Source organism: Mytilus galloprovincialis, chromosome 6 (genome assembly GCF_965363235.1).
Source record: "Mytilus galloprovincialis chromosome 6, xbMytGall1.hap1.1, whole genome shotgun sequence".
In the NCBI taxonomy this organism is placed as follows: Eukaryota; Metazoa; Mollusca; class Bivalvia; order Mytilida; family Mytilidae; genus Mytilus; species Mytilus galloprovincialis.
Genome location: NC_134843.1, coordinates 96,791,823 through 97,065,242, shown reverse-complemented (window position 1 = coordinate 97,065,242; position 273,420 = coordinate 96,791,823). Strand labels below are relative to the sequence as shown.

Here is a 273,420-nt window from a genome sequence, read left to right as displayed (position 1 = left end):
TTTTTATCGAACCTGCGAGCCGGCGTCCACAAATATTCACTCTGACTCTGCCAGAGTTATAGATGTTGAAATTCTAATTAACTGGAGTTCAACCAAACTTGGACAGAACCTTGTTTATGACCAAAAGCTAGTATCTAGATGAAAATGTTATACAAAAAAAATATTTTCTGTTTTTTTTTTTTTCGCCGTATTTATTTTATAAATTGACTAATTTTTTTCTGCCTGTTAACATTAAATTCACTCTGTGCTTAAAGTTTTCAAAAACTCCAATAACTTTCTTAAGCCATCCTGGATTTGTACCAAACTTTGAACCTAATTGTTTATGATCAAAAGCTAGTATCTTGAAGGAAATTATTAGAAAAAATATTTTCTGTTTTTTTTTTTTCGTATATTACTTATAAATGGACTTAATTTCTCTTCCAGTTAACATAACATATATATACAATCTGCAGTTAAAGTTTTGTTTTTATCAGATTCATAAAGTAGGCGAGACACTGGTTTCCGCGGAATCATTATTTTGTTTATACTCTCTAGTCTGTATGCTTCATTACCACATTGCTTTCAGTATCAAACATACAATTTCCTATTAAGGAGATATAGATAATTTTCGATCTTTTCTAAAAAAAAATTATGAGTTGGTGCAACTCACATTTTAGTAATAAACAATAATAAAAGAGAAGCTACAAGTATTGTGCTTGTCATTGTACGTTCGTTTTACAAATAAATTATTCTGATAAGTTATTGTTATTTCGTTTGAGACTGACTGTGCCCCTGTATCTCGAGATTATTAATTTTGTTGTTCCTTTTTTTTTCACGGCTAACAATCCAGCTTTTCTAAATATAAATATGACACATGAAATATGCAATTCAATTCGCCTATCTTATCAGTGGTGGAATTTCAGGGGTGAGGCGCTGATGGCCACTTAGGGACGACATCAAAAGATCAATGTAAGATAAAAAACTTAATTCAAATAGTTTGGGGGTGGGGGTGGTGATGGTGGTGAGAGGGGGTTGAACTGCAGCAAGATTTGGTTATCCTACATTGATTTTTACATATATCCATATGGGTCAATCAATTTTTCCCAAATTAAGTTAAGAGGGGGTGGGGGTCAGTGAAAAAACTATTATGAATTTTTTATCCTTCATTGAACTTTTGATGTCGTCCCTTAGATTGGAAAACATATTTTCTTTAGCATTAAATTGTTACAATAAAATCACAACGCTACGTTCAGAATTTTTGTTTTTTTACTACTTACTTGCTTTTATCATATGCGTATTGTTACATTGAAATAAAGAAAGATAATTTTTAAATATCTTTTCAATGAAGCCTCTGTATAGGCAAGTAAGAAACAAACTGGTCAGCGTGTAATTATCAGGGATGGTGCATGGATACGCACCACGCCAATGATGCTTTTTCATTTGTACCAGCTAACAAAGCAGTCGACACTATTTTTACTTTATTTGACCATACTATATTGAGATTATGAATATATGAAATTAAATTTTCAAGTTGCAAAACAAACGAATGTAAACAGAAATAATAAGTGAGTCATTTAAAGATGCATCAATAGTTACTCGGTCAATTACATGACATACCACACCAAGATCATAGTACGACATAAGTTACAATAGAGCATAACTTTTATTACAATTGCATGGGTCTGATCTCAGGTGAGGAGGTGGTACAGAAAAGTAATTTATTACTTATAAAAGCACAAGAATTGCACATGTATCAAATCGGAATTATACAATAATTCGAAGTTATATCATTTTTATAAAGCGGGAACAATTTCACTAAGTTCATAAAATAATTACTCTCTCAGTCTAATTGTATTTTGGCAGAGATATACATATATACACATGTGTATGTATGTCTGTAATTTAGGTTTGTCAATTTTATAATGAAATGAAATTTGTTATCTTCTTCAGAAAGACCCAAGGACTATGATTCTCTCTTTTGCAGGATTTTTTGTATGACGACCTTGTTCAATTTAAAAAACACTTACTTATGCTTTTAAAAGCAACATTTGATATTTCTTCTCTGTCAATTCATAACATTAAAAAGGTTTCCAATTTGTAACTTTCTTTTGGCTGGCTTATTATCGTTCAAGGATTTATCATCACAAAGAATTATAATACCTTACCAAACAATATTCGAGAGGAATTATCATCACAAAGAATTATAATACCTTACCAAACAATATTCGAGAGGAAGAACAAGACAATTATAACAGAGGTTGTAGCTTATTAGTTGGCACTTTAAGTTGTACCATCATTCATCATGATACTGACAAAATACTGTAATGCAAGAATTGATGTCGTGTATTACCTTTATACTGTTGGTTTATCTTCTTTTATTCTCTTCTCTTTCTGACTTGAAAAAAAAGAGAAAATAAAACACGAGTTGTCTCACTTACACCACTGTGGCTATTTAAAAATGTGTTCTGTTTTTTTGTTGCCTATTTAGAATATGTTAAAAAATCAAAAACAAAAAAAAAAGACAGAAATTTACATTTACATTATGATATCTGATTTTTTATGACACCCCAACAAGGGACCATGAACCGAATCTTCACACTCTAGTATAGTCAATTATTATTTTCAGAATAAGAATTGAAAGATTGAAAGATTTGGAGAGTTTTTGTGTAAGATCATTCATTATAACTGAATCTACAGTATGTGGAAAAAGGTCTCCTGTATATTTTATCTAAATCAAACAATTTTCGAAAATGATTGTAACTCATTTTTAAGTTCTCCGATAAACCAATAATCTCAGAATATACATAATAAGAGTTATGTTCGTAAAATTGTAATGTATACCTACAAAACTGTGTGTTTCAATGTATGATATTTACAAAATTTGACAATTTTATACAAATAAAGCTTGAAGAAAAAAGGCCCTTGACTTACGCGGCTTTTTATTATATTTTTGAGAAAAGCATGATCAAAACTACATTTTTCGGCAAAGGAGTAGGTCTGGTAAGGACCGGTTTTGGCCTCAAATTTCAGGTTCATCTGATGAAAGATTTTGGACACTTTTTAAACACTTAAGTGTCTACTTAAGTCGATTTAATAAGTTTATGTGAAATATTTGAACTGAGTTTATCATTAAAGACGCTAAAATTCTGGCTTAAATATGAAAAATGTATCAAATAAGCCATATGTCACTTTTAGGTGTTTTTTGGCAAAAATGAAAGTGGCCGCATCAGTGTTCCCTCTCAACCTTTATATATGTTGTATGTTATAATACAATACAACTTACATTTAAATATTAAGAATGAACACAAATGCGGCCACTTCCATCCAAGACGGAAACCGTCTAAAACTTAACTCAAATGCTAAAATTGTGAAGATTTTAGTGATTTAGCATGACTTAACGATGATAGTACCCGATAAATGTGTATTGTATTGTCAAAAGAAGCCCATATTTATGTAGCAGAGATATTCTACTTACCAATAAATAGCTAAAAGTTTACATTTTAAAAATTTGTAAAACTGCTATATTTTGGAGCCAAAAGGGGTCTTACTGGACCTACTCCTTTAAAAATAAATTTAAACAGTAATAATGAAATAAACAAGAAAGAACAAAAAGAAAGATAGAGAAAAATGTCCAGTCCATTTTTTCACAATTTTACTACAATCAGACCATTTGATGATTTATTGGTTTTCAAATAAGGGTGTGTTCCACATAGTCCACACATGTATATGAACTGATAGAAATAATCTGACCAACACTGTATCTTAAATAAACTCTGCTACATAGTAGATAAACAATTGGTTCCATCTTATATATATATCCGTCTATTGAAATATGTCTGGAATAATTCAACGACACAGCACACACACTGTCACAGTGTAGATACTATTCTGTACGCTATCCGGAAGTCGCGATTTTCGAAGCGATGACTACCAACTGGCTAACAGGACGGTTTTGCCTACGGTGACTTTTCTCACCATTTGTTTACACCTATACTTATAAAGTGCTTTGAACATCTTCAAGGTATGTAAAGCATCATAAATATGTGTAACTTTAACAAAAACATGCATTAGAATATAAAATATACGTGTGCATCATACCAACTTGATAGAAAAAAGTGAAATCGATGGACAATTTTGCTCTCGTAGTACAAAACAAATAACCTTTTATTGCAAATATTTGCATCAGTTTAAAGTTCAATATATACTGTTTCAATATTCGTTTCGTATTTAAGTAGAACATTCGTATTTCCCATAAAAAATATGTTTTCCTTGAGGATCCCAAAATAAATTACTGTACGATCAGTCCATAACTGACTGTATTCTAGTAGCGATTTCAAATTTTTTTACTGTATGACCAGTCGTGATTTTGAAGAAAAAAACAAAGGCAATTTGAAGGTATCTACGTATTTATATGATATTATGAACTGTCAAGGGAACTTTACAGTGTAATATCGTTCATCAGACAATATAAATATAGATATGATGATTTTTGTAGACTGCAAAATAATTGTATTTTTGTTCCGTCAGTCTTGTTTAAAATCAAACGCCTAAAAAGCAATACTTGATTTGATTGTGGACTTTGTAATAGTGTATAGTTGCAATTATCTATTTAACTATAACATTTTAAAAAACTATTTACATCGTCCGCCGAAACATTCAGATTAAAAGTTGATATTAGTCGACCCTGAGAATAACTTTGGGATGGGGTGAAAAGGAGGCACATTATAAATATCTACTGACTTTGTTATTTGAAAATTGTTAATGAAATGAACATGTTAAATTCAAATCAATATAGAATCATATTCAAAACAGTGTGGTCCTGGCCATTGATTGACGACCTAAAGTATCCCATTGACTGGGACAGATTAAGTGAACGTTTGTCGGTAACGACCATTGCTCACTTCTTACTTATTATAGAATTTAAACTGTGGGGTCACCATAGGTTCTTAACGCCTTTAATAATAAAATAATTCGAAAAATTATTCAGGAATAACCTTTATGTTTTGATTTATGTTATTGATATAAATCAACACATCGTATTATTCCGGATTAGTTTTTCGAATTACTTTATTTAGGTGTTGAGAACCTTATGTGACCCCACAGATTCAGTGTCTTTAACAAGTACATAGTGAGCAGTGATTGATACCGACAAACGTTCACCTAATCTGTCCCAGTCAATGGGATAATTTAGGTCGTCAATCAATGGCCAGGACCACACTGTTTTGAATATGATTCTAAATGCTGTAATGCATTCAAGTATACGAAAGATATATTTCTTTTTCATGATAATCCAACGACAGAGTTTCAATGACAGAGTTTCGCTGTTTTTATTCATCTTTTTACGGTCAAGAGATTTTGCAGAACTGGTAGATCATTGCATAATTCGTCATGATTCAGAAGAATTAAAGTTGAAAGTGGCAATGCATAGTCCGTATCTTATACAAAGAACCCCCATAAAAGATGTTTACTTAAATTCGAAATAGACGGTGCACAATACAGTCATTATAATTTATGATAAGGAATCCGGAGAGATTAATTAAGTCATATAAGTGACGGATAAAAAAAGGAGATCCGGCGGATTGAAACCCTTTTTAACTATCAATGCATTTGTATGGGAACATATATTTGGAATCCCCTTTTTTCCTGGATTGGACCCTCTCTCCATTTAAAAATGGCTGGAAACCCCATTGTATATTAAGTGGTAAATGAGGAGATGCACTTACAAAACCGGCCAAACATAGTATAACTGTCCAACGAACGAACGGAAAGACGGCCTTCATTATCATTATAAACCCCCGCAAAGTGTTGTACAATTGGGTGTCACAGAAATAGCTCTACTCCCAAAACAAAGTGAAGTAACTGTGATCAATTATAGGCTACAGTGCGGCCTCGAATGTGTGTAAATACATGCATTTTTGTATTACAATTAAATCTGTGCGTTTGTACAATTTAAGTATAACGGAGGACAATTCTGAAACTTATACATACAACAAACCTTCCTCTTGTTTTAACAACATTTTAATTTTTAAACATCCTTATACTGAATGTAGTAAGTCGAGTACACCCTATTAAGCTAAACATGTTTCATATAAGTTTTCAGGATGTGAATTTATTGAAATATATTTGTGTTATTTAGAAAAATGACACCTTCTAAATGTATCGTAAATAACTTTGAAATCACTACTAGAATACAGTGAAATAACGACTGATCATACAGTTTCAAAATATACAAGCGAGACTGATCGTACAGTGAGAAATTCAAACAAGTGTTATTTTCTTATTTCTGGCTTCAAAGATCTGGTTGAAACTTTTACCACCACTTGAAATATATTTCATTTAGTTAATTAAGTCTGGTATTTACGTTAATTTGTACACTAAGAGGGTAAAAAGATTGTTTTTAGGTTCACAGACTGATTGTCCTTAGTGATGCACTTGAAAATCTATTGATTAAGACAGAGATACGAATAATGAATGTGCTAAATTTAATTCTAAACCATTTGAGAATATCGATGTCAGCTGAATTAATCATTCAGCAATGTACAGATGATCCACTTTCCGTTTTATTCAGTATATCCATCAAATTTCACATGCTATCCAAAAAGTTCTCGCTTCGAAAATCGCGACTTCCGGATAGCGTACAGAATAGTATCTACACTGTGACTGTATGTTTACTTTGCTTGCATTGTTTTTTTATTCTCCTCGACTACCTCAAAAGAACACGTATGACTGTTCAATATCCATTAGAGCATGACCTAACCATAACAATTTTAACACGAATAACAAAATTACTTGTTGCCAGGAATACATTTAAGTTGTTTATAGTTATTTTCCTTTTATGTAAATGATGTTGTATTTTCACATTATCCATAGTGATATAAAAAGAATTATATTGATAATTACTCATTATTATGTGTTTGTTCTTAGGTGCCTAGATTTTATAGCGATAGTAAATCATTGTTAATGGATTGTACTGTTGTGTACCTTGGTGTATAAAATCAGACTGGTGTGAAAGAACTGTACCTTTTATAGTAATTCAGAAGAGAAAACAACATATGAAGGCAATAGATAAAATCTAATGGAGGTGTTATTTATGATTTATAGATTATAACAAAAATGTTTTATATTTTTTTTTACATTTTATGAAAACAAGAATATTGGTCAGGTTACAGCCATAAAGCGTTTGTCAAATTTGAAACTCCTTAAAATTTCATATCCAGTAAATGACGATTATTTGATTCAATACCCTTCCAATTATCAAGATAAAATTCTCTGATTTATTTTTTTTCAAATGGTATATTTTCTAAATCGTTTAGAACGGCACGTAACTGGTAAACTCTACACATATAAATTAGAAATGATAAACTATCTGATGAACTTAGATTAAATGTATAGAATGCCCGTACATTTGTTATACTTTTTTTTAATCATCTGTATTTAGATTTAGTTCCACTTGCTCTAGGCACATGTTAGATTTCAGCAGCATTGGCGGGGAGATATATTAATGTACATTTTACAGCAAATCACGGTGACAATGCGAATGGCAGGGGTACTTCCTTTTTCACGTTTTGTGACAATTTTAACAAAAATCACAAGATATATATAAAGTGATCATATGATTGATTATCTTTGTGTCATCTTCATAATGTCCTCGAATTTGAACAACAGGCGGAGAGGTATAGGACAGATATCAATTAGATATCAAATTTAACAGTGATTTCATATATATATATATATATATATATATATATATATATATATATATATATATATATATATATATATATATATAGTTATATTTTTACAACCAACAAGTTTTTTGTATGTTTTCTATGTTGCAACGTTACATATCTATTTCAGGTTTGGGTGAAGGTTGGCGCCTGTTAAAACCCGCCGCATTTGTTTGCACATGTCCTAAGTCTGGAACCTGTTGTACGGTGGTTGTCGTTTATTGATGTGGTTCATAACTGTTTTTCGTTTTTATATAGTCTATTAGATTTCTATAGACCGTTGGTTTTCCTATTCGAATTGTTTTACACTATTACTTTTTCTTGGCTTTACTGGATACCTGATGTATTTTAAGGGTTATTGTAAAGAAAGAAAGGCCATTAACATGCTTTCAGATCAGGACGAAGAGCATATTATTCCTCTACAAAAATTTTAAAGGGTGTTTATTGGTTTTTAATCTACGATTTCTACTACCAGATAATGTCATACATGTATCATGGAAAACATTTTTTTTCTTCAGTCTTTTAATAAAACAGAAAGAGACAAATAGTCAGGAATCTGATGTTTAGTAGTTGACGTTTGTTGATGTGGTTTATAAGTGTTTCTCGTTTCTCGTTTTTGTTTTTGTTTAGATAAGACTGTTTTTTTACCTATGAAAGTTAGTATTATATTCTATAAACTGTTTGCTTTATATGCATGTCCATTATATTATACTATTATTGTAACTTTATATTGTATTATGGAGAAGACTTCATAAGTATGATTTACGTGTGTCTGATCCATTTTGCTTTAATTCAGCAAATAAAATATGTTTAAACTAAAAACTGTTGGTTTTCCCGTTTAAATGTAATTTTTGGGCCCTTTATTGCTTGCTGTTCGGTGTGAGCCAAGGTTCCGTTTTGAAGGCCATACTTTGACCTATAATGGTTTACTGTTTACACATTGTGACTTGGATGGAGAGTTGTCTTATTGGCACTCATACCACATCTTCTTATTTTTAAGTAATAGAGTTTCCATGGATTTTCAATGAACATGATAACATCATGGAATGAAGAGTTATACGTATTATACATGCATGTATTGCAAAATCATCGGGTCTTGTATTTATAATATCCTTTATTATTTCACTGAGAGAAACGGTAAGAAGGGGTGGTTTATGTACTGTCCTATCTGTGATGATGGGGACATTAAGATGAACAAACTTACTTTATACAAAGCAGTGGCGGATCCAGGGGGGGGGGGGGGGTTCCGGGGGTGCGCACCCCCCTTTATTTTTGCCGATCAATGCATTTGTATCGGGACATATGTTTTGCACCCCCCCTTTGCCCTGAGTGCCCTGGGTTAGCACCCCCCCTTTCGAAAATTCCTGCATCCGCCCCTGCAAAGCTACATATATGTCTAATGTTCAAAGATTTAAACTACAGCCTAACAGTAGAACACTGTTGAAAAATATCTCTATCTAAAAAAACAATTGACCATCATTATTATTCAAAATGGCGTTCGCTTTTGGTGTTTAAAATAATGAATATAGTTTAATACAATCTAATATGATATAATTGGTATGTAACTTTTCACTCTATCATGTCTGTTTACACTAATTAATATGATATAATTGGTATGTAACTTTTCCCTCTATCATGTCTGTTTACACTAATTGGTATGTAACTTTTCACTCTATCATGTCTGTTTACACTAATTAATATGATATAATTGGTATGTAACTTTTCCCTCTATCATGTCTGTTTACACTAATTGGTATGTAACTTTTCACTCTATCATGTCTGTTTACACTAATTTTTTTTATGAAATAGGTCTTTTAAAAACAGTTAACTTATATAGCAAGATGTAATATGTGTTTCCTTTCCTGTTGTTCGGTTGCTGTCTCGTTATGTGTTATTGTTCGGTTGCTGTCTTGTTATGTGTTGTCATACACCTACTTCAATTTACTTTATAATTAAAGTGTAAAAACAGCAACAGAACCCCGGCCGAGACCCCGGCCAATGATTTGTTGTTGTTCGTACTCATGCATGGTTTGTCATTCTACTGACGGAATGTTAATGAACACGATATTATTTGACATGTTTAACCTTCAAAAGACTAAGAGAATTTGCTGCTGATGGAAGATATCTTCTACTTATATTACCATTTTACCTAGACACGTGGAGAATTAGATCTTTGCACATTGTGTATTGCTTATACTAAAGACTTTCTGTGTCTTTTTTTATGCTAGGTTACTGTTTCATTGACTTATACCAGCTTCCTTCATTCGTACACTGAGTTCTGCATTTTATATGATTTTTAGTTAAACACTTCTAGCATCAATAAGTAATATAAATCTATGGAAAGCCGTCCTCGTCATAGTTTTGGTGATAATGGCTTGCCATATAAATCTATATATAGTAGTTTTGAAAACATAAGCCTGTTAGATACCAGTGTTTATAAATGTGAATTTGTCTTATATATTTGTGATTAATAAGCTCTATTAAAAAAAGGTTAGGGAACAGATAATGTCTTTTACAATGCATCCCCTTTCAAGATGCCTATCGAATGTATTACATAATTTGGAGTCTTTTCTAATATTGAAAGCATTAAATCAGTTGTCCATTTGTGAGGTAATTTGCCTTTAATTGCCATGTCTTTCGTACATTAAGTAGATAATTATATATCGAACCTTTACAAACGTTTTGTTTCGTAGCAATGAAGTGCACCGAAATAAATTTTAGATTCTTTGTCCTACCATAAAACTGCAAATGAACATTAAATCTTCTGACTTTATATTTAGTTTATACAAATATTATACCACCCCAACACAAAACGATAGCGTATAATTTGGACAATTTGCAAATAATTATAATGACAAGTCTATTATAGCAATTGTTTGGTATTTCTGTTGACAAGAATGGCGTTCGGATATGGAGTGTTATTGACGTTACCAATCTTTTGTCACAGAGTGCGTCTCATAATAACCTCGTTTCTATTAAGAATGGTTTATAGGAATCAATTTAACATTTATATTAAATCTTGATAACATTTCATAGCCATAACAATCAATCGTTTTATCATAGGGAAAAATGAATTGACGATCTTATTCAATGTATGCAATCGATTATCAATTTAAGTTGCTTTGTGTCTATTTATCTCAAAGAGCGATAGTTATACCATTGTAGAGAGCTTCAATAGACATGTAGTCCCTCTGAGTACTGAGTTACAAATGTTGCAGATTGGACACGCCCTATAAATGATATACTCAAGTATTTTAGTTTTCATTCAGGTATTGACAGTTTTAAATTTTATATTGTATGAATGTATTTTACATAATACATAAAAAGAATCGAAAAAAAAAAAAAAAATACAACACAGTACAACAGACAACTGCATCCACCAACTCCTGATTCAACAAAAATCACTAAAACTACAGCACAGTACAACAGACCACATCAACTACTAAAACCTGACTTCTCCGAAAGCAACTCAAGACACACTCAGACAAGCAACTATGCAGGAACGACATTTTGTCCAGATAGCAAAATCTTACGGTTGATGATTGAATTCAAAATCTATACCCATCTTTCCTAGCCAAGGGTTACGACCCAATCCCCTCCTCGGATCGAAACCCTTGGCTAGCGAAATTGAAATCAAAAGTCTGATATACCTTTTTTATTATATGAAATTAATCAGGAAAATTGAGTATCACTTAATAGAGGTAGTAAATCAACATCCAATATCAGATTCTAAAGTGAAATCGCCGTTTGATCACATAAATTTAAACTGGCATATTCTTGTTAAAGGAATAACTTAGTTCCTATAAGTGATATTAACTTAGAATTTATAACACGATCAAGTTCATTTAATGTGATAAAATAATCCATAGTGAAGTTAGGCTGGTCAAGCATTGGCTTCACAAAGGATTTTTAATTAAACCCTTGATTGCCTCTTAATTAAATGGACACTTATCACTATAAAGAAAATGGGAACTTGAGGGTTGATTTTTCATGGTCATTTTAAACGGCGCTGTTTAATAGTTGGTCAAATAAAGGATCAAAGACATGTACATTTTTGTAGGTTTTCAATTGACATTTTAAATATTTTAAATTTCAAATTTTACAATAGGAAACCTTTGTACTTAGTTTTGGGAAATTTCTGATAAATCAAATTTTACTACGCGTCCTCAGCGCATATCAAAGTTAACCCCAAAAAGATTGATTCTTACAAGGAATTGTATATTTAAATATACAATTCCGTGAATCTTCAAATATTAAGAATAGAACAGATTTGGGGAACAAGTCAAAGAAACAAGTAATATACTACCTTCAAGATAATATCATAAAAAATACATACTCTTATGCACTGACAATGTTTTTTGAATTAATAATATAACAATTGTAGCCTTGGTATGAGGCCGATATAAGATATATTGACAGATGCAAGTTAATGAAATAGGTCTTTACTGCTTTGTGTTTGTCTCCCTTTTTTTAAAAGCTGGAGCATCGTTAGCATGCTTCCAGTCTATTGGAGTTCAGTGGCGGATCCAGGGGGGGGGGGGGGTGTGGAGGTTCCGGGGGTGCGCACCCCCCTTTATTTTTGCCGATCAATGCATTTGTATCGGGACATATGTTTTGCACCCCCCCCCCCCCTTTGCCCTGGGTTAGCCCTGGGTTAGCACCCCCCCCCCCTTTCGAAAATTCCTGCATCCGCCCCTGGAGTTTGCCCAGTGTCAAATGACTTTTTGACTACAAGCTGCAGTATTGGTGCTATGTTCATATGAGTGTAGTTCTTTAGTTACTCAGACCATAAAATGATGTTGTCTAGACCGGTGGCTTTGTGATGGTTTATGTTCTTTACAAGTTTTGTAATGCTAGGTGTAGATGTGGAATATTTGGATGTTCGCTAGGTCCTTTATCTCAGGGTATGCTGTCGTTTGGTTCTGATGTGAAAGCCGACTGAAATCGATCGTTCAAGATGTTGGCTTTTTCAGTAGTGTCATTGAGTTATGAAGTGACCATCTTTTTTGAGAGCTGAGATACATGATTTGTCTGTTCTTATGATTCTCTTATGGATTTTATAAACTGAAAGAGTTTTTTGCCTTGCAGATTGTTTGAAGGTTGGTCAATTTGGTTCATTTATGTAGGTAGGTCTCAAATTATTGTTCCTACCGTACATTCTACATATCTAGGGATATACATGTACATAATTTCATGCTTACATCCAGATACATATAATACAATTATATTATATGTCTCTGTTACATCACAGCTGAAGATTGACCACTCAGATAATTACAGTCGGAAACCCGGTTGAAATAGAACAAAAGAATCGAAGCTCTTTGTTAGAGAAGGCGATAAATGCTTACTGTAATGTTTACTATAGTGACAAAAAAGTTAATAGAAACAAACAAAATTACAATTTTCTTCTCAATAACGAAGTGTTTTACATCAAAAACACCATTTGCATAAGTTTTCTATTTATCTAGTACATTGTTAAGAAAAACAATTAGATATCAAGTCAATGACATGGGTATCTTTCAAGTTGGATGTAGAAAATGCATAATCTCCGATTCTTTTTTAAAAAAATACCACGGACGGAAACATATCAGTCTATTAGTTCAGTAATTTTCGTGCCTGCCCTTCCATTATGTGACTCAAGAAAAAATTCCAAAAAATGGGTAACAATTGTATCGAAAAGAGAGAATCGAGTGCACCTTTTTATGTTAGGGCGTGTTTGAGTTAAATATTTTGTCTTGATATCGTACAAAGCAAGAATATTTCATAAATCGTTTTGCTTCAGATTCTATCATTTTTATATATCAAAGCTACAGGTTGACTTTATAACACAAAAAAATCACAATACTAAAAGAAGAAATATATGGGTCAAGTGAAATACCTATCCAATGAATCACAAAAACAGAGTAGGTGTGTTCGAATAGCTATTTTTTTACTCAAAGTACTTGACGACAGTCTTTCAATATGGATGATGAAAATGCATATCTTCGAAAAATTGTATTTTTTTGTGTGTGATAACCAGGGCTCATAGTCTTCAACCACTAAAAAAATCTAGTCTGCCCTTCCACGAAATATTTAATTAGAATTTTTATAAATGTTTTAGAATTTTCGAAAATTCCACCTGACAACCGATCAGACAATAGTTTTAAGTTAAATCAATGCAGACAAGATCATTAACTGATGCTCATTAGCTAGGTGATACATTTGTATTTTAAAATACAACTGACACATAAGGATCGTAATGGTGCAATGTGGATAAATTTATCGGTTTCCGAGAGCAAAATTTGCAGCGCGTCATCCCTACAATGGCTTCCATTTCTACGATTGTGAAAATGAACTGGCGTAATGGGGAGATAATTTTGACTAAGTAGAATCCTGACTGATTAGTGCTTATCTTTCTGAATATTGGAGTTGAAGCGAAGCGGTTGCAAATCCTAGGTTTTTTTTTTCATAATCAGTGGTACACAAACTTTAAAACCACTTTAAAGTTTAAAGTAAAACTCAATTTATTTTTGTTGAACTTTTCTTTTTGTGAAAGCCTTTTACAGAGGCTGAGCTATTTTCAAATTTGATTTTAAATTGTTAGTACCAGCAGAGAATCAGATATTTTCAATTCTGTTCCTTGTGACGTCGAGTAGTTTTGTAGATCAAATAAGGTATCGTGGTATTTTCAGTGTGTGTTAAAATGTTTCTTTCCCCTACCACGACGTTCCCATTCCACACCAGCAGCAAAGTGCCTTGTACACGATTACCATCGAGTGTTGGTAGGACAAACATACGTTTTTGATACTTACTAAACAACTTTGAAGTTGCCACAATTCATTTATTAATTCTGCAAAGTCAACTTTTACTCGAATATGCGAATATTTGCCAGTGATGCAGCTTCATGCCATGCGGCATGCGGTAAAAACTTTTTTGTCGATATAATGCAGGTAGTAATGTCTGGATATGGTTTGCAGAATAGAGAATAGTTGACAGAATTATTAGAGATTAAAATTCCATAAAAAAATTGGACAGAAAAAAATGTTTAAATAAAAAAAAATAAAAAAATAGGAAGATGTATTAAGGGAGGGGTCCTGATCCCGAAATCCCGGGTTTAAAAACACGAAATCACGAAATCCCGGGCTTAAAAATACAAAATCCTGAGGTCCCGAAATTCGAAAAAAAGAATTCCCGGATCCCGAAAGGATCAATCCCGAAATCCCGAGCTTAAAAACACTCGATCCCGGAGTCCCGATAAAGGTCCTATCCCCCCTCATTAAGGACATTTTTAAAATCAAGACCCTAGCCTGAGTAAAATAAATTTGCTTGCTAAACACCAAATTGGACAGAAAAAAATGTTTAAATAAAAAAAAAATAGGAAGATTTTAAAATCAAGACCCTAGCCTGAGTAAAATAAATTTGCTTGCTGAACACCTGTTCATAACATCAAAATAACTTTTAAAAGAATACTCAAATGAATCAAATAAATCTACTAATGCATATTTCTAGGGAAGTTAAAAAAAAACTTTGTGTTTTTCAAAGCCAAACTGAAAGGGAGATAATTCTTTGAATAAGATTTTTTTTTTACCATGAAGCAGCAATAGTAGGTGATATGTTTACACCTTATGTAACAAGTTTTAATTATTCACTGGAGTGTTTTTTTATTATTTTTTTTGTATATTTCTAGCTTGATAAATAGGAAACAACAAACTGATAGATACTAACAACTGGTGAACTACTTGACAATGATTTTTTCTGCACTGTTTGCCTCCTTTGGTGAAAGCACTTGTCAAGGAAGCACAACTTATTCCTTAGATATAACAGATGTCTTGTGTATGTCTCCATCTTACTGAACGTTCTGATAGTTTGTTGTATACTTATAATCTGATAATGGTTTACTTTTTACAGTGTGACTTGGATGGAGAGTTGTTGTATTGATACTTATACCACATCTTCTTACTGATATATTCTACAGATACTGAGATAGTGGTACTGTTTATCAAATCTGTTGACATTTCCATTTTTAGGCAAGTTTAAAATAAAATCAGCTGACCTGTCTCATTCTTCATCATTTGATATGACAATTGTTATCCATTATAGTGTTTGTCTTTCTCCAAAACAACTTGTCACAGATCTTGTTTTATTTTCTTATCATTCCTTATGTGTTGATTGTTATATACAAGGCTATACTGTGTTTTGAAATCCATTCCTTCAGAATCTATTTTACTGATCTACTCTATTATCAGTTTTGTGCTTGTTTAAATGTAGATAAGGATTGTCTGATAGCTGGTTTATTCTAGTGAGCAGGGTATAAAGAATATCTTTTAGTAAGACACCAAGTTTGCAGTAGTACTCTGAAATAGACCATGCAAAGTGCAACAACATGTATTTAGGTGACCATTACCATTTTGTCACCTGGTGCATCATTAAGATTTATTATACAGGCTATTACAGCTTATTCCTTCTTACCACTAGTTTGTAAACTTTAAGATCTGTCTTCTTTGTTTGAATCTCGAACATTGAACACTTGATCCTTGTCAGGTAACAAGTTACCAAAAAAAAAAAAGTAAAAAGAGTTGAAAAATGTAAAATAAATAACATTAAGCATGAGGTTTGTCTTTCAGCCAAGATATTTATACCACCATAGATAAGATGTAAAAGATTCTTTGTCTTGTAGGAGTAACGTATCAAGTACACCCAGATAATCAATTTAGAAAAAATTACATTTGATAAAATAAGATTTTTTTTGATAAGTTGAAAGTAGATGATTGTTGATAATAAAATTTTGATACCTCTTGTCAGATGCCATGACTAATACTGATATACTGTATTATTGCCTAGTGCAGGAAGTTTAGAGAAAACTTATAATTTATTACAGTTCGTGCTGAAAACACGTACCCACCACAGCTGTATAAGTTTCAAAGCTGTATTTTATGTTCTGAAATCTATAGTTAATCTTTGATAACAAGGATTAATGAATTAGCATGTACTTTGCCCTTATCCAAATTTTAGGAATATTTTACAAACAGCAGGTTGAATCCATCATTTTACTAAATGGACAGATTTAAGATAAAATGTACCTGTATGTCATCAAACAGAACTAAAGTTAGTATAGTGAATTGCAAAGTAATATTCTTGGTTTATTTAGGTTTTTGGGAAGTATGGAACTTGAGGAAACATTAGTTATGTTGGTTCATTTACAGGTCCATATATGATTTTAGACTCCCTGAGGTCATTTTTTAAATGTGGAAGATAACAAACAGGCAAACCAAGGAGGTTATATCTAATATAACCTCCTTGGACAAACTAAATTATCCAAATTTAGCTATTATCAGCCCTTAATTTTTCATCAGTTTCTCTTTGCCAAATCTTGAGAAGCACTATCATAAAAATCTAGATAGAAAATATTTTAGATAAAGATATATAACTATTTAAAATATTGATAGAACAAAATCAGATTTTGTTGTAACCTGATAGAAATCAAATTTCATTGTTACAATTGGAAACTTGAGTTTATGATTTATAACATATAATCAAATGGAGACATATTTACAATGAATTCTTAAAGAGGCTTGACATTAGATCTCAGTTAAATGATACCAATATTATTAAATGTGATACAGTTATTTTATAAATGACCATGATAAATTACGACTGGGGAATTCCATAACAGGTGATGCATTTGTAAAGGTCTGCAGTCTTTTGCTTTAATGTAGTATTTTTATGAAAACAAAAGACCTGGTCAGTTGATAAATGATACATTTAAAGTGAAAAATTGATCCCAGTGTGCAACTGTAGAACTGCATCATGTCACAATGATCCCTGGCTGTTGTTTCGTCAGGTATTCAAAAGCAGACGAAATATAAACAGCTGCCCCATAGCATATTTTTCTAGACTAAGTATGATGAAATTCAAAATTATGTCAATGATTAAGTGTATCAATAAAAGATGATGTGGGGTATACATCAATGAGACATCTCTTTCCTGAAGTAGAATTGAAGGGTTTTCTCACAGCATAGCAGGGTTGTTTAGAATGATATCACAAAGTTTTGGTTGTAAATTTTAAATTCAGATCTCAAATCTTGAGTTATTATTTTAAGATTTGTATAAAAAGCTTTCATTTCCTCTCCCTGCGTTGAGTATATACCTTATTAATCACGTTTTATAGCGTATCTTGATCATTATATTACATTTATTGTAAAACAAATACTTGTTTCTAGACAACTATCATTATTATTGCACCCTAAACTTTAATAATTCACAATTTATTACAGTGTCATGAAAAGTTACAACACATTTATATCTAACAATATTTACATAATGTAGCAAGATGAAAAGATTCGGCTATATTTACGAAATTAAGGGCCGTTATCAGTATAATATCATACATTAATAAAAAGCATCCATCTGATTTATACAAATTCAATACCAGACTTCTACTTTCCTTATCACTAGATTTAATCTTAATTTGAATTTAAAAAGAGATGAAAGTTTTCAGATATTGTTTAATTATGTTTTATCACATTTATTTTAGAATGAAACACTATTTTGAGTACTATAAATTCAGAATTTATTATGTGTATGTATTTCTGTGATTTTTGAATAAACTGAGGCAAATGAAGTTTAATTATTGCGATTTCAGGATCTTATACAAATAATGCTATCAAAATTCAAAATGCAAGTTCTTATTTTGGGTCACTTATTCAGTCATATTTTTTCACAATAATAAAAACATCTAAAACATTTCTGAATTTATTATTTTTATTAAGCCCTGAGTAGAAATTATTATAAGAATAAGAATAAGAATAAGAATATTTTATTATTCCAATCAAGGGCCCTTGATGGGCAGCATAACATGTACACATAGAACAATACATCATGATTTGTAACAGAAAAACATTTTCATATAATAAAAGGAAACATTAAAAAAGTTCAGATAGGTGTTATTATCTTCATTCTATAAAAATCAAATACATTTAGTTCCAGGCAGGATGAGAACCATAAAATCATTACAATTATCATTGTTATTACATACATTAATTAACATTTCGTCTAACTTCTAGACATGTAATAATATAGCTCCCTAAATATTTAAGTATAGACAAATTTTCATTAGTAAATAACCAAACAAATTTTGCCTCATTTGAAAGATGTATAAAATTAGGACAAATACAGTTTATCTCCTCGAAAAATATCTCCCTATCATTTTTGTATGCTGGACAACTAGTTATAAAATGTTGTTCATCTTCAACCAGATTTAGAGTACATTTCTTACAAAGCCTTTGATTTCTTTCTATATATAATGTTTTATACCTGTCTCTTTCTATTTTGAGATCATGTGCACTGATTCTAATTTTACATATGGCACTTCTCAATTGAAAATTGTTTAAAGATAGATACATTTCTTTCGAAAAACAAGTTTTAAGTTTGAAATAAGTATCTAATTTACTACTCTGTGTATCTGTTCTTTTTGTGTTCCAAAATTTTATAAAACTATTACAAAGTTTTTGCTTAACTGACTTGATAAAAAAGTTGAGCTTCACTTCCAAATTATGAATATTCATCTTTTTAAAAATGAAATGTATGGATGAATACCAGCATTCAATATTATTATTATGTTTTTGTTACACATATAGGTATCATACAGTAAACCATCTTTCATATTCTTTATTCTAAACCAATATTTTAGCATTGATAATACAATTGAAAAATATAAAGGGAATCTACCAAGCTCTCCTAGCACAGCTAGGTTAGAAGACTTTTTGTTTACACCTAATATATACTTCATATATCTTAGATTGGATTTATCTAAAAAATCATTCATATAAATGTGCTGTAATAAATATTCACTTTCTTTCTGGCATGCTGCAGAGCTAGTTTTAAACATACCTGTAATTTCACTGCCATACATTAAAATGGGTTTTATTGTATGGTCATATACATGTAATAGAGTAGAAATACTTGGATTGGAAGATGATAAAGATCTTTGCAATTTGAATACAGCTTTTAGTGATTTTTTGTATAATTCTTCCTTTCCCTGCTTAAAAAGTCCACTAGATATAAATTTTAAACCTAAATACTTATAATTGTTAACACATTCTATTGTATCTTTTTCGAAATAAAAATATTCTTTTAAAAGTTTACCAGGTTTGTTAAATATAATAACTTTGGTTTTAGATAGATTGACCTCTAAACACCATTTATTACAAAATTTTGATAAATCATCAAGTCGTTTTTGAAGACCTGCCTTGGAACTAGAAAAAATAACAATATCATCTGCATACATGAGGCAGTCAATTCGGCGACCGTTAATATCAACAGCATCTGGGCTTTCTTTAAATACATCCGGTAAATCATTTATAAAAATCTTGAAAAGGTTTGGACTTAAAACGTCCCCTTGCTTTACTCCAATTTGAGAATAAAAATTAGGAGTAAGCACATCACCTATTTTAACACATAATTCACTTTTATTGTACATGTCTCTCAGGATTGCATAAAAGTTACCACCTATATTATATTTTAATAGCTTATATTTTAAACCAGAATGTAAGACTTTGTCAAACGCTTTTTTGAAATCAACAAAGCAAGCATAAAGTTTCCCACCTTTCATACTGGTGTACTTGTCCATTATAGTTTTTAATACAAACATGTGATTCGATGTCCTACTTGTACTTGAAAAACCAATCTGATCACACATATTCGGATCTCACAACTTTTTGTATATGAAATGGTAATTCATCTTACACTGGACAGTTTGTAGGCACTGACCTCACAGGCTTGCTACTTGGGGTATTTATAAAATTTTAAATCAAAAGTTTTTACAGTTTATATCAGCTAAGAAGTTGGAAAATCAGTGATCATGATCAACTATTTAAGTGTTTTGTCACTTGCAAATAAGTATTTTGTTTTAAATAACATTATAAGCACCCTGAAATCTTAAATTCTTGTAGGATTTTAATAAAATTTGTAACAAGGTTTATGTCAGTAATGTCAAACAAGTCAAGAAACCACCACTTCTCAACTATTCATTCAGGAGTTATGTCCCCTTGAAATGAAATTCTATTAAAATAGCATTGTAAGGACTCAAAAATTAACATTTCTTAAAAGATTTATATGAAATTTATATAAAAGGTTTAATAGATCAATACTGTCTTAGATGAGTTTGAAAATTAATGCTGGTTAACCATTTTGATAGGAATTGCGCCCCTTTGTAATAAAAAACATGGAAAATTGCATTGTTAGTGATCTCATACAGTAACACATTTTTGTTACAGGATATTTATGAAAAGTTAAAAGAATCCCAAAAATATGTTGGATGTATTACTATGGGAGATTAGAATTGATACTGTTCTTTCATTATACTAGAACTAAGCAGTGTTGTAAATTCTATTTTAAAATAGGAACTTTTTAAATAGAAAGAACATGTAAAATAAAATCTCATTTGTTTAAAGTACACAGTTCATGCTGCAGATTGTCTGCCAATTTTTTTTTTTTAATTGCCAAAAAATATATCTTCAATTTCTCTTATGTTTCAATTCATGAAATGTTTTTGAAATGTCTTTATGAATCATTGCACTTGTAGGTTAAAAGTTTTTGACATGATACAGTTTATTTTAGTCGTAGGTTCAACATGTAAAATTAAGAACACAAGCTAGGGTACAACTCTTTGATGATTTGTGCAAATGACTATTTTTTGACAAATTTCAGAAATTTTGAATCATTACCTATCTAAAAAGATAGATTTTGTTTGTTTTAGTCAATGATCTGTAAATGATGAAATATACATACAGTTGTAGATCATCAATCATAGAAATCAAAGCAGGTGAGTTATTCAAGTTGTTTTTTATATTGATGGATAATGATCTGTCTGCTTGTCCTTTTACAGTACATATATAAAATAATGTAATATTGAAACTATTTTTCTATATGTTTATGTGGATTTTAGGTGGCTGCCACTAATGATATTTTTTATTTTAATTATGACATATATAAAAAAAAAAAAAAAAAAAAAACTTTTCCATTCTCATCTTCCAAAATAATTTTTCAAAAACATTCAAAAGTTTTGGCAGATTTTTTAGTTGTTTGTCAAAAGTAATTACAAATAAAAAAAATTGCTTTGAGAATACAGTAAGTATTGGCATCTGGAAAACATTTACATTTTTGTTTTTCGTTAAATTTTTGTACATAAATTAGGCCATTCGTTTTCTCGGTGGAGTGTTTTACATTTGTAATTTTTGGGCCTTTTATTATGGACTATGTGGTATGGGGTTTGCTCTTTGTAAAAGACCGTACAGTAACATATAGTTGTTAATGTCTGTGCCATTTGGAAAAGTTGTCTCATTTCAGTTAATATTTTAACAAAAACTCCAAATAATCAGCTGTTTCTGTTGTCAATCAGAGAGATCTTTAAAGGTCTTAGGGATGGAAACTCTAGTTGCACTATATTTGGAATATAAAAAACTTTCTTAAATTTCTACAGTAATTTTATGTTCCCCAGAGATACACAAAATATTTTTATTGGAGTAGAAAAATAAAGATTATTCATTACTAAAATTTGCATGTTAGAAATCATAAAAGTTGGCTGTCTTTGCAATTTTACTTTCGTTTTTATGATCAACTGGATAGAAAGTTACAGTGTAACATATTGCTTATTGGATATTTTCTACACTTTATGAGAAATTATGAAGGTGAAGCCTGGGAATAGAATTCCTAATGATATTGTAATATTGTTGACAAATAAACCATGAATAGGAGGGATTATATATAATGCATGTCATGGAATAATTAGCTCTCTGACTTCATTAGCCAACTGTCATCAGGATCAGTCGGACATCACAGGTCATCAAAGGTCGTGCATGTAAAATCAACATGTAATGCCATATGTGGTGTCAAAATTTACACTTCAATTTTGTCATTTCATAGCTTCTCATAATATTAATTCTCTTTGAACTTTGGTAGTTACTGTAAAAGGTGACGGAAACCCTAGCGTGCAGAGCTGACGGATTCGTCCAGGTGAAAAAGTAAATTAGTAGGTAGCCTATCTCGCCTGTTATTTACCTGTGACCATATTTGGTGTCAAAGGGTGGCCTACTGATGACTTACGTGAAGAATTTAGAATTATAGAAATTATCGAGTAATTTGCTGTAATTTGACAATTATTCTCTAGGTTTCTCCCACTGTTGTCAATAAAGATTGTAATTTTGATTTTTTTGATGATCTGTAATTTTAAAGTAACATTTTGACAGTGGTGTTTATTCAGATTGAGTTGAGTTTAATCTGCATTTATCATCTTTAATTTAGAATAGACAAATCTGTTTTTAATCTTAGTAAAATTATTACAATTTAACATAAGTAGACACACATATTTTATTACTAGTTAAGTGCCCTTCTGATGTGTGTGATCAGAAAACAAGCCATTTGTAAGACAGAGATATTTTTTTTTTAGTTTCTGCTCTAAAATTGAACCATCAGTAACCAGTCAGAATTTATATTAGAGGCATACCTCTCTACATAATAAGCTCTCTTTTTCTGATTTCTAACTCTACCTTTTTTATTCACACCTCTTTGCTAGTCAATGTGTTGTTGCTAGACATATTTTTTCTATATCTAGTTTTATTCCTATTTAGATTTGATGAATAAGATTTTGTACTGAGAGTGCAAGTAAACAGAAAAAGAGTTAAATCATTGTACAGTACCACACACAGCCTACAATGACTAGTTAAGATCATTGTTATCATAATCTAATATTTGAATTAATCTATATCAAATTGACTATAATTATCCAGGATAAGTCACCTAGGTTTATAGTTACACAATAGATATAACTCATATCTTCCTATGCCTCTGGTAATAATTTGATCCTATTGAGAACAAGAAATTTTTCTAATTTTGTGAAATGTTTTGAAATTTGAGAAATAAATAATAATTTCTCATAATTAATGATTTATGGATGCATTATTTCTTAAAACATAATTCCTTTTATTGTATCATTGGTCAAAGCTGATGGTATCAGGTTCCTGACAATTCTAACTTTATTTTGGGTCATTAGTTTTATCAGTATATGATGTTCCTGGTGAAAGTTTTAATCCAGAAGAGTTCATTGAACACAACAAATATGTTTGACTTTAATTTACTGAGAGTGACTGTTCTAAACAAGGAACATTAGATCACTTTGTTTAAGACCCATTATATAGTTATCTTTAGGGATGCATACAAAGCTACAAGATTCATTCACGCATATTTTTTTTATGAAACGTAACTCTGTCTGTTATTTTTTGCTTTATCTTTCTGCTTAATTAGTTACATTCAATTATACCAATATTCATTTTTCAGCATCCAGAAATATAATTTCAAAATACAAAATGCAAGAGTTCACAGAATTAGCAAGGAAAAAATTACAATTATAGCTACAGAATACAGTACACCTAGATATGGATGTGAAAAGAACTAATTCAAGACAACACAGAAAAGATATGTTAAGGTAGGATTTTATGGTAAAGCATGACGAAAGATACAAAATGAAAATAAGTGTCTAGTTATCAACTGTATAAGAATGATTCATGTTAAAGAAATACGCTAAACCTCATACTAGACTTTCTTTGCAATAACAGAACATGCTTAGCACATGCCCAATCCATTTCCAACTGAGGTTACAGCAAAGATTGCATGCAAACAGGTTCAAATCAGACATAATTAATGTCTCGCAAGACAATAATGCAAGCACTTTAAAGTATAGACTTAGAAGTTAAATGTATGAGTATACTCCCAAAAGTTTTACATTACTTAAAAGTATAGAGACAATATTCATATGGTAGACAGTAGTCTCAAAAAGTATATGGTAAATTTGTCTCATAAGTTGTTTGTTAAGAATATAGTCTTCAAAGGTATACATTATAGAGTATAGTATGATCTGAAGGGAGCTTCATCAACATGATCATTGTCTTACCAACTTCTCTGAAGATGAATAGTATATGAGCTCAATATCTTATGACAGCCATACTACATGAATTCATTCTGATTTGCAGGATACTACGTTCTTGGATTTGTTTGGTAGGGGGAAAAAGAGATACTCTATGAAATACAAATGTTTTGTTGCTTTGATAAGAACAAATGATGCTGGAAAATAAGATATCCTCTTAAGACGAGAAAATTAATAAATTTACAACATTTAACTCTAAAAGGAGTGACCATATGTTAATATGGTAATTAAAAGTGCATGGGCTTCATCTCAATGTCCAAATGAAATTTACTAATAGTAACATTACTATTTATAGACTATGGCTTATATATTGGCTGAGAATTTTTTTTCTGTGTGGGTCTGATCAGTTTCAAGTGATGTTTTAACTTTGACTGGTTAAACCAGTGCTTATATGAATGAAACTAAAATCCATTCATCTAAGCCTTGCTTTATTGTTCACAAATTGATTTTTTGAAAAATATGATACTGTTTTTGCTCAAAGTTGAAACTTTATAAAATAGAAATTGATCTTTTCACATAAATAATGATTTGTATAGTAAGGCGTCATTGAAATAGATTAAAGGAAGATAAAGATCTATATTCTCTGTGTTTTGTTTATGATAATGTAATTAATACATCATATTCAGAAATAGTAAACATATCCTTCATTTAAAATGATGACAAATTATGGATTGAATTTCAATTTTGAAAATTGTCCTTGTGGGTAGAAAGTACTTTAATGTTTCAAGTACTAAGTTGGCCGGCTGGAAGAAAAACAGTTTAAAAAAAATAAATTTCATTTCGTTGGATTCAATGATACATGCTTGTTACATATTCAAAATCATAGGCGGATCCAGGGGGTGGGGGCCTTGGTGGCCTGGGCCCCCCCTTTTGTGGGAAAAATTTGGTTGATTATATAGGGAATCACTGATGCATGACTGGAGTGGGCCCCCCCCCTTAGGTCAGTCAGCCCCCCCCCTTAGGAAAAGTTCTGGATCCGCCACTGAAAATCTATGTACACTTCATAATCAAATTAAACTATATATGTTATGGTGGCTAACAAGATAGTACCCAAACCATGTCTGTGACTGTAAAAATGATCTCACAAAATCACTCATGGTACCAAAATCCAGTCTTACAAGTAGTGGTGATCTATACATAATAATTAATGAAGCGTTAAAAAGTCGGTAAAACATGTAGGAATAAGAAAGGGAATACAGAAAATTTAAGTTGAAAGGTCTGTTTGAATAGTTAGTATTGTGTTTAACCTTATACATAAATATGCTCTGGTCAGCATTTTGAGTTTTACAGGGTCTGTTTGAATATTCTGTGTTGTGTGAAACCTTATTTCTTGATATGTCGCAGGTAAGAATCCAGAGTGTTACAGGGTTTGTTTGATTAGTCAAGTAAAATGTGAAACTTAATTCCTATTTATGTCACTGGACAGCAAGGTTCAGCATCTAAAGAGTTGCTGAATCTGTTTGAGAAATCAGTATGATGTTCAACCTTATTTCTAAATAGTAATGTTATATGAGAAATGCTGAAAAGGAATAGACTTTTATCGACCATCTTGTTGGTGAAGGTCTTCCAGTACCATAGTTGTACATAACCTTCTAACATTTATGCTCCCTACTAGAGCAGATAAATTCCTTAATCTGATTAAATTAGATAATAGTATCTGTTGATCTTTCTGTGATAGTTTGTGTCTTGTTTGATTTCCTGTAATTTTGTGTTATGACATTATAACAGCCTTATTAATGTCTCTGATGATTTAAAACTTCTTTTAACTGACATATTATTTAAGAGCTGTTACAATTATGATCAAAGTAAATAGTGTGAATTCACTGTATCAAGAAATATAATTGTGGAAACTTTATTGCTGCTCCGTTAGTCTGGAACTGGTGACATATCATTTTGGATAGTTAATACTGATTATTCAACCAAATTTATTTAAATATATATATTGGTAAATATGATATGCTGGTAGCTGTTCAACCCTCATTTAAAAAAGTCTTTACAAATTTCATAAAATATTTACTTGTTTTTTATGTATTTGGAATATTATGTATAAATAGTAAATAGTGCATGAACTTTCTTGTGTCCTATTGTTATTATGAAACAGGTAGAATTTTAAATGGGGTATCCAAACTGAAAAAGAATCCACCATTACTGTATTAGTGTAGTGTAAGTTGTTTACAAATTTAATGCTTGTAATGCTTTAGCTTACGCTTTGTTGAATTGGGAATCCAACTGAACATTTGTATTAACTGCCAGCTTTGATAGTTAACTTGTTTTCTTGATTGGCTTAATAATATGTTATTCAAAGTTTAAACATTTTACAACAAAACTGAGAAGTTGGTATTTTTATGGAAAAAAGCTTGTATCTTTTACTCAAATACACATCTTAAAAATACAACAGAAATACAATCTATTCATTAATCTAATGATTGATTGACTGATGGGTGTTAAACACCACATCATCTGCTATTTTAAGGTTTATGACCCCTTCTGTAGCCACATCATCTGCTATTTTAAGGTTTATGACCCCTTCTGTAGCCACATCATCTGCTATTTTAAGGTTTATGACCCCTTCTGTAGCCACATCATCGGCTATTTTAAGGTTTATGACCCCTTCTGTAGCCACATCATCGGCTATTTTAAGGTTTATGACCCCTTCTGTAGCCACATCATCGGCTATTTTAAGGTTTATGACCCCTTCTGTAGCCACATCATCAGCTATTTTAAGGTTTATGACCCCTTCTGTAGCCACATCATCAGCTATTTTAAGGTTTATGACCCCTTCTGTAGCCACATCATCGGCTATTTTAAGGTTTATGACCCCTTCTGTAGCCACATCATCAGCTATTTTAAGGTTTATGACCCCTTCTGTAGCCACATCATCAGCTATTTTAAGGTTTATGACCCCTTCTGTAGCCACATCATCGGCTATTTTAAGGTTTATGACCCCTTCTGTAGCCACATCATCTGCTATTTTAAGGTTTATGACCCCTTCTGTAGCCACATCATCGGCTATTTTAAGGTTTATGACCCCTTCTGTAGCCACATCATCGGCTATTTTAAGGTTTATGACCCCTTCTGTAGCCACATCATCGGCTATTTTAAGGTTTATGACCCCTTCTGTAGCCACATCATCTGCTATTTTAAGGTTTATGACCCCTTCTGTAGCCACATCATCGGCTATTTTAAGGTTTATGACCCCTTCTGTAGCCACATCATCGGCTATTTTAAGGTTTATGACCCCTTCTGTAGCCACATCATCGTCTATTTTAAGGTTTATGACCCCTTCTGTAGCCACATCATCGGCTATTTTAAGGTTTATGACCCCTTCTGTAGCCACATCATCGGCTATTTTAAGGTTTATGACCCCTTCTGTAGCCACATCATCGGCTATTTTAAGGTTTATGACCCCTTCTGTAGCCACATCATCGGCTATTTTAAGGTTTATGACCCCTTCTGTAGCCACATCATTGGCTATTTTAAGGTTTATGACCCCTTCTGTAGCCACATCATCGGCTATTTTAAGGTTTATGACCCCTTCTGTAGCCACATCATCGGCTATTTTAAGGTTTATGACCCCTTCTGTAGCCACATCATCTGCTATTTTAAGGTTTATGACCCCTTCTGTAGCCACATCATCGGCTATTTTAAGGTTTATGACCCCTTCTGTAGCCACATCATCGGCTATTTTAAGGTTTATGACCCCTTCTGTAGCCACATCATCGGCTATTTTAAGGTTTATGACCCCTTCTGTAGCCACATCATCAGCTATTTTAAGGTTTATGACCCCTTCTGTAGCCACATCATCGGCTATTTTAAGGTTTATGACCCCTTCTGTAGCCACATCATCGGCTATTTTAAGGTTTATGACCCCTTCTGTAGCCACATCATCGGCTATTTTAAGGTTTATGACCCCTTCTGTAGCCACATCATCTGCTATTTTAAGGTTTATGACCCCTTCTGTAGCCACATCATCGGCTATTTTAAGGTTTATGACCCCTTCTGTAGCCACATCATCGGCTATTTTAAGGTTTATGACCCCTTCTGTAGCCACATCATCGGCTATTTTAAAGCAAATATCCAAATTGAGTAGAAAAAATATACAAGATTTAATCTGACAAGGTCTTTTATAGTCTGGGCTAGAATAATTATTTTCCTAAAATGGTATCAGTCCTAACAAATAATATGATACACAGAAACATTGTCAAAAATAAAATATAATGATATTGCACACCTTATTTTAATGGTTAATACCAATCTCTCTTAAAAAGCTGAAAAAAACTATGCTTCAGGACTGAAAAAAGAAGACTGGTTAACATTATTATCATATTTTTTTTCTTGCATTGGCAGCTGGCTGGGTTAATAATGTTAGTATTGTATAATTACTGTCTCTACACCACGTTGATAGCGTTTTTGAATACACCCCTTAGCATTTGACAGCATTTTTGAAAAAAAGCTTAAACAAATGGGAGGGTCTGTAGAAACAGTAATTATACACTACTACTGTGCTTACTTCAGAGATGCTGGTAAATACTCTAGCTATAGCTTGAAATCAGCACTAGTTTGTGAAACTCAAAGAAACAAGAAATAAGGAGATGTAGTATGATTGCCAATGAGACATCTATACACTGAGTCTGCATGACGTGCATGTAAGCAATATAAAAACTGCCGAGTCCTTGATTGGTAATTACTGTAAACACATATGCATACCTCTATTTAGATTTAGAACCTTTAATGCATCCCTGATGTATTTTAATGGTTATTGTAAAGAAAGAAAAGACATTATAACATGCTTTTATATCAGGATGAAGGGCATATTATTCCTGTATAAATATTAGAGCTTGTTTATAGGATTCTTAATCTATAATTCCTTTAACCAGATAAATTTATATCATGAAAAACATTTTGGTTTTATAGTCTTTAAAACAAATAGACTTGGTATTGGAGATTTATATCATATGTTTCCAAATTATTCTGGTTATCAAATTTAAAAATGACACAATAATGTTAAGCAATGTTATGTGACACAACACTACACTGTGAAGGAGAGCTGTGGTGTAGTGGTTAGCTTATCGAACACTTATATTAATCCCTTTCCACTTTGCTGGTGTGAGTGCTGTCTTGTAGCCACACTTTTTCTAAATCTACAAGGGTATCTACAACATTTTGAAATTCTAATTGTTTTCTCTCAAGAAAACATTCAAATCATCACAACAAATAGTTTCTCATTATTTTAGCAAATAGATATCCTAGATATTATTAGTCTTTCAAGGTGGAGTGAATCAGTAAGGCTTGTTTTCTGGGCTGAATAACTTAAAACCTCCATTTTGTGACACAAATGTTAGTTGATGTTGGTCAATTTTATAGTTATACTCAGACAAACAGTAAATATTCTGCATTTATATGGTGGTCAATTAAACTGAAATAGCTTGAATTCAAACCAAAAAACATTTCTTGAATCAGAATCATATCTTAAGATTATTATTATTTCCCCATTCTCACTTACAGCCAAGGCCAAAAAATATGAATACCGAAGGAAATTCATGGTTCATGTGCTCCTTGAACAAAGAACTGTTATGGAGATTCACTTGTTTAAAGGTTCAGTGGTATCTATTCAGATAGTTAGAGGTTATTTAAATGTCTTATATGGAAATATGATATGTTTTAGTGATCTCTATACAGAATCATATTTCTTTACAGTATGGAAGACTACACCTTGGGACACAGAAGTAGACATTTATGTCAACAATTTTCTTTCATTAAGACTGAGATGAGAGTTTGAAGGAAGATGAATTATGATATAAATTTTGGTAATATGTCAGATTTTTATAATCCATTGTGATCTGTCTGATATAACCTGTCATAATTTGTTGTTTTTTCACGGATTATGAGTTTTGTTGAATAGAGAGTTTTTAATATCTTATTACTTATTTGTCTATCACTCAAGTATAAAATGATGCAGCAAAAATTATATTTAATAAGATACCATAAAGTATAAAATGATGCAGCAAAAATGATATTAAATATTGCTTAAATACTAAGTACAATAATTTGAGATATTTTTATTGTATAGAGAAACTCAAAACTTAAAAATTTGGTCTGTAAAATTCAAAGATAAAAATGTTTCTATTGTAAATGATTGAATTGGGGGCAAAGTGATAACAACTAATTATGTCCCCTTATTGCAAAAAATAATAATGCATTACAATAGTGCTTTAGAAAATGTTTATAAGATGGGTACACAGTGTTTCTAGTTACACTGTAGAAAAAGTTTCCTTGTTTGTGTATGTTCTGAGTACTAAGCATTCTGTTGCAGTCTTAATTAAGTACCGTATGTCACATTGTAATGCATTTTTGTACAAGTTGGTCAATGAAAAATTAAAGATTAACTTTAAGACAAAACAATACTTACTCTGAGCTGACCTGACTATGTTCTTCCTCTATAGTGCTGTTTGATAAGCAGACACGCAGGTAATACCAGTTTCAATGTCATTGATTGGTTTGACCTTGTAGGGAGTCTTCCCAAGTACCTCCATAGGTTCAATATTTAGACTTTTATTTGTGAGCCTATAAAATGATTCACAGGGGCAGATGTAGAATTTTTAAAAGGGGATAAAAATGATTGATATACCGCTGAGCAGAGCAAGTGAAAAAAAATGGATGATTTCATGCCATAAAATGATATGAAAATGCTATCAAAAAGAGGTATTCACACTCTTTGACCCCCTGAATCTGCCACTTCTTCATGTAAAATTTCCATAGGGCTTCTAATTAATGCATTGCTTATGCTAACAATAGACTTTGAAATTAACTTTAAAGAAACATTTGTCTTATATTTTAAATGTGAGAATTTCTTGTGTGTTTTTACTAGTGTATTTGTATATGTTTGTTTAAAATGTGTGTTTTACTTCAGTGTTTTTATTTCTTATATGTGGTACTTGCCCATTACAAAAGGTTTTACAAGGTTATGTTTGTATGTTAAAATATGTATTGACTCTAAAAGCTATTGTTTTGTTTTAACAAGGACTCTCATGGTAGCGTTATGGGTAAAGAGTACTTCTTAAAAACAATAATGAAAATGTATTTCTTAAAATGTTGAACATTTAGGTCAGATTTTGAAGGAAATTTATAATTTTACTCATGGAAGCTCGTTTTCCTTGATAGGTAAGCTCCAATATGATCAGTTTACTTTGTTCTAGGTGTTTTATTTAACTTTACTTGTTTCTATAATTTCTCATATGTAGACTTGTGTAAATACTCTTCTATCAGAACCATATTGAATCACTTTGTAAGTTATACAGTTACTTCATTACTACCCCCCACCCACATCCCTCTCCCCATGTTATGTTTGGTTATACTTCATTACTAACCCCCACCCACATCCCTCTCCCCATGTTATGTTTGGTTATACTTCATTACTAACCCCCACCCACATCCCTCTCCCCATGTTATGTTTGGTTATACTTCATTACTAACCCCCACCCACATCCCTCTCCCCATGTTATGTTTGGTTATACTTCATTATTAACCCCCACCCACATCCCTCTCCCCATGTTATGTTTGGTTATACTTCATTACTAACCCCCACCCACATCCCTCTCCCCCTGTTATGTTTGGTTATACTTCATTATTAACCCCCACCCACATCCCTCTCCCCATGTTATGTTTGGTTATACTTCATTTCTAACCCCGACCCACATCCCTCTCCCCATGTTATGTTTGGTTATACTTCATTACTAACCCCCACCCACATCCCTCTCCCCCTGTTATGTTTGGTTATACTTCATTACTAACCCCCACCCACATCCCTCTCCCCATGTTATGTTTAGTTATTAGCAGAGAAGGTTTTAAACATAGCCATCCCATACGGTTATCCACCCCTCCTTCCTTGAGGATTCAAGCCCTCTAACTAATGTTCCTCTTTTACCTGCTAATCATAAGAACAGAGGCGGATCCAGCCATTTTCAGAAGGGTAAGTTCCCAACCCAGAATAAAGGGGGGGTTCCAACCATATGTCCCAATTCAAATGCATTGATCGTCCACAAAAAAGGGGTGTTAAACCCCCTAACACCTCCCCCTTCCTCAGGATCCACCACTTAGAATAATATACTTGCACAGAGCCATCACATATCGTTCTCCACGACTTTTTTCTTTGAGACCCCCTTAGTGTAAGTCATAATCCACTTATAAGTTTGTACCTGCCAATTAGTGTTAATATATTGATTCACCTTGTCAGAGGTTGTTTGTTTAGATCCTCAAGTAGCTTGACCTTATCCCATTGTCCAGATTGAATTACTATCAGAAATATTGGTGAATACCATCAGGTTATTTATGTGCCAATGTTCTATATTTGTATATTTTTCCTGATTGATGTTTTAATTTTTTAAACTATATTTGAAAACTAATGATTCAAACAGTCTCATAATTTCCTTAGCTTTGTGGAACAGCATATTAATGAACGAAAATGCTTCATAATTTGTTTATATTAGTAAACAATAATCTTCTTTAGAAGAACTTAGTAAACTAAAGCCAACTATAGTCTTCTAGTCTCTTGACTCTAGAGTACACTACTGATCAGTTGACATCAGGAAAAGTTCAGATACAATATTTTTATTCTGAATGACTTTTGTAGCAAGATTCTTATATTGAAATATGATTTGAACTGTAAAATAAATTTATAAATATATTACAATGCATATTGATCTGTATTATGTGTAATTGCATTTTTTTTCCTTTAGATATGACCAGGGAAAGCTTATTGATCAGCGAAAGAATATTTTCAGTAAATTTGGTAATTTTTGTTTCTTTATAGCAACAGTTGCCTCTCATTGTACTTACTAGTAACAATCAGTTCACATAGCTTTTTTTGAAGTTTTGGAACACTCAGACGCCCGATAACAAATCTTAGACTTTAGAAACTATAAATTGAGCTAGCAGCATTAGAATATAAGTTGATTTCTAAAATGATTAATGTTTTATGGTTATACATTGTCATTTCAACTAGTCAGGAAATGTTGCTAATTTTACATTTTGGTCAGTTTTCAAATCAGCAATTTTCATATTTTCATCATTGAAACTGATTAGGAGTCAATTATAATGATAGGTGATTGTGATGGTAGTCACTAGAGTCTGGTCTGTATATAACATCTGCTATAAATCTGCTTAGCATGGCATAGAACATATCAGCCATGATAGTGCTAATATGATGAATTCTTTTAATTGTCTTGTGAACACTTTCTCTTTTGAGGACAAGGAAACCAATAATTTTTGCCCCCAAAAATTAGCAAATTAATCTGTGTCTACCTCAAGGTCACACACAAAAGCTTCTTCTCTGCCTACCTGCCAACACTTAATGTTTGACTGTTTGGGGCCAAAACAATACTTCAACTTTGAATACACCAGCAAGATACAGCAGCCAAGTAGAAGATGAAACAATGAAGAACAACTGAAATCTGTTGCTATTAAACATTTGTAGAGCACTACTTCCTCTCTTCCTCTTTGCCACAGCTTACAGGGTTTGCAAAAAACATAATACACCAAGTGGGGAAAAGTATAAGTCCTTGTCCAAACCCCTAACCTCATTGGGGAATAAGCACCTATTTGTTGATTTATTGTTATTTTTTTCATCCACTCTGTATATCAGCTTTGCTTTGATGGTTGTTTCTCAGCTGTAGGCTATTCTAAACTCACATATACCCGGTAACCTATAAGCACACTCTTCTAATGTCATTTCTCTCTGCTTTGCTTCTGCTTTATAACCTGTAAGTCCACTTATTTGAATATATTTTCTCTCTGTTATTCATTTTGTATTTTACATACTTAATATTCACTCTTGCTCTTTGATACTAACTTTTGTGAATTTTATGGGAGAAGGTATCAGATATTAGTTTTAAACAGATAATAAATTTTTAAAATTTTAAAAATCAATGGTAATATGACTTTTTTTATCCATGCAAATTGGAACCCAGGAAAATACATGCATGTACAGAAGAAGGAAGAATTATCCAAATATGATAACTACTTGAGATTTGTTTATATAAATTTTCTTGGTTCAGAAAAAATCTACCAGTGTTCCTTATTCAGCTAGTTGTTAAAAATAAAAATAAATTTCGTCTATAAAATTTTCAGCTTATTTTGGCTTTATAATTTACAGTACTTTTATTATATGACTAAAGACTGTTTCTGTTCACAGTGTTGACACAAGGAATTTGTACAAAGGATTATGGGAAGACGAAAAAAATGTTATTATCTAGCAGTGATATCTGTATTGTTTGTTTTCACAATGTGTACACTGCATAACCAGCTACAACTATACAAGAACTCTGTAGAAATCCAAAATGAGGCTGGTTACTTTGAAGACAAACTTAATGTTCAAACAGATTCTAGACATTTGCAGATAAATTCAGTTTTGGATAAAGATAACATTTTTAACTATAAAGGGAATGGTTCTCCTTGCTTTCTAAGTCCAGAAACTAAGGAGCTTAAGTTTCAAACAGTAGCAAAAAATATATTTTATGTTTATTCAGCCTACTTGGATAGAAGAGTAGCTGACCATTACATAAGGATTATGTCATTATTAAATAAAGACTTTAACAAAAGTTTAGATATTGTCTGCTATTTAAGGGGAGATAATAATGAATATTATCTGGTTTCTGCCACTAAATATGTATTAGCTGAAAATCATAATAAACAATATGGCGGATGGGTGATGTCCTGCCCTATACCCGACGATTTCAATCCGTGTCAGGTGACTGTTAGTGCAAAGGTCAAAGCAGAAAACTATACTGAATCATTTCAGATAAATAACATAACAATGACTTTAATTGATATAAATCCTGCTAATGCTAGATTTGACTATACTGTATGCGTTCCTCCTTTATACGGAGATTTCCTTCCTCATAAGCTGATAGAATTCATGGAATTTACTAAATATTTTGGTGCCGAAAAGTTTATAATTTACCATCATGATATTCAAAACAAAAAAAGTAGAAAAGTTTTTGAATATTATTCAAACCAAATAACTGCTATTCAATGGAAATTACCTAGAGAAATAGATCTACAATTGATAAAGAATCATGGTCAGCCTCTAGCTCACATGGATTGTCTCTATCGTGCCATGAGTATAACTGATAAGTTAGTAATCCAAGATATCGATGAATTAATCGTTCCCCATGACAAGAACTTATTTTGGAAAGATTCACTTTCACCTTTATTTAACAAAACTGTGATAGGAATCGGAATACGGAGTGCATTTTTCTACAATTGCACGTCAAAAGGTGATGTTGTTGCACTGGGTTGCACAACTAGATCCCAAATGTACAGCCGTTCACGAACAAAAGTGATAGTCAAGCCATCTGCTGTGTTTGAAGTTGGAATTCATCATGTGAGCAAGCCTTTAGTGGAAGAATACAGAGTTATTTTTCCTGATCCATGGATAGTTTTACTTCATCACTATAGAAGATGTTTAAAAACTTTTGGAATGAATTGTGATAATTGGGTAAAGGATGAAACCATGATACGAAAATATAGTGCTGTGAAAAATAGAATATTACAAGTTAAACACAAAATTTAATTAAATGTTTCAATCCTATAGTTTTATTCAGAAAATATATCATATGTTTTTTACTTTATATTCTCTAAGTAGATTTGTCTTCAAATGGTCAAATAGCCTTTGACAAGAAAGAGGATATATTTGATAAGAACATGTTCTTTTATTTCATTTAGAATAAATTATAGAGATAACATCTACATATAAGTCAGCATGACTCAAATTGTCATTGAACTCCTTGTAGGAGTTATTGCCCTTGAGTTACAAATTTTAACAAGTTTTGTGTGTTTTTGATTATTTACTTGGACACAGTAATAGAGAGAAACTGGTAGAAGCAAAAATTATCAGCAAGATAAAATTTACAAACAAATCAGCATAGCTTAAATTGTCAGTTGACCTCCTTATATGAGTTATTGCCCTTTGATGATGATTTTTACCCCTATTTTGCCCTTTTGCCTAATATTTTGTACAAAATTATTAGAGATGAAAATAGTGGACAACAAACATTAATGTTAGCAAAATAAGATATACAAATAATTAAAGCAGTATTTGGCTTTAAAGTGATGATTTTTTATTTGCCTTTTTAGCTCACCTGGCCTAAAAGGCCATGTGAGCTTTTCTTATCACTTGGCGTCCGTCGTCGTCGACGTCGTCGTCGTCGTCGTCGTCGTCGTCGTCTGTCGTCGTTAACAATTTTTCAAACATCTTCTCCTCTGAAACTACTGAATGGATTTGAATGAAACTTAGCATGATTGTTCCTTAGAGTATCCTGCACAAAGTGTGCGCTTCGATTTTTGATCCGTCAAAAAACATGGCCGCCGTTACCTAAAATAGAACATAGGGGTCAAATGCAGTTTTTGGCTTATATCTCGAAAACGAAAGCATTTAGAGCAAATCTGACATGGGGTATAAATGTTCATTAGGTCAAGATCTATCAGCCCTGAAATTTTCAGATGAATCAAACAAACCATTGTTGGGTTGCTGCCACTTAATTGGTAATTTTAAGGAAATTTTGCAGTTTTTGGTCATTATCTTGAATATTATTATAGATAAAGATAAACTGTAAACAGCAAAAATGATCACCAAAGTAAGATCTACAAATAAGTTAATATGACCAAAATTGTCAATTGACCCCTTAAGGGGTTATTGTCCTTTAATGGCAATTTTTCACAATTTGTTCATCATATTTGCTAACTTTAAAAAATCTTCTCCTCTGAAACTACTGAATGGATTTGAATGAAACTTAGCATGATTGTTCCTTAGAGTATCCTGCACAAAGTGTGCGCTTCGATTTTTGATCCGTCAAAAAACATGGCCGCCGTTACCTAAAATAGAACATAGGGGTCAAATGCAGTTTTTGGCTTATATCTCGAAAACGAAAGCATTTAGAGCAAATCTGACAGGGGTAAAAATGTTCATTAGGTCAAGATCTATCAGCCCTGAAATTTTCAGATGAATCAAACAAACCATTGTTGGGTTGCTGCCACTTAATTGGTAATTTTAAGGAAATTTTGCAGTTTTTGGTCATTATCTTGAATATTATTATAGATAAAGATAAACTGTAAACAGCAAAAATGATCAGCAAAGTAAGATCTACAAATAAGTTAATATGATCAAAATTGTCAATTGACCCCTTAAGGGGTTATTGTCCTTTAATGGCAATTTTTCACAATTTGTTTATCATATTTGCTAACTTTAAAAAATCTTCTCCTCTGAAACTACTTAATTGATTTGAATGAAACTTAGCATGATTGTTCTTTAGATTATCCTGCACAAAGTGTGTGCTTAGATTTTTGATCCGTCAAAAAACATGGCCACCGTTACTTAAAATAGAACATAGGGGTCAAATGCAGTTTTTGGCTTGTATCTCAAAAACGAAAGCATTTAGAGCAAATCTGACATGGGGTAAAAATGTTCATTAGGTCAAGATCTATCAGCCCTGAAATTTTCAGATGAATCAAACAAACCATTGTTGGGTTGCTGCCACTTAATTGGTAATTTTAAGGAAATTTTGCAGTTTTTGGTCATTATCTTGAATATTATTATAGATAAAGATAAACTGTAAACAGCAAAAATGATCACCAAAGTAAGATCTACAAATAAGTCAATTTGACCAAAATTGTCAATTGACCTCTTAAGGGGTTATTGCCCTTTAAAAACTTTTTTCACAATTTGTTCATCATGTTGACTTACTTTAAAAAATCTTCTCCTTTGAAACTGCTGTATCAATTTCAGCCAAACTTAGGCTAAATGAGTTTCAGAGTTTCAGAGTATCTAGTATAAATTTTATATTTCATTTCCTTGTATGTCAAGAAACATAGCTCCTATGGCTAAAATAGAACATAGGAGAAATTGATTTTTTTTTTGGCTTTTGAAGAGAATAGGACGATTTCAAGAACATTTAAATAAATTGAAAAGCCAAAATAATCATTGATGAGAGATTAAACCAAAAAAATTCAGGTGAGCGATTCAGGCTCTTGAGAGCCTCTTGTTTGAAATACATGTACTATTGTGTATGGGAGATAGAAACTGTAGGCATTAAAACTGATCATTTAGATACAATCTACAAATCTCTCAATATTTAAGAAATCTTCAATTGACTCCTTGTAGGAGTTATTGCCCTTAACTGACAGTAAAAATGATCATCTAGATAAGAAAATAAAACGTGAAAATGATATAATTTACTAGATGAGTAATTCAGACTTGTAGGACGCTCTAGCTTAATGGTGTATTTACCTTTATCATATATTTTTAACACCAATTATCAGTAGGACTTTTTCCTCATTGTGTCTACATTTATATTCTTTGGTTTCAGTCAGAATTAGGATATGATACAGTTATGTGAATGAAAGGAGATGTGGGTCGTATCATAATTAAGAGATTAACAACCCAACAACACAAATATATAAGACACAAAAACAACAACATATGGTTTTGAACTTTAGACTGGTGTCTGACATAAAGTGTCAAGCTGTAAACTGTCCCAATTCTGTGAAAATGATTCAGTTTTTTTCAAATTTTATTTTTACAGGTATTGATTTTTGTGATCTTTTGTATCAAATGAAATGTTTCTAAATAGCCTAAATCAGAAATAACATCAATGTGTAAGAAGTTGTAGTAGTTCATTGAAGTTTAAAAGATTTTATGTTCAGTGCCACAGTTTCTTTAAGAACATGAAGCACCATCAAATTTAAAAGATTAAATGATCAATGTCACACAGACTCTTGATAAATACCCTCGACAATCCTAGACCTCAGTTTAGACCTGTAGTCTTTTTATATCTTTAAAATATTCAAGTGATTTTGAAGTGTTTTTCTTAAATCCTTTGATTGATTTTAAATTTAAAACACAAGTTTGTACAACAAATGACACTGTTAGTACACCCGGGTACTTCAGCTCTATATAGTTTATAATTGACATAACAGTATTGAACTATACTTTTATGACGGTTCTTAAAGTTTGTTTGTAAAACAGTTGTTTGAATTGAGAGGCAAACATTGATATCAAAACCTTCTGTCAAATATATATTTTTTCCGTTGGTGGTTGGTTTCGTGTCCTGTTTAAAGCCTTTTGTATTGTGAATCATGTCCATCAGAAGTAATTTAATGTCAGTTAAAATTATTTTATAAAGGAAGTTCCTTATGATGATAAGACTTGCAGATTTTATTTTTTAGTTGTATATGTTTGGTGAAATTCCAAGTTCAGGAATCTCAAAAGTGGTTATAAATATTTCTTAATTGTGTCACATGATTTAAATTGTTAGATGTGAATTTAGATGTGGTATGATTGTCAATAAAACAACTCTTCGAAGAAATTAACGACTATAGGTCAATGTACAGCCTTCAACAATGATCAAAGCCCATGCCCCTTAGACTGGCCATTAATCAATTACTAGATGTCTTTGATAATGAAAAAAATTGTTACTTTTATAGCACCTTGGCATATTGTCCTATTAAACTCCACATCTATTTTCACTAGTCTAATAGTAATATGGAACCTAAACATTGATTTTTGTCACTGTACAAAATGTTCAGTGTTTTTTTGCCCCATTGATGGGCATTATATTTTCTGGTCTTTGCGTCCGTTTGCTTGTCCGTTTGTTTGTCCGTCTGTCCCGCTTCAGGTTAAAGTTTTTGGTTAAGGTAGTTTTTGATGAAGTCAAGTTGATTGAAACTTAGTACACATGGTCCCTATGCCAGGATCTTTCTAATTTCAATGCCAAATAAGAGTTGTTACTCCATTTTCACAGTCCACTGAACATAGAAAATGATAATGCGGATGGGGGCATCCATGTACTGGTGACACATTCTCTCTTTTTTTTTTAAATTAGTTCTTATGATATAGACCTTTGAGGCATCCTCACCCACATAAAAATCTCAACACCAAGGCAAAAAGGCCAGTTGAATTGAGACCACCAAGACAAGTGAGCAAGTTAAATTGAGACCACCAAGACAAGTGAGAAAGTTAAATTGAGACCACCAAAGCAAGTGAGCAAGTTAAACTGAGACAACCAAGGCAAGTGAGAATGTTACATTGACAATGAGACTATAATCGAGGCTAGTGAGCAAGTTAAATTGAGACCACCAAGGCAAGTGAGCAAGTTCCGTTGACAATGAGATTATAATCAAGGCAAGTGAGCAAGTTAAATTTAGACCACCAAGGTAAGTGAGCAAGTTAAATTGAGACCACCAAGACAAGTGAGCAAGTTAAATTGAGACCACCAAGGCAAGTGAGCAAGCTAAATTGACAATGAGACTATAAGGCCAACTAAAATTAATTAGTAGATTTTCATCCAAATTTTTGAAAAAAATGGTGCAGTTGGGAGGATTTAATTTTTTAAATTTTATTTCATATGAAACCCTCGTCACGAGTTCTTCATACCGCGGGGTATATGCTAGTGGAAAACAAGCTTGTATAATGTATATACATGCCGTTAAAGGAATCCTACACTATTTTTTAAACTCTTTAATAAAAATCCCTGATTGGCAACCACTGTTATACATGTAATTGCCGCTTTAGAAACCTATTTATAGTATACATCAAAAAGAAGAAAAATGCCCCCTTCAGTTGGACTATACCTACACCAAATTTATTTTGCTTTCTAAGCAATGGTTTTTAGTCCCCATAAAATCAATAAAATTTATTGGTACAATTGTATGCAACACAAGTATTATGAGTACAGAATAAAATGTAAACTCAGTATTGAAAGTAATTATGATGTAAAACATGAACTTAACCGAAAAGTAGTTTAATGACTAAATTGAGGGTATTTACAAAGGGTGTTTGCTGTTTGTCAACAAAAACAACAGCCATGGGTAAATATAAGGGCTTGTTATAATTAAAAATGCGTGTTTGTCGACTTTTTTTTTTCTCAATATACGGTCATAAATCAAACAAGTTCGTGCTTGTGCCAATTCCTTTAATCCAGTCATGTTTTTTGTACCAATTTGTTCTACGATTCTTGCGCTTTGGATATCATTCACAGTCCAAATTTCCTGACACAAAGTCGTTGTATAAATAAAGAAAAAACACGGTTTTCGATTCACTTGTGACTACTGCAATTTGCGTTCAAGGACAATGCGTTTTACTCGTAACTCGAATATTTCACGCCCTTCTCGTTACCAATCTCTATTCTCGGTAGATGATGTTGTTATTATAGAGCAGCAGAATATGTCGACTTAATCATTTTCGTTAGATTACTCGAAGAAATACAAAAACGAAATTTGAAACAGGAAGTTTTGAATGAAACAAAATTATCGATGGTTCCCGGTGACGGACATGAACAAAATCTGGAAATCGTATTTTTGTTAAATAAAAAAAATTGGGGCGGGACGATTTCAGAGGGGCGGGCGGGGATGAAAATCTAGCAATTAATTTTAATTGGCCTAATCAAGGCAAGAATAAGAATAAGAATAAGAATTTTAATAGTATAAAATCCAAAATAGGATTGTTACTAAAATACAAAACAAAAACAAAAACAAACAGACAGACAGGCATATTAATTACAAAACGATAGACATTAAAGACTACAAACATGTAAGCAAGTGAGCAAGTTGAATTGAGACCACCAAGGCAAGTGAGCAAGTTAAATTGAGACCACCAAAGCAAGTGAGCAAGTTGAATTGAGACCACCAAGACAAATGAGCAAGTTAAATTGAGACCACCAAGACAAGTGAGCAAGTTGAATTTAGACCACCAAGACAAGTGAGCAAGTTAAATTGAGACCACCAAGACAAGTGAGCAAGTTAAATTGAGACCACCCAAGACAAGTGAGCAAGTTAAATTGAGACCACCCAAGACAAGTGAGCAAGTTAAATTGAGACCAACAATGCAAGTGAGCAAGTAAAATTGAGACCACCAAGGCAAATGAGCAAGTTAAACTTCAGACCACCAAGGCCAGCGAGCAAGTGACCACCAAGTCTTCACAATTATCTTTTGCAGCTACATGTTCAACACTTATCAGTTAGAAAAGGAGTAGGTTCACTAATTTTGGAAATCAGCCTCATATTTTCATAAAAAATAAACAGCCTTTAAAAACAAAAACTGAGTGGTATTTTATTAGGACCCATCCCACCCTTTCGTCAAATGGTAGTCTTGAATAACTGTCTTGCGTGTGTTTTGTATAGATTTCAGCGGCCTATAGCAGAAATTCTTAACTGCCCAAAAGAATTTGTTTGAAGCCTGGGCCTTAGGGTCTGTTGCAGGGTGTGAAGACTGTGAACATGCTTCAACGAGACCATCAATACATAGTACCTAATACTCTGATTTAAGATGCCTATCATTTCATGTTGAGTGGGCAACTTTCTGTTTCCTTTGTGTAAATATAAGTGAAAGTCTTTGGTCTGGAAATTCTCATTTTGTTATCTTTGTATCAAGACAGACATGTGACAGATAAAAACATCATTGGTTATGCAAACAGGATATATAAGACTTTAAAAACTGTTGAAATGAATTTAATTCCTTTATTTTGATGCATAGAATGGGTGAATCTAACAGCCTTTTAATGCACTTTTCAATTATTTTTAAAATTAGCATATGCACACCATTTAACTTAAATTATAAGAATTGAATGATGTCTGAGGTACTTAGATATGTAGATGGGTTAAGCACTGCCGGTCACATAAAACTTCAGGTAACTCCCGAATCAGCCATGAACCAGCCACGATTTCTTTGATGTGTCAGTAATTCACACCTCAATTTTCACTGTAATCACCTGATACTTATCATTAAAACATAAAGTGCATCATATTTTATTACAATAACACATAAATATGGACAGAAATTGCAGCTTTGTTAACAGTTTTCGTGATGTTACTAGATAGAGATTGTAAGGATGAGAGAGTTTATATTTTTTGGAGAGTTATATTTGGAAGAAAGTTGTTCGTGTGGATCACTTCATGATTAAATTTATAAAAAAATATGATTTTATTTGTTTTTGAAGGCTGAATTTGATACATGTACTCGGTTATGGTTTGTTAATTATAATAAATGTCAATGCCAGTTTTAATACACAAAAAAATAGAAGAGAAAGTAGAAACCATCACTGGCTTCAGTCAAAGGAGATCCCACACCATAGGCAAAACAAAAAAGAATTATGACATAAGTTAGAAATCATAGGTTTATAAGACTATAGAAAAACACCATAGGCAAAACAAAAAAGACTAAAAACAAACAAAATTCAGCACTGAAAAATAGATTATGCAACATGATTCCCCCAAAAAGGGGTGGCGAGGGGGTAACTCTGGTGCTCAGGAAGGGTTCAGCATAGTAAGCATTGTTCATGATAAATTAATAATGTCCATTCTTCAATTAAAAGCATGCAATTAGTTTCTGAATTTACAGTAACCAAAGATATGCAGATATCATCATGCATGCACTTAATCCTTTGTGACAAAGATATTCAATACAACTAGAGAATAATGTCGGTCACTGTATCTGTCTTAAAGGAATATGTCTGTCCTTTAAAAATGAGGTCAATATACGCTTCTTTGACCTATATTCAGCTCAGTTCACAAATGCTTTTAATTACGTTTTTCAAATTTTAAACTTGTCATGAGGAAGCATCTAAAGAACATCTCTATCCTGAATAAAAGCAGGTCACTGTGACCTTGAAATATACAATTGAAAAAAGATAGTTTTAAAGTGTCAATCTAACAATACTTAGAATTGAATCCTGGATTTATTGGTAAACAGACAATATATATGTTTTAATCATTATTAAAGTTATTTAAAAGTTTTCACACTGAGTACCTATGCAACAGTCACATTTGTTATCAGTGATATATAAACACCAGACATTCTGTCAGTTCCAGGTTTGATAACTTTATTTTTTGCTTTGATAATTTCCTCTTCAAATTTTGGCTACTGATAATATTTTTTGGAATTATCCATCAATTTGATTGCAATTCCAGAAGTAGAAGATAAGAATTTTGAAGTCTATGATGAGTCTATTAAAAGTTGATGTTTTCTTAGCACCTGTGTCTGTTTAGGATGTGAGAAATCTCTGTAATTGTGGGAAATTCGAAATTTCAAGCAAGTAATTAATTGTTTTTATTGTTAATTAGGTATTTACACGAGTATTATTACATTTGTAATATTTGAAGCAGATGAATTTAATTTATTTCTTTATTTCTTTACTATTTAATTTATTGTTTCTGTTATTATATTGTTGGCATTTGTTTAAGAAAAATGGTTTATTTTTTTATTGTAATGAAACTCTTAAAATTGTATAACAGTAAAATATGTTTATATGTATAATACATGTGAAAAATGACAACTTTTACAGAAATTAATGTAGTGACTCATGAATGAATTTATTGTCACTCAATAAGATTCATTTTCTCAAATGATAAATAAATACTCCATTGATATAAAACTATTGTCAATATTATAAATAGGTGTAATCTACATCATGTAGATATTTATTATTTACCAGATTCATTAACAGGTATTTATACCTGCTCTTTATGTAATTAACATCTATTGAGGTAATAGATCAAAGGGAATCTGGACAATGGTCACTATTACAACCACAATGGTCAATATTACTACTACAATTCTTGTCTTTTACTGAAATTGATTGGATTTTTTCTTCTATTGTTATAAGATCAATTCAGATATTGATATTAGAGAAATTAGCATTTAAACTGACCATATAGAAGGTGAAATGTGAAAAAAGTATTACATCAATTTCTATAGTGTTATATAGATGTATTAGTTTCATACCTAAAATTTTATAAATTTCTCATGCTATTTCAATAAGACGGAATAATGTGAAAAAAATCTGATCTCAGCATGGTTCCATACTTTTGTTATTACTAACACCTTTAATTACTATAGTAGTTTAATACTGATAACTCACATTTTATATCTAGTAAGGTCTCATAGGCCAACAGGAGGCACTTAATTATCTAAGGACGTATAGCAGTGCATTATTCTTATATTTGAGAAACACTATTAACCACTTAAATATTAATATAAATAGATTTGGGATGTAAGTCAATAAGACAGCAACCTAACAACATAACTAATCCACCAATAACATCTGTAGACTAAGGTCTGGTCTAAAAGTTAACAACGGATACATGTAAACATCTAGGTGGTTTGTAAGGTTAGCTTATTAAAAAATAAAGTTATGTCCAGAGCAGAGGTTTTACAGTGAAACACATGACTTCCATGGAGCAATTGGTTCAAAACCTAAAGCAGCAAAAAGGATCAGCATGACAAAATTTATTCACCCTGAAAATCAAAGAAAAATCTTACAACTTATGTCAGAGTTATTGCCCATGAAATATTATTTTTTTACCAATATTTAGCAGTTGTTGGTTGTTATAGTAAAACTTATAGGAGCTAGGTCTTAAGTGTAAATTGTAAAAATGATGGACAACACAAAGACTTACTAGAATGTATAGTATGTGCATAGTTAAGTCCTAGAATATACATACTGATAATTTTGTCAACAGGTAAGAGATACAGGCACAGATATATGTCTTGTTTGTATGCTGTATATTTTTTTATAGCTATTTTCATTTGATATCACAGAACTTCAGATTAGTTCCTTGTGTATCTATTTTTATCAGAGTAGGCAATCCTAAATGCTTCAGTTATATTAATTTACTATCAAGTAGATAATATTAAAACAGAATTACATTTTGATGATATGAAAACTATTTGTAGATTTTAAAAAGGGATGTTTTCCGTGATTTCTGATTTAAACTCAAATTACTCAAGTATGTTATTAAATAAACATCATTTGCTATCATCTTAGATATTTTATAGACACAGAAACCTGAAGTAGGTACTGTAAATATAAAAATTATTGCATGCATTTATTTATTGCAATTTATGAAGAATGGGTAAAATTCTAACTTAATTAAGTCGATTTCAAGAAATCTGCATACATATATATGTCTCAGTTATCAGAATACGAGATCTTATTTTTGCGAAACTCAGCCAGTCACATTATTTGTGTCAATATAACCTTGCAATAATTTCTGAATTTACAGTAAATGTTTTTATTAGCACACCATTAGGCGTTTGACCAATACAATAGACCATGGAAGTACTATATTTCATTTTACTTCCATGAACAGACCAATATGAAATTGTAGAAGTTCTATATAGCCATGGTTCTTTGTCTGCAGTTATTTGATGCAATAGCATTTGTCTGGGCTTTTTGAGGTACGTCATATTAGACGTTTTGTTCTAGCATAGATGTAATATTACATAGATCTATGGTTCTAGTTACTACTCATTTGAAGGATTGGTCATTTCTATTTATGTTTTATTTGTTTGTAAACTTTTAAAATTGATTGTTTCAACCATGAGTCAATACTTATATAGGAAAAGCTGTTACAGTTTAAACGGCTTCTCTTTTATCCTTTTAAGTTTATACTTTACATTAGAAACTTTATTATTGACTTGGACAAACAAAATCAAACATATAACAGACCAAGAATAAACATTATTTTATAGCTTCCTGTCAATTTCAGAATCATATAAATGTATGGAACGCCATCACTGCCTTATAAGAAGAAACTACTATGACATGATGCAAATGTTGCTTACATGATGTGAATTCTCCTTTATGTGACGTGAATTCTTCTTTACATGATGTGAATTCTTCTTTACATGATGTGAATTCTACTTTACATGCCGTGAATTCTTCATTACATGACGTGAATTCTTCTTTACATGATGTGAAAACTTCATTACATGATGTCGTTTCATCTTTACATGATGTGAACTCTTCATTACATGATGTGAAAACTTCATTACATGATGTGGTTTCCTCTTTACATGATGTGGTTTCCTGTTTACATGATGTGAAAACTTCATTACGTGATGTGGTTGTTTCATTACCTAATCTGAAAGTTTTATTACATGTCAGATGCGAAAATTTCTTAACGTTATGTTAAAAAATCTTTATGTCGTATTTCTATTACATTATGCCAAAATATATACATCGTAATGTCAAATGGGTATTACGAGGTCAGAAACACATATGACGTTATGTGAACACTTCATTATGTCAAAACATCTTTATAAGAACACGGGACCTCTCGGACGTTATTACGCATGGCGTTTATAACTTAAATTCCTTTAAAAGGGTATACGATAAATGGGATGAGCTAAAAATATAGGTAATAATTTTGCTAGATTTTATATAGAAATCAAATGACCCTCCTTTTTTTTTAATGAAATTCTATATTAAAATTCATTGTAGCTTGATAACTGAATATTGATTTAGGGTAATGGTATGTTCTACATATTTTATTAAATATGCTATTGGAAATCATATTATATTAACATGATTAATGGCTTACTGTGGTATTTAAAGAAGTACTTAAGTGAGGTTTTGGAAATATGTGTCAGATTTTGAGACTCCTTGGATTTTTTCCAAAGCTATAGGGTAAAATATTTTGCCCCATAACACCGATTTTCATTTTCATAAAAATCTTCAATAGCTAATTTTGAGATCCAATTAATACCAATGCAAACATAAGGTAAAAGTTCAAGTCAGCCTTTTCCCGCCATTTTTTAAAACTGAAATATCTCAAAAAGGAGCTCCATGACCTATCAATATTTTTTTAGCTTATTTTATTCCTTAGATGATGCTCTTTCGACTAATAGTATCAATTTTAATTTCTGGATTTTTTAAAATTTCAACTAAGTTCATCATTAAATGCATTTAAAGAGAGCTGTATATAAAATTTCTGTAAATAATGAGTGATGCTATACATTTAGAGCTTATATAAGCAAGGCAGTGTCATATTTAAAATTTTCTTTTTAAGTATAAGTCATTTTTTTTTATATATATTTATATAAGTTTAGGAACCTAATTCAAATGAATTTTATATGAAAATAGTACTTTTTAGAGGCAATGTTGGCAAACCCCTTTCAAAAAAAAATTCGAAAATAATTCTCCTATATCATGTATATCCAGAAGTACGGTACATGTACAATTGCTTTATTACATATCTCACTTTCAAATTAATTAATCTATTAATTTATCTAAACTTAAAAAAATAAATCCATAAAAAATGACTAAGAAGTGATACACAAACATAAAAAATGTGGACAAACTCACTTCCCCGACAAAGACCAGCATGGGTAGTATTGCATGGCAATACATAGTCCCCTGTCAGTTAAAATTCATTATTCTCAAACAGAAACTTTGAAATTGATGTGTAATTTGTAATGTTAAAAGTAGATACCAAATATCAAATCAATATAACGGTAGTTAGACATGCATGACTAAAACATGTGCAGAACATTGATTAATTGCGTGATTTTTCTAGGTCTAAGGATCATATTAATTTGCAAAATATCATCAAATCAAAACTAGATTTAAACTTGATCTGTAACTTGTAATGGTAAAACTATAAACCAAATTTCAAATCTAAATCTAAAAGTTAATGACAAAAAAATAGTGGAAAATTTATTTCTTGTATGATTTTTTTAAGTTCGAGGACCATAACTTTGCAAACAAATCATCAGACCGGAACACAATTCGCACTTGATAAGTAACTTGTCATGGTTTTACTAATAATTTTTATGCCAAATTTTAAGTCAATATCTTTAAAAAACAAAATGTGGAAACCAATTATCTGAGTGAATTTTCTATGTCCAAGGGCCATAAAAAATCCTCAACCGGAACAAAATAAGAACTTGATCTGTAACTTGTCATGGTTATATTATATACTGAACGACTTTAGAAACGCAACACTCATTTTGTTGATTTTTTTTACCAAATCTTTTTTGATTCTCTTACAACTACTTTTCATGCTTATCATGCTTCTTTCTCCTTACAAAAAATCAAAATCAGACTTACCTGTGGTTATTGAACATACCGGTTTTTTTTTAAGTCGCACGAATTTCTTAAAGCGAAATTTTGGTCCCATGAAAGATTGTTTGAGTTTTTTTGCTTTGTGAAACATTTCTTTCAATCCTTTGCCTTACTTACTTTTTTTTAAATGTTGCATCTCCATTTTGCCAAGTCTGAGAAATAAAAAAAAACAAAGAACTGAATTAACCCTTAAGAATACTGCAAACATGAAAACATAAATGTGCTGCAACCATACCGTATGACTTCAGAAACTCGTTCTACTGTCCTTCCGACAACGATACAAGTAGACAAGATTTGTTGCTGGCCATCAATGAACAGATCAACGTGTAGTGACAATGAAACATCAACAGAATTTGATTATGCAACGTCATTTGCCAATCATGTTTACGGCCGCAACGTCAACTGCTAACCAAATTGCTAAGTGCCATTGAGTACAGATGCATGCCATAAATGTTTCCCATGAACTGCATTGCCAATGAATTGACTGAAGGAAAACCTGTAAAGCCCTCAAGTTCCAACCGCATAATTGCCAAAACCAATTAATGGGTTGGACAAATGCAAAATCAGAAGGTGTAAAACAGAACCCAAAAAATGTCAGACAGAATTTGTTGACCTTTCTGACAATCATTTTGGCGTTAGTAACAGGCAGTCATCGCTTTTGACGTTGACACATTCATTCAAATATAACACAAAAATAATCTAGTGTTGCGTTTCTAAAGTCGTTCAGTATATACTAAATATCAAATCAATATCTTCAAGCATGGCCAACAACAGTGCCGTATCTCTTGCACGTAAAAGACATCCATGTAGATTTTGAAAACGAGTAGGCTAATGCCGCTACAAGGCAGCACTCGCATTCACAAAGTGGAAAGGGATTTATACATGTTGCAAAATGTGTTTTCCAATCCACTATAAATAAATATTTTTAAAACTAAAAAATACGGAAAGCTAATTTTCCGGAAGGACATTCTGACAGACGGACAAAGTGCAAACCTAAAGTCCCCTTCAACTTCGTTGGTAAGGGACTCATAACAGTTTAGTATATACTACTGAGGTTTCCTAAAATATAAACCTTATAATAGTACAATAACTAGGCCCTAGTTAATTCCCCTTACTTTTGGATAGATTAATTATTTGTTGATTAAATGTTTATTTTAAGTTTAATTTGATTTAAACTCCAAAGTGAGATAAAAGTAAGGATTGTTAATTTAGCTGTTATAGTATTTAACTTTTGATGTTTCTGTAATGTTTTATGAATATTAATTTATTCAATTTGTCTTCAGTACCTTTTCTGTTCAAGTTATCCGGTTTAATGACAATATAAGTATTTTAATTGTTTTTTCAGTCGGAGTCGGCCTTTTACAGGCCTCCAAATACTCGCCGGACTGTCCACTTGAGTTTAGAGTTATTCACCACTTCGGTAGAGCTAGTCACCTCTTCTTGGTGCAAGTTTACTACTTGAAACACAACGTGAAGCCAATTTACTTTACTAAAGACTAAGGCAGCAACCATTTGATTTTCTGGGGGGGGGGGGCTATGGTTTTTTTTGGAAAAAAAAGTTTGTTTCCAGGTTTTGGTGAAAAAAATAATTTGTTTTGGACCCTGAGTAAAAAAAATTGTTTGTTTCACCCTCAGCTGCCACTATATGTAATGCTAAAATTAAAAGAAAAAAATTGTCTTCTGTTTGACGCTAAAAAAATAGATTGTTCTTCGCCGAAGGCGAAAAAAAAAGTTTGCACAGAAAAAAAAACCAATACTGAATAGCCCCCCCCAGAAAATCAAATGGTTGCTGCCTAACTCTTGGAACACTTTATTTTTCATTTTACATTTGAAATTACTCTATTTTTGAACTTCATTTAAGAAAGTTTTTTGACTCTCGTTTGTCCGCAATTATTGTACATTTGTTAATAAACATAGTTTCATTTGATTAATTGTCTGTTGTTCAGCCATAATCTGATATCAGGTGTCCCGATGGTCGAATAGGGACACAATACTGGCAACTACACTTCACTAGAGGTGTCGTCACCGACCCCCTCCGTTACAATAGCACTACCATATAAAAAATACACCACCAAGAACGATTCTATAAAGTTTTGAACCCTTGCATGGCCTAATTACAATTAAATCCTATATATCCTGAACAAGCCTATGGATTGTCCAACAACACGTTTATAGTGAATATAGAGTCACAGATTTGGGTTAAGGAGTTATGGAGCACCAGAATACCGAAAACGGCCAAACCTAATAATAAAAAAAAAACACAAAGCACGCTTCTATCAAGTTTTGAACCCTTAAATGGTCTCATTAAACATTTTACATGACGTATACTTATAAGGTGACGTTCACATCAGGTAATGCAGTTCTAGCATCACGTACTGCAATATTCACATCATACACTAAAGTATTCGCATCATTTACAAGGGTTTTTATTTTAACAGCACATAAGGAAAGTTTCGCATCATGTAATGAAACAACCACATCACGTAAAGACGTTTTCACATCATGTAATAAATCTGTTACATAATGTAAAAAGTTTTCACATCATACATGTAATGTAATGAAGTTTTCACATCATGTAATGAAGAGTTCACATCATGTAATGAAGAATTCACATCATGTAATGAAGAGTTCACATCATGTAAAGAAGAATTCACATCATGTAATGAAGAAGTCACATCATGTAATGAAGAAGTCACATCATGTAATGAAGAAGTCACATCATGTAAAGTAGAAGTCACATCATGTAAAGAAGAGTTCACATCATGTAAAGAAGAATTCACATCATGTAATGAATAATTCACATCATATAAAGAAGAATTCACATCATGTAAGCCACATTTGCATCATGTCATAGTAGTTTCTTCTTAAAAGGCAGTGATGGCGTTCCATATAAATGCTTAAGATATGTGTCATATTTGGTTATGTCCAGTGTGATTTTGTTCAACTGATTTTTCTTTGCATTTTGCAGACTTGCTCAATAATTTTGTTCATTAAAATCCTTTTTTTGACCATTTGGAAAGTAAAGTTTATTCAATTATTTTACCCTATGTTATCAATTCACCTATCATTGGGCACGTTTAAATTTGACCAAAAGGTCAGATTTAGAAAGGTTGGTAAATAAAATTGGCGCAGATTTGTCTTGAATTGAAATTTGAATGAATGTCTGTACGAAAAATTGGAAATGTAAATGGATGAGGTTTTTTCTTTTGAATCAGATCTTGGCATGATACATTCATGGTTTGATTAATTCAATGAAAAGTTCATATGCCAGTTAATATAACAGAATCTTTTATACTGATGTCTCAAGAAAAAATATATTGAGTGTACAAATAACTAGTTGTTTTAGGCTTAAATTATTAAGATGATTATTATAATGTAATATATATCTTTATTTCCTCCAATTCTAAACTAATTCAATTTTATTAATTGGGGGGGGGGGGGGGGATTCAAAGGACTGAACAGTTTTATTGCTGTTCTTCATACAATTTCTGAAGTTTTCATGTATTATGAGGGCTTGATGTGTTCTTAAATAAAACTTTCATAATGCCAGAATATTTTTTAAGTGCAACTCAGATTTTATGTTTGTATTCAAGAAGAAATATTTTATTTGCCCAGAATGGTATAACATCTCATATTTCTTTAGGTTTTTTCAGGTTGCAATTATCACATTTTTACCTGGTAACCATGGAAACATATTTGTATGTTTTTATCAAGTATATATAGAGCTTAATGATAGCCTAAAAGAGACAATATATAACTGCCAATCCATGGCAATGATTCAGATCTTATCAAATACAAAATGTTCTATTCTTCAGGTATTTATCAGCGCTTGTTAATTTTGCCATATTTTAATACCACACATTTGAACTTTACATTTATTTGAATTAAAGTATTTTCGCAGAATATGTGACTCAGAATGCAGTAAAAATCAAATGATCTCTTATTGCTTTATAATCAATGGGAGTTAAACTGTAATATCACGCATAATTCACGTAAAATTTTAAACAGACAAACATTTTCCCAACCCAATTTATTTATTAAAGATTAGAATAGATATAAACCAACATTAGGTGACTATGTGTTACATAATAATACAAGATGTGCAACTCCCAAGAGCATTATCCATAATCATTGAGGTGATCTAACATCCTATATTGATTGCTTGCTCAGTATATAAATGTTCCTGCCCATTGGTACTAATGTCATCAATTTCCTGGCTGATGGCTGATGACAAGTGGCATGCATTGTGGACCTTTGGATTATTATTACCCTTTTAAAGTATTTAATGGACAACATTGATATTTTAAGATGATTTACTCTACTTTCTGTTGAATTTAGACCTTTGGTCTGATTTTAAATTTAAAAAACAAATTTCTTGCAGAATATTTGTATAGGACTCTTGTCATGAGATATAGCTGATTTGCACTGATATGACATGCAATACTTAAGGGGGGGGGGGGGGGTGTCAAGGCAGAACAATTTTCTTCATTTTGAGAGCAGATTGTAAGAGCATGGTGAAAGAAGGATTGAATCTTCTGACATTATTGCGCAGTCTTCATGCTTACCCATAGGCCCAACCCACAGGCAAAAGTTTGTATAATAACTTTCCATCCAATAAAATTTTCTGCTACAGGTCAAATAGAATCTTCACAATTTAAAAAGAAAAATTAGCATCAGGTCACATATATATAGCTTCCAAATTCCAAATGTCCAGATATTACTTATTGTAAGAAATCTTTCTTCAAGGAGGAGACCTTTTAGAATCTGCACTTTACCTCTGTATATTGAAGCAGGTGATGAAGCATGGTGGTAATGGGTGATGCTTACCAGTTGAGGCATAAAAATCAATTTGATTTTAAAGTACTCTGCAAGAAAGAATTTCCCTTCAACACTGTGGCAATTAGGGATTATAAGAGTATTAAATTTCTGCATTTATTCTGCAAAGATCATTATCAATTTTGATTAAGTCAATTTATGAAGAAGCCAAAATATTTATTTGTTTAGTTTCCTACTGTTCAGATAACCAGATGGAAGGGATATATAACTTCATCATTTGGCTCATTAGAAAAGATGATCGGTTGTGAAAATAAAACAATTTCCTGATATTTCAATCACATCTCTTCAAAAGAAAATTATATCCATGTGAATTATTAATTATCAAAATTATCTTTGTGAACTTTGTAACTGTATCTGCTATAAATTCTATATTAAAAGACAATTCATTGTAATGTTGACCTGATTTTATGTTATTTTCATGTGCCATTAATGGCTTAAACATAAATATATTTTGTCCTTGTTAATGATTTGTGTATCCAATATATTCACTCAATAATCAGAACAGATATATGTATTCCTTATGATTTCTTAATTACGAATAAAATTGAGAATGGAAATGGGGAATGTGTCAAAGAGACAACAACCCAACCATAAGAATGAACATGCAAAACAGAATTGTGAAATTTTAGAAGTCAAAATTGATATGAGTAATTTGAATGCTTTATTTTTAATATTAAAGGTCTGCAGGTTCTGACAGTTCTTCTGTTTCATCCTGAATATGTATGAAATATTTGCCACTGGACATAAAAGCAAGTAGAAACCTGTAAAACCTAGTCAGTTTAGTTCTAAAAGAAAAGTATTATACCTCCTTTAAGTTTTATCCATGTTTAGAGATAAACAGCTAACATTAGGTTTGTGCTTAGAATAGTAGGGTACAAGTCTAGTAGTAATTCTATATTTTTCATTAAAAAGGTAATAATAATCCTATTTCCTTAAAGTCTATCCTTATGGGATCTATAAATGGAATTTGATGACATTTTGGATTGAAAGAGTATTTGTTATGTACACATCTTTCCAAGGTTGTAGCTTGTAAGCATTTACCTAGTAAATATTATCAATAGATAGAAACAAAGATGGACCACACCTCCATAATCCCCAGTGTAATGATATGATGGTTATCAGTCTTAATAAACTTTAGGATACTTAGAACAGTCTATGGTATGATAGAGATATTATGTTATATATTAGACCATGTTTGTTTTGGGTAAATCTTAAGGAATATTGTTGTAAAGATAACAGGCTCCACAAAAATGTCAAGAGATCATAAATGTACATGAATAATCACTTGTACTAAGATCACCTTATGATTTACCATCAATTTTCTTATTTTAATAATTTATCAGTGAAGTATTACATATTGTTCCATATTTTGTATTGTTTTAGGTGCCTATCGTTACTTTTAGAACTTTACGGAATTTAAGAAAACCTAGTTACTCCATAATGTCAACTACATCCACCATACAAGGGAGATATTGACTTTTATCACCATGAAATTATTACATTAGATTTACAATGACACATGACGGATTAACCTTCTTTATCCAGACTAGATCAAAGTGATTCTGTTTATGTTTTAAAGGATTACACCTTATTATATTCATGTTGATTCATAATCCCCCGCTGACACTCACAGTGGCGATTCCAATTTTTAATCGATCCGTTGATTTCAATTTAATTTCCGTTGACTTCATTCCAATGTGAAGAATCATTTTCCGATGTCTTTTTCACACTCATTGAAGAATCATAATACTTCAAGTTTTAAGGTTTAGTATTAGCATTTCTGAAATCAATGCTCCTTTTATATAGAGAGAGAATGCTTTTTGAAACCGTTGACAGAAAAGAGGATTTGTACAGATTAAAGACTTTGTATGATGTGCATACATTGACTAAGATTTTAAACTCTAATAATAAAATCTTGCATGATAGACGTAAGATTGTACCATTGCCTAACATTTCATGACTCCTTTTGCCTTTTATTCCAGCTTCAATGACTATTCTTGGCTTTAATGTCAGCATACATTGTCTACTGTTGCCTATTCCTTGTCTACATCTGCTTTTGCAGTTTGTTGATTTGGTATTAATGGTCAGGCCATAAAAAAAAATAGGTTTGTTTGCCCAAATGCTACCTACCCAGAAAAAAGCTGCCTACTCAAATTCTTTTATTGTCCTGATTTGAAGAAGTTTTTTTTTAATCAGATAGGCATGAAGACTAATAAACATCTGATACTTCAATTTCTCTTTTTGAAAAAAAAAAAGAAAATGCCTACCTACCTACCCACTGTCTCAACCTTTGGGTAGGGTTTGAGCAAACCAAAATATTTTTAATTGTGGCCTCACTTAAAACCTTTGTATATGTTTCTTGATCAGATCTTCGTTGACTTGTGCCTACCATATACTGACCTAGATGTTTTATGTTTATTTGTGCCTTTTGGTTGCTTCCTTGATGACATGTACCTACAAGTCTTCATTTGTTCACATCTTCTTATATCTAATTAATTGTCTTTTAATGGTTTGAAGCATTTTTTAAGTTTCTCTCTTATTTATTCCTTCATTGATTTTCTTTCCTATTGTGTCTGCACGCTCTGTATATAACATGCATGTCTTTGATTTATTATGTATGTTGGTTCAAAAGCTCATTCTAGGCTTTTGTTGTATTGTTCTTTAACTTGCAATTGTTTACTTCAATTAAAACTTAATTGATTTGATTTGATAGGCGTCTCATTTCATTTTGAGTAATACTTTTATGTAAAAAGCAGTCTTAAAAATGGTGTTAATTGAAGAGGGAGCTATCTTTGATGACACAAATTCAGAATTATGTTTAGATGTGTCATATAAGTTCCCTTATTTGAATAATATGATATGGATATGATATAAATCTGTACCATATCAAAGAAGATATCGAAAAAGTATGATTGCCACTGAGACAACTATCCATCTAAGACGAAAAGACATCCATGTCAGCAGCTATAGGCAACTTAACAGGCTTCAATAATGAGCAATATCCAATCCAGTGGGTCAACAAGCCTACCAAGCATTGGTCAAATAATTTTGCTAACTTTAAAGTCTTGTTTTAATGATATCTATACTATTAAACGAGAAGACCTCACTTTGTGTGTCGCTTCTCTTCCTTCCACAATAAATCAATCATCATGCCTCTGTGTCCTATAGGTAACATGCATAGTGGCATTTGTCATCCATTCTTATGATTATTCAGATTGAGTTATTTTGGTAGAAAAACAACAAAAAAGGAGTCCAGATATGATTCCGTCATCGGACTGACTTTTAGTCATAGATAAGACTTCCGGTTTGAAACTTGCACAAATACAATCAATTGTATGATAGATAACAAAAATGAAAAATAAATAAGCCAATCAGAGCATTCTCCATATCATGGTGTTTAGATCACAAGAACCACAACTATTATACCCTCTTAGAGTGGACAGTTATTTTTCGCGTTTCATATCATGGTGTTTAGATCGCAAGAACCACAACTATTAAACCTCCTTTGAGAGGACAATTATTTTTCGCGTTTATCAACATGTAAACTACGATTATACTACTTTAATATATAGAGACTCTCTATATTCTGTCAGGGACTTTCTATGTTAGTATAGAAAGTCCCTGATTCTGTCTACTGTTTTCTTTGAAATGTTTATTATTTAAGGGGTCATACCACTTGCATATATATTAAAATAAGTAAAACATGCTCAACTTCATCTAAAACTACCTCGACCAAAAACTTTAACCTTCTGCGGGACAGACGGACGAATGGACGAAAGGACGACCGAACGAACGAACGCACGGATGCACAGACTAGAAAACATAATGCCCATAAATGGGGCATAAAAAGTTATTGTTGAAAGGGAAAATAGTGATTTGGCAAAAATGAAATTAAAGTAGAGATTAGGGGAGGCTGGACCTTTTTCGGGGCGTCGGGATCGGGTGTTTTTAAGCTCGGGATTTGGGGATTGGTCCTTACAGGATCCGGGAATATATTTTTCAATTTCGGGATATGAATTTCTTTAAATTCTGCACCTTGGGATTTCATGGTTTTAAGCCTTGGAATTCAGGATCAGGACCTCCGACCACCCCTCAAATAAGCCTTAGTCGGTCTTAGTCATTTATACATTATTCATATCCTACTATTGGCATGTTGATAAGGCTGTCAAAAGAAAAAAAAGTACTGATGGATTGTCCTAGAAGCATTTTTTATTAGACTAATAATGGTCTATATATAAGCAGTTACATTTATTTCATGTTTAAAACGGTGCAAATTTTCAATTTGATTTGACTTTTACCAAAAGAAGCATTGTAGCAAAGGAGAATAATAATTGTGGTCTGAGGCCTGAGACACACGAACATAATTGAATTTAACAGAAAGGAAACAAATATCGGACTTTGGGAAAAGGGAGAGGGCTTTTGATATCTTTTATGAAATTCTCCATACATAATATCTTTTACAAAAATACAGCCTACAACAGTTCACAAGATGATATGCCCGCGATTTCGCGGGTGTGTTCTAGTATATATATATATGAAAGAAGTTGTGGTATGATTGCCAATGAGACAGCTATGTGCATTTATTTTTACTATAATCCTCTTTATTACCTTAAATAAGTGGAGGTCTAAATAAAAAGAGTCTTTATTTAGTATTTAGACCTAAAGTCTATGTGCCTCTTCCCAGTGACCTCTTGTCTCCTCTTTAAATTACCTGTATTGAGTGGGGGTCTACCAGTATATACAAAGATAGATATAAGAAGATGTGGTATGAGTGCCAATGTCACAAAGTGTAAAAGTAAACCATTACCATTATAGGTCAAAGTACAGTCTTCAACACGAAGTCTGTCTCACACTGAACAGCAAGCTAGAAAGGGCCCCAAAAATAATAAGTGTAAAACCATTGGTCTTATACATATAGAAAACACTTATGAACCACAACAAACAACAACCATTGAACATCAGGTTCACATAAATTCCCTTATTTAAAATAGACCATGAGTCTATGTCCCTCTTCCCAGTGATCACCTGTCTCCACTTTATTACCTGTTATGCAGTAAAGATAGAATGGAGGAGTCTTTGTTTGTTATATAGACAAGATAAGTATGTCTCAGACTTCCCTGTTACAATACTACCTATTTAATCAGAAAATAACATGTACCAACAATTATCATTGAGAGTGGTCCTTACTTAAAGTATAAAGTAGAGATTATTGTCGATAGCTAAACTGTTACCAAGATATTTCATATTTACTGAACATCTTCATTTAAGATAATTTCACCTCCTGTTGTTCATAGGAAGCTTTTTTTCCTCCTCAAAAACATTATAGGTAAAAACACCATCATGACTCGGTTAAAAGTACAGGTAAATATATGTTTGTTAGCTTTGACACCTCTGCGTATTTGTATAATGGCTCATCTCCGGGTATTTGTAAGCATTATAAACAGCGGGAACATCGTCACATGTTCTGGGACATCAAAAATATGTAGTTAATAATGAGATGATAACACTAAATGGTGGATCAAAGTATTTATTGAAAGACGTAAACTCTTGTCAAGGCGGCAAATATTGTTTCCTTACAATTTGATTGTGTGCTCGCATAGACTTTAAATTAAGGCTTTGTTTTTAAACCCTAAAAGCTGATAATTTTTTTTTATCTAAAAACTCTTTCTCAGGCTATTTTTAGGTGCTTAGCTTTTTTGAATTTTGTTAAAAGAAAAATATTTTTCAAAATTTAATGAATGGTTACTGGTCATATGGGACTTCATTTTACTTTCTTTATTTTTTTGCTTGTTTTATTTTCCAGAGGCTAACACAAAAAATTTCCTCATTTCATCCATTGAAAATCATTATTTTTTTGAAGATTTTTACCCTTTTTAAAGTATTTGTGTAACCACAAATACTAAGCACTTGTAAGAACTATGAAGTATTACATAAGGTACAAAAGCATAACATCTGTCTCTGAAATCTTTGTAGTTCATGAAGGTGATTTGAAAGGTATATAATTTTAAAATGCATTTTTTGAAGCTAGATAAGCCTGTAAAACATGCTGAATGAAACAAAAGGTAGTATTCAGGTTCATGGAAATAGAAATATAACTTTGAACTCTTATTAAGGAAGGCTATGATTTAAGATAGAAAAACCTCCAAACCTTTAATTTTTCTATGAAATGAACCTGAATCAATATAATTAAGAATTCAGTTGTATTGTTACAGTTCTGTATTTAAATTTTTAAAACTGCAACTCTCTTTCAGATTTATTTCATGTTCCTGTGTTTGATTTACTTTTGTCTGCTCTAAGGATTGCCGCCTTCAAGTTAAAGTCTGCACACAAATGGTAATATATTATTTGAATACGCCCACTTCTGAACAAATCCACAACTGTCTGAATCTAATCTAGCGGAATCTAAGTGCATTTTATATCCATAATTACACCAGGCACAAGCCATCTGTCTTTAACATGATATCGTACTGCCCTCTGGTCATTCAAAAAGTGACCCGTCATGTACTTAATGAGCTCCCGACCAGGTCATGGGCTGGACGGTGTTAAGGCAATCATACTAACACTGCTGTAGCGTATCCTTTAATCAGGGATTAGGAACAATGGGACCTACAATTGTAATTGTCCGACGGAAGTTTTATTGGTTTTTAAAGACGGCCAGTTTTCTTATGATATTATATCCATATCTTATTGACATTGAGATGGGTATCGTGTCACCACTTCACGTTTAATTTGTCTAATTAACTGATCCTATTAGAGATGGTTCTACCTGAATTAATACCTTTGATTTAATATTTTCTCCGTTTGAAGTGTTGAAGAAAGTGAGAAATTACTTTTTGATGATAACAAATGAGATGAGTTTTATTTGATTTTGACCTCAGCAAGCTATTTTAAGACAATTTATTGGCTGTAGGGATGCATAAGACAAAAAAATAGATAACTGGAATTGCTTAATGCTCAAATGCCAAACTCATACATGTCTCTCTGTCTTATTTTCCTCTGTATTTAGAAATTGCAATGGTAAATTTATATTACAGTATTCTATTTAAGTTTAAGACCTTCCAAAAAAGGAAAGTCTTACGAAAAAATTTCCTTTAAAAGAAATTATCTGTAGTCAAAGATAGATAGGTAAAATAATAGAAATGCAATTTTAATGTGATATATAGACACCCGCCATAAAACAAAGTTACATTCTATCATCAAATCGATTATTCGTCCTTGTTGTTCAGAATTCAAAAGATGAATGCTCATTGAGACAACATTAATTGCATATTTTAAGTTTTTTCGGTGCCAAATTTTATAAAAGAAATATTATTAAATTTTGCTTTGTCAAATTTATCAAAAAAATTAATTATCTTTCTAATTTAAAAAAGCAGCTTTTAGAAACTTAGGTAGAATATCTCCAGTCATCATGTTTTCTGTGAGCTTAGAAACGTAGATAGAATATCCAATCATCATGTTTCTGTGAGCAAGTCTATATTTACTGTTAAAAAATAACAAGTCTTTGAAAAGAACTTTATTTTTAGTGACATATTTTTTAGATTTATCATTTCCCTGTCATTTGAGGACAATTGATGTTCTATTTAAAGTCAGTAGGAGGAAAGGATAATACTGTTTTTTTAAAAGATGAAACTTTAGACTTGATATTTTTTGACAATTTGAACAGTTTATATATAATTGTATACTTAACCTTTCTTTGATGAGAAAGCTATCTATGGTATCAGTATCATATGATGAATGGGAACACCCTGTGGCATTCTGGGTAAATTATTTGTCTAAAAAATATAATGGCCTTCCTTTCTTTTTGTAAGCCCTGCTGGAAGGCTTTGAAACAATTTCTTTTATAGTCATTGAGGACCTTCTCCTGATTAATTTATCAAGGAGGTTTTCATCTTTGCACTAAATAGAATTTTGGTAGTGATTTAAATAAATTTTAAATTGTAAGTAGCTGGATGCGTTACAAACCCTCAAGGAAATACGGTCACTTTACTCTGTTATTATGGGTATTGACAATTATTTAATCCATTCTTCCATGATAAGGTTTCATCCCCTTAATGATAGCTAAAGATATCTGGGATTATATCAGATAGGTAATTAGATGTGTTGACGATTATTACAGAATAAATTACATTTATTTTAATGCCTTCGGTGTGAAATTTAGACGTTGGAACTTGACTTAAGTGTGAAAGTCTCATATTTTCCCTTCTGGCATTAAAGACCCTGAATTAAATCTTAACTAAACAGCGTCAGATTAAAAGACATTATCAAATAAAGTCATGTCACCTTTTGAATTTTTCTACAAATTAATTTAAATGATTGAAATATTTAGCCATCAGGTTATCTATTAGGTGTTCAATCACCTTAAACTCACTGTTTTAAAAACAAAGGATGCCATGAAATATAGCCTTTTAGGTTCCTTCGTAATATAATTCCAAACAGAAGAATTATTAGATTCTGTTGAAGAGATCAATTTGGAGATGTCATGTTTAAGACAATTTAAGAATAAAGAGATTTTAGTTATAAATTAAATGTAGAAAAGCATAAGTTAGTTAGTAGTTTTCTCATTTGAATTGTTTTACATTTGTGATTTTGGGGCCTTTTAGAGCTGACTTTGTGGTATGGGCTATGCTTATTGTTGAAGGCCATACCGTGACCTATAGTTGTAAATTTCTGTGTCATGTGGTGTCTGGTGAAGTCTTATTGGCAATCATACCACATCTAATTATCTTTATAGTAATAGTAACAGCACAAAAAAAGACAATAGAGGAGTCAATTGTTATGAATGATGTCTTCTTCCAATTAACAAGAATCTGTAAGATAATAATCTTCCTGGAAATTGTTACATAGAAACTGACAATAGGTTTGAGAAATGGCTTAAAACTCAAAAGCAGCATAAACCAAATCATTTATCCAGTAAACCAATTCTGTGTTTCTAAAAACAAGCTTTCAGTCAAACAAAAACAGGTGGATAAAGTTGAGATTAAATCCATCTTTTAAAATAAATTGACCTCCGTCCCAAACAAAGACATTCTTCTTGCCTTTGGCTAAGTCCATAATCCTCATAAAATAAATATAGCATTAACTGAAGTCAATAAAAACAAATCCATTGTTTTAATAACAAGCTGTCCATTACTTTAAGACCATTATCCCACTATATTCAGATTGGTTAGTTTTATGGTCAGCTGTTCCATATATCTGAAAAGGGAAAAAACTATATTAGCTAAGACATCTAAATTCAATTATCTAACTAACAAGGTTAAAGATTCCAGTCTATTGGTCAAGGAAAAAATAGAAATCAATTTAATTTGAAGATATGTGATAAATTCTTGTGATGTGGTGTGGTCATTGTTAAGATTAAATGTTTAGAACATAGGTGAGAAATTGTTTAAGAAATTGGCTAAATTGTCCAAAATTAGCACTCTGGACACCTGTTGTGATACCGTCTTGTGTCAAGTACCAACATGATTCATTGAAAGTTTTACATAGTAGTTTCTCCAAATTAACTGTTATATTAAGCACAGGATAAACCATTGTGTTTGGGGATAATGTTTCGGTTTGTGAAAACTCCTTTTTTTCCAACAACATGTTTGAAAAGGAATCAATTGTTCCTTCAGGAAACTCAAGCACCAAAAAGCATATAAATGTAATGGTTATCAAATTAACTATCCTGCACTTTTGGGGAACTGATTAATGCATCTTCATATGAATTTGATTAAAATAGCATACAGCTAGCTACAAGTTATTCCATTAATTCATGTTATGAGCAAAAAATATTACCCATTTATCATTGGAAAACAATACAAATCTCTATTTCAGATTTTCAAGTATGATGCATGGCAGTTCAAAACATCCATTAAAGCCTCATCATGAACCCAAAGAAATATTTAAATTGGTCAGAATAAAATATGAGGTCATAATGGTCACTTCACTGGTCGTCTTGGTCCAAGATTTTTCATTTTGTTCAGTGAAATTATAGACATAAAAATGGTGGTATATACAATTAGTTCAAGCAGACGACAGTTGTAATATTTTCAATGGTTGACATTGTTGACCTGGTACTTTACCATCAGCAAGAATTCAGTGATTAATTCTGGACACCAGTTTCTGTCCACGTTGAAAACGTTAGGTCCTTTGTTCGATAATAAATTTCTTTGTTTACTCGACGGCTGCTGCAGTGCGTTTGGCTTCAGATAAATGCTTGTAATCTCTCTGTTTTCTGTAAAGGATATAATTATTTTATATTTACAAGACGGCTTCCTTTTATTGAAATATGACGTGTAAATGATATCCATCTTTGAAAGACATCTTTACCTAAAATATTTCATTTCTCCAATAAAAAGTGAAACCTGACACTAACCTTTCAGAATCTGATATCCCTATTTAAAAGTTATCAAATCTAGAATTGCAATCAAAGTGGACTAATTATGGATTTTCAAGTCATAAAAATGAAGATTCCTACAGCTTAAAGATTTCAAAGTATAAATTAAGATGGTAATGTTGATAAAATTATAAACACCAAAGTACTTTTTATTTAAGGACATACAGGAAAAACAGCTGACAAATATGAGAATTGGTAGTTACTGAATCAGTTTATGGAATATTAATCATTTGAATTAGCATTCTTCTTTTTCAGTGCAAATCTTTGAAATTCACAAAAGGAGAAGAAATAAAAAGAAAACATTAAAGAATGTGGTGAAATAGAAATTTGATGGAAATTTAAGAAAAAGGGAATATATTTGCTGGTTTGCATCAAATTAAGTTCTCTCCATATAGCTGCATTTTCTATAGTCACACCTAGAAGGTGGTTTAGGTGTAGGAACCCTTATTTTCCAGATTTTTTTTTAATCAACTAAAAATTACAAAAATCAGGCTCCCACTACCCATTAGAAAAGTTTAAGACTCATGTCTGTGCTCAATGTCTTCTTTGATTGATTGATTGTTGGTTGCTTTACGCTTTATGTCTTCTTTGAAGTAAAAGATAGATTTATTTAGTAAAAGATAGATTTATTTAGTAAAAGATAGATTTATTTAGTAAAAGATAGATTTATTTAGTAAAAGATAGATTTATTTAATCCCAGTAATCTTGTGTATACATAATAAAGACTTCCACCATTGGAAGCAAGTTGCAAATAATCTATTTTTTGTATTACTTATATATTATGGCTAATAAATACAAAAGATATCTTCTCTTACTTAAATATTTTCCTTACACTTTGATGACAAGTGCTTTTGTATTTGAAAATTGAATTTCCAGCTGACTGCAAGTAGTTTAATTAAGCCTTTTCTGCCGTGTACAGAAATTTACATATTAATACTAAATTTTAATAGCAATATTTCCTTTTATTCATACAAAGTACTCACATTTGTAACTTTTTAACTAACTTTGCCATTTTTGACTGTTAGCATGAATAGATACAAGCATTTGAAGGTTATTTGCTTTTTATTTTTGTCAATATTTTTTCCGGCTCATAAAAGGATTCGTAATTTAAAATGAAGACATACATTTGAATGGTGTCATCAAAAATTTATCTTTATACTTTTTAAAACTCACTTTAAAAGACAGATAATTGCTTAAAAGTAGTCTTGTCTGTTTATATGAAAGAGAAAAAAAAGTTGATTTAAATGAACAATCAGTGATTTATAGTCCCAGTTAGATTTAAAATGATATCATTTACCAAATCACTGATACAAGGACACCCGTTTTAGATTTTGATTATTTGGGGAGATATTAAAACGAAATGATCAAATAATTGCATAATGGATTTAATTGTGCAGTCAAATTTTGTGGAGGCTTATATTCTGTAAAATATTGAAAATAAATTGCATTTGGGAATATCTCCATTTATATATTGAATAGGACTATTTGACAGTCAGGCCTTGGACTACAGAGTAATAGTCGTGAGTGTTTACTTTGTAATATGAGAAAAAAAATACTTTTGTGAATGTTTTATTGAAAATTTATTTTATAGTTTTCATTTTTGGGTATCTATCAAATTTATGAAATAAGAAAATATGTAAATATATGCAGAAGAAATTATTTAAATTTTGATTTGTAGCACTGAGTGTCATAACGGCAGTCATCTCCCAAACAATCAATTGACCAAACTGAATGCCATTTGATTCAAAGCCACATGAATGATTTGTTTCATGGATACAGAAATTTATAAAAGGGGGGATTTTATTCATAAATATGTAATTTATTCTTTCAATCTTTATTTATAAATGACACTAATATATGTACAGTAAGAAACTACATGTAAATTCTATTGCTTTAATCTAGAATACTCGAAAAGCAAAAAAATATGGTTATATCTCAAAAATAGATTTTAGTTAGGTTAGTGCACAACCTTACAATACCTATAACATAAATCTGGTCTACAGCCATTTATGGACAGACTGAGAAGCAGTATCTATTGTATTAGATTGAATTACTATACTGGTGGTATGGTTAAATGTGTGTATTGTTATGTGTTTACTTTTCTACATTGGTTAGAGGTATAGGGGGAGGGTTGAGATCTCATAAACATGTTTAACCCCGCCGCATTTTGCGCCTGTCCCAAGTCAGGAGCCTCTGGGCTTTGTTAATCTTGTATTATTTTAATTTTAGTTTCTTGTGTACAATTTGGAAATTAGTATGGCGTTCATTATCACTGAACTAGTATATATTTGTTTAGGGGCCAGCTGAAGGACACCTCCGGATGTGAGAATTTCTTGCTACATTAAAGACGTGTTGGTGACCTTCTGCTGTTATTTTTTCTATGGTCGGGTTGTTGTCTCTTTGACACATTCCCCATTTCCATTCTCAATTTTATTCTTCTGTGTTATGGTCAGTGTCAGTACTAATTATAGTATATATAGGACCAGATCAGGAAAGGTGTGCAAAGAATATTAATTAGTTGTTAATTGAAAGTAATTATAGTCTCGGTATGAATATGATTTAATGGTGAGATCTGCAGGGTATTGTTGACCACATTAATTAGGATAACACACTGATTTCAAGATATTATTTCTATCCATGATTTACCATACAATGATTAGAGAGCCACTAAGATGACAACCAAAGGTTTTCTAATATGGAGGGACATTGTATTCTAAAAAAACTATGATAGGTCTTCACACCTTCATTATTTCTTGTGCTTTATGGATGTATGTATCAAATGCTGTCACACTATTTGGATGTCTTTGCACCCTCATAAGTATCGGGACCTATTCAGGACCATGATGAAATTCATTCTTAAAAAAGACAGTAGGTATTGATTTTTTAATACCCTTCAGTTAGCATACTTTCCCTCTTTTTTTCCTTAAATATTCATGTAAATTCTAACAAAATTGTCCAAGGGAAAGAAAAAAAAGAAAAGTTTAATGCCATTGAATTAAATGTTTGGGCTAGAAACTAGGGATTAAAATTTAGACCTATTATCCTTCAAATGAGGAAACTGATCTGAGCCCATGTTTGTTTACTATTGAGTTATCTAAATTTGAAACCCATTGAAGTGCACTATAACCTAACAAAATATTTGTTTATTGATAGAAAACCAATTATCTATTACCTGTCAAAGTATGTAAACAAAAGATAAAATCTAGTGACCAAAGTTTAAAACTGTAATCAGGTAAAGGGTGATAAGATAGGGAGGGACCCTTCAATCAACCCTGTTTACTTTTCTCCCCTATAAAGAGGTACCCGAGGATAACGTGTCCTTTAGAAGTGTGATTTTCACATCTATTGACTAATCCTGTTAATGTGTTAAGATTGGACAATCTTATAATTGTAATTGAAAAATAAACATAAGAAATTCTTTGTAATTGATATGTTTCTGTAATTTAATTGTACGGGTAATATTAACGTAGTATGTTTGATGAAGTTTTCATTCTGGGTCTGTTTTGTCTTGTTCAAGCTTGGAACATGTTTTTAAGGTATGTCCTGTGTCTGCTTCAATACTTGTGAGGAGTAAATTGACAAAAATTGTGAAGTCAGGTAACAACTTAGAAAAAAAAAAAATATTAGAAAAATACATACAAATTTGTTTCCTATATTATCCCATATGACATTGTACGCAACTATTAAAAAAGTTTTTATTATCTAATTCTTCCTAAGCATATTATTGGTCTCTTGGAATTGAGCCTAAGACATTCTGATTTCAACAGCTAATTGTTTTTTTTGGTAAAGTTATTGTAAGATTCTTACAAGAAATTAGAACATTATCAAGAATATTGGTGATCACATGCATGGTTTATGCTATAATTGACTTAGAATGTGACAAATACTTTATAAATAGAATAAAGGTAGAGGAACATAAAATTGGTAATTTTCAAATAAAGTTCTGTTACTTTGAGGAGTTTTTCCAGCTATAATGAGACACTAATAAAAGCATTTCATCATCATTATCATCTATAAAGTATTGTTCATTTTCTGCTGCAAACAAGACTTGCAGCTATAAAACAAAGAAGGATCTAAGTGTGTCTTGTCAACTTAATAATCGCCCAATTACCCTAGCTAGAGGGTATCTCATATACTGCCATCTAGAAAATCCAATTTTCTCCTTCTTAATCTTACAATAACACATAAATGAGAAAAGTTTATGAAACTATTTTATGCCTCATTTCCCCTCAGTGAGGCATGCAAGGGAAGTTTGTGTTAGCCTTTGTCAGTCACTCTTACTGTGGAAATGCTTCAAATTAGTGAAAGTCAATTTGATTTATTTTGGCATGAGTTAATTGCATGCGAAATTTATGTTTAAGTTATGGTTTGACTAGATTTGAATTTCATAAGGCAGGTGGCAGATTTCTTTCATTCTAAAATCAATTTATCATGTAAATTGCTTTGTTTTCTTCTTGTTCATTTCACAACCTGAATTAATTTTGGATGTTTCTTTATATTATATTGACTTATGAAAACTAAAATAGGTAAAGAACATGATATCATAAGTTGGTATATACTTATTAGATATAGTTGTGGTTTTATGACAACTTTCAGTATTTGAATGTATGTAAAAGATTCTGTGATGCATTGTACATTACTCTTTATAAACTCCACCTACTTGACCCCACATGTCCACATCTACTTTATTTTTTCCATCAAGGCAGGAGTTATACTAAAATTTAATCATGTCTATTCTGTTGAGAAAAAATAGTTAAGATAGAGGGGGGGGGGGGGGGAATACAAAAATGAAACATAAAAATTAAAGATTAAACTGGGTATGATTTTAGCACTGATTAGTTTGTTTTTGTAGTTTATGATGTTTGCGAGGTTTTTTCTTGAGGGGAAAAAAATGTTCCAATTCAAAACCTAAGTCTGATTTAAGAGAGAGGGGGGATAGGGAGGACAATTGTAATCAGAATTCTCCTTATCAGTTCTTTAATCTCCAAAAAATATAACATAATTTTACTAAAACAAACATTGCACTGGTGTCATACAAGAAGAAGTTTATACACTTTATCAGATTAAAAAGATATTTAGTGCTTTTTAACATAGTAGTGAAAAGTTATGTCGGGTGATAAATTAATGAGATAAAATTTGATAAGACGTAGATAAGCTTCTGTAACATTCCCTGACAGATAAAAACTATCAGAAATCTTTGCTTTTTCAATCATATTTCACTTGAGAGATTTACTGCATGGAGAAGTCTTGTAGTAAGATGTACTGATAAGTCTAGGAAGATAAAAGGCTCACCTGCTATGAAAGTGATGCAATAAAGATGGAGAAAAAATGAACTTATCTCAAAATATTTACAGATTAAATCACTGTTGATTTGGTAGCTTCTGATAGCTTCAACAGCTGATCAGAAGTGATGGATTCCTGAGGGCATTCTGTAACTTGTGGTGTACTGAGACAGTGGAAATCTATGGTCCATAAAATGACAAATTGAGAATTTATTCTGAGTGGAGTCCAATATTTAACTGATTAAAAAACAGTGGCCCTTGATAGGAAGTCACTGAATTGACCCTCTGCAAACCAATTAGACTTTTAAGCTAAGCACACAATAGTAATACATGTGTAGCAAAGGCTTGTTCTCTGGGCATCAGAATACTAGTTGTGTCCAGCTTAATTGGAATTGTAGCACAAGAAATCCTGCTAATCGTGTCATTATTGCCGATTAAAAGCAGTATTCACATTCATACACATTAACATGTTTACTTCCTAGATATGGTTGAAATATTAGCCACTGGACATTTGGCACATTTTTTCGTTTGTCAAATCATTTTTATAAGAGTTTAATCCATATCAATACCACATAATCGCCTGGGAACTTAATGATTGCATTATAATTATTGATGTCTGATAAATAAATCAAAATTAATGTATGCTAATTGGTATGTTATTAAGTATTTCAAATCATTACGTGCTGCTAACAATGCATGTTTGTACCGATACATTAAAATATCTAGACAACTAACAACTAAAATTATTTATTAAACATATTTGACATTATATGTAAGTGAAGTATTGACAACAAAATAGTTTTAGATGCACAGACAAGAAACCTGCATTATAACATGTTCAATACATGTCGTTGTACCTTCTTGTACGTTTTACATTACCTAATGTTAAATTGTTAAATCATTTTTATTTTTATTTGTTTTAACTTTGTCTTAAATGTTTGTCTGGAAAATTTTATTGATTTGATGAAATTAGGGTTGAAAATGGTGATTACAAGATATTATTTCTATTTTAATCTATGTTTTGTATGGATAGTATGCTACATAATCAGAATAAAACTTCTCAGTGCCATTTGGCTAAAGTTCACATCCTGAAGAATTGAGACATGACAAGACAATATAAATTGATGGACAGTACATTTTTTGAAAAAAGTACAAACTATTGTGAATAATTTGGCAAGGAATATATAACCATGGGCGATAGTTGTCTCAGAGGCAATCGTACCACATCTCCTTATTTTTATACAAAAACTTAATTGAAGCACTAGAAAAGAAGGCATCAGCAATATTTGAATGTCCACATTTTACAGAATACCTACACCCACCGAGCAATGATGATATTGTCAAGTACCAAATTAAATACATTAATGAAACATTAAAATAATTTGTACCCATCATTGGCTATTATTGAACTTAAAAAAGTTTATGTTTTTGTGATCTATTTTTACTTGCTTTATAAAATAGAAAAATGATTCAAAGTTATTTTGCAGTTTTCTTAAGCACCAATTGTTTCGTCATATATAAGGGCTTCCCGTTATCTCCTTAATGGCCCCAGATTTTATCATCCGATCTTAGATGTAACAGGTTCAAGATTAAATTTTGATATTATTTTTTACAGTTGCCAGAGATTTTGTCTCAGTTTCATCAGATGAATTGAAGAGAGAAGAGGTATATTTTGCTGTGAGTATTTTATATTTTAAAATTTTTAACAAAGGATACAAGTATGATTTGACTTTCACTTTTATACAACCTTGACCTTTGGCCTCAAGGTCAAATGATTTAATTTTTTTTACATTTTTTTTTAGCACTTGTATACTTTTTTTTTAGTCATTTGACATAGGCATTTGATATCAAGATCATGTGTAGGCATTTTAAGACAATGGGTCACACACTATTCTATTGTAGATTATCTCTAAACTTGAATTTTGACCACAAGGTAAAAAAAAAGGTAGATTTTTGTATTTTTTACTCTTGTTTTTGATAATTTCCATCTTTGTCCATTTGAATATAAGAACATGTGGTATGATTGCCAAAGAGACAACTATCCATCCGAAACCAAATGACTTGGATGTTAGCAACTCATTCACAGTTAGGCCTTTAACAATGAGCAAAACTAACACTGCGTTTATATAATGTGTCACATGTCACATATCATTAAAGTTGATCTTGACCTTTGATCTTAAAGTGAAATAATTCTTTCTTCTGACTATTTCCATGCCACTGACCATAGATGTATTTATTTATTGATATAGGCATTTGTAATTGGAATATGAGTATATCATGTCAATCCCTGGGTTACTTTTAAAGATCCCATTTTCCTTTTCCTTTTATAATTTTCAAGATTTTAGATATGCTTTTCCTCCTGTCTTTTCTGTTGGTAAATCCACCAAGATAATTTTTTAAACAAAAAAAATAGTTTTGTTACTCAGAGTACATAACACTTAATATTTTAAAAGAATTGTACAACTTAAAAAATGTTGAATTATTTATAATCAAACAATAGCAGTTATAAAAATGTATATAAAGAAAATATTCATTATGTTTACCACAAATAGGGGTTACATTTGATAATATGCCATAAATTCTGCTAATGGGTAATATACTCTGCTTCGCTGTTCATCCAGCTGTGTCCCTATACCAAATTTCATTAAAATCCATCATGAATTATGATTTATGTTTAATATATGAAGATGACCAGTGTATTGAATCCCATTTTACAATGATATATACCCTCCTAACGTGTGACATTAATTGGCTATCTCAACGGAAATCAAATTTTAAACCAGATAGGAAGTTTATAGGTGAGAAGCTTTTGATTGGAATTGATCATACATAGTTCATCATTTATGTATAAATGCGTTATGGCTGCGTACTTAAATTTGCATAACAAACTTTGAAACACATATGTGTGAAAAAAATAGCCCATTTTTTTCTTTCCAATTTCCCTTCATTCTTCATCATGATTCATCTTCACCATCTTACCGTAAGAGATAAATATATGAATACTCCGATCGGTTAAGCAATTTGTATTGACACCCCATGTTTGACAAAGATACGACGGGAATCTTATTAACTTCAAAGTTGGACCTGATTAATATGCTAATCCCTATTTACAGTAGCGCAACATTTTATTTTCATTTTATGTATATTTTCGTGCACAGTTGGATGACCATGAAGTGAAAATAGCGGTGTAACATTTGATTTTTTCCGTGTTTTGAATTCTCTTTGTTGCGATTGGCTTGACATCCTTGGAAATTATCTCGGAAAATAATGTTCTGATAAGTTTCCCTTTTACGGCAATTTTATGAGCATTTTTTATTATTCATTTTTAGAATCTTTACAAAACTGAGGCAGATTGAATCTATTATCCTCCTGTATGACTGTTTAAGAATAGCTGCACGACTTTATTCTTAACAGGTTTTCATATAAATCATAAAAACTTCATCTCATTGTAGAAAATAAAAGCAATATTTAATACTAACTTTTAATCTTTGAGTTTTAGTATAACAATAAATTTACTAGTGAAATAAAAATTGTCTCTTTTGAATATGTAGTTAAAAAATGAGTTAGTATCGTTAATTATTAAACATCAGCAGGAAATAAGAATATTTTCATGGGTTATTTCACCAATGTCACATTAAAGTGTGCATTACCATGCTTGAGATTTGTGGATATAATTAGATTTCTCAAATATTTGTCATCATCTGTTTGCTTGAGACCTAAATAGGAATAAATGAAGAAGGCTACTTAGGTCAATGAAATACCATACCAGTGAGGGTAAAAATAGAAGCCATCTTGAGTTCATGTCCAGTCTACTTGTTGGAGAACTAAAATGGGAATAAATGGGAAAGGGTACAAGGCAATAAAATAGTATCCCTGTTACACTAAAAATCAAAGCCATCTACAGTTCACATCCACTGAAAAAATATATAAATGTCTACTGAATATGAACTCTCAATTGCAGGGACTACAAAAGTATATAAAGTCTACTATTCAATTAAAGAGTTAAAACTAATGTTTTTTTTCTATCAGTTTTAGTTTAAACATATTTGTTTTATAGTGGATTGAGAAACAAGTTATTGCAACTTTACCGTGCAACTTATATTAATCTCTTTCCACTTTGCTGGTGCGAGTACTGCCTTGTAACGGTAATAGCCTGCTCTTTTTAGCCAACAGTTGTGTAACTCTAAAACAAAAATGTATCCCTATTATTGGTATTTCTTATAAACTTTTCCGAAGTTAAATAGTTTAACCCTGTATTGATGACAAACAGATATTGATAAAGTTTGGTCTCTTGTATTTACAACACTCAACATCAGAATTGTTAGGGTAGTCATTGTCCACATAGAGGGTTATTGATGGTATTATAAAGTATCTCCTGCCGATTTTGAGACACACTCCTTACTCCATTACTCAACGTTTACAACTTGGACAACTCTAACCAATAGAAATCTGAATTTAGACGGAAGATGGATTAGTTTAATAAATTATCTCGCCAATTATAACAATGACTACAATGATGTTTCATTATCTTGAAAAATTTTCTTCAATGAAAAGCACTTGTTTTTGATGTTTAAAGAAATGTTTATTTATTGTGGTAAGCCTTGTTAGGACTGTGAAAAGTGGGATTTTAATAGATGCATGCTAAGTCCGAAATTAGAATAAGATGGAAAGAATTTTCTCTTTAGGTTATGTTGCCTCAGATCCTTTAGGGTTTGATGACAAAAAGTACTTTACAATCAATGCTTGATGTAAAAATTAAAAAAAATATATTTAGATGTTTGAGCGCCTGCATTATGTTATGTTTACATGTATTTAGAATTTATAACAAAAGTACATGTAGGGTATATGCCTATGAGACGCAACACATCAACATAAAAGAAATTTAAAGATATCCCTCTTTGAAACAAATGGTGTATATATTTTATCCAGATATAGATACAGCTTTGATCTATTTTTGATATTATTTTAAATGAAAATTACTGAACTAAGATGTAAAATTTCATGGGTAGATAAGATACAACAAAGATACTATATCGGTTAAAAGTAAACGTTGGTTCAGTGAGCAACATGATTTAACAATGATTTGGATGAAGACATAATATTAAAAGGCATCATTTTATTGCTGTTTAATAAACATGAAAAAATAAAACCAGGAGTTTGATCATCCAAAAAACTCATAAATAACTTTGATTAAAGTTATATTACATCGTGAAGAGTCATTTAATTAACATTTTATACTTTTTTATTCTTCCAGAAATCAGAGAACTTGAAGAAACAAGATAGCTGCATTACTTAGCGCCATAAGTGTACAATATAAGGTGATCAGCATGAACTAATAAGGTGGTTTATAAGTGGACGTTTTTATTACACAAGTTTTGACACTTTATTCTGGTATCTTAGATGTGCATATAAAACGTTAAAATGTCCTGGTAATTTATAGTCGTTTTGTGATCTGGGCCGTGTCTTTTCTAGGGTAAATCACAAGTACTTATTGATTGATCGTAAAGTCTATCATTATTGTATGACAATCTAATCATTTCCTTAACCTCCTAATTTCCATAATTCTTTGTTTTGATGCCAAATATTACTTTTATTTCTCTCTTTATTCTATTTGATATCCTCTCTTGATCATCTTCAATCAAATTAAAAAAGATCATACTGGTACTTATTTCTTTTTGAAGGGCATGAGCTTTGGGGAAAATTTTCTATGTGAAGGGCATGAGCTTTGGGGAAAATTTTCTATGTGAAGGGCATGAGCTTGGGGAAAACTTTCTATGTGAAGGGCATGAGCTTGGGGAAAACTTTCTATGTGAAGGGCATGAGCTTTGGAGAAAACTTTCTCAGTATGCATTTGGCATCATATATTAATGAGAACAGAGGTGGGGTTAATCCAACAACACAAAAATTTAAATTAAGAGGTAAAATAACAATGATAAAATCTCAAGGTCATAGTAATGCCATAGTCTGTATCAATGTCTAAATCCAAGCAGTACCTATCACAACAGCTTTGCAGACATCAAAAAAGTTAACTCTGAAAAGATTAAGTCCCTTGTTTGCTTCTTGTCTGTGAAATGTTACTAGACATATTAGAAGCCAGATCAATACCTTTTTTAATTACTATTATATCGCCAATAGAATAAGATGGCATTTAAGATAAAAGTTACTGTTAAATAACATGTGATATAAATGATTTCTATCAATTCTTGTTAGAGTTGATTAGAATAATAGACATTTTACCTTTCTACCATGTGATTCTATGATAATATGGCTGAAAATTTAGATAGATTCTAGTACATTGTATTGACTTATAAGGGAACCCATGCATCATGTGATGGAAGTAATTCAGTATTGACTTATTAGGGAACTCATGTTTTATGTAATGGAATGAATCCCTCCTCGTCTATTCCCCCTTATTGTTGAAATAATAAGCAATCATATTGAACTAAAAAAAAGAATTCAGCCTTGAATCGCAAAAACATCAAGTTCAAATAGAAAATAAACGGTCAGCCACAAATTTCATTTAGTACATTTGATTGAAAAGTTATGAATTTAAGTGAAATCATGTAACGTTTTTGGATAATTTACATTTTAAAAAAAAATGCATTTCCACTTTTTATATCTTAGATATTTTTACGGTCGTAAACAGAATTTTTTAAATTTAGATTGAGATTTAAGTGTTCTATTTTCATTTGAAAATGTATTGATATCGAAGCAATTACCATTTTACATGCATTTTAGTCTTGATAATGAATATTTTATATTAACTGATGTAATTACTTCTTATATGCATTATGCTATGCTATACAAAGTACTTGAAATTTAATGGAAAAAAGGATATGATCTCAATTCATGACACAAAATCACATTATAAAACAACAGCAAAGATACAGTCTGTTGATTGCTGTTCTTCCTCCAAAAGTCAGCACAGCAATGTCTTCATCATGGAGCCAAAACTCTCACCTAATAAGTTCATGACAGCCCCTAGCAGCTGTTGTAACAGAATTAAACAAACATGTTCTTTGACAAACAAATTTCATTGTTTTCAGCTAATTTTATTGAAATATTAATCACATGTAAATAATTGATGAAGAAATGATATAATTAATTGTGTCAAATATATTTTATGTATGCTTTATATCATTTGATATTCACATAAATAAAATGGGTAGGTACATCACTGACGGTACATGTGTAAATAGTTCGTTGATCAGCTGACAGACTTAACACCTGAGATTACAGGTAATTATGTTGAATTTCATGCTGATTTCCTACACTAATGAGTTTAGACATCTCTAGTCATTTAAAACTAGGTAGATTTAAATCCTGTCTACCCTTTGTAGTGTTTGGTTTAGTCCAATCAATCAGATTTCACCAGGTAGTCTCAGGTAATACCAATCACAGTAGTTAATATATTTCTATGTACATCTGTTGACAATTGGCGGGGATCTTCTACTTATATTGTTAAATCCGTGAAATTCATGTAAACCAAAGAATATCTTGGGATTTATCAATATTCTTTAATAAAGAAAAAAGAAATAAACAGGATTAACAATATTTCTGGTGCAGAAAAAAAATTATTTATGTGAAGTTAAAACTGAAAAGTGATTTTATTTCAGAAATTTTTGGTGGATTTAAAGGTTTCAGAGACTTCAAAAATTAGAAAAAAAGATTATTCAGAGAAGATTTTGGAATATAAGAAGGAAAAGTTATCAAAGGTGTGTATATATATATATATGATGGATTTGATTACCTAATTTCCTGCCGATTGGTGACAAGTTTTTATACATCTACAAGGTTTGTCTGTGAAATAGATATGAAATTGTTGGTAAACTTCTTTTTATAATGATGTATATCATATTAAATAGATCCGTCAGAGTGGCTACCAATTGAGCATGCTTTATTTAAGATGTAGTGAAACTAATATTTCTTAAATACAGGTGAATTTGAATATTAATGTCCTCTCACGAATAGTTCTTACAAATATTTGTTGTTTTGGGAAAAAATAAAAATATTTACTTTTGTAAGAAATACCTTTTATAAACTTTTTGCTCTTGAAGAAATTTAAAACAAATTCAAACAATAGGATTGTTTTTGTCTCTTGCATCAATTATATCAAATGAATGAAATGATATGTCCTACTGCTGTTGCCAAACTTTAAATCTTCGTGACGAGGATATCGTATCAAACCTTATAGTTTTACCTTAAAAAAGTACATTTGGTCCTTAATTCAGGCCATATTTTCAAAATTGAAGTTTGACTTAAAGCATAAACTGGAATATTTTTTCAGCTTTTAAAGGAAAGTAATTATTACTATGAAAAGTATAAATTGTTCCCTATCCATTCTTCATAGTTAAGGCAATAACTATGTTTGAACTATAATCACCAAAATATCACCATTTTAGACGATTTTGTCTTGCTAGAAGAAACTTTTTCTTATATGATGGAACTACTGATATTATCCCATGTTAAGCATACTATTTTTATCTCTCTAAACTAAGTCTACATGATTTTAATCTTTATTATATATACCAAAATAAGAATAATTTACATTTGATTAAAATATAAGAGTACTTTGCAATTAAAGAAAAAGTCCATTGTGGTCTTCCTTTATTTATAAGCATCAGTTGGTTTTGACATAATTTTTGTTGTTGGTCTGTCATAATGGTGACATTTATTACACTAAAGTAATAAGTGATACAGATTTTATTACCACACATTATCATAATTTTAAGTTTGTCATATTTACTGTCATCTACCGAAAAAGCTTTTTTTTTCTTTTTTATTTTAATGGCTATTTTTTTACTAGGCATAATTTTGTTTTGTAATCCAAATGAATTTAAAACTTTGGTCTTGAATTCAGTATTTATTAAAAGTTGAGTTTTAATTTAAATTACATGTTTAACTAAAATGAAATAGAACTCCCATTTTATACTCAAAATAAACTTAGTAATTTCTTATGACATCTTTAAACTTGAAAGATAAAATATAATTTCAAGATAAAACCGAATATTCAAAACATAAATATTTTAAAAAGGAAATTTTATTTTTATTTTTAAAATTTTTTTTTTTTTTTTTTTTACAAAAAGAGGGAATTTATAGAGGAATTATGTTAAAACAATTTTCATGTATATATATTAACAGTAAAAAAAACTAGATTTAAAAGTATTTATTATAAAAAGCAAGAAGTTGATATTGTAAATGTATATGTAAACGTAAAGATGAAAAGAAAATTCCCACATTACCCTTATATAGTCTAAAGAATTGTCTATTGTTTACCATACACATAAGGGTGTTAGTCTGAGGTGAGATATGTCAGACCTTAATGATGATCCATTTGTCTACAGTGGGTAGATCAATGTGACCTAACATCCTCATCTATCAAACTTAGTCTGAACTACATAAACCTCGACACAGACCCACAGACAATTTTATAGAGTTCTTTAATGAGTGGTGTTATGAAAAAAACAAGCTAATTTAACTGCCTCAGTTTTTTAGTAGGAGACAGTATTTTTGATAGACACTAAATTTGCTTTTCTAGTTTTGGAGAGAAAAAAAAGAAAAAATAGGAAAATTTTTATTATTTATTCATTTTTTTAAGAGAAAAAATATAGTCATTGTACAATTTGAATCATAATGAATTATTCTTGATGAATTTTGAATGAATTAATTCATATTTGTTTCAATATTTTTTTTTACTTGTTTTCATTTGACCCAGTTTTAAGACTTTTATTATAATGAAATGGATGTAATTTTTGTGGCTAGACATATCAAATAAATTTAAATACCTGGACATCAGTGGTCATTTTCAGTATAAAAAACAAATAAAACAGAATTAAAGTACAAAAAGTATAACATTTATACAATTTTAACAAATAAGAGAGCCAATTTTCTACAATAAAAATCAATTTATTTGCTTATAAAATAAATTTTGAATAGCTTTTAGAGGTAAAGATCAAGAATTAAATTACAGGTGTAAATTTCAGTTGTTTTGTTTACTTTTCTTTATAAATTGGCCGATAGGTCACCACTATCCTTTTAAAAATACAAAACACCTCACAGTAATTTTCTATGGGTTTCAAATGGTGTGATTAAACGAATAAGTGAACCATCATTATCATTTTATTTTTCGATTAAAAAATAATATCCGAAAAAGATGACCGATTACTTTCAACGGTTTGTTTAGAGTTTAAAGATTGAATTTAAGAAAATATTATTTTATTTTTCTTTCAAGGATAAAAGTAGAATTATATTTAAAGGGGCACAATGAATTTCCATGTTTAATGATAGAGTCTTATTTTTTTTAAAGTAAAATTAAAGAACAGTGATTTTGTTCAATGCTTGAACGATAAATATTTGACGATATTTCTATAAATGCATGTTGCTTATCTTTTATTATTAAATTCATCTTTTAATAGTGCCTTTTAAAACTTTACATATTATTTTAATGATTGAATAATGTGAAAAATATACACGGTTGATATAACAATAAACTACATAAAGTATAGTCACAGCTTGAAAATCTTCTTCAAAAGCTATTTTGCAAGGTGAACAGTTTCCATGGAAATATAAACCAATGATTCGATACTGAATTATGACTAATTATTTGGTTTGAAGTGGGTGATATTGATCTATTTATGACATAAGTTTTATATGTCATCTTTTTACCGATTACAAGGTTTGTTAGTCCTTACATGTCTTGTCACATCATATAAGTTTGTCACTTGTACGTGTTGGTTTCTGGTTACTAACGAACACTTGTTGTTTTCTATTAAGTTTCTGTTCTGTTCTCTGCTGTTGACTGCCAATTATGGTTAAATTCTTCAGAGAAATGAATAACTCGTGACATAAATGTATTTCTTAACACTCTAAATGGAAGTTAAATTTAAAAGATTTTTGAATGCTGCCAATGTTTGTTTGTATGTTCTTTTGGTTAGTCCTATAAGACGAGAGATTGTGAGACTATCATGAAATCAGCTGTTGTTTTATATTGTTTGTGTTGTTTTATCAGTCTGAGGATGATACATGTTAGTGGTCAGTATGTTAGTATGTCACCAGCCTATACAAGATGTTAGTTTGTGTGTCTCTGATGTTTTATATTGTTTGTGTTGTTTTATCAGTGTGAGGATGATACATGTTAGTGGTCAGTATGTTAGAATGTCATCAGCCTTATACAAGATGTTAGTTTGTGTGTCTATGTGGTTTTGTCTGATATGAGTTGATGGTTGATGTGTTTGTGTGTTGTCATTCTGGTATAAGTTGGTGGGTTGGTTTGTCTTTTATACGGTAACAGTGAAAATGTGTTTTGGGTTTTCATTATATTGCTGTGTTGCTGACTCATTGTGCTCTATCTCAAATTTCCTGTTAATCCTACCTAACTGTTGAACAACCTGCCAACTTCCAACATTGTTTCAAAACAAATGATAAGGTTCTATTTATTGATATAAAGAAGATACTTGTCCTTCATCTGTGGATTTTTTACATGAAATTTACACCTTTTTCTTCAATACTAGATGTTTGTTTCAATCAAGACTGAAGTTTTATCAGCTGATGAATAAAGACAGGTGAAATGTATTTTGAATTCCAGCCGAGAATTGACTTCAGTTTTAAATTCAATAACTGTTAACTTCACAGGATGGTTAAAAATACATAAATATTTTCATGTTTTCTATAAACATTAAAAAAAAAAGTATGCAAATATAATTTTGAATTTGAAAGAAGATGACACATTTTGATACAAGTTAATTTAACCAAAATAGAATCAAACTTTATATTCATAATTCAGTTTTTGAAGCTTTGCATGTTCTTTTGGATTATCATATTTATTTTTTAAGTGGTCTACGTAGGAAAAGGTACAAATTGAAAAAAGCTGTAAAGTTGAAGATTGTAAGTTGAACTGTATGTCTTTTTTGTGCTGGTAGATTGCTGGTACATTGACATTTATTTATATTTAAATTGTTTGAACATGCATGAGAGTTTTATCTGTGGTTAAACCTTGAAAAAGAAAACCTTTTTCTTTTATTTTGTGATTAAGGAAATGAAATATCCTTCACGTAATTTGATCTTTAAGGAAGATACAAGACAAGGGCAAGATCACAGAGAAATTAAAAACTCTAAAACAGGTTGGATTCTTGAAATCATGAAATTTAATAAACCATTTTATAGAACATCCTTAGCATCTTGTGTGTTTTCAAACTTTTAGGCCAATATATATGTAAAGAATTGTTCTGAACTTTGAAAGTTTTGCTGAAATTGAATTTTAAATTTTTCTTAAAAAATATAACGTCACATTATATAACATGTGAAGAAGTGTTGTGACAAAGCTTACTTATATAAGGAGTACAATCATAACCTTTAGAAACAATTATCCTACATAAACTGCATGTTTACAATGATTAAGAATGCAATCTATCTAAATAATATTACCGAGTGTTCAGTCATGTTGTAGCCTGTGTGGACCTTTCTCTCTTTTAAACAATAAAAGTGTGATGGATCTTGTTGGAGCAATCCTGTGTCAATGTTCAAATACATCAGTCCATGAAAAATAACATTTGTAATGTCAGGTACTTTTCTTCTTACACATATCAGGGAAGTTGTACACCAGTTTTATAGTACAAGGCTGTTTTAATGTTTAAGTTGTAACAATTCTCCTACAGTACTAAACTGGTAAGGTTTAAGAAGTTTAAAGGTTAAGGTGAAAGAGAATGATTTATTTATCAAGATACACACAAACCAATTTGATTTCTTTAATTTTAATTGATTTTTAAGACACCAGTAATTTACCATTTCATTAACAATTGATTTGTTCTCTGTGTTATATATTGAGTTAATTTTGGATGTGCTATTGGTGTTGGATAATGTATTATACTGGACAGACAGTAAAATAATTGTTTCTCTTTCTGTGTTATTCCTCAGTGAAAAGTTTTGACAAATAGAATAAAAGGCGATATCATTGGACAGTCGTCAGAGTTTAAAGTTCATCTTATTATGGTATATTTTATTTTATCAGTAGACCTCTCCATGAAATCAAGCCTTGTCCCAAGTTGTTGGTTGAAAACCAGACCAAGTTTGTGTCTCATGTTTGTGTAAAGGCTATCTTAGGCTGACTAACATTGAGATAATATAAATGGTACAAAGTCATACTTATACTTAGTACTATAGGAGGGATTTCCATTTTGTCATAGATAAAAAGGTCCATGTTTCAGAACTCTATATTTATATGTAGTGCTTTATCATTTTGGTAGTACTTCAGACATTTTGGAAAAGTTGTACAGATAGAACAAGGTTGATATCTTTTCTCATAGCTAGTAAGATTAATTTCATATTTTCTTTCGGATTAGTTTATACAAGTTCTGTAGCTGTCTGTTTTGGTACTAATACTTCCATATAATTGTCATATCACGTATTACCGTATAGATTTGGAGATAAAATAAAGCAGGTTTTTGTAATATAAACATTTGTGACATCCTGCGTTATTACTGGTAATGGTACAAATGTAATATAATCCATCTGCAGACACAATACCAAATTAATAAGTCGATATTTTAATCATGGTTTGTCAAAAAAACACGGAATTGTTTTCCGATGGATAAGGTTGCATAGGAGAAGATATGCGGAGTTTGTTATTCAATATTAGATGTTTGTTGCATGAAATAGTCCAAGGTAATCAACGTGTTAGTATTCAGGTGCGTCATTCAAAACAATCATTTTATATCATATTACCAAGAAAAGCAAAGGTTGTTACCTACAAATCAATAATTGATACAGAAATTTCATAATTAATAATCATGATTTGTGTGTCTCTTTGTTGTGAAATTTTATCCATTATATAGAACAATATCCTGTGACAAAGAGGAACCAACAAGAACAAAAGGATTACAAGATAACTGTTATCTAGTATAAATCAATATGATCTGTAATGGAGGGATTACTTACAGAGAAATAGGGGTTCCAACCTTAATTTTACAAGCAAAAGGTTCAGGTACTGAGACATCTCTATATAGACTTCTTCTATGAAAGTATAAAAGTTTTACGAATGCCAATGTTTATGGTTTTGTTTGGAACATATTGGTGTGTAGATTAAATGGCATTTTGCAAAGTTCATTGGGAAATCTTTGGTTTATCATATACTCTTGAATAGCAATGGTCATGGCTTGTTGGGAACCCTATTGTTTATAAGTTGAATGCCAATGTTCATGGTTTATTATGGTTATCTTGGTTCATACCTTTCATGCCAATGTTCATGGTTTGATAGGAACCCTTGGTTCATACCTTTCATGCCAATGTTTATGGTTTATTATGATTTTCCTGGTTCATACCATTTGTGCCAATGTTCATGGTTTCTTACGGTTTCCTTGGTTCATAGGTTTCATGCAAATGTTCATGGCGTATTAGGGTTTCCTTGGTTTATACCAGATTTCATGCAAATGTTCATGGTTAAAGTTAAATGCTAATGTTCATTACTTTTTGGGAAATCCTTGGATTGTTATATATACTTGTAAAATAGAGATGACTCAATCATGGATTTCTTTCTTGTTTATCCTCTTCATAAATATTATATGGTTCAGATTTACTGGTACATGTGTACATGTAGTTATTTTGTATGTGTAATTTATGATTTATTACATATTTTTTTGATTGATGGAAATATATATTTTTTTTGCAAATGAATAGTCTGTTTCCTGAAGGCTTTCAATTACTATAGAAATCTGTACTCTATAACCTTTAGGTCTTTGACAGTTCAAGTTTGAAATCTGTTAAATCTTGACGTGTTGGCATGCAGTATCTTTTCAAGCTGCATCCTGAGATGGTATGTCCTGGTGAGAGATATGTGCATGTAATATTTCACAGTTGACATCACTCTTTAGAATGTGTTTGACCCTGCATGTCCATAGTGTATCAGTCACAGAATCAGGCCCCATACTTGCTAGTGAAATATGGCTTCTGACTGACCTAATCCTACTTGACATGCCCTAACTGTATCTAAGACTGGTTTCTAATTTAGTATCAGGCCTCCAACTTAGTGATAAATGTTCAGAAACAGATAGCTCATATCAGAACAGTAGGCAGTGTATTGATAAATCATCACAGAAGTTTTTATCCATAAAATTCATAGCATTAAGTTTTCAAGGGCGATCAGATTGCATCAAATGTGGGTGTACAAGTTATTCTTTCTTTATGAAATTAGATGTTTTAATCTTGCATTAAAATGCGGCTAAATATTTTATTGGCATTAGTAAGTTAAGGCTTATCAATCTATAAAGTGATGAAAGTAGAAATTTCTCCTATTTTCATCTCTTAAATCTCACTTAAATCAACAGCAGCAATTGTTGTGGCTAAAAAGTTTTTTTTTTACATTTTTCTAAGGCTGTTTATTAAATGTCTTATAATTACATTACATGTATGCTTCCACTCTTCAATGTTCATACAAAATGTACTTCTGTCAATGCTTTTACACCAATAATTGAATATAAATTTACAAAAAGGAGCTTTCAATTCTAATTAACTATCCTGCATTATCAGATCCTGAGAAGAACGTAAAACTATATGAAATTTAAAAAATATTGTTGGTGCCACATCATTGTCCATTTGTTTTTTGTTTTCTTTTTCATATTAAGTTTTCTGCTGGTGATTTTGTTTCTAGGAATTGAATTGGATTTTTTCTTTGAATTGGATTCTTCTGTTCTCCTTTCCAGCTAACAAGGACTATGATTGCTGTTTAAATAGTTTTGTTTCCTCAGTGGTTAACAATCTCTTTTGAAATTTGATTATTTTACAATTCCAGTAAAGCACACAGATTCCATTTCACACTCGACTATTTTTTCATGATTACAATTTTCTAACTAATTGACGTTGACTCATTTTCTAGTTTTAGAAAGATATGAGTGTCCTCAAGCCTGTATTAGGGAATAATTCTGTGATAAAATGCTTAATTGCTAATTTTGTAACAAATCAACCATAAATGGTGGCCCTCTTCACATGTTGTGATTGGTTCTTAGGACATATTGTATCCCTAGAATAGAAGAATTTGGTATGATTTTTCAGCTTGAGTTTGATATTATTTGTACTTTAATTGATGTATCTTGATATGAGTTATTGCCTGTAAACCCTTAAACTTCAATGTTTATTATGTTGTAAAATTCATTCAAAGGAAAATGGTTGAGATTCATCAAATATTTCCAATGAGTTCTTTTGTGCTTGGAAACTACTTCAAGTGAACAAAAAATATTTAAAATTTTTTTTGATGGTGTGGATCAACTTATAAATAATGTTGTTTTTATGAGGTAAGTTGATGATAGCTTGATGTTTGTGAGTGTATTGTGTATTAAGAATAAGCTCTCAAGATGATAACTTGGTGTTGTCCTATCGTATTTTAAGGAAAAGACCTCCAAGAATATGTTTGAATAAGTTAATGCAATCAAAAGAAGTTTCTTTAAGATGGAGATTTGAAAAGATGAAAATGGTAATTTTATTCTCAGATTCTTTAAATTCTTTTTGGTTGCTAATGTGATCTTTGCTTACTTAAAATAAGTGAACTTCCGATGATGGATTTTCTCGGTTTCACTTTTCATCATTTTACCTTTTGTGGCTGTGGTTTAACCCCGAGGATTAAGAAAACATACAACCAATAGTTCACTCCATCTTAATTTGATGATTAAAATTTTTGTGGTTTGTAAAACTAGCCTTAATGAAGTCATCCTACCCTAGGTTTGGAACTTCCGTTGGTGGCTTCTACCTTCTTCACTTTCTCCGGTCCTGTGGTAATGGATTATCCCCCCTTTCATTTGTCAGTCAGGAAGTTCAGACTATTGTATTTGTTCATACAAGTTATAATTTGCAGCATATTTAATTGAAATTTTATTTGAATAAGCCCGTCTAATATTAACTTAAAACGTTGTATGTTGCACGCCTAATTTATTTATTATTCAATCATGGGAGGGTTTAACTACAGGTGACAATATATCAACACCTGACATGGCGAACATAAAGTCTTCGGATTTTACACATCCTGAATAGGGAGACTTTAGTTCGTACTTCATTTTTTTTACCCCTGATTTGAAAGCGATGTGAATTTCATTTCAGGCTGCTTCTTGTCATGCATGAACGACTATTCAACGTTACTCAATGATAAGCAGGTTTTGGAAAATATATATTTGCAAGTCAAATAAGTTAAGCTTGATGGAAAGTAGTATGTAATTTAGGTATGAAACAGAGAATATGATACACTCCCCAGTACTGACATTGTGGTTTGATGATTTTAACGACATTGGGATTATAGTTTTTGATTGTATACTTTATAGAATGCACCCTATATAATCACATTGAATAATCCTTGATGTGTATTATTAGTAGATCTGTGAGAATATAGCTGACTTCATCTGGTTTGATGAAACACCCACCCTTAATAGATTATAGACTCTAAGGATAACTTGACTTGTTGAGTCAGCTATTGGTTTGTTTCTTTGTACAGCTTTGTAGATTAACTTTATATTGCATAGGAAGTAGAATCACTAACATGACTTGCAATTATAGAAATACAGATGATGGAGGTAGTTGAAATAAGATTTTTTTTTACAACCTCCAGCCTTAAAGGAAGCCATGGCTCTTGGAATTTCTATAGTCCATAGATAACTGCAAAAAGGGGGGTAACAGTGTACAGTTACTGCAGTATTCTGTCTTGCATATCTACCTTAAGCATCTTGGAAACTCTTCTAAGTATTCTTGTCCTTATAAGAACAATTTTGTTGGAAAGTATCAATATTATAAATTTTCAGATAACTAGCAAAACTTTCAAATAGCATCAGAAAAAGTGTTACCAGATTTCCAAAACTGTTGTTCAGTAGAATATTAGAGGAATGTGAATTTGATGTAATTTAAGTATAATTTTGATTAATGCAAAATGCAGTGGGGTGTTTGGTCATACCAAAAATATCCAAGTTGGTTTAATAGGTGCATGTTTGTAAACTACATAGTTAATTTGTAATTTTATATGGAAGTAAACCTATACACCACGGTATTAAAATCTCCTCAATCAAGGCTGTATGGGAGACAGACATAGATTCAATACGAAAACCATTGCATGATCTAAGCCGTTTATTATTATGTCAAAAACGTCAACTGTAACATTTTATGAAAATGACACTTTTGTCAATGAAAACCACATTTAATTTGCCTTGAAAAATAATTAGTTTTCTATAAAACGATTGACAATTAATAATTAGACAGTTTTTGAAATATGTTACGGGGTCATTTAATTCCGTGAACAACATTTATAACTATTCCGTGTTTATGATACCTGTATCTTATTTTTGATTTTCTTGACCTTCCGAATTTGTCATTTTCCGTTGTGCAGTGGGCGGTGATTATTTGACATGTAATGCACATCTAAAGATATAACATCCTGTGTGGTTACATTGGACATGAGTTTCACGCCAATTGCCTTGTTGCTTAAAATAGGATTAAATGGTCATTTGGTTCAAAATGCATGTAGAATTATATTACAGACATTGATACAGATAATTTATTTATTTCACTGATTTTATCAAGCTTGAAATGATCGAACAACCTATAATTGAAAATTAATGCTGCTATATTTCCAAAAAAATTTAATAATTGTCTGACAAGACATATTTTTTGCACCTCACAGTGAAAATAATGTCTTCCTGCATTTGTTCATTTCATGATAAATCTTTACAGGTATATAAAACATTGATGTATCGAAAATAAGGTATTTCTTATAAACACAATAAGATGGATAACTTTTATCCTTATTTAATACTTCAAAGTAACTTGCATGTGCATTTGAATTATTAGATAAAAAATATTAACAATAATTTGTCAAAATTTAATTTTAACATGACTCAAAGCTGTTCAATTTGTTTGTTTAAACGTTGTCTTTTAAATACAGGTGAAGCCTTGCCAATTTTAATTTAAATAATTTATCAAATCGTTTGCATGTATTTTAGTAATAACCAAAATGGCATCATGTAATTTATGAGTTCTGATCGGTACAAATTACTCAATTTAAAAGTAGGTTTTAGTAGGAAAAAAAGTTTGTTCTACAGACACATCTCATTGTATGAATTAATATTAATTATATTTATTCAGCCAAAACATTATGTTATAAAAATTTTCCTTTCCACATAACACATGCTATAGAATCATTTAAAATTTGAACAGTAAAACCATTGAATCTATTAAAATCAACATGTTTAAACCTTTTTAACCAGACATTGTTATTGGATTGTTATAAATTATGAATTAATTGTTTATAATTTTGATTAAAGCTGAAATTGACACAAGTTTTTCTCATGAATATTCATTAATTACCTGTCATTTTATAGATACAGCCGTTTTTTACCATTTTCTAATTTAAACTTTTTTTTGGCATAAATAATTAAACGAATTTTTGAATTTATCACTTGATTTTTGTCTAATACTGGTTTACTGGGTCAGTTTATTAAAATGTTTGTCTGTAAGGTGTTAGGTGTAGAAAACAAAATAAGATAAATTTTAGATGTAGAATGTTTTTAATTTGACCAGATGCAGATAAAGGGGAGATTGTGGGTCAATTTTGTCCCTTGTGGGGCACCTTATTTGGAAAGTGCATAGACTTTTTCAGGTCTAACTCCTAAATTTTTGCTTAACACATCCCCCCTTTTTATAAAATCATGAATCTGCAACTGCTATGACATTTTTTAAACAACAGTGAATTACATATGGGAATTCAAAATGACTTAATATTTAAAGTTAATAATGAGTGTTTTTTGTCGTTGAAAGGTTAACTCCTTCATTGCATTAACCTAGTATACAAAATGCACAGTCAATGAGCTTTTATATAAACGATTTCTTACTTTGTAAATATCTTTATAACAGAAATATCACCCTTAAAGTTTTCAAGTGTATTCAAACAACTTGGTCCAAAGTATTTTGTATAAGCTGTACAAGGCTGCACTATATTGTTGGCTAGCTCACGCAGAGTGTTCCTTCAGATAGGAAGCACAAATAACTAAAGTGATAAATATATGAAAATTACATAAAGGAACCTGTCCTGTCGTATGACAGAAGATCCCCTATTTAATGTTTTATGTAAATACTATTAAAGCAATGACTGGCAATAACACCTGTAGGTTATATAATTGAGAGAGGACACGTTTTAAAATTCTTTATCTTCAAAGCATTGATGGCCTTTTAAATGCAATTGAAAAAGCATAATTAGTTGCAACTATCGCTCATATTTGCTTTCGTTCTATTCAATTTAGGTAATTTTATCTTAGACAAACCTTGCACCTATTTTATAAGTAGGCTTTTAGTCGCTTTTGTCAACTAATTAGTGTTTGGTAATGTACATTTCGTTTTTCGTTTACAAACTAATTATATTTTGTCATTCCATTTTTAGCATCTTAGGTGTTCCTTTTCTTTCAAATAATTAGATGGAAGTCAGTTCCCGTTGATCAATAGTTATTTTTTCGGATGATTTGAATTTAAGCGATAGGATCTTTATGTTTCTCGCTAAGGTTAGTACTAAGTGGACTTGTATTCTTGTTAACTTTAAAATATTGATTGCTATAAAGCGTTTTTTTCATCGTTTGATTATCTGATATTAATGTTCGGACATCGACCATAAATTTTAATTTCTTTGTGAAGTATTTGACCCAGACCTTAGATCTTGTAAATGATTTTTATGTGTTCCTGATAATTTGATGTTTTATAGATATTACTAACAACTATGCCCAGTGGCCATTATATTGCTATATAGTGAATTGAGTATATAAAAGAATCAGTATATACATGTACTGTAAAATCTATGTCTAGATTCTAATAGCTATGATTCTATTGTTTGGACTTTGACTTTTTATAATAAAATGAAAAGATATTTTTTTCATCATGAGATATTTTTTTCATCATGAGATATTTTTAGTTTCTTTCATAGTAAAGGCTGTAACATACATTAGAATAAAAATTTCTTTTAGAATAATTTTCTCACCCTTGCAAAAATGCAATAAAAATTTTAAAAACAATTCATTGAATGACATATTGTAAAATGAAATAAATATTTGAATAGATAATAATCTTCTGTGTGTATAAGAGCCTGTATATTCAGGAATTTTTGTGATGCTTTTATTATTGTGAAAAAAAACAACAGGATAGGTTTTCCAAAAATAAAAGCTTGCATTTAATTTTTTTCATAGCATAAAGGAAGCATTAAATGCAGCATCTTCTTGAATAAAGGAATAAGTAAGCTTGCATTTTTGTTCATTTAAAAAAAAAATCACAACAACAAATGCACACACAAATTTCTGAATTTACAGTAATTAAAAATCAAAATCTTCCTATTTTAAAATTATGGTGTTCCTTTTTTCTGAAGTTGCCTCATGCTGCTTTTGATAAGATAGAATAAAACATAGAAAACGAAAAAGAATATATGTAATTTCTGACATACTTTTTTGTTGACAAATTTTTCCTGTTTTGACCGATCATAAGAAAGATGGTAATAGCCTGAGGCCAAACAGATTTAATGCATGATGTGTCTATCATTGATCCCTATTGATAGATCATGTTAGTGTAGACAGAAATTAAAAATACATATCTGATCTATCAAAAAAAGGGGGGCATGTCAGTTATTGTTGTTGTAGAAAGGAGTTGGAAGTATATATCTTATCTATCAAAAAGGGGGCATGACAGACTTACCAAGGAGTATGTTGTTGTTGAAGAAAGATCCAAACATATAGTTCCTATCAAAAAAGGAAGGGGGGTCAGTTATCTAGAACTATATTCCCGCTAAAAAAAGGGGGGGGGGCTTGTCAAACTTGTAATGTTGATAGGAATTTGAAATATATGTCTGATCTATCCAAAAGGGGATGTCAGAATCTGTATTTTAAGAGTGAAAGGAGTAGGGGCTTTAATGGCCTAAAATGGCCCCAGATTTACAAGATTATAAAAATTCTAACAGAGCAGATTTTTCTCCATAAATTATTAGAATATGAGTAAATGATTTAAAAAAAATGTTTTTATTTAACTAAAAAAGGTTCAATGATGTCACAATGGTAGGTGCAAATGACGTCATAATTGGGAAAATAAGCAAAAATACCGAAAATTTGATGGTTTTTCTAAATTTTGACCACCGCACCATGCTTGCACCAATTAGAAATTTTAACATTTTGACAAGTTCATACATATCAAACTTCGGATAAAAAATCTTTTTGGTGCAAGGTTGGTGCGATAGTTTATTTTATATTTTTCATAGCCAAGCGGAGCAATAAAAAGCTGAAATTTGCCGTCCAACTTGGACCTTTTCATCTGACAAAGTTTAGTTTATGCATTCTTATACCTATATTTGTTTATGAATGTAAAGTGTATTCCTAATTATCTTTCCGTTAGTTTATCTAGTTAGATTTCTTTAAAAAATCTGACAGCTATAAACTTCATGTGCAAGGGAGTCAATACCAACTTTGAGGACAATTTTTTTAATTATGAAATTTTAGATAGACCTTCAATATAACAAAATCTGTACATTTCTGATGTTTTTGCTAATTATAAATTCAAAATTTGTTGTTTGAATGGGGAAATCTTCTCTCTCTGGTATTAGGGTCAGATCCATGATTTATGTAACGAAAAGTGGGGGGGGGGGGGGGGGGGGGGGTATTTTACTTAAGTTTCCATAATTGGCGAGAAACACAAGATTTATTTCGAAAATGAAACTACCTACATTGGATGTGTCTTTGTGGGTAATGTGCATAGAAGAGAACAAGTTCTATAAAATTTGAAACGGCATAAGGTAGACTTTCCATATATCTGTATAAACATGTATATATTATTATATAAGTATGCCTGAGCCTGTGACAACTCTACAACAGATTTATTCATTGGATCACCAGCAGTGATGCTGATACATGGCTATGTACATTATGTATATACAACTCGTCTAAACATCAACCCAACAATGTAAGATCTGTAAATTTGCAAATGTATATATATAGACTGACCGACTTTAGAAACGCAACACTAAATTATTTTTGTGTTATTTTTGAATGAATGTGTCACGGTCAAAAGCAATGACTGCATGTTGCAAACGCCAAAATAATTGTTAGAAAGGTCAACAAATTCTGTCCGACATGTTTTGGGTTCTGTTTTACACCTTCTGGTTTTGCATTTGTTCAACCCATTAATTGGTTTTGGCAATTATGCGGTTGGAACTTGAGGGCATTTAAGGTTTTCCTTCAGTTGATTCTTTGGCAATTCAGTTGATGGGAAACATTTATGGCATGAATCTGTACTCAATGGCACTCGGTAATTTGATTAGCAGTTGACGTTGCGGCCGTTAACATGTTTGGCAAATGACGTTGCGTAATCAAATTCTGTTGACGTTTCATTGTCTCTAAACGTTTATCTGTTCATTGATGGCCAGCAACAAATCTTGTCTACTTGTATCGTTGTCGGAAGGACAGTAAGACAAGTTTCTGTAGCCATTCAGTGTGGTTGCAGCACGTTTATGTTTTAATGTTTGCAGTATTCTTAAGGGGCTATTCAGTTTTTTGTTTCTCAGTCTTGGCAAAATAGAGATGCAACATTTTTAAACTGGTTTAAGTGAGGCAAAGGATTGAAAGAACTGTTTCACAAAGCAAAACAACTGAAACAATCTTTCATGGGTCCAAAATTTCGCTTTAAGAAATTCGTGCGACTTCAAAAACTCGGTATGCTCAATAACCACAGGTAAGTTAGATTTTGATTTTTAACACGGAGAAAGAAGTATGATAAGCATGCAAAGTAGTTGTAAGAAAATCAAACAAGATTTGGTAAGAAAAATTAACAAAATGAGTGTTGCGTTTCTAATGCCGTTCAGTATATATGGATAATTGACCTTTCCATGCATAGAAACAAGAGCCTAAAGTCTGTAAGCATACCACATGTCTGTTACCTTTTTAAAGGTTATGTTTTGAATAGTTTTATAATCATGCGTAAAAATGCAGTGTAAATTTTAAAATGTGACCCGGCTTTGTTGTTAAGCCCCATTTGTGGGCATTATGTTTTCTGGTGTATGCGTCTGTTCGTATGTGCGTATTTCAGTCTGTTCATCCGATTGTCCCTGTGTCTCGCTTCAGGTTTAAGTGTTTGGTCAAGGTAGTTGAATCTGACATCAGACTCAGACTTTTTTTGAAGTAAATTTTACTGTGTGTATTGTGTGTTTGATTTTTTTTCTACTTTGCCTAGAGGTAAAAGGGGAGGGGGTTTGAGATCGCAAAAATAACATGCTTAAATCTGCTGATTTTTTGGGCCTGTCCTAACCTAGGATTTCCTGGCCATTGTTAGGCTTGCGATTTAGGCATCCATGTACTAAAGACACATTCTTGTTTTCAATAATTTTGACGAATATATAATGAATATTGTCATGATGATCAAAGACCAAGTCATACGACGCTAAGATTAGTGAAGGCGAAACTGAGTAAACTAGTCACATTGACAAAAACTACAATAAAACAAATAATATATTTATATATATATATATAATGAATATAGAAAAAATCTAAGAATACAGATTTATTTGATATATGTTCCAGTTTTGTAATTCTATAGAATGATACGGTTATAAGTCTTGACGACTGAAATAGATAATAAAAATAAGATAAATTTGGAAAAGTCAACCTTAACGATCCTTTACATAAGTCTAAAGGGGGTGGGGTTTGGAGGGGTGCACTTCAATACTTAATTGATAGGGGGTGCCGTTGTTTTGTCACCTTACCCAGTTTTACATTTTAAAAATATATACCTTTTCATAAATTGCGTAGGAAAAAAGTTATATCATATATATCTGATAGTTTTCTCAACTTTTCACTTATTCAAGCTTAAAAAGGTGTAAATAGAAGTGCCCCCCTTCAACCCCAACCCCTTCCGGAAACATAACTACTGTCATGGAAATACACTGACTTTTGAAAACACCCTTTAATGCATGTGTCTGTATCTATTTATTTAAGATAATCAATATTAAGATTTCTAAGCGCTAAATGTGTCGTGTCTTTATATTATTCTTCTTGTCGCTGATAAGTGAGACCCCACCCAGCATCAGATGCACAATCTGTATATATCAGCAATACCCGGTGTTTTGTTTTGTTGGTGTTTCAATATTGCTTTCCCCCGTAATATTTACCTTGGAGTGTTCTTCTTAAAATTTACATTTTAAATTGCCTTTCTGTTTCAATATATTTAAAATTAAATCTTGTAAATAGAAAAAAAATTGCGGTTGCCATGGGCACAGCTATGTTGCTAGGGAGAAACAACAGTGAATTGGCAAAAATGTGCAATTAATTATGTAATATTTAAATAGTGTACAAGTGTAAAGTTCACTACATGCTAAACAGGTTCAATTTCAAATATAGATATATTTAAGCTGTATAATAATCATATTTGATGAGTTTAACTCCGCCATTTTAGTGGTTGCTAGGCAACAGAATAAACGAGCTAGACCCAAAATTCGATTATTTTCAGAAGGTCTATGGTATAGACTTACAACATGACAAATTAAATGGAATTTGGGGGTGGGGCCAAAAATGGCCCTTATAGCCCCTAGTCCTTTCAGTTTATAAGTATACATGTAAACTTACATGGATAGATGCTTTTTTTTCTTTTTAGTTGTATTATCTGGAAGATTTTCAGTCGAGGTCTGTTAATATATTGTAACATATTTTATTGCGTCTCATTTGAATTGATTATAACATAAGTTGATAAAAAAAATAGTACATAAACTATCACCAAATGGTGTTCATTATCATTTAATTAGCCATGAAACCAGGTGTTTTCCTTTGTTTCATATCATAACTGATAATGTTTATATCGTCAGGTTCTATTGATACATATTATTTTCACAGTTTGGATAGATATGGTTGTTGGGTTGTAGACAGTCAGACTTCTGCTGTAGCCTGCTCATTCTCATCTTCCGAAGCCAGAGAAACAGAGGTTAATGGTTTATTTTGCTGCTGCACGCTATAAGACATCACATCTTATCTAAATAAAATATCCTATTTTAGAAATACATCCATAGAAAAGATGCATGTCTTAACGAAAGTCTTAAAAAAATATATATTTTGTGCAGTAAAATTAAAGGACTATTTTTGTACAGCACTGATGTGTTAGATGTTCATTACAGTTTATCATAAATTTACATAATTCATTTGAAATTTTCCATATTAGCAAATGAAATCTTATTGTTCATTGATTTCCAATTTGAAGCTTTTTCCATATATATAGACAACCATTAAAGGAAATGTTTTGTTATATTTTGAAAATGATGTAGTTTAAACTTAAAAAATATAACTGAAAATGAGCTAAAATATAAAAGAAATAAAAGCCAAGCTTAAATTCTTTCTTATTATAAATTTAAATGCTTTCATCTTTTATGACCACTTTATAGATTTAAATAGAAGTATTTTTACTATCGTAGGATTGTAGTCGTTCCTAACTGAAGAGATGACCTTTAAATCTTTTAAAAACATGTATGTTTAACTTCTTTGTTTCTGGGTCAAAATATTGAAATTGATCTATTATAGATATCAATATTTTGAAAAATAATATTTATTTAGTTTATCATAGTAATAATTCACTTGACTTGGATTTTACAGCCTCTAGCCATAAAAATGACATGGATCTGGAGATTTCTATAGTCCATAGGTAACTGCAGGGGGTAGGGGTACCAGTTAACTGTATACAGTATGTTGCACACCTGTCTTGCAGGTAGGAATCACTTTCATGTTTACCTGAGGCAGGTCAATATTTTTGATTGACATTCATGTAAAGACAAATTAGGGAGATTAGCAAGTTATTGTAGAAGAAGTGATAATTTGACTAAAAATGAGAAATAATTTTGTATTATTATATAACGATTGTCATTGTTGTGTGGCATTGATTTATTAACTGACCAGTGGTCAAGTTGTGGAATTTTTTAGGTTTAAATGTACACTTTGGATTTTCAATGGAATTAAAAAGTAAGTTTATTTTATATCTGTGTATTTGATTTGTGTCTTGTTTTCCTAGAAATAATTTGACTCTAATACTTCATACAATAAATGTTTTTTTGTGAAATACTCTGGAATATAAAAAAACATGCCATTGTAGAGACATTGAAATATCTTTCATAAGAACAGGAAACAAAATCCTTACACCAAGTTGAAAAATCCTAACGAAAAGGAATGTTATGTTTATTGTTGTTCCTCATATCAAAGTTATCAACACAGAGCCTGCACATCACTGCAAGTTCAATATCCACACAGAGCCTGCACCTTGGTGCAAGTTCAATACATTGACTGTTGACCAGGTCTTTGACTATTTAAGGAGTTTGTGCGACATTTTTACATCCCTACGTAACCATCACGATGAGTCCATCAGACATTTTTACATCCCTACCATCACGCTACATGTAATTACCCACTAGATCATTAGATGTCAATATCACATCGATTACCATGTCAATTTTATCATACCTGACCAATGATTAACATTATGTGTATTTAACACCTTATTATACACTGGACATACTTTATCTCCGATCTGTAAAAATACTGAGGTTTGTCAGATTTTTTTTTCTTTTTATTTAACTTCTTTTCTATTTATTTACAATGTATTCCATTTAGTCTATAAATGATGCTTTCTGCTAATTCTGTAATTAAGTAAATGTGTAATTAAAATTTTAAACAAAGTTATGGACATTTTCTATGTTTTATTCCACTCATTTATTTATGTTCTCTGGGAAACCAAGGATTTGTATAGTAGAAATCCTTTGGCCAAAGTTACAAAATTTAACAATATACATGTTTATATTTCATTTTTTGATATTTGATATTTTTTGGAAGGAAATTTCTTTGATTGATGTACATTTGTAGTTGAAAATATGCATTGAACAATTTAACCTGAGTGTGAACCCTAAGACTAACACCTCTACAAATTAGATTTGGCAGTTATAATGAACTTTACATTGCCAAACAGGTCTGATTCAGTGTTCAGAAACAAGATAAAACATTTCATTGAACCTTTATCTGTCTGTATATCATTGATAACTTTTATTAAGGTTCCTTACTGTGTAGCACAGAACAAAATATTAGTAAGCATATCAAGTCACAGTACACTGTACAGCTTCCCGAAATATTATTATTAATATAGTGCACAGCTATCTGTACACTAAGCCTAGTATCAAGTGATGGGACATTGTACAGTAAGCTTTAGTATCAAGTCACAGTACACTGTACAGATTCCCAAATCATCATTATTTGTACACTACAATTTGTTGTACAGTAAGCCTTAGTATTGAGTCACGGTACACTGTACAGCTTCCCAAATCATTGTTATTTGTACACTGTACAATTTGTTGTACAGTAAGCCTTAGTATTGAGTCACGGTACACTGTACAGCTTCCCAAATCATTGTTATTTGTACACTGTACAATTTGTTGTACAGTAAGCTTTAGTATTGAGTCATGGTACACTGTACAGCTTCCCAAATCATTGTTATTTATGGAGTGTACAGTACGTTGAACAATATGTCCCCACGATTTTGTCCAGGTAGATTTTAGATAAGGGTGATAAACTTTTATCAATTATTGGCCAATTATCTAGTTGTAAACTTGTAAACTGTAAACTGTATTTATTGCCTTAACTCTAGTTTATGATTTCTCATTTCAGATAAATATATACTCCAGGAGAATTAACAAAGAAATATTGTCTTGTGAAGAATTGTGGAGTATATTTAAATCGGATGTGACTTCTTAAGGAATAGCAAGTGATTCAAATTTCATTTTAAAAATGAGGATTTAAATAAGATTAGAGGATTTATATGTGGATATAATATATGAAGTGAAAGTTTTATAATGTAAGGATGTTCTAGATATTTTTTGTTGGAGATATATATTATTTGTTAGAATTCTACTTCTGAGATTTATAAAGCTAGGAAGCTTTCGCGTCCAATGAATCTTACTTAGCCGGGAACCGACGGCAATGTCATGTGGATTAGCATCTTACGATTGTTGCTTCTACTTCTGCACATTTTGGAAGGTGAGAATTATTTGTCATTGTTTGTAGTAGGAAAAATCAACACTTTGATTATTTTCAAGCAATAAATTGGTTCAGAAGTTAGCCAATGAGGGATGAATAGTTACCAAAAGAGTATAAAAATTACTGATTATTCAGTATTCATAGGAAGTTTATGCTCTAGTTTCCTGCTAAATATGAGATCTCCCATATAAAAACCTATTTAATACTTGAGAGAAAGAAAAAAATAGTGAGCACAAAAATGATAAAATTTTGAAAAGTGAAGTATTAGAAATGAGCATTCAGATATATTGAAACATATATCATTTGCATTTTCATTTTCAATATTTAACCTAAAGCATTTTCATTTTTAATAATTAACCTCTTGGAAAATGGTTAAATTTTCTGATGTTATTAGTACTGTCCTTCAGATGGAGAAAAATTATTAAGAAAACATCTGGGAATGCTTCCTGAATCTATTTTATATAATTGGAATCGGAAACTTTATAATTAATTTCTCTATTTTAATGTAAAAGCCCTTCTAACTTATAATAGTTTTACCACTGGTAGTTGTGAATATTGCATTAATCTGTCAGGTCTGACAACTATAATTATATCAAATGTTGTCTTTCCTTCCACTTTTGTTTTTTCCCTAAATGAAGGTATACTTCAATAAGACAGAAACTCAGCTACAAAATTAACCAAAAGACATTTAGTGGGCAACATATAGTTTTCAGCAATATACTTTTGGGTTGTTTCTTGAGCACAAAGTATTTTCCAGTATTATTTCATGTGATGGTCCATATTTCTAAATATTTGCATCTGGTCTTCATATTCCTAAAACAGAGATGGACTTGCTGCTTATTTCTGGCTATTTCAAAATGTATTGGGTCTAGACAGATACCATACATCTTAAATAAAAGCAAGATTTCCTATTCCAGAATTTTTTTTACCTAACTTTAAGTATCGGAAACTGTCCTACTTCGTCTTAATTGTGTAACATAAAAATAAATATTGAATTAAATTGGGTTTCAAGAAACGTAACAAATTTATCATAAAATTAATTACAGATTTCACCAACAATTACAATATCAATTTGCTGTTAAAAAACAATTAGGACATATTTCTGTTTTATGTTATGAAAATGAAAAGAAGGAATGTTAATTCATTTAAACTGATTCATAATTTTTTTATCCCTGTAAATTATACTCTAATTTGACTATGTTTCTTGAGTTTCACTATTCTTTTCACTCTATGAAGTGTAAAATTGTGGGGTAGAATCAAGATTTTATCATAGCCTTGTCAGATGTTTCTGACATGGGACTTTTTCAAGGTGAGTGGATAGGTCATGAGTAAGATTTAAAAAAATACAAACAAGCAATTCAACTTGATTAAATGAATTAAACTTTATTTATAAACAATCCACAAAAAACTGTGATTTTTATCTAAACTTGGACCAGAAATTGATTAGATAATTATTTACTGTCCTTTCATTCCATTTCACAATTACACCAGAAATAATCTTCCAGCTATACATGATAATTTCATCAAATTCAACACGTTTCTGTGAAAATTCCATGAAAATTGAAGAATTCAGAAATTTCAAGTACTAAAACTGAAATTCTTGACTGCAGTCCAGAGTTCAACTTCCTGGAAAGAGAGAGTGACTTTTGTTAATAAAGTGCCATTATCCAAATTCTGTCCATTTTTGTCCGTTTTTAGCTCACCTGGCCCGAAGGGCCAAGTGAGCTTTTCTCATCACTTGGCGTCCGTCGTCCGTCGTCGTCCGTCGTCGTCCGTCGTCGTTAACTTTTACAAAAATCTTCTCCTCTGAAACTACTGGGCCAAATCAAACCAAACTTGGCCACAATCATCATTGGGGTATCTAGTTTAAAAAATGTGTGGCGTGACCCGGTCAACCAACCAAGATGGCCGCCACGGCTAAAAATAGAACATAGGGGTAAAATGCAGTTTTTGGCTTATAACTCAAAAACCAAAGCATTTAGAGCAAATCTGACAGGAGTAAAAATGTTTATCAGGTCAAGATCTATCTGCCCTGAAATTTTCAGATGAATCGGTCAATCGGTTGTTGGGTTGCTGCCCCTGAATTGGTAATTTTGAAGAAATTTTGCTGTTTTTGGTTATTATCTTGAATATTATTATAGTTAGAGATAAACTGTAAACAGCAATAATGTTCAGCAAAGTAAGATCTACAAATAAGTCAACATGACCAAAATGGTCAGTTGACCCGTTTAGGAGTTATTGCCCTTTATAGTCAATTTTTAACCATTTTTCGTTAATTAAAGTAATCTTTTACAAAAATCTTCTCCTCTGAAACTACTTGGCCAAATTAATCCAAACTTGGCCACAATCATCTTTGGGGTATCTAGTTTAAAAAATGTGTGGCGTGACCTGGTCAACCAACCAAGATGGCCGCCACGGCTAAAAATAGAACAAAGGGGTAAAATGCAGTTTTTGGCTTATAACTCAAAAACCAAAGCATTTTGAGGAAATTTGACATGGGATAAAAATGTTTATCAGGTCAAGATCTATCTGCCCTAAAATTTTCAGATGAATCGGTCAATCGGTTGTTGGGTTGCTGCCCCTGAATTGGTAATTTTGAGGAAATTTTGCTGTTTTTGGTTATTATCTTGAATATTATTATAGATAGAGATAAACTGTAAACAGCAATAATGTTCAGCAAAGTAAGATCTACAAATAAGTCAACATGACCAAAATGGTCAGTTGACCCGTTTAGGAGTTATTGCCCTTTATAGTCAATTTTTAACCATTTTTCGTAAATTAAAGTAATCTTTTACAAAAATCTTCTCCTCTGAAACTACTTGGCCAAATTAATCCAAACTTGGCCACAATCATCTTTGGGGTATCTAGTTTAAAAAATGTGTGGCGTGACCTGGTCAACCAACCAAGATGGCCGCCACCGCTAAAAATAGAACATAGGGGTAAAATGCAGTTTTTGGCTTATAACTCAAAAACCAAAGCATTTTGAGGAAATCTGACAGGGGATAAAAATGTTTATCAGGTCAAGAACTATCTGCCCTGAAATTTTCAGATGAATCGGTCAATCGGTTGTTGGGTTGCTGCCCCTGAATTGGTAATTTTGAAGAAATTTTGCTGTTTTTGGTTATTATCTTGAATATTATTATAGTTAGAGATAAACTGTAAACAGCAATAATGTTCAGCAAAGTAAGATCTACAAATAAGTCAACATGACCTAAATGGTCAATTGACCCCTTAAGGAGTTATTGCCCTTTATAGTCAATTTTTAACAATTTTCATTAATTTGGTAAATTTATGTAAATTTTTACCAAATATAGTTCTCTGTTACTAATGGGCAAAGTTCATGATAGATATAATTGTAAGAAGCAAAATCGTTCAGTAAAGTAAGAACTTCAAACACATCACCATCACCAAAATACAATTTTGTCATGAATCCATTTGTGTCCTTTGTTTAATATGCACATAGACCAAGGTGAGCGACACAGGCTCTTTAGAGCCTCTAGTTATATTTAAAATCTACTATTTTCGTTTTAATTCAAATCCTTGTCTTTGGAATTTGCTTATTATGATTAAGCTAAAAATTCAGATAATTCAAAATATTTTGACCGAACAATTCCTACAAACTTATTGATGTTTGCAGGAATTAAATATATCGAGTGAATTACTCTGTATGATTCAGATTTCTGACAGTAATGAAATCGTGATAAGACCATACAGTACGTGTATTACAAATGACCGAGTGGTTTATAATAGTAGCCTCTATTGTAGCGGTCAGAGTAAGGGTCAGTGTCAAGCCTGTTAGTGGACACATCAGACGACAATGATGTATGTTTTGTAGACATGTGTTTTTTAGCTTATGTTCAGGTGTCAAGGAAGAAAGTTTAATTGAAATATTCCCATTAAACTGGTTCACTCAAATTAATTACATTCTTTATGTAGATTTTCTGAAAGAAGCTGAAATAGATTGGAACAATGATTTTTAATAGATATTCAATTGAATTAAATAAGTTAATTAATGGCAATAGCTTATAAAAGTACTTGTAGTACAAAATGTATTGTTTTCGTTTATAATTTTGAAGAGAACCTAGCATGTAATGTTGCTTTTCTTATTTCTTCAATGTAAAATGAGGAGAATCACAGTTTTATAGGAATTTCCCTTAAAAATAGAATCGTATATTTGACACATATAATCCATTTCTGTTTTCTTAATGAAAGTTTCTCCTATTTCAGTTGTTATTGTCATTAAGCTCTTTTCTTAATCATGTTAATGAAGGTGTGTCTTTTTATGAACATGATGTTTTGCAAGGATTTTTATTGAACTCATAATATTTCTGATCAATTTTGTTTTCACTAGTATAAGTAATAACCTTGTGAAAATTTCAAAGTTATTGGTCATCTGGTCTTTGATCAGTTTTAATGATTTCCTTTCAAAGTTTTACTCTTGAAAAGTAAATAAACAACAAAAGACTGTAGAAAATCAGTAACGTCACGATATATAAGGGTGGGGCTAACTGTGAAAAAACTAGTGGTGATTATGGCAAACTACCCTGTTAAAAAAAGCCATAAAGAGGAGCCTTTAATGAGTCATCTAGGTAATCCCCTGCTGTTATTTTTAACGATATTTCCTCTGGACAGCTCTCTACAAAAGGAAGTTTCTGAGAGTATTGTCGCCCTCTACATGATAATACAATCAATATAGTGTGTTGACAATGGCCTTATAAAGAGATAAAAGTTAGCATTAGATAAGATACTGAACACCAGGTGGGGTTATGCAAGTTTAAAGTGTCATAATTCAGAGTGATTTGGACCTTAAAAAGTGTTGTATTTGATTAACTTAAATCTACATGTATATAAATTATTAAAAATTCGAAAAGTTTATATTTTGGTACACGTTGTTGGTATTCAATAACATGAATCTGTACTGATATGATTTTATTCAATTGTTCGAATGATCTGCTTTTAGATTTGGGGACAGTTACTGGTCATTTATTGAGACTATAAATACACACAATACAAGACCTATCATACAACTTAAGATTTGACTTTTATTTCTCCTGTTAAAACATTGTATTTACCTTGTACACTGCAAAGCATTAGCAACAAAATGTTCTAAAGCCTAGCATACACTAAAATCTACGAAAACTGCATGATGAAAGCTCATTAAAGCATAAAACTAATTTGAAAAATGCATGTGTCACCTAATGGAACAATTAATAACTTACTATTAATAAGGTAAATACAAAGTTTTTCAACCAAGAAAATATTATATAAGCCTTGGCCTTCGGCCTCTGTGAATATAATATTCTTGGGATAATAAATCCCAAATTTCATTTACATAGACAATATTCATACATTATAGGAACATATTAAATATATAGTAGCTTTAGAAAGAATTGTTACCAACAAAAAGCAAAGTCTGTAGCAAAATATCATATAAAAATGCATAATAATATCAATAATATGTACTACATATATTAGGGTACATGTTAATTGTAGGTTTACATAAAACATGAGTTCTATAGTATGATATACCTACTATCTGTTTCAGTCATGATATTTATATAAAATGTGAGTACAAAATGTATTGTATGATATAATAAACTTTCTGTCTGTTTCAGTCGTGATAGGAGCATCATGGGAACAGAGACCAACCGATGTCTCGGCACCGGTCGGTAGTACAGTCACATTAACATGTAAAGTTACGGGTGATCCTGGTTTTGTTACATGGAATAAAAATGGTAACACACTTGCAGTGGGAACCAGTGTAGTATCAAGTGATACCCGTATTACTGTACCAGTAGCTTCTAAATTTAACCTGCAGATAACTAATCTGCAAAAAAGTGACGATGATGATTATACCTGTAACATTCAAAATATACAGCCAGACTCGCAGAAAGCTGTGACTGTTCATCTCACTGTTTTAGGTTAGTATCTGTCTTGTAGTGTAACATACAAAATATTACTTTGTATTATCCCTTAAAAGATTTACTGTGCTGTATTGAAACAATGACTGATCTATAATAATATAGGAAGATGGAATATAATTGACCATGAGAAAACGCCCCATCAGATACTAAATGACTTAGTAGTTAAGTACCATATATCACTGTTACAGCCTTCAACAGTGAGCAATACCAATATCGCATATTAACCTATAAAAGGACTGAAATGGTGAATGTCAAACAATAATATCAGAATACTAACAGCCGGATTTATGTACTAAACAACAAACAAAAAACAAATATTTTAGCAACATACACCAACCACTAAATAACATGATCCTGAATAGGAACAGGCATAAACAACACATATGACTGTTTTTGTTATGTATTGATGAAAAAGAGTTTACAATGACTAATTATTTTATTGGGAGAGTTTCTTAATTTACAGAGAAACCATTAACAGTGAATATTTTATTGATGAAAAACAAAATTGTGTTGTAAGGGAGACAACTCAAGATTTTAATATGAAAAGGTACTAAAAAATATATTCTCTAATTCTGATATGTTTATTTTCTTTTTCAGTGGCTCCTGGCCAGCCAAGTATTTCAATCAATGACACTCGACCACAAAAAGTGGAAAATGATGTTGTGTCATTAACTTGTTCGTCTTCGGGAGGCAATCCACCTCCTGAGTTTACGTGGACCAAAAATGGATTAGTGCTCAATTCAAACATTATAGTAACAAAAGTCCCAAACGGATTATCGTCTAGTCAATTAACTGTTCATTTGGATTATAGTGATCATTTAGCACCTTATTCATGTAGTGTCAGAAACTCTGTTAATCAGAATAATCCGTTTTCCACATCAACACAAATATCGGTGCTTTGTAAGTATTTAGAAATGAATTATATTTCTATAAGCAACAGTCCACAGATTATATTATAAATGGGGACATTTCAAGTATTTTGAACTTTTTTTACTCTATCTATATTTTTAAATGACAACATTACTGCTAAAATGTCATGCTGTCAAAAAAGAATCATCAAAAGCATTGAAAAGTTTTATAAACTGTTGGTCATTTTTATTTGTGTGTTTTTTTCATTGATTTTGTGGGTAAATGTTAACCATGAATTTAAATGTTCAATTAAAACCAGGAAATCAAATATCCAGGAAAGTACCAATTTCCCTCAATATACAAAAATTGATACTCATGAAAATCAACAAGAAGTGGGTTTTTTTGGGAGTAAAAAAAGTATGTGCTTACACAAAAAACATTTGATATTAGCTATGACGAAGATTCTCATAATAATAATGTTGTTTCTTGGCTCACACAAACTTTTCACAAAAGGAAACAGGAGGAAAAAGTTCAAGTTCAATAATTTTCTTCAATTTCTTATTATATGAATTTAAAAGAGATCATAAGAGCAGTTTTTTTAAGGAACAAAATTGGGTGTTTTAAAAGCCTTTATTCCTTTAAATAGAAAAATAAAAAAAAGCTTAATTTTTAAATCTGCAAGCATGGCACTTGTTCCAAGAATAATCTTCAGCAAGTACAAATGAGTTCAAATAGCAATAAATATCAAATGTTTGAGGGCACAAAAACATTATTTTCCTAACAATGTTTTTGTGCTCAACATGAATAGTCCAACATTGGAATGAACAAAGAAAGATAACTCTGTTTTTTTTTGTAGATCATCCGAGAATAACATTTAAACCATATAAAGATTTATCATTAGAGTTAGGAAGTGCAGGATCACTGACATGTAATGTTAGTGCAAACCCACCAGTCAATTCTATTTCATGGACCAAAGATGGACAACCTCTTCAAAGTAAGAAAACAGAACACAAATTATTCAATCCCCCCCTTGGTGTAATGCTTATACATTTGTTACCATTTCTGATTTCCGATTAAAAATATAAGTGTAAAGGAGCACACAAAGTTGTTGTATACAGGTTAAAGTTGTAAAAAATTGAACTTTTTGGACACAGATTTGAGAAATTATCAGACTAACTGAGCTCCTCTGCTGTTTCATAACAAATACAATCAAGTTTTATATTTTCAACAATGTATATTATCCTAAACCTTCATTTTAACATTGGATGCATTAAAAATCTATAAAAATTTGTTCGATTAAAAGAACACCAGAATGGAATATTTGCATTTGTGTAGTAAAATGGTCTTTTGTAGGATAACTGACAGAACCCAACAATAAACAATCTGAACAATGCTCAAAACCATGTTTCCTATAACATGAAATGAAAGAAGATCTTACTTGAGTGTAGGTCAGTGACAAAGCAACCCAACAACACTAAAAACAAAAGAGAGATTTTACCATTGAAACTAAATGTAAAAAATCTGAATGGATGTTACTTTTGTTCTTAAATCATTTGAAGTTTGAATTACATTGTCATGATAAAAAAAAAGCATTAGATCAGCTAGATTTAAGAATAAGGTGTGAAGTTTTTTTTTGCTTTGAACTTGCCTTTTTACATAATGATTAATCTTCTGTCATTTTTTTTAGCCACAAATTCCCGCATAGATTTTTCACCGGCCAGTAAAACTGACAGTGGATCATACTCATGTTCATCTTCAAATTCAATAAATGGCGTCACTAAACCAGCTACAGACACAGCAACAGTCAATGTTTTATGTAAGTACTATATTTAAAGAGAGAAGAGAATTGACATGGCTGACTCTGATATGGGATCTGGGAAGGATATTGTTTATTAATTTAGAATATAACAGCAAACACGAAAAAAGAAAGAAAGGAACAACATTTAGAAGAAAAAATACTTTTCAAACCAGGAAAAAATTTATTAAGCTGTGTTGGAATTAAGCAGAAAAGTTTTTAAAAAAAGCATTGGGATTATGATCAAAGGGAGACAACTCTATAATACCATGATAAACTTATGATTTAGCTAGGCCTAAGGGGATCAATAGTTTTTTTTTGTTTTGAAAAATTGTTCTTTTCTTTATTTGATTTGATTTTCTCTTATTTTAATATTTTTCTAAAGAGAATTTAATTTTTTTTTTAAAAGACACTGATTGAACAGGTTGAGTAGTTCACCTCAATAAGGGACAAAAATCCCAACTGACTGTTAGATATGCCAGAAATAAATATAGATTATTTTTTTTCAGATCCTCCAGTCATTACAATACCAGAAGTTTACGAAGTAAATGAATCAGCGACATTAGATATCACATGTAACGTGGATGCTTATCCCGCCCCCTTTTATACAAGATGGCAGAAGACCGACAACAGTATCCAATCAAACAACAACCGATTAACTATTGACAATATCAAACGTTCACACAAGGGCAACTACTCATGTATCTCCAAGAATGCTATGCGACCTTCAGGAGATTCTGAACGTATTGAAGAAAGAATTAAATATACATATCTCTATGTTAGATGTAAGTTATCAAAATAATCAGGAAAGAGAAGAGTCTTGAATTCTATCATCTTTTTAGAATGTAAAACTATAGTTTAGAAATACTGATAATTTGTTGAAAGCAACTTTAGTTTCAATTGTGCAGGTGTTGTTTATTTTTCACCTATTTTTTCCACTTATCACTGGCTTGGGACAGACCCCTTGATCTTTACATGCATGCAATATTTGCCACAGGACTTAATGAACATTTCATTTTTATCATCTGTCAGTTATGAGCATATTATAGACATGTTTTGTGTTATTGAGTTAGAGACAGTTTTTCATACAGAAATAAATACATGATATATTATTTTTTTTCAGATTCCCCTGGCAGTTCTAACATTGCCCCAGTTTCACCTGTTTTTGTAGGAAATTCTCTGACTCTTACCTGCTCTGTTAGTGATCCAGGTAATTATAATATGTAATTAGATACACTGTTAGTGATCCAGGTAATTATAATATGTAATTAGAAACAGAATGATGCATCAATGTAACATTGATATTCAAGGATAATCAACTGCTCATTAAAATTATTCATCAAATCATAGTCAGCACACAAGCAGGTTCTTGATGGCCAATTTGGGCACCACTAAAGACTATGTTGTACAAAGTTTATTAACAGATACCAAAAAGTTCAGGAATCATTGATTGAAATGCACTTTTGAAACTATCAATGCATATTAACATTAACCAAAAATAAACATTTAGCATTATTTGTATTAGTTGATCCAGATCCTTGGCTATTTCAGATGATTACGTTTTCTACATTTCTCTGAATATTTCATGTATGCTTAATTCTTTTGAAATTTTTTTCAAGTGTCAGGCTATAATGAAATTTGGCAATTTTAATTTTAAGGCTATCCAGCACCAACATATGAATGGAGAAAAGTCGAAACCAACCAGTTATTGGCAACAGAAACCTCACGACTGATAATTAATGGAGTTACGTTACAAGATAATGGCAACTATTCCTGTACACCTAAAAACATGATGGGGAGGGGAGGTTCAAGTACAGTCCCTGTGGTTGTCAATGGTGAGTATTTGTAATATAATCATAGTAATTCTAATTCACAGTATTTTATTCATTCCTTATAATTCTAGAAATAAAGTTTGAACACTTTGTTTTGGTAAATGTAATTTATTAAGTATTTTAATCTCTCCTGTCTCCACATATATGTATTCATTGTTTTAATGAATATATAAACTAAAAAAAAACATGTTAATTTGCAATGTTTGATGTTTGTTTTAAAATCTTGAATCTTTTTCTTTTCTGAAATAAAATGGAGTTATCTCCCATTGATTAGCTATAACATTGAATTTAAACAATTTTTCAAGGATTAATAATTTTAATATTTAATGTATTTTTCTTTCAGAAAAACCAACATATGTAGGTGTTCATAAAGATAAAGATACAATATACAACAACAGAACAGGTTATTGGTTACAGTGTAAAGTAAGAGGACGTCCAGAACCATTGATTCAGTGGTATAAAAACGGCAAACCTTTGGATACGTCGGGGAAATTATATAGATTAACTACCACTGTTCTACCTGTCGACACGTTCAGTTTCCTTGTCACTAGTCAAGTTTATTTACAAGGTAATATTCATATAGTTTATAATGAGGTAATATTCTTATAATTTATAATTGGGGAATTTAAGTTGCAGAAAGTTCATGGATTACTTCCCTTTACAATAGATTTAAGGAAAATATTTATGCATGTGTAAAATGAGCTTTGTTGTTCTTTTCCTGCTCAAGACATGATAAGGAACCTTTGTAGGAAGTTTTAAATTTTCTTTCTCATTTGATTACCAATAATTGCATATCATTGTATTACAAGGATATGATATTATCTTTCAATATTTTTGAAATAAAGGTTTCCTTTTCAATGTTGATTTTATTTTTCTATTAAATTAGGTCATAGTACAATGTTTCCTTCCAGCAGGGGAAGGCAAAAGTTCAAAAGTTTATTCTCAGATTCTAGTTTACCTACTCTTGTATTGTATATAAAAGCCATGCATTTGAATGTTTGCAGTTTAAATGATAAGAAATCTTTACTTTTCATCAAAAATAATTTCCTGGTAATATAAATTAACAAGATTTGGTATACTTGCCAATGAGACAACTACCCAACAATGAGATAAACATATGATTCTGCCATTGTTAGTTTGGGAATATAACTTGATTATCTATATTGTTGTTATTTGTAGGAAGTGATCGTGTTGGCACAACAACTCCACAGATCTCTGATGTAGCTAGTTATACTTGTAAAGAAACCACATCTAACATTAATCATACCACACAACTATTTATATACTGTAAGTATAACACTTCAATGGTGGATTCAGGGTTGTTGTTACATGGAAACACATATCCATGGGACACATGTTAACTTAACATTAATTCTATGAATCTGCTCTAAAGTATCAAGCATACCTGACATTCAATATATCTTTTTCCTTTCAAGTAAAATGAATGAACTGTTGTGAGGATGCTCACATACCCCACGCCCCCACATTGTTATTTAAGCATACCAAGTACTTTTTTTTCATTTGAATATTTTAAATAATATGGAGGTATGAACTTCCCCCTTAAATCCTTAACTTCACAATTGGTACATTTACATATATATAGTGGTATACATTCCCAAGACCAGCTTTACAAAGAGGATAAGCTATCTCATTTCATGGTACATTTCCCCATCTTCTTGTTTCGATGGGAAACTTTGTATTACATACCCTTAATTTACATATATTTACTCTATCACCCTGCCTTAATTTTAACAGATATGGTTCTAAGCAAAACTCTTCTTTAAAGTGTAAATAAAATCCCCCCCTTGATGAGTTGTTTATATCAGAGAACCACTTTTGAATTAACTGGTCCTGGAGAAGCTGCCTTACATTAATTTTAATATAATTAAAATCAACTTGCTTCGGAATATTATATAGTTTACAAAAGCCACAGTCATTAAACACAGATTTTACATAGTTAAACCTCTTGAAATTATAACCTTCATGCTCATGCATGTACCAAAGTAACTCATACAGTTTACCCCATAGTTTTTTTATCATTTGTTGCTAGCTTGTGCCAAAAACATACCATTAACTTGATCTGCAGATCACGTGGTATTCTTCAAAGTTCCCCATACACCATAAAATTTGGCGTAGATGATTGCACTCCCAAACTGCGCTTACAAAACTGTAGATGTAATTTTTCAGTATTATTTTTATTTTCAAACCCCCATATTTCCGAGGAATAGGTCAAAATAGGAACCACCAATGCATCAAATAATTTTAACTGTAAATCAATCGGAAGTGAGATATTTTGTATCTTCTTTACACCCCCCTCCTCCCCCAACCATAACTTGACAAAGTCCTTGAATATTGTATGTTACCGCCAACCATAACTTCACAAATTTTTTGTTATTTTATAGTTCCACCAACCATAACTCCAGATGAGAAGGAAGCATCCATTGCTGGGGGTACAGCTCAGTTAAAATGTTTTGGAGAGGGATATCCTGTACCAAACTTTGTCTGGAAGAGAAACAATGCTGTGATTAGCTCTGGAGGGAGACTTACAATTCACCAAACCAAAGTTATAAGTGTAACGAGATCTGAAAGCATTCTACAGATAGATAGAATCGTTGGTCAAGATTTCGGACCTTATACTTGTGAGATGTCCAATCAGTTTGGGAAAACAACTAAAACCATCACTTTAACAGTCAAAAGTAAGTTGGTCATTTCAATTTAAATGTTTCTGTTTTCAGCTGCTATTCTAGATATTAGACATCGAAGCTTCTCTTTATTGTAATTACTAGAATAGATTTTTTGAAAAATCAGGAGGGACATAGTCTGTCGATTTTGCCATAAGAAAACGAGAGTGTGCTTTTTCTCTTTTTTTGTTTTTGTTATTGAGAACTGTTTACTGTAACATAACTGTGATATAAAAATTAATATTTTGAACAAACATTGTTCATATGGTTCCTTTTGTTTTCATTGTTGGTCCTGTTGATACACAATGGATTGTTTTGGAATAGCTTTTGAATTCACAACAATAAATTATTCTGGCAAGTTTTGATAGGAATAACATAAGATGTTATCCATCAATGAATAAAGGTTTTTATTTTGTTGACAGAACAGACTTTTTTTGTAGATGAGAAAAGCTAAGCATGAACACTTTTAATACTATCTTCTGTTTTGAAATCTTTTATTTTATTCAGTATTTTTCCAACTTTTGCATTTTTTCCCTTTTTCTCAGCATGCTTAAATTTCCATTGTCTTATATCCACATCTTTACAGCATTCCTGCTAAATTTATTCAAGAATTCTTAGAGCTTTTATTCCTTTGCTTGAAGCTGAGATCAGCAGTGAGAAAGATAACAATGTATACAGATAACATTTAATTTACCCTCATGTGCATGGGTTTAGTGCATCTTGTAAAAAATTTACCTTTCTTTGGTTCGCTGTCGTAACTTGTCAGTCATGTAAACAGAGGATTTCGGCAATTTTACATCAATTTATATATAATTGGTGAGTATTATTTTGATCATTTGATTACATGTAAAACTCCTTAACCTGGTCAAGTTTAAAGTGGTGATGGAAATTTACATCTGATTAAATGAGAAAAAAAAAGCAGGATGTAATGTAATTCAACAAAAATAGTTATATAATAAAGAAAAAAGATAAATTTATAAAAAGCCTAAATAAATATATAATCATCCTAAGAAAACATATTTGTAATGTAGAAAAATAAATAAAAGCTTGAACAACTATTTTAACTGTGTCTAAATGCATATCAGTTAAAACAATTTTTTTTTAATATTCTTTATATCAAAAACATTCTTAATTTATTGATATTGATAAATCATACTTAAAGAAAGTAATTTTATTGTTTTCAGGTAAACCAGAAGCACCTACAAGCTTGTCAAGTCCAAAAAGGTCATGGGACAAAGTAACATTACGATGGACTCCTGGTTTTAATGGAGGGTCATACCAAGCATTTGTTGTGAAGTACAAAAGTAACCCTCCCAATGCAGGGGACCAATCAATTAGAGTTATGCCTGATAATGCTACAGAATTTACTGTTTCCAGTGAGTAAAAGTTGACTGTATTGGTTACAGCATAGATTGCAAACGAGTTATCTCCCCTTTAGTGTAAAATATTTAAATTTAATTCATGAATTTATTTGATTATGAAAACTATATTTGATACAAAAGAGTGAAGACAAACATATTGTTCATTATGCCAAACAGTACCATCTGATTTTATTTATTAGTTTTGCAAGTATCTGTTTGAATTGTTGTTCCCCAAAGCCCCTCACAATTGGAAACATAGAATGTTGAAACTGAATTTAAAATTAAATTGTTATTCATTCAGAAAATATATTGTTAATGAATGAAGCATATTATAGAATTGATTTCTACTTTTCAGATCTGTTACCCAGTACAGCCTATGTTTTCCAAGTTTGTGGATATAACGAGCTAGGAGAAGGAGACTTGTCAGATTCTATCACAATTACAACTAATGGTGAGTAATCTCCCCTTTTGAATATTTTAGAAAGTGTTAACAATTAGATATCTTCTTTATTATCTATCATTATTTTCTGTATCCATTGTCATGCTTCATGTGAAATAATTAAATAAACTGCTGCAATTCCTGGTGTTGCCAAATTTCGATTATTAAGTTATAAGCTTTGCTTGAAAAAATAAACATTTACATACATTTTCAATATGAATAAACAAAGAAGGGAGTGAAAAATACCTGCAAATCTTGAATAAGATAGAATTAATAAAGTTGACACTTTGGATATTTTTTTCATAATAAAGATGAACACAAAAAATATAAATTTAGCTTTATACACAAATGTATAATAATATTTTGTACTATGGATAAACAGAAAGGTTGCCATGTAAATAGATATGCTCAGTATAGCCTATATTTTATTTTTTATTTCAGGTTATACATTCCCATTTATTAAGGAAACACCAGAGTTTTCTGGTGACAACAAAGAATTAGTCTTAAATCTGGATGTGAACAGTACCTTCTGTGTAAAGGTCAAGGTCAGCACCAATGGTGGACAGTCATGGCAGACCTTTACCAATAATGACCTTGAATGTTTTGATGCCAATGTTGCTAAGATGATCGTGACAACCAATGGAGTAGACAGAATGAATGTTTCCCTCTGTCTTGTAGAGCGTATGGATGTCTGTGGCCAGCCTGTTTCTGTTCGAATTAGTAAGTCTCCAAGCACCTAGATCATGTCGGATTTGTTTATCTAGAAATAAAGCACCTGGGTCATGTGACAAAAGTTTTTATTAAAAAAAAAGACATTTTATACAGATATTTGCATTGATTTTTGGATAGATACATGTATTCAAAAAAAAACATTGCACTTTATTTTATAATTATGAATACAAAGAAAGAGGTTTGATAAGAGCCATTATTCAAATTGCAGAAATCAACAAAAAAATAATGTCTTTTAAAATGATGTGAATTATTGATACTGATAATAATGCATACCATATTTTTGTGTGCTTTTGTAATCTTAGTTTCATTCTAATCAAATAGTTTGTCACATTGCCCAATAGAAATTTTACTTTTAATTGTTATATTTTTTATATTTGTCAATTTTTGGTGTATCAAACAATTTGTTGGTTTTTAAGTGTTGATCATATTCAATGGTTTTCATTGGATCAAAGGAAATAGAGGACATTTATGTTCAAATCAACTTCATGAATTTTAGGTGAATGGAATATCTCTGGTGAGAATGAAGATATTTTTTATCCAAGACAGAAAGACACATGTTATTATTCAAGAGAATATATTTGTGACTTAATATTGCTGTATAAAATTCAAAGGAAAATAACTCTGTTTTGCCTAATGTTTATGTCAGGGGAAATAACTCTGTTTTGCCTAATGTTTATGTCAGGGGAAATAACTCTGTAGTGTTGTGTCATGATACCTTCATTATTATTGCAAGTCTTGAAAATCAATTAAGTTTTTGGCATTTTTATACTCCCAGGAAGTTTTCTATAAATGTGTCAATTTTGAAATGAATTGAGTCATAAAGTTTTTAAGATAAGAGTGAAGACTCTTAATGACCAATATGTGTTTGATCTTTTTGCTGGAATATATCCAGAGCAGACTTCATCACTGTAAATCAAAGAGATGTTATTATTAAGCATGAAAAAAATTCTATGATTCTCCATTTACAATGCAATGTATGGTGTGCATGTGCATTCACAATCTATATGCATTAACATAATATGATTTCAATAGAAAGATCAAACTAACTCTTTATTTCAACATACTAACCAAAATTATACATTTTAGTTGCTTTTTCTCTCTGCATTGATTTCTGAACTTACTAACAGGATGATAAAGGGTATGCTAAGTTGAGGAGAAGGAGAACTTGCTATTGAAAGAATATATTTTTTAACTTGCTCTTTTATTTGGAGTAAATTGAGTTTAAGAAATGAGTACAAGGTACTATAAAATGGTTCAGTAGTGTGACAGGGGGATAAGGGTACGAAAATTCAAAAATTTGTAAACAAGTTAAAATTTTATGAATAAATTATACCTACCTGACATATGTCCGTTAGGATTTCTTTCTCTCGTTGGTATTTAACTCGCTCCCCACCGGAAGTTAAAAACTAGTACTCAGGTGTACTGTTGTGACTTCCGGTCCAGGTAAACGAGATCAGTTTTCACTCGGCGCTTGAAAGACACCTCGTATCAAACTTCTCATTTACGGGGAGGTAGGGTGGTCTGACATATGTCAGGTAGGTATAATTTATTCATAAAATTTTAACTTGTTTACAAATTTTTGAATTTTAATTTCATAAATTAAAGACCTACCTGACATATGTCCGTTAGGATTATCTCTGATTCCAAAGCAATCCCTTTCTGGATGTGGATAAATAGAAGTTTGCCTCTATAGATCTTCAGGAATAATTTTCCTCTTCTTCACATCAGTTCATTTTATATATATGTACAAACATCTTTTTGTAGTTTTTAAAGTTTTATGATTTTTTTAAATATTTTTCTGCATTTTTTATAAAAATGTTTCCCACAACTTCATGTTGTAATTATTTTCTATATACAGTTAAAATATACCACTGTTAATATTTACACACAAAACTAAAACATTCTCTCCACCAAACTCGTCAGGAAAGTATTCAAATGTTTAAAAAATCCACCTGTACATCTTTTAAGTAAAAATTCACAAAAGTGTTGGCTTGACTCCAATCTGCACAATCTAAAATGTCTTTCATTTTTGCTCCTTTGAAAAGAGCCCAGGAAGGTCCAATTGACCTAGTAGAATGTCCTTTCACTGAAGGAATATCTTTCTTCTGTTTCTTATATGCATGCTTAATCACCTTAACTAACCAACTTGAAATAGTTTGTGAAGACACTGGTCTATGTGGTTTATTTACAGTTAAAAACAATTTCAGTTCATCTTTGCCATTCTTGTCTCTTAAATCCTCTGTATTCCTCAAATAATGTGTCAAAGCCCTCTTAGGATCTAACAATCTGTTGTTTTCAAAAGCTGGAACAAAAATAGTTGGACTTTGATGAGAAATTCTATCTTGTTTTGACAAACCATGACGTAAAAAAGTTACCCCTTTTTTCTGAACATTAACTGAACCTTCACCAATTCTCAAAGATTGCAAATCCCCACATCTTCTAAAAGTAGTAATTGCAATAAGAAAAATTGTTTTCCAAGTTATATATTTCAAACTAGCTTTTTTCATTGGTTCATAAGGTTCTTTCTTTAGTAAGTCTAAGACTAAAGGTAAATCCCACTCGGGTACAAGTTTTCGTTTAGGCGGTCTCGTATTAAAAACCCCTTTCAGTAATCTTATAATGTAAGGATGTTGACCAACAGGGATTTTTTCAATAGGAGATAATACTGAAGACAGCATAGACCTGTAACCTGCAATTGTCCTATACTGTAAACCTTTGTCAAATAAATGTGTTAAAAAATTTGCACAATTTTCTAAAGAAGCTGTATAGGGATCGATATCCCGTTCAGAACACCAGCTATTGTATTTTCTAAATTTAGCTTTGTAATCCTTTTGAGTACCTGCCCGCCAAGATGCTGACAAGAGTTTCCTAGCGTTTTCAGAAAAACCTTTTGTTTTGAGCTGCTGCTCGATAGTAGCCATGCAGTTAACTGAAACACTTCTGGGTTCGGATGTGCCACTTTTCTCTTGCCCTGAACCAGTAGATTTTCTACTAGTGGAAGTTTTAGAGGACAAGCTACTAGTAGTTGTAACAACTGGGGATACCAATGTTGTCTTGGCCAATGTGGAGCTATCAGTATTATCTCGCACTGAAATTTTTGCATGTGCTGTAAAATTTTTGGAATTAGTGCAAGGGGGGGGAAATGCATAGGCAAACATGTTGTTCCAATCTATGGATAGAGCATCCACTGCTAATGCTTGTGGGTGATTCATCCATGAGCAAAACACAACTGCTTTTTTGTTTTCGTTCGTCGCAAAAAGATCGATTGTTGGATGCCCCCAATTTTGAAAAATTTGATGCACAACTGAATTGTCTAATTCCCACTCTGTTGCCTGAATTTTTATCCGACTCAATTGATCTGCTAACACATTGTTTACTCCCGCAATGTGTGCTGCTTTCAGATAAATTTTGTTTTCTAGGGCAAACATCCATAAATCCCAAGTCCTTTGACATAGCTGAAGTGACCGAGTCCCTCCTTGCTTGTTTATGTATTGGACTACCGTAACATTGTCTGACCGAATCAAAACTAGTTTGTTTTTCAAAAATTTCTGAAATTTCTTCACAGTCAGAAAAACTGCTTCCAATTCTAGATTGTTTATATGTAACAGTTTTTGCTCCTCTGTCCAAAGACCCTGAGCTGTTAGATTGTTCATGTGACCCCCCCAACCCGACTTGGAGGCATCCGTCGTGATTGTAACTGAGGTCTGATTTTGTTTTAAAGATCTTCCCTGCATAATGTTTGCTAAAGACAACCACCATTTCAAATGAACTTTTAGGTTTGGAGTACATTGAATTTGAAAATCTAAACTCATTTTTGATGGGGTCCAATTTCGAAGTAAATGTAATTGGACAGGCCTCATAAATAACCTGGCATTCGGAATCAACTCTAGACAAGATGCCATTTTCCCCAATACTTCCATGTAATGTCTGGCTGTTACCATGCCATTCATTACTTTTTGTACTGATAAAAATAGACTCTGTATCCTGTCCTGAGTTGGTAATACCAAACCTTGATCGAACTTGAACACCGCTCCCAAATACGTGATTGTTTGATTTGGTATTAAACTGGACTTTTCGTGATTGATTAAAAAGCCTAGTCGAACAAGGAGATTCAACATTATTTCTCGATCTATTACAAGTTTTTGTTGAAACTGATTGACACACATCCAATCGTCTAGATATACTGCTAGACGTATGTTTTGTTTTCTTAAATGGGCCGCAACTACTGACACCACCTTCGTAAAAACTCGAGGTGATCATGTTGGGCCAAAACAAAGGGCTTTGAACTGGTAAACTTGACCTTGAACAGAAAATCTGAGGTATTTCCTGTGATTTTTGAATACTTTTATATGAAAATAAGCGTCTTTTAAGTCCAGACTTATTGCCCAATCTCCTTGTTTTACTAAGTTTAACACCTTTGAAATTGTGTCCATTTTGAAGTGTTGCTTCCGAAGATACTGATTTAGTGGTTTCAAATTTATAACCGGTCTCATTTGTCCATTCTTTTTTGGAACTAGGAATAATGTACTGTAAAAACCTGTCATTCGTTCTTTGACTGGTACTTTTTCTATAGCCCCTTTTTCCAAAAGAGAATTTATTTCTAAATTTAAAATATCCCAATTTTTTGTACTGACTACTGTCTTTTTTATTCCCTGAAAAGGAGGCTTTTGCAGAAACTCCAGTTTGTAACCGTCTTTGATTATTGACAGAACCCACTGATCCTGAGTTATCTGCTCCCATTCTTGTAAAAAATGTGTTAACCGCCCCCCGACCGGTATGTGTATCTTCGGAAACTTCACTTTTCTCACCTTGTCATCTAGAGTATCCTGAGGTTTTTCCTCCTCTACTGTTACTAGCCCCTCTTTTAAACTTAGGGATCCGAAAATGTGGAACTTCATTTTTAGTCTCACTATGCCCAACTTTTTTCTCAAACTGTCTACTATTAAAATTTGGCTTATTTGAATAACCAGAACGATCTGATGACTCTGTTTTGTCCTTTACCACATAAGGTTTCTTAGAACCAGAGGCTTCTGAAGAAGACACAGTCTTTCTCTTACCCAAATAGGATTTTTTAACACTAATGTCTGGTAGTAAGTCGTCCAGAGCTTTATTTTTCTCTTTACGAGTCTTGAGAAATTTTTCAAAGTCAGATCCAAACACACCATCTGCTGATAATGGTAAATCAGACAAGTCTCTAGCCTCATCAATTTCATATAAACCTGTATCAGTCATAGCTACTTGCCTTCTTACAATGTGATGAAAAGTACCTGTACGCCCCACTTGATCTAAGCTTTTAGTGGACATGGCAAATACATCTCTAACCTGTTGTATTGCTTTATCAGAATCTACATTGTCTGACTGTAAAGTTTGCATTAGCGCACCCAAACCTTGTTGCATGTACATATGCATAACAATACCCATGTAGGCAGCTTGTTGACCTCTGTAAGCTATTTTTTCAATCATTTTACTAGGTTGACTAAATAAACATTTACCACCTTTTGTAACTGAAGCTTTCTTGCCATGTTTTTTAATCAAACATCTACTTATCAAATCATCAATAGTAGGAACCAGTAAAAATTTTTCAGTATCTTCATGTACTGGAAAAGCATCTTTGCTTTCTTCAGCAAAAGCAGATACTAAATTAGGATGTTCAGCTCTCCAACTATTTAACAAAACCTGCTTTTGTGTCTCGTCAATTTCAATGCCAATTTTCTTTTCAGACTTTTTTGTCAAGGCATCATCCCCAAAGAGATCAAACAAACACTTTTTTGTCTCTACGGACAAGTGTTCTTCATCAGAGGACTTTGTGTCCCACTCATTGTCACTTTCACCTAATATTTCATCATCCCTTGGTCTGATTGAAACATTGTCATCAGAATTTTCATTTTCTGACAATTCCCGGCGCAAACTTTGTGTTTGCTCACGCTCACGACCTTCAGGTTGTCTTTGTGACAAACCTTTTGCCTCAGAATTTTTGTCGCCATTTTCGGCACAATTCTTGGCTTGAAACAATGTTATCAACGTATCAAATTTATCATTAACATTGTCCAACTTACTGTTCATTTTCTCTTCAAGAATGTCATATCTGCTTCTCCGCTTTTTCTTCGTCTTTGAACTTGAAGAACTGGTTTTTCTAATGCCAATGGCGGTTCCCGCGCCATCAACACTGCTCTCATCTCGTGGTTACTCCACGTGCTCACTAGTACTGTCGCTATTCATTATAACTACAGTTTACAAACGTTTTTATACCACGCTGAAAAACACGACCGTCTTTCAAGCGCCGAGAAAGAAAACTGATCTCGTTTACCTGGACCGGAAGTCACAACAGTACACCTGAGTACTAGTTTTTAACTTCCGGTGGGGAGCGAGTTAAATACCAACGAGAGAAAGAAATCCTAACGGACATATGTCAGGTAGGTCTTTAATTTATGAAATTAAAATTACCCTTATATAAAAATAATTTGACAGTAATGTACTTGCTCATTTAAAGACCATTGCATTGGCATAATCATTCTTAAAGTGCTTAGTAAGCTAAATATTACCTGAACAAGATTTGTAGAAAAAGTAAATTGTGTATATCGGAAATCAATAGATAATGTTAATTGTCATTATGATATAAACATCTTCAAGGGAAAACATAAGCATATCTTATATAAAAAAAGGAGATGTTGTTCTCAACTTTTACTTCATTTTTTCGATACATATTCAGCCAAGTAAGAAATGAGAAAAGCATGCTTAAACATAAAGACTAGGGAAAAATGGCCCAAAAAATATAAATCTAGAGCTAATCCTTTCCTATGCAGACCATCTTTCTGAGCCAAGCCCCTTTTCTTAACAAAATTTTTAAGCATGGTCATCTCAAGTTTTAACTAATAATGATAAATTTTCCCAATCTTAACATGGTCAAACTTAATTTACACATGTTCAATGGGTCAGTTTCAAAGTAGTATTTTCTCATGCAGGTGATCATTTTACTACCTGACCATAAATTGTTTATTTTCTGAAAGGAAATAAGATTATAGAGCAGATAACACACAATAATGGCTCCAGTGTTAAAGTGGAGCGAGAGGCTATTTCTAAATATTTGCCAAAACCAATTTTATTTTCTTTCAATCAATAGTTCATTGAATTTGTCCGTTGAAATGAAATCCTTCACCTGTGTATTACACACCTTCATTGTACCCATCAAATTTTAATCTGATCAAGCGAAGGCTTTTGGACTCAGTGGTAACATCCGTGAATTAAAATGTTGTCCATTGTCCGATCCGAACGATTTTTAAAGGATTTGGTGAGATCATGGGGTGAAGTTGACAATTTGTTTCGGTATCAATACCTGATTATTTATAAAATCAAAGTGGATTAGGTAAAAGTCAGTTTTGTTATGTCAACATTCACAGCTAAAAAAGGGACAGCATTTATTGTTATTGATAAATAAAAATTTTGGTGAAAGATTTTTCTTCAATATATAAAAAAAAAATCCCTTATTTGGTGATATTTTTTTTTTTTTTTAAAGATGTTCATTTCATTACAAAATTTAAATTTAAACCTGGTTAGACAATTATATAACTAATGGATTAACATTTGCACCACAAATTTGTGTAAAAAATCGCCAAAAAGTAATACACCTTTACTGGAACTTTAAAAAATAAATGAAAAAATTCTAAAGACTAGAATTTAACATATACTGTGAGTAGAGTAAAGTTCAAAGAGGGAAACCAATATAAATTGATTTTCCCTTTGAAGGCCCCTTAATAGTTAACATTACATGTAACAGACATATGGCCTATAGCATTTGATTATTTCATCCCAGGATTATATCAATATTTATTTTAGACTTGTGTTTACATCTTGTCAAGTTATATAGTAAAGATACCCATCTTTTGATTACATAAAGAAATCTAAATTACCTGGGAGGGAAAGTTTTAAAATAGGGGGAAGTCAAGCAAAAACATTTACTGTACAAGGGGACATCCCAGTTCTATTCTGAGTGGTATATTTGATACATTTTGGAAACAAACGAAGCTTGAAAATTTTGATGTTTCATAATTCAAAGATTTGTATAGTGATAAAAAAATTCTCCCTAATTGAATTTTAATAAACTTTAAAGCCAATTAATATCAAACCATATAGTTTCCCCAGATCAGTTATATCAAAATAAAAATAAAAAATCTCTGTTTCATGTTTCTATAATTCAATTTTTAGGAGATAATCTTTCATTCAATGCAATTTAGAATTTTAATTCTATACCCTTATGGGCCTTTGAAATATACAATATTTTTATACATGTGGCATGAAATGTCAATTGCCTGTGGAAATTTAAAAGTCAATAAATAATTCATTTATGTAAAATGTGAGGAATATGAAACATTTCACATTTTTGCTCAACTATCAAATTTTTAATACCTACATCATAAACAATGTCTGACAGATTTGCTACCTGTCTAAATTTCATTAGATAATCACCCTCCAAAACAAAATAAACTCAGCTCAAAATGTTTAATTCAATTAACTTCAGAAGAGTCTATTGTCCTGAATAGGGTTGAAAGGTTACACCTGGGAATCTTTCACTGTTGATTGGGTAGATTTCACTCAACCTTGAAGAGAATTCAGGTCATCTGAATGTAGTGGAATGGAGTAAATAATTTGTTGAGATTTTGTTTATTAATTAATTTCTGTGGTGTGTTATTTCCCCCTTTTGTGTATTGGATTTTACTTTAATTAGTGTGGAAGTGTTATCCCACCTTGACTAGAATCTGTTACCAACTGGAGAAAGGAATACACCATGTTGATTTCATTGCTGAAATAGACAACCATGGTGAAATAGAAGTATTTATTCATATTTTCACTGGGAAAATCCTTTCAGTTTTATTAAATTTGTACCTTTGGGATTTAAATGAAAAAGTAATTAAGAATATTAATTTTTGGAGAAGTGACATTTGAATGGATATGAAGATTTTTGTAACATTGTGTGAAATATTATTGGATACAACAATCAGATGAAGTTTTAATTATTGGATATTTAGCTGAAGATAATATCTACAAAACTATTGAATTATTCATCAACACAGAACAAAATGTCAGGTGAGAGAAAATTTCTATCTTTCAAATCAATAAGAAACTTATCATTTTCATGATGTGGCATAAAAATATAGGTAAATTACTTATGATATCTAACCTTGTAGATGTTTTTATGAGTCATAAGAGTTCCTTTTGAAAAATAAGCAGTTTAAAATTGTGAAAAATAAACTATTCAGCAGGAAACGTGATATGAAAATTCATAACTTCCCCTATTTGTTTTTTGGCTGTAACAGAGACAGTCTCTGGCTGTAATAACTAATACAGGAGTTATTCAAATTGTTCCTCATGTTTAATGAAATGGACTAGCTGGCGAGTCTCTATACATGCATGCTATTTGTGGCCAGAATTGAGAGAGACAGGCAATTTTAAGATGCTCGAACCCATTTTTTTTTCTTGTTTCAATACAGGGAATGAATCTGTGTGTTTGTCCATTGCATAAGGGAGGAGAGCAAAGACTCAATAAAGATACCTAATATATGATTTTGTAAGCTAGACATCCATTTAGTCCTATAGTATTAGACGCTGCAGGTTCATAACATTTACATTCAACGTTTTTTATTGGATATTTTTTTTTTACTATCAATGTTGAACCAGTTATATTATAGGACTAGAATCCATTCTTTTATATAACACTTATCAGTTGTTTTCAAATCAAAACAGTTGGAGAAGACTTAAAATCTTTAGCGAAAAAAAAAGATAGCTAAAAAATTTAAAAGGGAAATGTTGAAGATGCTACTTTGAATTATAATTTTTTCACTCTAGATGTGAAAAGTACATTGCTCTAAGAAATTTGACATAAGTGTTAATTAGATGAGTCTATATAAAACTGTTACAAAATTAAGAATCAGTCTTGCATTAAGAAGAACATTATATTGAAGATATTTCTGTGTCTTAGTTTTCCTGTGGTCTGATGTTCATTCATGTATTAAGGAAATTAGAATTGTTTTTGTATTTTACATTTAAATTACATCATTGCCTTTTCCTGATCCTCATTTAATTGACACAACTTTGAGATTAAGGATAAGTGTGAACACAATCTATAAGGATAATCTGGATCGGAATGTTAAAAAGGGGGGATAATTCCTAAGATAATCCTGAATTGTGATAGACATTATGTCATTCTATTGTACATGTTTAACATCCAAACAATAGACTTATAAGGATAAGCTAGATATAGATTAATCTGGTCAAAAATGAAAATTGGAAACTTTAACACTTTTTTGTAGAAAAAAATAAAGGTAGCTTTGAAATTATGTGACTGTCAAAATAGCCCTAAGTGTAAATATCATGCTTTTAAATTGAATTATGCTTTTTTTTTTGGATGGGGGAGTTCAGTCACAGGTATTTGAATGCTTTGTCAATAAGGAACCTGTGTTAATAACATGGTTAATCTCAGTCCTTTCCTTGTTTGTGACTAGCATCTATATCTGCTTTTGGATATCTTGTCCAGTATCTAAAAGGTTGTATCAACACCCAAGAGTTATTTACTTTGAGTTCTTTTCTTTTTTCTTATCACAATTCTAATTGTCTGTACAGTAAAGAATGGACTTGATGAATCTTATGATAAAAAAGAAATCAGTTTATCTAGACCATTTTTGCTGGAGGATATTTTTTGTACCATAATGGGATAATCCCATTTTCTCTGTCTGACTCATGAGTAATTAATGAAAGCTTAATCATATTGTGTCATCATAACACATGTTCCAATAATATCTAATGCAGTCATTTTTTGAAAATTTAATTGATATCATTGATTTAAAATCATTACTAAGTACTATTACCTTGAATATGAATAATAAGTGGAATTAGGCATTATAGTTTTCTGGATTTTCCAAACGTTTGGATCAAGGATACCAAAGTTATAAGTGTTTATTGAAAGAAGATAAAATATAGTATTGACCACTGTTTTTATATGTACTATAGCTCCAATAAAATAGCACATTAAATCAGTTGGTGTTGGCTACTTGACTCGGGAGAGGAATAGTGTGAGAAAGTAGAAAACATCCTGGATTATGAATGATTGTGTGTTGGTTGTTTAACGTCCTTTGGCAAATATTTCATGCATATTCAGGACGGTAACATTTTTGATTAAGAATCAACCTTGAATACTATTGTAACGTCTGACCCACTATTTTTCTCGGACCTCATCAGACACGAGTTATTGGCATAAAATTGAATTGTTTTCAAGAATGAAATATTTGCAAGAAATTTGAACAGTTCAGATTCACAGGCTTTTGTCTCAGAAAAACAATCCTATATACCTTAATAAACATGTTATATAGATTTTTTTTTCTGAGACAACTGCCTGTGTTCAGATCATAGAAAACTGCACAATACAATTAAATCAAGTAAATTATTTGGAAACATTGATAGAGTAGATGTTCCCTCAACCTCTAAAGATGAAAAGTAAATTTTAAATTAACAGTCAGATTATCTTGATTGGTTAAACTCCAAAGAAAACAACAAGTGTCTTATCCTGAATATCAGTGAAGACCATGATAAATATCACTTCATAAATAGTGGGGGGTTTACCAGTGGCAGAACAAGGGAATGTCAATATTGACCCTTTACACAAATACCTTCAGTACTAACCAAAAACTCTCACTTTTAATTAAGAGTTGATAACGGTCAGTGTCTTTAGTTTGTGAAATATTTACATTGGGGTGGAATTGTAATGAGAAATGAAGAGATTGAAACAAACTTGTGATAATGAAGGGTGAAAGTTTTAATTGGTTTTACCTCTCCAGGTCCATTTATGTTCTGGGTCAGAGTAAACTTGACTCATTACAAGCTTTAGATGTAATGGTATACCAGTTAAGGATCAGAGAGGGATAGTGAAGTATTCTGATAAAATATATCCAGATACTTAGTTCTTTCAAGTGGTTTTCTAGATAACTTCTAGCATGTCTAGAAATCTTATCTTTTAAGCAGTTGTCAAGTTTCTGCTTCTATTTGGTTAAATTGGTTCTCCAGACTTTACTAATTGGCACATTTCACTTATTCAAATCATTCATTAGCACTCTACTTTCTCAATTGGCTATCAGTTACTTTGTTTTAATGATTTTCTTGTTTAGTTACTGAGTTTGGATTGTAATCCCAATGGCAATATTTGTTCATTTATTCCCAATTTCTCACATTTCTGGGTTATATACACTGCATGAGTATTCAGCATTATGTCCAATGGCCTATAAAGTCCTGTCAAGGACTTGTATAGTGAGCAAGGATTTGTATAGTCTCACTATACAAATCCTTGGTCCTGTCCAGTTGGATTTGTTTCAGAAACTCTTTTATTTATTGCATTGCTGCATAATTGCTTGAGTATAAGCATCAATAGACAAGTCTTGAACATAGAAAAGACTTTTAGTAGACATTAATAGTTAGCCAGCTTACAATATGTGAACAAATTGACCAATATGTTTAGACGATTTTAAGCCACTGTCAGCATACAGTAATGTAGGGGTTTAATTTTCAAACCAATGACCTGGAATAGGTTGACTCAACCCCATGATAAATTGTCCTTTATACCAAGTTATGATATGCATATATATGTATTACAACATACTGAAGGCAGTTGCTTATTCAGCATATTTCAGTCCCCTTTCTTTTACAGTTTTATCCCCTAGCCTCAGTTTCAATATGTTCCGTCAGGTTGTGTGAAAGTTATAACATTGACAATAGGAATACAATGATCTATATGAATAATGTTGATGGTCTGCCAAACTTTCACTTATAAAAAATCTTGTATATTTTGAACCTTTATGAATATGAAAATTTAAGATAAATTGAAATTAAACTAGGACTAGATTTTCCCTATTGACAGACAAGTTTACTAATATTACCAGATAATAGTAAAGTTGTATTTGTTAGATTTGTTTCTTTGTTGGAATAACTAGACTCTGGTTCTTACATTCATTGATATTATACAGAACAATGGCTTATGAATGGCATTGTACAATGTATTAATTTCAGCTTATCAAATTCCTTTTTGATTTAAATTTTAAAGATTTTCTAGCTTGTAAATACGTGCATGTTAAAGCAAAGCATACAGTTCATGTAACATACATAGCTTTGATTTAAAAGTATAATGCTGTATGTAATGTTAAATGCAAAAATAATCTGAAACCATACATAGTGTTAGTACATGTCTTGCCTACCAATTCCTTCAAGCTAATATCTACATATATGTATACCGGTATGTATATCTAAGGAAAGTTTTTTCTTTAAGATTTGAAAATATTGTTACATTATTATATCTAAGGTAAATGGTAGGTAAAATCTGAACATTTAATTTGTGTAACCTAGATTTATTTGTTCCGTTTGAAGTCGTGTGTTATTTTGTACCAGATAAAATCTGAAATCAGGTAAAATGTTAGTCATTACCGATCGGTCGAACTGTTTGAACATGACTATATAATTATATACAAATCTATAATACTTTGTTCGTAAGGTCGAGGTTTAATAAAATCCCCCTTTGTCGATTTAAAAACCACTTTGCTGTAAAGAAAAAACATCAACAAACAGGCTTTAACAATAGGTATTCCTCAATAAACATTCTTATAGCGTTCCTTAAAATAGAATGTGTGGTATTATACAGAGATGTATGCCACCTAGTGAAGCAGAAAGTATTGTACTTATTGTACGTAAAGGGATTAGGTTTCTTTAACATGTCCGATATTCAGTATCCCGTCAACAAGACTAAATGACTTGATCGATATCCTTTATAAGATTTGTATTCTGATGTCTTCACATTTAAAAATCAGAAATGCATTAGAATTTGAATTTCCCATTTTCAAATCTTGATTTGGTTGTATTTAAGTTGAAACTTAATAAACCATGCTTTGTTATGTGTTATGCCTACAATGCTATGATAAACCAAGGGATATTTTACATTAAGTGAAAAAAGGTGGTAGAAATCATAGGATAGGGAGGCTATCACGGGGGAGTATTATAAAACTTTTCTGTAAAAAAAACTGTTAAATATAATTACAGAAGAGACAAAATGTGGTTAATAAATTCATGCTATGAAAGCTACCGGTAGTCTAAAGCAGAAGAAAAATGATTTTTTACTGTTCTTGATCAACACTGAGGCCTTCAACACAGAATAAGCTAACATCTAATAGAAACTTCACGATGGCAACCAGCAATGATTTAGTGAATTTCTTTATACTACATCTACCCGTTGGTTAATTTCAACATATTATAGACTATAATGGTCAAATAATCAAACGAAAAACATCATATAGTATTAATATGGTATGGATTGCGTGGTTGATTTCAGAGAACAGTCTGTCATTAATTGCCTCAGTACATATACCTTTAGTGTGACAAGCAACAATATAATCCTAGTATCATGCAACACTTTTTAAAAAATCAATTTGTTCATTTGTAGATAATGCTATCACATTTTCCAATCATCTTGACTGAAATTAGATATTCATTTTGTTTTTTACTGAAATCAATTGATTTTTGGGTGTGAACAAAAGTGAAAAGGTATAGCGTGATTACTCCTTCAAATATATATCTGTTTCTAATCTTTAACAAATAAGGAAGCTTTGTTTTATCAGTCTCAACAAATGTACTCTCTATTTGTTTGGTTTTAAATACAAATATGGATAGACAAATTTTTATATAAAGTACAAAACTCTGATTTCTATATTTATACTGTGTCAGTTGCTTTTAACAAAATGGAGGGAGTAGGGCTTTGCCTCCGTAGATGAAAGTTAAACCAATTGCAAGTTAACATAATGTTTGTCTTAATTTCAAACGTGCATCTTTTACAAGAGAATTCATCTTCACAGTGGCCCTGAAACCTCTCCCATTTATTTAGAAGTATTCCAGTATATTTTGTTCCTTGGCATTGATAAATTGTTAAGCAGACCAATTTAAAGACTGTATCATTATAAAGGCTGTGCTTTACACAAAACTTTGTTGAATAAGGTTTTAAAAACATGTATCAGCTTCTACATTTATTGGAAATGTTTTCAGTTGTGAGAAAGGATTAGAGAGTTATAAAATTGTAAGACATGAGTCTGATGCCCACTTTGTTTTAGATTTGTGATCAACTTACATGAGTTTTATACTCAGTTTTCTATAGATAATAAATCCAGGGGCTTGTCACATGAGGATTTTACAGCCATCTTACTACACTGTAAACATAAACAGAAGGTGTTAAGTGAATTATTACGACTTTGTAATGAAAAGGTCTGACGTTTTATTACCCTTTGTATGGAATAGGTATCTTACATTGGGAAAACTTACTGTATGAATTAAAGGTTCAAATAAGGTCCATCTAAGGTTTATATTTTACTAAAAAAAGATAACAAAATTAATACAACAAGGACAAATGCAGAGCTCAAATGTAAAAGTGTGAAAATTATAAACAGATAAGGTTACATTTCATTCATCTTTGGAATAAGGGCATTTATTTAATTTTTGATGGAATAAAACTGTATTTTTGTCACTTCTCTCCTGGAACAAAATTATGTTTCAGTGTGTTTATCTTCCAATTTTTATAGAAACTTTAGTTATGACAATGTATGGCCATGTGTGGGGAAAAGGTTAATGTTCTTCATTGTTCAGACACTTACATGTATATGCCATATTAGAATGTCTCTTATTAATTAGCTTTTCCTGTAAATGAGATTTATAAAAAGGCTTGTTTTTCTGTATGTATGTATGTAATATTATAAATTAAAAGTTCTTTTTGCCTTGTATTGAATGTAAATGTTAATTGAAAGTGACTTGAGAAAGGAGCTGTGTATTGAGGAAGCTATAATGACCTACAAGAATTTGCCTGCTGTGTTTATAATTACTGAACACATGTTTGACATGAAAGCTGAATTCACTTTCTCAAGGGGTCCTGTAAAGGAAAAACAATTTGTCAGAGAAGGTTAGACGTGAATCTATTAATTATTGATGAAGAACGAATAAGATGTAGGTGGAACCCAAACAAACAAAGCATTTGATGCCTATTATATGTATACTGTTTACATGTCTCAACATCGTATATCATCTAATGTATTATAAGTAATGACCTCTTTGATATAGTGCCAGCTCATATAATCATGTAGAGATGACTAAAACTTATCTAGATATCTTATGAAGTAACAGTATATATATATATATATATAAAAGAGTTAGTTTACTTTAAATTAGACTATCAGGTAATATAATTGAAATCTGTGGCATTTTACAAGGATATACAAAGTATAAGTTTCACACACTTTTTCCATCAAAATTCAAAATGAAGCACGAGTTGACAGTTTCTTATTAAAAACTAGAGAAGGTGATAATAGATTCTATTGAACTTTTTTGTTGACATTGTGTTTTCATTATGGACTGCTAATGAAGTTAACATTCAGACAAATATTGACCTATAGATTTATCCATTTGGTTTGACATGGGGGATCCATAAATAACCATACTTTTAAATTATTTGCCCTGGGTCATACTTTAGACATGTGTACCTTGTACTTTAAATTGATTTATTGAATGATATTAAGTCCCTGTGTAGAGCCCCAGTAAAAATAACACATCATGCATGAACCATTTCATGGGAACAACATATTTTTGTGTAAAATGGAAGTAACCTTAGCATCTAATATTGAGAAAAGGATGTGACTTATTTGATAGAAATGGCCTACAACACTAAACATGCTGTCACTGATTTAGGTAAGCATCCAACATTGTGTTTTTTATGTCCTTTGTTTGAAAGCATGTGACAAAGGATGTGATTCATTCAACAGTTTGTGGTTTTGTTTCCATTCTGAAAAACCCAGATTAAATTGATTACCATTTGATTTTTAACAAAGTAGCAGTTTATGGCAATACCTTAATATAACATGTATTTTATTGTCTTTTTGCTGTTTGTGTCTGCATCATCATGTCAATCAGACAAAGATTATCTCTCTGTCTACATACAATATTCATTCCTCAGGTTGACTCATTAACAATTTACTGAATGACCAGAAGGTCTGACCATTGATATAATGGCTTATTATATCTTTGGTCTGACTGTTCATATTATACATTACTTTAAATAGATGCACTAATGTATTTTGATTGTTGTAATGGTCACTGCTCTTTCAATAAGGTATATTGCACACTGAGATTGCACATCTTTTATTATTTTTGACAAGGGCCCGCCGCTCAGGGTTTGAATCTGCAGATGACTAACAATCAAGGCATAATATTGCAAGGAGAATGCTTATTTGATTTAACCAATAATAAGTAAAGAATTGACTTTTTATTTTGGACAGGGGGAGAGGTGATATATATTGTCCTGGCATTTTATTTTTGTTTACTTTGTTTTGGTTAAGCCTTGGTTGGCTGGTCTTCTTGTATTCTTAGTTATACTCATGATACTTGGAGAGTCTGCCAGTGACATATCTTGACTGTCAACTGTCAGTAAATTGTATCATCTAGGTAACCCCCTTTTTCCCTGTTTCCTATTAAATTTCACATTCACTGTAGAAGTTAGTGCACTCAATGCATATTTAAAGTTCAAAAGAAAGAATGTTCCCACAATCACCAACATAATGGCAGTATGATTGTCACCATTTAATGACTGCCAATTTGATTTTCCAATTTATGTTGACTTGGGCTTAATTATATCAGCTGTGTTTCTCTTTTGTGAAAATCTAATTGAAAAAAAAATAGAAATGATTTCAAGTTAGGAAAAGATTAATGTTCGTATGACTAATCAACTAGAAATGTATACCAAGTTCAAAATTAGTGATAATTTACCTGTCATAAAATTCATTATAAAATATATCAGGTACATCAAACCAAAAAAAATGTTATTTAAAAAATGTATATGTTTTGTGGTTGACTATATGATCCCTTTATGTATATGTAAAAATTAAATGAAAATTATCAAATACATGGGAATGTCAAAAAGGACACAATATTTTCCTTTGAAATTCAACATTAAAACACAATAATGTGTTTCAAATGATCCCAGTTTTCATTTGAACAACCTTCAGGTTAGGAACAATGAAATTTGATATTGATTTTCCATAAATTACCATACAACAATAGTATCTGGTCTATACCCTATTGTCTGGAGACCCAGTGACCCTAGGGTGTTTTGAAGACCATCAATAAAGCATTTGGTGTCGATTTATTGGACGACAATTGATTTTTATCCACCATTTTATGATAGATCTCTAAGCTGAAGCTTTTTGCCTTCAATCAAATAGTCATTGAGAGTCCACTTTAGTTTCCCTTTGTTCTACTGACTGTATTGCTGGTTTTTGTATTTTTCTAAACAAATTATGATAAAGACATTAAGAGAAATGGATGGTTGTATTTTTAAAAGAATTCTTTGAATGTAGTAAAAGCTAACAATCTGACTAAAAGCCAGCTGCCACTATCTTGTACTACAAATGCAAGTAAATAGTGTGGGACTAGCATTAGTCTAAAAACAAATGGCCAAACATCATAAATATGACGTTGGATAATTCTGTATATAAAAAAAAACAGTAATAAGTTTGATACATAACATTTGCTAATGCTTTTACACCAAGTGATGCCAATTTTGTAAGCGTTTGTAAGTCTCATATACTACTGGTTTTTATGTGGGATTAAGTTAAACCAGTCAGTTAAACAAGAATATTATAAATATTCTGATGAAGAATTTGTAAAGTAACATTTGTTTACCTAACTGGTATCATGTTGATAACTCATCTCATTTCATTTTGAGTTGTTTATAATTTTGTTTCATGGTAAATACATTTTTGATAGTGATTAATGATAAAGCTAACTTTTTTTGACATTCAGGGTAAATTGTAATTGCATTTTATCCCATTGCTTAAGTAAAAAGAAAAGAAAACCTTAAACTTCAAAAAACATAGAACCATTCAATATAATTGTAGATATTTATGTAATTATATATAGCCTTTTACCTACCATTTAACTTTGATGTATATGATAACATAAGAAAACATTTAATATGACATACATTTGTGTAGCTGACAGTTTACATTGTTTGTCTTGTCTTTTGGGTATAATAATGGCCTCCAGAAATATCTGGTTAATATCACAATATACAGGGGATGGGAATGGGTTATACTCTTTCAATGTGTTTGGAAGATTTAATTTCAGCTTTTCCCACCTGAAAAGCTCCTAATGATTATGTTCCATATAATGGATACACATGCAACATGTTTGCATAATAAATTAATTTGCATCTTCTAAAAAACTGTATTTCTCCAGACTCTTATATTATATAAATCATCTGTGCACTTAGACCCTCTTTATAAAACTCGTATATTAGAGTGAAGAAGGTCCTTAAAAAGTCAATGATCAGATAAGAAAAACATATGTTGTCTTGGCACTCAGTCAACTTTGTAGAAAATGTCCCTGTAGGAGTCAAACGTTATATTATTGTCAAGATTTTATAAAACTGTTTGAAGAAGGTCTTTAGTCAAAGGAATATAATGTATATAATGTATGTTTTATACTTGAAATACAAAATATTTATTTATAGTTTATGAAATTAAATTATCATGGGGTGGTTCAAGCAAAGCACACTCCTACACTTAGTGTTATATAAAATTATTATCATCTGTCTTAGTATAAATCCAGTTATATACTAGTCACGGTGCTGATGATAAGTTAGAAATGTAGGTTTACATGGTGGCTTGCATTTACTGAGTATAAGCAAGATAAATAACATGGTTTCTTTATATCAGATGTTTTACTTCTTTATTTAGGTTTCTTATTTAAAGTTAACATCACTTGTACTTTGCTGGCAAAACGGCTGGTATTGAACAACCAAAAAATCTGAAGCAAACCGTGCCTTTGTGCACAATAATGGTCTAATAATATCATTATTAAACACTCACTGTAGAAGGCTTATCTTAGGCTTGAGGAATAAAGTCAACTTTTAAGGAAAGGATGCCCCATTGCACTTTTAAAGTCCAATTGCAAAGGAACAATGGACCATTTGATATGTAAAGTGTATAAATAAAGAAACAAAAGGCCAGGAGTGCAAATTGATCTTTCATTGATCATTGTTTGTTACAAAGACTGTTTTGTTAACAGTTATTTTTAAATAATTTATATCAAATATCATCTTATTAATATTTTCAGGTTCAAGCAGTACTCCTGATCTGACTGAAACAGAAGTTATTATAATTGGGTGTGTGTGTGCAGCTATATTGGTAGCCCTTCTAACGGTACTAGTGTGCATTATTTGTCGAAGAAGAAATTTAGGTAAGATACTTTGACAATACAAACATTTATGTTTACAACTCAAATTCTTGTAACATCACCAAAGAAAAAAAGAACAAGTATTTTCACAAAAAAACTAAGCAAGAAAAGTTTATGATATAAAAAGACTTTCTAGAAGCTTAAGAATTTACACTTTTCCTCGTGTTGAAAGAATTAAAACAAAACACTCACACCCTTACTTGACAAATCAGTGAGAAAGGAATTTTGTTATAATATCTGTGTGTTAAACAAATGACAGGACAACTAAGAAGGAATGGATTTATGTCATTTCAGCTGACAGTCATCATTTACTTATAACTCATTTGTCCTATCCCACACTACATGTACTATCATACCCAATTTAATATTAGTTTTGGTCTTTTCAATAAGAAAATTGTTAAATTTCATATTGGGAACAGTTCAATTTTTTGCAATTTGTGATGGATTTTTGTCCCCTCTTGTGGAAACCCATATCTTCTTTTCTTCATGCATATTATAACACATCTGTGTTTTGTTGTTTTGCTGGATTGCTGTCTTATTGGCACATTCATGGTAACCTCACATCATGTAAAATAACTGACGACATCAGCATATCTGTCATTACTGTAGAAAACTGGTATTGTCTATTCCAAATCATCTTAAAACATAAAGGGATTCTGTGCATATACACATGGTATTCTTTATAATAGTATAGTAATGTAATAACATAGTTGACTTTGTGTATAATTGACATAGATATGTACACAATGTATCAAATGTGTATAATTGACATAGATATGTACACAATGTAATAAATGTCATGTTGCATCATGATTTGTAGATGAAAAGTTTCATCTGTACTGAGGAATGTGTGATATGATATCCCAAGACTTTCATTTTTTATAACATTAGCTTCTTTCTTTTCTTTAATACTGTAATATTTGTTTGTTTTACCCAAGAATGATTCATCTTTCTGTCAGTTCAAAATTGTTTCATATCACAGAATAAATAAGAATATTTATTATTCCAGAATAAACAACAACACAAGGTGACTTGAAGAGCACAATGTGAATTATATTTAGAAACTTATTTTCATTTTGACTATTTATATATTTCAGCCAAACAGTTACCTCCACAAACGTAAGTATATAACGTTATTTATCATCATTATCAACAGAGGGTTTATTTTTTAAGACTAAAGGAGGATTTTTTTTACTCCTTCTGACTTCATTTATTTTTTACATCTTTGGTATTATGCTACAGTTATTAACAAAAAACATAACACTCAAAAAGAAGACAGACATAACACAAACATTATAATGAGTTATGGAAGGAAAAGTGTTGTTATGTGCCATAAATCTGCACAAAAGTATAGTCTAAATTATCTGTTTATTTTATTTTCAAACAGAACAATAAAAAAAAATATGTTTCTTTCAAACACACAATATTTCTCACTAAAACCAGACAGCATGGATTTCCTGTTTTAAGTATTATAAAAGAAAGAAATCCTATTTTTTAGGCGACACTCGGTGCGATTTGCAACCAACGACAAATACCAGACTGTAGCTTTTGAGTATCTAAGGTATTAACATTCCCTGCACACTAAAACCATTATACATGCTTGTTTGTTAGTCTTAGTATTACATATAGTTTAAATTATTTGCTTGCAAGATGATTTATGTTATGTTGTAGGAATATTAAAAGATGACATAAGGGACTGTTTTGAGTAGACTCTTTGTGTCATCTGGTTTCAAAAATATTGTGCATGGTCCATTTTGATAAAATTTTGAATTCATACAGTTTATTTGCATAGACAATTAGTTTTTGCAGACCCTAAGGTTCTGTTCACATCAGCTGGATGGGTAAAATAACAATAAAAAAATGATTTTTGTTTTGGTATTAATTTGTGAATGTAAAAGTAAAAAACATATATTGTTAGTTCATCCTCTGCTATAAAAGTGTTTCACACCCTTCTTAAAAAGACAAAAGTTATCAGATTGGACCAAACATACACAATTGAGATCCATATTGGAACTTTGTTTGAAAAGTCTGATAAAAATGGTTACAAATTACAAATATTTTCATTGTTAACCATTTGGCATTCTGACTTTCAAACTTCAAATATGGATTATAAAAACTTTCTCCAGATCTTGAAAATAAAATTAAATATGTTTCATTTGTAGATCGCCAAATATAGCAGCAAATGGACACACCAACATTCCTCCCCAGAAACCACCTCGGGGTTATGATAACACAGGTATACAAGGATTAGATTTAGTTCAAACTCATGGAGAGCATGCTGGTGTTTCGTATATTAATCCATCTTATTCTCATGACGATTGTGAGTAGTTGATAGCTGCTTTACTATTACCTGTACTAATATTATAACACACACAATCTAACATTCCCCAATGCACTCATTGCTCTAGTGTAGAACGCATTTTATTCAATAATTCAAATGTCAGACACGATTATAAAGTTCAATCAGGTTTCTACAACATTTTTTCTTGCAGTGTTAATTTGAATATGCCAATAGTATTTTAATTTCAACATTTATTTTGACATTTTACCGGTACATGTTTACAAGGATTTGTTATATAGTATAGTTTAACTTGACAAATCCTTGAATGAATTGTTTTAATAATGTAAATCTTGAATATACATAAATATTTGCCACTTTAAGTTAAGCAACAATCAATCAATTGAAAGTTTAATTTTCTTTTACAAAAGACATACTTCATAGCATGAATATCCTTTGACAAAAAGAAAAAAATGTGTAATCAATTATCTCCCCTTATTAACTGAATGATTAATTTTCTAAGAATACTTGTGAATGCTACATGAAGTCTTAATCATCTGTACAATACTAAACCTAGAACTAAACTAAGATCACACAGTTAAGATTAATCAGACCTTTTTCTCAGTTATTAAGCACTGATTTAATTTAAAAGAGAGAACTTGAAACTAGAAATAAAGATTGATTTTTTTGAATTGATAATTGGCATTAAAAAGTAAGGAGCTTAGTATTGCACATGTTTCTTGTATCTGCTCTGACAGGATAACTCATTAAAGGATTTAATATCAATTTTCTTGTATCAAAGGTTTCTTTAATGTCAATATAAATCATAGATAGATTTCTTGATATTAAACTGCCAACGAAAAAACCTCTGTATAAACTTCATTTTACTCCAGGCAACCAATGGGTCTCATATAAACATGATAAATAGTTGTGAAAATTCTTCATCATTTAACAGAGCTTTCATTACATTTTGTCAAATGTAAATGTAAACCAGTTAATTTCACAGAATATGATACATAAACTAAATCACATTTACAAGACACTTTAAGGAACTGAAGCTACTAAAAATAGCTAAGAAAAATATAAAACTACCCTAAGAGTTAAAAGTTGGCTATAAACTGCCAGCTTTTTGTCTTAAGGAAATTGCAAATTTGAAATACCCTTTGAAACACATGAACAGTATCTTTCCACACATATATGAATTGCCCTTTACTATTTGCATGTATTTAAACCTGAACAAGCATGGGGAAATAGACTTGAGGATATACAATATACCTTTACTTTTCCATATACTAGCCGCCATATTGCACCTTCTAATAGCACAGTAATCATTTTCATTGTTTAAATCTGTTTATTGTAACTTGTTGTCAATAGAATTTTCCAATTAATGTTTAGATAAATGTTGTGTTTATTTCATTTTATTATTATTTTCACCAGTGTTACTCATTGTAATTATAGTTCTTCCATTATTTCTTTTCATTCATCAGATTAATAAAACTTTCATTAATGATTCAGTGATAGAAGAGTCAGGAGTTATCTACCCTGTTCCAATATTTCAACTTCCTCTTTGCATGATTTCATAATTCTGTCCTACTGTTTTCAGATTCTGAAATGAACAGAAATGGTTACCCACCTTTCCCACGACATAATGGGAATGTCCCAATTGATCATGATTCATCTTATGATCCAGAATATGAAAATGAAATGAATAGGCTCAATGCCAGTAAGTTTACAAATATTTGGACAATTACGCTTTCAAAATAAGATTGCACAATAAATGTATATTAAGCACAATAACTTAAAATATCTTTTCTATATTCAATAAAACAGGATATATACTACAATCATTATGATAAATAAAGATATGGAAAAAAGAATAGGAAAATATTTTTTTATGGATGGCCTTTACTTAAATATGTTAAAAATTAGTTGTTTTTCCGATTCATGTTTTAATGAATTAAGTATTTTAATTTAGATCAGGTTCCAAGGTTTGGAAGTGATTTTGAGGAACAAGGCAAGAATACTTTAAATTTAATTTGGTTCATCCTGGTTATTGTCACACAAGTAAACTGGAATAAGGGGTCACTATTGGTTTATAATGTTTCAGTTTTGGTTGCACTTTACCCAGAATCCTGTTCATATTATTTGCAAATAGCTACAAATGTTATTATATTAAAAAATATAGAATGTATTTATCACCACAAAGCTTAGGTCATACTTTATTTAGTATAGAACATGAGATTTAGAAAAATAAGAATGTTTTTATGTTGATGTTAGTTCACTGCTTGATTGTTATTAGTGTTTTGTCATGAAATCATTTCATCATCACCTAATTAAATGTTTCACACACCATATATGGTTTATGTACACACCTTTTTATATAAATGTTATCCACCGTGTACACATCTTTGGAAATTTTCCTACATATATTCAATCCCATTTACCTCTACTAGACTTGTGGGATGACTTGTGTGATTTTTGACCTCAAACTTAATGTCAATTTATTCATGCATGAAACTTCCACAGACTTTTATTTTTTCAATCCTAATATGGGGTCAGTGGAAAGATCTTTTGTGCTTGTCAGATTTAGAAATTGGATTTCTATACTTTATTCTAAGAAATCAAAGAAAACAGTGCATTTTATTGAATATCAAAGTCAATGATTAAAAGTTTAGAACCTGTTTAAAACATCATTAACAAGAAATTGTCAGTAGGATTACATAAAAAATTAATATACTGTATGACATTTTTGATACAGATGTCATACAGATATTGTCTTTAACTGTCTATGACATTAAGTCTGAATTATCCAAAGTTCTCATCTCTTACTGAGAAAAACAAAATATTAAGCTGTTCTGATTTTTCTATGATTTAGATTTCATATTTCTCATGTTAAAAAATAAATATTCTAAAAATAAGTGTTCTCAATTTTTTCATTTGTTTGAAAATTGTTTTCCACTTGTTAATTTTTGTATATACTAATCATACAAAAGAGAGACACCAAAGGGGTAAATTCTATATTGAGAAAAGCTAAGGATAATTTTGAGTTAAAGAGTTATTATTTTGACCCTGCGAGGAGACATCACAATACTCATCGCTAGTTAAAGACAGTTCAATTTATAGTAAAAAAATGAAATTTGGCTGTTAGTTATAAACTTTGATTTTACTCTTGAGTTTTGTATTGAAATGGATGGCTTGAATTCAATTTATCATGGGACATTACTGTGTGTCCACATTTTGCTTCATGCTTTGATTTGACTATGTTTGATTACTGTAATTTTGTGGTAACAGTTAGGGTTGCAGTGTTAAAGATATTGACTTAACAAGTTTTATTACATATCTATATTTTAATACAAAACTTTTCATGTTGATATTCACCATCATTCATGAGACTTCATACATAACATGTTTTAGAATGGCCCACTGTAAGCTTTGCTGTAGTGTGAATAATTATACTAACCTTTAACTTTCTTCATTTTCAGATAAGTCCAATTATTTTAATGAAAAGCAAGGAGGTAAGAAACATAATAAAAGTTAAAATGATATCAATGTAGTCAAGAAACAAAAATATGTTAATTAATGTGTCACAGAAAAATATGCAGCTTTTCGGTGCCAAAATTAAAAGAGGAAAATTTTATTGCAAAATTTGAACTCAAATGGAAATTAAATAAATCTATCTTGTTATCAATGATTTTGTAACAAGCGTGATCAGCAGACTTCTATATATACGTCACAATTTGAGCCATAGATTTTTATGTCGACCATAACAGTTGTTGATAAAGACCTACCAATGTTTTACTTTCTACCTTCAAAAAATCAGTCTGCTTATAAAATATTTCTGGAAAAACTGTGTTCTGTATATTCTAATGAGACCTGTCAGTCAGAAAACTTATAAATACCATCTTTATTTCTGGATGATTGTACTAGATAGAGGTCTCAGATATATGACAGAACTAAAAATAAAACTAAATTGAAGTAAGGGAAAGTAAAAAAAAGGATAGTAAATGTTGCAAAAGATTATCATGATTATTGGACAGGGTTAACAGAAAATTCATGTTTTAAAGTATCAATTATTTGATAACCATATAACCTTTCTTTTTCAGACATTTCATTTACTGGTTCACCAAGATCACCAATTAAAGACAAACAATATATAGACATGTCTTCAGAACATAGAAAAGGAGATTTAATCAATGGACAAGAAAGTGGCTACAATACTCCCGATAACCCAAAACCACCAAAAAAGGTTATTTATGAAGTTGTTGTATAAATTGTCTCCCTTGACTGATGTTGTTTGTTTTATGCAACACTTCAACGTGTCTTCTTCAGATGTTTTCATCCATGACCTTTTAACCTTTGTGCTTTATATTTTGGGTTATTTCTCGGCATGGATTTGTGCTCTTATATCCGTAACTTTTTATGGATAGAAAAACCATTTCTATAATGTTGTGATTGCCGATTTAACTGTTGTCTGCACAATTGACTGGTAAATTTCCATACCTTGTTGTGGAAAAGATGGATAGTAAAACGGATGAGAAATGGTCCAAGTAAGAGAATGCACATTGCATGAATGTGTTGGTTCTCTTCCTGAAGAAGTACAATGGATGATCGAAATAAGCTTTTAAAAAGTGCAATTAAAATACAATAATAAGGAGAAATGGTGATCTCCGGAAGGAAAAATACATTTATACGCAATAACTTCCTACATTATGGAGAAAACAAATATGCATACTTTTCAGGTTAAAGAAACTCATTTGCCATTTTTATCATAACTTCATTTGTATACATCATGAATCATGTGACTTAATGCATAGAATTATTCTGCACAAAATGAATCCAAAGGATTGTATTGGTGCTTTTGTATATGGAGATTATAAATGCAGTGAATGAGAATGTGTGAAGTCTGTTGCTGTATGGATATTTTCTGGTGCTTAGCATAAACAATGACCAACCATTTTAGTTTTTTAGTCTTTTTGGAATGTTATTGTATTTCAGCATCTGTCTCTTACAAGAACTGTTTGGCTTTTCTTTTTAAACATAATAGTTTTGCATAATGGCTTGAAAAGTTAAAAAGTTTTATAGTTATAAAGTAGTCGCGTTTTTGTTCAATATTCAAGAATCAGTTGGAGAAAATTTTTGACAATTTTTTTAAGCAGGAATTATCAGTTAAAGTAATAAAAAAAATGGTTATGATTATCTTACTCTTTTGGAATATTTCAATGATTTCTTCACTTTATTCCAATAAGGGTTTTAAAGAAATTACTAATTACCATATATATCAAAATGTTGGTTTAAACAAACGTCCATTATTTCATGATGATCAAAATTATTTTTATGAGTTGTAGAGTGTATGTTATATGGGATTATGAATGTTTGAATGAATAAATGTGAAGTTTTGATCACAAAGGGCTTTAAAAGCTTGAAAAACAAGTATGTGTGTATGTGACTTAAGAAAATTTTGATAAAACAATATTGAATACACAAATCCCAAAAAGAAAAATGTTTTCAATATAAACTTTCAACTTTTTATCCCAATCTAGCTATTTGTGAAGAATACTATGAAAAATTTCTTTTTCTATGGACCAAGATGACAAAATAATTGTCCCCCTTAGTTATTTGGAAAGGGAGATAAATGAATATCTATCTATGAAGAATGATAAACATTCAAAAGTTGCCTCCCTTAATCTTATCCACTAATCCACTAGGCTGTATAATAAATAGCCCACTTATAGTTCTAATACTAAAAGGAAAAATTATGATATTTCAAATTGATAACACTTCAAATAGCAACAGACACATGAGCCATATATCTCGCTTTTTCTTGATCATTTTTCTAAATTTATCCAAACCAGTCTGAAACATACTTTATCTCCCTTTCTATTTTCAAATAACTGGCAAACAAAAAAGATTTCAGACATGAAAATCTTGCAGCTACTGTAAATGATGTTTGTTTTAACTCGATTCAAAGGCATTTATTATAGAGTAAATGTATGGTTTGAATATCTGCGAGCTAAATGCCATATTGTATAAATGATTGTTAATTTAATTAGAATAATGATAAATAGTTAGAATAATTAGCAAATATCAAAATAAGTTATTTTTCTCAACTAAACTATAACTAAAGTATTAACCCTGATATTGTAAAAGGAAAGATACTACAAAATCTTTAAACATCTAAAGAATCTTGTTTATAAACTAATATTTATTTCAAATATTTTGTTTACAAAACATAATGTGAATTAAAGTTTTAATTAATTTAATTGTAATTTAATAAAGTTGGTATGTTAAGATTTTTATTTATGAAATAGTTGTTCAATTTTTACCAGTTTTAAATGTTAACAATGTTTTTATTAAAGTTAAATTTCATGTTCTTAATTACAATTGTTACTCTGTTCCCAATTGTTTTGGAAAGAAGTATTTTGGTCATCACATAAAGTGCATGAGTTTTATATATTGTATTATGTAGCATATGTATTATAAATTTTTATATGAAACATTTGTTGAGAAAAAAATAAAGATATATATATTAATATTTCCTGTGATATATTCTCATGTTGAGGACTTCTTTTCACTTAGCATCCCTTGTTGCCATCTGTTGTAGAAAATAGAGAATACCCGTTGGGATTTTTTTTACATCTTAAAAAAGATTGAAGCATGCTTTCAGTGGTTTTTTGTTCAGTTACATTTTTATTTCTTTATGATCATTTACAAACACCGTAATTTTGCATGATTTCTAGTGTTTCAATTCGTACATAAGATATCTAATTATTTATAACTTTGACTCAAAATATCATTAAATAGCATCATCAAACCTCAAAAAAGAAAATGGACATCATACAGTATCAATTAGATAAAAAAAATTGATGAGATCTTGAATGAGGTTTAAGCTACAGGAAGTAATGGCTGTTAAAACTACTTGAGAAAGAATAATTGGGTCAAGAAAATTTAAAAAGATAGACAAATGATGGCCATACCCATTGATTTAAACAAAGGAGACTCTTCTTAAGGAATTAGTCATCCTGAATATGCATGAAGTATTTGCCGTTGGATGTTTGAGCAAACAAAAACCAAAGAACTGGTAGGAATTCGTATTATAATTTAAAATAATAAAATGACCAGATGTTGGAACTTAGGGAGCTACCATTTGTTGATTTTTATGGGGGGGCTAGGATGAAATTTGAAAAAAATAGGCAGGACAGGAGTTTGGAGTAAAAAAAAAAGGCAGGATGAGACACTTGCAAAAAAATTAGATACATTTATAATGTTTTAGAAGATTTTTATCATTTGGTGAGTTTCTCATATCATTTCAAAGTAAAACATCCTATTGTATTTGAGGTGTCAGAAACAAAAGTTCACATCTACACTATGGCAAAAAACAACACTAGAGACACCTAGAAATATAATTCAGCATTTATATTAGGTTATTTCTGTTCAAAAGACCTTTCATGCATTAATGCTCATTGTTGGAGGGTAAAATTTATATCAAAAAGTTCGAACAAAAACAGAAAAATATATAAAACCTTCTACTGGATTTTTTTAATTTTTACTGTGCATGATATTTGATTCTCTATCTGTCCCTGCTTTGTGTAAAGTAAGAATATAGGGGAAATCTATAAGCTACGGCTTATTGTGAAATCGTATGGATAAGAACAAGAATACAATAAAGAAGTGAGAAACAAACAAAAAAATAAACATGTTCGGCAGGCAGGGTTCATAATAAACTATTCATGAATACCGGGATAGTAATTTTATTTTTGTGTCCGACGTGCATTTCGTCTACAAAAGACTCATCATGCAGTGACACTCAATTCAAAAAAATAATAATGAGGCCAAATACAGTACGAAGTTGAAGAGCACTGAATACCAATAATTTTCAAAAGGTGTGCCAAATACAGCTCATCTGAAATCATTTAATTAGAAAAATACTCATTCTCTTCTTGATTATTTTTTTCCCTCGGATTCTGTAAAAAATCAACTATATGGCATGATCGTTAGGTATACAACCTGATGTTATGGGGTTGTCGTTTGTGGGTGTCATTCATAAAGTGTTCCTTGTTTTTTATATAGATTAGACCGCTGTTCTTCTTGTTTGAATGGTTTAATACTAGCTATTTTTGGGCCATTATAGCTTGTTTGTTGTTACTTGCAGTAATCGTTCAACTAAGTGTGTACTGAGACTAAATAACAGACATAGTAGGTTCCCGATGTATACAAGTCCCATCTGCTTTTTTGACTGAGATTTTATTCCAAAAACCTACAAGATCAAGGTTTTACCTGAAGTATCTTATTTAACTAGCATTTTATATAAAAGTCAATTAATCATGATATGAGTTATGGTTATAGTGTCGTCCAATCCGGAGAACAGATTGAGATCCTATAGTTAGCTAGGATCGTCAACCAGGGATGTACGGAAAGATAAGTGAATGTAGTTTCCAAGCAAAAGAAGATATCGTCACATACGATATTTAATTCAAACAGAAAATATATGGTGTCCTTATACACATAATGAAAGGAGTTACAATAAAAGAATATCCAAAATATATGGTGTCCATATACACATAATGAAAGGAGTTACAATAAAAGAATATCCAAAATAACTTGACAGAGTTCTAGTAGTGGCAATGGAATTTTTAGATATAACAATCTTATTTTCTTTTTAAAAAATGGACAGGGATTGTTGGGTGAATTAAACATTTTGTAAAGAATATGCAATTTTTATTTTACCATTTTTACCATAAACTGCCATAACCCTCCTTTGAAATCGCATTTAGTAAAAAAAGGTTTTCGTTCTCGCTACACCGAGATAGCCTATATATAGACTCAGGAATCTGCTTCATTGGTTGCGAATCACTCATAAATGCAAATTCACAAAGAATATAGTATGACAAAACATGTCCAGAAATTATTAGTCCTTCGAGTGAAGGGGAGTAAATAAACATCTTTTAAAACCTTATTTATTGTAACACAATACAATACCAACCAAGTAAAAAAAAACACGATTGTTGAGAGCGGAGTAGTAGCTGGTCGGTGACATTCCAAAATACAATTCTAAAATAAGATATTGACCAAGCCTTGCTCTGTTTCCTAAGTAACATTTTTTGAAATTATGAAGAATGTTTTCTTTATTGTTTCAGACTAAAGCTAAAGAATTTGAGGCCAATCTGACCAGTTCAAATTATTATTTTTCCGACAGTGTACCATTTGCACATGACCCACCAGGGCATAACTGTGGATTGCCATGTTGCAATCGTGACCTGCACATTCATTTGAAATTATCAGGAGTTCAAGGATGCATGTCATTGTTGCCATTTCAACCAAAACCGGATAAGCAAGAAAATTTTTCATTTCACCAAAAAAGAGGTGGACTAATTTCTGGTCGACCAACATTTTCCAAGAAATTTAGTTCATTACAACCGGAGAGAAAGAGTCAAAGACGCAAACCTTTACCAGGATTTGGTAGTTTACGCCAGTCAGATGTACCTTCTAAACAGCTGTACGAGCTTTCTGGGAAACAACACCATTACCTAAAAGAAAGAGGCATTACACTTCCCAGAATGCACATTGGCGAAACGTCAACTGACACTGGTCGTATCTGGCAGGACGACATAGAAGACAGCAGTGAATCGTCTGATTCTGAAACAGATTATTATACAATCTGGGAATGCAACGGAATGGATTCAGAAATTCTGATGAAATCCCCTAGTGCCTTGAAGAATACGGAAAAGATTTACCCCTGGACCCTTTTGGAACATATGGAAAAACAACCAGACATCGAAAAAACAAATGTCACTCAAAACCAAAACGTGCCTAAAAACTTCAAGTATGGTAGCTTGCCCATGTGTTACAAAACCCAGACCGAATCAGGAACTCCAACGAAAGTCCAGAAGCCTGTAAAACAGAGCGAAACAAAGGTTTTTACTCTTAATTTTGACAGAAAGCGTTTAACTTCTAACGATAAGAGACATACCCTCGAGCGAACCAGCGTAATGTCTTCCAACAACGCCGACCCTAGAAATGAGGTGAGATTTTCTGGAGAACAACCAAAGACCAAGTCGTCTACCTTGCCTAGGTCGTCAGTTAGAATTCGACCAATTCTAAAGAAAAGAATAGAAAACATATACACAGATCTGATAACAAGCCCAATCCTGTCTAGAAGTAACCCGTCAGCACCACCAGAGGAGACCGAGGATGATCATAATTACGAGCAAATACGTGACGAGGATATGATACAGAGTTGGAGAGCACAGAAAAGACCAGTTTTCATGACAATCGGGAAGAAATTACCAGGAAGAGAAAAGGGAAATAAGTTTCATTCCTATGAAAATACGTGTTTCAAACCAGATGAAGCTCCAAAAAACAAAACAAAAGATTTTAAGGCGGTATCTGATGATATTCCTATAACATTAATATTGTAGTTTGTGTTTTTGTTTTCATTCGTTTTTAAAATTTGGCATTAAATATATAATTTCTGATACATTTTGATAATTAAGTATAGAAAATTAACAAGAATGTGTCCACAGACCACGGATGTCCCACTCGCACTATCATTTTCTATGTTTAGTGGACCGTGAAATTGGGATAAAAACTCTTTAATTTGGCATTTAAATTAGAAAGATCATATCAAAGGGAACATGTATGCTAAGTTTCAAGTGAATTGGACTTCAACTTCATCAAAAACTACATTGAACTTTAACCTGAAATTTGCACTATCATTTTCTATGTTCAGTGAACCGTGAAATTGGGGTCAAAGCACTAATTTGGCATTAAAATTAGAAAGATCATATCATAGGGTACATGTGTACTGAGTTTCAATTTGATTGGACTTCAACTTCATCAAAAACTACCTTGATCTAAAACTTTAACCTGAAGCGGGACGAACGGACGGAAGGATGAACGAACAGACGCACAGACCAGAAAACATAATGTCCCTCTACTATCGTAAAAGGGCATAAAAATTGATAGAATATAGTTTGTAAGTACTCCGTCTTCATACTTGTTTTCATCATACCAGTTAACATCAAAGAATTTGAATGGAGTTTTAATTAAAATAATTTCTTGTTCGGGGTTTGTCCTTTATGGTTATATCAGCTCTTTAATGTTTGGTATTTCAAATAGCATGGCCTCGCTCATCACTGAATGTCCACATTATATAGAAGAAAAAGTAAAACACACATATCGAACTCAAATTTAAAAAGGGGATCGTATATGAAACCTGAAAAAATCATACGTGAGACTATCAACCAACAGAACGAATGGGAAACCGACTTTCATATTCCTGCCGGAGTATATTCATTTTTCCGAAAGAATAAAAGAAGACAACATACTAATCCAAATCATATAATCGAAATTCATTTGAAAATGAATTGAGACAAAATTATGCACACTTATCAATATAATTGTTTGTTAATGAAATCTTACAAACATAAAGCGTTGAAGAAGACAACACAACATTAGTATTTATATATATATATTCTTTACTTACTTTAATTTGAAACAATGCAAAAAGTTTGTATACATAAGCTTCATGAGGTCTAGGATATAACGCAATGCATGATCATGTGATACTAATGTCGTGCTACATAAGGAGACGATTTGTTGAATTTGTTTGGAGTTGGTGAGAGGAAAATATTTTGTTTTTGTTGCATTATCATTTTTATTGGTTATTTCAATGAACAATATTTTGTAAAGCATACAAAAATAAGATTTGGCTTTATTTACTCTGAGGCCACAATCCACATGAGTACAAATAACTCGGGTGAAATCAATTATTATAGGTAAGGTCTATGTTTTGGGCAACATCAAGGTAATACATAAATTGGTGGTAGAGGGTATTCATTAGTGAACTAATAACATTTATTCACCTACAATCATAACAATAACAAGCGACTGTGTTTTTCCGAACATTTATGGTATGAGGAAAGTAAAATAATAATTGAAAAAATGAGTAATTGTTCAAGAAATGTAACTGATCATAACGATGAGAAGACTTAATATCCACAGCAACATCCTTTACCTGCATTTTCAAAGAGATATATTTATGTATCTTCATTCAATCCTCTTTTTTATTTGGTATGTTTGCGTTTCATATCTACAAGGTTTTAAAACTTGGAATCTGCAGACAAATAAGTGAACATTTTAATATCCCTGTTCTAGTTTTTGTCGCCCAAGATTATGATCTATGACAAACTCGTCGCTTTCAGCTGTCATATGATATTTAACTATGAAATACCAGCCGCATAAGAGTATGAAGCATATGCATGGCAGTATTCTGTAATAGCAAGTTGGTTCTATTTTAATAAAAAGACATCACCCACAGAGATAATATTCAACTAAAATAAATACAGCATCATGACTCGAAAGTAGAACTCGAATCTAGCTACTACAAACAAAAATTTTTTTTCAATAGAAAATTCTAGATCTGTAGTTTTTGATTCAATGGCAAGATAATGCTAAAAAAACGTCTTAATTTAACAATGCAGTGGTATTTACATTATAAGAAGTGTCCGATTTTTCGAAACATTTTAGGCTAAATAGAAATTGGTGAGATGATCATTTTTACAATTTCATTTTTTTTTCTTATTGCCATAGTTTTAGAAAATAAGCATAAACTGTAGTTCCATCACCACGACCATTGCTGGTTGATCAACTTGATGAAAAATTCAAACATTATAGCTGACGACCATTGCTTGTTGATCGACTTGATGAAAATCACACACTTTATAGTTGACGACCATTGCTTGTTGATCAACTTGATGAAAAACACAAAACTTACAGTTGACAACCATTGTTGGTGGATGAACTTGATGAAAACCACACATATTTTTTGTTGACGATCATTGATGGTTGATTAACATAATCAAAATCACACTGTATAGTTGAAGACCGCTGCTGGTTGATCAACTTGATGAAAAACACAAACTATATATAGTTGACGACCATTGATGGTTGATCAACTTTATGAAAAACACAAAATGTATAGTTGACGACATTGCTGGTTGATCAACTACATGAAAAACACAAAATGTATAGTTGACGACCATTGCTGGTTGATAAACTTTATGAAAAACACAAACTTTATAGCTGACGACCATTGCTTGTTGATCGACTTGATGAAAATCACACACTTTATAGTTGACGACCATTGCTTGTTGATCAACTTGATGAAAAACACAAAATTTATAGTTAACAACCATTGTTGGTGAATGAACTTGATGAAAACCACACACTTTTTAGTTGACGATCATTGCTGGTTGATCAACATAATCAAAATCACACTGTATAGTTGAAGACCGCTGCTGGTTGATCAACTTGATGAAAAACACAAACTTTATAGTTGACGACCATTGATGGTTGATCAACTACATGAAAAACACAAAATGTATAGTTGACAATATTGCTGGTTGACAACCATTGATGGTTGATCAACTACATGAAAAACACAAAATGTATAGTTGACAACATCGCGGGTTGACAACTTGATGAAAAACACAAACTATATTGTTGAAAACTTTGCTGGTTGATCGACATCGTATCGATGAAACAGAAATCCAGAGCTTTTTATGAGGAGATTTTTTAAGAAAAAGTGTATAGATGACGGTCGCAAAGTAATGGCAAAAACTCACTTATTACCCTTTGTGCCAAGTGAGTTAAACAAAGAAGTTTAAAATTACAAAGGTCTTCAGAAAAAGAATAGATATTGTTGCTGTTAACATATATACTATAACCCTGAGATAAATTAGAAAATTGTGCCTATAATTCTCATTAAACAGTTTGAAAAGTAATCGTAAACATTATACTTTCTTCTAAAATATAGAAAAAATCCAAGATATGTATCGTTGTGAAAATGGGCTGCTCTCTCATTGGCGTACACCTAAAATATACATTTATTGAAAGTTTTTGTTTTCAATGCAAGCTTGAAAACATTTAGACATTTATAACTTAAAGATTCATTTGAATACTGCACACGTAAATTTTTAATCTCATCTTTGTTCTCATGGCGTTGAAACACTATTCTTTATAACACTTTTGGTCTATCTTGAAAGTATTGGCGCTGAAGTTCTAATGCCTTCTTGTAAAGTACCAAGTCCATGCCGTCTATACAACGTACTAACCGTGCATTCAATACAGTTTCTCCACCGGAATGCGATAGTTCTCCTATTAACTGGAACAGAGACCCTGCTTCCTCTAAAGGTTCTATGAGAGATGTGTTAACCTTCAAAGAACATCCGGTCTTCGGGTCTGCAAGGAAAGCCCGACAGTTTTGAAAGTCGTGTTGAAGTAACCTGCAATAATTAAAAAACACAGATAGTAATATAAAAAAAAAATAGTCGAATAGTGTCCTTTTATTTATTTCGTTCTTCCTCGGTTAGTTAAAACAGTTTGTATTAATGGAAACAATACAACAATAAAGTATTACAATGTTACATGAAATTTAAATATGAGGTTCGGAAACAGCTAGGTTTGAAAGAACTTATATAAATCCGTTTCCCCTTATCAGTTAATTAGTGGAACAACTTATGTTGTCTTTGATGATACAACTTTGCAACATGACTTAGACAACGGATATAACTGTGTTTGCATGCAGTTCATCGGATTTAATTTTTAAAAAACTTTATCATGCAGGTGCACTCAAGATTAAATAAAATTAGTTAAGCATATTTATTTATAGGGGATTGGGAAACAAGTTTTGCAACTTATATTAATCCCTTTCCACTTTGCGGGTGTGAGCGCTGCCTTGTATAGCCTGCTCTTTTTTGAAATTTACAAGGGTGTCTTACGTGCAAGAGATATGGCTCTCTCTTAACACGCGTGCGGGTCAGTCATTTATCGTCCCCTTCCGACGGACTATCATCGTTTCCTCAAGACCATACTCGCAAATAGTGTCAAGGAAGAGCCGAAAACTCAGTCCCCGAAATCTTCACGGAACGGGAATCGAACCAGGAACCTTTGTGTTAGTAGTCCGATGCACTAACCACGGCTCTCATTAATAAATTTAAATAAAATTGAGAATGGAAACGGGGAATATGTCAGAGACAACCACCCGATTACTTGTGGAAAGATTATGTCCAATCATATTGAACATATCTATCGCGTTGATGGTGAACAATAATAACTTGCTATGGCACAAAAGGAGTGATTAACAAGAACACTATTTCAGTGCAAGTACTCATTTAATATTTCCCCACATGGTTTCGGTCTTATTTGCTTTTGCATATACTATAAACCAGGCTTAATCAACCATTTTTTACATTTGAAAATACCAAGTCAGGAATATGACAGTTCTTGTCCATTCGTTTTTGATGTGTTTTGTTATTTGATTTTGCCATGTGATTATGGACTTTCCGATTAGATTTTTCTCTAAGTTCAGTATTTTTGTGATTTTACTTATGTCTTTACACTGCAGATCAATAGTTCGATATAATTGGACAAAAACATGACCATATAAGGACTAATACTCCATAAGGAGTCATCAAATGGTTTCAAACTTTCAGTAATATAGCATGTGTACAGGTCTTGTATTGCACGTCGTATTTCTATGTCTATCTATCATAGTATTCAGGATATTTGGCAAAACCAGAAATAAAAATTCATAAACGTATGGCAATAATTCCTTTAGGCGTCATATAATAATTATGGTAAAAATAAGAAAGTATGTGAATCTTAATACTGATAGAATGTTAACCCCATATCCGACATCTATCTGTTATGATTTTCAAGATAAAAGACAAATAATGCATTTAACCATGATATTCCTTCTTCAATTTATTTTGCTATGGTGGCAATGGTTATTGTCCGATCGTATAAAAATACAGTTTATACTAGATCCCATAATATGAAACGTCCAAATTTTGATTGAAACTCTTTCAGAAAGACCATTAAAAATCAGTGAATCAGCATCCAATTGCTTCGATTTTTCTTGGTTTTTTTTGGTAGATATTGACGCCACGAAAGTTAAAGTAATAGCTCACATGGTCTTAATGTCAGATGAGCTAAAACAAATGATTTACGGTGTTCTGAGTAGAATACAGCAAACTGAACGATTAAACAGTAAAAGATGCGTATCCTTGCATTATGAGGAGAAAGTTTTAGAAGAGGGTTTCCCAATCATGTTTCATCATTCTTATAATTTGAGAAATCTTGGTCGGCATTGCTGTGCCTGAGGAGAAATATATGAGGAAGGTGTCCATGGGTCTCATATATGATGCTCCCGCTTGAATATACTATTATAAAAGGACATAACTCAAGAGCGGTAAAAGTGACGCTACCAAAATTTACAGTTGATCTGAGCGATAATGTAACAAGCATTGTGCATAAGTTTCGCAACATTTGGTTGAGGCCAACTTAAGTAAGAAAACAGAAACGAAAAATTCAACAATTTTTCCAGTTGTAAAGGGGCTTAACACTGGAACGGTAAAAGTGACGCTACCGAAATTTCAGATTGATCTGTGATTTGAGGTAATAAGCATTGAATATATGATTCATAACGTTTGGTTGAAGCAAACAAGAGTTAGAGAACAGAGACAAAAAAAATCGGTATTTTTCCATTTGAAGTAGGACATTACACTAGAACGGTAAAGGTGACACCACCAAAATTCAAACATACCATGTTTTGTGGTAAGTAGCATGGTGTATTAATTTCATAACATTTGGTATAGGCAAACTAAAGTTACAGAACGGAAACTAATTTTAGACACACGGACAATGTCCCCAGTCGTACAATTTAAAAACTGAGCAAATCCGATAAGAATGAACGAAGATAAATTTGTTTACACTTTTCCAAACATGCTGCAAAGTTGTGTTGAATTTGTCTTCTTTAAATACATAGTCAACTCTTCTTGAGTGTAAAATTACTCTTGTTCGTTCAATCATGAGCCCTTCCTCCTCCATTCTCAAATTCAGAAGTAGTTATTTACAATATTTATATAGAAATTAAAACTATATATATACGTCTGGGATCTATGGAGTTCTAAATGTGTGAAGCTCCTGTCAAGGCTCCGGGCAGGATGGCCCTGTACTCTTTAAGTGTAGCTGATATTGTTTTTATTCCTTAATTGATCTTGGAAAGAATGAGTATCTGTACTGGTCTTTTAGAATACGCTCTTGGTGTATGTGTTGACCTCACCATTTCCTGGTCCATGAATCACTAGGTTTGTAATATTTTTAGATAGGTAAATGTCTACCAATCTGTGTTTGGATCTTATAGACCATGGTGAAGCGGTCTTTGGAGCGTCTATCTTTAATGAGATTCCATTTAAGTCTCTCCATTAGAGAGCTGAAACAACCCGGAGATACTATTAGTTATATTGGTGTAATCAGGATAACGAATTTATTTCTTATGAACAATTACTTTACTCATTTTGAAACCAGGATGTAAAATTGTAAAAATGGTAATGAAAAATTTCCAGCGTAATATTTTTACAATGTTCATGTTGCTGCACATGGTCTTTATTTTTTGGAAAATTCAGAAAAATTTTGTGTTCTAATTGAGTTTACAAAAAAAAACACAAAAAAACTAAATATTTTTTAAAACTTGAAAAAAAAAAAAAAAAAAATTATTTTTAGCATTTTCTTCTTTTTTTTTCTTTTTTTTTTTACATTTTTTTTTTCTTCATTTTTGGCAAATTTTATTTTTTTATTTTTTTTTTGGCAAAATTTCATTTTTTTTTTTAAGTTTTGGCAAGTTTATTTATCATCGAGTGAACAAGGGTGGGTTGTTATTTACACCGGGTAGTCAAACAATCAAATTGCAGTATTTTTGCTGCATAAGAAATAAATTTTGATATTCATTGTAAAAGAACCTTGCTGCTCTTCTCTACACATGTTCCAATTATTTTTCTTAGTTGTTTTGGATTTTGATTTTTGATTTTTTGTGCTTTGAACGCAACTTTTAAGCACCGCATTTAGATTATTTCGTGGCGGCCAGTTTTCATTGGTGGAGGAACCTGGAGTCCACCCACCTTCGACTGAAAAACTGACAATCCTAGTCAATTATGATTGGAGTCGAGTGCACCGGCGTGAGCGGGGTTCGAACTCACAACATCCGTGTTGATTTGCTAGTGAATACTGTAGTAAATACTTAGACCACTCGACCACCGAGGCCTCAAAGATGTTTTGGATTGGGTCCTATACAGTGGAAGCATTATAAGGAGTTGGTCTAACCATGGTGATATATGCGTTGGCCTTAACATCAGGTTAAGGGTCATCATAACAAATGGACAAATATGGCCGTATTTTCATTTCTAAAACTACTCAGTGTACAGACTTGCCTGTGAAGTTTGGAAAGTTTTAAGGCCTGGCATCCACTAGATATATGAAAGTTAGATGCTTTTTGTGCTCCAAAAAGATAAAATCGTATTTGGATTTGGATGGACATTTTTTCCTTCCTGCAGAAGATGTAAAAATAAACAAACATCTGAATTACTTTGATACTGTCCACTCAGATAAACTCTTGAACTCACCTATAAATGTGTAGATATATATTGTCCATGCCAATCAAGGTCAATCAATACAAGAAAAACCAGTTCTTACCTGAGAGGGAGCATCTCAAAGTTATATCACACTAAGTTTATTTTTACACCTTCTACAGGAAGGAGAAAAATTCTCAATAAAATCCAAAAAAGACTTCATCTTTCTGATATGCAAAATACATTGAACTTTTATATATCTAGTGGATGCTAGGCCTTTAAACTTTCCAAACTGCACAGGTATGTCTGTACATACAGTGATTTTTGGGTTAAAAATTCGGCCATATTTGTCCATTTGTTATGATGAACCTTAACATCGCTCTAGGTTCCTTCTAAGGAAACCTAGTGTCTTTGATGTTTTACCTAGTCTGTTTGATGTAAGTTTTTCACTGTATGTCGTGATCAAAGGTAGCTTCTATGTATTTCCCATGCTTAACTACATTTAAGGTGTGACCATGTACTTGGTAGTTCTCAATTAGTAGATTTCCTTTGTTGATAATCAGTGTCGTAATGCACTTCTCGTGATGGAAATTAAACTGCCATTGTGTCTTCCATTCTTGGAGTTTGTTTACGTCATGTAATGTCTGGCTGTTATTGCTGTTCTTGATCTTCCTAAAAACTGCCTTATAGCTAACATTGTGGAAGGTCGTTTGTGTACAAAATGTAGGCCAGGAATAAAAGTAGTCCAATGCTACTGTCAACTGTTGTACCCCCGAGATGACGTCTTGTGGTCGGATGTATGCCATTAAAGCAATACCGATTGGGTTTTCTTGCTGATGAAGTATTTTATCCACTGGAGTTGTAATCCTTTTTTTAACTACCTTAGTCAATGTTTGTTTTGTTCACACATTGTTGTCAACATAATGGAATTTGATGCTACTTTCGTACCTTCAAGTGAGAGGTTCAGTTAGCTTTAAAACAAGGTTTAATCCACCATTTTCTACATAAGAAAATGCCTGTAACAAGTCAGGAATATGACAATTGTTATCCATTCATTTCATGTGTTTGAGCTTTTGATTTTGTCATTTGAATAGGGACTTTCCTTTTTGAATTTTCCCCGGAGTTCAGTAGTTTTGTGATTTTACTTTTTCTGGTTTCCTTTTCTAGTTTCTTGCTATTTTGATCTAGATTTATCCAGAGTTTAGGTTTATGTGATCTGTTTGCTCTGAACCCGTTTTGATTGTCACCTAGAATCAAGTGTTGGTCACAGTGATCCATGATGATGTGTACAATATGTTCCAACAGTTTACAGCAGATGAGAGTCAATGAAACTCGTCGGTAATCGGAAGCTTTTGTGTTTTTCTCGCTTTTTTAGAACAAAGTTGGCAGCTAGACAGTTGCTTTGGATGGTTCAGGTGTCCAAAGATTTCTAGTGTCAGATATGGTGATATTTGTTTAGTTTCTTCTTCAAGTATATGTATAAGCTGGAATTTCATCAGCTGTCACAGCGACTTTAAATAACCTTAGCTTGTACACTCCCGTCTGGCTAACTGTGACAGTGTTCATAGTTGGAAATGGACTTGGTCCCATATCTGGTATGTTATCAATATGTATATGTCTTCTTTTGTTTAGACATATTGAAATTGTTGGTTTAATATTGAATATGAATATATATGTTGGTGTATCACTATGGAGTAGGACATCTTTGTCCTTTATGGTTACAACGTCTGGTGAGTTTTTGTTCCGGCTCTATCTTTAGATGATATAAAGCACAGCCTTCAATGAATATGTATGTGCCACTGGGTGTAGACTTCAGGATAAGCAAGAAATGTGGCTCTTTAATTATTAAGTGTCTCCAAATTCACTAATTCTAAAAAAAAATTATAACATTTCACCTGTTAGTTTAAGATTAGCTGCAGAACCGTACGCAGCTCTTGAGCTAGCTTCAGATGAGAAGAATTTTTTGAACTATATATCATATATTTTTTTTATAAATGCAATTACCACGTCTGGCAAGGCTATTTTAATTTTTTTTCTGGGACGCCTTCCTACGATGAGAAGGCGTCCCAGAAAAAATTAAAATAGCCTTGCCAGATGTCATAATTATTTGGACTATAAATGCTCCTGAATTTAAGAATCAAGTAATGCCTCTGGGGGTACATGTAACAGGTTTTGTCTGATTACAACGTAATGAATAACTTTCATGGGCACCTTTCAAATATTATTTATGTGAAAGTTGACTTAGTGGTTACATGCAGTTTATAAAGAACAGTGCCTCTGACCAAACTGATTGTGGCCGAAACGTCTCGAAAAGTGATCGATGCCTACTATGCGTTTTAAAAATTCCCGCGAAAAAGGTTTTTGGCGGGAAATATTTCTCTTACCTTCCATTAATCCTTACTGATAATCCATCCATTGTGTAGCCATTTTCTACAATTTCGTTCAAAAGATAAGGTTCTCCATGTTTAATACCACCCATACTCTGCATTTTGAACCATGCAAAAAATGTATGTCCAGAACAAATACACGTTGATGGACTCGTTAACGAACAAATCGAACAAGTTCGAGAAGTTCGAAGGGAAGGATGTTACAATGACAGCAAAATTTGATTGGCCGAAAAGTATATTACAAGTTACCATATTGCATTCAATGAATTCATTCAAACGAAATCATTAATATTTTTATGATTTTAATTGACTCCTTTTTTTTAAATTGTTAAAGGATTTTTAATGTCAACAATCTAGTAGTTATGACAACGTCAGAATCACGTAATCAAAATGGCGACCATCGGCAAGAAATTTTGACAGCCGTAAACTTGCAGAGGTTGTTTTAACATTTATGATTTTACAGGGCTTTAAATCACAATATTTCTCAGTTGAAGTTATTTTTTTTACTCTTGATACTTATTATATTCTTAAAGATAAAGCAAACAATGCTAATCTGTAGGTAAAATGATATTTACACCCCTACGCCTCTATTTGCTTTTGACTATATTTGGTAAATTTTGTTGAGATTGAAGCTGATTTTGTGCAGTATATTCAAAGGTTCAAAAGATAATGCAGTTTATATTAACAGTAGTGTTTTAATAATGTTGATGATTCAAGAAAAGAAAGCTAATATTTGGCAACATTCCATGTCAACAGTCAGAAGCCGAAATTTCAGTTCCTATTCAGTGCAAGGTTGGGCGGTAAATACCACCCCCGGTATTTACCAGTGGTATTTACCGGTATTTACCGCCCCGGACAATACTCCCAAAGTGGTCAATACTGGCAAATACTGGTCAATTGAAATTTTCATGGTTGTTTCTAATATTAATTGAAGTAAAATTTTGATAAAAAGTCAAATATAACATGTATAATGTGTCAGCTTATAAAATTAATGAATTTGATATGTTTTATTCATTTATAACACTTATTCTTACTGATTTAAAAATTTAGTTTTTATGAATTATGATATTGCATACTTCATTGTACTTAAGATATATATATACAAATTTATATTTTATTTCAACATGTTTAAATCAATATATATTTATTCAAAATGTATGATTTTACAGGTAATTAAAATTAAAAGTAAATAAAACTACAGGTAAATGAAGTTACATGGGGCTTTTAACCTACATGTATCACCTGGCATTGATAGGTGTGAAAATTTAATTACTAAAACAACAGCCTCCAATAAAAGTTGACAGTACATGGGTTGAAAGTAATAAAATTGATATATGAAGACTCCCTTAAACAATAAATTATTTCCTGTCTATAGTTATTTAACTGTGAGATAAAAACCTTCTTCATGCTGGAAATGGAAATTTGAAGCAGGGACAAAAAGTTTTTATCTTTTACTATAATATTATGTACACATTAATCAATGTAGATCCCTGTTTGAATTTACAATAGAATTAGAAATGAAAGCATTAAAAATGATTTGAACACTTTCTATATATAAATTAATTATTAATTGTAATTATAATTGACCAAGTAGATAGTGGTTTTTATAGTAATGACCACTCAAAATTTCAATGGACCAGTATTTGCCGGTATTTGCCAGTATTTCCCGGTAAATACCGGTATTTACCACTGGCATGGTCAATACTAGTATTGACCGCTTTTTTGCCAACCTTGAATTCAGTGGAACTTTTCCATGACATTTACACCAATCGTCCAATGTATACAAAGTATTTGCCTACTTAAGAAAAGACATGTAAGGTTTTTTTCTTTTCTTTTAAAAATAATGGCAATAATGCAATTAAATTCTTGATACTTCTATTAATGCATTTGGATGTTTAGTTTAGAGGAGGGGACAGTGATAATTGACCGTATATCCTGGTCTAGTTAGAGTTGAAAAATAATCTTGTGTAACCGGCGAGCACGAATTTCATTACAAAATTGCTTGTCTCCACCGGGACTCAAACCGGGTACCTCTGTGTTACAAGGCAGCGCGTTAACCGACTGAGCTAAAAAAGTACTTCCTTAGCTCAACCGCTTACGACTAACTAAGTATCTACCAAATGTTCTAAGGGAAGCAATCCCGTCACACTTCCCCCATCTCAAGAGTCATCATACCATTATGACTCACTCAAACATACCCTAGCTAGAATTCCTCTCTAACTACCGTGGTTTTTTTAGTTAGGCGCCAATGTAACCAGCGAACACGTATCTACTCTACAAATTCATATCGTCACCACCGGGATTCGAACCCCAGTCGTCTGCGTGACAGTCAGTGCGTTAACCCACTGTTCCAAAGAATCGATTCACTAGCTCAGTTGATCAAGACTGGCTATATATGTTCTACTTGTACTAAGGGGAAGCAACCCCTCTACACTTGCATTAGACCGAATAAAAATGTATTTATCTGCAGCACTAACTAACGTCATCAATTATCATGATTATGTAAAAAAGACAAGCGTACATTTAAATGAATTTCCATGAAAAGGATACAGGACAAAATATAATGCATGTAAATAAATTAAACAAATAAAAATTTTATTTGCAGATCACCGCGCCAAAAATAAGTTGAAAATTACAATATAATTTTCAAAAGTTATATAAAAGTAAATTATAAATAGACTAATCTTTTACAAAGTACAAAATATGATTGATTTTGATTTACATGATTTAATTGATTTTAAAACTAAATGAAATAAAAAAAATATCATATACATGTACATGTATGATGTAGCAACAGTTGAAAACAAATATCCAATCTAATACTCAATAAAAATATACAAATACACCTCCCTTTCCATCAGAATACCTGCAAATGACCTGATGATAAGTAAATATAATATACATAGCTCAGCTAGTTGATTCAACCATTAGTTTAGAGATCTGTTACTGTGAATAATATGACTCTTGACTACAGCCTGGCACAGGCCATTCCGAGCTGGAACAGCAATTGATTTCAAAATGTTGGAGGAAAATCATGCTTCTAACATTAGTGATTCAATAAAAATTTCAATTTTGTGTTGATGGTCTTCACCCAGCTTCATGGTACAGTCACTGAACATTTCTACATTTTTTGTACATACACCTACACAAAACTGTACATGTATGGGAGAATACTATATAAGTTTGATTAACTTGTGTCTCATCCCTTTTGCACATTTAAGCAAATAAAATATGTTAAAACACATATTATACACTAGCTGTCAATATGAATTACAACAACAAAATTAATTAATCTTTCTTTTTCTGCATTTCAGATGTAGAAATTAACTGAGGATTTCTGCACTGGTGATTTTTTTCCACAATTCATGAATACAGTATGGTGTAAAAGTTTTTACTGAATCATGATAAACACAAAGCAATCTTATTGAATTCAATGTCTCTTACATCTAATTCACGATTATACAATAACTTATCAAGTTACGCTATGCCAGGTGAAACAAGGTCCTCTCGTGCTAGGACAGGAAGTTATGGTTTGTCTAGCACAACTCGAGGTGCCAGTCTTGATAGAAGAAAAACCACTCATGGTTTGTCAACAAGTATAACTAGTACTGGGTCAAGGTCTTTATACCCAAGACCTCTACCGCCTGGCCCTGGGCCATTGGATGCAAGTGGAAGGCGATTGACAGAATTTAAAACAAAAACAAGAACAAGTCCAACAAGCAGCAGTATTCGTAATGGTCCACTAAAACCTGATTATAAAAGTACCTATTCAAGTACTTACTCTGATTCTTACCATGGTACATCTCTTAAAGCTAAATCTCCACAAAACGAGCATTATGGAGTTTCAGCTACAACCAGTAGTTCTTTACGAAAAAGATCATCCAGTATTTCTAGTTTGAGTGATGCAACCAGAGACATGAAGTTAAACGGTGGTAGAGAGGATAATTATATAACACCACGGTCAAGAGATATTGCAGACAGGACTCTGTCTAGGGCTTCAAGGAAAGATTGTAATGACATTGATAATCATGACAGTTTATGGTCAACAGCCTCACGTAAAACTTCTGTAATTGAGAATGGGACTTCATCAAAGTCAGATATTGGAAGACCTCCCTCTGGAAGGCGTCGGGATAGTAACCAAGATACATTACAAGAATCAAGTTCTAGTAACAGTCTTTCGTCTTTAGTAAGTTTTCTTGACAGTACATTTCTTATTAGTTACATACATTGTACATTAATCAGTACACATACATGACATATATGTGTTAAAATGTGTCTCCAGCAGGTAACACACACTTTTCAAACTTTAAAACACAAAATTGCAGAAATTGGTTAGGGATATGAAAGCAAATCATCCTATAGGGGAAGATGATGATTTCCAAATAGTCCATATAACATTGATAGAATATTTTTAAGATTAAATGATTATCATTTATTATGAGATAATTATTTATTATTATTATTATTATACAGTATTTATAACAGCGCATTATATGATATTAAATTACTCTAAGCGCTTTCCTACATATATTCATTCACATATATAAGTATTACAATAAAATATGAAATCCCATAATACATGTAATTTACCATTTCATAATTTTATTTGTTATTCCTTTATATACATCATGTACATGTACTGTACTAACAATAAAATTGAAAATGGAAATGAGGAATGTGTCACAAGAGACAACAACCCAACCAAAGAGCAGACAACAGCTGAAGGCCACCAATTGATCTTCAATGCAGCGAGAAGCTTCTGCACCCATGGGTTGCTTCAGCATTATCAACATTAACTACTTTTACAAATTATCTTCATAAAATAGCTGGTGACAAACGAAATGCAAGTATTTTACAACAATCAGATGTTACATGTATTCTTAACATTTACCAAAATCATGTACTTGCAACTTACTTGTTGCAAGTACATGAGCTACATGTACATTTGTAGGTGTAAAATGCACAGATTGGAAACACATGACATGATCAAAAAATTATTCAGACAGAAAACAGCTCAAAGCCAGCAAAGGATCTTCAATGTAACGAGAAAACCCCACACCCAGAGTCGAGCCTCAGCTGGCCCATACACAATAATGTATAATATATTGTTCATAGAAATAGACACCACACTAAATTAATTTTTCTCTATTTGCAGAATTCCAAATACTACAGTTCTGGTAAATGTGGGTTACGTAACCTTGGAAACACATGTTTTATGAATAGTGTTCTTCAGTGCCTTAGTAATACCAAACCTCTTTTAGAATATTGTCTGAAAGAAGATTATCTACTTGATAAAAATACTTCAACCAGTTCTCTAAAGGGACAACTTATAACAGGTTAGTTTCACTCTATCACCATTATCAGAGTATGTTTTTCATACATTTCTCTAATTCTTACACAATTCTTCCTTTTCCTTACATGTTGATTATTTTTATTTAATCGATGTGTGGTTCGTTTGATCAGTTCATCTTTGGTCAAAATTTGATTATGACCTCAAATTTTCTTGCTTTTCTTGAAATTTCCTATTGTGACAGCATGATAAAGAGCCTCGCGTTTTAATTTTGAAAATTTATCTTATATGTTTTGATTGTCTTATTACATGCTTTTTTACAGCTTATGCCAAATTAATGGAGGGTATATGGAAGGATAAAGATTCTTCTGTTTCGCCAAACTCTTTCAAAACACAGATACAAAGATTTGCTCCTAGATTCATGGGCTATGCGTAAGTTTAGTGAACTATTTTATAATTCAGTCTTCTTCGCAATATAACATCTTTGTAAATAGTTATGGAAACTTTCATTATAACTCTTAAAATTGTATTGACTTTATTGGACACAGGAAAAAGTAGAAAAATGTTGTATAGTTAAAAAAGAAAGTCATTTGGTTTAGAGTATGCATATCTTTTAAAACTTTCCTTAGCATAAAATCAAATATGGAAAGAAAATATTTAAGAAACATGTATTGGTGCATACCATTCATTTGTAATATTAATCTCCACCACAACAGCAATCAAATCAATGTATCATAAAACACCTTATCAATATTGTTATTATTTGATCTGTTAATTTTACTTTTATACTTTTTTCAGCCAACAAGATGCTCAAGAATTTCTGCGTTACCTGTTGGAAGGACTTCATGAAGATGTAAATCGTGTCACAAAGAAACCAAAACCTGTCACAATTAAAGATGAAGATTTTCCTCAGTAAATTTCTATTTGCATTAGTTTTATAGTATTTATTTGTAAAGAAATTTAATTTAATTACATTGTAAAATTGATGTGATATGGTGCATAGTCAAAGATTGATCTAGGATAATATCTCTATATAAGAATAAGGAGATATTAGTGGGGAAAAAAATCAAGCCTTCATCCTGAATATGTACTAGATATAGGATACAATTTATATGGCAAACATTTAAAAAATATGATAAATTTAAAAAAAAAACATTTAAAAATTTTATTTTGTTCCATATAAAATTTATATTAATAAGGAAGTTATTAAGCATGACAGTTGTTTAAAGCATTATTTTACTATTATCAAACCATGTATATTTATATTCAATTTATTGCGACTTTTAGGGACAAAGATAAAGGCCAAGAATACTGGAGAGTTTACCTTACTTATGACAATAGTCATATTGTTGGTTAGTACTTCTTTCATTTATATATATTTTGAAGGGAAAGCAGTAAAAGTGTTATAAATGTTAATTTAAGAATGGTTATGTTTTTAGTTGTCAGGCTTTCTATTGTTCTACCATTATCACAATAAGTACTAAAAGTCCATTTTATGTCAGGATATAAGCTACCATAAGTCTTACAATGAAAGTTTACATCTATAATTACATTGAATTACGTTAAGCATAAATTTACTACTTAGCTTCATAATATTCCCTTTGCAGTCTATTTTATGTTGTTTTTTATTCAACAGATATTTTTGTTGGTCAGTTGAGAAGTACTCTGAACTACCATGATTGTGGTCACAAATCAACAACTTTTGATCCATTTTGGGATCTGTCTGTACCCATACCAAAGGTGAGTCATTATCTCTGGTCTAATCTATATTAGAAACGAGAACCACACCAACAAACAACAACCACTGAACAACAGGCTCCTGACAATAGTAGCTTTAAAACACTGTAACAACATTATCTTTCAGAATGGCTGAAGCAGTAACTTGGATAATATCTATAAAAAAAAATAAGGTGAAACTTACAGCCCTATTCAGAACAAAAATGAAGGGGAATGGTAGGCAGCACTTTTAATGATTATGATAGGGTTCTGGACCAAGGATCCGGAAATTTTTTCACCTAATTTCGGTCATTTTCGGATAACTTAAAAGTTGGTGCCCTTTTTCAAACAAAGATTGTGTGTACTGTATGCTCATACAGTCATACTCGTAGCATCAACGAACTTGTTTAACTGTTGCATCGCATTTACTTCAGAAATTTTTTCCTACCATTTTCCTTAAAATCGATCTTGAGAAATAAAAGGAAGGCAACAGTTTAAAAATGAAATGATTTTAATGACTCAAAACGGTAAATTTCTCAAACTTCGCTTACGTTTCTTTCCATTTTTGAAGACAAAATTATAACCAGATGTTTTACGACAATAGTAAAACGACCAATTCCGGACTCATTTCCGGGATTAGTTTTGTTTATCAAATTCACAGAAAATGTCGGCTTTTTAACTGTTTTACCTTTAATAGTGTTTGAATATTAATTATAATAGTTGGACTTGTTTAATTTAGCATAAAATCATTTTGAATTTACGATTTAGTGTCTAATTTTCGGAAGAGCATTTCAAGCATGCGTATTAGTAAACAAAGCACGTGTGTTTGTAGTGAAACAATATTTTGTTCTACGTAAATTAATTTAATTTTAATTTAATTTTAAATCAGAATTGACAATTGTCTAAGCTGAGAAAAGTAATTAAAAAATGCAGACAGTTGTTATGAACTTTTAATTTCTTTAAAAAAATTAGTTCTGAGCTTGTGATCAATAGAAAATTTAATTAAAAACACAGGTAAAGAGATTAGCGATCATTAGCCAATATTTCCCCGAGGCATTACTATAGTTATTAGGAGGGCCCTCAGGATTATAACACTTTACTGGAGTGGCAGTTTTATAACAGGAAAAGGATAACAAACAAAAAATAAGTTCAAAATGGCGATTTAGACAATGTTAGAAACTCGATCTCAACAAAATGACATTAAATGACCGAAATTGTTTCTGTAATAAAATAAAATTTGTCCTAAATCCCAATTACTCATTTAGGACAAAATACTTTCAGTTTAGGTCAAGACTGGCATATATGACCGTTTCCGGACCCTTGTTCTGGACCATTTTCACAAAATGAAGCAAATTTTGATTTTTTTCAAACTTGTAGATCTTGATAAAGTGCCAACACATCTCCCTCTTCCTATTATTTTTCCTGGAAGAGCCCTCTTAAGTAAATGAAAAAATTTTCCATAGATATAAGATGTGGTATGACTGCCAATTAAACAACTCTCCATGCAAAGTTTATGATTACAGAATGTAGATATCCTTCATTAGGCTTCTATATTACCCTATGTTATATATATAAAAGAGGGACGAAAGATACCAAAGGGACAGTCAAACTCATAAATCTAAAACAAACTGACAACGTCATAGCTAAAAATGAAAAAAAGACAAACAAACAACAGCACACATGACACAACATAGAAAACTAAAGAATAAACAACATGAACCCCACTGAGAGTCATTGATATCATTTATAGCTAAGTAACTTCCTCATGTTCATGAGTCAATGATAAAGGTTACTAATTATTCAGGGACGATCAGACGTGACATTACAGAGTTGTATCAATCTATTTATGTTTATTATTCAGGGACGATCAGACGTGACATTACAGAGTTGTATCAATCTATTTATGAAGGAAGAGGAATTAGATCATGATGAGAGACCAGTATGTATTCATTTACCATTGCATTTTTTGTTCACTGACGTATTTGAAAAAGAATGTTATTTTTACACCAATAAATTGACAGGAAAAAAAATCATGAAATAAGCTAGTTCTAGATTTAAATTTACGGAAATATTCCATTTAAGAAAACATAACTTTAATGTGGTTATAAATTTATTATCGAGACACAAAAAGTTATTTGATCATTACAGTGAAAAATGAAATACAACCAGCACCTGTCTAAGATGAACTATAATGCTTAAGGCCATTGATATTTTTGCTAATGTATCCTGTCTAATTTAATAAGGGCTTGATACCTTTGGATGTGCATTTGTAAGAATTATTACAATTGTCCTTAATTTTTTATACAGCACAGAACTCAATTGTGTTATTTTATCATTCCTTTTGTAATTGACAAAAATATGTGTATCTCTTTTTTTAGACATGCTCAAAATGTAAAAGAAAAAGTGCTTGTTCCAAGAGTTTTGCAGTGCAAAGGTTTCCCCAGATATTGGTGATTCATTTCAAACGGTTCAGTCAGGGCCGATACAGTCAAAAAGTGTCCACACGAGTTGAATTCCCAGACAGTTTGGATGTCACAGAATACTCATCAGAAAAAGGTATACTTACACTGAAGTCATGCAAACTTAAACTTAAGTCATGCAAAACTTTAGATGAGGATGTGACATCTTGACAAATTTAGAAGTACATACTAACTAATGAAAACACAAACACTTTAAATTACAAGTGTCCGTGAATAGTTTACAATTGTATTTCTGTCATAACAAAAAGTGATTTGATTGCAACTAATTTACAGAAACCTTTTAGTATTATTCACCAGTATTATAGGGAGATAAAAAGCATGTAAAAACCAAAACTCAATTTTTACGTTATCAAATACTGAACATTAAATCAAATCATCAAAACGAATACGAAAGTTTTATTTTAATTCAGTTCACATATAACAGTACAAACATAAGTGTTTAAGAGCTTTCTACCGTAAATAATCATTTTGAAGAATGTTTTATTGGACAGTTTATCAGGTTAAAAAGAATAATAAAAATGTTTTATTTTGAAGGAAATACCAAAATTATCTACAACTTTTATGCAGTCAGTAACCATTCTGGTAGTGTGCATTCTGGTCATTACACAGCTTCCTGTAAACATCCTTACAGTGGAGACTGGTTCCACTTCAATGATAACAGGTAGGTACCAGTGGATGAGATTCATACAAGTAATTTTAAAGCCATGAAATTTCCTCATTAGAAATAATTTATTGGTTATTTCAGTTAACCCTTTCACCGATTGCTGCCCAGACAGAAGCTACTCTGAGACGATGGCTTCCCTGGCTACTATTGCTCAAGTGGGAGATCTTCATAATAAATGTCAATAAAAACTTGTTTGTAGTTATTTGTGTATTTATTTCATTCACTAACACCATGTTAACAGTTTTATTCATGTTTTGATAATTTTTTCCTCATAAAATATTCAAATTTTCAAATTTTCAGCATTATCTAGGTGAAATTCTCAAAATTCTGCTCTTTGACCCCAAATCGTAATTTTTTAACCCAAAACGGCAAACTTTTGAAAAATTTTATGAGGCTGTACAAATTCCTCACACTGAACGATGTTCATTCCAAGTGTTTTGTACATAAAACGACATTTTATGTCAAAAAAGTATACTAGTTTGGCTTCAATTCTTCCATATTCTTTCAAAAAAATTGTTCCCTCATTTCAAATTCTCGTAAATTCCGTAAATTTCGTCTGATTTTGACACGGTTATCAACAAACGGAAGCGCCATGTTTTGACTTTCATCCGGGTATTCATCAAAGAAAGATAACTCATGTTTGCACTGTTTTGAGCGGGAAACATAAAAGATGTATTCCGATCCCGGTAAAACGGGACTCATCGTCAGTTGTCTGAAGCGTGAATCCCGGTAAACCGGGACTCATCGGCGAAAGGGTTAAGGTTATTAGGTCCTATGCATGTATTGATGAGTGGCATTTTAACATCCAGATTTCTGAAAGTGATGTACGGTAAAAGGTATTAAATTCAGATAGAGATTCATATTATACTATTAATCTTGAAAATTCTAATTTATGTTTAAGGGTTGTTCAAGTTTTTGTAAATAAAAATGAGGAAAACTGAAACAATTATCATTCTTGCTTCCCACAATTTCCATTGATGAATATTTTTAGAATCATTATTTAAATATTGGTACATTTGTAGTATACTTACTATAAATTGATGTATTTCAGGGTATCATCAACTTCAGCACATAGTACAGTGTCATCAGAAGCATATTTAGTATTCTATGAACTTTCAAGCAGGTCCTCTAGATTATAGCATAAAGTATCATGGTGGATTAACAGAGGAAAACAAAGAAAAATAGAAAAGACATTTATAGAAGAATTATGTATTGTTGCAAAAAATTGAAATCAGTTTGCTTCTTTCTCTGTCAGAGTGTGAACTTTTTAAAAGAAAATCATAAAAATGTAAGCCCAGAAATGTAAAATCAGCTGCTGACTCCTACTCACTACAGTTTACATAGATATTAACCATAAATAATGTTTATGACATTGAGAATGATGGTATCCAACATTGCTAGAATCAGAATATATAAAACTCAGACCCTTTTGGTTTAGATTCATTTCATAATGTTACACAACCTTTCAGTAAAATTGTTTTATTGTCATCTTTTGGAAGATTTTCTAATGTAAGTACAGGAGCAAAATTCTGATATTGCATTTATTGATCAGCTCCTGGAACTCCAATCAGACTAAAATGTGTGAGAAACCTTGATATTACTTACAAATATGGATAGGTTTCCAATTTTCAGAGAAGATCTTCTTTCAATGGATCTAAATGGGTGTTTCAGTCTGCTGGTCTTGCAATTGAAGAACAGTTTTTTCACAAACTTCTCATCTAGTGTTTTTAGTGCAAGATATGTTTAAATTATGGTTACATAGTGGACCCTGACTTTGGATAAGAATAAGAAAGAAGCTTGAAATAATTGTCTGTAAGGATGTAAAAACCTAAACTCTAAAAAGTTTAGACAAATGAAATCAATTTGAATATATATATTTAGTAGAACACTATAAAACATTGTTTATCATTCATGCATGTTATTGTTTTCTGTTTATTGCTTGAATTATTAATATACCTCTTACATGTAAACAATGAAATGGGTAAGAATGCTTTATCAATATATTACTGTTATGAAGTGAATGGTTATATCAGAGTTGTGATTTGTAATCAGGTTGTACAAGGTTGTTAACTTACAGTGAATGAATAAATGTGTAAATCTGCAGTAGAGGAATAAATGTTTTCATTTACATAAAAAAGTCTCAATTTGTAAAGCAGTCTCAGATATTTTACATGAAATCCGAGCCACATATGAACAATACTCTAATATTTTTGGCAAATTTGTGAGCTTTTAAATGATTATGTGAATGTTTTGTTTTGATATTAGAATTCACTCTTGGATCAAATATACTTAAATTTTACATCTTTACTTTTAATTGCTTTGTGTTTGTAAACAATTATTGTGAAGTACAGTGACTAATATTTTGTATGTTAACTTTTATCTGAGAAAAAGAAGCTTTATGATTTGTAGAACAAGATTCAGATGTTGGCCAAACATTTTGACTACAACGAACTTTCTGTATTGTCAAAGAAAGCAATTAATGTATTAATGGATTATTTAGAAGCTTGAATGTTGATAGTTTGACAGTCCTGACTGTGTAAAATCTTGTGAAGAGTGTGGGCAGCTTTGATATTGTGAAAGATCTTGAATGTTATATTAACTTTCTACATATTTGTTTTTTACCATTTAATAATTTTATATGTTATGAGGTATAAATGTGATCAATATCTATTTTAAGTTTGTTATTGATCTTACAGTAATTGTCTTTATTAATGAGAGTCACTCATATAGTCCTAATGAGCTAATTGTTACTCAGTAATCTCTTTAAATGTCATCATTTTTATAGCCTTCGTGTGTTTCTGTCTGACAGATTTCTTGTAACTTGTCATTTACAATTTCAATTGTTGGAATTAGTTTTAGAGAAGGTTTATCCTTCATTTATTCTCTTCAGTTCAGTCTGAGCATATTTCAATTATGAACACTAAAAACAATTTGTAATTTCTCTAGGTTAAGATAAAATAGCCCATTTTAAAGAAAATATATTGATACTTGAATGTGAGTTAGACTTTTCAACTCGATGAGTCAGATAATTCACACATTAAATAATCATCTTAAAATAGTCATGAATATTTGGCAGATTTATATTTCTGGAGCAATAATTAATCATTAGAGAAAACAAACAGAGGCGAGGAAATGATGATATTTTGAGATTTTAAAAACAGCATTTGAGCATTGTTATCAGGAGATATTATACTATGCATTCTAATCATGTTACGTTGTATATACAATTATTATATATACCATGGAAAGTTTTATGTAGTGAAATTTTTACATTTTTTTTGTCCCAAATATTGTATTTTACATTATGTTTATATCAGTTTTGATCACAAAACTATTTTATATTGTATTCATCAATACATACATTTTTCTTAAAATTTATTAAAAATTAACACCTATTTGTTTAATTCAGACATTTATAATGAGATTGTCAATAATGAAAGAGATAAAATCCTACCTACAAACATGACAAAAAGTTAACCAAGACTAGACAATATTATATATAAAAAAAAAGGAGAATTTTAAGTCCATAAAATGTTTTGCAATGGAAATTTGCTTTCTTGGTCCAGAATCCAAGTTGACAAACATTGACAACAGAAGTATTCCCTATTTATATGAAAATTATTGAAAAAAGAAAGAAAAAAAAAAATCAGTATATAAATTCTGATTTTTATCCATCTCCAGATGATAGTGCTCTTCCATATGAAGATAATTTTGTTTTCATAAGGCCATTCATAAATAATGTTTAGTTTCTCAATACTTTTATCAAATACAATTTTGCAACATAAATAAGTTTAAAGCTACCACTATAGCAAAATCTGTGTTTGACCTTGAAAACAAACAGTAAGTGTGTAATTCCTATTGAATGGTTTGTTAAAAACAATAAGTGTGCAGTTCAATTTATGTGGACAAAAAATATTATGAAGCAATACCAAACTTTTGCAAAATAAAAAGAGGGAGCATAAACATATAAATATTTTAACCCCATCTCATGTTCATGTGTTTGTCCTTATGAAGTTGAGATCCTCATTATATTGAAATTCATTGTTTTACAGAAATTTTGTTTTGGCAAATTTTTGATAGGCTTTTAAATTTATTTTTGTGGACAACAGTGTTAACAGTTTGACATAATATATATTGCAATTTCATCGACCTCTTTTATGCTAGTTTTTGTTGTATTTTTGGATTGCTGTCACATTGATGTAAACCTCACATCAAACGAGAAACCAACGTTATTTTGAATGGCCTTTTTTATCATTTGAATTTGATTGTAACACCAAGCCTGTGATATGTACAGTTAGTATTGTAGAAAATGTAAATACCATATATTTATTATACCCAACCTGGAGAGGGTGTGTAATTATTATCCCCTGCTAGGAAAATGTTTATAGTGCCCATTCAAGTAGAAGGTGCGAAATTGTTAACAAATTATACACTGTTAATGCTTGTTAGGGATGTTTTTATTTCTTGCCGTTTATTGATATTGAGTGTATCAAGCATGTTATACAAAATTTTATCAGGCCATTACCCTAGATCAGATTAACAAAAGTTCAATGTTTGGTTTATTGATAAATAAACAAGGATAAAAACAAAATCATAAGGATATCCAAAATTTAAAAAACAAATTGTTTGAAGACAATATTTCTTGATATGAACTTGATCTTCAATTGTGGACAATCACTGAATTACCAGTCTTTTTAGAAATACTCTATTCAATTAAATGATTATTTAAATTAATGTATTTGAGCAATGTTCATGTGAATAGGCCACTGACTTGATAATTTTTTTACGATTCTCATAAGTTCATTTTTAATTAATTAATTTTCAACACAAAAAACTACTAATTTTGGTAAAAACAAAATTGAAACCTCTCTACTCCTTAGAATTTTAATAGGGGAATGACAAACTTATAATTCATCATACTGATGTTGACTAGGAATTGAGTGTCATCCCTTACAGAAAATGTCAGTTAACTTGTGTATTCATAATATTATATAATGCATGTACTATGATGTTACATTGAAAGTTTCATGTTTTATATGTGTGGTATTGTATTATAACACTACATAACCGTTTAGATATTTTGTCATGTTAAATACATAGGTTGTTTATAATGATACTGTTCAATTATCGATAAAGCTTAATTTATTTGCTCAACCTTTTAATATATTTTTTTTTAGGTTGTATTAATATTGATTCATAAGAATGTATATGACACCCAAATTTAAGTCTGTTAATGTTTTGAATAATAGATTGATTGCCACAAGAAAGTTGATAGCATATATTGGAAAAAAAAACAATAGTAGATTATTTAAATATACTGTAAAAGGTAAGTTGAACCCTTGGTAAAATTGAGTCAATGTTGGACAGACCAGGTTGTATTAATAAACCTAATTTTTGTTGATCACTCCGGCTTCATATGATTTATTGATGAGTCCCTATTTGTTTGATTAATTTATTTGTTATTGCTTACATGTATTTCCTATGAAAAATAAACAAGCTGCATTTATAGGGCAGTTATAAATAAAATAGTCTTTCATAATGAATGACTTTGTTTGTTATCTCATTTTCACATAGGTAATAGGTTATTGCCTATATGGTTATTATAATCATGGAACCCCTGTAGCTTTGTCCATTCATGTCATAGGCCAAACTCAAATCTTATAGATTCAGACTAAAAGTATTGAATATGGTACTCATAATACATAGATTATTGTTCAAGGTCAGATATCAAAAAGTTCAACGGCCCTGTCAGATCAAAATGTGAATTGCATATAGTTCATTTAATGACTTAGTATTCATTTATAAAAAAAAAAACCAAAGAAGGATATTAAGGGTTCAGGCCATGTTTCAAAGGTAAAGTATAGGTCAGGATTGTCAATTGACCCATTAACTTTGTTGTCGAAGTGGAACAAGAGTATAAACTAGAGACTCGCAAGAGCCTGTATCGCTCACCTGATTCTACTTGGGTTTTTGAAATCATATAAAAAATATAAATTTGGCTAAAAGTAACAACACTTGGCCAGCACCTCATAGGAAAGGAACATTCATGCTATATTTGATTTAAATCAATTCAGTGGTTCTTTAGAAGAAGATTTTTGTATGCATTTCCCATAGGTTCCTATGTTAAACTAAGTCCCCCACTGTCGGCCATCTTGGATGTTGCAATGACAACAAAGTAACAACACTTGGTCAGCATCTCATTAGGAACATTCATGCTATGTTTGGTTTCATTCCATTCAGTGGTTCACTAAAAGAAGACATTTGTATATATTTCCCATAGGGTCCTATGTTAAACTAAGTCCCCCACTGGAGGCCATTTTGAATGATGGATCGGCTACAAAGTAACAACACTTGGTCAGCATCTCATAAGGAACATTTATGCTATGTTTGAGTTCATTCCATTCAGTGGTTCTCTAAAAGAAGAAACTTGTATGTATTTCCCATAGGGTTCTATGTTAAACTAAGTCCCCCACTGGCGGCCATCTTGGACTTTGGAATGGCGACAAAGTAACAACACTTGGTCAGTATTTCATTAGGAACATTCATGCTATGTTTGGTTTCATGCAATTCAGTGGTTCACTAAAAGAAGACATTTGTATGTATTTCCCGTAGGGTCCTATGTTAAACTAAGTCCCCCGCTGGCGGCCATCTTGGATGATGGATCGGCTACAAAGTAACAACACTTGGTCAGCACCTCATAAGGAACATCCATGCCATGTTTGGTTTCATTCCATTCAGTGGTTCTCTATAAGAAGACATTTGTATATATTTCCCATAGGGTCCTATGTTAAACTAAGTCCCCCGCTGGTGGCCATCTTGGATGATGGATCGGCTACAAAGTAACAACACTTTGTCAGCACCTCATAAGGAACATTCATGCCATGTTTGGTTTCATTCCATTCAGTGGTTCTCTAGAAGAAGTTCAAAATGTAAAAAGTTAACAATGCAGTCTGACAGGCAGTCTGGACTGTGCCCCCATTACCTGATTCATATCATAAATTTATAATTATGGATGGCTGTATAACATTCTGAGGTAAATTAAGTGCATATTTAAGACAAGAATATGTTAGTGTGTTATGAATATGAACCATACTTTTAACTTGACCCACATGCTGAGATGTATTTTTTTAAATGCTAGTTCAATATCAGAGTCCACAAAAGACATGTACCCAGAAACATTACTGATGCAAAGCCAACCAGTCTTTGCTCTTACTACTTAATGTAGCTTGCCTAGCAGAAAACCAGCAAATACCAATTTCACAGTTTTGGTTTGACCTCAGTGGGGTTCTAAAACCTTGAGGCATATACAGGACCACTGAGGTGGTTAACTTCATCAAGACAGCAAACTAATAATACAAGATACGAATATATAATCACACTGGTCAATAAATACCTCAATCTATAGCTTTACTTAGTTAGTGACATGCTTCATCACTTTCCAATTATAAAGTGAGGGTTAACATCACAAATTGGAATAATTGTGACAATAAAATTAGTTTTTTTCAGGCAGAGAAACTTTTATCTCTGTATTTATATTGGCTTCCTTCAAACCTCTCATTTGTGTAATAAGATTTTCTTGATACTGGTACATAGGCAGCAGAAAAAATTAAAAACAATTTCAGACTAAATCTAATTTATTGTTTATAGATTTTAAATCTTTCATGTACGGTTCATCAACAAATCACAACTCTACTCCATAACATTAAATAACAGCTTTCTTCATCAAACAAAATAAATAAAAATTTGTATTCTATTAAAATTACCTGTGCATTTTGTCCATTAAAGTTCAATATGAACAGGATTAACAACTGAAATCACTAATTTTATTCAATAGTGTATATTTGACAAAAATGTTACATTAGAGTGTAGTTTCTTGTAACTAAACCACAAGAAAAAAGTAAACTCATATCACAATTACTCAGGATTTTTTTTTCCAATTCTTATTCAGAAAAATATGCTACTTTTAGAGCATTTAGTTTTACATCTTTTCAGAATCAGTTCTTCTCATGTTAAGCAGTATGGTATTTTTTATTAAAAAAATTATTTTAAACTTTCATACAATGACCTTAAAAAACTTGGCATAATTCCAATCTTTTTTGTCTGTGGTCTTCTTGTTGAATTTTTCATAAAACAAATAGAGATGAACCATCTAGATATAATTGAATTGACAATGAATACATTTGTAGTTGATTTTTCAGTAAATTTATAACAAGGTCATGACAAATTTCAACCATTTTCTATCATTTACTTACAGTAACATATTTATTGGTACAACAGTTGCTGCTGGTCCCTTGGGTTGTTGGAATTAAGGTTCTACTGTATGTATTATATAATCAAATCAAATTTATTTTGACTTGTGATAGTTAAACCTGCTATAAAGGTCAAGCAATAAACTGTCGTCTTGATAGCTCTTATCTTGTCTGCTATAATACTTATATATTTTGAACCACAATTCAAGGTCATCTCTATTCAAGGTCAGTTTTCTATGGTTCAACAGATAACCTTTTTATACAGGATGACTATATAACAAATTTAGCAAAAATTTCAATAAATGCTTAACACTTATCAATAATAACATATATTATACTGAGTACATGTAAAACAGTAACCCAACAACACGATATAACCAAAACAAAATGTCTACAGGACAAAATAGTCTTTAAACAAACGATAAATTAGTATCTGTACAAAATGTCAAGGTCATAGTTACCTAGGGTCTAGATTAGTTTTGAACACACTATAAAAGAACTGACATTTTTGTTTGTTTGGGCATGTTTAAAACATCATGTTTTGGCTCTTGTATAAAAATCTGATACGGTTACAGGTAATTGGGGTTAAGAGTATTTAGCAATTTTGGATAGAAAAAATATGTTCATCATTTAATAAAATTTATATTGATTTTTTTTCATGTTTTCATACAGGTTTTTAATTATATTTTCAGAATAAATGAATCTTTTAATAACCTGGGTTGGTTTGCACAAGGCTTAATTAAAGTCAACCTTATTTAAATATTCAGCCTTAATCAAATTATTCTAAACAATTACATCTGACAGATACATGTATAATCAAACTTGAAATCAGTTTTAGCCTAAGGATTTTGTAAAATCAGAGGCTGTTTTTTTTTTTTGTAATCTCAGATTTGTGAATAAGGAAATGGTTTGAATTAAAATAATGATTGACAGTAAATTATAAGCTAGGCTAAAGAGATCATGGAAGTCTAAATTATAGGAACTTCCTGTAGATGACAATCAAGTACATGCACTGACATACAAAACAAAACAGACCTAAATGTAAGTTTAATTAGAAGCACCAACAGAGTTGAAGTAAAAATAATATTCTATACAGACAATGTTCATAACCAGTTTCTGAATTTTTTTACGTTTAAATCTATGAGTTGAACTCATTTTACTTATTTTTTGGGGGGGAAATGTTAAGTCTTACTATTGACTGAAAGTTAAAATGTTTGTAAATGAATGTCAGTCATGTTTCATGATGATTATTCTGCCAATATTTAATTTTTATACCTGTTTAATTTGTAAAATTAAAATACAAAGTATAAGTATTCAAACATTAATGCTTGGCACTATGTACTGTTTGTTTCTGGAATGCTTTTCACCATTGAATAAATATAAGCACCAACTTCATACACAAATTTTGTTTCAGTGCAAGATAAATACATTTAATTGCTATATATACAATTACACAATCATAATGTAAAACTGTGATAAAACAAAAAGAAAACTATGACACAAATTTTGGTTTTGCTTGAATGTTTTAGAATAAACTCCCATGATCTATGATTTCTAAAATCAGATAAATGTAGATGCATTTTTTTAATAATATTACTCCAACTTTACATCAAGATTAAACTCCCAACTGGTAATGGCCATAAAGAAAGTGAGAAAAAAAAATAAGCACCAATATGGCACAACATACCCATCACTTGTGTACTAAATCTGTGTACTTATCACATAATTATGGTAAGATTATTTACAAACATGTTTTTACTGATAATAAGCCTCAAAATGTAATTCAAAATTACATTACGGTATTTAAACAAAGAATATCTGTACAGTGATATTAAACATCATGCTACTTCAATGACCTTCTGTGCTGTTTTGAAGTGAAGAGACTTGTAGAATAAAGATATAAAAAGCTATGCACTTAGTAAATGTTTGCAAAGAACTGAATTTTAAGAGAATTGGATTGTGTGAAAATAGAGATTATTCACTCATTATAGTGATATCAGTCACAATGGGTTCTTCATGATTTGCTTTAGAGAGGAAAATTTTATATAGTGTGGTATCCGTAAAATTCAACTACTAAGTCACAGTGTCAAAATAAGATGTTCAAGTTTATGATATGATCAAAATTAAAGTAACTATAACTGCCTATCTGAATTAATTGCACATATATATTGACTCATTCATATCAAAATAGTTTTAATTGCACATTTATTATAAGTATTTCACAGTTTGCAAATTTTTTGTAAAGTTAGATGCATTATACTGGAACTGGTTTGACTGTTGAAGACAATAGTTTGTAGCTTGTAACTGTTTTGGCATAATCTGAGGAATTTTCTGTGCAATATTGTTTATACAATCTCAGCTCTGCAAGATCACATTTATAACAAACATTGACTTGTGAACGTACGCCAGTTGAAACAGAAATCTATTTGATATGAAAGCAAGGGCATATATGAGTTTAAAACTATTGGATGTGAGATGGACGTGAAAAGCTCATTTTATGAGTAGCTTCATAAATTTACTACTTGAAATACATAACACAGAAGCATTTCATATTTAGTACAAAGTGCTTTTCAATTTCATGTCAATGGTACAACAAACTCATTTTATAACTCCTAAATATTTAGAATATGAAACTATATGCACCAATAGATAAACAACAATAATAATATTTAATTTACAATGAAGGCAAAACTTGCAGTTTGCATAGGATATACAAAGAACACAATAAAAATGAGCATTTTTATCAACATAAACATGGAAGTGATGGCTGTATTGTTGTCATGGCAACTGATGAAGTTTGATTATCACAAGCAGACATAGAAACATTTTGTGTTTCTATTCTATCATCACCATGGGAACTGTCTTCTGTTGTCACAGGAAGAGCAACAGAAACAGCTGTTACCATGGTAACATTGTCTTCACTACCACATAATGTATTATCAGAAGTCCTTTTTGTTATCACATATTTTTCTTCTAAACTACTGGAAGATCTGTTGTTTCTATAGTTACAATAATCAGTTTCATTTGAATTTTCATCCTGGTCTGAGAATGGAGTTTTTATGAATGATGGTAAGTCAATTGAAAGTATGGAACTGTCAGTTTTAGTCTCTTCAGGAGACGTGGTGTCTTTTGTGGTTATGTCTTTTAATTTTGTCAATTTTGTATAACAAACACCTTCCATCAAAATGTTAGAATGATGTGGAATATCACTTTTCTCTGTAATCTTACAACACTGTTTATCTAAAATCTCATTTTTTCCCTTGTCTAAGTCTGGACAACTTGTCCTAGAATCTACACCTGCATTTGAATTTATCATCTCATTCATAGTCTCATTTGAGTTATCTCCCTTTGAAGAACTTAATTCGTTTCCTTCTGAAGAATTATCTCCCTTCACATCACTATATTTATGTGTTTCTATGAGAAGTTCGATTGTCTGTTTGTTTAATCCTGATATTATTGTTGTAGTTTTATCTGAAATATAACATACCATGTAGAGTTTAACATTGATATGGTCATTCTTTCATAGAGAAGGGAAACTTGTGAAATATATTGAAATTTTGAAACTATACATACATGTACTTGGAATTTGTTTCGAAAGAAAGTTTCATCAGTTTGACACTATAAATGGAACTTTATAAACTAAGTGATATTACCTGGAAATTGCAGTGGTTAATTTTTTTTTCTAGAATACCTGTCCAACAAATCAATGGAACGAATTTATCGGTTATAAACAAGTGAAACTGTGAGCTACTACACAGTATAGCTGACTTACTTAAACCCTAAAAACAAATTTCAGAAATTCTCATAATGCAGTTCTTGAGAAAAATATGCGGAAAATTTTCAACTGGGATGTCATGTGTTAAATGATGTAAGTGTTCTGTAAGCAAGAAGTTGTTGAGTGATGAATTTGAAAACGCATCACACGGTACAGCTGACTCATATAAACCCTGAAACCAAATTTCAGAAATCCTTGTAATGTAGTTCAAGATGAGACAAAAATATTCATGGGAAGGACAGACTGACGGATGGACTGAGGGTTGATGGCCCTGACTGATGGATGGACTGACGGATGGTGAGACAGAGTATACATCTACTTTTTTGAAGAGGGGTTATAAAAACCATAATGTGATTTCAGCTTAATTATTAATTCCACCGAGCACTCTTCTTACATGGAACATATGAGTAAGCAATATGTTTTATGTGAAATGTTCCAAAATTGACAGACTAAAATAGTGATTTTCTTACCAGTTTTTGGAGCATCTCTGACAGGCTGTAGATGTGTAATGGAGTGTTTTCTAGCTTTTCTTTTCCTACTCCCAACAACTGGAACACCATCATCTGTTGGCTTGGCTTTAATGTGTGGTGGAACTGTCAGTTTTACCTCTAGAAAATTTTCTACAAAACAGAAAGACTTTATTTTCAAACATGGAGGGAGTTGATTAAAAGTATTTTCCATCACTTATTTATTAACTGTAATAACAGCAGATATGACTTTTATACTTCTGCAACTCTTCTTTCCTTTTACTGTACCATATATGATACCTTTTATTTTGAAATTCCATGGTTTTATTTTTGTGCTCTACTAGATTTTCAAAAGATTTTTTGTGTTTACCCGAGGACATTACAGGAACTAAAGTTTGATAAACATTTTTTAACCAATTGTCACTCAGAGTTTGCGAAAACTTTGTTTGACCGGTCGGTCATGATACCGACAAAGCAAGATTATTTGTCAATCCTACAAAATTTTAGCCAGTCCTAAAAAAATCTGTCAATTTGATCCTAAAATAAAAATAATAACATATTTTATCCAAAAGTAACTTTATATTATTTTATTTTTCACAGCCACGGACAAATTAAATAATGAAGGACCAGTTCTGATCTTCTGATTTACTTAATTAAAGTCATTTTCTCTATCCATTTCATCCTCTGAATCATTTTCTCAGTATTTGTTATCTCCATCTAAGATTTCAATCGCCGATTGTTTGCCAAGAACAAATTTAGCAGGCCACGTGTAGATCGGCACTTTGGTTTCCATAGGTTTCAGTTTGTTTATAACAGGAAACCAGTACCGGAAATTAGCAACAGGTAGATCTGAAGACCGATGTAAACACATATTGGAATTAGTTGCTGTACAACTAATTTCCGATAAAAAAGAAACTGCAACGACCGTTTTAACATCGGTCATCAGGACCGGCACTAGCTTTCAATATACTGGTCCGAGCCTCATTTTGACCAATAGGACCGACAGGACCGACCATTTTCGAGAACTCTGGTCACTCCGCCCTTATATGATCTTGATGTCTTTATTCTTTATTCAACAGCTCTTAACAAAAAATGTTTTAGCTTTCAATATTGTGCCACTATATTCAGTCTTATTTTGATATGAGCGTCACTGATGAGTTTTATGTAGACAAAACGCGTGTCTGGTGTGTTAAATTATAAGGCTGGTACCTTTGATAACTTTTAATATATCTTATTGTTGTTTGCTCATAATTTCGGTACACTTGATATGTTTCATTGTGATAAACCTGGCAACCTAAACTTTCTATATATATTTAGAAGACAAACAGATGATACCTGGTGATGATGATGCGTCCATTGCTTGGTTACCAGAATCACTCTCAGACAAACATTTCCCAATATTTCTCTTTGGTTTTACCACTTTCTCTAATGAACATGCAGGCAAAGTCTTAATATGGGCTTCCAGGTCAAAATCACTGAAAAATGATAAACTTGTGAAAATATGGTACAGCAAAAATGTATGAAATTTAATTAAATTAACTTTTAACAAAAAGAATTTTGAAATGCCAAGGCTTTTCTACCTCAGGAATAGATTTCCTTAGCTGTATAAAATTTGGCAAAACTTTTAGGAATTTTGGTCCTCAATGCTCTTAAACTTTACTTTATTTGGCCTTTTTAACATTTTTTTATTTGAGCGTCACTGATGAGTCTTTTGTAGCTGAAACCAAGTCTGGCCTAAATTTAATATTTCAACCTTGGTATCTATGATGAGTTTGGATAGTAGACACATTGACGATTATACCACATCTCCTTATTCTATATAAGGAAAGAAAACTATTATCTATCCTACCCTGTTCTGTATCTACTAGACTCATCATAAAATGTGCGATTTTTCTCCGACTCTGACATAGTTCTTTTGCGTATCTGTCTTGGGTAAACCGATAACACTTCATCACCTATGTCTTCAGCTCGCTTATTCAGGAATGATTCTTTAAAGCTACAAATACATAGTTTAATTATTTAAGTGTCTCCTTAAAAGAATCAAAGCGCTGTAAGCGCTGAAGGCAGTTAACCAAAAACCAAGGCAACCGTAATTATGAAAACTGTGGCAATGTTGCCTCAACATTAAACATTCATATATAGCACATTCATGTTTATCTAATGATTTATTTATTAAGGCAAATAATTTATATGTTATCAAAGTTTCAAAAGCAATGCATATATCAATGTATATTTTTTTTATGGTGAGTCTGCAGTGGTACAAGTTCCCAATGATTGCAGTTGTTCTACTTGGTAGTTAACCTTGGTTTTATTTGACTGCTAGAAGTTCAAGTTGACTTAGTATGAAGATGTAATAGTATGAATGGACTGGTTTCCCTGGAAAGAAAACTGAGTTTGTGTTCTATAGTACAAAAGTTATGAGACACGAATCAGACAAATGTTCACTACAACAGGGATCAAAGGTGAGGTCTGACTGACCTGCCCATAGTAAATGTAAATGATTTGTTATTTTGTCCCATACATATGAATATATATAATTTAGGGGTGGGGATCTCAACGGTTTTCAAGTTCTCAAACAGGTAGGGGTAGGCCGAGGATTTAGGGGGGGCAGGCGGCCCCGCCCCCCCTTTTGGGAAAAAAATTGGTTGCTTATATAGGGAATCACTGAAGCGTGACTTGAGTGGGCCCCCTCTTAGGTCAGTCAGCGGGCCCCCACTATGAAAATTTCTGGATCCGCCACTGGGGGTAGGGTGACCCTAGGGACTTCCCCTACATTTCATTTTATTTGTTATATTGTCCCATACATGAATATATATGGTTTAGGGGTGGGGATCTCATTGGTTTCCAAGTTCTCAAACAGGAGGGGTAGGTTGACCCCAGGGACTCCACCTATATTTCATTTAATTAGTTATATTGGCCCATACATGAATATATATTGTTTTGGTGTGGGGATCTCAACCGTTTCCAAGTTCTCAAACAGGAGGGTTGGGGTGACCACAGGGACTTCCCCTACATTATATTTGATTTGTTATATTGTCCCATACATGAGTATATATGGTTTAGGGGTAAGGATCTTGACCATTTCCAAGTTCTCAAACAGAAGGGTGTACAGTGACCTCAGGGACTCCCCCTATCTTTCATTTGAATTGTTATATTGTCCCGTACATGAATATATGGTTAAGAGGTGGCGATCTCAACGGGTGTCAAATTCTCAAACAGGAGGGGGTGGGGACACAAGGGACTCCCCCTATATTTCATCTGATTTGTTATATTGTCCCATACATGAATATATATGGTTTAGGGTGGGGATCTGGGCCATTTTCAAACTCTAAAACAGGAAGGGTGGGGTGACCCCCAGTGACTCTTCCTATATTTCATTTGGTTTTTCATATAGTCACAAACATGAATATATATGGTTAAGGGGTGTGGATCTCGACCGTTTCCAAGTTCTCAAACAGGAGGGGATGGGGTAACTCCAGGGACTCCCCCTATATTTCATTTTATTTAAAATATTGTCCTATACTTGAATATATGCAGGGGCGGATTCAGGCGGGGGGTTGCGGGCTTGAACCCCACTTAAATTTGCAAAGCATGGGTTGTTCTCAGCTTAATAAAGAATATTCCGATAATTTTACCTCAATTTTTTTTTAGCCTCGCTCTGCTCAGCGAAAATTTAAGTTTACGTCCCTCCTAACCTAAAATCCTGGATCTGCCCCTCATATGGTTTAGGGGTGGGGAGCTCGACCGTTTCCAAGTTATCAAACAGGAGGGGGTAGAGTGGCCCAAAGAATGCCACCTATATATCATATGATTTACTTACATTTAGGTATATATAATATAGTTGCATTATTTGTGAAAATAAAGAAACTTTCAGCTACATTAATTGACCCTTCAAAATTGAGAAAAACAAATAACCCTTCGAAATTGCAGTAATATGTTTACACTTTAAAAGCATCTCACATGCATTATCATCATTTATCACTGATAAAGAAAATTTAGACTGTGACCATGAACATGTATATTGTTAAATATATTCTGTTCCCAGCTGTTACGTTGTATTGGATTTTTAAATTAAAATTTGTCAAAAAGTAATTTTGAGTTTCTGTATAAAATATTTTTCTGCTTTTTCTTTCTTTTACATATATCTTTTGGTTTACAATTCTAGTGTTTATATTCATTTACCATGCATAGATTTATTTTTTCACCTGCTTTGATTTATTTTGTAATTGATCGCCGAATCCGGAATTATCCTTATCCGCTTCCGGAATCGGATCCGATATTGTAAAATTTTGTCTTCACGGCCGCCATTGTTATGTGTTTACAATGTTGTTTTTGTCAATCAGATACGATTTTACTCGAATTTATACAACATTTGTCGGCGATTTTCTGTATAAAGCTAGCGGTTGAACAAAATGAACATCGCTGTCATGAATAATAATGATAAAAATAAGTTTTTAGCTCGTTTAATTGGAGACTTTGGTGACTTGCATGGAAGGTTTGCAAAGTAATTTAAAGTGGAAGGTGACTACGTCGGACGTAGCTATAGAAACCAACTATCCTGGTCGAAATTCCTCTTGCAAAAGTGGAAGGTCGCGGACCTCGGACCACCGCTAATTTGCACACCTGCCTCCAAATTCAAAAGCTACGAAAATTTCTTTTTCTAATTTGAAATTGCCGCCAACAGCATGAACTTATTTTATAATATACTACTGACGTAGTTGTACTACGTATTGATGACAAACAATATCCCTACGACTTTTGCCATTTGGGAAATCTAAACTACTTGTCTTAAGAGATTTTCGGCGATTAAATATTTCATACAATTGTTCTTTGACATCTTAGCTAAAAGCACAAGTCATAATGAACTACACAAGGATTCTTAATAAGCACTACTTCCTATGTGTAACTTCAAAACTTTTGGATAAATCGACGATCATTTAAGGTTTTTCTGGTCATATTTTTTGTAATCCAGAATAAAAAGTATTAAAAAAGTGTTCAATTAGTTATATATAACATAGTAGCGAGCTAGATAATAACAATGGCAAGTATTTCAGCATTTATTGGGTAGAACACAAATCTAGGGTGCTCGCATAATGCAGCTTAACTGCATAAAAATGTTGGGTTTTATTCAATACATTGTAGTATGATTTTGTTTATTTGCCAACAGGCATTTCTTATTTGTAGATTGAAACAAAATTTCTATTTAAAAACATAATGCTCAAGTCATGCAAGTAGGAATTTGATTTGGTCCACCAGAACTAAGTTTGAAAAAGATTAGGTTTAGCAGATTTTTGCATGATAAATGAAATCTGGTTTGGTCCATAGACTTTTGCTAGAAGCATGGAAGTAATATTGAAAGATTAAATATAATACTTTCATGCCAGAAGTAAGTAATCTTGTTTTATTCCATTTAATAATATGAGTCATATCTGAAAACAAGTCAAAGAATTTATAAGGAATTTGAGAGAGAAAAATGTTAGCAACTGTGTTTTGACCATTTAATTTTTTTTATTCCAGTCAGACTAATCATTTAATTATTTTTATCCATTTTAGGTGTGCCTTCTAATCTCACCTTATGCTCCTGACGTTTGCCTCTGTTTTCATGGCTGCTATCCTTGCTTTAGATGGCTGTATAATCCCTTCGTTTATCAGCTCTTGGTATCTCTGTCCTCTATTCCTCCGACGAGACTTTCTGGTAGGTTGATAATCATCACCATTGGATGGACTGGTTGATTTTGTATCGTCACCATTTTCATTGAAATTATCAGATTCCATTTTAATTCTTTTCTCTTGATGTTTGTACAATTCTGCACAGCTTTCAGAATAGCATCTTTTTCTCTTAAATTCCTTAACATCAAAACTATCTCCAGAATTTTCATTTCCACTTACAACTTTTGGTCTGCCTTCTTTCTTCAAACAGAAGTCTTTCAATTTCTGTTTAGCTTCAGACACTGTATTTATAATTGGTTCTTGCATTGGTGTTACTGACTGTCCTTGTCCATCTATGTTAGCTGCATCACGAGCTGCAGCCTTACGAGTAAATTCCAGAAGGTTTTTAACAGCAATACTAGTGTGATAGGATTTCCTTCCTTGTAAGGGAGGTAACAAGAATGGTTTATTAGATGAATCAATGGTTTCATTTTCTCTTTTTTTAGGAGATTTTTTAGCAGCAGATTTTTTGTTTTGTCCAATATTTTTAATGGTAGACAGATAAAGTTTATCAATTATATGATCCATGACAATTTTTCCACAAGAGTATATGGCATCATCATCTGGATCGTCTGGGTTCTCTTCTTGCTGATCTGGGTTAGTAAGATGCTCTGATGAACATGCTTCTTGTTTTACTTGCACTGGGTTAGGTGTGGTATCTGTAGGAATGAAAGAAAATATAAAAGCCTGATAAACTACTCAATTTCACAATGAAGGGGATATTAAAAAGTATTCATTTCATAATTGTTCAATTTGGTGACAAGTCTATCATAAATAAGAAAAGATGGGTTTTGATTTTTGTACAGAATTCTTAAACTTTGGACAATGTATCTAAAATAAAATTCAATTACCTATTTTATAATATTAGCGTTAACAAAGTCAGCCATTGAGAAATTTGTATAACCTGATCTAAATGAACAAGAATAATTTCTTGAGACAATGCTGTGATGGTTTTTCATTTTCCTCTGAAACTTCCAAAAAAATGCCATGTAATTTCAGCCTTTAAGTAATATATGAAAATTGGCAATTTAAAATCAAATATATCAAAACTAAATAAGGATTTTTTTACAAAAGACTTAAGGTGGTACCTAACACTACAGGGAGATAACTCTGTAAAATCAGCTAAACGTTAAACGTTTTAATTACGTTGTGTAGTTAAGGGAATATTAAGCTTCTCAATGATCAAAATAGGAGTTTGTCAAACTGCTATATAACCAGTGTAATTTTTCTGATAAAACGGTTGGTTCAAATTTTTGGAAATTTTCTTTTGTTAGTCAAAGGGTCAAAGTAAGACTTTGTCAAAATTTTATGAAAATTAAACGAGCCAAATTAATTTTAGTGAACGTGTTGGGTACCCCCTTAACACAAATATAATTATTGCTTTCAAATTTACTTGGTAGTTTCAGAGAAGATCAAATATTGTGTAAAAACATCAGTATAATGGATACAAAAAAGCTCAGAAAAACTAAAGTAGAGGTCCTAATAACCAATTGTTGGTGGATAGTTGTCTCATTTGGTTTGGTGAGCTTAAAATGTACCATGAATTTTTTTAACTACATTTAACTTGTCAACATTACACTGACAGTACACTGATTACCTTTTTTTATTGTAAAAAGCATTAACTAAGCATAAAATATCTAAAATTCTACATTTGTAGTTTCTGTATAATCCTACCTTTATCTTCTGGTTTTATATTTACTTCATCAATCACCAACTTCCTCTCCTCTTCAAGAGCAAAATCCTAAAATATACATGTGTAAAACATTTTAAATGATTCAAATTATTCCTAGTGAACTTTTGTCAAAAACAACAATAAGTCAAAAGATTTATGTTTTTTTTTCTTCAAAACTTCTTATATTGTAAACTTCAAATTTTTGAAATCACTCACAGTAATTAAGGCTTTTCTACCTCAGGATTAGATTATCTTAACTGTATTTGGCAACTTTTAGGAATTTCCTCAATGCTCTTCAACTTCGTACTTTATTTGGCCTTTTAAACATTTTTGATTAGAGCCTCACTGATGAGTCTTTTGTAGACTAAATGCGCGTCTGGCGTATATATATAGAATTTGAATCCATGTATCTGTTGATGACTTTATTTGTAGCTAAGTACTGTATTTGGGCATGTAAAATCCATATTTTTTTCCAAACTAAAAATATGCAAATTGCCAGACGGGTGAGATCAGTCCAAATAATTATGACGTCTTGATGAGCTATTTTTTTTTTTTTTTTCATTGAAGCCATCCTAATGCTAAAGCTATATTTTTTTGTCTTGACTTAAGAGAGAAAATTTTGAGTGGAACTTTGAGACCCAATTTTGGCATTAAATCTTCAATGACAGTTGGAAATGTTTTCACATATAAAAAACTATTGCGTGTTTAGCAATGCAAAGTATTTCCAGAAAAAACCAATAGAGACGACAATATAAGATATGATTCCATTGGTGGTGTGCAAATATTGATTTCAAAACGTTTCCAAGATTTTCAAATTTACATCACTTCCAGAGAATACAAAATATCAAACTCAGTAAAATTTAATGGACTAGAATTTCAATTCTATTTTGCCAAATTTAACCAAGTTTGATATTTTGAAATTTCATACTTTAATTTACCTGTTGAGAAGTCCATGATTGAAAGGGAGATATGCCTGTCAACAAGGGGAGGATAACTGGTTTAGTATTTTGCTCAACATTCTTGGCTGCAGTAAATTGATTACTTTTCACTTGGATACCTTCCATTAACATACTTAATCCTCCCATGTTTGATGGATCTGTAAGAATAGATGTTTTTCATAATACAATAAATGGAGAATGTATCCATTAAATGATATCCTCCTAGTGTTAACCATTATAAAGGAAAATAACTGGAGAACTTTAAAAGTGAAGCTACCCAAATTTGATCTTCAGCTGTGTTTTATGGTAATATAAGCAAATGTGTATTAGTTTCATAACATTCGATTGAAGCAAACTTAAGTTAGAGAACATTAAGAAAAATTCAGCAATTTGTCTGTTCAAAAAGGGGCATTACTCAGGAACAGTTTAAGTGACACCACACAAATTCAAACTTGATTGGTGTTTTGTGGTAATAAGCTTGATGTACAAGTTTTATAACATTTGATCAAGGGAAAAAAAAGTCAGAGAACGGAAACCAATTTCGGAAATATACGCACAGACTGACAAAATGAATACATTCATACCAAAACTCTACTTAAAGTCATATGAAACCAGTGAGTGATGAAAAATAATGTTTATCCAATTCTTGAACCAATATATGTATATATCATAAACTTAGAACTCTGTGCATGATTTTGTCATTTTTTACGCAAATATATCGTATAATAGTCAATTTTTTTTCTCTCTGTCTGTTATGATTTAACAAATATGGCTGCTCATTAAATGCCGTGTTTTAAAGCCGAAGTATACCGATTGTCACCTTATAGTAAATAAATAACAAAAAGCATGGGTATTGAGAACGTGTTTAACATGTACAATCAGATAATTGTTTATTTTAATGACAGATCCATAAGTATTGCGATCGTCGGATTTTTACGAGGTGGGTTACGCTCAGGTCACTATGCATACGGAAAATATTTCGGCGAATTGCATGCTTTCTAAAAACAATAAACTTCTTCTAAATGTGGACAAATTAAAGAATTTTCCTCAGAAAAAAGTATATGTACATAAGTTGTATAATGAAAACTATCCATTATTGCATGATTTTTTTTTTTTATTTGAGGTTTCTTATGACTTTAAAATCATCATATACACATTCTTATATTTAACATGTTTAGAGTGTATTCAAACAAAATGTTCATTACTATTTTGAATGTTTAATATTTAAATCAGATATAATGAATCTGGATGTCAGAGGACATGAAAAATATGACCTTTCTGAAAGAAGTAACACAGTTTTCGGGTATATTTTATCAAATCTAAAGTAGTTTTATTCTAGTTTTCTACTATAAAATTACCAGCAAGTTTCCCAGGTACAATAGGGCCATCATCTGGAACAAATGTACTAACAGAAGGTACTCTCTCATTGGTTGGTTTATTTGATGATTTGTTAGTTTGTAACTGTGTCATCCTCTCTGGATTATGCCATTTGTAGTCAGGATTAGCCTTCATGAAGGCATCTTTATACTGTCAACAGATAGAAATTGAACATGAATTTACATAACAATTCTGAAAAGTCTTAACCTTTTGAATTTACATTTTGTGTACCAATAAATTTTTTATAATTTAGGCCGTAGTTTTTTTATTTTTAGTTTTACGAACCCTCCTACCCTAATTTTTGCCAAATAGGAAAAAAAATAAAATCAAAAATGTTGATTTTTATTTTTTTTTCTCCTCCGACCCAATGTTTTTCATGCAAAAAAAATAAATTTTTAGTTCATAACTGCATGAAAGATTCTAAATTTATGCTCTTGGTGATTTAGTAAGTTGTTGCACATTGATTTTCAATTCAAACCTTGTCAAGAAAAAAAAAATAGTTGTTACACTAGTAGAAAATCTCCTGGTGAAATAATAAAAAAAAAATTTTGATATTGACGGTTGGTATTAAAAAAAAAAATCAGCAGCAGCAGTTTTTTTTTTTTTTTTTTTTCGTCCTCCTACCCATTGGTTTTGTCAAAAAATTTCGTAAAACTAAAAATATAATAACTATGGCCTTATTAAGATCGATATACATGATATACTGATATTCTAATTAGAAAATATAGTAGTTTTTTTTACATTTATTAGTTTTAAATAGTTGTCATTTATACTGTATTTTCTGGCAATGAAAACCTTTGAATCTGCTGCATTAGTTTGAAGTCAGGAACCTGTTGTTCAGTGGTTGTCATTTATTGATGTGGTTCATGAGTGTTTCTTCTTTTTTGTTTTTATAAACCATTGGTTTTCCTTTTGGATTGTTGGACTTTTGTTATTATTGGGCCTTTTATAAGGCCGTACTTTGACCTATAACTTTTAACACATTGTGACTTGGATGGAAAGTTGTCTGAATGGCAATCATACCACATCTTCTCATTTCTATTCAGTGTTTGTGTTTTATAAATTCACCTGCTTTGCAAGATCAGTATACTTGTGTTTTTACTCATCACCAATGTTTGTGATTACTAAACTCACCTGCTTTACAAGGTCAGTATATTTGTTTTTTTACTCATCACCAATGTTTGTGATTACTAAACTCACCTGCTTTACAAGGTCAGTATATTTGTTTTTTTACTCATCACCAATGTTTGTGATTACTAAACTCACCTGCTTTGCAAGGTCAGTATATTTGTTTTTTTCCTCATCACCAATGTTTGCCCACAGATCTCCTAAGATACGAGTCACACTTCGGTTGTCAAGGTGAGGATTTCTCTCCCTTACAATACTTCTATGTCGTTTACAGAAAATCAAGAAGGCATTCATTGGACGACGTACATCTTTCTTGTCCAAATCAGGATCTGCATCCATAATTAATTGAAATTTCTTCGGTTATCTGAAAATGAAATAACTCAATACATTCAGAGCTCATACTTAAACAAGTCTATGCCTATTTTGACTTTTGAATGCAACAAATATTTATATGTTTGTGTGATTAAATCAACGTGATTTGGTCAGAGCAGTTTCAGCTTCAGCTAGTTCAATCACAAACAAAAGTTGCCAATTATAACTTAATCTACATCTATGCAATCACAGTGTTTTACAGTTATTAAACTGAGTATTAGATACCACTGAGGCTGTATATAACTATAGAACATTGATATTTCAGTTTTAAAGGTCAAATCTATTATCAATATACCTCTTTGATAACATTCTCTGATTTCAAGTTTATCGTTTTTATTTTGACAGATGCTGAGGTTCATTTATTTATGAGCTAAAACTTGTAATCTTATCTGTGTGCTGAATATCTAAGTTGGAGCCCATAGCCTTTGAAATGACCCACTGTTTGACAATGTTTACCTTGTAAAGTATTACAGGCACTAGTTAGTTTTTGAATGATTCCTGCTATTGCATTCTCAAAGGTTTTTCAATAACTGACTTTTCATCAACTTTTTTGGTTCACTTCAATGTATTTTGTTTATTACAAGGTTGATTTCAACAGAATTCTAAAAAAAACAAAAACAGTACAAATACCATTCAAAATTCTTTCAACCATTTAAAAGGGGAAATCATTTATTGTGTGTTTCTCAATGATAATAGTGAATTAGCTCTTAAAATGTACCTAAATAAAAGTACATGTAGTTTACCACACCACCACCCCTTTTTTCCAAAGTATGAAAGAAGCAATTTATGCAAGCCCTAGGCTATCAAATGTAAAGTCCACTATTTTATGATGAAAAGTGTTTAAAAAAGAAATTATTTGAATCTGGAATAAATTTTGAAATCTTGAAAGTTTATGGAAAACTTATGATGAAAACTAACCCAACAAAATAGGGTTATCCATGGGAGTATGGCTAACGGGGGTCAGTTAGTTTGTACGGAAATGATAGTAAAAGTAAAATTACTTTTAAAAAATGAGTGCATGGCTAACTCTATTTAGTTGGGTTAGTTTCCATCATACATTTCTAATCAATTTTCCAGAATTAAAAATTATTCCAGATTCAAATAACTCTTTGTTTTTAAATTTATGCATCAGCATGTAATTTAACTGCAATAGAATGAAATAGATTTAATATTGTCATTGCATATTTTCTTATAAAGCTTTGACATTTACAGCCCAAGTTAGCCTGTGTAAAATACAGTACATGGTTTAATAAACAAAATGGTGTTTCTAGATACAAATAAAAGATATACATGTATTTGGTGGTCACATGTCATGTGCTATACATATTTCCTTTTCATGTTATTTGGACTTGAAAAAAACAAATACAAAGACCTATTTCCTATCAAACCATCATTGTTTTTTACTATTCATTTTCATATTAACCCTTTCGCCGATGAGTCCCGGTTTACCGGGATTCACGCTTCAGACAGCTGACGATGAGTCCCGTTTTATCGGGATCGGAATACATCTTTTATGTTTCCCGCACAAAACAGTGCAAACATGAGTTATCTTTCTTTGATGAATACCCGGATGAAAGTGTAAACATGGCGCTTCCGTTTGTTGAAAACCGTGTCAAAATCAGACGAAATTTACAGAATTTACGAGAATTTGAAATGAGGGAACATTTTTTTTTAAAGAATATGGAAGAATTGAAGCCAAACTAGTATACTTTTTTGACGTAAAATGTCGTTTTATGTACAAAACACTTGGAATGGATATCGTTCAGTGTGAGGAAATTGTACAGCCTCATAAAAATTTTCAAAATTTTGCCGTTTTGGGTTTAAAAATTACAATTTGGGGTCTTAGAGCAGAATTTTGAGAATTTCACCCAGATAATGCCGAAAATTTGAAAATTTCAATATTTTATGAAGAAAAAATTATCAAAACATGAACAAAACTGTGAACATGGTGTTAGTGAATGAAATAAATACACAAATAACTACAAACAAGTTTTTATTGACATTTATTATGAAGATCTCCCACTTGAGTAATAGTAGCCAGGGAAGCCATCGTCTCAGAGTAGCTTCTGTCTGGGCAGCAATCGGTGAAAGGGTTAACACATTTATGTAGCTTGAAAGAAGGGCCAATAGTTAGACAGATAAAAAAAACTTTTTACAGCCCTTTTCTATTTTTTCACCCTTGCACAAACCCCGATATTTGAACAACCAATCAAATTTCAATTTTATTACAGGTGTCTACTTTGATTTACAAACAGCTGATCCAAAAATAACACAATTTAAACAAATGTCAAATGCACATCCACATTTTTTTCCTGAGAAATTAAAACGACTTTTAATAATTAATATGGGCAAAATTTAAAAAAAAAAATTTAGTAAGAGTCACATGCCTTTCAAAATTCCCTTGAAAACCATGCGCAGAAAAAGTTCGAAGCTATGCGCACTCTCATGTCAAAAATACCAAAACAAGCAAAAGAAAAAACAATTTTCTCATTAATTTCAAAACTCTACGAACATTTTACTCAACTCTTCATTTCTCAATCAACTTTGTCAACTTGTCTGTAACCTGTAAAACTCCTGACACTTTAAATTTAATCAACACAGGCATATTTTGTACTCGGCATTTTACACGTGTCCTTTTGGATATTCAAAATACACAAAATTTTTACTGAAAATTACTCTAAAGATTACAGTAAATCATTATATAATGACAAAAATAAGCATTTTATTGTATAGAATTAAGTCGTTAGTGTGTAATATTCATTTATTTTAATAATATCGTTACCTCATTATGAGTAACAATGGCAGCCGCTGACAGAAGTTTTGAAAAAGTCAGAAACCATGCGGGCAATATGTTTTTCCAATTTCTGACGTTCCTTTGCCGGATCATCTGATTATTTTTATACCAGATCCTTTCTACAGATTTATTTTATATTTTTTAACTCATGAAATATAGAATAATATCGTGTAATAACTTACCGGCCGTTCTTCATCAAGTAAACAGAGGTGCTTGGTCAAACTAGGTCAAGGTCTGCTGCTCTAACAAACATTGGTCGAACGTCGGCACTGCATAGGCCGGTACCGTTATGTTGAGGACAGAAAAGTTAAAGATGAACCATTCGTTTTTAAACAAAAAAAAGATGTATTAAAATTTAATCTGTAAAGGTTAGCGATGTTTGTGATCCTAATTTAACCGTCATTTCTATATTTAGAAATAAAACTACTAAGCTAATCATGAATTATATGGTGCGCCTTTTTTGTCATTTTGCAGAAATTATAATCTTCATCATGTCACTGAATCATTAATTGGTATGATTTTAAAAAAAATAACAGGGTTTTTTTTCAAATCGGGTTACATTACTTTTTTGGCAGTCTTAACACATTTTTCGACATGTAAAAATTGGATTTTCAGATATGTATATATATATGCGATTTTAATAGTAATAAAAAAAATATAAATATTTCAATTCTCGACAGAAGATATTTGTGTACAGATCATTCGATTGATCAGATCGTTTTATTATAATATAATTCATGTATAAATGACATGTTTATTTTCTTGACTCTTTTTTTTTTTAAATTGAGTGCGGACGTCAACGAAGACACCTACAGTGAAAAAATGTCCTTACAGATATTTTTTTTATTTTTGGGGAAAGGGGACTGCAAATATGAATCTACTAGATTTGTTAAAAAAATTCAAAGTCCAAAACAGACTAACAAAAATTGTCTAAAATAGAGAATCATTAAGAAGGGAAGAATTTAAAGGTTCGACAGAGAACACTATTGAGTATTTTATGACTGAATTGTCACACACTTTAAAAAGACACCAAATATCTAACAGTTTTATTTCTTTAATGCATTTAATAAAGATTAAGGATGGATAATTGAATAAGTAAAGCAAACATGCAAGAATATCCAAAGACCAGTTTTAATCAAGACATCCGGCATTTTGAATTTTTAACTCCCCGTCCAAACATGGACAAACTTAAACTTTTTGATTCTCAGTTAATACAAATATATTCGTTCAAGCAAAAAAAAAGTTCTATCGCCGGCATTCTTATGGTGATGGCTATAGATGGCCACACTAGGCGTGCAGCAGAAAGTATTACATGCAAATTCTAGATACGTGGACGACCATTTGATATGGAAAAGGAATTGGTGGAGGGTTGAAAAAATAAACTGATATCATAAAAATAACATCTTGAAATAAATTTCCAGTCCCAAAAGGCAAATATTATGTGTATATTCCGGAAAACTGCCAACTGACCAATGTGGGCAAATTAGTTGGAATAAAACTTGAATCGGTTTAGTATTTAGGTTTTCGAAAGGTTTATTGTTTAGTTTAAAACCTGACTTCGCGATGTACCAGTATTTCAACAAATCAAACGCTCTGATGACGGTTTGTTAACATGTTAAACCATACCAAGAGGTTGGTAGTTTTAGGAAGCTGAAACCAGCTTCGATGAAACATTTTCCTCCGATTAGTTTAAAATCTGCAAGGTAGGTGGACAGCCAGTAATGAAGGTCGACAACGGACCAAAGAGAATTTTTGCAGGGTTCGGTAACAGTCAGAGATAGTTGCACTCAAACTCAAGTTATATGAGGCATCGCATTTCTAGTTCTCAGTCATTCCGACCCAACTTCGTGTAATTTGCATAATTATAGCCGTATAGATCTGTTTAACACGACCTAACTGAAGTTGCTAACTAGATGAAAGTCAAGGTATGTGGAAGACTTAAATTCATCTGTGATATCCTTTATTTCGAGTACGTTCAACAATGTATCAAAACGTTTGATTATTTAGAAAAAAGGATATCATCCATACAAAGCGTAATAGTTAAAAGTAAATTCTTTTCAAAGTCTGCCTCACATGGACCAAGGAGTATACATACATACATGGTTATGGTTTGTGATCAAATATTAAAACTGACAGTTATATAATTATATTGGATTGACATCGAATTTCATATAAAATAATGTGTTTCATCTTATTTATTAGACCTTATCATATATCATCCATCTAGAAATTGAAACAAATTCCAGCATCTCATTCCTACCGTTAACTACATAGTACGTGCCCCCCCCCCCCCCCCCCCCCCCCGAAACACCGCCCCGATTATTAAGACATATTTTTATTTGTTTTTTAGACTTCTGGATGTTAGTTGGTTTAATGTCGTTTTACTGATGTTTCATTGCCGTATATGTCCCTTCATCTCCATGTATGTATAGTAAAATTCATTACAGAAAATGAAGTTTCCTCTAAAAGACAGGTAAAATAGATGACGAAACACAAGTAAAATCAGTAAAAATGAAACTCAATATTATACCATATGAAGTAATCATTGCAGTAATTAAAAGCTAACTCAGAATACTTATTATGATGACAAGGTATCATGCTGTCTTGAGGCTTATATTAGTTCATTAAGAAGATTTTATACAGCGACTTAATAATCAGTATATAACATGGAAATCTTAAATCAGGTAGACTGACAGACAGATAAGACAGGTGGGGAAAAGACAGACAGACAGGCAGGCAGGCAGACCGACAGACCGACCGACCGACCGACCGACCGACCGACCGACCGACCGACAGACAGACAGTCAGACAGACAGACCAAATCGAAAATGTTGAACAAGTTATCATACATTCTTTTATATTTTATTTATTTCAACTAAGAAACAGGCAACTTTTTGTCCAACTTTCTGCACACCAAGCAGGTGATGGCTTTTCAAAAGCAAAACCGGCAAATCCACTGACGGCTTCAAAATATGTATATGCAGCCGCAGTACATCTGGTATGGGCTGGTAGTAAAAATCTTTTCTTCAGATTATTGCAGGCACTTTTCATATTAGTGTGGAATGTTGAATCACAATCTTCTTTGGTTTTCCCATAGTAATCAGCCTGTAACATAAAAAGAAATACTTAATACTGCATGGGTATGTCTTAGTTCGTTGTTTTTGTTATTTTACTTTTTTTTTATCTCATATTCAGTATCATAATTTGTTTACAATCTTTTATAGTACTTGTTAGTAGCACGGTGATCATACTAGTCTGTGCAATGATAAGTTCAGTCGTGTGTACTGTCTGATTAGTTGAGTTGTCATTATAAGACCCCGAATCTGTTCTGATTGATCCAGTCTTCATTATCAGGATGCTGGGTATGAATACTAATTGGTTCAGTTGTCGTTAATATGGTACCGAGCATGAGCTCTGACTTGTCCATGGCAGTATTCATTATATGGACACCGAGTTTGTGCATTGCATGGTCTTGTCTTCATCAGCAGTCATTATCAGCACGCCTAACGTTAGTCTTAGCAATGTAATTTATGAGTTTTGACTTGGTCCCAGTACATATATACTTACACAGAAATAGCAGATATCATGTCTGTTACATGATGGTGTAAATGTATCTTGATAAAATAAATGGATCCCTAATGGAATACTGCAGCCATTTATATACTGATTGGTCTGACATTTATCTCCACGTGCAAACCAGGGTGACAGACACAACAATGTTATCAGGGAGATACAGTTGAACATTATCTGGAAAAATTCAAGTGCAAAGAAATGTTGGAAAGAAAAACCATTTACTTATCTAAAAATTCTGGAGTTAATATATTTAAAAAGCTTCTTTAGGTTTATGAACTAAGATGTTCTTTGATGTTTTAGTCATTACATTACCATTTTACGCAAAAATAACTGATAATTATGAATAAAGTGAGAAACTACTAACTGTTACACTGCATTTGGAAATTAAAAACACAATAGTACCAGAAGAAAGAGTTTGGCAGCCGCATATATAATTACGTATACGGCAGATAAACGTTCGAATACCAAACTTTCGGAGCAACCATTCAACCAAAACTTGACTTTCATTGCATTGCGATTTATTTACTTTCAGATATATAATAACTTATAACTATATGGTTTTTTTTCAATTTTACTTTGATATAAGAAGAACTTGGTAACCATAAAGGACACTGGTCGTCCAACAAAGGTCTTAAAATCGGACCTTCGCATGTCTGATGTATTTTATGATGTTCTCAAATTTCCGTACTGTACGTGGTGTTTTTACAACTAATACTAACGAAAACAACAGTAGAACTTACCAGTAACCTCGTACAATGACTAGTAGTTCCTGATTACCGTAGTTCGTGACTTTATCAGAAGTACTTTCTGACCTATGGAAAACTATATCGGTCTTGTTCTGTCATTTGGGAAGAATGTCACATTGTGGCATGGTATCAACATCCTGATGTTACACTGATAGAAATTTACAAAGGCAGTATTCTAATTGACAAATTGGCATTGGTGCTTAAACTTAAATGATATTTGGATAACAATATTTGTTTAATGTGTTTCTTAAGAAATATATGTCTATCTAAAAAAAGATGTGGTATGATTGCTCCGCATGAGAAAACTCTCCACAAGAGACCAAATGACACATAATTTAACAACTATGGGTAATCGTACGGCCTTCAACAATGAGCAAAGCCCATACCGCATGCATAGTCTGCTATAAAAGGCCCCAAAATGACAAATGTAAAACGATTCAAACGAGAAATCTATAACTGCATAATTTATGTACAAAAAATGATCGAAAAACAAATATGTAACACATCAACAAACGACGACCACTGAATTACAGGATCCTGACTTGGAACAGGCACATACATTCAGAGTGTGGCGTGTTTAAACATGTTAGCGGGAACCCAATCTTCCCCTTACCTGGGACAGTGGTGCAACAGTACAAAATAAGAACGAAATATAAAAATCAGTTAAAAAAGGCTTATCCCAACAACAAAAAATGTCAATAAGTACTGATCTGAGAGTCCTCGCAGTTATTGACAGCTAGTTCAAAGCCACCAAGAAATAATTAAAAAAAATCATGCTTCTAAGACTAAGTTATCAATCCGTACACATCCAACATTCAATGGATTTAGTGTAAAGACGTCATAAACTGTCCGAGAAAAACATGACATTGTGCAATGCAAAGATACAGGTATCGATAGATTGTTTTATTTCATTAAATAAATTTCTCTGTATATTGGTTTCTACCAAAAAATTATTCAAATGATGACGTACGAGTATGGATACATTTTATATAAAAGGCCTTAAATGTCAGATACTTGAACAAAAATACTCCGTGTTAATATACATAGGAAACTTATATCTTTACTACCAAAGTCTATATAAACTATAGGTATACAGTTATATCAACATCAATAATACATACAAGACATTGGATACATGGTTAAAAAGGGCAGTTCGCTGCGTTAAATTACAAGAAACTGTATCCTGTCCCTCACACTGCATACTGTCCCTCACAGTTGATATTTTATAGTACTCAAATCAGATTTATAGTGTTGTATATGTTAAGTTTTCATGATCGAAACTTCATTCGCGTTTGCCTTATTTACACGAATTAACAAGTCATCCTAATGGTTGACTTGGGTTTGGAAACAGGTTCATCCGAATCCGATAGTAAAATCAATGCTCAAGGGGATGCATGTAAGAAACGTATTAATATCGGTAGCAATTACTGACCAGTAGGATTTTACTTTTTTAGTTTTTAGATTCGATGTCTCCTGGATGCAAAGTGTCGGTAAGCTATGTGCAACATTTTTTAAGGGGTCTGTAGGTGGTATGTTGCAAGACAAGATAAACATGTCTGCTCCTATATTTTGTACATGCTCTAAATTTTCTAGGAACTCTATATCTTCATATCAACATTTTTGCTGACCGAGAGTCTATATATAGACCTATTATCTATTGCTATTTTGTTTTCGTCCTGAAATTCATGAAATAGTTGTTACTGGAAGTTATGTTAACAACCCGAAAATGCCTCTCACAAGTTAGTATCTATTTTATCAGCAATCAAAGACGGGCTTCAAAGTTATTGTGAAACTGCCTATTCTAGAGGTGGCGTGAATCAGATGTGGATACTTAAAAATTCAAAAGATCTTTTAGAGTACATACAATCTAACTCTCTTTCATCTTGTAACAGTATTAAAACATTTGACTTTTCTACCCTGTACACAAGTATTCCACATTCCAAACTAAAAGACAAATTGAAAGAGTTGATATTACTTTGCTTCATAAAAAAGAATGGCCAACGTAGATACAAGTATCTTGTCTTAGGGAGGGATAAATCCTACTTTGTAAAGAATCACTCTGATTCAAACAAAAAATTCTCTGAAACTGATATTATCAAGATGCTTGATTTCTTGATTGACAACATATTTGTTACGTTCGGAGGACGTGTTTTTCAACAGACTGTCGGCATTCCAATGGGAACAAACTGTGCCCCTCTACTCGCCGACTTGTTTCTTTATTATTATGAGGCTGACTTCATGCAGGAACTTCTTAGGAAGAAAGATAAGAAGTTAGCAATATCCTTTAACTCTACTTTCCGCTATATAGATGATGTTCTTTCACTAAACAATTCAAAATTTGGTGACTATGTGGAACGCATCTATCCAATCGAACTAGAGATAAAGGATACTACAGATACAGTTAAGTCGGCTTCATATCTTGACTTACATCTAGAAATTGACAATGAGGGTCGGTTGAAAACAAAACTTTACGACAAAAGAGATGATTTCAGCTTTCCAATTGTGAACTTTCCATTTCTAAGTAGCAACATTCCAGCAGCACCTGCATACGGGGTATATATCTCCCAATTGATACGATATTCCCGTGCTTGCATTTCCTATCATGATTTTCTTGATAGAGGTTTGCTGCTCACAAGGAAGCTATTAAACCAAGAGTTCCAAATGGTGAAGTTGAAATCATCCCTTCGTAAATTTTACGGACGCCATCACGAGTTGGTTGACCGTTATGGAATAACCGTTTCACAAATGATATCGGATATGTTCCTTACGTCGTAACTACAATCCCCTTCCCTTTCATGAATATGACCTACCGAATTAGACTATTTACCGGATTTGTAATCACTTAAGCAACACGACGGGTGCCACATGTGGAGCAGGATCTGCTTACCCTTCCGGAGCACCTGAGATCACCCCTAGTTTTTGGTGGGGTTCGTGTTGTTTATTCTTCAGTTTTCTATGTTGTGTCGTGTGTACTATTGTTTTTCTGTTTGTCTTTTTTATTTTTAGCCATGGCGTTGTCAGTTTGTTTTAGATTTATGAGTTTGACTGTCCCTTTGGTATCTTTCGTCCCTCTTTTAGTAAAATTCCTCTTACAAGTAAAGTGGTAGAAGACTAAATAAGTTCGAGTCAAATTATCAACATCAAGTAAAACATTATGATATTGGTGGTAATTCGTGGTCAAAGTTATTTATGCCAGCAGTCTTTTTTACACGAATTATTAAAATCATAAGTTGTACTGAATGAGTCCGTTTGAACTCCCGCTATTTTAATTTAGAAAGAGGAATTGTGGTGTTACGGGTATAACAAAGACGAACTTTTATGCATGAAAAATGGGAGAAGAATTAAAATAAACAATTAAAAACCAATTCTTCAGAGGACAATTGAAGGTCTTTCCACCTCGATATTAAGTATGAAATTTAAAAAACGATGTTAGAAAATGTCACTCCGTGTTGATGTAATGTGGTAAATCAAACTGTTATAAAAAAAAAAGATTAATAGGTTTATGCAGACGACTTAATTGTTTTATAATGAATCAGAAAGAATTTTTAGCAAACGTCAAAATCTAGAACGTCAAATTTACCTTTGACCTTCTTATGTCAGTGATCTCAAATCAAAAGACCCCCAGGTAATCACTTGTATGGTTGTGGAGAAATACTGATTTCAAATACATAAGGGGAGAAAACTCCTATAAGGGTTAACCAAAACATTTTGACTGAAATAGGTTGAAGTTGCGCCTTATTGTAAACAGTAATTTGACAAACACATCATATCATTAGCTGTAACAGTTTCTTTTGAATAACGACAACAAGCAAAATTCAAAAATTTATAACATGACCTTGACCTTTGACCTAGACCACAATTTCAAGGTCATAGATCAATGAACTCAAATCGGAAGGCCCGAGGTCAATCACTTGTGTGGTTGTGGAGAAATACTGATTTCAAATACAAAAGGGGAGAAAACTCATTTAAGGGTTAACCAAAACATATCGACTGAAATAGGTTGAAGTTGCGCCTTTTTGTAAACAGTTATTTGGCAAACACATCATATCATTTACTGTCACAGTTTCTTTGGAATAACGATAACAAGCAAAATTCAAAATTCATTTCATGACCTTGACCTTTGACCTTGACCTCAATTTCCTTCAAATGGACCAAGGACTTCATATCAAAAGACTGTAGGCCTCTACGACTTATAACGTATGAATTTATCCAACAAATCGCCTATCTTAAATTTTCAAAGGGAAATAACTGCCATAAGATGTCTTCCAATCATTCAAGTCAAAATCAAGCAAATCATTCTTAAGAGTAGACGAACAATTTGGTGTAAACAGTTTGCTAAAATCTTTTACGGTTTTAGAGATATAGCGATAACAAGAAAAAAGGGACGCAGAGAGATATCTTCTATAAGAATAATTGTTTGGTCACACAGGGTGAGTTTTGAAACCCCCATTACTGTACAACATCATTCGCAAAAAATCCATTCGATATGTTGTAAGACAAAAAAGCATCTCAGACGGCAGAAGAAAAAAAAATAATCAGAAGAAAAACAAAAGGTCTTTCCACGAAAAGTGGAAAGACCTAATAACTCATGTCACTGATATGTTTATATATATGTGCGGGCAAATGAAGAAGAAAAAAAAGGGTATACCACTTTTAATTAAGGCAAGAGAGACAACTAGACAATGCATGTTCTAGTCCAACTCTGAGAACACCACGACGGCGAACTTTTCTTGAAAAATAAAAAACCAAATCCTTTAACTGATTTGTGGAAAATAAAAGCAGATGTCCTGCATGCAGCATAATGTGGCAGTAAAAATCTTTTTCTTAAATTTTTGCATACTGACACCATATTTTGATGAAACTCCGAGTCACAATCTGCTTTTGTCTTTCCATAGTGGGCTCCCTGTCAACATATAAGATCATATAAAGTAAAATAATAAATAACGACATTTACATGCATTCAACATAATATCATGCTAAGGTAAGCTTGTGATTAGAAATATTAACATCATATGGTGTGATTGCCAATTAATGACACAACTCTCCACCAAAGACCAAATGATATAGAAGTTAACAAGTGAGTGTAGAGTTATATATAATGTTGAGGGCCTCGGTGGCCGAGTGGTCTATAAGTAGATACTACTGTAATCACTAGCCAGTCAACACTGAGGTTGTGAGTTCTAATACCGCTCGTGCAGGTGCACTCGACTCCAATCATGCTTAATTGACTAGGATTGACAGTTCTTCTATCGAAGGTGGGTGGTTTTCTCAGAGAACTCCGGCTTCCTCCACCGAAACAAATGGCCGCCACGAAATAGTTTAAATGCGGTGCTTAAAAGTGGCGTTAAAACACTAAAAATCAAAAATCAAATATATAATGTTGAAAGTATAAGTGGTCTATGTCATACACTACATGACTCGTACTTAACTTACAAAGAAACATAGCAACAACATACACCAGAAATATATATACACATTATTGATAAGATATTGGAAGTCTACACAAATAGTCAATACAACCGAATCATTCCCCTTCCGCAATAGTCCGAGATTACTCTGACGTCCAACGGCTGTTTTGTCAGACAAGCTGGGGCCGATAGTCCGAGATTACTCTGACGTCCAACGGCTGTTTTGCCAGACAAGCTGGGGCCGATAGTCCGAGATTACTTTGACGTCCAACGGCTGTTTTGCCAGACAAGCTGGGGCCGTGGCGTCCAACGGCTGTTTTGCCAGACAAGCTGGGGCCGTGGCCCAACGGCTGTTTTGCCAGACAAGCTGGGGCCACGGCCCCAGCTTGTCTGGCAAAACAGCCGTTGGACGTCAGAGTAATCTCGGACTACTTCCGCAACAACCTTATACATAATTGCGTCTAGTCTAAAACAAAATGATAAAAATATAAGTAATTGTTGAAACATACCTAATAAAAATTTAAATGCAAAAAAGGATAGCAATACTTACACACTTATAGCACATGTCGTGTAAATTACATGATGGTGTAAACTTGTGTTTATAAAAGAAAGGCAAATGTAATGGTAGGCTGCATCCATTAACGTACTGGTTAGACTGACATGTGTCTGTTGCAATCCACGGCAAAACGCAGAGCAGTACTATTGCCAAGCTGGTTGCAGACATATCTGGAAAAGCAAGGTATTAAAAAAGAACATCAATATCAAAACAAGGACAAGGATAACCATAAAAATGGCACATATCTGCTGGTCGAATCAATGAAATTTGATAGGAAAAGCTCAAACAACAGGATTAAAAAGGGAGGTGAAATACCAAAGGAGCATTGAAACCAAAAACCGATAGTGACCTCATACAGGTGCTCTGGGTTTAGTCACGTTTCTCCAACATTTGATAATTAGACTAAAACAACATAAGGGATTTATAGGAGGTCCTCATAAGGACTGGCATCGTGATAATTACCTGTAATTCACCAATATCAGGTCTTAACTAAAATATTGTAAAAAGGGATATTGTTATAAATATATATATCAAAACATTAACAAACCATATATTTTTGGTCGAGTATAACCAGAAACGGTTACGTAATTATGTTCATCCGCTGTATTTGATTTACAAAATTAAAAAGGTTATTCAACAAAAAAATCCTTATATAAACAAGGGAAATTCTAATCGAACTGAAAATTTCATAAAAAATTATGAAGAAATAATCTCGAAATTATTTTTTTTAAAAGATTTTTTTTTATTAAAAGTAACATGAAAAATCGAAAATGTTCACTGACTGTATCTCATTTTAGTAATTTATTCTATAATAATTACTTGATACATTTTTGTATTTGTGTTACATGTAGATGTTAAAATCTAAACCGATGCAAAACAGCCAAGTTTTATTTATGTAAAAAGTCACCAAAAGCGATTGTCTTCTAGTGCGAAGAACCATATATCTACCTAGTCGTTCTGTCTGTATATCACTAGAGCCGAAGCCAGTTTTCGTGGTATTGCTGCCTTAGCAGATGAAATAGTCAGTCGTATATCTGTCCACTTTTTCCACGAAAACGGAGCTGATGCAAATTGGGTACATCACGTCGCGTGATGATGTATTTAGTGTTTAACTGTGGGAACTGGCTTGGTGAATATTGTGCACTACTAGTATTTTCGATTTGTTACTTAAGCTTTGGACAATTAATGCAAGTTGACTAAAAATTTTGAATAAACTGTATCGGTGATAATAAGCTGCGTTTTGTACTTTTATATAAGATTAATGACTCAAGATATATAAATTCTTAATAGCTCTCAAAATATAAAATGTTAGTTTTTATTCAAAAAATTGCTTTCGGCCGTACGGTAACGGATACTGGATGTGTAGTGATTGATATTTTAGTCGTATATTATTTGTTGCTTGTTTATGTATGTTTTTGTACAGTTCTTTTATTGTTCTGTTGCACCAATGTCTCAAGATAAGGGGGAGTGTCGGAGCCTATAATTCGGTGGTTGTCGTTGCTGTGTAATATATTCGTTTTTCGTTCATTATATTGTACATAAATTAGGCCGTTAGTTCTCTCGTTTGAATTATTTTAAAAACATTTGTTTTCTCGGGTCCTTTTAAAGCTGACTATGCGGTACGACTTTGCTCATTGTTGAAGGCCGTACGGTGATCTATATTTGTTAATGTCTCTTTGGTCTCTTGTGAATAGATGTCTCATTTGGCAATCATACCACATCTTCTTTTTTATGTATAATTGTTAACTTCTGTTTCATTTGGTCTCTTGTAGAGAGTTGTCTCATTGTCTATCATACCATGCACATCTTTTTTTTATGTAAAATAAAAAAAATACATCACTGTGTAAAGACTATATGGACTTTTACAATTTTGGGAGACTATCAAAAAATATATATATCTTTAAAAAAATATACCTTTTTAACAATATTTTGGCCAAGAACAGGTGAATTACAGGTAGATATCAAGATTCAGTCCTTAAGAGGACCCCATAATCCCTAATGTTGTTTTAGTTTAATTACCAAATGTTGGAGAAACGTGACCACACCGTGCTCTGGAATGGCAAGCAGATCCTGCTAGACATGTGGCACCCGTTGTGTTGCTCATATATATTTGTATATAGAAACAGGTATTTTATTCAGGGTTTATAGATATTCTGTATTCGTCATTATTTTAAGGGAATTCTTTATCAAATAAGACAATATTAAAATATCTCAAACATTTGGATATTTTCTTTGGTTTTAAAAAACTTCCATACACATAGTAACATTTCACTTTATTTGCCCGTCACTCTTAGATTAAAAAATATCAAGGTAAAGAATTCGAAACCTAGCGAAATTTCAATAGATAAAATATGTTAAAGCCTGTTTACCATATATTCTGTTCATATAAGTATATTAATTCAGAAAGTTTCTTATCGACGGTCTGGAGTTACCACGGACATTATTATTTTGACGTATAGTATATATAAACACATGTCATTTAATAATTTCAAAGTGGGGAAAAGGTGTTATAACTTATGCTGCTTTAGATGTTTACTTAACGTCCAGTGTCAAGTACTTCACGTAAATTCAAATGATCCCCTAACGATGTCATTTGTTTTAATAATTTTTCAACCGTAATTGCATATGCAAACTTACCTATAGATACTGTCTAAAACCTCGAAACTTTCACGAAACACCACTTATATCTACGAATATATATATATATATACTAAAGTATAAGATAAGAGTTAGCCTGCAAACAGCAGAACGAACCGAAAGATATATGTGATAGTTCTCGCCTTTGATTTTTGGAAATCTTTACACCACAATTCTCCTGAGTTATGGTCTTGCAACATTTTATGTATGAAAAATGTTAGTCAGTTCCCCCGAAAAACAGGAAGTTCATAAATTTTATTGAAAATTTGTTTTTACTACCAAACCAGTCATTCCAAGTCTATGTGAACTTTAACATATTTGGCAATTGCTTATTTGCAATGACTAACTAACCTTAACCAGAGACACAATGATATATACTAAATACTATATAAGTCTAGAGCTGCTTTTATTGCATGATGACTGGTATGTCTAGTGGCATTTCTAATTCGTAGTTAGTATCTAATATGAATGAGCCAGCTATCCGCCGACTTAAGAATACATTATGTATATATGTGCCTGTCTCAAGTCAGGAGCCTGCAATCCCTGGGTTGTCGTTTGTTAATGTGAATCTGATACACATTTGTTTTACGTTCATTTTTTTGTACATGAATTTGGCCGCTAGTTTTCTCGTTTAAATTGTTTTACATTTGTCATTTCGGGGCCTTTTATAGCTGACTAGGAAAGGTAAAACACGGCCACTGAAAACTTTATTTTTGAAGCCCAGGTGGTCGTGTGGTCTAGCGGGACGGCTACAGTGCAGGAGATTTGGTGTCACGATATCTCAGTAGCATGGGTTCGAATCCCGGCGAGGGAAGAACAAAACATTTGCGAAAGCAAATTTACAGATCAAACATTGTTGGGTTGATGTTTAGACTAGTTGTATTTACCTAATGTACACAACCATGTATTACCATCATTGCTGGTGATCCGATGGATTAATCTGTTGTAGAGTTGTCACTGACGTACTTATATAGATAGATAGATAGATAGATAGATAGATATATTTTATTTCCAATAGTGGACCCAATACGGGCATAATCAGTACATTGGTTTTTTTATCACACAATTGCAATAGACAATAAACAAAAATAAAAATAGAAATACGTTTGACAAAAAAAACATGAAATATAAATTGAGTTAATAATACATGTAGTCACATATCAAAACCTGTATGTTTAGTGATTATTGACCATGCACCAGAAGCAGCATCACATCTATTATAAAAAAAAAAAAAAAAAAAAAAAAAAAAAAAAAAAAAAAACTTTGAGTTAAGTCCTTCCTCGTGGATGATGCATATGAGCAAATAGTATTGTTGTTCATATGCAGGGGTCACCAAGGGCAGGTATAAGTACGCCTGAGCCAGTGACAACTCTACAACAGATTTATCCATCGGATCACCAGCAGTGATGGTGATACATGGCTGTGTACATAATGTATATACAACTCGTCTAAACATCAATTTAGACGAGTTGTATATATATATGCGGTATTGGCTTTGTTCATTGTTAAAGGCCGTACGATGACCTATAATTGTTATTTTTTGTGTCATTTGGTCTCTTGGGTAGAGTTGTCTGATTGCATACCACATCTTCTTTTTTTTATATAGATATCATATCTCCAAGTGATTTGGTCATGAAAATTACAACACTTATTAGCTGTATAGATCATCAATGACGGCTGAACAAATAAGAACTATACTATATTTGGCTTATATTTAGTTTTAAACCATTAAAGAAACCCCTATTTACAAAAGACGATGTGTTTTTTACAGCGAAAATAGTTACATCTACTTGTCTGTATGAGATCTTGGTGCATCACACGAGTGCATAAAAAAGACGGGAAGCCGAGTCTTACTAGACTTACTATTTGAGTCCATTGAATAGGTCTATCTATTTTGAATATTGATTCTTAAAAATCGATCAAGTTTTTTTCATAACTTCTAAAATGGAACGGATATGGAAAGGACATGGAAAATAAATTGAGAGAATAATATGGACAGGATATGTTATATAAATTCATTATACAACATTCTTCAAGGCACATGATAAAACTATAGGACTAAAGGACCACCGATTTCATTGCAGTTTATTATCTTCAAGCCACAGTGAGGTATTTTCAATTGTTACTAGAATCGTTATGGTTTGTAAGAATCTTCTAGACATTCACCATGGTTACATGTTAATGTTTACTGGCAAATAATATGTAGGAGCAACAAAGAGTATGCCAGTTTTATTTATAACACGATATACAAACTAAACAACGCATGTTCTAGTCCAACTCTCAGCACACCACGATGGCGACGTTGTCTGGAAAAATAAGGCACCAAATCCTTTAACTGATTCGTAGAAGGTCAGAGCAGATGCCTTACATGCAGCATGGTCTGGCAGTAAAAATCGTTTACTTAAACTATTGCATGCTGTCTTCATATGTTGATAAAACTCCGAGTCACAATCTGCTTTTGTCTTTCCAAAGTGGACTCCCTGTCAACAAATAAAGTACAATAAATAATGTCAGATGCATGCATACAAGACAATAACAAAGGTAAGCTGAATGTATGATTTATATGAAATTTTAAAGATATTAGATAATTTTTATGTAATTTTAACTACAGAAAAGTTATGTTGTGTTGCAAACTAACCGGTGCTGTTAAGAAATATTCATATATTCCTATAATATAATTAAAGCCTTCAGTAGTTACTTACTTTTTCCGAAGATTTTTTTAAGTGATAAGAAAATACAGTTACCCGATCAAGTAATAATACTTACACACTTATAGCACATGTCGTGTAAGTTACAAGATGGTGTAAACTTTTGTTTGTAGAAGAACGGCATGTGGAAAGGAAGGCTACAGCCATTGATGTATGGGTTAGACTGGCATGTTTCTGCTTCAATCAACGGCAAAACGCAGAGAAGAACAGTGACCAAGCTTATTGCAGACATATCTGGAAAAGTGACATGGCAACTAATAAGAATAATTATGTGTGAATATCAAAATAAGGAGATTAATGAGATGAATGACTGAATATCTACGTGCTGAATGGAATTTGTTAAGAAATAAGTAATGAAATGTATATATCAAATCAGGTGTTTTATTGAGAGGTACGGGGTTCTGTGTTATGTATCCTTGTTGTTGATACTTAATTTGAACATTTACGTTATGAGAAGATGTCTTTATGTTAGGGAGTTCATTATATCAAATAGCTTTCTACTCAAACGACTTTTGGTATTTTAAAAACTTCCATACACATAGGAACACACACACACACAGAAAGAGAGAAATATAATGCCAGATAAAAATAAGCTGCCTTATATTGGCTAACAGTATGTTTAGCTCTCGCATGCATTATATTTGTTCTTTCTCTGCATTTTATGGTATATATGGAAGTATCTTCTTATTGACAGGGTTAGAAACAGTGAGCACTTCGTTTTGTATTTTAAGTATGACTTTTCTTTTCTTAGGAAAATTATTTGTCTTTGAAACCTTTAAAATGGTAACGTATGTTCAATATCAAATTTATAAAAAGAACAGTCGAGAGAAACTCTAAAACGTATTTTTAAACGTTTTTTTACCATACAGAGTTTACGCAGAATTTAACAGACTGACGCGCGTAAAAATTCAAAACAGATGGTTACTTCTAGACGTGAAAAATAGGTTTTCAACTAATGTCGTTTTAGTTATTTGCTGAACGTCCAGTGACAAATATTTGAAAGTAAATTAAAATTATCCCTTTACGATCTCATAATTTGAATATTTTTTTAACCGTAATTGCATATGTAGACTTACCTAGATCCCGACCAAAACCTTGAAACGTTCACCAGATATATCTACTTATAAACCAAAGTATAAGATAAGAGTTAGCCTGCAATCACTAGAACGAACCGGGAGATAAATCATAAGTATCGCCTTTTATTTGGAAATCTGTGCAAACGCAAATCTCCAGAGATTTTGTCTTACCTAATATTTCATGTTTTATAAACACAAAATTTAAGTTTTTTTCTTCTTCGAAAAGCAGGAAGTTCCTAATTTTTATCAGACAAACAAATCATTTCACTACATATATGTGTGCATGTCTCCGTTTTCATTGCCAACACTTTTGACCACCCAAACGGCCATCCCAAGTCTATGTGAACTTTGACATATTTGGCCATAGCTTATCTACAATGATTAACTATCTTTAATCATGATGTCTGGTATGTCTAGCAGTATTTACCATTCTTAGTTCTGTAGCATGTGTTACATAAAATAAAGAATTGTGGTTGCCAACTATCCACCAAAGTCATCAGAATACGGGGACGGATCATCCAGTTAAACATTTTTTTATTTTCCGAACTTCTGTTTCTGTTGTAAATTTATGGTTGTTTTTGCACTTTGTAAAATAAAATATTGTTCAAAACGAAAGAATGATATGAACAACAGGTCAACATGCGACCTTCACCTATTCTAAAAGTCTATAGTAGATGTCCATTTGTATACATGTTAAAGGCACACACACATACTTTTTAACTACAATATAAAATCGATCAGACCTTTATAAATCTAATCGCTATCTCAGTTTATGATAAAAGGTTTATATGACAGTCGGAAGTGTTCGGATGTCATCTCGGTGGTCGATTAGACGACGTCTGTACAAAGATACACAAGGAATGGTGATACATAATTCTAGTATCGAGTCCATGCACTGTTAATTTGATGTATGTATTAGTATGTTATACATCAAATATGATAGTTTCAGTCAAATCGGTGAACATGAATTTGACAGCCAATACTTCTTTAAGGTGGATCATCAGTATTTTTTTCTTATACTTTGACAAAATGTACATTTTACCATGCTTTTCTAAAACAAATACTAGTACAGCAAAAAGTATGGATCACCGTGCTATTTAAAGCTACAATTCGTGCAAAATTGTCAAAATTTGGAGATTATTCATGAGAAAAACACACTTTATAGTGAATAAAAAAAGTGATTTATAAGTTGAGATTTTGAAATAAAATATGAGAAGATCGGTTTTATAATATGTTTTAGGAATTTAAGAAGAAGAAATGATGTCTACGAACATTTTGAGAATTTTTTTTACAATTTTTCTATTATTATTTGAGTTACTTCCCCTTAAAGGTGTACTCGTAAAATTGATTCAAACAAAGGCAAATACCAGAGGCGGATTTAAGGGGCGGGGGGGGGGGCCTGGTCCCCCTTTTCTGTGAAAAATTTGGTTGCTTATATTGGGAATCACTGAAGCATGACTGAATCGGGCTCCCTCTTAGGCAGTCAGTGGGCCCCCACTTATGAAAATTTCTGGATCCGACACTGAATACTATGTATTTCTTTTTAGTCTAATTTACTCTAAGGTAGTCTGTACATCATCCATCATATAGTCAGGTAGTTGGTACATCATCCATCGTATAGTCAGGTAGTCGGTATGTCATCCATCATATAGTCAGGTAGTCGGTATGTCATCCATCATATAGTCAGTTCGTCATCCATCAATATAGTCAGCAGGGGCGGATCCAGCCATTTTAAAAGGGGGGGTCCCAACCCAGAGTAAAGGGGGGGTTCCAGCTATATGCTCCCATTCAAATGCATTGATCGGCCAAAAAAAGGGGGGGTTCCAACCCCCGGAACCCCCCCTCTGGATCCGCGCCTGGTCAGGTAGTCGGTACGTTATCCATCATATAGTTAGGTAGTTGGTACGTCATCCATCATATAGTTAGGTTGTCGGTACATCATCCATCATATAGTCAGTACGTCATCCATCATATATAGTCAGGTAGTCGGTACGCCATCCATCATATAGTTAGGTTGTCGGTACATCATCCATCATATAGTCAGTACGTCATCCATCATATATAGTCAGGTAGTCGGTACGTCATCCATCATATAGTTAGGTTGTCGGTACATCATCCATCATATAGTCAGTACGTCATCCATCATATATAGTCAGGTAGTCGGTACGTCATCCATCATATAGTTAGGTTGTCGGTACATCATCCATCATATAGTCAGTACGTCATCCATCATATATAGTCAGGTAGTCGGTACGTCATCCATCATATAGTTAGGTTGTCGGTACATCATCCATCATATAGTCAGTATGTCATCCATCATATATAGTCAGGTAGTCGGTACGTCATCCATCATATAGTTAGGTTGTCGGTACATCATCCATCATATAGTCAGTACGTCATCCATCATATATAGTCAGGTAGTCGGTACGCCATCCATCATATAGTTAGGTAGTCAAAATATTGTAACAAATAATTAAATGAGCTTTGCCTGAGGGACATAAAACCTTAGTTTATGATAGATTACACCTCTGAGGACTGTATGGGTTTAAGACTTGACCAGTAGTTGCTTTAAAGCAGATCTATTTGGTGTTGGTTAGATGACTCCTTCAGTAAAACAGAACATCATACAATTATTCCATACACGAAACATAGTTGACCTATTGCTTACAGTATTTGAGATCAGATTTAACCATGAAAATTCAATATTGACTAATAATCCATGAAAACAGAGGCAAGGTCATATGAGCCCTGCCAGACAGACATGTACAACCGACAATCATTCCATACACCAAATATAGTATTGCTTATTGTATCAGGTTTATTTTAGACAAAACCATGAAAGCTTAATATTGAACAATGAACCATGAAAAGAGGTCAAGGACAGATGAAACCTGCCAGATAGAAATGTACACCTCCCTATCATAATATCATTCAATACACAAAAAATACTGGCTCCACTGCTTATAGAATTTAAGAAATTGACCAAACTGCAAAAACTAAACAAATGACCCATGGAAATTGGGGCAAGGTCAGATAAATTTAAAAAATCTACCAGTCCATCATGATAATAATATGACTTATTGCTTATAGTATCTGAGATACAGACTTGACCATCATGGCATGAAAACATGACCTTGATCCCACCTTGATCCAGCTGCCTTGATCACCAATCCATAAAATGAGGTTGAATTCACGTCACTTCTGTCTGACAGACATGTACACTAACAATGCATACTCCGTGATACTGTTTCAGGGAGATGTGTTAGTCTCCTTACATATGTCAATCAAGACTTGTTAATCAACGTGCTTGTGAGCACTGAAGGGTAAAGATTGCTAATTTTGCAATTTTGTGAATTTAAAACAAAACATTGAATTGTTATTAGAAAAGGCACATTATAAATTTGAGTTGGAGTTATCTTCCTTTGATCATGATTATACATTTAGAAGATTTAGGAATCAAGTGATTGCATTTTATGCAATCTTTACACAAAATCAGAAAAGAAGACTACATATCATTTTTATACATTTTTTATAGTTTTTTAAGGGATGTTAAGATACACCTTTTAAGTTTGCCACATGTTATCATAAAAGTAATACAAGGTTAGTCAACTGACAAAATGAGAATAAATTAATGCATGTAATCAAACATGCTAACATGATAACAAATTTAACTTAACAAATTTAACTTAACAAATAAAGTACACATATTTTAATACATTAAAAGATAAATACCTAAATAATAATAAATAAATTGCTTCGCCAATTGAGCTAGATACGACCACAGAGGTCCAAACCTGAACCATTGGGGCAAAAATGGACACAATATGCATGATTCAGGTTTGAATTTGGATTGTTACTAAATATTTGACATATAATAGGTTTCTGACACAGAATAACTGGAGTCAAAGAACCTTTATACACTTTTTTTTGCTTTTTTGCAATACACTATGCTGTTGAAAATTGCCCCCTCCCCCAAAAAATGAATAAATACCTTTTTTTTTATTTTGTGCAATACACTATGCTATAGGCGGTTGCATATTGACCCCAACCCCAAAAAAAATGTTTCCCACCTTTTTTGGTAAAAATTGAGAAAAAAAATGAGAAATTTTACTTTTAATTTCTGAAATCTGAAATGAGAAAAAAACTGCCGCCACCCTCCAATTTATTGTTTCACCTCCCCCTGCCTTTTTCCAAAAACAAATTTTTCCCTCAAGATATGGTCATAATTTAAATTCAAATTTACATTGGAGATGCAACCATAATTACCCATTTAAATACATCATAAAAGTCTTAAAATAGATAATTAATATTCCTCAATCTGATAAAATAAATTTAATAGTAACTTCTTAAAGTAAATTGACAGCTAATCACCTCAAGAAAATACAATATTTCTTTATACCTAATATTAAAGCATTGTAAGGGATGTAATCCAATATATAATGATGTGATTACATTTGGATTACCTCCCTTACACTGCTCTAAAATTGTCTTAATTGTCCATTAACCAAGAAACCCTTGTTTTTCCCCCTTTTTTGCCCCTAGATTCTCTAGTTAGAGCCATTACCCTTAAAGCCAATCCTTACCATTCCTTTGTGGTATGGAAACTTGTGGTATAGTTTCAGAGAAATCCATACATTTAAACACAAGTTATTGTCTGGAAAGTAGAAAAATGGCTTTTTGGGCCTCTTTTTGGCCCATAATTCCTAAACTGTTAGGACCATATCCCCCAATATCAATCCCAACCTTCCTTTTGTGGTTATAAACCTTGTGTTTAAATTTCATATATTTCTATTTACTTATACTAAAGTTATCGTCCAGAAACCAACTGTCAGTGATGGACACGATGACTACCAATATATGAACAGAAATTTTGTTTGCCGTCATATAAAAATCCTTTAAAAAAAAACCACCCAAAACCATTGCCTAAAGGAAAGAAGAAGGGACAGTTGGCTGTTTTTAATCTAGAAATGAACCCAAGATCATACCTTCCTATTAGGTGTCAATGCATCTGAAATATATACCTGTGAAATATAACAGGTATATATATATATATATATACATTTGTATCATATGTAGGGTTTTGTATTGTGATTTTTGTTGTAGATTTGATTAGTTCAAAGATCAAATACTGTGGAATCAGTATTATTAGTGTTGCAATCTTATTCTTGTAGATTTTCTTTGGTACAGGTGAACCATAATTTTAATTGTACATCAAAGTATAAATTACATATAAAATGACATCAGGTTACCATGACAAATGATTTTTTTTATCGGTCCGCTAAAATTTGCACACACAAAAATAAATCCACAGTATTTGAGAAAAATAAGCAAGTAAATACAAGAATAACACCTGAAATGTTAAGGAACAAAAAGGAAGCGCTTCATTTGGCAGTCTGAATAAATGTTTCTGACTGTTTAACTATAATAGCTTGTTGTTTTTTTAACTCGTTTTCTATGCGTGTAATATGTATTTCTGTCAAAGATGCATATGGCTCTTCAAGTTCATGTATCTGTTTGTTCTTTATTAGAACAGATGGTTGTTCTGATTGGGCAGCTATATCATGTGACTTCTTGTTCTTTATTAGAACAGATGGTTGTTCTGATTGGGCAGCTATATCATGTGACTTCTTGTTCTTTACTTGGACAGACGGCTGTCCTGGTTGGATTGATTCTTCATGTGACTTTTTGTGCTTCATCAAGCCCCATTGATCAACAAACTTATTTCCACATATTGTGCATTTATAAGGCTTTTCTCCAGAATGCATTCTTAAATGTCGCTTCAACCCTACACTAGATGTCAGCACTTTATTACAAATCTCACAGGGGAGATAATCACCACCGTAATGTGTTTTGACATGTCTTTTCAAGTCACCAGGCATGGAGAAGGCTTTAGAGCAAATATCACACTTATGTGGTTTTTCTCCTTTGTGAGATCTTTCATGTCTAATAAGGCCACTTTCAGCACAGTACCTTTTATTACAAATTTCACATTTGAACTGTTTGACACCTGGTTTTTCTCCATGCACTCTTTCATGTCGTTGAAGGTCACCTTTTGTTCTGAATTTCATTTCACATTCCTCACATTTGAATGGTTTGACACCAGTATGACAGGTAGAGTGTCTCATAAGGTATGTATTCTTGATGAAGGATATTCCACAAACATCACATTTAAATGGTTTTTCCGTATTCTTTGAATGTGTATACAAATGGTTTTCATATGTTTCTTTTATTCTGAATGACTTTCCACAGACTTCACATAAGTGTGGCTGTTTAGTGGAATGTCTTTTTACATGACTTGCTAACTTTTTAGGTGTTTGAAATGTTTTATCACACTTTTCACATTGGTATGATTCATTTTTATGGTTTTTCATATGTTCTTGTAATGTATTTCTATAGCTATACACTTTAGAACAAATTTTACATGCAAAAGTTTTTGGCTTTTTATCTCCAGTACTTTTATTCATTAAGTTTTCTTTGATACTATTTTTTGTAGAGTTTCTTGTTTTTGGTCTTTCATATACCGGTAGACCTTTTATCTTGTTCTGACTCCCTCCATCTGACTTTTCTTTATTGTCTTCCACCATTTCAAGACTGGCTAAGATTTCCTTACATGTTTCATCGTCTAGTTTAAGAGCTGTTTCCATCCGATTAATTTCTTCTTCAGTGATACTCTGATCTACATCAGAATCTGATTCTTCCATGCTACTTATATTATCATAATCATCCTCACTGGTTTCTAAAGCAGATTCATCCATTTTATTTTCACTTTTGGAATCACCATTGTCAGTTTGTTCAGTAACATTTTTGCCAGTTTTGTTTTTATAAAATTTAGAGACTAATACTTTGGTTAATGGAACCATTTTCATTTCGTTCATTATATTTATTTCCTCTTCTAGTAATTCCCCATTGCTGATTTCTTTTTCTGGTTCTGCTGACTTTTCAATGTTAATTTGTCCATTTTCATCTTGAACTTCTTTCCTTATCTCAGCATTTTCTAATACTTTTTGACCATTTATCACATTTGACCTTTCTGTGACCTCTGAAATTGCTGTTTTGTCAACAGTAACTTCTTGAGATACATCTTTTGGATTTTTTATTCCATATAATACAGTTAGTGGTGTTATTACAGTTTCAGAAGGTATCGGTTCACTAACCACATTTTTTGGTTCAGAAGGTATTGGTTCACTAACCACATCTTTTGGTTCAGATGCTGTGAAAACGACCTTGGGTAATGTTACTGTATGAGGAACGACCTTGGGTAATGTTACTGTATGAGGAACGACAAATGTTTCCTTGGATACTAGTAACTTAACAGTATGTTCTGGCTCTGGTTCCAAGTAATCATCCTCTGTCATTGTTCCACAACTTCTGTCCTCAATTTGTTTAAGTTTTTCATCTTGTTCTGTATTAATAACTACAATGTCACTTTGCTGTAAACAGACATCTTCCTGCAGTTCAGGCTGTTCCTCTGTAATTTTTTGTAATGTAATAGATTCAGCATTGACTATATTTTCAACACTGCTGATCTTTTGTTCTGAGGTACCATCGGTTAGTATGTACAAATATTTGACACCATTGTCTGAAGTAAGTTCGATAGCAAGCTGTTGAACTTGATCTTCCTGTATTGTTTGTCCCACTGGTATAACAAATTGGTGCTCCACATTATCAATTATCCCATCAATAGTTATCTGTTGTTGGTTTTCTAATGGAATACTATTGTTATCCATTTGAGTAAGCTGATAATAGTACCAGGGTAAGAACTACCTGTAAAAAGAAAATTGTTTTCAATGTATACAAATTAATAACAATGTTTTAGTCTTTTTGTAATGTGTTATTGTGTTTTCATTTACATGTATGCCAACAACCCCATTGGGGTATAATAGTGCTTTATCATCAATAAACTATATATTAAAAGATATAAATAATTTTTCTCTGACTTTAACAGAACATTTCTTTAATTCATCTGACCTAATAAATAAAGATGAATTTTATAAAAGCCTTTGAAATTATTTTCCTTTCACGTGTTTGTTAAAAAGTAGTCTCCCCTGCCATTTTTGATAAAACTTTTGGGGTGGGAAATTTAAGTTTAAAACAAAACAGTATGGATACTTAAATATTGAAAAGATTGTGTCAGAGTTGATAAATTCACCAAAAACAAGGTTAGACAAGCATAGTAAGCACCAAAATGTTTCTTCACTTCAATTTCTAAGACCAATATTCCTAACATTTTTCTAAATAAGCTGAAAAAAAAAACATTTGCAAAAACTCACCAGTCTGAATAAAATTTTACTAGTCTGGGGATTCATACTCGTGGGTTACAGTGCAGACTGGCATAGTATTGTTAAATACATTGAATGTAACTGTATGAGGTATACATGTACTTAAGATTAAAAAGATTATTCAGAGCAAACAACATGAACAATGAAAAAAAATAAAATCCAAATAACCAAATTACATTCCAACTGTCTACATTACCCAAGCAATTTTAAAGACAGATGTTTAAAGAAATCTGTACTGAATACAGGGATGGATGGATGTTACTTCCAATGGCAATTTAAATACAAATTCAAGACTATAAAATGGTTGAATGATATGAATATAATTTTTTTTTACTTAATACAGAGGCCACATTGGGCCAGCATTTAAACTACTTCTTCTCAAGGTATAACAGTCTGCAGGACGACCTGTTATCCAGACACATTAATACAATTAATACATAACCAGTCTTTGCCCTTGCACCTATAAAATGATGTGTGTTAAGTAGCTAAGCAGCAAATACCAATTTTCAAGTCTTTGGTTTACCCAGCTGTGATTTAACTGTAAGCTTCAGCACTTGAGTCAAACATGCTACTACAAAACCACTGTGGCAGTTTGGTTACAGGGAATATATTTCAGGTATTTTATTAAATTAAATCTATCAAGAACCATTTATTCAGATGTTTATAAAGTTAAATCATAAGCTTTCTTCTTGAGTTTAGTAAACATACATGTACATGTACAATGGACATACACACGATGTACAGTCACAGTGAATAACGATTCGATGGAGAATACATGTGTACATATATAACTTTTAAAACTTTATTTTATTGATTTTGTATTTGCATTGTATCAAAGATCAAATTTATTGTCAGTGTAAAATGTACATTCACTTGTTTGTTTTCGTATGTCTTTTGATTTGATAAGACAATATTTATTAGCACAAACAGATTTACATTAAATGATTATAATTTAATTTTGGATGTAACGCGTCTTCTGATTGGCTGACGTTATTTTGTTATCAGCCCATAGACATAATTTTAAATAGTCATGTGACTGTGACGTCATCAACGTTTTTTCATTGTTTTCTACGGTTTAAAATGGAATTTTAGAATTAAATTATATGAAATGACTGTAATATTTCTTCTGTCTATTCGAAATAACATAAAAAATATTACAGTCATTCCTTAAATGGCATACAAAATTAAGACAATAAACTTACAATAGTTAAATTGATTATAATTATATTAAAGTGACAGGTATTCACAGACAGGGGTAAAAAGACTATAAAAATATATATCGACAGTTAACACATTATTAATGTTTATGAACAAATAAAAAAAGAACACAAACAGAAATATAAGTTGCATATTAAAAGAAATACAAGTTATACAGATGTTCTCAATAAAAAACATTAATATACTTTATGGTGATTTTTATAATGACTGGTAGACTGCTATTTAAAAGTGCAGTCAAATGCTTCAGTGTTACACTGTTATAGCTGACTGATTAGTCAGGAACCTGATGTTCAGTGGTGTCTTTTATTGATGAGGTTCGTAAATGTTTCAGCCTTCTATTACTTTAAGGGTCTCAATACTTAAGATTAAGGTATGTTTAAGGGTTTGAGCAAGTATAAGGTTTAGGTATGGCTTAGGTAAAGGATAGTTTAGTACAGCTACATATGGATTGGGCCCCTAAGGTACAAGAAGGCCAATGACTGAAAATGTTTCTTGTCTCTTTTTTTTTTTTATATTGATAAGATTGATGGTTTTTCCATTCGGTTTTACACGTAATTTTTTAGGACCCTTTAGAGATTGCTGTTTAGTGTGAGTCAAGGACCGTGTTGAATACCTTACTTTGACCTTAAAAGGTTAACCTTTAGTAGGCTTTACATTGGATGGAAAGTTGTCTCAAATTTTTTTGGCACTCATGCCATGGTCATACAGTACTACATTCTCTTATATATATTTAGTGTGGCATTCTTCTTCATTAGTACATGTATGTATGATCCACCACTATATTGGTGCACCCCAAAAATAGCAAAAAAAAGGCTAATGGTTTTTAAGTCGGTGTAAGAAACATATATAGCAGAATCTTCAGTTTGTTGAAGGAGGCTATATATTATCCGACAGAAACAGAAACAGAAACAGACACTGTTAACTTCTGTAAATCTCTTCTCTATCAGGAGAACCTGGAGTTCATCCTTTTGACCATCACTGGAAAAAAAGAGAATAAACAAGAAGAATAGAGACACATTTGATTAGTATTTGTTTTTTTATAAATACCTGAAGAAAATATTTGTCCTTTTGATACCGGAAACTTCAAAGGATGTATATTTCTAGAGTCGATTGGGTGATAATTTCCGAGTCTGACAGGTGCTGGCCAAGTCGTCCTAAAACAAACTCGGCCTATCAAAAACAGACTATAACAAACTCGGCCTACTCATTTATATAAAGAACTAAAATCACGCCTGTGATTACTGCTGACGTTATAATAGTGCAATGGTGACAGTAAATAATTGAAATACAAATTAAAAAAAAAACTTTGGGAATTTCATTATCTACATGATCAATTACTTGTACATATTCTGTTAAAGCTAATCTCCAAAATTATACATCATCTAAAAAAAAGTAAATCTGACTTTCAGTAAAATATAGGTGTCAGACCACCAATTACTCCCTCCAATTTAGAACGTAAAAGTAGCCCTACTCTGACACAAAAAAGTGCTTTTGATGTCCTTGTTTACTTAAACTAACCACCAAAGCGGAAATGAAACTTTTGGTGAAAGAGAAATATATCTAGATCATTTTGAGCCAAAATTCACTTGTCTATGAGTTTGCATTAAAAATTGAGGATTAATGCGCTCCATAGTATACTAATTTTAGATTTCCAGAAAACCTGTTTTTTTTTTTTTTGGAGTACCTCTGTTTGAAGGTCAGTTATTTTGTTAGAAGGATTTAAAGGTATGGTGAAAAATGGCATGTAGAAAGCTGATACATGTACAATTAAGGATATACCTGGTTTCTATGAAGTTAAACTTAAGGTAAAATATTTAGAAAGCTGTGAAAATTGCAAAATTTGGTTGAACAGATAGGGATTTTTAATTGGTGGTCTGACACCTATACCGACTGAAAAGTGAAGTATATTATATTTGATGCAGACTTAATCTCATCATAATCCTACCTTGAAAGGCTTTCACAAAAGTTTCATAAAAATCTATGGAGGTTTGTCAAATTGATTAATCTGAAATTAGTTTAAACATATTTATTTTATAGTGGATTGGGAAACAAGTTTTGCAACTTATATTAATGATAAATCCCTTTCCACTTTGCGGGTGCGAGTGCTGCCTTCTAGCGGCATTAGCCTGCTTTTTTTCAAAATCTACAAGACTGTCTTTTACTTGCAAGCGATATAGCTCTCTCTCAACACGGGTCCGCCATTTATCGTCCCCTTCCGACAAACTATCATCGTTTCCTCAAGACCATATTCGCAAAAGGAGAGCCGAAAATTCAGTCCCTGAAATTTTCATTCTGGTACGGGATTCGAATCAGGAACCTTTGTGTGAATAGTCCGATGCATTAACCACTACACCACGACTCTCTTTGTATAGTCTGATCTGAAATTAGCATTCTTAACCCAGACAGTATCTACTTTCTAACTGTAAAAACGGAGTCTTTTTATCAGTAAAATTCGGGAAATGAAAATAAACCTATATGCAAATTACGTATTTCTGCTCATAAGCTTCAAATTAAAGTTGGTCGTTTTTCAAATATTCCACGAAATGAAAGAATTTGCAAAAAATGCTCCTCTGGCTGTGTTGAAGATGAAATCCATTTTTTAACTAACTGTGAAAATTTTAAATCAGATAGAGATGCTCTCTTTGGCTTTGTTTGCCAAAGAATTCCAAATTTTTCTATATTTCATAATCAGCATAAATTTATTTATTTATTAAACTGTGAAGACAATTAGGTCCTTAATGCTGTTGGTAAATTTATTAAAGTGAATATGAGTTAGTAATTGTATTGTAACTGTATGTAAAAAAATGTTTGTATCTATGTATCTATGCAAATCAATATTCTTTTTCCTTATTCATGTATGCTCTGTATGCCCCTTGTGGGCCCTTAATTGGAAATAAAATATGTTCTGTTCTGTTCTATATCCCTCATCCCCTTTTACCTCCTATATTTCACATCATAATAGCGTCAACACCTCTCTCTAGACGAGGTATTTAAAGTTTTTTTTGCTGAGCATCCTCGTCGGGTATTTGATTATGTGATTACTTGGCAGTTTTTGTAGTGATTCTTTGATTACCAGACCAAATATTCCATGATTATTTGATAATCTAGAACTGTAGTTTTAGCTCACCTGGTCCGTCGTCGTAAACATTTTACATATTTTGAACTTCTTCTAGAGAACCACTGAACGGAATGGAACCAAATGTGGCATGAATGTTCCTTGTGAGGATCCGCTGAAATGTTGCTGATTTTCTGTCCAAGATGGCCATCGGGATTATTGAATTACAGGGCCAATATTAAATCAAATTTGGCCTTAACCATTATTTAAGTATCTGTTATGATTTTTATCTTTTTATATATGATTTCAAAAACCCAAGTAGAGTCAGGTGAGCGACACAGGCTCTTAAGAGCATCTAGTTAATTATAAGATCATTTATCTTGTTACAAACATATGCCTGATTATGCGATGTTATTGGCAAACAATTTGTGATTATGTGACTGTTACTGAGTGTTACTTGGACATGAGGGGCCTCTTTGCCTTTATGATTCAGATATCTGTTTTTAATCGATTTATTCTTGGATATCTAGCATTTGTCACGTTTGCAACATTACTGAATTATCCTTATTCCATCTTTTACTTTATGCAGTCCTTTATTTTCGGTAATCCTTTACCACGCAGGTAAAAAAAAACTGCCAACCTTTTCAATAACAATACCAACGCTTCCCTGTCAGGGCCGTAACTAGGGTTCGAATTCAGGGGAGGCAGGGGTTTGGGGCCCCCATTGAGGCCCCAAGATAGGGGGGTTGGTTTGCGTAGCCACCCGTCGATTTTTTTTGTCCTCGGTAAAATGACTAAAAATGACCCGTTTTCCTTCGATTTCCTTACTAATGGACTCATCAGTATTGCTTGGACCTGGAAGCAATTTTATACAAAAACGAACTGAGATTGTTGTTCGGGGTGAGCCAAGGCTCCGTCTTGAAGCCAAGGCCATACTTTGATCTTTAATTATTACTGAGACTACTATAACAGTAGTAGTCTCAGATTATTAACATTAAATACATTGTGACCGCCGATTTTTCTCTCTCAATAAAATGGCTAAAAATTACCCGTTTTCCTTCGATTTCCATACTTTAAGACTCATCAATAATGCTTGAACCTGGAAGCAATTTGTTTTGCAAACAAGTTTTATCTTTTAATATTTAAAGATATTTTTGTTAGAAATCAAACTGGTAAGTTAAAAAAAAACCCCATATCATTGAAAGCAAGATAATAGAACGAAAGATATTTTTTTTTATCGAGGACCTTGAATTTCAATATTGTTGAAAGCTGAACAGACATGTATAGAACTACAACGATTGGGAGTGTTAACAACTAAGGCATTGACCATAATGTTCTCGTACAATCGGGAGACGTACACGTTAAAAACATTATATACAACAGCTGATTTAGCCGGTAACGAATTTCCAATATCATAAAAGATTCACAATACAAAGGGAACTTTCTTTGCTTAATTGAGCCCCTAAATAAATGTGATTTATTTAGTTAAGTTTTATTTAAAATTGTCGAAAGCAAGAATAACAGATGGATGGCAACACCAAAAAAAAACTAAAACAAATACTGAAAGGGTTCACTTCGGATAAAAAATCCGGAAAAGTGTGTAGTTTATAATACAAATTCAAGTTCTTCGTGTACATATAGGTAGTTACGGCCCTGCCTGTTCAGCCTGAATTTCTTTCTCAAATGTCTTTCAGCACGCCACGCCACATACTGGTCCTTAATTGCATTTAATCCAAGCTTTGGCTTTAATAATGAGGGCTTCTGACCTTCTTTTACGGTACTCACTGGATGTCAAGCTGGAAAAAAAGAGAAGCGAAAGATACCAGAGCAACAGTCAAATCATAAATCGAAAATAAACTGACAACGCCATGGCGAAAAAAGAAAAAGACAAACAGACAAATAATAGTACACAAGACAAAACATAGAACACTAAAGACTAAGCAACAAGAAACCCACCAAAAACTGGGGTGATCTCAATTGCTCCGGAAGGGTAAGAATATCATGCTCCACATGTGGCACCCGTCGTGTTGCTTATGTTTACCAATCAGATTTCGTCATTCTGTATTTTGTATCAAGTGTCATCAAATGTTTACGATTTTAGTAGACTATATACGACTTCTGCAGGACATGAGGACGGTATATTAAGCATGTCTTTCAAGTTTGTCTAAAACCTTAGCAGTTGTTGTAAATAGTTTCAATGCATTGGGAAATTTTCAGATACCAATGAACCTGACATATTTTATATCCTTTTTTATAGATTGTGTAGGACTTTTAGACTAACATGTAATTGTTTTTCATCAGTGAACTTAATCAGACAATCATTACAGATTTTCTCCACTCAGTTAGACCGGAATATGAACACGTAGGGAGAAAAGGGAGATGTAACCGACATCAGTTGCCCAACTCATAGTTTGAAACAAGACCAAGATGTTTCTCTACTTTTGTACATGAAAAGGAGAAAAGATGAGATATAATAAATAGGTGGGGAACGTGACCATGGGACACAGATGATGATAAAAGTGGTCGTCTTTTGTCACCTTTTTTTAATTTTAGAGTTCGGTGCTCATGGCATAAAGTTAATGGTATCTATCAAAATTGTTCACAATTTGCTAATAATCTGGACAGTTATGGTAAGTAGGACTCTAAAGTGCGATGGGGACGCTAAAGTACGATGGTCACGCTAAAGTGCGATGGTCTACGCTAAAGTGCGATTCTTCCATACGCTAAAGTCCGATGGTCCGCGAAAGTATAGACGTTATAAACGTAGTTTGATTATGACGTTAACAGTCGTTTATACAATCCGAAAATGAACACGCCAGTAGACAAATTACAAATATTTCATTAAAAACTTTTCAACCAATAACTTAGATAATTTAAATCAGCTAACCGTGCTTTGTCGGCTAAAGAAAATGTGTTTTATTTCGGTAGCTGGAAGAAGAACTTGTAACCTGCTGCAGTCGATTGTTTTACTATAGGCCTAATAGATACAAGCAGTATTCGCATAGATATCCTGTATCCTGCTTTTATTGGAAGCGAACGGATACATTTGAATCATCGTTTATGTTGCAGTTTATTTTGCGGTTCCCTTTAAAATGTCGCTTTTATTGAAAAGTAACGTGTACAATATAAAGGTTCATATTTTCATGCGTAAGTTATAACTGATCGGCTAAAACATTAGTTTGTACATTGCCTGAAAATATAACATTATCATGGATGTGTAGTTGCTACAAAAAAGGAAGAAAATTAAGCTCGGAAAACATCGCCTTTTATTTCTCTCATTTAAATTAAACAAATAAATGTTACATATTCCGACAATAATCGAATTTTGTATCTTTTAACTTAAAAAGGACGATTTGTAAGGGAAGGTGTACCCATAAGCGATAGACTATGTACGGCAAGCTACACCAATTATAACAATATTTGATACGCACGAGTTGTCAAAAAAACATTTACAAGCAATATATAGTATTCTGTGACACCTAAATTACCTTTTTAGCAATTATTACGTGGTCGGTCTTTGAAAATTATTCACTTAAGGCTACTGTTAAGTTGTACTGCCTTTCAAATCTATGGTATACACCTTATAATACTAGATAATACAAAAGGGCCATTGTTGCATTGAGTGTTCTTTAACGTTGTTTTTTTTATAAAGCCCTCGAACCTTACCCTTTGGTACATCGCACTTTAGCGTGATATACCATCTTACTTTAGCGAACAAACAACCATCGCACTTTAGCGTGCGACACCATCGTACTTTAGCGTAGACCATCGCACTTTAGCGTGGCCATCGCACTTTAGAGTCCTACATATAGTCTTATCATAAGGACATTATGGTGACCTCTGGAGGTCTTTAGATTAATTATATCTTCGTGTCTCCGTCTCTTTGATACAATTTCCAAATCTCCTTTAACTCACATTTGAAAGATCATTTGTTCTGTTTTTCAACTTTAATAGTGATCCAGTTCCTTGTTCTATATCAGACCAGTAGTTCAGAAGAAATTTTGATTGGATGCAAGGCAAAATTGAAGAATTAACTATTTCAATACTGTCGGAATTTGACATTTCCAGGATAATTCTTATTTGGTTCTTGTTGACCAAAAGTTTCTCTGAAGACAATCAAAGGTGAAATCTACTCATGAAGTTTATTAACAACAAATTGGAAGTTTGATTCGGCAATATTGTGCTATGTCATGACAGTCATTTTAGGTAAAGATATCATGAAATGCAATCAAAACCTTATGAGGCCTGAGACTACTATAACACAGTAGTAGACTAGTCTCAGATGAGACTGACTTGATTTCTAATTGTTGTAAGGCTTACCACTACCTTTTTTGATACACAAAATATTGTGCATTGACCACAACATTCTATACACCCTATCCATAAATTTATCGATGTAATATATGCACAAAAAGATGTAACACTTGTCGAGAAAATTACATAATTTTTGTAAGGTGCAGGAATCTACCATCTGTTCCAAATATATAAATTATGCCATTGTTTACCTCATCTTTAATAAAAATTGGAGTTATCTTTCTTTTGTCTAGAATAGCTGTTACATCAACTACAACCAATGCAATATTTAATTTAATATGATAAATTGAAGCCATCTTTACCATTTAGTGCTTTCAAGTACTTTTGATTTTATTGGTGATGGAAGCTGGAGGGCCAGATCAAACTAGTTTAACCACGACCTTGGGTAGGAAAAAAATCAGATAGTTGTTCTCAACATATTTCATATACACTTTTTGCACCACCTTCTAATCACGATTGTGAGCACTTAAATGATGTGTGGTATAGCTTTCAATTTGCTTTGTGTATTAAAACAAAACATTACAACGTAATAGTCAGGCCTTTTAAAGGCAGACAATACTGTATAGAATTTTCTCACTGTTGAGGGTCCTACAATGACTTACAATTGCTTACTACCGCTTCATTTTAACACTGGTGGATAGTTGTCTCATTCACAATCATACCACATCCTCCCTTTCTTATAATGAGAAAAGTTACCACATCTTCTTTTTATATGCTGACCCTTTTATTTAAGGAAGAACAGAGATTACTACACAATGCATTACTTTCTGCAACTTGCGTTATTCTTATAAAATGGTTGTTTATTCAAAATATATGTACAACCATCATTATGTAGACTATATGTCTGATCATATATTTTTAACAAGTTGATAGGATCCAAAGAGTTTAAGCCTCAGTGCACTTGTTTGCCAGTACTTAGTGACAGATCAAGGGGCTCTGGGTTTTGGAACCCCCTTCCTCTTGTAGACTAGCAATGCTTTTGAATGAAGACATATGATTGGAACCTATCTTTTTTAAATGGCTGGATTCTACCCTGTTAGTACTTACAACGCACATGTAGATATGATGTAAGAATATAGCTAATCAGCCAATGGTTGAACATTTTTTCCCCCATTGCAATATGTGCAAACTTTACCTACATTAATTTCAATCATACTGTTCCTAGCCATAACCATAATAAAATCTTTATTGATCTGTGATTGGGTACTGCATACATAAGTGAAAAATTAAGACTGAACAAAATAATAATTTATTCAAAAATATCTCTCTATCATTTAACATCATAACAATAGCATTCTTACAATAAATACCAAAAGCCTGTGTCACTTAAAGTGATAAACAGGACACATCAATGCTTTTATCCACAACATTTAACATTTGCAAACAAAGAATTATTAATCTAAAGATTAGGAAATAATCAGGAAAAATGTCAACACTTGAGTGAAAAGAATTCACATTTTCATTTCACACATTTTCAACTCTTCACTAGCCAAAGGTTAAGATTCTCTCCTCTTGAAGGGTAGATGATTGTAACTCTTGGCTATCGAGAAAGATTTTTAAGATGTCAGGGTTAAAAAGAAACAAGAACAAATTAATAGTGGTGGCAGTTTATTCTTGGGCTCTACCTGAGTAGTACCATCAGTGGCACAGCTAGTCATAAAAGTTAGTTGCTGCTTCCAATCACAAATAAAGACCTCTATATGAGTTTCATTGAGATGTTGATGACACTAACATACAACACTGAATGATTGTGTTAATGTATCATTGGTGGAGTATTCAGAATGGTTTCAGTCAGGTTTCATTTGTGATTTCTCACACAATCCTCCCTATGGCTACGGACAATAATAGAGTAATACGATACAATATCCCATTTTACATTTTAATGGAGCCTAAATCAAAACTTAATTTTTTTTTATATTTTCAGGTTCTAGAACTAAATTTCTGAAAAAATATGTTGCCAGAACATTTCCCACAAATTTTCATACATTTCAAATCATTATATTTATTCATTCTCTCATTTCTCAAAATCAAGCCTCAAAAATGTTTAACATACATGACCCACACTGCCAATTTTACAATAATATTGGAATGATAGACCTTTTCTTTCAAACTACATACACACAAGACTTACACTCTTAAAATCTCATAAACTAACTGTATATACAATGAAATTTGTTTACTCATCATGATAAGTAGTTGCTGAAAATTTATACAGTGAGTGATATACTAAGACATATCTCTTACTCATTTATTACTCATAAGAGATTCAATAAATTAAAATTGTTGACACTTTGGAGCTTTTTCACATACAATCACAAGTAGTTGTTTCTATCAATGGGGAATTTGACTATCAATGTATAATATGAGCCTTGTATAAATTGTTAGTCAACCTTAATCATGACCTAGTATATATTGTTATATCAATGTTCAATATAATGAGCTTATTATACATAGTTAGTTGACCTTCCCATAAACAGAAACAAGTGCCTTTGAATTAAATCTTATGGCTAAATTAATCATACTTTGTAACTTAAAAGTGATTTTCCCAGAAGATATTTTAAAACTAAGTGCTTGTATTAATATACAAGTTGTTCTTCCTCAATATGAATATTACAAATGTTATTTCCCAGAGCCCTCTCAAATGTCATTCAAGTTAAAAATTAATTTACCTAAATACGATCACCATATATCACTGGATATCACATAGTTTGCGTTATTTTCATGATTGACTACAGTGTCAAAATCATAAATTCATTTGCACCATTAACGATGTATATATTAAATTCTTTGAAATATTTATAAATTTTACGATAATAAATCTCTTAAAATAACATTAGTATATATATGGTTATTCACAACTAACAAAAAAAAAGCACTTTATACCAAGAAAAATTGTCGTTTCTAACAATTAATCTGTTAAAACTATGATTTTCAAACTCTGAACATTAAATAGAAGTCTACTAGAGAGAACAAACAACAGACTATTTGATAAACACCTCCAAATTGTTAAAATCAAAAAAGAACCTATAGAAGAAATCATATTTAATGTTTATGTTCCATTTATCCATTCATAGACGAAATAATTCATCTAGTGGATACATGAAACTGAAATTGTAACAAAAAGTGTATAAAATCAAATAAATTTTAAAACTGATAAACTGAAACATATTCCATACAATAACCTTGAAATGTTTATAATGCTTATGTATACATACACCTCATTGGATTTCTGAATGTTTACTAAATGCAGTTCATGTATTCTGAATCAATTCAAAGCTCTCTAAAAAAGTATACCAACTGATTGCTTCATATCAGGTCATTAATATACACCAATCACCAAGTAATTGAAAACTGTATATATATCTGAATTCCTTTAACCTCACCTATTTGCTATTTGCCTGAAGAACAATCAGAACTTGGCTCATAACATGACATGAATGAAAATTAAAAAAAACATAAGCATAAAAATATTGGCTGTTTGGACGTTTACATGAAGCAGTATTGAAAGACTTTGATGATTTTCTGCTGGTCTGTTTGAACATTTATGGTCACAGAAAAACTGGCTCAAGTGGTCCAAATTAAATGTCAATTAAATATCCTAGGTTCAGCTTGTGTTATAATTCTCCGGGATCATGTTTGGATTTTTCTGTTGGTTCTGCAAATATAAAATGATTCTTTAGCTATGGCTATGAATAAATGGCATTCAAATGGATGAAACATTTAATTAAGACCTCCTCATTAACAAAACAACATTGATGTTGCAGAAAGCGTGGTCTTGTAAGATCAAATGGTGATAAGTTTTTTTCACAATCCAAGTAAAAGACCAAGAAAAGATGCTAATGACCTTACTTTTCACTATTAATTACTTGACAAATTAAGAAATTACTAACTATATATATTTGACAGAGTACGCTTATTGGGTGCCATTTTTGTTTATAAAACACAGGTCCCAAAACTTTTTGGTCTGAGAAAAAAACCTTCATGAAACACAAGTGGATTTCCCCCATTATCCCTTACATTGAATGTTAAATACATGCAGTCATTTAGAAGGAGATAAGATTACGAGAGGCTATTTACATATAGCAATACTGAATTTTGTTAGTTGAATTATCTCCCTTTCACATGAAGGACCAGGATTATATTCCTTTATGTACATTTTAAAGTTAAGCTCTACAGGACTACAACTGTGTAAAATTTTATCAATACCCATCCAGCCATTTAGGAGTTGGGCTATAAAGGTTTATAAAGAAACCATTTCAAAACTAGGGTGTAGAGGGGGTAAATTAAAGTAAGTCAGATGTGCACTTTTTCAGCATAGGACTATTACTCATTATTGGCTCTCCAATAAAAACAGTACCTAGATACTATAGAAGAGCACTAGAAACATAAAAAGCCTAGCAGACCAGATAACAATCACTGAAAAAACTACACTGTAAGGTACCTAGATATGTATATAAACTGTCCAACAAGGTATAAAAGCAGATAAAAATATAAATTGGTTTGCAACTGTTTTTACATTCCACCAAACAACTACATTGCGACAGACATTTCTTACTCACACATTAAAACACCTTCATCTAAGATAAGCAATGCTTTAAAAAAACAAATTACTAGGGTCAGGTATCTGCATGCCCCTTTTGGGTTAATATTCAATGGACCCTTCTAGCATAACTGGATTAGAACTACAAATTACCTGTTAAAGTCTCTAAAATGATAGATTTTCTTTTAAAAGGAGCTACAAAGGAAACAGAAATCTTCAAAAAAGATTCTAGCTTTACAAGAGACAAAAGACATCAAATTTATTATAAAATGCCACACATTCAAGACCAGATACAAAACACATCCCTATGCTTGTCTATGCATATAAATTTATATACGTACCAGGCTTTAAATTTTGTAAGCAGATGTAAATTTCATCTACTAGACTCATCAGTGACACTCGAATCCAAAAAGTTAAAAAGTATGAATAAAGTAGAAAGTTGAAGACCATTGAAGGGCCATAATTCCATAATATCAAAATATATGACGCCAAATTACAAACCAAGCACACCATGCATTTCATCCTTTAAACCCTTTCACCTTTACCATAAAGATTTTTGATTTGTCATTCCATAAACAAACTGTTACCTGGTAGAAATTATTGGTATGTGATTTTTTTGTGTAGGAAAATATGTATAAAGAAAGATTGTGAGACAAAAAGATCAGAAGACAAAGATTTAATCAACAGAAAACAAAACTTGAAGACAACATAAAGTACACACAAACAGTAAAGCAGAAATTAAAGATTATGAGATTATATTTACCTTCTTTATCTTTTTCTGATTTTTCTATATTTTCTGCAAAGACAAAAAATATAATTTATACACAAATGCTTCTCACAAAATGTTAAAAAAGAATATTCTCTGTGATTAATCATAAGCATTATTTTATTTTATATAATCAAGGCTGTGATAATAATAATAATATAATGTAATATCTCACATAAATGTTTTTTACACTTTTTTCAAAGCATTAAAGCTAGTTTTTAAAGACAAGCACTCATAGTAATTTCACACGCTTTTCAATAGCTTTACTCATATTAATTTTTGAAATATCAGATGTATTATAAGACTTAGAAGACAAAATAGAAGACAAATGAAGTCTGCATTAAATTTCTAACATGAGTGTACATAAAGGCAGATTATTCTAAAAGTAGGAATACAACCTACATGGTCATTTTAAAAGTTAGAATGACAACAAGTAAATAATATTTCTCAGAGTTTAAATACAAACCTTCTTTAGATTCTGTTTTTGTTTCTTCCTCTTTTGTATCTGTTGGTTTATCTATAGGTTCCTCTACTTCTATTTTTGTCTCTTTTTTCTCCTCTGCTTTATCCGTTTTATTTGTATCAGATTTTGTAGTATTTCCATCTGTTTTTGTTGTATTTGATTTTGGTTTTGGTTTAGGTTTGGGTTTAAAGTTTTTAGCTTTATTAATTAGATATTTGACCTCTCTATCTAATGCCTGTAATTTTAATGCTATATCTTCCACTAATAATTTAGGTTTTTCTGAATCTGGTGTTTTCTTCTGTTCTTCAATCATATCATCTCTCCATTTCTACAAAATAATACGAAAGATTACGATCCAACTGCAATTTGTACTTGCCTGAGCATAGACTCGAGGTATCATTTCTGTTCAGATAATCTCCTCAATTTTACAAACAAATCAAAGCAGAAATAAGTTATAAAGGATTTTTTAAGCACTTATTTGTTAAACTAAGTCCGATATTAAAATGTATGTTATAGTTATTCAGAGAAATAAAGTGAAACTTGGAGCTACTGCTCACTGATGATACCCCTGCCCAAATATGGAGAATTTCAATAGTGTAAAACAAGTGAAACTGCGAGCTACTGCTCACTGATGATACCCCCGCCGCAAGTGGATAATATTAATAGTGTAAAAATATGCAAGTGTTCGGTAAACAGGAAGTTGTCCAGTGATGAATCTGAAAACGCATCACACAGTATAGCTGACTTATAAAAATCCTGAAACCAAATTTCAGAAATCCTTGAATTGTAGTTCCTGAGAAAAATGTGACGAAAATTTTCAACTTGGTTATCATGTGTAAAATCATACAAGTGTTCGGTAAACAGGAAGTTGTCGAGTGATGAATCTGAAAACGCATCACACGGTATAGCTGACTTATATAAATCCTGAAACCAAATTTCAGAAATCCTTGTATTGTAGTTCCTGAGAAAAATGTGACGAAAATTTTCAACTTGGCTATCATGTGTAAAATCAGACAAGTGTTCGGTAAACAGGAAGTTGTCAAGTGATGAATCTGAAAACGCATCACACGGTATGGCTGACATATATAAATGTTGATACTAAATTACAGAAAGGGTGGATGTGTAGTTCCTGAGAAAAATGTGACGAAAGTTTCATGGGACGGACTGACTGACGGACGGACAGACAGAGGTAAAACAGTATACCCCCCTTTTTTAAAGCGGTTTAAAGCGGGGGTATAAATATGTAAGTGTTCTGTAAACTATAAGTTGTCGAGTGATGAATCTGAAAACGTATCACATGTTATAGCTGACTTGTATAAAGCCTGAAACCAAAATTTCAGAAATCCATATGATGAAGTTCCTAAGAAAGTGTGTAAAACAATTTCTTGGAGTGGGTGGACGGACAGACAGTGTCAAAAGTTATAAAATATGATGAAAATTCCCGAGAAGATAAAATTGGAAAGAGTCTTATTACCTTTGTATCTGTTATCAGTTTCTCTAAAGTTGTAATTTCTACTTCAGTAAATATTCTATCTTCTTCAACAACAGTAAAGTTTTTAACTGACTTCAGGAAATATTTTGTATGATTCAACATATCTTTCAAAGCCTTGAGAGCCTTTGGTCTTTCTTCAAATTCATACACACGAGCCTTCAAATCCTTTATTTCTTTTTTTAAGGATTTCAACTTGTCTTGGTAAACCTGGAAAAATTAGAAATTTCATATATCAAAGAGTATTTAAAAAAAGAAAAGAAATAAGAAACTACTTTTGACCCCTTAAAGATCTAAATGACAAAAAACTAATCTTGATGTGTCAGGTATCAAAACCAATATTTCTGACATACATTAAATCAATTACATCTTTCTTGACATAATCTTTTATATATAAGACTTGAATATCTCCTGTAAGACTTTGTAAAATCAATCAGAGTCCAACTCATTACCAATCAATCAGAGTCCAACTCATTACAAATCAATCAGAGTCCAACTCATTACAAATCAATCAGAGTCCAACTCATTACAAATCAATCAGAGTCCAACAAATAAAAGTAGTATGCATCACCAACAATCTTACTCATTTTCATATTCATGTATTCATAGCTTACAAAATTTTAAGTCAAAGTTGACCATAAATAAATTTTTACCTCAGCCTTAGCATCTTCCTCCTGATCGTACATCCAGTCTGATGCCTCAGACAGAAGTTTAGTAAGCTTTTCTCTCTCAGCTTCTGTTGAACATTTTTCATACATTTCTTGTGTTAACTTGTCGTTCATATCAAATATAAATGCCTCCAAATCATTCTTTGACTTCTCTAAAAGTTTCTTTGCTTTGTCTTTATCAGTTAATTCTGCTAATCTGTATAAATATTTGAGATTTCACTCAGTTCATGTATCCAGATAAAAAATGAAAAAACATTGCAATAAAAAGGTAACTATACTTTTACAACCATAAAGGTTTGGGCTGCTCATATCAAGTTCCTCTGTGCTCTCCAACGATCTATATCTTCAATACTTTTTGTAATTTTTTTTTTAATGCTTTCAAGCATTGGACAAGTTTTTAAATTAATTTGTTTTTATCCACATTACTGATACTTCTAAAACCCAAGATAACCAAGAACGTATGACAACTTAACAATCTCCTTGATCCATCTTTACTTACTTTTTCCTCATGACTTTCATTGAGTCTTTGTTGACTTCTGGGATATCAAAAGATTCTGTCTGTGTGTCTATTTTCTCCCTGACAACTGTTATATTGGGCTTTTTATCCTATAAATATGCAAAAGAAAATTAAGATCAATAGTTCATTCCACATTTGGAAGCAATACAAAATTTTAGTTGTCCTTTTTTATAAAAGGCTCGTCTGAAAGAAAGTGATGAATGTCAAACAGCAACCTTATATTGATTGATTATTTTTTGTTTGTCTAATGCGACTTTTAACATTTATTCATTGGTGGCCAGTTTTTATGGGTGTATTAAGCAATCTTTAACCCTAGAATGTCAAATATTATTCAGTTAATATCAATAAGTTATGCATCAGACAAAGTTGACTTAGATGTGTTTGGCTATTTTTAATGTTCTTTTTGATTGTTGATTGATCTTCCAACTGTTTTGGATCTTAGACATCCTAAGCTTTCAAGAATCGGCATTTAGCTTTTCAAATGGAGGTAAATCCAGAAAAGCACTGTGAATGCATGAAGTTTATGACATTTTATTTCATCATTTTTTTTTATAGAAAGTGCAAGTTGGTGTCTCTCCTTTTCTGAAGCTAACCTGGTTTTGCTTTTATCTCAATCATTTCTCAGAAAGTGCAAGTTGGTGTCTCTCCTTTTCTGAAGCTAACCTGGTTTTGCTTTTATCTCAATCATTTCTCACCTTTAAATCAGCCTCAGTTTTATTGACAGAATCAGTTCCATTAAGTTTATTATTGGAATCATCAGTCTTGTTTTCACTTTTTTCTTCTTCCTTCCCTTTCTCTGTCTTTTCTTTCTTTGTTTCGTCTGTTTTCTCTTCTGTCTTGTCTGATTTTTTATTACTTTTGTCTTCCTCATCTGCTGGTACCTACAATAACCAAAGACATTTATCAAAATAAAGTTCTAAAAAATATACCACTAAAATAAGATATTTTTTAAAATACATGTATAAAAATAAAGTTCTAAAATAAAAAAAGTAAAGACATCTGATCCATTATTTACCATTATTTAAACCAAACATGCACAACTGAAAATTTGTGGGTTGTTAATTCACAAAATTTTACTTACAATCTTAGATTGAAATCATGGCTCGGCTACTTTTCACCACTTTATTTTTTAGTTAAAAACTTTTTGATTTAATTTTTGTTTGGTTTAAAAGAATTTGTGGATTTTATATATATATCAGGGGTCTTATTGGGGGGTTCTGATCACGGATCCTGCTGACTGTTTTGTCAGATTCACATATCCTGCTGACTGTTTTGTCAGATTCACATATCCCCCTGACTGTTTTGTCAGATTCATGTATCCCTCGTACAATATGTACGTAAGCAATTCTCATTTTTTTGTAATTTCCCATGTACGGCTAGACTTTATTTCCCTTTTTCACTGCACAATAATTTAACTTTCACATGTCGCACTTACAAAAAATGTGCAATCCCACGTCACCCTTAGACCCCAACGAGACCCACTATATCTGAACTACAGGTTTTCATTTTCCAATAGATGAAAGATATTTTCACACTTTGGGGAAAAGGAACACTCCATTAATATAAAAGTCAAATCATATTCTATTCAATGGGATAAATTGTTTAATGTGTTTGAGGAAAGCATTTGGACAAAACATTGTTTGTCCTTATTTTATAAACCAGTTTTCACTTAAATTTTTAAATTTATCAGCAATTTTGCCATAAATAGATATTTAAAATCAAAATCTTCAACTCTGTACTGCACTTCACTGATTCAATAATATATGAATGTCCTAGTCAGTGATCCTATTTATAACACAGTTTTTGAACACTTAATCATTAGTTTAACTTCATGAACAAGAAATGTTGAAAACAAATTCTAACATAGTAGTGCATGCTAATAACACATTAAAACAAAAGCAACATTAACATAACAATACAGTAAGTCAAAGCTCTACAAAAACTGAGGTTCTAAAATGTATTATCATCTTAAAGTTCTTTGAGGATAAGAGAATGGGAACACATACAGAACAAACTTATCACCTTCAACTTCCACCCAGATTTAAAAATTGTTGCATTCTGGGTTAGCATATATATCAAATTTTAAGTATTTCAAGTGAGAAGAGTCAACATTAATTCAGAAAATATGAGGGAAATAAAACATCTTTTGAAACATAAATACTGATAAAAAATCACTTATTTTCAATATCTGGCAATTCAGATAAAATGTTTATCCTTTTTAGGTTACATTTTTTGATCAAATATAATTAAAAAGTTAATGCAACAAACTTAAATTCTAACTACTGATTTAAATAATGCCTTATGATTGAGAACCTCAGGTTTCTCTTTTTTGTCTTTATCTCCATTTTCTGTTTGTTTTTTCTCTTCCTGTTTTTCCTGGTTGGATGCAGTTTGATCTGGTTTTGCTTCCTCACTTTCAGCCTCTTTCTCAGAATTTTCACCCTTCATGTGAAAGTGAACATGCAATAAGTGTTAATCCAAATCACCCAAAATGTGTCAGTAGTAAATAATAAATATAAAATAAATCAGGAAGCTTTGAATACTAAATCATGCCAACGAGTAAATAATAAATAATAAAGAACAGATTTTGAAACATCAAACAATATACTGTAAATTCAGAAATTATTGTGTGCATTTATTTCTGCGATTTTAAGTTTTGCAATATTGAGAAAATCCTGTTTGTTTCATACAAAAAGAATTCAAAATGCGAGTTTAAATTTTTGCGATTATAACCTTGTTGTAATTTTTGCAATAATAAAAACATCGCAATAATTTCTGTATTTACCATAACTACCACTAGAGACAACACACTGGTTCTTTAACTCAATTTATTTTACTGATAGAATAAGGAAACAATTTTTTTTCTCTGGAATGCTTGCAATAAAATTGGAAAAGATAAGAAAATAACAAGTACACAACAGAAAACAGAACAAGAGGCTCCTTCGAGTCTGAATCCCTCACATGACAATATACTAAAATGGGCAAAAAACATGATTTATAGATATAAATCAAGAATGATGGAATATTTAAGTATATTGTCAAAATGTAGTTTATATCATGCATTTGTTCTATTTTCAGCAATGGATGCCCTGTTGGTTGAAACAAAAACAAACACTTTATAATAGATATCATTGATTTCAAGAAGATTTTAAAGGAACGGATGCCAATTGTCAACAAGCTCATGAGATAAAAAAGCAAAGAAAACAAATCCACAGTCAGTATTACCTCAACTGGTTTTTCTCCTGCGTCTTCTATTGTCTCTCCTTCCTCTTTTTTACCACCAAAAAGTCCGCCCAGAGTATTTCCTAATTCTAAAAATAGATCAATGACATATTTGGATATGCAACTACAAAAAGCCTCCTACTGTTATGTTTTCAGGAATGTTATTACAATTCTATTTAGTTTCCTCTAGAAAAATAAAATTACTAATGCATCATAATGAAATATGGTAACTTTTAAACTAGCTTTAAAATGAATCAAATTTTTACAATAACTGGGACATCACGTTTGATTCCTTCCTAGACACAATCGGTCTTATTTCAGCATTCAACTTGTATAAAGCTAAGGTTTAATACCTATTTCTACATAATCCATAAACTAATGTAAGAGGGGAAAAAAAGAAGATTTTTAGAGAACTAGCAGCTAAATCTGCTTAAATAGTAATATATAGCATTGTTCAATAACTGTTGATAAAGTTACTACATAACTCTGATGTGTGAAGATAGATTATAAAACTTACTTGACCAGGTGGATTCTTCTTTTGCTTCTTCCTTTTCAAACACAACTTCTACCTACAAAGCATTGTTTTTGATTATTTGATTAGGTACATCGTTGAACATACAAATAAATTAAAATTAAAGTAATTCATGAGCAAACACTTATCTCATTTAATTCAGGAAGTAATTTGACGTAATTGAACTAATAATATGTCCCAACTTCTTGCATGAATTTGACAGTTTGAAAATAAATTAACCCTAAATCTAAACCCAAAGAATAAAGACTATCTCAATAATAAATGAGTTTTGTTTACAAAATCTTATTCTACCTGATCTAAGTGAAGTATTCCACTTTCGTCCAGTCTGAAGTGTGCTTTGACTCCTTTACTATCACCAGCTTCCTTGTGTTTAGTGAAGGCATCTTCTACTCCTGATAGCTTAAACTTAGCTAGGGACAGATCTTGGAACGAACTGGAAAAGAATGTCATGGCAATGTAACATTATTCAATAATATCCAATATTCAACTAGTCAATTGTTGGTTTCAAGAATTCATGTAGTAGGGAAATACAAAACATGCTTATGCTACAATAAATTTATGTAAGAAAATTGCTTACTTTCATTTTATAGATTTTAGTTAATTTTCATTTTGTTCATTTATACGAAAGAACAATACTTTTATGATATATATGTCAAACAGACATTAAATTAGCATAAAATTAATTATGCAATCTAAAACTTCAAATTCTTGCTCAATATCAGATATATCAAAGGTGTTTGGTTCTTTGTGGTGAATGTCTCCATCAACAATGCCATCAACTCAAAAATGAAATGCAAAAGTCAAGTTTGATGAAATGTTACTTACCTTTTGTCAAAGTCTGATAGAAAATCAAGATCACCATAACTGACATTGAAATCAAAGTCTTTCAAATGTTTGCTGAAGGTCATGACCTTTTTCTGTGGATAAGGGTTCATTCTATTAAACAATGTCCTCTTAACTACCCTTTTACTATCACTGCCATCTTCTGCAAGTCTGTGCTTCTCAAATTCAACCTATGAATAACATTTAACATTCACATTATTTTTTTTACATTTCATAATGATAGAGAAAAATGTAATAAATAGATACCTAAATTTCTCTTGTACATGTAAAAGGTAAAAATTTTTTTTTTTTTACAAATTTCATTGTTAGAAGTTGCATTCAATTTTCAACAGCTATAAATACATAATCAAGCAAATTCATCTACAATCATGTAAGAACTAGATGTGACAATATAACATAAATGTGATACTTTTAGCATTATTCTTAAACATATACACTTTTTTTATATATTACATGAAAAGTTAGGACACCACAATACTATTTGTCTGATACAAGAGAAAATAAAGTAATTACAATTTCACACTTTCACATGATTTTTGGCATGTGCTTGCAAACAACAAATTTACCTGTCACCTGTAAATGTCTTGATGTAAATTACCATTAAAGAAAAGAAAAGAAAATTTAGTTGCAAAAATATCTCCAGAACCTCTATTTTGTCGCCAGAGGAAATAAAAATCGCAAATTGCAACATAAGCGCAGCCCAGCGCTGTCCTTGAATTGCAGATGATTAAGACAGATGCCAAATGATGAAAAAAGCTGGTCCAATCCATATCAGATTGAAACTAATTCCCTTATTGACCTACCATTTTCTGGGCATCATTTAGTTTGCAATCATTTGATAATAAATTGGCTTGCTTTGACAACTCAATTGCTAGTATTAAAACATGTGCATTAAGCCTTTTCATTTATTGCCGGTTTTATCGCATTAGCGTCAGCCTATCGTGCAAACAATTGCATCATATTTAAATATTGATTCTAAGTCATTTTAAACACCAAAATCCCCTGACATAAACCAGCACCAGCTGCGCACATTTTACAAAAATTAAACAGGACAAGAACTAATTAAGAAATGTAAGTTCAAAACCATAATTCCATGAAAAGTTTTTAAACCCAAACTCCATCTGTAAGTTATAATCAAACATTACTGTACCAAAGCCCAGCTGCATAACTTGGGACAATACAAACAAATCAGTCTCGATAATATAATTTTTGTTTTTTTAATCATTAATGAAAGTGAAACAATGAAATAATAATAGCTGATGAATTAATTATTAACTTGCAAGTGAATAATTAGACATCTTTGAATTCTTATTCAAGTGACCCTCAATTTAACGCATTAGCTAGAAATTGTATTCTGCATGTTCAGCTATTAAAAGGAAGAGAATGTCAACATTGGAAGTGAAACAAGGGCAAACTATTTGGTTGACTGATTCAATCTACAAAAAAAACATTCTTATACCGTTAAAAGAATGTTTACCCTATTTTTTTAACATACAGTATGAAATCAATCAGTCCTAAAAGAAAATCCAATTGCACATGGTTGCAACCTCTATAAATTTATATCTATATTTATGATTATATCAGGTTATGAGACTGTAGGTAAACTCTGGAGGCCTTCTATGGTTAATTAGATGATGTCTGACAAAAATACACACGAAATGCTGATATATATTATATACTCCACTCTATGTATTGTTAATTGTTTATTTCAGACTTGTTGTAATTTAGATAAACATTTTAGTAAGTTATAAATCAAATATGACAATTTGACAGCCAATGCTATTTCTGGTCACATAGTGGCAGGGGCATCATAAATAAAGAAATCAGTCTATTGAAACCATTGTTGGTCATGAATTAACACTAAAAATATAGTTATCAGTGTTCTGATCAATTTAAAATGTTACTTTAAATGACAATACTCTGTAACATATTTTTTTATTTTCGGTATAACCAAAATCTGAAAGAGCAAATACTAAATACTGATTGCTGATGAAATTTAATTTTAAAGATAATTCCTTGAAAGAAATAATACAATCTAGTCTATCAGGTATAATTTAAATACAATTTACATTGAACAGTGGCTGAGATATAAATTTAAAAATTTTAAAAACTTACAGTTATAGGGTAAATACTAGCTTCCTTAACACCAAATGTTTTAACTTTGAATCCTTTTCCCAGATAGGCAGCTTGGTAAACTGCTCCCATTGCAGCAGCTTCATCTGTGTTAATACTCTTTCCAAGTTCTGTTCTGTAAACACAAAATATGTCTTTTGTTACTAAAACTATGTTTCTTAGGCCGTCTCAAGTTTCTTAGTGCAAATTGTCTTCAAGGAAATCATAAAAGATTTTAACAAGAATTTGTGTCCATAGAACATGGATGCGCCACTCGCACTATCTTTTTCTATGTTCAGTGGAGTGTGAAATTTGGGTACAAACTCTAATTAGAAAAAGACGATCATATCATAGGGTACATGTGCACTGAGATTCAAGTTAATTGGACCTCAAATTCATCAAAAACTACCTTGACCAAAAACTTTAACCTGAAGCGGGACCGACGGACACATGAACGGAAATAGAGACCAGAAAACATAATGCCCCTCTACTATCGTAGGTGGGGCATAAAAATTGGGATTGGTATGTGCATGGATAAAGTTTGGGTACAATAAAGGACAGTTCCATTGTACTGATGTCTAATTAAGATAATCCGATAGTAATGATATCAATATAAGTATATTTGTACTCACCTTCCAAGATATTTTTTGAGTATTTCTTGTACTTTAGGAATTCTAGTTCCACCTCCCATTAATATCACATCTTTGATCTCTCCCTAAAATAAAAACAATGAACTTTTACAAGGAGTTATCTACACATTAAACAAATTATCTACTCATAAATGAACCAGTTTTAACTGGTTATCAATGGAATATTACAACAAAACTACTAAACTTTAACTTCATAATTTTTCTTCTGTACAGAAAATTTAAACTTTTTTTCATTTTATTTGCATTTGTGTACCAAGATGTGCAATAATCAGGAATTAATGTTAAATTCATGACACAAAAAGCACTTCTGAATTACTGTTCCAGAATAAAATTACAATGTAGCAATTGAAGATACTATCATCGAACTCAACTTCTGGATAAGTGATGGATTGATTGTGAGTGTTTCCCATACATGAGAGCTTAGAACCTTTTTTGACAGGCTACTTTAGTACTTATACAGTAGGGGAACTACTTACACAACTCTGCCACAGAGGTCCCCTCTGGATAATTCGAAACATATTCTTGACACTACTTATAATAATGTTTGATAGCTCCTAACAGCAAGGAACAAGTGTATAAAAAAACACCATACCATACATGTATACCTAATCTTTACTTAATCTTTTCCTTTTTTGGTGTAAACCACTTCTTAGTTTTAAATGAAGAATGAAAGTTCAATAAGTTTTAGGTCAAGAAGGGCACATTGTTTTGTCGTGAAAATATGTTAATATAAGAAGGTTCCATCCTTATAATTTTTATTTTGGTATGTACGGTCAGTGCTACCTTTTTTATCTTTTAATTTAATTTTGCTTAACAAATTTTTTAATATGATATCTTTTTTGGTGTACCAGGATGTGCAATGATCAGGAATTTTATGTTAAATTCATGACACTTGAAGCACTTCTGAATTATTGTTCCAGAATAAAATTACAATGTAGCAATGGTGGATACTAACACCGTACTCAACTTCTGGATAATTAAATAAATATTCTTGATATTAATTAATGTTTGATAGTACAATTATGTTAACAGCAAGGAGTTGGTGTTAGTTAAAGTTGTAGGTCAGCTCTGCTTATATTACTTCAAAATAATTAATCTAAACTTTTCAATGAAAGGACTTAGTTCATCAACTCAACTTAGTTTATCAACTCAATCATTTTAGCCCTTAAAATCTGAAATTTGCAGCTCTCTACCTTAAACCTTTTTGCTGAAATATTCCCTACAAATTTATATATAAATATGAAGCTGCTATACAACTATTTTTATTATACTTTCAGAACTGGATTTAAAACATGTACAACTTTTCAGGGCCGTGTATTGAGGTTACTGGCTTTACTTCTTTATTGGAGTAACCATCTGATTTTTGATGGGACAAGGATCAATATAATCTTCATTGAATTTCTGTGATCAATTTTGTTCTTTACTTTAATTTTGGTATGTCCTCACACTTTAACCAGTACTTCTAACTATAATTTTGTTTTCGCATTTTTGATACTATCATCGAACTCAACTTCTGGATAATGACATTAACATTCTTGACATCACTTCAGTTTGCTAGTTCATATATTTTTTTTTTACATCAAGTGAAAGTGTTACCAATTAACAGTTTTCTTTAAACACAGAATGTCAATTTCAAATTTCGAGACATAAACAGGACTCTTAACACATATAGGTTAATATCAAATAGCTACATGGAAATATTTTCTTATTATCACAAATGAAGCAATGAAAAATCAAGATTTGCCAATAAAATAAACATAGATATTTACATGTGAATTTAATCCTGTTATTTCACTACTTGTATGGCACTGAAATTACTTCAAAAACATTCAATGTAAACTTTGCAATGAAATTTATAGAAATTATCATCCTTATTTTACTAAAGAAGGGTCTAAAAATTTAGAATTTGATTTTGTATATTTGTATAACCCTTTACTTTTTATACAGTACTTCTGACCATTACTATATATTTGTTTTCCTAATTTTACTTATCTTATCTTCTTAAGTGTACCAGGATGTGCAATGATCAGGAATTTTATTTTAAATTCATGACACTTGAAGCACTTCTGAATTACTGTTCCAGAATAAAATTACAATGTAGCAATGGTAGATACTATCATCGAACTCAACTTCTGGATAAATAAAATATATAACATCTTTTCTCATGATTATTCATAATAATAAATAGAAAATGTTCCAGCATTAAAACTTGATTTATTGATTTTTTATAAAATTTTATCTTTCATAAACTACTTTTTGTACACAAGTCAGGGGCTGGTCCAGTCATTTTAAACAGGGGGGTCCCCAACCCAGGACAAAGGGGGGTTCTAACAATATGTCCCCATTAAAAAAAAGGGGGGTTCTAATCCCCGGAACCCCCACTCCCCATGGATCTGCCAATGCAAGTATGTTAACATTTAGAATGCCAAATTCAAAAGAAAAGATAGAATTGTTACCCATTACAACCTGTCTATTTTTCATACAAGGTGTAAACTTACCAGGGTTATTTGTGAAACTTTAAGAGCTTCTTCAATTGGTTTTGTCACTTTCTCAAATAAATCTTTGGACAATTCTTCTAGTTCATCTCTGGTCACTTTTGTTTTGAAGTCTATTTCTTCCAGTAAGCCTTCAACCTATAAAGCAAAGTACATTTCTTTGAAACAATAAAATGAATACTTTCTTATTTAAGGATCAACTAAACACCTTCGTAAAGTAGCTGTTATATAAAATGTTTGTTTACAAATGCAAAAAACAATACCTAAATATTGCTAATATTAACCCTACGATAGAACAGAAATTAGACTCTCATTTTTCATAAATAACATCACACAGTCCCGGTGTCCTCAAAAACAGAGAGTTTTCAAATATACAACAATATTTATAAATTAGTCCATTATTGTTATATGTTATATCATTATTTCCCCATCTCTTCTAGTAACAAAGATAACTGATAAATTTTTCAGGAAAACTTACCGGTACAATTACCATTATCACATGGAAACACATGTGTCTTAAGATAATAGTACCATGCCATGACATTTCAATCAACAATAGTTCTGGAAATACAATAGAAAATATCAAACAAACCTGGGCAAAATGTGCATTGTTTGCACTTAAAACTTTCTTTAACTTCTCAGCTTCTTTAAACAATTTTCCCATTGATCTCTCGTTGGTGAATACATCTGTTTTGGTCTTTTTCTGTTCATTAAATATCTGGGCCAGATGTTTCCTTAATCTCAATGTTATTTCTGTGCCTCCAAGTCCTCTGTCAAATCTAAAATCACAAAAGGAGATAAAGATATTAAAACCTGTCTAACCTAAAATCACAGAAAAGGGGGAGTGAAAGATATTTAAACAATGAAGAAGCATTTAAAATTCAGCTCAATGATAAAATATTAATACAAGCTTGTAAAAGAACAATACTGGAAAGTTTATTCAATATTGATTACATTTATTTTGATATTCCTGTTTTACGCCTTTAAAGGGAGACAATTTTAAATCTGTGTTTACCAAATAAATGAATTATAAGCCAATTAACAGATACCTTGTTTTAATACAAGAGTGTACAAGCTGACTTGTCTTGACTCTCTCTAGGTGTAGAATTGGTAGCATATTAAATATAGGATAACACATTTTAACAGCAACTGGTGATGGTTCATATTAATGGTACAATCAAATTTGAGTTATGATAACTTACCCTACTCCTTTGATAATCAGCTGTGGATTTGTTTCCAATCGGGTTCCCTCTTTCACTTTTGTAACTTGGTATCCTGTAAGAAAAACATACTTTTCCTTGAAACAAAGTTTTGGCATTTTTTAAATCAAAAGAAGTTCTAAAGAAAATAACAAGCAAAAAATAAGTAACCATTGATCATGTTCCCTGTCAGAAAAAATGTCATTGAAGTTAACCTTTAAGCTCTTTTAATATCAGTGCACGCAAATTAAATGCTTAACCATATCATATGGCTCATATACATGTAGGATAATTACCATGAACTTAAAAATAGAATATATATTTTCATCCCCCATAAAAAACATTGAACTCTATATGAAATACATACCAACTATAGTAGCAGTAGTACTGGTGGCTCCCATATCATAAAACATGTAATATTGTACTGTTCCATTGAATTCTTTCCTCCTGAATACACCATAGTTTAATGCCACTAAAACAGAAACAAATTAAATTATTAAAAAATCAATTAAAGAATATTTCATGTAACTACAAATAACTCTGAATGTGCAAATTATAAGACATCAATCTGAAGTCATTATGAAATTAACATTCATTTCGAAATGAATTCTAGAATTCATGATGACACACATTTCCACATCAAAGTACACGGGTAAATAAAAGGAAAACTTGATATAATCATGTTTTCATGATCATAGCAAAAAAAAAGAAGTTATAAGTATTAAATGCTTCTTTTAGTAATTTTATAGGGTTGAAAAAGTATTGACCGTGCATATATCTTTAGAATGATGCCCTTCAAACAAAATGTACTTCAGTCAACGTTTTTTATGCCCAAATGAATTTACAAAAAGAAGCATTCAATTCTTAAATTAAAATATTCTAGTGTCACCATATAAACAGATCAAAATCAAGTGAACTATGTGATACTGCGGTACTGTGAAGTTTTGTTAGTTCTTTTGATCCTGACGTAAATATAGTGAAATTTGATTTTAGTAAGTGTACTTCATCACTATAAAGGTTCAATATATTTTTAATTTTATTATTAGAAGAAAAGTTTTAACTGATGGCACAGCATGTGTGTATCTATTTGCTTCAATTTTTTTATCAGCAATTGATTTTTAATTCTTTCTATCTATTCTCAACAAGAGTGCACACGCTGAAATGTCTCGCCTTCTATACTAATCATTGATATTATGTTGATAGCCTTAAGTATAAAGCTAAGCTTTAATACAACTGTCACATAAACTTAACATTAACCAAGATAACTAAACAAAGACCAATGAACCTTGAAAATGAGGTCAAGGTCAGATGAACCATGCCAGGCAGACATGTACAGCTAACAATGTTTCTATACAACATATATAGTTGACCTATTACTTATAGTTTAAGAAAAATAGATCAAAACACAAAAACTTAACACTGTGCAATGAACCGTGAAAATGAGGTCACAGTCAAATAAAACCTGCGCGACTGACATAAAGATCATAAAATATTTTCATATACCAAATATAGATGACCTATGGCATATAGTATTAGATAAAAAGACCAAAACTCAAAAATTTAACTTTGACCACTGAACCATGAAAATGAGGTCAAGGTCACATGACATCTGCCCACTAGATAGGTACACCTTACAATCATTCCATGCAACAAATATAGTAGACCTATTGCATATAGTATGAGAAAAACAGACGAAAACACAAAAATTTAACTATAACCACTGAACCATGAAAATGAGGTCAAGGTCAGATGACACCTGCCAGCTGGACATGTACACCTTACAGTCCTTCCATACACCGAATATACTAGCCCTATTGCTTGTAGTATCTGAGATATGGACTTGACCACCAAAACTTAACCTTGTTCACTGATCCATGAAATGAGGTCGAGGTCAAGTGAAAACTGTCTGACAGACATGAGGACCTTTCAAGGTACGCACATATCAAATATAGTTATCCTATTACTTATAATAAGAGAGAATTCAACATTACAAAAAATCTGAACTTTTTTTTCAAGTGGTCACTGAACCATGAAAATGAGGTCAAGGACATTGGACATGTGACTGACGGAAACTTTGTAACATGAAGCATCTATATACAAAGTATGAAGCATCCAGGTCTTCCACCTTCTAAAATATAAAGCTTTTAAGAAGTGAGCCAACACCGCCGCCGTAGCCGGATCACTATCCCTATGTCGAGCTTTCTGCAACAAAAGTTGCAGGCTCGACAAAAATGAATTTTTGTGCAGTAGTCAATATAGGCATGTGCAAACAAATTTTATTGGATATCGAGCATGGGTGAAAGTGAAAGAAGCTCGTCATATTGGAATGAATAAGATTAAGGATGATAACATTATGAACAACATTATAATGAATGATTATGACTGACCTGCAGCATTGTCACTTATAAGTTGTAATACATTCAAATCAATGAGTTCAGCAGCTGATAGGATCCCTTTCCTCTCAGCCTGAGTAAAATAGGCAGGCACTGTTATAACACAGTCTTTTATAGACTGATCTGCAAAAAAATCAACACCTTTATTAATTCATTTACACTTATCAATTCAAATTTTGATTTCCTGGCATAATAAAGTCATTGTTTTAATCCTAAATCCCATTTTTGTTATATTTTCATATTTTCCAGTTATAACTTCAGACTTCATGATCAACTTAAATTTCAAAATGTTTGTAATTATGTTGTCAACGATCTTTAACTGGTCATTTCAATCTTTAAAACAACATGGATACATTTCTGTTGTAGTTTGCAGCAGTCTATTCCTAAGTACTTTAACTAGAGGCTCTAAAGAGCCTGTGTCGCTCACCTTGGTCTATGTGCATATCATAAACCAGTTTTCTTAACAAAATTTATGAAATTTATGAAAATTATTAAAAATTTACTATAAAGGGCAATAACTCCTTAAAGGGTTAATTGACCATTTTGATCATGTTGACTTATTTGTAGGTCTTACTTTGCTGTACATTATTGCTGTTTACAGTTTATCTCCATCTATAAACAAGTTGCCTGATTGGTCTGAAAATTTCAGGGCAGATAGACTTTGACCTAATGAACAAATTTAACCTCAGCAGATTTGCTTTAAATGCTTTGGTTTCTGAGATTTAAGCCAAAAACTGCATTTTACCCTATGTACTATTTTTAGCCATGTCGGCCATCTTAGTTCACAGGCAGGGTCATCGGACACATTTTTTAAACTAGATACCCTATAGATGATTGTGGACAACTTTGGTTAAATTTGTCTTAGTAGTTTCAGAGAAGAAGATTTTTGTACAAGATAACAAAAATTGACTTTAAAGGGCAATAACTCTTGAAGGTGTCAACTGACCATTTTGCTCATGTTGACTTTTCTGTAGATCTTACCTTGCTTAACATTATTGCTGTTTACAGTTTATCTTTATCTATAATAATATTGAAGATAATAACAAAAAAACATCAAAATTTCCTTAAAATTACCAATTCTGGGGCAGCAACCCAACAATGGGTTGTCCGATTCATCTAAAAATTTCAGTGCAGATAGATCTTGACCTGATAAACAATTTTACTCCATGTCAGATTTGTTCTAAATGCTTTGGTTTCAGAGATAAAGACAAAATCTACATTTTACACCTATGTTCTATTTTTAGCCATGACGGTCATCTTGGTTGGTTGGCCGGGTCACCCGACACATTTTTTAAACTAGATACCCCAATGATGATTGTGGCCAAGTTTGGTTAAATTTGACCCAGAAGTTTCAGAGGAGAAGATTTTTGTAAAAGTTAACGACGACGGAGACGACGGACAACGGACACCAAGTGATGAGAAAAGCTCACTTGGCCCATAAGGTGAGCTAAAAATATTACAAAAATTGATGCCAACACTCATTGCAAGATTAATATGTTGCTTATTTCAAAAAACTAACTACAAAAACATCATTTACACAGCTTGGTAGAAAACACCTACACAACTGAGATGATAAATTAGAATGACTAAATGATTGACATAAATTTATACATGTGGTGGCTGGAATACAAAAACAATTTCATACCTGTAAACGTTTCTGCATATTCTCTTGCTTTTTCTAAAAGCATTGCTATTAGTTCTTCTGGACTGTAGAAAGTCTCACTAAAGAATAATACAAAACAATTTATTTAGTGTAATTGAAATATTTGTTTTCTGAAAGTGTAGATAAAAGCTGAAAACTTGTTTTAAATGTTTCAACAGGATTTATTAAAATATGTCACAGTACGTTTTTACATGTTAAAGGGAAACTTCGCAAAAAAATCAAAAATTGATATTATGTCCATTCTGTATAAAAATGCTCAAATTTATAGATATTAAAGTTTTATTCCGCTAAATAAGAGATCACCATCGATTTTAAATTTTGAGTATCAGTTCTCTACTCTCCGCCATCTTGTCACCTTCTCCGATGAAAAATCCCGATATGTCAAGAAACCACAAAGGAACAAAACTACAGTAAACGATGTAGTCGTAATTGCGTGTCGATATCTTGTCAATCGTACGGTTGTTTTATCTGACTGACTAACTTGATACGGAAAATGGTCTTATATTTTTAAATAACCATATAGTCTGTTATTTTTAAACTGATAATATTGTAATTAGTTAAAAAGTCAAAGTTCAAATCATAAAATGATAAATAAGTGTTCCGTGGAAATTGTTTTCGAAAATCTAATTCGTTCATAATTCTTTTCAAGTAATAAACTTTATTTAAAAAAATTCGGATCTTCCCTTATCTGATCACCAGCATGGCTAAAGGTATTACTCCTAAAGATATTGGAAGGGGTGTAAGGTGACACGTCCAGGTATTCAATCGATTTCCTGTCCGGCGGGCTTGCAAGTTCATGCATCGTTTCACTTCTGTAGGTATTGATCAGTGTACACGACCGTTACTTATAACTTTCCATTTTGAACTATCAGGTGCATGTATAATATACATTTTTGTCTTGCGTGTCCGAAAGTGATATAATATACTAGTCATTACTGAACTCATACGCTTGTTTATAAATAACATTTCTGGTGTAAAGAATATTATTTATAAAAAAAAAATAATACAAAAAAAAATAATTGAAGAAATACAAATCTATTTACATATTTTTCCAAGGGTTAATTTGGGAAAATGTAATATATACTCGTTGTCAATAGTTTAGGACAGATTGGAACATACCAGAATTATTGATCTAAAAAAAATGTGCGCACTTGTCGACGATTCGTGTATACATACGCCTGGTAGAAAGTTACGGAACTATAGTCAGTAGCGCAATTTAAAATATGTATACATGTATACATTGAACATAAAAAAGAAACATACATTTTGTGTAAATTGTGGTAAAAGTTTTGTAAATAGACTAGTCCATGTATGCCAACAGTATGTAATCAACGAATTCGATAGACTATTGTATACCAAAAGAAGAAGAAGAAAAAAAAGAAACAATTTGATTTAAATACAGGTCAATTTATAACTTGCTTTGGTTCATCGAAGTTAAGAACATAGTAAACTCACAGATTTATATATCAATTAAATTGTTCTTGAATAAAGGACGAAATTCGTCATCATCACAATTGTTCCAACATTCATGTAAAATATATGCAACTGGACGTACACTAATAATCCCCAAGGAATGTGAATATTTTCTAGGAAAACTATTGAGTATCAATTTCGGGATTTATTTTCTTTCTTGATATTCAATGACAGCAATTTAAAGAATAAACTGCTTGTCGGATATTTGTCCGCTTTAGGGGTATTCTTGCAAGTTGAACAGACTTATAATAACATTCAAAAATAGGGAAAGATAACATTAAATTCGTTGTCTTTTAATTTTAAACATCGTTGATCAAATAGTTATTTAAGTATATATATACGTTGGGAGACGACGATTATCATAGTTGTCTCAGATTTTAATAAGGACGTTCCCCATTATGAATAAATTTGGTTGACGTTTATCACACTTGAAAAGAATATCTATTCGTAATTTTTCGATTCCATTACAAAAATATTTTTTTCTTTATTCGTACATATTATATTCCGCTTCGGTAGAGTTATCTTCAGATAGTTTCATATATTAATTAATACATGGCTTTCAAAAGTCTAAATGTAAGTGTTCTCGTACATTTTTTCGCCTAATAAAGACAAATAAAAATGATTTAGTAAAGCTATTTCTAATTTCTAAGTCCTCCTTTTTATGAGACATAAATCAAGGACAAGACTTGTATATCATTTCATTCTGACATATAAAATTAAGTTTCCCGTCTTTAACCGAAAATTGTGTATTTCTTAGTAAATTAACTTGTTTGAATTCAAATAAATAATAGCACCAAATATAATTAAATAATTCCACGGCGACCAATTTTTTTTTGTCACCAACTTGAATATGTATTTTTAATGTGTGTATTAAATGCTACCACTGATCCGAATAGACAGTCACACCTGGCAAGGTGTGCCCTAGAGGCGTGGTTAAATACCGAAGTGCAAATAACAATTTACCTTTCAACAAGCCATCTACGAGTATTGCCACAGAACCGTGAATACACACATCGTATAAACCTAGCCATAGCAGAGATAGTAAAAGGTCAATAATAGTACACCAACATATTGTCTTTACAGATTATTGTACTTTCATTTGTTCACCTTATCAGTCCGAAAATGCATTTATTAAAAATAAATTTATAACTTTTTGTGTTGTCTACAAAAATAATTCGAATATATACGTTTAACATAGATAATTTATCTCACGAATGAGTACAATTGAACGTCTGTGCGTTTTATCTTCTTATTATCGGATGGTTATTAGATAAAGCATAAGTCATCGGCGCGCTTACGATTACGTTAAAATATGATTAAAAACCAAGACTTTTAATGATTGTATTTTAAATCCTGGCATGCAAAAATCAGGAGAAAACGTCACGACCTACAGGAAGTAGTTGATATTTTTTCATTAATTATTGAATTTCTCCTTTATTACTGCACATATAGCGATAAAACTTTGTGAATATATATATTATGTCATAATGAACATATTTAAACCATAAGTAAAAAATCGTGAATTTTCCCTTTAACATTCATCTAAACTCTTTTCACCTTGTTATCCATGTAATATTGGGTTTCCATGTTTATGTTTGATGTCACCAGTGCCTTATGATTGACCAACTGTGTTACTACACACTACAAAACTCACTGTGTAAGTATGAAAGAGAAAGACAACCAGACCAGCACAAAATATTAAAAATGTCACCTATTAAAATCTTAATGCTCTAGACTAAAGGGTAGGACAAAGTTGGGGGATTTTACAATTAATTAAGATTATGCTTTTTAAGCTACAAAAATACTTGTTTTCTCTGTAGAAAATTGACACCAATCCGAGAACAACAATAGCAAACATAAGGGAGAAAACTAAATAATTACTAATTTATTTTTTGTGTATTTCATGCTACTGATTAAATAATAAATGGTTGTTTCTGCTGCTTGTTTATCACAACTGTAAACTAATAGACATAAATGAATGCATTGGGGATGAAGAAAAGTAAATCTATCATATAAATATAAGTCTAATAACTCACTCATCAATTTTAAAGAGAACTGTTCCTCTCTCTTCATCTTTGACTAAATCATAATAAGGAAACCTTTCTTTGTAAAGCTTTACATCAGCACTTTCAAACTTCCTGCCTATTATATTGGTTAAGTACCAGAAAGCTTTCCTGGGAAACTTGACAGCCTGAAAAAATAAAGCTTTACATTAGCACACTTAACATTCTGCTTACTATATTGGTAAAGTATCAGAAAGGTTTCTGTGGAAACTTAACAGCCTGAAAAAAATAAAGCTTTACATCAGCACTATCAAACTTTCTGTCTACTATATTGGTCAAGTACCAGAAAGCTTTCCGTGGAAACTTAACAGCCTAAAAAATAACATGGTTATCAAAATTATTTGATTAAAAACTTTCACTTAGTCATTTTAATTTCAGAAAACAGGTCCAGCCAGAAACATGTGGTAATATAAATAAATCTTGTACATTTTTTCATTCTTTCAATAATCACCAAAGCATAACAGCTGTTTAAAACTTAAGGTATAAGCATAGAATGTGTAGGCGATGTCTTCTCATCCCAAGTTATCAACAGTCTCTAATGTCCTTTATTACATGTTAACATTTGACATGTGGGTCTGAATCAAACATTGAAATACTGATATTTTTTATGTTTGTGATGGTAAATATCTTCTGATGATGTAAACTAAAAGGAATTGAAAAGTCAATCCTTAAATTTTCATTATGACAAACCAGTACTACCTCATAGGAATGAAAATAACTTGCTTCAGCTTAAGATTTGTCTACAAATAATACTTTGTATGCATAAGAGATCCTGATTGGACTGTAAAATTCAAACTTTGTTGAACTTGAATCATTTCCGTAGTTATGTTAAAATAATCAATTTGGTATTTTTCTGTCAATGTTACAAGGAACTTACAGTATTCTCTGCCTCCTTTCCATAAAATCTTTCCCCATTTCTTAGTGCTACTATTGTTGAGGTTTTCCTGTCAGATTCCCTGGGTAAAAAAAATAATACTGTTTCATTAAACTACCACTACAAACATGACAACGGTAAATATGTCATTCCTCTATAAAATAAATACTCAATGATACAAAACTTGTTTTCTGCAACAGACAACATTAAAAGTCCAATAAAAGCAAAATATGTCTGTAAATAGTTTTCCTTTAAATTCCCTGTGTTAAATCCAGAAAGACAATTGAGCATATTTTCAGGTAAAGATTTTCATCAAAAGAATATAATTTTTATATTTTTGAAAAACAACTTTATGTATATGTTGAAGATTTTAATGTCATAAGAAACGAGTGAGTGGTGAAAAATAAAGTTTATCAAATTCTTGAACCAATGCATGTATATATCATAAACGTAGACCTCTGCACAATTTTATCATTTTTTACGCAAATATATTGTATAATCGTCATTTTTTTTTCTCTCTGTCTATTATGATTTAACAAATATGGCTGCTCATTAAATGCCGAGTTTTGAAGCCGAAGTTTACCGATTGCCACCTTATAGTAAATAAATAACAAAAAGCATGGGTATTGAGCACCTGTTTAACATGTACAATCAGATAATTGTTTATTTTAATGACAGATCCATAAGTATTGCGATCGTCGGATTTTTACGAGGTGGGTTACGCTCAGGTCACTATGAATACGGAAAATATGTCCAGCAAGCAATTAAAAATCAGTAAACTTCTTCTAAATGTGGAAAAATTAAAGAATTTTCCTCAGAAAAAAGTATGTGTACATAAGTTGTATAATGAAAACTATCTATTGAGTTATAAAAAACATATGCATACTTTTTTTTCATTTGAGGTTTCATATGACTTTTAAAAGTACAATGTATCTATATTATATATATAAACACACTACAACTTACTCATTCAAAACTATTTCCATAGGAACTCCAGGCTGCAGAGAAAAAGATAATTATTTAAATACAAAAATCAATTAGCACATGAGATAAAGATGAAAATTTAGATGGATAAAAGCAATAAACAAGCTGTTTCTTTGCTTTTTGTGTTTTTTGCTGTGCATGGACTCGTTTTAGCCCTTAGTGCATTTTTTCCTTTCTTTGATTCTACCAAACATTGCATCGGATACAAATATAGCAATCTTCTAAATCAACAGGTTAATCTCCATTTATCTATAATTAAATCCAAAAATATATTTAACAACTTGTACATGTTGTAATGTAGAGCAATACAAGCCATATTTGCTTACATCTTTTTGTTTGTTTTATCAATTGGGATCAATACAATTTATTACATAATTTAAGGTTCATCATAACAAACGGACAAATATGGCTATATTTACATGCCAAAAATTACTCTGAGTACAGACTTACCTGTGAAGTTGGAAAAGTTTTAATGCCTGGCATCCACTAGATATAATAAAGTTAAATACATTTTGTGTTTCAGAAAGATCAAATCTCTTTTGGATTTTGATGGGCATTTTTTTTCCTTCATGCAAAAGGTTTGAAAATTAACTAAGTTGTGGTACAACTATGAGATGCTCCCTCAGGTAAAAAACCGGTTTGTATAGTTTTGAATGTCCTTAATTGACATGGACAAGAGGTATCTTCACAACTACAGGTGAGTTAAAGAGTTCATCTGAGTCAGTGAGTGGACAGTATCAAAGTAATTCAGGTGTTTGTTTATTTTTACACCTTCTGCAGAAAGGAAAAAAAATGCCCAGCAAAAACCAAAAAAGATTTTATTTTTCTTTAACACAAAATGCATTTAACTTTTATATATCTAGGCATTAAAACTTTCCAAACAGCACAGGTAAGTCTGTACACAGAGTAGTTTTTGAGGTGAAAATATGGCCATATTTGTCCATTTGTTATGATGAACCTTAAACCAGTACAGGTGTTAAATTTCTTAGATGATCAATCATCTCTTGACATTTTTTTTATGTGATAAAAGTTGTTTGATTAAACTAAAAAAGACATCATTACCATATCAGTTATAGTAAATCATACACTGTTGTATGAAGTAAAGGCTATTTAATTACTAGACCAAATATTACCTCCAGAAAACTATGCTTATATACACATGTAAGATGATAAGAATCATTGCAGCAAGTTTAGAAAAGTATTGAAGCATAATAAAACTAAATTTTTTTTTGAGAGAGATACAGCATTCAAAGGTGTTTTAACGCTGAAAGTAAAATTTTCACACAATGTCGATAATGTAAGAAAAATTTATCAAGGAAATAATCACTTTTGGTTACTATAGCCCTCAAAAAAAAGTATTTTAAGATCACTTTACCTTCACAATGGCTATTTTCATATATTCACTGCCTAAATCTATGGACATCAAAGCATTAAATCCCTCTGAAAACAAAATAAGACATTACACCAATGTACATCCATGCATTTCAATTATGTCAATGCCATATTCTTTATTAAATGTTTATTTGAGTAAGTCAGTCAACTTAATTTTATTTACTGTACATATAGTTTATAAATTTAGTTTTTATTCCTACAGATGATGATGGATAGTTGCCTTTACGTCCCGAGTTTATTATAAGTGACAACATATTTTGTATTAAGATTACAAACACCACTGAAATGATATGATGAAAGGGAAAAATGCTCACTATTCATGAGATAAGGCCTCAATTTTATTTGAGTACATAGTTCAACAGCCATAACCACACTGTTAAAATCTTATTTGTATATGTTAAACCCTTACATTACCTTACAACCTCATCAGTTCATGAAAAAGGTCCCCACCATTACTTTTTATATCTTCAATAGTTCTTTTAACAACTTTAAAAAAATATGATAGATCCTTAATATATACTTTTCATTTTTAAGGTCATTGAAAAAACGTTCAAAATTTAGATCATTCAGAATAACTGAAATCTTTTTATGGATTTTAGCCTAGCAAAATTAGTTATTGCTTAATTGTGACAATTCAGTCTTTTCTTATTAATTCTTAAACATACTTATTGTTTTGTAATAATAAGTTACCTGTAAATGATGCAATACATAGCAACAGTGACACAGCTATCAATAGCTTTAGCACCATTTTATTCTGAAATATATCAAAATATATATATATAAACAATTTTCGTGTGGACACATAAATTACCATTTTACTGATGATAGCACTATGGGTTTTCCAACATTAAGGAAGTAATTAATTACAGTGTCATATAATCATTTACGAATGAATTTCATTTCAATTTAACACTCTCCATCTTTATTTGAAGTTTCAGCATATTTACAATGACAATCATGAATTTCTAAATAAAGTGTAAATATATGTATTAATTAAGTTTAAGCATTTTGAAAACTATTTATCAACTTCCTTTATTCATGAAAATATAAATATGTTGATATATACATCTACAATCATGACAATACTTCATCTGATTTAACCAGTATTTGAATAAAAATAGTGTGAACAGACCCAAGGAGGGAACTTGTAGGATGTGAACGTGAAGGGTGCCGAAGAGTTTTGGGTGTGAAACGGAGCCGATACAGTGGTCTTGTTGGGAGAGTATACGTAGCAGTCAGTGTGTTACATGTACATTCTCATATAAAAAATAAACATCACATAGGAAAATACTAAGCGTTGCGAAGTCTCTTCTAAGTGTTGCGAAGTCTCTTTTAAGTGTTGCATAATCCAGAAAAAGTGATCTTTTGTCTTAAATCATACATGCCATCATCAAGAACACAGTATGAGTCTGTTCACGTCATGCAAAACGCGTTCTCGTCCTACACTACAGCCGTACAGGCTACACGTTCACCTCCCTTATTCACAGGGACTGAAGAAGGCATCACACCAAAAGTTAAATACAACCTTCCAAGACGTAACAAGAATTTGGACTAGATAAAAGTAAGGTGTCTGTTGACTATTATAACTTCACTGAACAGCTGATCACACGTGTTTTTGCTTACTGAATTATCTTTTGATAGGAATGAACTACATTAATTTTTTCAAGAATTATAAATAAGTAAATAAACCTTACCAATCCTTTTTCTTTAATCTTTTGCAATGCTTCTTTCAAAGAGTTGTGTTTGAATACAAGAAATTTATGTGGACCGGCGACCTGGCGACACGCGATTGGAGAAATTAAAACGCCGAAAATGCGCAGAAAGTTAATACACATAAACTTCCGGGGTGTCTAAATACGTTCCTAAAACGGTCTGACCGTGAACTGAATGCGAACCATTAACAAAGTGAAATGGACCTTTCGCATAAGTTCAAGGTCACGACAGTTTTTTTTTTTTTTTGTTAATAAAAAGGATTGTCCTAATGAGCTTCCAAAGACATTGATATCAGCTCAGTATTTCGTTACTGCTGAGATTACTATAACTATATGTGTTATTTAGTAATCTCAGGTTACTGACATGATATAAATACCTTTGTCCCGGTTATATATCGCATCTGCCGAAAAAGTAAAATAGTGGCAAAAATACCACACTCAAGGGAAAATAAAAAACAGAAAGTCCTTTACCAAATAGCAAAATCAAAATCCCAAACACATCAAACGAATGGAAAACGACTGTCCTATTCCTGACTTGGTACAGCTGACATTCAGTCACATGTAGAACATTGTGGATTCTAAGTTAACCTGGTTTTGTAGTAGATAGCTAAACTTCTCGCTTGCCATGTTGTACGACACTCTCTGAGGAATGACAGTCTTATAGAAATTCCATCATATCAACAATTAGGTGTGAGCAAAACAATCAGACAATCACATTATAGGTTAAATTGTAAAAAATAGGGTACAGTAGTTGTGTGATAATCTTATGATCACTACAAAAACAGACAACTATTCCAACAAAGAAAAACAAAATGTCATATAGCACAATAACATAATGGTGAGGTGTATGTAAATACCAAGCCACGCCAAATCTATATTATCACAGTAAAGGTTTAGGATATAAAAAGTCAAATAAATACAGTCGTGACAACATGTTATCAATATGACCCAAAAAAAACATCAGTACCTATGCTATACTTCAAGACCATCAGATGAACTTTTTTTTAAAAGGACGATACGTTCTTTGACATTACACTAGTACATCAACTTTCTACTCCGACACTGGTGACGTTGCAGGCAGCTAAAATCTCTTGAATATCGTATGAGTTTTGATTGTATATCTCATATACAGGTGATGTTGTATATTACTGGTAAGGATTTCAAAATTATAATCGTCTCGTATTTCACAGATTCTGGTACTACAATGACCACTTATTTTCAAATTCGAGGTATACGTCTAAAAATGAGGCGGACTGGTACCATGACTCATGATGTATTTTGTTTCTTTAATTTCTAGTTCTGGATGATATATTTATGGAACTCAATAAGTTAAGAACATCATATCTCATCTGGTTTGTGATATCAGGTGATTTCATGTTGTTTAAGGGGCACTGGCTGTAAAATTCGTGTACACAAATTTGACTCAAATTCTTATATTTGATGTTTAACCACGTAAAACATTTATCAAAATTATAAAAAGTCTAAAATAAAACATCTACAGGGCATGGGCTCGATAATATGTAGCTTCGTTTCGTGTGTATTTTAGTCTTGAAGTCGTCTAATTAACTATCGAGTTGACCATCGAAGACCTTTAAAAGATGGGCGATATAAACATAAATATAGATATAAATAGAAAGCCAACTCGTGCAATAGGGATTTTCAATGTCTGTTAAATTCATATTATAGATTAAAATTGTACTTTAATCATCGTTTTTGTCGGTATAAGAATATTTTTTTGTGGATCCAGAGGCGGATTTAGAGGGGACCCAGGGTACTCGCCGCCCCCCTTTTTTTAGAGTAAAAAAATTGGTTGATTTAATAGGGAATCACTGGAGCGTGACGGGAGTGGCCCCCTCTTAGGCAGCCAGTGGGACCCCACTTATAAAAATTTCTAGATCCGCCACTGGGATCGAATCTGTCAATCAAACGATTTACCTTTATTTCACTTTCAATGTTGACATTCTTTTTCTTTAAATAACCGAACACGCAGAATGCATGCGTTGGTGACCCTCTGCTGTTGTTTTTTATTTGGTCGGGTTGTTGTCTCTTTGACACATTCCCCATTTCCATTCTCAATTTTATTGTTATCCATCTCTAGCTAAGGGGTTAAATTGAAGTTCACATGAATACGGATTCAATGAGGTCGAATCATTCACTTGCAAGTGAATAATTATTCATCAATGTGTCTTAGCTTTATTTGACAAAATTGAACCATACTAGATGCTAATGGCGAATTATTATTTCGCACTCATTATAATGAATGAACACAAAAAAACATACTTTAGAACTTTTTATATATCTTGTAGCTAGTTCCCCTTTCAAAGTTATTCAATGATGCCCTGTACAAGTTGGCGTATGTATAATTTGAGCGAACAAAATTTCATCAGTCAGCATGACAACATGACTATATACAGATTTAATTAAAATAGTATCTGTAATTTCGCTATGTTTACAACTTTGAAGAGTAAGCGGGTCACGATAGATCCGAATTTTATTACCGTGATTTAATTTACTTGTAACTTGTAAGTGTATGTAATTTTGAGTCTTACCTTAAAATATTCATAGTTCAATATTGGACCTTGAAATTACTGAAAAAGACTTCATACAGGAATTTCTTTGGAAGAAAGAAAAGAATTTAGCATTATCCTTTAACTAAAATTTAAGCTATATTCTCTAACTAAATAATTCAAAATTTGATGACAATGTTGAACGCATCTTTACTTTCAAACTTCAGATAAGTGAAACAAAAGATACAGTTAATCTGTCTTAAATCTTGAGTCGACTGAAAATAAAAGTTAAGGCCAAAAGTGATATTTCAGCTTCCCGATTGTGAACTTTCCATTTGTATGTAACATCTTAGCAGCGATTATATTATACGGAGTATACATCTTCCAATTGGTACGATATTCCAGGTCTTTAATTTCCTATCATGATGTCCTTGATAGAGGATAAATGCTCACAAGGAGCTTTTTACCAAGAGTTCTGAGTGGTGAAGAAGAAATCATTTCTTCGTAAATTTTTCCGACGCCATCACAAGTTGGTCGTCCGTTATGGAATATCTGTTTCACAGATGAAAAGGAATATGTTACAAATCAACTCCAATCTATATGTGGTATATATTTCATTCATGCAACGTTTTTTTTTAAGATTGAAAAACTGTTTAAGAGAGAGGAGAAAGATACCAAACATTTACGCTCGTAATTCCAAAATAAACTGAAAACGACAAGGTAAATGCTAATTGTAATGAAAAAAGGTAGTTGTGCCAGCTATATACTTACTGACATTGTCATGAGATGATTAATGCTATAAATTTTCTCCTTGAAAGCATTTATATAAAAATAAATAGTTGTGGTATGATTGCCAAATGAGTGGACTTTCCTCCATAATTCAAATAAAGTGGATGTAAGCAATTACAGGCAACTGTACGGCCATCAACAACGAGAAAATCCCATACCGTACAGTATAAAAGGGCCCGGCATAAAGATATGCTACAATTTAATATAGAAAACTAACGGTATAATACGAAAAACAAATATGACAGACAAGAACCATGCAACGACAACCATTGAAATACAGGCTTCTGACTAGGGACAGGCACTTAAAGGATGTGGCAGGATTAAACATGTGTGTGGTAGATCAACCCTCCCCTAACCTTGAACAGTGGTGTAACAGTACAACACAAGAACTATAATTATAAAAATCAGTTGAAAATACTCAACTCGTGACCGTTACCACCTGCCCTATTACTTAAAACCGTGACTGAATTCTTTCACTGATACAAAGATTTAGTTTGGAAGTTTTTCTGTATACCTGTGTAAACTTATTACGAGGATGTTGATTGCAGAGCCGTTTATTTAGATAGGGACGGGTCAACTAATACTGAAAAATGTAAATAAGCTTATTCTAAAAGGTTACCAATTCAACGGTGTGTTTGTTTTGTTTCTGTGATGGCTTTGCTTTGATAAATAAGACGACATAAAAACTCAAATGATTTTCCGTTGGTTTCTTTTCATTTATCATGCTAGAATTGTTCTGTAAATAAATCAGAATAACACAAAAGAACAAAGATTTAATAGATACATCATACAAACTTCACGGACATACAAGAAGAAGAAGAAGAAGAAGAAGAAGAAGAAGAAGAAGAAGAAGAAGAAGAAGAAGAAGAAGAAGAAGAAGAAGAAGAAGAAGAAGAAGAAGAAGAAGAAGAAGAAGAAGAAGAAGAAGAAGAAGAAGAAGAAGAAGAAGAAGAAGAAGAAGAAGAAGAAGAAGAAGAAGAAGAAGAAGAAGAAGAAGAAGAAGAAGAAGAAGAAGAATTGGTGATATAAAGATGAATTTTCATTTTCCACCAAATATAAAAAAAAAAAGAAGATGTGAAGACCAAATGACATTTACATCTATAGGTTACCGCGTACGGTCTTCGTACGGATGTGTACTGATTGATATTGAAGTCTTAGATGCGTGATTTTTTGTAATAATTGTTATTGGCTTTGACTAGCTGGCAGTAACTGCGAGTACTCTCAGATCTGCACTTAGTGTCTTTTTGTTGTTGTGATGTACAAGTACCAGGTTACGTCCACTCTGCATGTTTTTGTTAGATGTATTTCTATTTGTTTCCATCTGAGGAGTGAAGCATTTTTCAACTGATTTTTATAGATCGTTCTATGGTGTACTGTAAAACCACTGTCCCAGGTTAGGTGAAGGTTGAGATCTCGCTAACATATTTTATCCCACCACATTTTGTATGTATGTGCCTGTCCCAAGTTATTAGCCTTTAATTTAGTGGTTGTCGTTTGTTGGTGTGTTTTATTTTCTCGTTTGAATTGTTTTCCATTTGTCATTTTAGGGCCTTTTATATCTGACTATGCAGTATGAGCTTTACTCCTTGTTGAAGGTAGTACGGTGACCTATAGCTGTTAATGTATGTGTCATATTGTCTCTTTTGAAGAGTTGTCTCATTGGCAACCATACCACAACTACTTTTTTTATATTCACACAAGCTGGTTAAGTTTTATAACAGATGAATTTTCACAAAAATATGACAATATGATTTATTATCATAAGACTTCAACAGAATATTGCTTTGCGCCAAAAATGTGTTCGAATTTTGATATTAAACTTAATTGCAATATTAAATAATATGTATTTAAGAATATAAATAAGAATATAATTATATTAGTTACATACTGAACCCGTATTTATCGTTTTAGGTCACTAGAACACTATGTAACGAAAATATATTTCCGACTATCTTTATTTGTTGAATTTAGACTAGAGTGTCTCATTTGCAATTATACCACATCTTTTTATTCCTATATTAAAGATTATTAAAGTGTACAAGTGTTCAATCTTTAGGAACCTACTTCTATCGATCTGCACAAAAAAACTAATGCCAACAATTTAATATCAACAACTTCGATATAACAATATTAAACAGAACTTTCCATTCATTTAAATAATCAAATGGTACCAAATTCGTAACTCTACTTCTAACCGTGTATTGAAATAAACCCCATCCCCATACCTTATCAAAGTAGGGACACTGATATTTTGACTTGATGGTTAAATAATATATTCTATTCCAAGCAAATGGTTTCTTATAATGTATTCTTATATCTAAATTATGATTTATTCCGTTGTGGAATATAAAATGTTGGACCGGCGATATCATATTATTGATACAGTCAAATATTCCATCAAATACATATCATGAAATTCTTAATTAACACAGGCCACATGGGGAGCAGGATCTGCTTACCTTTCCGGAGCACCTGAGATTACCCCCAGTTTTTGGTTGGGTTTGTGTTGCTCAGTCTTTAGTTTTCTATGTTGTGTCTGTGTACTATTATTTGTCTGTTTGTCTTTTTTAGTCATGGCGTTGTCAGTTTATTTTCGATCAATGAGTTTGACTGTCCCTCCGGTATCTTTCACCCCTCTTTTGATGTTCAATAATAAATGAAAAAGCCTTAATTTTGATTGAAACGGTTAAAGATTTTTTAATCATTCGAAACCAGTCTATTTCGTCGCACATTCAGTGAAGAGGATTTTCTGCAAACAGAATAATCAAGTTGTATCAGCTTTAATGTTTCAAAACCGTCCGCTGTCAATAGGCTTTTGTATTTCAAATACATTTATTGGATTTAATATTTTGATAGCACGAAAAACTGAGAATTTTTACCTTTTTTGTATCTTTGGATATGTTTCGAGATGGCAGGGAAACATTCCCATATACAATGTGTAATTAGGAATATGAACATTAGTCATTGAATTATAGAAATATGTAATTAACAGTTGTGATTATAGGAGATTAAATTTTGACACGCTATGACGTGTTTTACACATATAGTTGATATATGATTACGGTACAAGTTTGTATGTTTATATACTTGAATACTCTGTATAAGAAATGACATCTTCCTAGCTGGAGATTTTAATCAGTTCGGGAAAAAGAAGTAAGTGTTAAACATTATTTAGAATAAGTTTCTACTTGTTATTCGATCACCACTATATATGTATATATATGCAGACCGTGAACTTTTAATTGCACATGTTATTGAAAGCAGTGTCTTCCTTTTATATTTCTAAATGTTTGGTAAATCTCGGACAATTAATATCTTACAGCGGAGATTAAGTAAATTGAAATTGCATCTCCTCTTAGTTAATTTAAGCGCATGAGACCCCTTTTTGATTAGGAGTGCACGTGTGAGAGGTATTTATAACTATCAGTATGTACTACTAGATTTAAGGTAATCCTTTCTTGGTAATAGCGACATACTGGGAGAAAAAAGGGGGATCTTTTTAGTACTTTATTTTCAAATTTGTACACAATTATATCAAGCATATCGTACTACCCGGAAAATAAAAGGACTTTCAACTGTGTCAGTTTGTTTGACTCTTTCGTAAAACGAATTAAAAAAAAGTCAGACTTTGCTAACATTTTTAGATGATACATTAGATTAATGAAAATTGAAACCATCGGTTTAGTTGTATATGTCTATTGTCATTTCAGATCTCTATATGGGTGAATACAATATGTATACAAATCGTATTAGGAAATTATTACACAGGTTTAGCAAACACGGCCACCTTATATAGATAGTGTTGAATTTAATTTGTACCAGTTCTATATGTATAGTTGGTTCATTGGCGATCATACCACATCTCCTCTTTTTACATTTCTTTTATATTTAAACAGTAGGGAGTCTATTTATTTCAACAAATACCTTTAAAATGTTTGAAAATAATGTTAACACGTTCCACAAATTGGGGAAATTACGGCCTTGTCACAATAGTCGGCTTTCAAATTAAGACATCTATATTTTTTTCTATATAGTTTACAAGTGTTTATTTGGCTGTTAAGTTTTTGACCCATAGTGTTACGGGTACACATCGTAATTATAATTTCTTGTGACACTTTACAAATCCTTGATCTTATACGGACTTTTCAAGTTAAAACGCCTTTACATATTGCGGTGATTTTTAGTATGTTAGTCTACTATGATGGGTTAAACATGTTAAAGACTGAGTTTCCTTTTGGTTTCGTTCCGCTGATCTGTGTCGAAAACGCGGGCTTTGGACCTTTGGAAATTTAGGGAGCTACCATTTGATTTTTATGGGGGGGGGGCTAGGATGAAAAATGTTGTCCTGCATTTTTTTACCTGTATTCTCTGTCCAGCCTTTTTATTTTTCACTCTGTTCGGTCCTGCCTTTTTTTCTTTTAGTTTATCCTGACTTTTTTTTTTGCAAGTGTCTCATCCTGCCTTTTTTTTTTTTTTAACTCAAAACTCCTGTCCTGCCTATTTTTTTCAAATTTCATCCTAGCCCCCCATAAAAATCAAATGGTAGCTCCCTTAGTGAATATAACACTCAAATTTCCTCTTCTACAAATGGCTTCATTCATCTAGTTTTTATAAAGTTTATTTAGAATTTTTTTATTAATAGTATCTTAAACTTGAAGAAAAACGCAAAAAGCGATTTTATAAATACTTTCATTACTCATATTCTCAAATTAACTAAACCGGTTTGCCTACGGAAATGATACGCACCGATGATTGGATCGAAAACTAATATCCAAATTTGACCTTCACCCTCCATTGTTGTCACGATAAACATGGCGCTGGACTAGACTCCGGTTGATTCTTCATTCTTCTTCAGTTATTTATGTTATATGTGTTCTGTTTTGTGATAGTTTTATCAGGTAAATTGATGTAACTTGATTTTTATGAAAAAGTATTATGAGTTGTAACTTTAGGACATGGAAATAGACCCCATCCCTGCTGATTTGAACGATGAGTCGATATTTCATTCATTGATTCAAAACTCAAACTAGCCAGGTGCTTTTTTTGGATTGAACATTAAGTACATAACCTCTGGATTTTTAGTGTAAATTTGCATATTGAACCATTGATACAAGACTGACAATGTATACAACCAGTGCCAGTGTTGGATCCAAAAATATGTTCATAAAGAGAGAGAGAGGGGGGCATACTTCTTCTTCTTCTTCCGAATACGGGAGTAGACTCCTAGGTAGGAGTGTAAAACTTCCCGGAACTTGTGTGCTATGTACATATGGACTTAATTTAAAAACAATATGACAAAGAAAAATCGTTATCAATAACATATATACATTATGTACAGTGGCTTTAAAGTTTAATAAGTTGCTGTGGATCCTTCAAGTGTTAGAGTGGATATGCCACTTTTGAAGGATTCCAGGGTGTCAGACATACCTATTGCTTCAGGTAGTGAGTTCCAGTCCGAAATAGTACGAGGATAAAATGAAAATTTATAGAAATCTTTATTTGTGGATATTTGCCTAAATTTATGTTTCCCCCTAGTGCGTCTATCAGAAATTGTTAAGTTGTCCTTAGGAACTTCCACTAACCCCCAATTTATTTTATACAGCATAGTTAATCTAGCCTTCTTCCTTCTAGATTCTAAATTTGAAACTGCTCCAGGTGATCTGTCTTTATAATCATTAAAGACAAACCTGGCTGCCTTACGCTGTACCTGCTCAACCTGAGTGATGTGTTGTTTTTTGTACGGATCCCAGACAGGGGAAGAGTATTCGACGACCGGACGGACAAGTGATGTGTACGTAAGGTTTTTAACCTTACGTGTGCAGTTTTTTAAGTTCCTACGAAGAAAACCTAAGGTCTTATTTGCCTTACAAGTAATATTGTCAATATGCGTTCCCCAATCAAGATCATGGCTTATAGTTACGCCTAAATATTTGCTGTCTTTTACTGCTTCTAAAATATGATTATGTAATATATAATCAAAAGTTGAAGGTTTACTTTTTTTAGAAATATGAATTACATAACACTTCTCAGGATTAAAATTCATTTGCCAATCCTCTTCCCATTTTACTAAACTAGACAAATCTTTTTGAAGTAATTGTGCATCAGAACTATTATTTACATTTCTATATAATAAACAGTCATCTGCAAAAAGTCTTGCATTGCAAGTTACATGTTCGGGTAGGTCATTTATAAAGAGTAAAAATAATGTTGGGCCTAAAACTGTTCCCTGAGGGACACCAGAATCAACTGCTAATTTTGAAGATTTTACACCGTTTAATAGTACTTGCTGTTGCCTGTCAGCTAAAAAGTCATTTATCCAATTTAAATTTTGATTTCTAATACCATAAAATTCTAATTTCTGGGCTAATCTTTTATGGGGGACTTTATCGAAAGCTTTGGAAAAATCTAAAAGTATGACATCTATTTGGTTACCATATCCCAATGATTTAGCAAGATCTTGTATGCTGATGATAAGTTGGGTCTCACAAGACCTTTTGCTTCTAAACCCATGCTGACTATCATTTAATATGTTATTAATTGTAAGGTGTTTCCTTATGTTGCTTGTTAAAATATGTTCTAAAATTTTGCAACATATTGCAGTTAATGAAACTGGTCTATAATTAATAGCGTTATGCTTGTCACCTTTTTTAAATATAGGTACAACATTAGCCTGCTTCCAATCATTTGGGATTTTACCAGTATCAATAGATTTTTGGAAAAAAAATGTCAAAAATGGAGACAATTCTTCTGCAAAATTATGTAAAAAATATGCTGGCAGATTATCAGGGCCAGTGGCTTTATGTGGATTTAAGTTTTTAAGTAATTTTAATAAGCCATTATTACTAATAAATATGTCTGGCATAGTGGGGTGGGGACTTGTACCTTTATTTGGCATAGAGGATGTATCTTCGGTTGTAAAAGCCTTTTTAAATTGTTCGTTTAGGATGTTAGCTTGTGTATACATCTTATTGCTACCCCCCCCCCCCCCCACCCCCATTACTTGGCATCACAACGGTTACTGTAAAATTTTGAAGTCATAATACAAAATATCTGACACCATGATGAAAAAGCGATTTATGAATGACTTTATAGGTCATGAAGCACACAGCACAGATTCTAGGGTCAACAAGAACAGATTTAAAAAACGATAAGGTGTATTGACTGCCTAAGAGGGGGCTTGATCCAATCATGCCGCAGTGATTCCCGATATAATCTACCAACATTTTTTTAACAAAAAGGGGGAGGGGGTGCTATTATTTTGTTTGAATAAACTTATGAGAAAGGAAATACATGGTAAAAAATAAAATTAAATATAAAAGTATTTAAATCAGGGACATAATGTAAAGCCAAACTTGTTCTTCTTCTCCTTCTTCCTCTGTTTGTACTATCCTTCCATTAAGGAACACCAAGAATTTCTTGTAACACTCACTAAACTAAGTTTTCACAGTCATCATTTGAATCTTTATAACATCTGTCTGTTGGGCTTCTTTATTTTCAAAAGTAGTATCAATAAAAAAATGAGCAAAATACATTCAGTGTTCTCCCCAGGATTTTTGGATAGCGCTGTGGTAAGCGTGTAATTTTCGACAATTCTCAGCAACTTTATCGCGGCGCGGTTTGTTTGTAATTGATTTGTAATGTGGTTTTATTATATCATGCTGTTGATGTTTCCTCTTGTTATGATGTCCTTGTCATGCTCATGGAAGTTACAGTGTATCCCTTAATGATGCTTTGTTTGTTAATGTTATTGTCTGGATATAGAAGTCTGAAGAGTCTTTTTTTCTCCATTGTAAATTCATATATTAAATCCTCATACTATCTATGTATAAAACTGAAGGAAGAGTCTTTGTCTATGATGGATCTACACCAGACTGCCTGTGCCAAGATTTCTTAGCACCATCAGGTAATGTTGCAGAACATGTAGGACCAACAATAAAGTCATTGTCAGCTTCTGTTTGGTTTTGTAACAAACTGTAGCAGTGTACTGTTTACCTTACGACGTTTGACAGGAATTGACATTTTTTAGCATACAGATTTCTCATTTTTATGACCTAAACGTTTTATAATATTTAAATGGCCTCATCCAAGCTGGACATCGAGAAAGTAAAATTTCTCAAGTCGTATCAACTTGGGGTTTGTTTTGCTAATCATATCCTCTCAAATTGTTATCAAATGGAAGAATTTCTGACTAAATTATAAGTTCAAATAGGGGATAATTAATATTTAAAAGACTTGGTCATTTTCGGGGTTCGTATGGATAGTAAACCCGGCAAATAATTTGTAACAAACCCCTGTGTTTGATCGTTTTTGGAAAGATTAGAACTTGTTCTAAATCTTTACTTAGGCACCGACCTCCCTAACAACAGGACAGGTTTACCGTTAGCTACTGTTACTAAATGTATTCACACTGAAATATAGTTCCCTATGGTTCTCATTTATGTGCACATACTACACATATAAACTGAAAAAAACTGGATATATTATTGGAGCAGTTAATTCAAAAATGTATGTCATTTAGGTGTGTTGATGTGCAGGCTTTTTAAAAAACATTTTGATTAGGTAACTGGGTATTGATTTAACTAGTATGATTGACAACTGTCATTATCAGTAAACAAATCAGAGACAAGGTGGACCTTAAATTACAATGCCCCACCTCATAAACTGCCAATCAAATTGACCACATTACCTATCAACCTCAGTCTTACATAATTATACAGAACACTCAATATACATATAATTCTTAATACACAAGTATTTGACCTCATAATTGAATACACAAATGTGTATATTAGATGTTTGGTATTTATAAGGATGATATATTTATTTATTGCCAATTACTTTTGATCTACATTACATAAAGTGATTCTCTAAATTATATCTGAAAGATAAATGATTAATGGATTAACAAGATCTTAAAAAAAATGAAATATGAATATAAATATGAGTAAATGAAAGGTATTTAAGTAAGGCCTATAATTTACTTGATAAATTTCCAATAATCACCTAGCTGTAATTAATCAACAATTAAATTAGTACAATTTTTTTTATGAGGAATTTGCTTGAAACAGTTTAAAAATTTTAAAACTTTTAATTATAACAAACCATTGTTTATTAGTTTATTTTCCATCAACCATTAAGTCTATTTTAGAAGTGAATATATATTTTTGCAATCAAGATAGAATCCACATTTCAATAAGATAAGTTTTTCAATGCCCTGTGTTGATCAATAGGCACTCTAAAACTTTTAATCTTCAATGCCATATAACCTCTGTTTCAACTTACAAAATACCCCCAAACAACATTTTTCAATTTTTTGTTGTTGACACTTTAAAGTTTTAAAAGCTGTTGGTCCAGATTTATGTCTTACAAGGATAGTTGGTAACATTTACTAGAAGAATTTTTGCATTTTTTGTTTTTTGAAACATCTTCAGAACCGGCAACATAATTTCGATAAGATATAAACTGCAGTTTAAATAAAATAGTGCAAATTAAGAGACCCATAGTATTTAGTTTGAGCTCATTTTATCCTCATACTGGAAAAGCCAGTTTTCTTCTAAAGACCTGCTGTAAATGCAATTTTCAGCAATAGTGCTTTATAAATGTTCATTTTTCCCCACAATACCTTAATATGAAATAATTCAAACTACTCTTCTAATAATCTTTCCATGAGTGATATCCATCACTTTGATTAAAATCATCGTTTGTTCAAAGTTCGTAAAACAAGTTTGTGAGTGACGTCGGGAAATGCGATTAATTCATTTCATCACATTTCATTCATATATGCCTCTATATTTTCTTTAAATTAAAAAAATCGATGTCA

At 31.7% G+C, this 273,420-nt stretch overlaps 8 protein-coding genes and 1 long non-coding RNA gene across 35 annotated transcripts in view; 4 read left to right on the top strand and 5 right to left on the bottom strand.

The window, feature by feature from the left end:
* The first annotated feature begins 14,406 nt into the window (after positions 1-14,406).
* On the top strand, positions 14,407-36,767 carry LOC143080861 (beta-1,4-galactosyltransferase galt-1-like). Of its 3 annotated transcripts, XM_076256960.1 has the most exons (4): positions 14,407-14,467; positions 24,018-24,165; positions 33,399-33,451; positions 34,853-35,086. In XM_076256960.1, the coding sequence occupies exons 2-4, from the start codon at positions 24,116-24,118 to the stop codon at positions 34,957-34,959; spliced, it is 210 nt and encodes a 69-aa protein (XP_076113075.1). In that variant the 5' UTR covers positions 14,407-14,467; positions 24,018-24,115; the 3' UTR covers positions 34,960-35,086. The 3 variants fall into 3 exon arrangements, with proteins under 3 accessions (XP_076113075.1, XP_076113073.1, XP_076113074.1); XM_076256958.1 differs by lacking the exons at positions 14,407-14,467; positions 24,018-24,165 and adding an exon at positions 26,714-26,826 and having other exon boundaries at positions 34,853-36,767; XM_076256959.1 differs by lacking the exons at positions 14,407-14,467; positions 24,018-24,165 and adding an exon at positions 30,156-30,470 and having other exon boundaries at positions 34,853-36,767.
* Positions 36,768-66,170: 29,403 nt separating this feature from the next.
* On the top strand, positions 66,171-143,792 carry LOC143080860 (hemicentin-1-like). 15 transcript variants are annotated; one of them, XM_076256941.1, is made up of 26 exons: positions 66,171-66,287; positions 71,665-71,726; positions 75,304-75,367; positions 77,666-77,764; positions 98,711-99,079; positions 104,695-105,000; positions 105,601-105,903; positions 106,709-106,846; positions 107,540-107,668; positions 108,157-108,432; positions 108,771-108,857; positions 109,306-109,482; positions 109,823-110,047; positions 110,659-110,766; positions 111,882-112,175; positions 113,345-113,536; positions 113,877-113,972; positions 114,402-114,680; positions 134,865-134,987; positions 136,082-136,103; positions 136,483-136,545; positions 137,147-137,304; positions 138,866-138,985; positions 139,238-139,276; positions 140,745-140,777; positions 141,366-143,792. In XM_076256941.1, the coding sequence occupies exons 5-26, from the start codon at positions 99,028-99,030 to the stop codon at positions 141,530-141,532; spliced, it is 3,387 nt and encodes a 1,128-aa protein (XP_076113056.1). In that variant the 5' UTR covers positions 66,171-66,287; positions 71,665-71,726; positions 75,304-75,367; positions 77,666-77,764; positions 98,711-99,027; the 3' UTR covers positions 141,533-143,792. The 15 variants fall into 15 exon arrangements, with proteins under 15 accessions (XP_076113056.1, XP_076113067.1, XP_076113065.1 ...); XM_076256946.1 differs by lacking the exons at positions 66,171-66,287; positions 71,665-71,726; positions 75,304-75,367 and having other exon boundaries at positions 77,475-77,764; positions 137,147-137,220; XM_076256942.1 differs by lacking the exons at positions 66,171-66,287; positions 71,665-71,726; positions 75,304-75,367; positions 77,666-77,764 and adding an exon at positions 96,999-97,021.
* A 7,388-nt stretch (positions 143,793-151,180) lies between these two features.
* Positions 151,181-158,253, bottom strand: LOC143078444 (CST complex subunit TEN1-like). Its single transcript, XM_076253312.1, has 2 exons — positions 158,051-158,253; positions 151,181-151,544 (listed from the first exon to the last, which is right to left on the bottom strand). Exons 1-2 carry the CDS (start codon positions 158,152-158,154, stop codon positions 151,277-151,279), a joined length of 372 nt encoding a protein of 123 aa, XP_076109427.1. The 5' UTR covers positions 158,155-158,253; the 3' UTR covers positions 151,181-151,276.
* Positions 158,254-158,386: 133 nt separating this feature from the next.
* LOC143080859 (ubiquitin carboxyl-terminal hydrolase 2-like) lies at positions 158,387-173,746 on the top strand. Its single transcript, XM_076256940.1, has 11 exons — positions 158,387-158,489; positions 161,368-162,239; positions 163,209-163,389; positions 163,667-163,775; positions 164,142-164,255; positions 164,631-164,695; positions 164,980-165,083; positions 166,921-166,998; positions 167,438-167,615; positions 168,074-168,200; positions 169,255-173,746. Exons 2-11 carry the CDS (start codon positions 161,487-161,489, stop codon positions 169,340-169,342), a joined length of 1,797 nt encoding a protein of 598 aa, XP_076113055.1. The 5' UTR covers positions 158,387-158,489; positions 161,368-161,486; the 3' UTR covers positions 169,343-173,746.
* Positions 173,747-175,819: 2,073 nt separating this feature from the next.
* On the bottom strand, positions 175,820-195,030 carry LOC143080858 (uncharacterized). 2 transcript variants are annotated; one of them, XM_076256938.1, is made up of 10 exons: positions 194,867-195,030; positions 191,657-191,882; positions 190,372-190,540; positions 189,014-189,171; positions 188,078-188,144; positions 186,267-187,062; positions 182,544-182,690; positions 182,030-182,169; positions 180,698-180,847; positions 175,820-179,923 (listed from the first exon to the last, which is right to left on the bottom strand). In XM_076256938.1, exons 2-10 carry the CDS (start codon positions 191,855-191,857, stop codon positions 179,196-179,198), a joined length of 2,556 nt encoding a protein of 851 aa, XP_076113053.1. In that variant the 5' UTR covers positions 191,858-191,882; positions 194,867-195,030; the 3' UTR covers positions 175,820-179,195. The 2 variants fall into 2 exon arrangements, with proteins under 2 accessions (XP_076113053.1, XP_076113054.1); XM_076256939.1 differs by lacking the exon at positions 194,867-195,030 and adding an exon at positions 192,186-192,444.
* An 8,611-nt stretch (positions 195,031-203,641) lies between these two features.
* On the bottom strand, positions 203,642-207,667 carry LOC143078443 (uncharacterized). The gene is made up of 3 exons (XR_012979224.1): positions 207,605-207,667; positions 204,962-205,137; positions 203,642-203,906 (listed from the first exon to the last, which is right to left on the bottom strand). It is a non-coding gene; the product is annotated as an uncharacterized LOC143078443 (long non-coding RNA).
* Positions 207,668-215,082: 7,415 nt separating this feature from the next.
* On the bottom strand, positions 215,083-221,985 carry LOC143080857 (uncharacterized). 2 transcript variants are annotated; one of them, XM_076256937.1, is made up of 3 exons: positions 221,933-221,985; positions 218,563-219,152; positions 215,083-218,526 (listed from the first exon to the last, which is right to left on the bottom strand). In XM_076256937.1, exons 2-3 carry the CDS (start codon positions 219,113-219,115, stop codon positions 216,770-216,772), a joined length of 2,310 nt encoding a protein of 769 aa, XP_076113052.1. In that variant the 5' UTR covers positions 219,116-219,152; positions 221,933-221,985; the 3' UTR covers positions 215,083-216,769. The 2 variants fall into 2 exon arrangements, with proteins under 2 accessions (XP_076113052.1, XP_076113051.1); XM_076256936.1 differs by having other exon boundaries at positions 215,083-219,152.
* A 9,746-nt stretch (positions 221,986-231,731) lies between these two features.
* Positions 231,732-260,428, bottom strand: LOC143080856 (hypoxia up-regulated protein 1-like). 3 transcript variants are annotated; one of them, XM_076256932.1, is made up of 27 exons: positions 260,287-260,428; positions 259,283-259,346; positions 258,576-258,640; positions 257,183-257,214; positions 256,220-256,298; positions 255,316-255,470; positions 251,789-251,865; positions 250,138-250,266; positions 248,118-248,222; positions 247,754-247,826; positions 247,144-247,330; positions 246,555-246,689; positions 244,039-244,121; positions 243,410-243,542; positions 241,277-241,464; positions 240,743-240,884; positions 240,437-240,488; positions 239,923-240,008; positions 239,011-239,139; positions 237,393-237,578; positions 236,680-236,786; positions 236,166-236,376; positions 235,498-235,722; positions 234,027-234,351; positions 233,558-233,590; positions 232,948-232,989; positions 231,732-231,909 (listed from the first exon to the last, which is right to left on the bottom strand). In XM_076256932.1, the coding sequence occupies exons 1-27, from the start codon at positions 260,425-260,427 to the stop codon at positions 231,869-231,871; spliced, it is 3,225 nt and encodes a 1,074-aa protein (XP_076113047.1). In that variant the 5' UTR covers position 260,428; the 3' UTR covers positions 231,732-231,868. The 3 variants fall into 3 exon arrangements, with proteins under 3 accessions (XP_076113047.1, XP_076113049.1, XP_076113048.1); XM_076256934.1 differs by lacking the exon at positions 239,011-239,139; XM_076256933.1 differs by lacking the exon at positions 232,948-232,989 and having other exon boundaries at positions 260,287-260,427.
* Positions 260,429-266,612: 6,184 nt separating this feature from the next.
* Positions 266,613-273,420, top strand: part of LOC143080854 (uncharacterized) — a 24,584-nt gene continuing 17,776 nt past the window's right edge. For 6 of the 7 annotated variants that reach the window (XM_076256930.1, XM_076256929.1, XM_076256928.1 and 3 more), the window contains exon 1: positions 268,376-268,498. The gene's annotated coding sequence lies outside the window, so the exon portion shown is untranslated. Of the gene's footprint in view, positions 266,754-268,375; positions 268,499-273,420 lie in introns of those variants that run through there. The other variant, XM_076256926.1, reaches the window with a different exon arrangement.

Bases quoted from the DNA above. Each gene is read 5' to 3' on its own strand.
- LOC143080859 (XM_076256940.1), top strand. From the start codon at position 161,487: ATGTCTCTTACATCTAATTCACGATTATACAATAACTTATCAAGTTAC. The intron at 163,390-163,666 runs GTTAGTTTCACT...GCTTTTTTACAG, and splicing joins AAAGGGACAACTTATAACAG to CTTATGCCAAATTAATGGAG. The intron at 164,256-164,630 runs GTAAATTTCTAT...TGCGACTTTTAG, and splicing joins AAAGATGAAGATTTTCCTCA to GGACAAAGATAAAGGCCAAG.
- LOC143078444 (XM_076253312.1), bottom strand. From the start codon at position 158,154: ATGCAGAGTATGGGTGGTATTAAACATGGAGAACCTTATCTTTTGAAC. The intron at 151,545-158,050 runs GTAAGAGAAATA...TAATTATTGCAG, and splicing joins TCAGTAAGGATTAATGGAAG to GTTACTTCAACACGACTTTC.
- LOC143080858 (XM_076256938.1), bottom strand. From the start codon at position 191,857: ATGGATGCAGATCCTGATTTGGACAAGAAAGATGTACGTCGTCCAATG. The intron at 190,541-191,656 runs GTGAGTTTAGTA...ATCTGTTGACAG, and splicing joins ATACTGACCTTGCAAAGCAG to TATAAAGATGCCTTCATGAA. The intron at 188,145-189,013 runs GTAAATTAAAGT...TGTATATTTTAG, and splicing joins AATCATGGACTTCTCAACAG to GATTTTGCTCTTGAAGAGGA.
- LOC143080856 (XM_076256932.1), bottom strand. From the start codon at position 260,427: ATGTGTATTAACTTTCTGCGCATTTTCGGCGTTTTAATTTCTCCAATC. The intron at 248,223-250,137 runs GTCAGTCATAAT...TTTCTGTTTTAG, and splicing joins TATAAGTGACAATGCTGCAG to TGGCATTAAACTATGGTGTA. The intron at 236,787-237,392 runs GTGAGAAATGAT...GCATATTTATAG, and splicing joins AAACTGAGGCTGATTTAAAG to GATAAAAAGCCCAATATAAC.
- LOC143080860 (XM_076256941.1), top strand. From the start codon at position 99,028: ATGTGGATTAGCATCTTACGATTGTTGCTTCTACTTCTGCACATTTTG. The intron at 113,973-114,401 runs GTGAGTAATCTC...TTTTTATTTCAG, and splicing joins TATCACAATTACAACTAATG to GTTATACATTCCCATTTATT. The intron at 137,305-138,865 runs GTGAGTAGTTGA...TACTGTTTTCAG, and splicing joins ATCTTATTCTCATGACGATT to ATTCTGAAATGAACAGAAAT.
- LOC143080857 (XM_076256936.1), bottom strand. From the start codon at position 219,115: ATGGATAACAATAGTATTCCATTAGAAAACCAACAACAGATAACTATT.
- LOC143080861 (XM_076256958.1), top strand. From the start codon at position 34,883: ATGGGAAGACGAAAAAAATGTTATTATCTAGCAGTGATATCTGTATTG.